The sequence below is a fragment of the Mchenga conophoros genome, linkage group LG11 (genome assembly GCF_057382185.1).
Source record: "Mchenga conophoros isolate Kocher_MC1m ecotype Shallow Benthic linkage group LG11, M_conophoros_male_GT1.1, whole genome shotgun sequence".
NCBI lineage: Eukaryota > Metazoa > Chordata > Actinopteri > Cichliformes > Cichlidae > Mchenga > Mchenga conophoros.
In genome coordinates, this window is record NC_140536.1 from 19,858,051 (window position 1) to 20,091,217 (window position 233,167).

General features: G+C 39.1%; 12 protein-coding genes and 2 pseudogenes across 17 annotated transcripts; 10 read left to right on the forward strand and 4 right to left on the reverse strand.

Moving 5' to 3' along the window:
- Positions 1-849: 849 nt before the first annotated feature.
- drd2l (dopamine receptor D2 like) lies at positions 850-26,536 on the reverse strand. 2 transcript variants are annotated; one of them, XM_085291383.1, is made up of 8 exons: positions 26,153-26,536; positions 8,705-9,100; positions 7,261-7,370; positions 5,830-5,966; positions 4,109-4,323; positions 3,726-3,806; positions 3,289-3,643; positions 850-1,899 (listed from the first exon to the last, which is right to left on the reverse strand). In XM_085291383.1, the coding sequence occupies exons 2-8, from the start codon at positions 9,074-9,076 to the stop codon at positions 1,703-1,705; spliced, it is 1,467 nt and encodes a 488-aa protein (XP_085147509.1). In that variant the 5' UTR covers positions 9,077-9,100; positions 26,153-26,536; the 3' UTR covers positions 850-1,702. The 2 variants fall into 2 exon arrangements, with proteins under 2 accessions (XP_085147509.1, XP_085147508.1); XM_085291382.1 differs by having other exon boundaries at positions 3,723-3,806.
- On the reverse strand, positions 16,271-18,019 carry LOC146563963 (protein FAM200C-like). The gene has a single exon (XM_085290198.1). The coding sequence runs from the start codon at positions 18,017-18,019 to the stop codon at positions 16,271-16,273; it is 1,749 nt and encodes a 582-aa protein (XP_085146324.1).
- Positions 26,537-32,166: 5,630 nt separating the features above from the next.
- On the reverse strand, positions 32,167-51,467 carry xrcc1 (X-ray repair complementing 1). The gene is made up of 17 exons (XM_085291373.1): positions 50,992-51,467; positions 50,801-50,893; positions 49,608-49,715; positions 49,362-49,520; positions 48,935-49,012; positions 47,760-47,883; positions 47,450-47,556; positions 45,369-45,531; positions 45,052-45,292; positions 43,828-43,944; positions 36,960-37,041; positions 36,786-36,885; positions 34,913-34,961; positions 33,956-34,092; positions 33,722-33,812; positions 33,551-33,626; positions 32,167-33,004 (listed from the first exon to the last, which is right to left on the reverse strand). Exons 1-17 carry the CDS (start codon positions 51,040-51,042, stop codon positions 32,897-32,899), a joined length of 1,884 nt encoding a protein of 627 aa, XP_085147499.1. The 5' UTR covers positions 51,043-51,467; the 3' UTR covers positions 32,167-32,896.
- A 144-nt stretch (positions 51,468-51,611) lies between these two features.
- LOC146563965 (myelin-associated glycoprotein) lies at positions 51,612-56,893 on the reverse strand. 2 transcript variants are annotated; one of them, XM_085291375.1, is made up of 8 exons: positions 56,819-56,893; positions 55,688-56,089; positions 54,694-55,005; positions 54,349-54,612; positions 53,278-53,550; positions 52,895-52,997; positions 52,637-52,802; positions 51,612-52,539 (listed from the first exon to the last, which is right to left on the reverse strand). In XM_085291375.1, the coding sequence occupies exons 1-8, from the start codon at positions 56,859-56,861 to the stop codon at positions 52,384-52,386; spliced, it is 1,719 nt and encodes a 572-aa protein (XP_085147501.1). In that variant the 5' UTR covers positions 56,862-56,893; the 3' UTR covers positions 51,612-52,383. The 2 variants fall into 2 exon arrangements, with proteins under 2 accessions (XP_085147501.1, XP_085147502.1); XM_085291376.1 differs by having other exon boundaries at positions 52,434-52,560.
- A 1,045-nt stretch (positions 56,894-57,938) lies between these two features.
- On the forward strand, positions 57,939-65,183 carry LOC146563966 (NACHT, LRR and PYD domains-containing protein 3-like). 2 transcript variants are annotated; one of them, XM_085291355.1, is made up of 8 exons: positions 57,939-58,074; positions 58,251-58,595; positions 59,014-59,091; positions 59,487-59,537; positions 59,649-61,458; positions 61,729-61,815; positions 62,912-63,079; positions 63,240-65,182. In XM_085291355.1, the coding sequence occupies exons 2-8, from the start codon at positions 58,268-58,270 to the stop codon at positions 63,559-63,561; spliced, it is 2,844 nt and encodes a 947-aa protein (XP_085147481.1). In that variant the 5' UTR covers positions 57,939-58,074; positions 58,251-58,267; the 3' UTR covers positions 63,562-65,182. The 2 variants fall into 2 exon arrangements, with proteins under 2 accessions (XP_085147481.1, XP_085147482.1); XM_085291356.1 differs by lacking the exon at positions 57,939-58,074 and having other exon boundaries at positions 58,082-58,595; positions 63,240-65,183.
- A 15,160-nt stretch (positions 65,184-80,343) lies between these two features.
- On the forward strand, positions 80,344-89,815 carry LOC146563967 (sialic acid-binding Ig-like lectin 14). The gene is made up of 6 exons (XM_085290201.1): positions 80,344-80,389; positions 80,635-80,976; positions 81,133-81,444; positions 89,096-89,359; positions 89,516-89,612; positions 89,698-89,815. The coding sequence occupies exons 1-6, from the start codon at positions 80,344-80,346 to the stop codon at positions 89,813-89,815; spliced, it is 1,179 nt and encodes a 392-aa protein (XP_085146327.1).
- Positions 89,816-92,541: 2,726 nt separating this feature from the next.
- LOC146563968 (B-cell receptor CD22-like) lies at positions 92,542-161,026 on the forward strand. Its single transcript, XM_085291374.1, has 11 exons — positions 92,542-92,587; positions 92,834-93,175; positions 93,331-93,642; positions 97,792-98,055; positions 102,402-102,665; positions 112,754-113,017; positions 114,001-114,273; positions 117,575-117,577; positions 131,746-131,762; positions 160,520-160,602; positions 160,694-161,026. The coding sequence occupies exons 1-11, from the start codon at positions 92,542-92,544 to the stop codon at positions 160,803-160,805; spliced, it is 1,980 nt and encodes a 659-aa protein (XP_085147500.1). The 3' UTR covers positions 160,806-161,026.
- LOC146563969 (uncharacterized) lies at positions 128,485-130,672 on the forward strand. Its single transcript, XM_085291388.1, has 5 exons — positions 128,485-128,621; positions 128,812-128,973; positions 129,418-129,915; positions 130,008-130,068; positions 130,321-130,672. The coding sequence occupies exons 2-5, from the start codon at positions 128,823-128,825 to the stop codon at positions 130,385-130,387; spliced, it is 777 nt and encodes a 258-aa protein (XP_085147514.1). The 5' UTR covers positions 128,485-128,621; positions 128,812-128,822; the 3' UTR covers positions 130,388-130,672.
- LOC146563970 (uncharacterized) lies at positions 135,425-137,563 on the forward strand (annotated as a pseudogene). Its single transcript, XR_014894328.1, has 5 exons — positions 135,425-135,500; positions 135,805-135,846; positions 136,266-136,735; positions 136,833-136,893; positions 137,429-137,563. The product of XR_014894328.1 is annotated as an uncharacterized LOC146563970 (transcript).
- LOC146563971 (uncharacterized) lies at positions 146,869-153,238 on the forward strand. Its single transcript, XM_085290606.1, has 7 exons — positions 146,869-147,019; positions 147,568-147,828; positions 147,920-147,980; positions 151,244-151,332; positions 151,756-152,256; positions 152,353-152,413; positions 152,999-153,238. The coding sequence occupies exons 1-7, from the start codon at positions 146,869-146,871 to the stop codon at positions 153,063-153,065; spliced, it is 1,191 nt and encodes a 396-aa protein (XP_085146732.1). The 3' UTR covers positions 153,066-153,238.
- Positions 161,027-164,103: 3,077 nt separating the features above from the next.
- Positions 164,104-168,543, forward strand: LOC146563972 (B-cell receptor CD22-like). Its single transcript, XM_085291381.1, has 8 exons — positions 164,104-164,128; positions 164,621-164,698; positions 164,995-165,336; positions 165,492-165,803; positions 166,397-166,660; positions 167,273-167,536; positions 167,623-167,719; positions 167,811-168,543. The coding sequence occupies exons 1-8, from the start codon at positions 164,119-164,121 to the stop codon at positions 167,920-167,922; spliced, it is 1,479 nt and encodes a 492-aa protein (XP_085147507.1). The 5' UTR covers positions 164,104-164,118; the 3' UTR covers positions 167,923-168,543.
- A 6,677-nt stretch (positions 168,544-175,220) lies between these two features.
- LOC146563973 (B-cell receptor CD22-like) lies at positions 175,221-193,724 on the forward strand (annotated as a pseudogene). Its single transcript, XR_014894386.1, has 10 exons — positions 175,221-175,266; positions 177,996-178,337; positions 179,857-180,168; positions 180,734-180,989; positions 186,869-187,132; positions 187,747-188,010; positions 189,000-189,305; positions 189,661-189,733; positions 190,169-190,262; positions 190,368-193,724. The product of XR_014894386.1 is annotated as a B-cell receptor CD22-like (transcript).
- A 1,699-nt stretch (positions 193,725-195,423) lies between these two features.
- LOC146563974 (uncharacterized) lies at positions 195,424-196,575 on the forward strand. The gene is made up of 2 exons (XM_085290337.1): positions 195,424-195,686; positions 195,814-196,575. Exons 1-2 carry the CDS (start codon positions 195,477-195,479, stop codon positions 196,357-196,359), a joined length of 756 nt encoding a protein of 251 aa, XP_085146463.1. The 5' UTR covers positions 195,424-195,476; the 3' UTR covers positions 196,360-196,575.
- Positions 196,576-221,705: 25,130 nt separating this feature from the next.
- LOC146563975 (free fatty acid receptor 2-like) lies at positions 221,706-222,617 on the forward strand. The gene has a single exon (XM_085290202.1). It carries the CDS (start codon positions 221,706-221,708, stop codon positions 222,615-222,617), a length of 912 nt encoding a protein of 303 aa, XP_085146328.1.
- The last annotated feature ends 10,550 nt before the right edge of the window (positions 222,618-233,167 follow it).

Consider the following 233,167-nt stretch of genomic DNA (forward strand, 5'->3'; position numbering starts at 1 on the left):
TACAGTGGAGGTAATAATAAATTGTTCCCCTGCTTTCAGTGAACAGGGGTCGTGGACTGCACACCAACTATCAGCAGCCTACAATGCAGCCTTAAGAGCTGGTCCCAGGTTAATCTAAATGAGTAGTCCTGTTGCCTTGAACTAAAGCAGTCATGAAAATGAGTCACTATAATTAGCGGGCTATCAGAAGAATTCACAATATCCTATTTCAGGCCAGGTAACCTGCAGAGATTTCAGAAAGTTATGAACCAAAAAATAGTTCATGCATGAACCTCCCTGAAAAAACTTTGTGGTGTTCAGAAGTGCTGGAAAGCAGACTGATTTAATCTTTTTCACATCCTTTGACCCTTAGCACAAAGAACAACATGCATATTTCTTAAAATATCAAATGGTCCATTCATTTTCTTGATCATTTGTCCAGTTTGGGGTTTCACAACATGGCACACCTTAGACAGATTACAAGTGTATCACAGGGCCAACACAGAGAGACTGACCATGTTGACATTTACTCCTCCCAATTTAGAATCACCAGTTAATCTAACATGCATGTCTCTGGACTGTAGTCGGAAGCTTGGGTACCTGGAGGGAGTCCACCCAGGCACAGTGAAAACATACAAATTTCATACCAAATGGCCCCAGATGGCTGATGGAGTCCTGTCTCACTACACAAGACTTTAAACAGTCACCATCCCTGTGACACTGACACAGGATGTAAGTTGTACTTTACAATCAAGTAGGGAAAGGACTGGCCTATACAGTGGAAGTGATTGTATTTTTTTGCACTGTAATTTGACAAAAAAGTATATTTTTCCATTGCATAAGATGGTAGTGATTTTAAAACAACACAAGTAATGGATGAAAATGATTTTTATTTGATTATTTGTACATCCCACAAAACTTTAAAGCAAAGTCTACAACACTCACCTTTACATTTATAAACAACTTATTTAGAGAAAGACCTGTACATATTAAAATGCATGAAAGCTGTCTTGACTGTTACTGCTCAGTCACCAAATCAATAATTGTTACACAATGCAATGGGGATTTTTTTTAAAAGACGTATGAAACATTATTGATCATTGGCTGTCAGAGTTTTAAGCTGTACGCAAGCTGTTTTCCCCCCTTTCCCCTGACTTATTCCAGTCCTCTGGGAAAGACAAGCACATGTAAACTGATAAGGTGCTTTTTGTCAGTGATACAAGAAAATACAAGTACGACTTAAGTCTTCCAGTAAATTGGAAAAACAGTCACGTTTCTTGGAGTCCAAATTACACTAAGTTTTTGAGTCAAGCTGCTGCTCTGAGATTCCCGGTCCTCAGTAATTCTCTTGACAAGCGTATTATCTGTACAACGCAGCACACGTCTTCTTTTCTTTGAATATCTCCCGCTTGTTTGTGTTTTGTGCACCTGTCTTCTACTTGTCACACGCTTTTTTGTGATTGCCTCCTAGTTTCTTTCTTCAGTCTTGTGTAAGCTATTTGTTACATTTCTCTTGTCATTCACTTTCTGAAAAGTTTGTCCCACTTCGACTTATCAGCTGTCCACTCTTTTGTCTCACTTCCCATCTCTGCACATCAAACCTGCCACACACTTCTTTATCTTTGCTTCTTACTCAGCTCTTTCTCACCTCAGAACTCAAATTGATGTCAGGCGTTTTTATTTTTTTTATTTTTGGACAACTGACACCTCTCATCCTTTTGGACTAGCAGTGCAGGATCTTGATGAAGGCTTTGCGAAATTCAATGTTGAAAGTGGTGTATATGACAGGGTTGACGGCACTGTTGAGGTATCCCAGCCAGGTAACGGCGCTGTACAGGGAGGGTGAGATGCAGCAGCTTCTGCAGTGGGCCTTCAGTACATGGGTCAGAAAGAAAGGCAGCCAGCAGATAATGAACACACCTTTGAAAGAAAGACAAGACGGGGGTTATGTCTTTGTGTGTCACAGAAATCATTCAAGGATGTAATTTATTAAATATCTTGTCTACTTGTACATTTGTAGTTTGCACACCCTCATAAAACCACTGAGTCAGTAAATACACAGACAGAGGATATCATCTATCCCAGTTTCAGAGTCAGAACTGCCAAATGTCATAAATCACACAACAAAAATGAGCTTGGTGAGAAAAATACAATCAAGTCAGAAGTCATAAATAATAAAGGCCATAAAAACTGCTGCTGTGAATGCTAACATTCATCACTGTTTCTCCAACTGACATAAGGAAAACTTGCTCCAAATTTACATTTAAAATCTTTCATCTGGAGAAATCAAATTATTTTCAGTTATTCAGAATAAAGCCCTCGGGACACATTTCATCTAGATTTTTCTTCATTCTGCCAAAGGTGATTGCATTTCCTTTTGCGATACAGAACTGGCTCAAGGGAATTATTGTACAGTAAACATCTACAGTCACCTTTTATGTATTAAAAAACATTTCATGATTGCTGGTTTTAACCCATATTTTTGGTTTAATTTTTATTTAGTCTTTTATTGCTCTCTGTATGCAATCTCAGCAAACTTGTGAAAATACCTAAATAAGATGAAGGCATCTGAGCAAATGTGATGATACATGGGACAAGCTACAATCAGCTAGGAGTACCCTCTCCCGTGGAGCCATCTCAGGAGACAGACACCTCTGCTTTTAAAGATAAGACAAGAAACTTTCCCTTTTCATAAAGTTTATAGTTAAAGCTGGATTAAATATCCATGAACGTTCCTTTAGTTATGCTGCTATAGGTTTAGACTGCTGCGGGACTTAATGTGATGCATGAGCACTTCTTCCACTCTCACTTTTCACTCTCCACAAGTTTATATACCAGCACACACACATAGACCAAAAAAGACAACAAACATGCAACAGGACAAAGCATGGAGACAAAGAACAAAGAAATATCATTAATCAATGTCATCATATGTTTGTCTAATCACTCTCATGTTTTGTGTTTTGTCCTGTTTCTCTGTGTTTTACTTTTTCTCTTCTCATTAACCTCCGTCACTTGATTGATGCAGTACTGAATACCTTATAGTACACATTGGCGCTATATAAATAAGCCTTAATTAAATTTAATTAACTTTGTTCTGTTAGCTTAGATGTGTTCTGTGCCTTCACTAGATATAGAAGAATATCTTGAAAAACAATGTCATAGAGACTTAGGAATGGTCTGGCTTTCAGGTAGAAAGAGTTTGTGAATGCACCAGTGCACAGTGTGACAAACTACAAGTGAAGATTGAGCATGCACACGTGGTGCAGAGAACACCTCATTAATAAGTCTGCATTTCCCACTGCTTACCGAGCACAATAGCAAGCATCTGAGTCGCCTTTCTCTCCTTCTGCTGTGACAGCCTCCCTCTCACCCTTTCCTTGGTGATGCCCCATTTCTCTTTGCCTGCACTGCGCTCCCTCCATCCCTCACGGCCCCTCATGCCATCCTCAAGGGTGGGAGGACGAGGTGTCAGAGCCGATCGTGTCACGGTTGAGGGGAGAACAGGAGCAGGTCCAACCGAGATGGACAGGGAGATCCGGGGTCGTCCAGATTTCGAAGAGGCCTGAGGAGGAGGCGGAGGAGCCAGACCTTGCTCATTCTGTGGCAGGAAATGACCTGGCTCCACTTCAAGAGGGTGAACCACCGCCTCTTTAACCAGGCTCTGTGTGAGAATTACATAAAAATGACAATAAAAAGAGAATCTGTTTGGACTGAGTGCTGGCTTAAGTTATGACCCTCACCACTTTCTTGCGCTGTGGGGTTGCAGAGGCAGGTCTCAGGATCAGGGTGCACAGCTTCACATCTTCTGGTTGTGTACACTTATTCTGAAATGGAAGAATGCCATGTATATTGAAAAGAAAAGATAATGCAAAAAAGAACTGGAAACTGATATCTCACAGTAAAATATATTTGCTGGTAGGATAAGAATCTAGTGTCATCTTATGGAAATTACACTGTGCATGAGATGAAGTGTGTGTATCTGAAGTTACAAAAGTGTTTTTCAAATATGATGAAGACTGTTGTTGACTTCATCTAAACTTTCTATCTCGTTACAATTGCAAAATGGCTGGAAGAAAACTCAAACTTGACTCAAGCTTGATAAACATTAGTTTGGTATGAAATCTACCTTCCTGTGTCGGTGACCTTCTGCTTCAGCCGCACCTTGCGCAAGCAAACCGTGTCTGCGTGGCGGGGCAGTGCGTCTGCCACGTTTGCGCAGCACCAGGCAGATCTGCGCGTACACCAGCAATGTTACAATGAAGGGAACGTAGAAGGAGGCCACAGATGAGTACACCACAAATGCCGGGTCTGCAAAGCTGCACATGGTGCCTTCACGATTAGCTAATGTGCAGCAGAAAAAAAGAAAAAGGGCAAAGAATGGATATAGTACAGAAGCCTTTAGGGATAATTGCAAGATTTATCTGTCTATGTGTAAAGTACAAAGGCAAAAGGCAAGAGAGGTTAACCTAGGATTTAAACTGGTGCAGAATTTAACTATTATCAGAGCAATCATAAAGACAAGTGAGATGGCACTCAAGTTATCCTAAATAGGAATCTGTGGCTCTGCTACCCTAAAAACTGATGAACAGTCCATCTTAGAAACATGAATCAGTTCTGTTGCACTGATGCACAGTTGAGGTTGGCGGTGGGCAAATCTACTCTATGATAATCATAGTAAAGATGTATGGAAGAGTACAACATATTCAATTATTCTGTATTAAAGGTGCTGTTAACTTTGGTCATCTGTTTCCATTCGTTGTCAGCTGTAATAACCATCAGTTGAATTTACCATTAAACTCATTCATTTCTTCTTGATCTTGAAACTTTTTGGACACCATGTTAAAAATGTTAACTCATGAAGTAAAACGCTGTTTTCATTGGCGTTTCATCAAACCTACATTTGCAAATGGTAAATGGCCTGTATTTGTATAGCGCTTTTACTAGTCCTGCCTAGGGACCCCAAAGCGCTTTACACACCCAGTCATCCACCCATTCACACACTGGTGGAGGCAAGCTACAGTTGTAGACACAGCTGCCCTGGGGCAGACTGACAGAAACGAGGCTGCCATGTCGCGCCACTTCTGGCCAACACCAGTAGGCGGTAGGCTCGAACCGGCAACCTTCCGATTACAAGGCGAACTCCCAACTCATGAGCCATGGGTCGCTTTGCAAGCCACCAATGATGCAATGTGATCCTTTACATTCAAACGCTGGCGCTGGAACTGAATGAAAAGCAATGCACAGAGCACCTTTCAAATGCCGTGCTGTAATCTACGAGCAACACATTTCTGGGGAGAGAGAATATTTTTCACAGTTTGACTTACATCATTTGGTATCTTGCTGCATTTGGACCCACAACTGAGGCTGCCGGATGCCTCTTGCTCACCCTCGCATTACTCTATGTTTCCCCACTTATTCTCAAGTGGCCGCCTTTGAGTTCAGTGTGAGTGCTTTGAAAGCTGAAGTCCTTCATCACCAACTCGTGCTCACTGCAGAGTCAAATGGACTAGACAGCACCAATTCCCAGTGTTTATAGATAAGGAGGTCGGGGTCTGCATGTAACTAGAGGTGGAGTTGGACTATGCTTCTCTACCTCATAGCTCTCCAATAAGGTTAGCTGCTGGGCACCTTCCCTACTGCTACTACTGTGAGACAATTTTAACCATCGATGATGCCAACATATTGAAATGTCACAGCATTATATTTTTAAAAGACGAATAATCAAATTTAAAGACAGTTTGGAAAGACTGTTTTTGTATTAAAAAAAAGAAACAGTTCTATAATTTTAAAGAAAACAATTTACAGCTGAGCACTGAAAAAGTCAAAAAGTATCAGATGACCCTTTACCAGTGTTGTTCAGCCCAAACAGTAAAGGGCAGGAGATGGCAAAAGAAAGGAACCACACAACCGAAATCATCACCGCCACCCTCCTCCTGGAGCTGTATCTGGTGTTGTAGAGCAATGGCATTGCCACCGCTGTATATCTGCAACAATACATACACACAGACACATTAACGCGCCTCCTACACGTTAACTTATGGTTGTGTCTTGACATGCACGTCAATGCAGAGGAAACAAATGTATTTCTGCACCTAATTGACCTCCTAGGACCTGGCGTCCACATATGTGGACATCACATTTTGGGTTGTGCAGACCAAAATATTAAATGTTGCTCCACAAGGGCCTGATATCCATTTACAAGGACATTATGCTGCCACTGTTCAATTGAAAACAAATGCCCTCATATGTGGATTTCATTTTTGTCAGAAACAAAAATCAGGTAAAATATAAAAATCAGGCAATTCTTTGTTTTTACATTCATCAGGTCCCAAACAGCCCAAATAGCAAAGTTCAATTTTGGAACATGAAGCCTAAAGTAAAATACAAAATAATGACTCCACACTAGCTGCACAATCATTATCTAGATTTGTCCTATTTCTTGTTTTGCAGAATACACTGGATGACTTTGCATACAAAGTGCTCGAGTTAATTAAATCACAGCACTTTACCTCACCCCTGTGTCCTTGTAATGGGTCACTTTGGGGGCTTTAAGCCCTGACAGCTTTGCTACTGAATTATATATAAATTACTCTCTGTGGATTCAACAAAAACAATTTAGAGACTATCCTTAGATGCTATAAAAAAATTACACAAGACCAAAGTGGTGCAGTCTAAATGTGTTACTTTGTCAGAAGAATTAGGACCCAATTGCAGACTGTCTGCCCGCTGGGTGTCTGGCCACCTCTCGCCGGACCATTAAGAGGGCATCAGGTGAGGTGGAACACTTAATCAGGTTTTTTATATGGTTCCACTAAAGCAAATACTAATTAGGGTTGCAACTGTGAAAACCTGTCATTACAAGGTGGACAGATAGATGACTGCAGCAGAAAGAAGTTTTTATTTGGCTACTCAGTGACAGCTGGATGATGGCAATGCAGTTTTTAGTGGGGTTTGTATAGGTAATGTATGTATATGCATGCTCTTTGGTTAGCGTTTATTTGCATAACCCAGCCAAAAAAAAATATAAAGGTCAAGATTAGGTGGAAGAAATACCATACTGATTTACTGTCATGTTATTTGGTTAAAAATGACATATAATTTCAACTAGTTTATAACAGAATAACTTGTTCTCCTGCTGAAAGGGAATTCTCAAGAGGAAGATAAATTGTTAGAATAGAAGTGAGGTGAGCTCAACAATAAGAGGAGACACAAAGAGAAAAGAGAACAAACAAGCAGTAAAGGTGATAATGTGAGAGTAATTTTTAGGCAAGTGTCCACCTGTCGATGCTGATGGCGCAGAGGTTGAGGATACTGGCTGTGCACATCATGACGTCCAGGGTGAGCAGGATGTCACAGTGGATGAGGCTGAATCGCCATTCTCCTACCACCTTCAACAAAGCAAATGAGTTTTACTCACTCATAACTCACTTTCATTTTTTTAACCTGGTATCACATTTTGTACATTTTTATTCATGTGCAGCACATCAATATTAACCAGGCTGGTTCAAACTTTTGCTTCTTATTGGATAATTCAATATTTAATTTGAGTTTTAATAGTTTAATAAAGATCATTACTTCCTTTTGAAATTTAACTACAAAGACTGTCAGAAAGAAAAAGACAAAGGATTTGTGTTTACCTACTAAATAATGCAGAAATAAGTATTTTGCACTCTAACAGTGACTGCTGTGCACCAAAGGATTTAAAAATAATAATTCAAGTAAGTCCCTTGGATCTAAAAAAAAACAATAATTATTCTTGACTAAAACAGAGTAACAGTATTTATAATTATTAAATAATTAATCAGTGATATAATCAATAGCCAATCTGATATGTGACAAAGGTATGTGTTATTTAATAGCCAAAAATGCCAAAACACTTATTGATTCAATCTTTCTTTGAGTAGGTTATAATAAAATAAAGATAAGGAACCATGTAACATTACGTTGACTGATCTTGTAAATGTGAGTGGGTATTTTTGTGTTGTTTGAAGTTCAAAAAGAGGACCCAATATACAGAACACAGAGGCATCACCTACACAAACAAAAAGATAACTTTAATTAAACTCAGGACAAACAAAGGGATATGGTAGGACAGAAAGTGCCCGGAGAACTGATGACAACTAAGACAAATTTCAGAATTCAAAAGAAAAAAAAAATCAAGCAGAATAACTAACAGAAAGAAAGAAAAAATAGAATTAAAACAAAGGAAGCATAATAAGCAAAGATACACAACGGAAGCTTTTCTCCCCTTTTGTTAATAAAACACAAAAGGCAAACCAAAATGTGAGAAGACCTGACAGGTTATTCCAAAAGAATATGCGCATTATTAATAAGTCCTATTATTTTCTTGATTACCATACCAATCTTATCCATAATGTTGTTCTGGTAACTTCATACTAACAAAAATGTATTTGTATTGTTCATTTTCAACCAGCAGTCCACAAACCAAAGCTACTGAAATTACTATAAGAAGCTAGACAAAACAGCATATGTGAAATTCTGGAAGGCTGGTTATCAGTCGGCTCATATTCTTATCTAATATATTACTGGTCTCATTTGCTTTGTGTTTGTTCGAAAAAGGCTGAAAACTACCGAACACTCTTATCCTCTTGATTTCCATTGCATCTAAGGATTTGATTCTCTGTTTTTTTTTTTTGTCTTTCTTCTGAACCACAAAAAATTAAACAAGAAAAGACGGGAAAACAAACACAAGTGCACACACCTCCAGGTATACGCCCCAAGGCATGACCAGCGTGGCCAGCAGCAGGTCAGAAACAGCCAGTGAGACGATGAGGTAGTTGGTGGTGGTCTGCAGGGCACGTTCTCGAGACACCGCCACGCACACCAGCACATTACCAAACACCACGCAGAAGATCAGGAGGACTAACAGCACCGCATAGAAGTTGTATGGTGGAGAGTAGGGTGAAGCAGAGCTGGTGCAGTTGGTGGAAGTCAGCAAAGAGGAAGAGGATGTGGGGAAGGATATGGGGGAGTACGAGGGGTCATTGGTGACATAGACAGAGAAATTATGTTCAAGGGAAGAGAGAGGGAAGGAGGGGGAGGAGGTGTCGTCTGACTTGTTGGGTAAAGTCATCTTGCTCCAGTGAACATGGTCAGGCTGAAAATTAATGACACAAAAAAGCAGGAGAAACATAATTACTGTGGGGCCCTTCATGGCCCACTGTGCATTTGATTCTGTCTTTTAAAATAGATCCAAAGATGAGTGGCTACTTTTTCTGACAGGAAAGGAGAACGAAGGAACGCTTATTATTGGAACTTTGTCTTTGGTCTCACCTCAGACAGACAGCTTTGTAACCACACAAAGGGCACAGAGTAAAGGAAAATCATTGGATACTGCACACTCAGTTTTTTATGTTAGTTTTTAGTTAGTTAGTTTTGACGCTCCCATTATTGCCTGGATTTCTTCCCGCTGCTGTCTGCAGGTGGTTATGCTGCCAGAAAAGGTGCTACGCAATGTTTTCTTGTAAAAAGGAAAACTTATTTAGCTAATCATATTTCTTATATCACAGACAATCAACTTCCATTTAATCCTATAATGCCCTTTGTATCATATATGATATATGAGTTTCTGAGACCTCTATCTCATCAACATGATCAACACTTGCCATACTTTCAAAATGTTATGGACAAAATTCTCCTTTTTTGTATAAAATTAACATTGTTTTTAACAAAAAGTTGCCAAAAATGCCCAATGTATCAAATGTGATACAAAAATATATATAATAAATATGTAATAAAAATATATCATACGCAACATGATACAGCAAAAAGAAATTGTGGATTTTGTTATAAGGGTTAATAAACATCTAAATTCCAAAGAATTTGAATTTTCTGGCTGTTTTCGATAGGTTGGGTCTTACAGGGTTAAAAATTATGCAAAGACAGTGTTAAAAATACTGCAAATCATTCTGGGTTTATGTCTGTATATGAATTAAGAAAGCTGAGGCCCAAAGCAAAGCAGCATCTCTTTGTGTTTCTCTAATGGCTGTCAGTAATAAATATTAACTATGAGACCCAACTTTATTCCTTGATTTTCTATCTCTTGGCAGCAAAAAATTTATTGTTCTGAAAGCATTAATATATGATCCTAAAACACAAACCCCACACTGTAATTGGTGATGTGATCAAATTTTTACCAAGCCTATGTTTCAAATCTGTTTTTATATTCAATCTTTACTCTCAAACTCTTAAACAACAGGAAGTCTGCAGCTGCCAGAGCAAAAACTAAAACAGTCAGGAGCAGGTTATGGTCCGAGGGGGTTAAAAATCAGATGGAAGCCCCACCCCACGTTTTCACTAATTCTTTTATTTACAGCATGTTTTAAGTGTGATATAGATTCTCTGCTGGGGGTGTACCTTTTATATGTGTAGCTTCCTAAAACCACATGAAACACAAACTGTGCATTGCACTGTCAGAGGAATACGTTCAAATTAGTTTGATGCTGTAGAAACCGTATAAAATGTTAGCGTACTTCATTCTAATCTGCTGCTCGAACTCTTTTACACCACTAACCTGCAACCTTTGGAACACAGGATAATGTCTCTGTGTTTTCTGTGGAAAAAGAGTAATATGATCCATGAATTCAGCTTTTAGATTGATTCGTTGCTGCCAACATGACACCTTTCATGTAAACGCATAGGGGAAATTAGACATGCACGAGTTAAAGCAAGCCATCTACTAATTGGAAGATCGATTGTTCAATTCCTGCCTGCTCCAGTGTGCATGCAGTATGCTTGTGCAAGATACTGAACCACAAGTTGCTCTCCAAACCATCCATCAGAGTATTTGCTAGAAAGCACTTAAGTGTAGGAAAAAAGTGCTTGTGTATATGAGGTATTTTGTTTAAAGCCTTTTTAGTAGAGGAGAGTGCTATAGAAGAACCACTTACCACTTACATGTGTAATGTAATACTAACTGAACATCCTAATACTCACTGACCAGCATGCTTCTGAATTAATGACGACACACACACACACACACACACACACACACACACACACACACACACACACTTCATATATAAACTATAATTGCACTGTGACAGCTTATAGCATTTATAAGCCGTATGGATGCTCATCACTGAGTCAGTATTCTGTTTGTTCTGACATGCCTTCCACCCATGAAAGTTTTAACACAGTCAGTCATATTTGATCAATTATGTATGTATTATCAGTGTTCAATACACAAAGGTTTTACCTACATAACCTGTCCATAGCATAAAAAGAATTATTGATGTTAGGTCAGTGAGAGAAACACTAATCCACATGTGCAATGCATGCATCAGTGTGTTGGGTGAGCTGTGTGAAAACATTAGTTTATTAATTGCCTCGTTTTTGTTTGTATTTTTAGGATGCATTATTCACTGACTGCTCTCTATAAGCCATGCTCTCCCTTTGGCGATATTGATGCACAGTGGTACTGTAATCCACAACTAGTTGATGTAATTCAATTTGAAGGGTGAACTAAGGACGGTGCAATTCTTTTGACCAAAGGGCCATCAGGAGTAGGGTGTTTGTGCAAGCTGTTGCTCAAACCCAGTTTGTGGGCTGTACAGAATAATTCATGAGAAATTGCTCAGAAACAAAGTAATGCTCCATATTTTTGGGGGGAAGAAATGTGGATTGTTGTCAGCATACAGATGAAGTGCTGAGAAATTGATTTATGCTGCACAAGTTTTGCATCATAATGTTACAATCTTTATGAGAAAAAAACCCTGTCAATTGGGTTTCATGTGAAGACTTTATTTTAATGTCACACTGAATCTGATGGCAGGTTATGTTCTGTAAATGACGCAAATGACAAGCATGTTCTTTAGGAATCTTTGTTTTTAGGGGAATCATTAGACTCAGCACCCCAGTATCCTGAAATGACATGTAACACTCATTTGTGTGCCATCAAAAGAATTTATTGTTTGCTGAATGTGGTTTACAACCCAGTAGTGTCGACTGATGACGATCTTAATCATGAGCCGCACCCTAATCCTTACCATAAAATGACATCTGAGATCTCAAAACATCAACATCAAAGATGACTTTACTGACACAATGTACAGCTTATCACTATATCCAACAATAACAAAGCCAAGCAGAATAACATCACATAGCGCCACTATTATTGACAACATTTTTACTAATGTCATGGATTTCCAAATTAATAGTGGTCTGCTTGTCTGTGATATAACTGACCACTTACCAGTTTTTACTTTGTGTGACTGTGATTTAAAAAAAATAGATACCAAGATCATGATAGCAAAGCGAACAATAAATGAAGAAGCAATTCATGCCTTCAATTTCGATTTAGCACAACAAGATTGGAGTTCGGTGTATGAAGAGTCAGATGTGGACAAGGCTTATGATAATTTTCTAGATATTTTTACTATGTGGTACAATAAACATTGTCCTGTAAACGAACACATGACAAAGAAAAAAAAGATAAAAAGTCCTTGGCTCACAAAAGGAATTATTAATGCTTGCAAAAAGAAAAACAATCTGTATAAACAGTTTATCAAAGTAAAAACAAAAGAAGTGGAACAAAGATATAAAGCATAATAGAAATAAATTGACTGATATTATAAGAACGAGCAAACAACTTTATTATAGAAGAAGATTATATGAAAATAAAAACTATATAAAAGGAACTTGGGATGTGTTAAACAACTTAATTAAACAAGGATCTTCTGGAACATCATATCCTGAATATTTTACTGATACAAATGGTGAAAATCACAACATGAGTAATATTGTCGATGGGTTCAATAAATTCTTCATAAATGTTGGCCCTGAACTAGCAGCGGACATCCCGTGTCATAAAAATGAAAATATCAGTAATATAAAATCAAATCCCTTTTCACTGTTCCTCTCAGCTACAAATGAGCAAGAAGTAATAAATATCACATTAAAATGTAAAAGTAAGTCTTCAATGGATTATCATGACATAAATATGTCTGTAGTTAAACAGGTTATTCTGAATATTGCTAGTCCCTTAACATATATCTGTAATTTATCATTTCAGTCCGGTTGTTTTCCAAAAAAAATGAAAATTGCGAAAGTAATACCACTATATAAAAGTAATGACAAACACAGTTTTACCAATTATAGGCCTATTTCTCTACTGCCTCAATTCTCAAAAATTCTAGAAAAACTTTTTAATTCAAGATTAGAAAAATTCCTTGAAAAACATCAAATAATAAATGTTGGTCAGTATGGTTTCAGAACGCAAAGAACCACTTCAATGGCGATAATTGAGGCAGTAGAAGAAATTACTGATACACTGGATAAAAATAAATATGCAGTTGGTATTTTTGTTGACCTCAAAAAGGCCTTCGACACAATCAATCACTCAATTTTACTGGATAAATTGGAAAGATATGGTATTCGAGGGAAAGCTGGTAACTGGTTAAAAAGTTACCTAACAGGTCGGGAACAATATGTTAGCATAGGGCATTACCATTCAGAGAAACTTGGTATTACATGTGGTGTTCCCCAAGGGTCAGTGTTGGGACCAAAACTTTTCAATGTATACATAAATGATATTTTTGATGTTTCTCAAGTACTTAAACTCATACTGTTCGCAGATGACACCAACATATTTTTCAGTAGCGATGATTATACTGATCTTGTAATGACTGTAAACAGGGAGCTAAAATTAATTAAAAAAATGGATGGACATAAATAAATTATCATTAAATATAAATAAAACTAAAGCAATGTTTTTTGGTAATTTAAAATATAATATAGAATTACCAATTATCATTGAAGGTGTACCAATTGATAATGTGAGTGAAAACAAATTTTTGGGAGTTATAATTGATAACAAAATTTCATGGAAACCCCACGTCAGACACATAAAAACCAAAATTTCCAGAAGCCTCGCAGTTTTGAACAAAGTGAAACAATTCCTTGATAAAGATGCACTTCGTACTCTGTACTGTACCCTGGTTCTTCCATATCTTACATATTGTGTGGAAGTGTGGGGAAATACATATAAAAATACAACTAATCCATTAGTCACAGTACAGAAACGAGCACTGCGTATTATTCATAAGGCTGGTTATCTAGATCATACTCACAAATTCTTTCTTCAGGCAAAGTTACTTAAATTCCAGGATCTGGTTAATTACAATACATCCATAATTTTGTATAAAGCTTTTACTAAACTTTTACCGGCAAATTTACAAACTAGATTTGAAATTCGAGAAAAGGTTTATAATGTGAGAGGCTTTGGAGAATTCAAATTACCCAGAACTCGAACAACCCGTAAAGGCTTTTGTGTGTCTGTATGTGGTGTGAAAATCTGGAACAGTCTGAGTTTACAATTGAAACAATGCAAAAATATTCATAGATTTAAATTTCTCTACAAACAGTTGGTCTGGTCACAGTATACTCAATGATGCTTTTAGTGTGCTCTGTAATGTCTGTCCTCTTACCATTGCTGGTATGGATTCCAAAATAAAAAATAAAAAATAAAGTGTGCGTATGTATGTACATATATGTACTTGTGTGTGTAGATATATATGTATGTATATGTATGTGTGTTTGTTACTTGTAGTTATTACTGCCTGTTACCTGTGGTAATGCAATTTATAATTTATATATTCTGTATTCAGTTATGAAGGCTCTAATTGTTGGTTGCGAGCTGCCGCTTAGATGCTTGTATCTGCCCGGGGCTGTTGATGGCTCTGTATGCAATGATGGGCGTAGCTGCGGGAAGTTTATTGTTTTTTTTTGTTGATGAGTGAGTATAGGGGTGGGATTTAATAAGTTTTCTTCGTCCCACTCCTTTTTCAGGCAAGTTTTGTTTTTTGTTTTGTGTATTTTATGTTCAATATAGGTATTTGTTGTGCCTGAAAATGAATAAATAAATGAAAAATGAATGAATGAAAGAGCAAGATGCCCCAAGACAGAGTGCAAAACTAGGAAAAAAGCTATTTGCCAGTGACAGACTGCAGAGCTTCTGTAAAGCTGCTGAAGCACTGCAATAATAAGAATGAGAAGATGAAGTCTTCAAACAATGCTGGGGCATATTTTGTCCCAAGCAACTGATTGTTTATTTTATTTTTTTCTTGAACTGAACTACAAACGTTACATTGAACCTCGAATACTTTTAACACAAATTATCAAGAAAAAGATTTAACTTGCGAGGAATATTTCATGACTAATAATCTGATCACAACAAACATTTCCCAGAAGCTTTAGTCACAGAATTATCTCCTGTTTTTAAGCAAAGTAATTCTTGTCTTGCAATCCAAACAAAGTGAGACCTTGGGCTAAAGATGCATCATAGTGTAAAGAATCAGCTATGTTCAGCTATGTCGTTTTAAGAGAGGGAGCACATCACATTGATAGCTGGGATAAATAAAATGACATCTGAGATCTCAAAACATAGCCACGACTCATGAAACAGCAGGCTATTAGACACAGCAAATGAGTAAATGAATTTTAAACCTATTTGAAACAGAAAGAGAACTTTTTCTGTTGTTTTTGTTGCAGTTTTTTGCAGAAAAAAAATCTTAAAACCAATTCCAGAGGGAGTCTGTCGCAGAGAACAACCTTAGCTTTGTCGTTTACTAAAACAGACAAATATTTAGCTTTAGACAAAAGAAGGAACGCAATACGCTTAATTAATGAAAACATTAGTAACAACACATCTCATCTAAACTAGCCTTTTCTTTGAAACATGCGATTAGTAGCCTGGCACTGATGTCTTTTTGCAGAGAGGAGACATGATATAGATATATAAGAACTTCTCTTCCCCTCGCTTACAAGTCTTTGGCTCTCTTCTGTTACACTCAAACACAGAGGCTGTACGACAGCATGCAAAAAGCTGCATGAAATATTTATCGGCAACAGGAAGTTGAAACGGACTACTGACTGGCAGCATCACAGTTTGAATTTTCTTGTTAGTCCATGAATGAATTAAGTGAGACTTTTACCACCTTAGCACCACCCGCTCCGTCATGAGCATCACATTACAATTACTGACTGACTCTGACCTCTACTCTGCATTGTTAATCAACCCATATCCTAGACAAGTTCAACTGAACAAATCAATAGACCAGTGGTTCTTAACCTTGTTGGAGGTACCGAACCCCACCAGTTTCATGTGCGCATTCACCGAACCCCTCTTTAGTGAAATTTTTTTTTTTTTTTCAAATTCAAGACATGTTTTTTTACTGGTGCACAAAATGAGCCGTACATGAACATCACCTTGTTCAAAGAACAAAACCAACACAATGCATGAACTTACAACAAATTACATACCTGCAAATCAGTGTGACTTCTGCTGTTGCCTTTGAGAGACCAGTTCAGATATGCGTGGCTTCACCTTGGCAAGTGCCAGTCTCATGTCATTTTCACAGAAAAGTCTGTTCCTTTTCTTCGTTTTTATGTCCAGCATCGTCGAAAAGGATTGCTCGCAAAGATATGTTGTAACAAATGGTATAAAAAAATCCAGGGCTTTCTTAGCAATAATTGGATACTTGTCCATTTGTCGACACCAAAACGTTGAGAGTGTTGTTGTTCTGAAGAGTTGCTGTTGAACCTGGCTCTGCTGAATTTCAATGATTTCGTCAAGGTATTCATCATTGACATCTGTTGTCTCAACAGCAAACGTGAACGGCTGTCTCACCCATGCTGGATATGACTCTCTTGTAGGGAAATATCTGTCGAGAGACTTTGCAAGCTCATCTAAGTGCGTTGCAATTGTTTGCTTCAGTTCCGTGGATACAGAAACATCTCCGATTCCAGACACATCTTCGACCTTACTTACACAGTTGTCCAGAAGGGGGAAGTTTGCAAAGTTGTTGTTCTCTGTTCGTCGTTTCCATAACGTTAGCTTTTTTTGAAAAGCCTTCAGGTGTTCTTCCGCTTCTATGATATTGACTCCACCACCCTGCATCTGCTGATTGAGATGATTGAGAGCTGCGAATATATCAGCCATGTACGCTAAAATGAGAATGAACTCAGGATTTTTGAAGCAATCTGCATGACAGTGTTGGTGCTCTTGCAAAAACAGGGCTAATTCCACACGCATGGCAAAAACACGATTCAGCACCTGTCCCCGGGATAACCACCGAACATTAGAATGGTACAGAAGTACCTCGAATTCAGAGCCCATTTCTTTACACAGCTCACTGAAGATGCGGTGCCTCAGAGCACTATTTCGCACATAGTTCACACATTCCACCACTGTTTTTAATACTTCTGCCATTTTTGGAGGCAAGGTTTTTGTTGCCAATGCATGCCTGTGCAAAATACAATGAGTCACAATGACGTGTGGTGCATTGGCTTTTACTAGCGCACCAAAACCAGAGTTTATTCCCAGCATGACGGGAGCTCCATCTGTACAAACTGCAGAAACCATGTCCCATGAAAGATTGTTGTCTCCGAAGAAGTCATCCACAAGCTTCTTCACATCGGCTGCCTTAGTTGTTGTTGTAAGAGGCTTACAAAATAAAAAATCTTCTTTTATCATGTCATCTTTCACATAGCGCACAAAAACAGTAAGCTGGCTTAGATTAGCAACGTCTGTGCTCTCATCGAGCTGAAGGCTGAATTTTGCCGGGCTTGAAATCAGATCGGCGACTACTTGAGCCAAGATGTCTTTACTCATGTCTTCTATTCTGTCGCTGACTGTGTCATTTGAAAGAGGAATTTGTGATAATTTACCTTCGGCCGCTGTTCCGAGTATCAGATTTGCCATCTTTAACGCGGCTGGTTTCACGAGTGTTTCACCAATGGTGTGTGGCTTGCCCTGCTTTGCGATCAGGTAAGCAACTTCGTACGATGCTGTGAGGATCGGTTTGTTAACGGGTACAAATCCAAGAGCAGGCAGAGTGGGCCTTTCATCGAATCTGGCTCTCTTCACCTTGAATTCAGCAAGTGTTGTGTTCTTGTATTCCCCGTCTCCATGCAGCTTCAAGAAGTGTTCCTTTAGTTTTGCCGGTGCGAGACTAGAGTTGCTCAACTTGGCGTTGCAAATCATGCAGATAGGACGCTCACTCCCATCACGTTCCATGATACATGTAAATCCATATTGTACATATTCGTCCAACCACTTTCTTTTTTTGCCCGACATAGTTAGTATGGATTAAAATGTTTAAAAAAAATCACGCGAAGTACTACCACGACATTCACATGTTGACTACTGCGCGCGCTACATTCCCCGCAGCCCTGATTGGCCAAGCAGTGTAGCATGATCGTCTGCAGCCAGTGATGGCCAGAAGGGGGCGTGTCATCACAAATTTACACGATAATTCGGGCGTGGCTGGACCTCTGCGACCTCCGCAGTGGAGGCTCTGCCGAACCCCTGAGACCGACTCACCGAACCCCTAGGGTTCGATCGAACCCAGGTTAAGAACCACTGCAATAGACAAACCACTGGCAACAGCATCTAAAGACATCTCAAGTGATTGATTTCACAAGATACAATCAGAGATCTATATGGCAAATTTCCAACCCCCTTGACAATATGAATAGTATAAAAGGTGGGTTTGGTGAGTACATCTAAGCAACATTATCACCTTGAATTAAATTTCTGTCTTTTAGCCTTGATTTAGCCTAACTGGTGCAAGGGAGCCAGCCCAGCGCCAGTCCTACACAGCACATCACTAACCTTTTTAACCTGCACTAAACTTCTTAACACATATTTTATGCAAACACAAAATTACTATGATTCAGTTAGTTTTTCAAAACATTCAAAAAGAAACTTGATTCAGCAACAGAACATGCATAGATCTAAAATCTGGTTTAAAAACTCCAAAATGAATTAGCACATGACATAAGATTTTAAAATCTAGTTTATAAAATTGCAGTCCTTTCCTTTGAAAATAGTTTCATCTCCCTCCCCTGTCCTCTCTTTCTTACAATTTTCTGTATCACTCAGGGTTTCACAATAACATGTTTTTCCCACTCAGAATGTGCCTGCCACTTTAAAAAGGCACCTCTTCTGCCTATATACTGAAGTACCACAACCACAAGTTTATATCTGCATGATGTGCTCTAGGTGTAAGCAGGCCATGGGATGTCATTATTTTCTTATTACTGAGTAACTATCTCCATGCAGTCACTGGAAGCACATGAAAAATTCATTCATTCGACAGTATCAGCCTGCCTATCAGATTTTATTGCTCATTAACTGAAATTGTCGGATTGCTGTTCTGGATTGATCTGACCCACTGTAACCTCTGTATTTGTGTGTGTGTGTGTGTGTGTGTGTGTGTGTGTGTGTGTGTGTGTGTGTGTGTGTGTGTGTGTGTGTGTGTGTAGTAAATGCTGTAAAATATGCAGGAAAAACAATGTTTTTTTTCATTCAAGACAATTTGTAGAATCAGCTGCAACATAAATTGCAATAAGATGATTGACAGATCATGGAAAAACTCTTTAGTTGCTATCTTCACTTGCTCACTAGAGAATCACCTGTTTGCAGTACAGATTCTCAGCCAATTTCCTTGACATCTTTACCTGTTTTTGAGCTCACTCTCTCAACACCAAACACTTAAAGCAAGAATATTTAATTAAAACATTTGTTCTTCAAAATAAACAACTTTCCTGCAGTCATATTTGAGCAACTGTAAACCGAGCTCATCTTACCTCAGTCTCTTTCACAAATTAGTTTAAAAACATCAAAGAGCAAGATGCCCCAAGACAGAGTGCAAAACTAGGAAAAAAGCTATTTGCCAGTGACAGACTGCAGAGCTTCTGTAAAGCTGCTGAAGCACTGCAATAATAAGAATGAGAAGATGAAGTCTTCAAACAATGCTGGGGCATATTTTGTCCCAAGCAACTGATTGTTTATTTTATTAAATTTTTTTCTTGAACTGAACTACAAAAGTTACATTGAACCTCGAATACTTTTAACACAAATTACTAAGAAAAAGATTTAACTTGCGAGGAATATTTCATGACTAACAATCTAATCACAACATAAACATTTCCCAGAAGCTTTAGTCACAGAATTATCTCCTGTTTTTAAGCAAAGTAATTCTTGTTTTGCAATCCAAACACAAAGTGAGACTTTGGGCTAAAGATGCATCATAGTGTAAAGAATCAGCTATGTTCAGCTATGTCGTTTTAAGAGAGGGAGCACATCACATTGATAGCTGGGAAAAATAATACCAAAATTTAAAATGTTGCACCTACTGCAACAGGGTGGTGAAAAAAATGTGCCTCAAAGCCTAAAATCATAATTAATGTGTGATTGATAAAAACATTGATGAAAACATGAAAACTCCATGTGACCATGACAGATTCTTCTATAAACCCAGATAATGGCCTTTCATTAACTCTAACATGCCTATTCACTCAAAAATGTGTTTTCATGAAGATCTCTGGGCAAGACATACATATGTATTCATTCCGTATTTTTCAATTTGTGATGATAAGAAGATGTAATTATAAGAACTGTTTATTTTTAATGAATATCTTTGTGGAAAAATCCCTATGAAGAACATTTATGTCTAAAAACACGCCTATCTAAGAAAAGCAACATAAAATTAACATTCAATAAAAGATTTATTTGCAATTAAACGTTTTTATAAACTTCTGAAAAGATTATTTTTATTCATTATTTTATATTATTTATTTCAGTGTTTGTGAATACCACTGATGTCTCAACCATTTTCTCATAAAACAGTCAACTTCTGCAATGTGAAACATAACAAGATATTAATTAAAATGTAAAAAATACAAGCAGGATACAAAAGGAGAGCCTCAGTGGTTAAAATTATGAATAAGTACACCTATTTGGCTCTGTCTAGTACATGTTGTTAGACCTACTGCCAAACTAAAGTGATAAATTGGGCAGATTTTCAGTGATTGGAATTAAAAGGCCGCCATTAATCAGTGCATTGGTTTTACTTCACATTACCGTGCAATCATGTCTGCTAGCATAAACTCTTTTTCACAGAGAAAAGCAAACCATGCATATATAAATACAGCAGCCTGGTTCCCTAAGGTTCCCACTTAGTACAAGCTCGACAACTTCTGGAAATGGATGTTTGTATAACTTGCATATTTATCATCTTGAATTGAAATGATAAAGTAACTTCTAAGCTTATCACTTTGTCCCAGTGGTGTATATTTTCTCTGATTCATTTTTATTTACGCTCACTGGCCACCTTATTTGTGTAGCAATTCAAGTCCTCGTCAACACAGCTATGTAATCAGCCAATCACATGGCAGCAACTCGATGCATTTAGATATAGAAGCAAAGTTAATACAACCGGCTGAAGTTCAAACTGAGCACCCGAATGAGGAAGAAAGATGACTTTGAATGTACACTCAACAAAAATATAAACGCAACACCTTTGTTACTGCTCCCATTCCCCATGGGATGGACGTAGAGACCTAAAATTCATTCCAGATACACAATACGGCGACGAGCTGGAGTCAGGTCAAGACCCCGATGAGGACGACGGGCATGCAGTTGAGCGTCCCTGAGACGGTTTCTGACAGTTTGTGCAGAAATTGTTTGGTTGTGCAAACCAATTGTTCCAGCAGCTGTCTGGGTGGCTGGTCTCAGACGATCTTGGAGGTGAACCTGCTGGATGTGGAGGTCCTGGGCTGGTGTGGTTACACGAGGTCTGCGGTTGTGAGGCCGGTTGGATGTGCTGCCATATTCTCTGAAACGCCTGTGGAGACGGCTTATGGTTGAGAAATGAAGATTCAATGCACGGGCGACAGATCTGGTTGACATTCCTGCTGTCAGCATGTCAATTGCACACTCCCTCATTGCTTGTGGCATCTGTGGCATTTTGCTGTGAGACAAAACTGCACATTCCAGGGTGGCCTTTTGTTGTGGGCAGTCTGAGGTACACCTGTGCACTACTCATGATGTCAGATCAGCATCCTGATGTGGCACACCTGTGAGGTGGGATGGATTATCTCAATATAGCAGATGTGCCCACTACCACACATTTGGACTGATTTGTGACCACTGTTTGGGAAGGATGGTTATATTGTGTATCTGGAATGAATTTTAGGTCTCTACGTCCATCCCATGGGGAATGGGAGCAGTAACAAAGGTGTTGCGTTTATATTTTTGTTGAGTGTAGAATGGGTTTTGGTCCCAGACTTTCTAGAGAACAATCTGAGAAGAGAAAATATACAATAAGAACAGCTCTCTGGGCAAAAAAATCCTTGTTGATAACAGAGGTGAGATGAGAATAGATTGCTTTGAGCTGAGAGGAAGATAACAGTAACTCAAATAACCAGTTGTTACAACCAAGGCAGCAGAAGAGCATTTAATCTTGAAGCCCCAGCATACTAAGTATTGTTTTTAGCCAGATCCATCTTCTGTTTCAAATAGGACAACATGCCTTGTCACAATGCTCAAATCATCTCAAACTGGTTTCTTGAACGTTACAATGAGTTCACTGTACTCAGATGGAAGATTCACATTATCGACGTGAAGCTGACAAATCTGCAGCAACTGTCTGATGCCATCATCTCAATATGGACCAAAATCTCTGAGGAATGTTTTAAACACCTTTTTGAATCCCTACCACAAAGGATTAAGGCCATTACTAGTTATGTGTGCGTCATAAAGTGTCCTGTGAGTGTATTTACTCACTATAAATGACAATTACAGCCAGAAAAGCATCCATCCTCTTCTCCTAATCAAATTCAGGGTTGCAAGTGGGCTAGAGCATATCCCAGGGTGAGAGGAGCCATACACTGTACATATTACCAGTCTAACACAGAGAGACAGAGAGCCATTCACACCTACGGCCACTTTAGAATCAACAGTTAACCTTATGTGCACATCTTTGGACTGCTGGAGGAAACAAGAGTACCTGAAGAAACTCACACAGACACAGGGAGAACATCCAAACTCAACACAGCCACGAATCCTGGAATCAATCCCAGGATCATCTTGCTGTGAGGCAACAGTGCTAACCATTGCACCACCATGCACCCTATTTTTGACAAACACAGATGAGCAATGCCACAAAGCACTGAAAATGGAAATATAAAACAAGTGAAAAAGTGTAGAAAAAGTGGAAGTTGGTTTGAAATCCTTTCCAGTTAATATTATTGTAGTGAAAGACGTCTTATTTGACTTACCTTAATACAATTAAGAGTATCACAACAAAAATTAAAGTTGTTTCCAGATAAAAAGTTAACAATGTGGTGGTTTTCAGATTTGTACCGCAGAAGTATCTAATCCTGATTTAAGAATTTGAGCGCATTTGTCAAACTGTAATGAGACAGTTATGTTCGTGCAAGAAGCAACAAAGTGAGACACCCCAGATGTTTCTTGCTAAAAACACAGAAGCCAAAAAACACTCAGCTGTGATTCAAGCAGCTGTTATGATGCAGCACCTTTGACAGTGTTGCTCATTAAAACCTTGATTTACTTTGTGCAGATTCACATCCATGATGTGTAAACTGAGTCTGAGCAACATGAAACCTCGCTCTCTCACATTCATAGAAAATTTTGTGAGAAAACATGGTTGCACTAAAAAGCAGAGTTATACATTTCAAATTCAGAAAGAAGCATCAAACAGACACAATGCGCTTGAAGATAAAAACGTGTGAGGCCACTACATGTAACATAAAGCAAGAGCCAATTTAAAAAGGAAAATTAATTCAAAATCTGATTAATCTCTTTTTTATTAGTGAGCTTAATTTAGATTACTGTGGTGGTTTTTCAACTGTTTTATTATGAACTAAGACAAAGTAACCAGCTTCATCTCATCTGCCCCCAACCCAGCCTCAGGCTCCACATTTGGGCCATGAGTGCTTCGATGGACCACATGTTTAAACATTCATGAGTTAAAATGCATAATTAAACATGGATGGAAACCTGTTTTCCCATATGGTGCGCTACAGGATGTAATGAGACTGATGTGAAAAGACATCAGTAAATTGATCCTGCAGGTTACATTTAGTTTAGTTTGACTCTAATTAACAGGGAAAAAGTAAGCACAGGTAACAGATGTTTTTTTTTTTTTTTTTAAATATTATGAACTAATGATACCCAATTGTTGCTGCAACAGTCAAGTTTGTTACTTTTTGTGGGCTATGTAATCAGATTCCAAGTAGCAGTTTTACTACATTATTTAATCAGCTCACTCTTTCAAAACCATGCTGAGTGATGCCCTTGTTGTCCCAACTCAGTAACATTCACAAGCCCTTTTCTCTCTTATCTCCCTCTCCTCCTGCCCAATCTCCTGTTTCTCTTCCTCTGCTGGTTGCTCCTCTCTGGAGATGCTTGACAGGTCTATTACATTCTTGGCCTTGCCTGCCCCCAATTCAACGGCAAAAAAATACGCATAGAAGAGAAAGAAAAAAAAATATGCGTTCAAATTTTCCCTCAGCTTTACTAAGGCTGTGAGTTGGCCTGCTATAAATCTTTTATTTCTTTCACTGAGAGGGAGGAACAAGTCCCAGCCACTGGGAATGGTACAGATGTTCAGCTGCAGTATAATCAGCTCTCTGCTGAGATGAGGCCAGTAAATATTCAGCGTCTTAACCCTACTTCAGCTCCCAATTACTCCCTGAACTCCCTTGCCTCCTTTTTTCATATGTTTTTAAGGAGCAGTTATTGACTTTTGGAAACAAATAAAATCACAGCATGGTTTATTTGTGTATTTTGTTACACAGTGGAGAAAAAAATAATAATTTTTAGTACTTAATTGAGCCACGAAAGAAAAAAAAATATAGATATAGATATAAGTCATTAGTATATTAGTGCTGCAATAGGGATTCACAGCCCCCTGTGGTAATATATGGTCAGTCAATAAGTAATAAGAATCTTGTGTGTGGTAGAAATACCAATAAATTGATTAGCAAGTGGGAGAAGGAATAATTTGCACCAATGTGGCACATGAGAGTGTTGCATGAGAAGATGTGATCCCCGGGTGACGCTCCACACCAAAAATAAACATCTTCTATTCAAGAAGCGATTTGACATCTTCTCCATCTTCTCCATCTTTTATTTAAAATGAGACACTGCAGCGTTTGGAAGCCACTTCTAAGCGACTGCTGAGGATAAACAGTTTCAGTGTGAACAGACTGATAACTGCATCCTCTCCATTTCATTAAGAGTCAAATTTGATTTGTCAAAGTGCCCATATGGCACAAACATTTAAAGTGTAGACATAACCAGGGTTTGCTCCTGTTTACACACTTAACCACCCGTCCCCTGCCAAATCTACAAATTTTCACCATTCTAAAATGCACATTTGAGGGAATACAGCATTACTGAAACACACCCTTCAGCTGTTGAGAGAACTCTAAACAAATCTAATGCCACTTTGCAACCACTAGAGGGTATCCCAAATGAGAACTTCAGATTTACAGTAAGATCTGTTTCTGCAATTCATTTGGAGGCAAGTTGATTTTATTTCTGCAACACCCGAAGACTGAGGTAAAAAAAAAAAAAAACAAAAAAAAAACCAACCTATAATAAATGAAAATATGGTAAAGTTGACAATCATGCTCAGACTCTCCAATAACAAACTAAGGTGAGTAAATAAATTCACAATTTCAAGCAACCTAGAAGAATAGTTACAGGCTAAAATAACATTACAAACATCTTTTACCGAGATATCTGAAAATACATCGGCAGAAAAAAAAAAGAATGTAAACTATATAATACTGTGAATCATACAGCTACTGGAGTCTTTCTATAAGACTTTCTTTGACAGGACTATTATGGAACAGAGCGACTGAATATGTAGTTTTTGCAATCAGCATCATTATTATTATTATTTTAATAACGGAAACAGGAAAACTTCAGTGTATTTATGAAAAAAAAATGAAAGCATTAAATGAGCAATAATACGAGACATACCTTTTGAGGCATGCCTTGACTTTATTTTGAATTCCGGGTAATAAGCACTTATACACTCCAAACACGTATTAACCCAAAATCCAAGCCGTGATTTTATTTCAAAAATAAAATGTCACCATGCCCCTGCTGGCGTTCATCCGCAAAACGAACTTGTCAATCTTCTATATTGGAACCAAGAAAAATCATGAAAAATCACAGAAAAGCGTTGAAAGCATGGCAACAAGTTCCCCTTAAGACGCTGCCAGTCCTATCTGAACTGACAAAGGTTTCTATATTTAAAAGATAAAATAAAAAAAAATAAAAAAGAAAGAATAAATCTGCTTTTCAATTTGGTTTAAAGCGGTTACTTACCCTATGGTGCTTCAGGTGCTCACATTTAGCTTCGCTCTCCTCTCAGGAACAGCACTGGCGAGAAATTGGCTGTCCGTCCGCGGCATCCAATCAACAATTTACGGCAGACCTTCCCCTAGATTGACCTCAGTCGGTGGGCGTAAACACCATCAGGGGTAAAGTCCCCCTCCTCTGTCGGGTCAGTGCTGCGGGGGTCTGACAGGAGATGGAGGACGATGGAAACAGTTTGAGGAGAGAAGAAGAAGACGGAGAGGAGAGGAGGGGTTCGTGTAGGTTTCACAGTTTCAGTTAAGAAATAAATCACAGAGCCAACTTGCGCTCACAGCAGACAGACTGTAATTCCATTGGTTCCGGTTGATATTAAGGGGCGGTGCAAAAACCAAATCGCGCCCAGTATTTATATTTCTGTTCTATCATTTTAACTGTGTGGTTTGCGCAATGTTGTTTTCTGCAATTGCTTATTTTAGTTTACAGCACAGGGTAATTTGATTAATAATGAATGCAGAGTAAGTTAAGTGCATAGTTTATTTATTTTTTAAATTTATTATTATTTTTTCCATTAATTCATATTCACCCAGCCCTAAGAAAGAAAATGGTGAACAGAAATCAGGGCTATAATATTACTATCCAGTGTTGGGTGGCATTACCAGTGTTGGTTACCAGTGTTGAGTGGTGTGTTGTTATATTCCAAGCTCCTATTAAAAAGTAATTAATTCTATTTCAATTTTATTTTATTTATAAAGCGTCAATTCACAATATTTGCCGCATGGTGTGTATTATAGATTATAGGTTAAAGACCCTAAGATATTAGAAAGAGAAGAAAACCTCAACAATAAAAGGCATTTGGAAGCATTTGGCAGCCATGGTGAAGATAAAACTAAGTTTTAACAAGAAGAAACCTTCAGCAGAACCAGGCTCAGTGAGGGGCAGCCATCCGCCATGACTGGTTGGAGGTGAAAGAGAGGTAGAGCAGCAAGAGACATGACAAAAAGCACTCTATGGGAGAGAGAGAGTTCAATCATTACTACAGTTTAAATGCAAATTTTGTGAAGAAACACAAAGAGATTGAAAAGAAATGCTTAGTCATGGGAAGTAAGCAGCAGTGGGATTCTTTACTGGTAAGAATAAGCTTGTTCATTTACCTCATGAGAAACAGCTTCAGCCAAACAAAAAGCTTCTCCTCAGCAGGCCTTGCAACCAGTGTAATGGAAATACTTGTAGGTACTTCTTCAAAATGTAAACCTCCTCAACATCCGAGAGACATTTTTCATAACCTCAGCACAGAATGATGTGAATACACCCGTCCTCTCTGCCGTCACATTAGTTGACCTGACTGACACAATCATACCTTGCAGTAGTACTAAAGTCTATCTTTTCATATTGTATTTATTATTTATGTGTACCAAGGAGGCAGGGAGAGACAGAAATATTGCATTTTGTCTTTTGTCACAAGAAAAGAAATGTGGAAGCATATTTAACAGAACTCATCTGAAAATGTAACTAAAGCACAGATAACAGCATAATACCTGTTATAACAATAAAGTAATCTGAGCATTCAAATGCATTACTTTGGAACAGTGTTGAGTGTGCCACATTATACCAATACTAATACTGTATTCAGATGGAGAATCAGATAAGATCATCATATCATATATATCATTTAAATATAAACTAATAACATCTTCAGCCAACAAAAACAAATAACTACGAACAGTAACTTCCTTGAGGTTGACACCAAAGTGACCAGTCTGTGACCAGTCTGACTGACTGGTCACTTTGTTCCAAAAGGTCACAGTTCCTGGGCCAACTCCCTAAAAAAGAAAAAAAAAATGCCAGTAGAATCCCATAAAAAAGTGCCCAGTTTTAGACAGCTGTGGCAGTCTTTTGTTTTTATGTTTTTATTATTATTATTATTATTTACTCTTTTACATTATTATTTATTCTTTAGAGCAGGACTAATTATGTTCGTTTTGTTTTAGCCTAATTATTATAGCTAATGTCTGCTTTTATTCCAAAAGGTGCGATCATGGCTCAAGAGTTGGGAGTTCGCCTTGTAATCGGAAGGTTGCCGGTTCGAGCCCCGGCTTGGACAGTCTCGGTCGTTGTGTCGTTGTGTCCTTGGGCAAGACACTTCTGGTGGTGGTCAGAGGGCCCGGTGGCGCCAGTGTCCGGCAGCCTCGCCTCCGTCAGTGCGCCCCAGGGTGGCTACAATGTAACTTGCCATCACCAGTGTGTGAATGGGTGGATGACTGGATGTGTAAAGTGCTTTGGGGTCCTTAGGGACTAGTAAAACACTATACAAATACCGGCCATTTACCATTATAAGTCCCAAAAGGCTAATTCTGTTCATCTGGATGTAGCATTTTCAGTGGGAAAACTCTACATCCAAAATCAACTTTTTGGGATTTCCAACCTGGATGATTGAGCATTAAGACATTTTATTGCAAGTGGGGTTTTTTTCTTTTGTTTTTATGTTTTTATTATTATTATTGACTCTTTAACTCTTTAGGCTTAAACTTATGCTTTATCGCTGGATACAGAGTGAGAAGCAGTTTCCAATGCAGGCTGACAGAACTGACTGGAGTCAACTAAACTGGGTCTCTCTTCCGTGTTTGTGTTTTTATGAAGTTATCTGACAAATAGCAAAGCAGGCTTTGTTTTGAGTCACAGAACAGCCTATCCAAGAAATCAGTGCTTTAGTTTTGGTAAGTAAGGTATACTGCATACACAAATACTGCATGCATAAAATAACCCATTACCTCGGATCTAATTTTCTTTTTTCAGGATCCTTTGAGTGCCGTGTCTCTTTCTTATAACATTTCTAATATGGTCAGTTCTCGGTTGCATAAAACCAAGACAGTGACTGATGAAACGCACTCAGCAAACCAATAAGTGACATCTGAATAGCAAACTGTGGGACTTACTGGAGGAAATTACTAACTTGTGCAGAAGAACTCAATACTTTATTCAGTCAGCTGCTTTTCATAAATATGCATAATAGTATTTATAGGATCAAGTAAAAAGGTTTCATTCACTTTTTTGACAAGTAAATGTTAATATGAAGCAATGAGTTGCCCTTTATGAATGCTGATGAAATTCTGCTTTTCATTTATTGTGATGGATCACTTTTAATGATAGGTTTAAAAAAAAAAAATGCTCCAGAGATTTGGAGTCGAACAGAAATATTAGAGTCCATATGGCAAATCTGATTTAAAAGTGCCATGCAGGAGAAACTGCCACAGCTGTCATGATAAAAAGAAATCACAGTGGAACCGTCCTTCAAGCTGGTGAGTCTTACTATCCCTGCGAGCTGGGGGGGAAAGAGGAAAACCTGAGTGGAAAAAAATTGAATCTATGATCAAAATATAAATGAGTTTTTAACAAAAATGCAGAGCAGTTACCTAAAAGGATAAGTATATGGATCCATGAAGCAACACATCAATGAATCTAATCATCAAGTCAAAGTCATAGTAGTACACTTATTCAGGTAATGTCAAGTGCAGTTTTGAAATGCTTGCACTTACATGAGTAACTTCATTTTATACTCACGGCTCTTTAAGGATTAAAATGAACACAGACACACCAGCAGCAACATTAAAGTGACAGATGAATGAATGCGTCACCAATTATAATAAACTAATATGCACTCACCAGCCACTTTGTTAGGTACATCTTTCTGCTTCTGGCTGGAGTCCTGTTTGTCTCCAGGGCTGCCTTAACTCATTGTGACGGAGATTCAATAAGGTGCTTGAAGCATTCGTCACAGACTTTGACCCATATTGACATGATAGCATCATACATTTGCTGCTGATTTGTTGGTGGCACATGCCAAAGGTGATCTACTGGATGGAAATCAGGTGACTGTGGAGGCCATTGCAGTACAATGAACTCATGTTCAAGAAACCAGTGTGGGGTGATTGGGGCATTGGGCCCTGCTGGAAGCAGCCATCAGAAGATCGGTACAGTGTGGTTATAAAGGGGTGGACATGGTCAGCAGCAATACTCAGGTAGGCTTTGGTGTTCAACTAATGTTCTGTTGGTACTAAGAGGCTTAAAGTATGCCAAGACAACATCTCTCACACCATTACACCACTAGCAGCATGAACTGGATCCACAAGGCAAGATGGATCCATGCTTTCACATTTTTTGACAGGAACCATTCCAATGTTGCAGCAGAAATTACAACTCATCAGACCAGGCAATATTTTTTTGTTTTAGTTTCTCAGTGAGGCCTTGCAAATTGTAGCCTCAGCTTCTTGCAGGCTGACGGGAGTTGCTTCCAGTGTGGTGTGGTGAAGGTTAAACAGTCATATTTTCTCTTTTTCTGCCCATTCTCTTTAAACTCTATAATGCCTAGAAATAGTCATGTGGTCGTCTCTGAAATACCCAGATCGGCCTATTTGGCACCAAAATCCACGCCACATGCAAACTGACCTACATGACCTTTATTCTCTATTCAGATTGAACTCTGACAGTTCATCCTGACCTGATTAGATGTTTGTGCTAACGAGAAGTTGAAATACAAAGTAACAGTACGTTTGGACTTTGTACTCTAACTTCCTCCAAATTAACAATCCATCCCAAAATTCTGACTAAAACAACTGGAATTAATATTTTACGAAAGTTTTAACATTTTTAACGACCCATCAATTCAAAACCCCAGCTAACTCATCGACAAGCAAACTTCCTGGAAGAGCTTTTCAACATCTTTTCTTTTTTTCCTTCTATTGAGTGAAATCTAATATATGAGAAATGCATTTTCTGTCACTGTTGTTGATAGTCTGTTGACCACTCGCGAATTTGTTTCGTGTGTATGCGAATTAATCTTATTGTGTACTATAGGTTTAAAGATGATTGTGCCACAGTAAAATTGCTATCTAAGAAAATTAATTCAAAACAAGAGAGAGGGAGATGGAGGATTTATAATATTTAGAGGGAAGACATCCATCACCTTAATCCAGTACTGCATGGCACAGATAAAGAGGACTAGGTCTACAGAGTTAAACAAAATATTTCACGAGCCAGAGAGAAAAGCTTTTGTCAGGAAAAGTCATTGCCAAGATTCACAAGAGATATAAAAATGCTCATGGGAACGAATGAATTTGCCAGGAAGAAATCAAGGTGACAAGAGTAAGGTGGAAACCGCTATTTAACAAAGTCCACCTGTCAAATTTGAAGGTTTAAAAGCAGCCAATTCTTCCTGCTGTCTCACAGACAGCCTTTCAGTGAAATATGACAAATTTTCAGTCGACACCACTTGCTACCGTAAATTTCACCGCTTCGAGACCTGAACGGATTTGACCTTGCAACTCTTTCTTTCACAAGAAACAAATAAGTTCCTGCAACAAAGTTGTTGCAAGCGTCCCTGCGATGCTTCACACTTGGTAGTATGTGTGCGACTGCACCTTAGACAAGAACTGTACGAGAAGACAATCCAATAGTTGGCCACTTTAAAAACAAAAAAACGCATCCTTGCTGAGAATCCAAACCTTTTCATCTTTCCTGCAGTGTCTCTCCCTATAACCACCACTCCTTCACCCGTCTCTCATGCACATAGCATCTTTCTAATCCCCTTGACTGAGAGAGCAGAAGACCCAGTGGCTCCAGGGCACAAAACAGGAAGAGAAGTAAATTAGAGAGGAGAGAGGACTAGAGATCACAGAAGGAATGAAAAGGAAGAGTGCCTCTCGAGCTGCAAACACAAGTGAAGGCAGAGAAAGAAATGAGAGCAGCTCAGTGCAGAGACAGTTTGATTAATAAAAAGAAAAGAGAGCAAAGTTTTTAATTAAAAATCTTTTTTTTTTTTATTTAGACAAAATAATTAGGTATTACAAGGAAAAAGAAGTTTGAGACAGAGAACTGAACAAGCCACTTTGGCCAAGCAGCAAAGGAGATGTTAAGCTGGACACTTGCACTTGAATTAATGAGAATCTTAAAAAGGATGCTAACACTGATGTCTGTTTTATGTCCTCAGCCTGTGCTTCTTCTATAAACACGAATAAAACCAAAACTCATTTATCAAGACAAAGAAATTTATAATGTTATCCCTTTTTAAATAAATCAAATAAAACAAAGAACAAAAATGTTCAGTTTCTTCTTTTTTTCCATGGCTGTAACCTTCCATAACTGACATCTTTCACCTGACTTTGGGTCGTTTTCATAATAGTCTTCCCACTTACACAAATGGTGTATTATCAGTGCTGCTGGCTGTCAGGACAGGGTGGTAACTCATTTCCAGACAGTGCCTGAGGTAGCCGAAGCGAGCAGCAACAAACTGCAGCACAGGAAGTGAGAAATTCAAAAGACCTGAGCCAGAGTGTGTGCTTCATTCGCAAAGCCCAAGAGACTCAGCAGCACATGGATGATGAAGATGATGGTGGAGATGATGAAATTGGTTCCTGGCCAAGCTGGGGCTAACGACCCTCGAGAGCACAATCTAAAAATAAACCTATACTTAATCCTAACAATAACCCCAAGAAAGAAACACTATGTAGTGGACAGTCTGCAGCGCTTGGCCGAAAGTTGAAAACATTTGCAGAGAAAACTGCTTGAGGTGGAGAAATTATATGTATATCAAATATGAAGTCCAATATAAAGGCATCGATAATAACAAACAGTTGACTTATTGCTCTTTGAAAGTGTAGCTGTTTATCTGAAACGGAAAATGTGTTTATGGCTTTCCCTGCTGCTCCTTCATCAGGATGAGGGTGTGAGTGCGGCCGCACGCTGCATACAGTGTATAGTTCAGGGGACGACGGTGTAGGGCTGATAGGGCAGCATCTTTTGTCGTGCACTGATTGCATAAATCCATTCCGGTTTGACAAAATTCAGATTGGTGTTCTCCATCAGCGCCTGCGAGGAAGTCAGAGCAAAAGCAAGAAGCGCAGTCATGTCATGTACTTGCATTACAAATGGTCAGACAGGCTGAGGTGTAAAGCCTTTAAAACCCTTCAAACTATACCTAAGCTGCAAATTCAAATGCTAAAAAAGCACGCAAATGGCTGGAAACCATAGTAACCTAAACTTGAAAGGTACTAGTCCCCACTGCTGCTGAATTTGTCCTGGGAATGCTAAAGTGGTGTATACTGGTGTATACTGTGCAAATGAAAAGGGCTCAGAACTCTGGGCTGATAACGCTTGGAGTGGAAAATTTAAAGGGTATTTCCTCTCCCTTTTTTTATTTTTAGCTGTGCACACTGTATAATAAAGCAACACTTGACACAAAGTTAAGTGAAGCAATTTCCTTTACAAAATTGTCTTGACTGTGGGAGTAAAAGATAAAAAGCTTACACACATGGGTACACCGAATATTAAATCTTTTTAAGCCCCTGTTAGACATGTTTATTTGGTTGTGGCTGCTTATTTTCAAAGAAAAAGAAAAAAGAGGGTACGACTCACGTCTTCAAAGGAGTCGTGCCACCCTTCACTGGTCACCACGAACTGCACCTTCTCTGTCATATAGTCCTCGATCACTCTGTAGCAAAGACAGGCACATAAATTACAATTATAATTGCACAGATTATGTCTTTTTTTTGTCCATTGGGAATAACCACTGAAAGTCTTTCTTACCCATTAAAGGCAACAATGTATCGTAACAGCAGTCGTCTGTCGTTATTGGGGAATTTACCGTAGAGGAAAAAGTGCTTTCCGCTTAGGAAATCTAGAAGAGAAGACAAAGTGGGAAGCAAAAGATCAAGAAGAGTGGAACACAGTCTGTAGGAAAATTATAAGAAAAGAGGAGAAAAAATAAAGAAAGCAAAACACAAGCAGCCAGAAGCTGGATGGGAACTAATTGATGCATACCTGGGAGCTCGGGGATGGGATGATCCTCTTCAGCTTCAGCGTCAGTGTTTTCATCCGTCGACCCCCCGTAAGGATCCTCGTCCTTCACCACTGTTCCTTCTGTTGCTGCTTTCTTCTGTTTTCTCCCCTCTTCCACCCTTTCACAAGGACAAACCTTTTTATCCTACATGTTAACAAGCCTGCTCTCAAAAGATGGTTTTTTTCTTGGTATTGTGTGGCCACATTCTAGCAGGGGCCACAGCTCTGCTGTCTTTTTTACACATTTAATGAATCTTTTCATTACTTTCGCTCAGGGAATCCAGGGAATCTTGCTAAGGGATCAGCTAAAGACCATGGAGAAATTTTAAAAAGGATATAATGTTGTTTTAACTGTGCATTTAGGACTAAATGTAACAAGTAAGATATACATATTATATATAACATCAGCAATATAGTCATAAAGTCAACATAGATTTAGTCATGACAACACTATAGGCTACTTTAGTACAGCAGTATCTCTTTTAAAGGCTAATGTGCCCAAAAGCTGTTTATTAAAGAGCCAAGAATTTTATGTCTTCTCCCATAAACATCTTGAGGGAGCAGATAGACTATTTTATTCAATAGAGTGTCTTTGCAGGAGTTCATTTAATCTGCTGAATGGTGCTGGAAAAGTAGCATAAAGCGCGTTTTTACATTACATCATATGTTTTTACTGCAATGTCTGCAAAAACGATGCTGATTACGGCAGTAATGCTGAAGGAAAATAGTAAAATGCAGCTCATTGTGACCTAAAAGACAATGAAATGCTCTGGAAACAGCAGGAGTCGCTGGGAAAAACTGGCTCGGTGCGAAAGAAAACATGTTCTTCTAAAATTATTAATCAGAATAAGACTAGAGCACCCTAACAATCAAATAAGAATTAGTTATCGAAGAATGAGCATTACAAACAGCAGAATCAAAATGATTTGTCCTGTTTACCTCTGCAGCTCATCCTCTGTGTCCACTGCAGATTCATCATCATCGCCTCCTGGGAGAATGAGACATTTTTTTTTTAAGTGTGATTAAACTCACCAGGTTTGCCTGAAAATGTTGGTAACGAGTTTTGTATTTAACACAATTTTCCCTTCACTGAGTTCACCGACAACACAAAATACTGTGACCGCTCTATGACCCTAATCTTAAACTAATGAAAAGATTTAAATTCTGGTCACCTGGAGATTGAGATTGTTATGCTGCCATTATGTTTTCTACAATTCTCATCGAGCACAGATGGGAGCGAAAAAACACACCAGGCGAATCTGCTTTTTAATGAGTACCCGAGAACCAAATTAAAGGTGAAACCAGCCGAGCCATTTCTGCCAAAAACACCTTGACAGCATCAATTTTTCAGTTCTCTTGCACCCCGCTGGAACGATGAAGTGCCATTCTTCCAAAAGATATTTTCTCATTTGGTGTTTGGTGATGACTGGGTGGAAAGCCGTCTAACACTCACAAAAGCCACAGCATGCGATTTTCATCATTTTTAGCCATTTATCGACTCTCTGTGCCACCGCAGAATAAAGGTCATCTGAGAACAAATCTGTGAGGTTAAGTTGACCAAGTGACGCCCCCCCGCCCGACAGCACAAGCCATCAGATCAGGTTTTTCCTTTAATTTGCACATTAGAGTTTGAGTAGATGTCACCTTGCTTGCATATCTGCCACCACCGTAAAATCCTGTGTTGTTGACGGGAAAAAGAGAAGGTGGTCTAATTAAAAAGCCGTCTGTCGTCATGTATGTGTTTGGTGGGTCAGCCCTTGCTGTCTGTCCTCTCTGATGCACCTCAACACTTTATTTCTGGCTCTCGTATTAACATAGAAATGAGATTCATGCTCAAGTCCCTTTATGGTGATTACATTTTACCCCTGTTCTTTTTTCCCCCCCACCTCAAATTGCATCTACAGTAAGTATGTTGTTCCTGTTCTTTTTATTTGTTTATTTATTTATTTTTTAAAATGGCAGTGCTGCCATCTCATCCATTTCCAAGTGCTTTATAAAGGCTGTCCCTTTTGTCTGATCCCTGGGCTCTCAAATTGTCCCCTGGCCTCCTCTCTATCCATTCTGTCCTCTTCAGCTCACGTGCGACCCTCTTCTCCATCTCTAGTTATTTGAGCTAACAGAGTGAATAATTTTCCTGGAGTCTCAGCCATTTACGCTCAGCTCCCGGATCTTTTCAGTGCAGATATACAAATGAAGGTTTACTTGTTTATTCATTAAAATGAATTTAATTAACAAGTATGCTTTAAATTTAGGGTTCCAGACCTTTAGGTTTGTAGTTTCCTTCACTGTGGTTGATTCTCACAGAGCAGTTTCTTGGCACAAATAAACCTGTCAGAGGTCTCAGTAAGACCTCTGACGGCTGTAAATAATATTACCCAATAAGCAGACTCAAAGATACACTGACACAGGTCTGTGCATGACGGTCTAATGTTGGAAGAGAGAACTTTCTTTTTCCTTTTTTCTTGTTTTTGGTTTGTGTTCCTATTACTGGCACTTGATTCAAACTGTAATTGCCTGTTTAACTTGGCTGTCATTTTTCAATTTCATCCGTTTCACCTGATCATTGAACCGACTGTCAACTTCCCATCCCCTGCCATTTCCTTCAGTCTATTTGTCTCGGGCAAACCTTGGTTCTAAGTCAGCTGAATAACATTAAAAAAATGTTTTACATTGCTTTCATTTTGTAGATGTTTCTGCAACGATGTGCTCGACTTTTATCCCTATAACAGCCTGAAAGAAAGTCAAGCCGAAATACTGATGCTGGCAGAAATGTCTCAAAGTTCAGACACATTAAAAAGCGCTTGATGCCAACCTGGTTCATCCACATCAGTGGAGCCAGCATAGTCATCATCTTCCTCCTCCTTCTCTGGCGTCTTTTTGGCCGTGACTTGTTTCTCCTTCTTCTGCGGCGTCTGCAAAGCAGCAGGGAGCTTTAAACCTGACATTCGATTATATTTATAGGCTCACTTAAAAAAAACAAATTTACCTTTGTGTTCATTTCCTCTTCGCTCTCGTCGTCCACTTCCATTTCACTCTCTGAGCTCGATTCGGGTCCATCCATCAGAAACCTACAGAAAAAACAAAACAGTGTCAGGATGATTAAAGACCAAAGAGTGAAGTACCTTTCCTCAACATATCTTGTTCCCAATCAGCTCTACTTGTGCAATGACTCAAACGGCAACAATCCCTTGTCAGATGAGGGGGAGAAAAAAAACTAAATTTCAACAAGATGGTAATATCTTTTAGCTGACAGATCAACGACCTAATGTTTAAAACACAGACTGTGTATTACATACTTTGAAGTTTGCATAGTGGGAGAAATCTAGTTTTCTGCAGGACGAGGGACAGAAATACAAAAACTTCTGTCCCCAAAAAACAAACAATACATTTTCCTGGGGGGTTGGCTGGTCTTTTTTTTTTCTCACCAATTACTCTCAGTCACAAGTGGATCATCTGAAGCACTCAGTGAAAACAACTTCAGTTTTCAATGAGAATTAAGGCAACCTATGTCACAAAGATAAGAGCGGGCAAAGTCATAAATCACAGAAACTACTCATTTGTTCTTTAAAATCCATTCCTGCTTTATTTGTTTTTCATTTAGTAAAACAATACAATAGTATAGTTTTTAACAATTACAGCTGTTACATTTCTAAACTCTTTTAATCAGTATTAAAAAGGTTTAGTGTAATATGATCTAATTATGCAACAGAAGAGTTGAAACTGGGAAGAAAAGCTCTTTTAGTTTTGTTCTGACCTGCTATATTACTCTACAATATGGACTGTGGAGAAATGTACTATCAAAAAATGCACTTATCATTGTGGAGCAATGAGGGAAAAGGGTTTAAATTAAATAGGGATCAATGGAGCCCTATCCCCAGCGGTCTGATGACTCCAGATTTGTCCTTTTTCGGAGTGATGGGGGGCATCAGGGTGAGGAGAGAGGTGGATGAAGTGCTGCACCCGTCATTTCTGATGCCTGCTGCACATGCCTGCAGGAGCAGTGTTATGATCTTTGGATGGTCAGGATCGGTTCAGCAAGATGTGCTAAAGTAGCTGACTAACTGACTATACTGAATGATCAGGTTTTTCCATCAATTGATTTTATTTCTCCCCTTGAGGCATGGGTATATTCCAAGATAAAAATGTCGGGATTCAATGGGCTTAGACTGTGAAAGAGCGATTCAGGACCCATGAGACGTAATTTTCACACACTGACTGACCACCACTGCATCCAGAGCTCAACCCCACTGAGACTGTTTGGGATGTGCTAGAAAGAATTTAAGCAGCGGTCCAACTCAGCATCAATATGAGATCTTTTATGAAATATTAATGCAAGTTTGGATGAAAATAAATACTGAGAGCTGATCAAAGTGATGCCACAACATGTGCGCAATTATTTTGACCTTTGCTTTGGCTGGGCAGTGTATGATGATTAGTCTAGATCAGTGTTTCCCAACCTTTTGGAGCCACGGCACGTATTTCACATTAGAGAAATTGTCTCACTTGCAGCATGATTATGTAATTTCTTCTTCGTCTTCTTCTGTTTTACTGGCAGTGGGCAACCCATTTAATTGGAGCAAGAAGTTGCACTGTCCTCTGGTGGAAGAGAATGTAATTGTTCTGCCCGTTACTCAAGCAGGTCGCTTAAAGTGCTAATCAGGTGGAACCAGATAATCTGTCACTGCACACCAACAGTGACGGGAAACACTGGTCTACATGTAAGCATATGTTGTTGCAGCGCAATAAAAAGAAATCTACATAAACATCAGCTGTGCAAGCAATAGTTTGCTCTAAAAATTAAAGAACCACGGGAACGGATCAGTGATGAAGTCCACCTTTTTTAAACTTACATGTAATTAAATATGTGGTTTCCTGTACTTTTCATACCTACAAAGAGCAAACGGAGGATTACAGGAGTCGCACCACTCTCTGCTCTTCCATCTGTGCCACATCTACTGTAGCACCAGGCGGACGACACTGCCAACTACAAGGTGAATAAGTCTTCTCACTGAAACTCCAACCTTTCAACTCTGTGGTCAACCGGACCAAACACAAAGATGCAATCATGATTTTCTCCATCTTGTTGTGAATGTTATTGTGATGCGAAATGTCATTTCTATTGGCAGGGCAAAAGCTACCAAGAAAAATCCCCTCTTGGGCAGATACCAAGTACTGCCATAGCTATAATACTGCTAAAATTACTCCCAGTCAGACTCTTAAGAACAGTTGGATTAGTCTAAATTCAAATTTCTGTTTAACAGACTGATAAAACGAACATCTCGGGACATTTCCAAAAATTACTTCATTGTTAAAATGTTTTCTGAAAACTTTAAGAGATTGTACAGAGAATAAATAAGCTAAATGGTCCAATAAACTCCACCAAGAACACCTGTGTGTAGTGATAATGCTACTGAATGTGACATGTAGAAAAACAAGCAAGTAATGAGTAGAAAACCAGTCTTGTAGCTCTTGCACACACACACACACACACACACACACACACACACACACACACACGCACACACGTATAAATAGGAAGCGTCCAGTGATAACGTTTTATTTCTGCCCACCTTTTCTACATTTTCCCTCAAGCCATATAAATTCAGATGGACTTTATTAGCTTGGAAATGTGAAGTGCAGAGAGTTGAAATGCCACAGTTATGGTGTAATCGTTTCCACACATACCACAGGGAGTTTTACTGACATATGTTTACTCGTGTTATAAAACTCAGTGTCCAGAAAATTGGATAAAGAAAAAGGACAACGTGGGCAAAAGAAACAACTGAAAAACGGCTTCTTAAGATAGCGAGAGTTGTTAAGCAGCTCGATCTGCTCAGTAATGAAAAGCTGATACGTAACTTTACGTAACACGAAAAATGCAGAAATAAATGTAAAAGAATAAACATTTTTATATTACTAACAAACATTCAATGATTTTTATGGAACACTTATTTTTAAAAGAAAGAATATGTAGCTCAAGGTTTTTTTTTTAAAAATGAATTTATTTTTTAACCGTCCAACAAAGTACGTAAAATTCCCTCAACTATTAAAGCCATGCATAGCAAAAACATCAACTTTGATATATCACCTTGCAGTCGGGGTTTCGAAAAGCAGCGTCAAAGAATTAAGCATTCATCGCTCACAGTTTTAAAAATAACAGACATACTTTCTTTGCCATTGCTTTTAGCCCGACATTAGACTCTGTCAATATCAGCATCTTTCAATGAGGTTGTGTTATCAAACCTTTAAAGTCACAATGAATGAGGCAGAAATGCTGTTGATTTTTTTTTTTAATCTTAAAGCTTCTCGTCTGCGAGTCCTTAAATTTCTACATTTTTTTTTAAATTTTGTAAATATTTTATTTTTGTTTGTTAATGGAGAAAAGTTTTTTTGATACGAAGAATATTTTTGTTAAACTAATTTTTAATAAATAAATGACCTCACTTGATGCACTTTAACGCTTTTTGCAAAACACCACGGTGCAGTGAAGTGTTTGAAAGAGCTTTGCGTTTTAAATTAATTAAAATGCAATTCTGTTGCTGTGCTGGCAGCAATATAGCAGTATTCTCCAGGTCCTCCTTCAGACGTTGCTGAAAAGCACTGATTAATTGAGAAATATATTTACTCACTGAGTTCTTTTTTGATTGGATGCTATGGATCTAAATATGCACCTTCTCCTCTCCTCCTGCGCCTGGATTCTCACTGATTGGATAATGAATGTGCAGAAAGCATTTCTTGGGTGCTTAGCTGATGTCACAGGCTCATTAACACATACATGACATGATCCGCATGCATGTCAGGAAACGGTGAAGGTGAGCATTCGCCTTCAGACGCTCGGTGTTTGCGTGCACATTGGGAGCAACAGTTTGAGTGCGAGTGTGCGTATTTGTTTGGGTACTTGTCATCATCAAAGTAAGTGGTCCCTTTAATTACCCATAGCAGATGCAGCTTTTAAATAAAAGATACATCAAAGCCGCACACTCCACAGGCTGCACAATAGCGGAGCTGGGCAGGGGAATGGATTATTCTGACAACGGGAGAGGGGGAAGCAGACTGGGGGCGAGAGATCTTCTCTACTATCACAAATTGATACAGAAAGGGGAGCGTTAGGGCGAATGACGACACAGGCTGCAGTCAACTTTTCATTTGAATTTACTTTTTGAGAATCGTTAAATAAAGATCGGATTTTTCCACGTTGTGCCCTTCAGCAGGATTTTATTTTAAAAAGCTTTCCTCAATCTCTCACATTCTTCGCGTCTACATATGCAGACTGTAGCTGTCTAGAGAAATCTCATCACACTGCAACTCTGGCCACTTTCATTTACAGCTTTGAAGTTCGACATGAAAAATATCAGATTTCAGCGCACCTGTTTTATCTACGAGGTATGCCCTGCCGCATCGCCGCAACGATCTCTGAGAACTGACAGTCACACCTACCGATAGTCACGCCTAATTATAAGCAAAGGAGGGCTCATTAATTACATCTGAGACATTCCTGGGATGCAGACAGAGCCGAAATGTGACGCTTCTTTTCCATTATGGAGTCATTTCATTACATCGTTACTTATATATTGTTATAACATAAATGTAATTATGAAAACTCTCACGGTGTTACAAACGAGGTTTGATGCAAACATAATAAGGTCATTAGTGAGGTGACATTTTCAGTTTTAATGATGAAAACGTTAAACGAGGAGCTCACTGTGTAAATGTGCACTGGCATTCGTGCACAGTGTAAAAACAGGCAATGAATGTGAATCTTTGATTTAGAGTATCTGCAAGGTTTGAATGATTAGGAGGTGCTGACGACTATCATCAATCACCATGCAGATCCACAATTATTCAAGTACAAGATACGTTTTTAAATCATTGATTGATGCTGCCTGGGACAGAACCCTGAACACCCTTCACTTGATGTCATTACTTACCAAAGTAATGACATCAAGGATGTTGCATCTGGATGTTGCAGCAGCAGTCATCTAGTCCTGATTTTGTGGAACAAAAAATCAGCCAAAGAAAAAGTACTATCAAATGATGACTTTTCTAAAAAGCCTCCGGTCAACTAAACATGAAATTTAACTTTGACTACATCGAACAGTAGCGAACCACATCACATCTTATTTTATCTTCAGCCATGCAATCCTTCCTGTTTGTGATGTTATTTTCTGAAAAAGTCTGGACAGCTCAGAGAAAATTATTTCGAATACGACATGCTTCACAATTATTGGATTTTCTTAGTTTTTATTATCATGTAAGTAGTTAGCTGAAAACGCGGGTAACCAAGCAGGCTGCTTAAAGCACATTGGTGAATGTTAACACAGCAGGCAGCGGTAGGTGAAACCCTCGTAAAGCCTGATGCAGAAGCAGACAGCATATGAGGAAATAATCTGAGAAGTCTTCAACAGTTTGTTTCGTCCCCACTGCTTGTTATTTGGTGGTGAGTCTCATATTGTGTACGAGGAGTTAGACACAGATAAACGTAGGCCATTAAGAGTAGTCATCTGTCTTTGTCAACCATAAAGTGTGTAGATAAACTCAGGCTGCAGTAAAGCGGCTACAGAAAGGGAAGGGGGTCGGAAGTGTCTCTCTTACTATAACTGTACTGCCACTGGGTTGTTTAGGATATTATCACATGTCTGATATTGATGCGATATCTGGCACTGTGCACCCTAGACAAGTCCCAAGTCTGCTGCAGAGCAAACACACAGAAAACTTCACTCTCACATTCACACATCTGGCCAGTTTGGAACTGCCATTAAACCTAACATGCATGTCTTTGGCCTGAGAAAGGAAGCCAGAGCACCCGAACAGAACATGCAAACGCTGCACACCGAACCCCAAATCCTAATCCTTAGACAGCCGGTGGATTCAAACCCAGTACCTTCTTTTTACAATATCAACTCTCGCGGCCCGGTACCGGTCCTTGGCCTGGGGGTTGGGGACCATTGCTATAGGGTATGAGTAATAGGTGTTTTTACATATATTCTGTCTTCTTGACTACATTCAAGATAAGACCCTTTAAAAAGGCAGAACAGTTCAGTAAATTCACACAAAAAAAGCAGCAATGGAGTACAATATTTAATATTGGGCTCTCAGAAACCACTAGCCCCACCTGCCCATTGTTTTTAGTATAGTAACATTATTACTATACAACACAGGGATGAAGCTGATTCATTAGCAAGATGTACACAAAACTACTTACAAATAACAGTGATTAAAATTAGTACAGCTTATAGAATACCAGGTTTCATATACTCACATATGCCTGAGCTTAATGAACCTTGCATGGCTCGACTTCGAACCAGAGGCAATCACTGCCAACAAAACAAGTATGAAAGGACTCCTTATATTATAGGGCCCAGCTACATAAAGTAAATTGCAGTCCTATCCCAATTAATTTGGGCCATCCACTGCCTGAGATGAGCATCCAGCTCTACATTATTCAGCACACACAGATTTGTGTGGAGCGATGACAGAAGGATCTTGATGCTGCTAAAGTTTCCCCTATAATGAGCCCTATAATTAGATAGCTGCTGGAGTTGGGTGGGTTGAATTTGTGATCACAGCAGGGATCATCTGCTCAAGGTTATAATGTTCTCTGCAGCAAGCGGCAACCACTGCTGTGAGGGGTGTATGTTGCGATGATTTAATCAATGAGAGTGTTTTGCATAGACCGTGTGATGTAGAGATGCCGACGTGGCCTTAATCAGATGCGGATTCAAATGTTGGACACATGTTCCAGGTTATAACCCGGCTGTCACTGAGTGGAAGTGCCCTTTTAAAGTTCCTGTAGTCAAGCTTGAGCCACTGTCTGTTATTAAAGTAAAATCATTTCTTCTGCATTTCCCACTCACCTTTTGTAGGAGATTTTCTGCTTCCTCTTGTGGCAATCCAGCACCCAATCCTTGCGTACGATGATTCCACCCGCTGATTTCACCTGGCTGTACTTGGGGGTGTTAGCGAAGGCACAGCTGCAGATTAATGGGCCGAAAGAGATGCACGGACACACAGAGACACGTATGGTTACATCAGTAAAGAGACGCTAACAAGGGCAGGCTGCTCTGACAGCAGAGATCAAGATGCAATCAAACTGAATTACTGCGAGTGCTGACAGGACTTTTACACAAAACTCTGATCTTTTTCAAAGATGATAATCGAAATCACACACACACACAAAAACCCATCTGAAACAATTACAACACAGATCTCTTGCAAGGCACGTTTGAAATTTTGTTGAAAGATAACGTGATCTCGTTATTTACCGTGATTATTTTCAGAGATCATTATGATATTTCAGTTTGAACGTCTCACACAACATTCAATTTTAAAACTATTTATAAAAAGCATAGCTTGAAAACGTTTTCCTTCTGCTTATCTCCCTTCATTTTTATCATGTGCCAACTTTCTGCAGTTTCACCACATATTGATCTTTTGCCTTATCTGCAGCTCTTTTGCATTTGCTCATTTATCTCCGCGCATTCTCTTGGTGAATCTTATATATGCGAGCTGTCCTTGACACCAAAGGACGGCAGTAAACAATGTCCTTAACAGCTTGAGCTGATGTGGTAAAATAAAAGCCATATTTTAGTAGAACTGATGTTGTGTTGGTGGTGTCAACTAAACCCAACAACACTGTAAATAAAGTGACATTATATTTTTGCACGAGGTTATGAAAAAACACCCCAAATGTCCTTCGGAACAGTAGGTACTATAAATTTTTACTGTTCTAAAATCGTAAAAAATAGCAGAGAAAACTGATATAACTTTAATGTCTGTCCATAAAGCATAAGACTAGAGGATAGAGCCTGCAGCTGTTAGCCCACCACAAAGACAGAAATGCCAATAAGTAATTCAGAAGTTTGGATAAGCAGGTTTTGTTAACCTTGAACAGTACCAGACTCCCCGTTTCCCACTTTTTGCTAATACACTAACCACCCGCAGGCTTTAGCTCCCAATTCACTGAGCAGACACGGACAATGGAATAAATCTTTTCATCTAAAGTCAGTAGTATTAAATTCAGGGATGAATTAAAGTTATGAATGCTAGATTATGCCAATTCATTCCTTTCAGCAACTTACATAAGATGTGTGGCGTCAGGCGTCCAATCGGGTCGATACTTGGCTCCCATTTCCAGCGCTTTTTCCCTCAGCTCCCCTCGGAAGGGGTTCTGAAATCCACTGAGGACAAACACCACCCCCTCCATGAGCCGGGTGAATGGGACCTGCTGCTCTTTCTGGGATTTGGCCTTCTGTTTAGTTTTAGGCTCAGGTTTAGACTCACTCTCCCTCTTCCTGTCAGCAGCCTTCTGAACTGGTGATGCTGTAGAGATTATTAGAAAACTCAAGGAAAGTTCTCCACATGAATAAATAATGCAAAGATTCCGAGACTGTGTTACCTTTGGCCGTGCTTGGGCTGGGTGTACTGACTGAACTCGGCTTGTGTTTGGGGGTTGCGGCTTTACCCTCAGGTGAACCAGATGGACTTTTTTTCTTCGAGGGAGGAGGGCCGGGAGCAGATTGTCGCTCTTTGCTGAATTCAAATTTCCTTTTTGCTGGTGGCTAGAGGTGAAAATTCAGAGTTGAAATTGCTATTTCATGCCTGAAGTCCGCTAACACCTGGTACCAGTTTATATTATTACTGTAGTCTATAGATAAAATCAATGAAGTCATGGGGAAAGCAAAAGAATTATCAAAGGATCTGTGGGAGAACATAGTGGAACTTTATATATAAAGGAATAGAGAATCAGCACTGTTCAAATTCTATTTAAGAAGTGGAAAATGAGGGATTATGTTGAAACCAAGCCACGTTTAGAAGACCATCAAAATAAAATTAAAAAAAATAAATACAAAAAAAAAAAAATCAGCCACAACTGCACAGAAAATTTTTTGGGATACAAACAAATGGGTAAAAAAAAAAAAAAAGGGCAACATGGTCAAATCACCAGAAGAACAACATTGCTGTACCCATGTCACAAAGCAGATGCTTACATTGTGCCTAACAGTAGAGACAGAAACTTTGGTTTCTGAACTGAAGGAAGAGTTGTAGACATCAGCCCAGAAGCTGTGCATAGGACGCACTTGGACATTCCAGCTTGACAATGAAATCAAAACAAAACAGAAAAATGATCCAAAGAAACAATCATAAATTTTGCCAGGATTTGTAAACTTACGTGCACAACTGTATCTAACTGGGGTAGCTTTCAGCTGGCTTTACTATGCACAGGCATGTATTTGTGCAGCTCATCGCAGCAGGTGGCTTTTATTCAATTTTCCTTTCAAAAGCCAAAGTGACATGCGGCTGTCACTTCCACGTGTCTGAGCCCCTCCTACTTTCTTTCTCAAGGTGTCCTCAAGCAAAATAACAATGGTGCATTTTCATGTGTGCCATGTACACATGGAAAAAAAATACACAATGTATTTTAGGCTTTCTTGAAGGTGAAGGTAAAAAGTATAAAAAAAATTACAAGTATCAAATTTATTTCACAACAGTTTCCTATTTTTCAACCATATAGTTTTGTCATGATAATAAACCAGGGAGCACACGTGTATTTCTCTTTCAGTCAAGCTACCTTAGCCTAATGTTACTCCAGTTTAAATACGTGCATTTACAAAAAAGTTCATATCAATGCCCACTATGAGGTAAAGTCAGTTTCAAGTATTCTGCCATTGTTGCTATTGACACCCCACAGGCTGTTCAGAGTTTGAAATTGAAGTTTTTTTAAGGCTCCCTGAAAGTTTAAAATACTGATGTGCTGGTACTGGCTCATTACCTTCTAATATTTAATGTTAAGGGGAAAGAAAGAAGAAAGTCTTTGTTTTGGGGTCTCGGCCTTACACTGAAACATGTGCATATTCAGACCCTTTAATTGTGATTCTGGGAACTTAATCACTTCTGTCACCAGCTGCTTCTCGCACACTAAACAACAAGGGAATTACATCACACACAGGTTCTTAAAGGGGAATGGCTGTGCCGGTAACAAGAGGTACCCTCCATCTCAGATTTAAATTTCCTTATCAATGAACCATGAGGACTGTGCATGTGGGAAAATAACTCAATGAAACCAGGATCTTCAACCGATGCAGTTCTGTGAAAAGAGGTGCTCAGTAACAATGATTCCAACCTTGACCTATTTTTACTTCAGTTATTAGATCAAAAGCTTTGATGGAAGTGAAACTCTTAAGATTAAGAAGCTGCCACAGGCAGCATTAACCTGGTATGTTTTTCATTCTCATCGCAGCTCTCAAAGAAAAACTGTGTGAGCATGGGGACAACATGTAAACCCCATGCAGTGACCTTTCTGGGTTTGAAACCAGAACCCTCTTACTGTAAGGCAACAGTGCTAACCACTGAGCCACCATGCTACAGTATCACATGATACCACAGATCCCAAACTAAAACAAACTATCCACTTTCATGTGGTCTAAATATAGAGAAAATCCTCCTGCCCATTAAGTGGAGGGCGGGGGTGTTTACTACCTGTGGTGAGGCAGAGGTGGAAGACGAGGCCTGGCCTGATGAGTGGGAGCTGCCGCTCGCTTGCAGAGCAGCAGCAGCGTAGCTTATCTTCTCACTCTGAGGAGACGCTACAGAGAGAGAGGTGCAGAGAGCAGGTTAAGAAAGAAAGCAGCCTGATCATAAAGAATGTCTTTGAAATCACTTCTTTTAAAACTAATTAGTGCTCTGTTGAGTTTTTATTATTTAACAAAATTACAATTTTATTATTACAGTGAACATAAAGAATTTAACTGGCCTCCAGCAGAAGGTAGACTCAAATAATTGGATTTACCTTTGAGTGAAGTGCTCGACTTTGTTGCGTTCTCCCGACTGAAGAAGAGACTGCCAGGTTGAAGGCTGGGCCCGGATGCAGGAGACTCATCCTTCACCCTGAACTGTCCCAGTTTTGTCAGTTTCTGACAGGACAGAAGAAGGAAGACTTCAGAGGCAATAAGGAAGATAGAGAGATGGAAGTGCATTTCCCCTAATACAGCAAAAAGGCTGTAACATGACAAATGAGTCCATGAGTAAGAAAGTAGATTAATATCCAGGAAGTGCTAAAACAAACGCGTCAGGCGTTTGTGCTGAATTCCCACTACAGCATAAACGAAAGTAAAAAAACATAAATCAAGTAAAAATTCCTGTTCAAGTAAAAGAGTACCTCAGCAAGCACATTTTGAATTTTACTATAACAAAGTTGCACAGATTATTAACTTGGAGTGTGATTGAAAACATTTAAAAGATGTTTTAAATCACTGAAAAGACAGAATTGGCGAATGAACCTCAACACTTCAACAGTTGTCACCATTCGTCATCATCAGTTGCTAAAAGAAAAACAGATGTGATGAGAAGGGCAGCGTGTCACAGTGGCGTTTCATACCACAGCTACATTTTGAAATATAGTATGACCAGACTAACATTTTAGTTAATATGATCCAAAAACGAGTCAGCGAGCCCATACACTTGGAAAGTGTGAGGTTGAGACAGAGAAAGCTGTTATTGTAGCCGTCTGTAGGCCTGGAAAAATTCCATTTTAAGGCACGTCAGAATTTTTTCCAATCCAAAAACTGCGTTCATATTTTTTACTTTCTATTAGTGTAATAGAATATTAGGCTTTGTAAAGGCTAAAGTACAGTAGCTTGTCTGTGCATTGATGACCCCATCACGTCTTATCCTTCCTTGAACGACTTTTGATAGATACTGACCCCTGCAGAGTGGGAACACCCCAGAGGAGATGCAGGTTTGGAGATGTACCATCACGATCTGGACTATGTCAAACATTTTGCTTGCCCATTTTTCCTCCTTCTAACACATCAACTTTGAGGGTTAAATGTTCACTTGCTCCCTAATACATCCCACCCACTAACAGTTGCCATGATGAAGAGATAATCGGTCTTATTCACGTCACCTATCAGAGGGCATACTGTTTTTCCTGATTGGTGTGCATGGTCTCAGTGGAGTACTTACTGGGGAGGAAGTTGGAGGAGGATCGTCTTTGTCAGGTGGCGAATGAAACTTAACAAAGGCAAGCCCATATGCAATATTCTATAAAGAGCAAAGACAGATTCACATTATATTTCCATCAAAGAGACACAATTCAAACTCCATTACAACTTCAAACGGTGCCTCAACAACAGGATACCTGAGACAAAGGATCTGGAAAGATCATCTCAGCGCTTATATTTCATTGCATAATAAAAAGTTACCGTAACTGGAAAACCACGCTACACTGCAATTATGTTGCTTTCATTTGACACTATAGAACAGGTCCTGTTGCACTGCTGTATTCAGACACTGTCATCATTCCATAAACGGCTTCAGTCTTAATAATAGACATATTTGCTAATTACAAAGGGCTTGTCACTTTACACATCAAACACTCTTAGACACTTACCTTGCTGTATGGCTGGCTACACACAATTTTCACTCTGTCCCACTTCTCCTGAGCTGTGCTCTTTTGCAGCTGGTTGGGCCCAAAGAAACGCACACGGTTCATGTTGGTGCCACTGCGGCTCTCCGTGGGCGACATGAAGGAAGACATAACCAGGAGAACCTAAAAGAGTGAGATTAAAATCAGACTGGATAAAATGAAGTCATTACAGCATTCAGGAAGTGCGATTATTATTATTTGTAAGAATACCTCATAGTCTTGATCTCTGACAGCTGAAGAATTCCCCACCAACACCTCAATGAAAGCTGAACCTTCATTTCCAATATCAATGCTGTGCACCTGCTCTTCCTTTTCAAACTGAGGGAGAAAAGTAAAAGTTGCATGGTAATACTTCCCAAGGAAGCACAGGATACACTTCCAAAAGAGATTCTTAATCTCAAGAGCTGCGGTTAAATAAAGCTTGAAAAAAAAAAACTATTCTAAGGCCGAAAGTAAAGCAAGAGAAGAATCAACACACTATTAATTAATCGAATTATTCTAAAACCACGTGGTGCTGCATTCAGCCGTCTGATCTCTGCACAATAAAGACAAATTCAGCTTTTTCTAGATAAATGCAAATATCACCAAATTTGTCTGTATGGTAAGAAAGACATGATTAATAACAAATGAAATGTTAAAAGTACCTGGATGTATCAGTATACAATTTTATTTGGTGATGTACCAGATAAACACATTATTTAGAGCAACTCAAAGCATAACTTTAAATATATTTGATCATCATTATCTAATAACAGTAGCAATAACTTTATTTAATAGCACCTTTCAAAACAAAATTACAGACTGCTTCAATTCAGTTTGATTTATACAGCACAAAATCACAACAACAGTCACCTCAAGGTGTTTTATATTGTAAGGTAGATCCTTCAATAATACATACAAAGAGAAACCCAACAATCATATGACCCCCTATGAGCAAGCGCTTTAGTGACAGTGGGAAGGAAAAACTCCCTTTTAACAGGAAGAAACCTCCAGCAGCCATCTGCCGCCCCTCACAGGGCAAGATTGGAAAAAAGCTAATATAAATGATTACTTGGAGAAAGTGATTAGTTCTCAGTCGTGATTGTGAGTCGTGATTGTGAGATTGGCAGCAGAGACAGCGGATCTCAGGTTATGACCAGGGACGGTAACACAACGTCTGAAATTCACTTTATAATTATAATTTGCGTGTAAACTTCTTCTAGTGTAAAAAAAGCAAATACAAAAAGTTTGTTTGAATTCAATAGATTGTATGATTCTCCCAAAGTTACATGTGTGTAATTTGGTGTTTATGTAATATATGTAAGTATCTGCCATCTAACTAATCTAATCAACAACACCTCACATGTTATTGAATTAGTTTGGTGTCACTTGAACACACAAAAACAACAACAAAACAAACAAACCTGGAGAATGACTGATATCTGCTTCTCCCCGGGTCTGGCTGCTTTCCACTTTCTGTACGTGTCAGAGCTCAGGAGGTTGTCTGCCCTGTGCGTCTGTTTTTGTAACACAACACATGTGAGTATGAAGCAGCCTCACAGCTCAGCTTTCTTCATACAAATCTCACAAAAGCAATACATCATGTTGCACTTACAGAGTCCTCGGTGCTGCACGACACGACGTGCTTGAGTTTGATTTCTGGCATTTCGTTGTTGTTACTGATGATCGTCAGGCTAAAAGCTGATCGATTCACTGATCAGTCACATAAACCAAACGGGCGCGTGCCTCCCCACGAAGCGATCGCAAACGGCTAACAAGTCATATGACACATCCAGTTTCTCTCCACTGGAAGTGATTTAATCCTGAAAGTTTAATTTCTTATTGGTCAGATAAACCGATGACTAACATGTTAGCATGCTAACAAACAATAGGCAACTCTCACTAATGATTTTGGTGACTTTAGCACACCTAAAGGGCTGTTCCGCGTAATCTGTTCACAGCGTTATAGGCATGGCATATATCCGTTACTCTGCTGTTACAGAAAATTCATACCACAGATTTTGATTATGAGTTAAATGTGCGTGAAGGTGCACACATTTTCCCACCAAAAGCCTGTAAACGCCAGGATATGACGTACCTTCCGACTAACGACTTTTCTATCCAATCAGAGCTTTATTTTCTTCTTCTATGATTGAATTGTTGTGTCACTGAGGTTTATATTGCCACCAGTCGGTCACCATGTGAAGAGGCATTCAAAGAGAGCACTTATTCTTGAAATCTTTTCCGATCCTGCGCAGTTTGTCTCTTTTGTGACAAAACATACACTTTTAAACGTCGTGAGCAGACACTTTAAGATCTCAGAGCAGGGAGAATGTACATTAGCCTTTCAGCTGTCAGTGTTCGATAACACCATATCTGCAAAATTATGCATTACACCAGCAACAAAAAGAGCCCAAAAATAGGTTGTGTTTTTAAATTGAGAGTACATCATAAATCAAACTGGAGATCAGCAATGTACACATAATTACAGAAGTATAAAATTAGATAAGAAAGCTCTAGAAGATATAATATAGGAAACATTTGTACAGACCAGTGTAAATAAAAGTGCACTGATTCAGTATGCATACAAAAAAAGTGAAGTAAAAAAAAGTTCATAGGAAGGATTCTCTGCATTATTCTTTTTTGTTGTTTACTGTTGAACTCCGTGTGTGTGTGTGTGTGTGTGTGTGTGTGTGTGTGTGTACTCAAGCTGATGAAGCTGATGAACACTAAGGGAAATTAGTTAAACAATAGCCATAAAGAAGTCATTAAAGTTCCAACACAAGAAAAACTTCCAGGTATGCTTAACACAACCGAGTCACTGCTGATGTAATGAATGTTATAAATTTCAGTTTAGAAACTAGAAGAAAGATAGACCAACCACAGATCAGAGTGCAATGTTATCAAATGCAAATGACATATATACAAGTATTGATTTACAATGTATGCAATATCCTGAGAACAGTATTAATCCAATGTACAATGTAACTGTAATTTAGCTTTGTGATCAGAGAATTTCCAGGTAGATGCCCGTCTCTGCATCTTCCACAGCTGTACCCTGCACCTCTCTTACGCCTCTGACTTCCTGACCAGCTTCTTGGTTAATTCTTCCACCTGGTCCAGGTCTTCGTCTCTCCCCACCTCTCCTGCCCATTGGACGGATCTAAAAAAAAAGGGAGAGCAGCTGTTTGCACTGGAATAAGTGATTTGCTATTTCCTCTGGAAAAACTGTGCACTGAAAGATCAAGGTTATCAAATACCTGCTTAGTGCGGACAAAAAGAGGCGTGCAGTTCTGGTACACAAGCTGGTAGCTGCCATTGGTGTAAACATGAGTCACTTCTGTGCAGTTTATATATAGAGGCATCCTGTCCTGATAAATTTCCAATCCTCCAGGATACATGGTGGGATGTCTTCTTAGAATGTGCCTGAGAGAAGCAGAACAGGTATTTGATAGACTTGATAATTAGGCGTGACACAATCCAAGCAAACTTTTAACAGGAAATGTTTCTGTACATACTTTCTAGCTCTCTTTTTGCAGCAGTAGACAAGAAGGGCCAGGAGGAATATGACCAGGACAGCAGTGACAGCAGGTAAAACCAACCACAGGAAAAATGCTATCTCTGTATGTGGACCACAAGAGCAGCAGTGGATCAGCATATAGTGTCCCATCACTGGATTATATCAACTTCAAACTTCAGTGCAAACAAGAAAAATCAGATTTTTCAATCATAGCTCAAGAAAATTATTTGGTTTTCTTTGCAGCTTCTTTTCTTCTACTTGTGTTTTTAAGCTGCAGGCATGCTGCACAGAAGTTTCAACACAAGCAAGACATCAGAGTGAATAAACAAGAGGCAGGGCTGTTGTCTTTCTTAGTATGGAAAAACAGTGCTTTGAACACACCTTCTTCTCCCTGCAGCAAGACCAGCGAGTCGTTTCCCAGAGCGTTGAAAGCAAAGCAAATCACCATCTGAGGTTTTTCCATTTGCCCTCTCAGAATAGCCGTTAGCACAGTGGGCTCTGATGTTACAGACACGTTGTAATCTTGAGGTGGAACAGACCCATTAACGCTCCAGGTGATTGCAGGTTTAGGGTTGGAGTCGACCGAACACTGGCACACCACCTCTGATTCCTCTACAGTACAGGTAGAGGAGAGCTGGATGATGGCCGGCTTATCTGGAAGAGATAATACTGTCATTAGGTTCTCAATAATATTTATGAGGATATATCTACACAAAACACAGGATCTAAGGATTAAAAGGCAATTTTATAATTTTTTGAATGGGTTGGATGAGAAATTTGCAGAAAATGAGTTGCCTTCTAGCCTACTTGGCGTATGTAAAAACAACAGTTCATTCACTATTTATTGGCTGTGATTAGTGTCTTTACAGGCCTTGCAGACTGTTTGGTCAGTGAAATCAAATAGATGCATGCAGAAGCTCCACATTTAACTCTGTGTAAGACAAACTCATTGGGATTTAATTGTCCTGCTTATCACCCAGTACACATAACAATGTACTGGGTGATAAACAGGTTTTTTGCCCTTTATTTTCAAATCCATCCTGGTTAATGTATAATCACCTGTTTTTTGTTTCTCTCAATGGCTGCTCTGCAGTTTGCTCTATCTTCACACAACAAAAGCTTATTGTCTTTCCCTTAATTTTTGTGTTTCTGTCATGGACCAACCTACTTACATGACTGAAACTTAACAATTGCTTTTTCTCCTGGGAGAGTTCAAAGTTCAGATTTCAGTTTTTACTTGTCAGTTGGATTTGAATTATGCACCTGTAGTTGTTTTATTTTCCTTTTATTATCCCCCTCATCTGTTTTTATCAAGCTCTACTTGTTGAACCTTGTTAATTTGATGCCAAATAAATGCCTGGTTAAATCAAATCCTATGGTTTGGTTAGTTGGGTGCAACCTAACAACACGTATATATGGGATGCAGAGAAGACCAAGAAGCGGTAGAATTACATTGTATATTAAGAGTTGTGGGTCGCGATTCTCCTCGGCCAATCAGGTTCTGAGCTACGCACCGGACCCTCATATCTCGTGTCACGTTGTACAGCCGGACTGTGTGCGTTCGCTGGTTGAGGTGCACAGTGCGGCCATGTTGACTATAGGACCAGTGGTACTCTGTTGCTGGAGGGTCAGCTTTACATGAGCACATGAGCAGTGCATTGCCCCCCTCCTTCACTGCCAGGGTCTGGACTTGAATCTTCACATCTTTTGGAGGAACTAAGAGCATTAAAAGGGAAAAAGAAAGGTTTTAGCTTACTGAGCCAGGAACACAAATACACGTGTCAAATTTATACTTACACGTCACATGTAGGTCCTTCAAAGTGGATAGTGTTTTAGGGCCTGGGAAGATGACCTGACACCTGAGCTTGGGCTTCACCTGGTGTGTTACAGTAAAGGTCAAAGAGGCCAGTAAAATTTTCCTGTGGGGATCTGGGTAGAGTGTCTGTACTTCCCCAGGTTCAGTTATATTCTTCTGGGCTCCTCGCTCCCACCTCCACTGCAGATCAGGCAGTCTGGAGGGGCAGTGGTAGTTGACAGAGCAGTTCAGGGTGACCAGTTGTCCTTCTGTGGCTGACATGATGCCGCTGATGACAGGAGCTTCAGGGGTGTCTGCCAAGAAGGAAAATCTCCATCATTATGATTTTAACACTTTAGTGTATTAAAAACATAAAAATCATACAAGCAAAAAGACGAATTCTCTTACAACAACCATTAGTGCTAGAACTACTGAACAAGTCTACTCATATGTGATAGAAACAAAACTGTTTAATGAATAATCCCATATTTCTTCTTTTGTGTTTTTCCTGTAGTTGATATTGATTCACCCCCAAACAGCTAGTCGGGCTTCTTCCTGTTAAACCAGAGTTTTTCCTTCCCAGTCTCATGAAGTTCTTGCTAAGATGGCGCTGTGTGATTGTTAGGGTCTTTTACCTAAAATATAAAGTGTGTTGAGTGACTATAGTTGTGAATTGGCGCTCTATAAAGAAAATGTGAATTTTTATTTATAAATGTAAAGATAAAAAGAAATGCTTAATGCTCTTCCTGTACATTTATTTTAGATTTAAGAAAATATGTTTTCACGGGAAACATTTTAAAGTTTATTTAATAGTTAATCTGCTTAAGACACATATGCACTTCATGCAGCTTTTTTTTTTAAATATAACTTTCAATGCGGGGGATTCTCTATTGTCTCATTGTACTAATAATTCTTCTATGTAATATTTATCATGTGAAAAAAATCAAAGTGTTTTAAAAAGTAGAAAAGAGGACATGCATTGTTTTCCTCACTCACAAATACGGTCCAGATTGAAGCTCCTTGGCTTCCCCCAGAGTGAGTCGCCCACTGTCTTCAGAGAAATTTCAAACACCTGGGGGTCATCCTCCCTGATCCTTTCGATTTTCACTGAGCAGTCACCATCTGCGATTTCGCCAAAGAGGGATGCTCTGCCTTGGAAATCCCTGCTCACTTGGCCTTTGTCCTGGCTGTTAAAAGCGGTGCTCTGAAGAGGAAAAAAAGGGCCACCACCTCTGAACCTTAGCCGCACATCTACCCACTGCTTCCTCCCTCTAATAGGATGAGGGGCTGGAGGCGTAAAGGAGCAGGGAATAACCACACAGGTGCCCACCAGAGCCTGGACACGGTCAGGGACTGAGGGTACAGGAGAGACAGCCTGCACCCCCCTCCACAATGTTGCTGTTGTACAGAAAGCACAGAAAATCATTTATCCAGCATTATTCGACAGTAGATTGAACTTTACATAATTGAGACACAGCAGTGATATTTCACAGTTTTATTATGACAACTAAAAAGCATAAGAGAATGTCTCAAGGACACGGCTGATTAAAATATTTCATATATTTAAAAAAGAAGCTGTAAAAGCTGTAACAGCATTGATTTCTTGAGACTGTATAGAAAGGTCATCGTAAAAACTAAACTTTATATGACAAGAGGTTTGTGCTATCTGGAAATCTTACAAATACCACACTGTTTTGCAACAGTTGTATATTTAGAAAGAGGAAGAGAGCAGCTGGAGTTTTAACTCTGTTAATAGTTAAATCTACTATTCAGACTGCAAAACATGTCTATGTTCTTGTAATGAAAAACATTTGTTTTAAGTTATAAAAATGTAGAGCATTTTATTACAAAATTACAATCTGATTTGTTAGTATTTAATTTTCATCAGCACAAAATATTTTGCAGAAAACATTCAAAAGACAAAAACAGTACTTAAAATAAACCTCTTATATTGATAATTTAGGAGAAGCCAGTGGAGCACAGGGATTCATTAAATTACACCACATGGCAAACGTCCTCCAAATGCAGCCAAAAAGCAACTATGTTAATTTTTTGGAATTTCTTTTTTTTTTTTCAAGAAAGTTTAAAGTATATTTAAAATGATCAATAATTTGTTTAATTACTTACCAAAAATCAGAGGACACACAAGGAAGACGATGTCTGCCTGCATGTCTGCAGCCCTGCTCTGATGGCTCAGACAGGGAAGGATGAACAAAGGCGCAAAGAGGGGGAAGCTTGATTGTTTCATTATGCAACTGGTACTATGACTTCCTGTGATGCCCCCCTCAAACGTCCATTATCAAATGACTGTTTATTATATTTGTTTATTTTACCTCCACTTATCTTTGTCGCTCATAGTGTAATTATAAAACAAATAAATCATAGGGTTATAACTTTAGAATATATATAGCTTATAAATGATCCAAAAATCATTAAAGTGCTGAAGTCCTTTTTGCAAAGGAAAGAAAGACCTCAGCAAGCAGCTATGAGACAGCACATGACAGTGAGTGAGTCACTCTCATGCTGTTGCCCAGTTCCTCAAAGGGACTAGCAACTCAAATCTGATACATTTCTCATTCCCTGTGTACGGACCAGCCAAACCACAATAGTGAAAAAAAAAAGAGTGTGGAAAAAAAGAGGGGTTTGAATATTAACTTTTTAGTGACATATTTGCTATGCTGTTGACAGCAAATGTCTGCATGTGTGTAAGTAGGTCATCACGGATGAAGGGGGAAAGTGTAATATTGAAACTTTATGAAGTTGAAGCATTTAAATAAGAATTGTCTGTGAAGGTTCTCAGTCATCCAGGTCATCATAGTCTAAGGAACTTGGAAAGAAAAGCGTCTTAAAGAAGTCCAGACGCTTTTCTTTCCAAGCTCCTTAGATTAAATAAGAATTGTTTTCTCTATTATCGTACATTGAGACATATTTCGTAAACTGAATTTGGCATAAATAATTTTAGGGCACTTAGTCTTTATTTAACACCTTTTAAAATGATCTGACTAAATATATTAATATGAGTAATTTCATTTCCATGCAGTGTGTAGTGACAGAGCAGATATTCAACACAGACTACATGTGGAACAACTTTTATAACTTATTTTAAATTTGTTTCCATTTTGTTGCAGTTATTGTCATTATCACCTTGAGATAAATTTTTCTTCAGGCTCAAACAAAACCAAGTAATCAGAGTCAGGTACAAAGGCTTTAACTGCTTGAACTCTGGACCCTTTCAAAGCTTGTTTGAATTGCTGCTTGCACCTCCCTGCTCCTTAAAACAGATTGCAAACTGCCTTCGTGCCAAAACTCAAGACTGCAATGGCAACACCAGATGTGGATTAAAACCACAGCTTAATGTAAAGATACTACAGTGCACGGATAAGGTATGTGTTGAGAATGGTACCGTTTGTACAGAAATCCTTATTGTTGTTCATGTGCATAAATGCAGTTTGGTATATGTGTGAGAACTGAAACATCAAAGTTTGGGTCTTCTCTTATATTACTGAATGCAGTAACAATTCATTTAAAGCTTTGATTATTTTTTTGCTTTGGGGGTCAGCACTATTGTAAGAAGTTATGAGCTCAGCTCAGCAGCTGCTCCGTTCTCAGAGAGACTTATTGCTGAAGTGGACATGTGACCATCCAGCGCCCTTGCTGCGTTGGCTCCGTGATGCCGAGGTGCTTTCGTCTGCCTGCTACCTGTCTTTGCTGGAGAGGTCGCCTTCCAATGCTGTGGCAAAGGCACTGGAGACAGTGTGTGCCACAGAGGAGAGCAGCCAAAAGTTCCTGCAGGTGTTAAGGGAAGTGCAGGATTACTACTGCAGAGACCTGCAGGTCTGGGTCGAGAGACACTGCAGGAACGATGCAGTCACTAAATCAGCACCTACATCTGTGAAAGTTGAAGGTGAGGCTGCTTTAATGTGCTGATTTTTACATAAACAGGTGTAACTGAAGTTAATCTTCTTTGCAACCTTGAGCTGATTGTGAGGGGCTGTTAATAGAAGACAACTTTTACAACCTATTGAGGAAAGACATGAAAGAAGATTAGATGCAGGGTACAATCAGCTTTGATGCCTCGCCAGGATTTTTTTTTTTTTTTTTTTTTTTACTTTGGTGAGAGTTTTAAGAGATAATGGACATTGAGCTCAACTATCATAAGTTAAAATGTGTCAGTGATTTGGATATTTGGATCAGGTATTCATAGTTCCCTGATGATGAGACTCAGGGATATGAAAATGCTCAGTCAGCAGAGTCACCTGTGAATCTGACATTTTAAACAAATGCATATAAAATAACTATAAATTATTCTATGATTTCAACAGACAAGAAGTCCAAAAACCCCATTGCTAAACTGTTTAAAGCAAAGAGCAAAGGATTCACCCTCACCACTGACGTTAATGGTATGAATTCATTGTTTCATCAAAAAAAATGTTTACATATGAATTATATAGTAGTGTACGTTATTTCTGGTATGTTTTCTTTATAGAGATAAGCAATAAATGTTGTCCTGTTTTTTTTAATTTATAATTCCTGGTTTCATTTTTTGCTGTATATGGAATATGTGTATGAATTTGAATGTATGCCTTGATTTACCGTTATACTGTAAAAAAGGGTTATTCTGAACTGTTAATCACACAAACTTCTCTACTTGAGTCTATAAAAAAATGTATATAGAGCTGGAAATGGACATAATCAGTCAATTTAAAATGTAAACTGACATTAGGCAAATGCAATTTTTCGTGATTTGATTCCTGTGCTTGCAATCAAGTAAGGAGATCTGACTTTCATATTGCAGCTAAGGAAGAGCCAAAATCTTGCAGAAGTCTAAAGTTGGCCAGCAGCCGAGGTAGGATGAAAACAGGTCAACTGAATTCAAGAAGCCACAATCTTTATCTTATAAAACACTGCAGAATAATGTAATTTAGTTTTTTAAAAATATCTTTATCTTCTATTCCAGTTTCAATTTCTGCCCATAAAACAACCTTACTGAAACGCACAGAGCAGTTAAAATGTTACTCAGAGGGAAACAGGGAGGCTTCAAACTCAGCTTCTCACATCGAGATCCGCTACACTGACCTTTTCGTGACAGAAGACAATGACTTAGTTGACAGTAGCCAACATGAGTACTTTGCCTTGGCGGGCAGACGTGCTCGCATCTATGTCCACCAGGCCTGCCAGCGTATCCGGCCCGGTCATCTTTTGAGCCCCCAAGAAGCATTGGGACGAGCCCCTAAAAGGGTGAAAGTGAAGGGTATTGCAGGTATAGGAAAGAGTGTGGCAGTACAGAGATTGGTCTACGAGTGGGCAATTGGGAAGAACATGCGTGAATTCACCTGCATTTTTGACCTACGCTTCAGAGAGCTCAATCTAGTTGATAAACCACTGAGTTTACTGGAGCTTCTTGAACAACGGTTCCGATACCTAAAGGAGGCTCTACCTGACCTGCTCACCACACCAAGATCATTGCTTTTCATCTTAGATGGTTTAGATGAGTTTAAATCCCCTCTGGACTGGAACAGACCAGACAAAAACATTGATGTAAAATCAAACGTTCTGGTGTCAGAGCTGATGGTGGCTTTGATAAAAGGAAGCCTTCTTCCAGAAGCATCAGTCATAATTACAACAAGGCCATCTACAGAAGCTCCCAAGCATTTCTTCCAGAGATGTTGTGTGGTGCTGGGCTTTGAGGAGGACCAGGTGAAGGAGTACACCACCAAGTTTTACAAAGACAGTGAAGTTGCTCAAAAGGTGTATGATTACATTGTGAACAATGACAACCTATTTGTGCTTTCCTTCATCCCTCTTTATTGCTACATCATCTGTACCGCTATGGCTGAGTTCTTCTCTTCACAGCCTAACAATGCAGGTGAATCGAAGTCTCTGGAGTTAAGCCCACCCAGAACAGTCAGCGAGGTTTATTTCTGCTATTTGTTTACAGCAGTCAAACACCATGGACTAAAAGGGAGGACAGAGAGAAGCACACCTAGATCAGAGGTTCTTAGCCTAGCTAAACAACAACTGATGAAACTGGGGAAACTGGCTTATGAAAACCTTCTACAGAAGAAGATATTGTTTGATAAAGCAGATTTGGAGAACTACGGTGTCACACCTGCTGATGTTCAGAGCACCTTTCTCTGTCATATCCTCCAGCCTATTAAAGAGGAGACAGTGGAGATGTTTTCTTTCTTCCACCTTACTGTTCAAGAACATCTAGCTGCCTTGTACTGCGCAATCAACCTCTCCAGCCAGGACGACATAATACAAGCTCTTGACTTTTGGTGCTTCGGGGTACGTCCATCGTCCTCTACTGCTGCACCCCTTCAAAATTTACACCTTAGCGTGGATAAGCTCGAAAGTCTCCAAATGTTCACACGTTTCTTCATGGGAATGCTGCGAGCACGGTTGTCAGGTCATTTAGAAGGTCTTGTGCATTCTCCCATCGAGCAAGAGGACAGCATCCCCAACAGGCTCGGTTTGTGGTTCCGAGATCAGTTCAAAACCAGGGAGCTGGAAAACCAGGTAGCCCTAAATCTTCTCCACTGTCTGATGGAGTTCCACATGAAGGAAACCACTAGCTTTGCAGCACCAGAGATCACAAAACTCAACCTGTTTAAAATGAAGCTCAGTGTTGTGGACTGTGCAGCGATACACTACGTGCTGCAGTTTTCCCCACACAAGCTGCAAGAGCTCAACTTGGGCTACTCTAACATCGGAAACCGAGGACTCAACAGACTGAGACCAATTCTACATCGATGTGAATCTCTCTAGTGAGTAGCTCATTTTATATTCACTTAAAAATATATATTGCAGTTAAAATAAAATAAAAATAAGTTGGGGTTTGAGCTTTCCAGCTGTTTGATGCCATTCTGTGGGGAGCTTGCATATTCCCCCCGTGTCTGCATGCTTCTCTCTATGTGTGTTAGCTCTGTGATGGATGTGAACCCTGCCTTCTGTTTAATGCATGCTGGGATGGACCCAAACCCCCTTACATGTAAGATGGCCAAAAACAATGTTAACCAAAAGTTTCTTTCTTTCAGTTTGAGATACAACTGCCTGGATAAGCAAGCAGCTATTTTAGAATCTGCTATTCTGAAATCAAATGAGTGCCAAGTGAAGAAGCTCTTGTAAGTCATTTAAAATATTCAACACTCAGGTGAAAATTATTTTTTAGAACCTACAGTGTGTGACTGACTTAAATGTTATGTTTTAGCCATTTACATGGAAAGTAGTCCAAAAACATATTTATCATAGAAATATTGCATAGCTGCATTGTGAAATGCAGGATGACTGGACTCAAATTCAGACTGGACAGTAAGTTAACAAAAAACAAGCCCTAATTAGAGGTGATAATATCCTAAACACAAACCTTACAGAAAAGAAGAGCGCTGGAGAAAAAACTGTGACCGCACCATGAACTATCAACACAGTATGATGCGAAGGAAAACATGGGCATGGTTGGACACAGAAACAGGAGGGAAACTAAACATAGCTGAACATCACTGAGATAAACACAAGAGAGAGAATCTAATGAAGTAAAACAGGATTTTAAAAAAGACTCAAAACTCTGGAAGGTATACGAATAAAACCAAAAACAAATCAGGAACTAAAACTTAGCTAGAAATAAATTAAAAACTAGGAACAATAATTAAACCCATCCATCCAGCTAATAAAGACTACTAAATAAAGATGCACAGACAAGAGACATATAAAGGGATATTGGAGGAGGCTTGGGAAATAAATCAAAATACAAAGAATCTGACACAAATAAACTCCAGAGACTTACCGAAATTAGATTTGAAAAGTGGAAAAAACTAAAGGCCAAGCATCCAAAACACTAAAGGTGTAACTCAAAGGCATAACTCAGGGGCCAAGACAAACTAATTAAAGATTAGCTTTATTTCTCAAACTCTTTTGCACATACACCCTACATATACATAAAATTGTAATGCAATTTAATATATTTAGTTATAGTGTGATTAATCAATTAATGTGTCCTGAACTCAGAAAACTAGCAGAGAATTAATGGAAGCAAGCAACCAATTAAAACTTTGCTTAAGCTGATGCTTTCCAATTATAGGATAGTGACACTTCTGGTGAGTAGTGTGAGATTTGTAGAAATTCTGTTTCTGATTGCCACAAAAAATGCTTTTCCCCATGACCCCTTGACATTTTTTGATATAAGCAGCACACACAGAATATGTTTCCTGCTTCTGTGTACAGTATGTGCGGCAACAACCTGGGTCCTGAGGGGGGTTTGGAGCTGTGGAATGCTTTGGAGAACAACAACACTGTGGAGGAACTTTATCTGGACATCACCGGCATCACAGAGAGAGGAACAGAAAACATCGTCAACTGTCTCAGCAAAAACACTTCTCTGAAGACACTGACGTAAGATTAAAAAATAAATCTGCATGTGTCCAATGCACTCCATGTTATACCACTGCCATCTTTAATCTGGGTTCCTTTTTTTTAAATGTTAGATAATAGCTGAGGGTTGTAAAAAGGCATGTCCAAAAATCTGTTAACCAGTGATTTCTTCATTGTACAGCATTGTTGGAAATGACATTGGAGCAACTGGGAGGAGAAGACTGAAGGAACTGGAGAAACGTCGGCCGGAACTCAGGATCATTGCAAACTTTGTGGATGACCTTGGGTTACTTCAGGCATACCTGGATTGGGTGGAGGAGATCCGGACTGACAGAGACCAGATGGACTCCGTCAAGAATGCGGATGCCCTGCAGTCAGTGCTGAGGGGGCTCCAGGTGGCAGGGACAATGGAAAAGGGGGCGAATGCAGAGAAAGCCAAAGAGCTTCAGACAAAGATTGAGGAGCTACTGAACTATTCTACAGAAGTGATTAGAGGAAAATGATCACACAGAAATGAACCATCTCAACCATTAAATCTTACGGAAAGGAGCCATTAACATGAGTAGTTCCACTTTTACTTGCAACCGCTTGCGAGAAACCCAATACAAAATCATACATCGCCTTTATATAGCTCCTAATGTCTTGCATAAGATTGCACCTCATATTTCCCATTTTTGTAGTAAATGTCAAAAAGAAGCTGGCACTTTTTTTCATTACTTTTGGGAATGTAAATTAATCAAAAGATTTTGGAGCTTCATATCTCAAGAACTAAGTAATATTTTTAACAATCTGATTCAAAGGGACCCCGGGTATTTTCTTCTTGGCCTATCCTCAAAAGAAGTAACATTGAATCACTTGCAGCGCAAATTATGTGACAAACTATTGCTGGTAGCTAGGAAATGTATTCTCATTAATTGGGTTAAGGATGAACCTCCCTCTGTGACGTTGTGGTACAGAGAATTATTTAAAGTTATTCCTCACGAAAGAACTGCCGCTATTTTAGGAGGAAATGAGGGTCTCTTTCTCAATGTTTGGTCCCCTTTGCTTTCTTATTTACCAAATGATTTGTCCCAACTGTTGAGGGGGGGTGGTTGCGATTAAGATGTTCTCAGTTAAATAGGAAGTAAGTGTAAAGGACAATTCATTCTTGGAGTTTATCTTTTTCTCTTTCTATATCTGTGGGTAATTGAGTGAAAATATGTTTTGTGTGTGTGTGTGTGTGTGTGTGTGTGTGTGTGTGTGTGTGTGTGTGTGTGTGTGTGTGTGTGTGTGTGTGTGTGTGTGTGTGGATGTGTTGGTGTTTTTTTTTCTTTTTCTTTCTTTTCTGTGAAAAAAAAGAAAGAAAAAGAAATAAACACGTAAAAAAAAAAAAAAAAATCTTACGGTCTGACTTCAAGTTGTGAAAGTAGATCCTAAAAACCCAGACAGGTGTATTAATAACTTAAAACCACCTGTAATACTGCTCTATCATCTGGAGAATTAACAATTTCAACCTGATAACATGCTTTAGATGTTTAAATTGTCATTGAACCTGAGAGAATTTTTAATAGATTAGTATGTTCTTTGTGATGAAACTTTTATGACTGACAACACTGTACCTGCACATTTTTTGAATGGTCAATTGGACTCTAAATACAACTAATACTATTATTAGTTAATATTACAAGATTCACATAATTACAATGATTTTTAAGTGTTTTTAAGTGTCAGTGTGATAATTTAGAAGTCGGTTCTTTTCCAAACTCAGTTGGAATTAATAAATCAACACGCTGCCCTCTAGTGTCCACATGTTTCACACCAAAGAGAGAAGAAATTCTTCAACATCACAGAAACTCTGAGCTGAAAGTAAAATTCAGCTCGAATGACAAATTTATTTAATGTTTCTGTAAATCTTTTTTTTTTTTACGTATTAAAGAAAAATAAATTGTATTCATTTAAAAAAAATAACAAGAGAATGGAAAGAAAGCAGAATGCACAAGAAAATGTTTCTATTATTGTTTACAAGGTAGGCCATCCATTCACTTTCTTTGTTGTTAAAATACAAATAAAAAACGTATTTTTCAAATATGTCTGTGAAGGTTCTCAGTCATCCAGGTCATCGTAGTCAAAGGAGCTTGCAAAGAAAAGCGTCTGGACTTCTTTAAGTTGCTTGAAGACGTTTCACCTCTCATCCGAGAAGCTTCTTCAGTTCTAAGGTCAAATGGTGGAGAGTCCCAGATATAAACCTAGTGGGAGTGACCCCCCACAGAGGGACAAAAGGACCCCCTGATGATCCTCTAATCGCCTGAGCCAAGGTGGGAAACTGGGCGTGGGTCCCAATCAGCCAGAGTTTCGGGTGTGTTCATTGTGAAACCTGGCCCCACCTTATCATGCGAATTCCTGAGGTCAGATGGCCCAGGATGTGAGTGGACGTTAAGGCGTCTGGGAAGGGATCTCAAAACTGGATTATAGATGGCAGAGAGTTGGTGTCGTAAACCCCCAGGTTTCACAATGAACACACCCGAAACTCTGGCTGATTGGGACCCACGCCCAGTTTCCCACCTTGGCTCAGGCGATTAGAGGATCATCAGGGGGTCCTTTTGTCCCTCTGTGGGGGGTCACTCCCACTAGGTTTATATCTGGGACTCTCCACCATTTGACCTTAGAACTGAAGAAGCTTCTCGGATGAGAGGTGAAACGTCTTCAAGCAACTTAAAGAAGTCCAGACGCTTTTCTTTGCAAGCTCCTTTGACTATTTTTCAAATAAAACTTCCAGTTTTTCCATAATTTGTTGTCAAAGACATATTTTTTTATTTATGTCTCTACACCACGACAGTGGAATCAGTATGCATTTTCTGAGTCTCATGAATAAAGCGCTCTGTTGGTTGTTGACATTGACAGCAGTGGATCTGAAAGGCAGAAAGCAGAACTACAATGACATTTAAAGAAAAGACACCAGGGACCGAAAAAATCTGACTATTCATGTCAACACACAATATTCTTATTAGCTAATTGTCATAACAGTCAAAGTTAATTCAGCAATGAATTTTAATCGTGACTAGTTTTTAGCTTATATATATGGAAGTCATAATCATATCCATGACACTGCTGAACAATTAGAAGTCTCCAGCTCAGAGCTAGCATATGAACACACTACCACCTAGTGTTAGGATAAGGGGTTGTTTGTTGTTTCCAGTTCTTAGTTTCTAGTTTCTGAGTTTTCTATTTAGTTTGTGTTTCTAAGTATACAGCAATAAAGCTTCCTCTTTTCATTCATCCTGTCCTTTATTTGGGTCCTCATCCTGCCTGCCACACAGCTACACTTGACATAGTAGTAACATGCACCAAATAATGACAAGATAAGATATGATAAGATAAGATAAGGCTTTATTGATCCCACAGTGCGGAAATTTGTGCGTTATCTCAGCTCAGGTACAGATAGCAGAAGAAAAAAAAATACAAAAATACAAATAAAATACAAACAAATACAAAATAAGTAATAATACACTATATACAATGGTAGCATACACAGTATGTGATTATGGATAGAGGGTTGTGGAAATATGCAAGACATAAATTGAACTATTTTACCACTACTATTACTATGTAAGTAATAGATATTCCTAGGTATCTATAAGTATAGACATGTACATGATGTATTTTATTTGACTTTTTGTTACGGAGTGAGAAACCTTCTGTTTAGTGTAATGCAGAGGAACATTATAGCTACTGTTGACATAGCAAACGCAGAAAGTTTTGGACAGAGAAGGGTTTGATTGTCATGGTTTGGTGCTGATTTGGGGTTCTTCTGTAGCCTTTTATTTATTAATTTTTTTTGCCCTATCTATGGCCGTTGCTCTGGACTCTGCCTATTGGTGTAGCTTCACGCTTTGCATTTGTCACACTTCCCTTCTATCTGATAAGTAGTAACTGGGTTTTCAAGGACCAGCTTGAGCCACCGCTCTCTGCCACATTCCTTGAGAAGAAAACTGTGGAAACTTGCGTGTAATACATACCTGCCTGTCCACCTTCCACCGCCTTGAGGAACTCTTGTCAGTCTAATCCTACATTGTTGCTTTTCTCTGGAAAGTATCAAATAACTACTAAAAAAGATTAAGTTATTTAAACTAACCTCTGCTCCAGCTTACCACTTTCACCTCTTCAGACAGAACAACCACTTGAACTGAATCTTGTAAACCCCAGTGTTTCCTTGGGCTCAAGTCTTTGCTGCTTTGATTTTTTTTATTTTTTTTTATTTAAAAAAAACCCAAACTTTTTAATAAAACTTGTTGAGTAGCACTCTGTTGGTTGCTGGGCTGTGCATTTTGAGTCCAAAAGTTGATTACCAGTAATAACTTTGACAGTAGTGTGTCTGAAAGACAGAAAGCAGAACTGCAATGACATTGAAAGAAACAGCAACAGGGAAACGTAATCTGATACTGTGGTTTTGTTTGGAAAAACTCTGACTATTCGTAACAATACAGACTGTGGTTTCAAACAAAACCACAGTATCAGATTACGTTTCCCTGCTGCTATTTCTTTCAATGTCATTGCAGTTCTGCTTTCTTTCTTTCATAATTGTCATCAAAAGTTAACTATAATTATGACTTTGGATTTTAGTTGTGGCTGACTATATTTGTATTTCAGTGAACATTGACTATATAATAACTATATGGAAGCTGGAAAAAAATCCACAAATATGGCCATTGTCATGGTCCCTGTGCCTCACCAGCTGATTCTGTATTAGGCAACATGTTTTCTCTCTCTCTCTCTCTCTCCTGCCGGGGCGATGCTCATTATGGGCTCCCGCCCCTGGCCCACGCACCTGCTGCCGATCGGGATAATCACAAGGCCGATTTAAGACAGCAGCACTGTGTCACTCGTCGCTGGATCGTTGAGTTATCAGCGTCAGTCGCTCAGTAGATTGTAAATAAGGATCTGTGAGTTCGTTCTGTCTGTTCGCCTCTAACTATAATCTCTGTGTACAGATCTATCCCGGACCTTTCCCTGCCTGCCTGTCATCCCGTGGACGAGTGAGTGGATGGTGTTTCCCCAGTGTGGGGAGTGAAGAGAGAGAGCCTTTGGAGGACGTCAGATTCCCGTCTTTTCCCTCACATACCCCGGAACCCTGGACCCCCCTCCCCTCCCTCCAGCACTTTGTAAATAGCATCACCTGGTGTCGTTGTGTAAATAAAATCTGTAAATCCTGTAAGGAGTCCCGGTCTGCGCCTGAGTCCGTTAACTGAAACCTGACAGCCATGACATTGTAGAACAATGAAAACGATCCTGCTCAGAGACAGGACAAACTAACCCCCGAAAACACTCCCACCTAGTGTCAACTTGTGTAACTGCCAAAGATGAAAAACATTAAATTCAATTTCTGTAGGCTTTGATAGAAATTTTAATTTATCTGTGCACGTGACAGGTGAACACACCTTTATTCATTAATAAGTAATATTGTACATATTATTTATTAATGAAATTTACACAACATCGGTCTTACTGTTACTGTTTTTAACTTTCAATTTCTTGTTTAGAAAATAGAAACATTAATCTACTTTATTCCTTCAGCCAATTAACACAAAGCCAAATAATGAACATTATTACTAAGTGAATAGAAATGTTTACAGCACATTCAGTGGTGCAAGACGTGTTGTGGAGATCATGGTCAGAAAAGAAGGTGTTACTGTTAACAGCCACTTCTTGTAAAAGCATCTATCTAATATTGACACTCATACTTTTGTGTTATTTCCTCTTTTTACATCGCTTCCTGAACAGTTCTTAAAAAACCTCACATATGTGGAAATGACTTCTCTATGAAGCTCGTAAGAATGTACGTTTTTATATCTTAAATATGGAAGAAATATCAAGGTTTTATGCAAAGCTAACATTTCTATCATTCTTTGATTCACTGCGATTTAGATTAAACATCATATTTGTCGAGGAAAAAGTTCCACAGGAAAAAGGTGAAGGATTTTCTTTTTCTCTCGTCTATCATGTTTATGAACATAACTTTTTGAAAAAACAGCTGTATGCTGGTATCTTAGCAGATTTTTTGAAGCAGAATAATTATCCTCGTAGTGACAGTAGTTACATGGGAACGCTGGGCTTTGCACAATTACCATTACTGTCATTGTCACATATTTTAAAGGCGATAATGAGCCCTATTACTGAGTGAAAAATATGTGCTGTATCACACTGTTATCTTGCGCTAACGCACTTAAAAATATTCTCAAACATCATTTGAGAGTTTTAACAGAATAGATAAAAAAAATAATTTACTTCACTTTTCACCATAACAGCTTGTCACTGGTAATGTTTAACAAATAATCATGTAAATTGTTTCCTGTGCAAACTTCAGACTCCTTTAAACTTCACTTTTTTGTAACAAGATGGCTGGAACTCTGACTTTTCTTCTCAGAGGGGCCGATGGCGCGATATGGCAGCCTCGCTTCTGTCAGTCTGCCCCAGGGCAGCTGTGACTACAACCGTAGCTTGCCTCCACCAGTGTGTGAATGTGAGAGTGAATGAATAGTGGCATTGTAAAGCGCTTTGGGTGCCTTGAAAAGCGCTATATAAATCCAATCCATTATTATTATCATTATTATCATTATTATTATTAGTTCTCTGCTGCAGGGTGAGTGAAAGAAAATCAGCATCATGTAAAGATTATTATTTAACATGAAACCAGGCAGGGATGCCCACTCTCCCCTTCACTGTTTGCAATTTTTATTGAACCACTAGCAGCAGCAATTAGACAGAATTCAGTAATTAAGGGCATAAAATGCAAGAACGTGGAACATAAAATCAGCCTTTATGCGGATGATGTGTTACTCTTTCTCCAAAATTCACAAACCAATATCTCTGGGGTGATTGAATTGATAAACTCTTTTGCAAGAATATCAGATTACTCAATTAACTGGTCAAAATCTACAATCCTACCGATTAATTGCTCCCTCCATAATTCCTCTTCTACACCACTGCAATCGGGAAATATAAAATATTTAGGTATTAATGTTTCTCCCAAGCTTGCAGATCTAACTAAATTAAACCATATCCCACTTTTAAAGAAGGTAGAAGATGATCTGGCTAGATGGAAATGTCTACCCATATCACTCATGGGAAGGGTTGCCGCTATAAAAATGATGGTCTTACCAAAAATAAATTATTTATTCTCAATGATCCCAACTAAACCGCCACAAGATTGGTTCAGATCTCTAGATTCATGTATGTCCAAATTCCTTTGGAAAAATAAACCCCCACGTATAAGCTTAAAAACACTACAAAAGACCAAGGATAAAGGAGGACTAGAACTGCCTAACTTTCAGCACTACTTCTTAGCCAACAGGCTTCAGTTTATCTCAGGATGGCTAAAGCATACCCTCTTAGATGAACCTTGGCTAGATGTAGAACAAGCACTTTGCAATAATCTAGAGAGCTCAGACCTACCATTTATCAGCTCAAACATCCAACAACATGAATGCTTTAAAAGCATCAACATCAGCTCTTCTCTGACAGCATGGTGGGAGTTTCTAAAATTGACGGCGTCTTCAGTAATCCCATGCAAACGTACACCTATCTGGAACAACCCTGACATATTACAAAACAATAATATGATAAACTTTTCAGATTGGAGTGGTAAAGGAATCAAATACTTAGAACATATACTAGAAGGAACAGAATTTATTTCATTTGACGGACTAGTTACACAATATGGGATCAACAAGAAAAGATTTTTAGAATATCAACAAATTAAATCCATAGTAAAAAAGAAATTTAAACCAGGTCAAGTTGAACTACAAACACCACTAAGTGTGGTTCAATTTCTTACTCTTAAAACCCCCAAATTACTATCCAAAATATACAGAATGCTTTCTAAAACAGATGAATCAATATCACTTCCTATTGCAAAATGGGAAGCGGATTTATCAGTTAACTTAGACCTAAACTTCTGGTCTCAGATTTGCTTAAAAACCTTTCATCTAATTAGAAATCCCAGTCTTCAATTAATTCAATACAAAATATTACATAGAGTGCACTATACAGGTCATCGGATGTTCAAGATGGGCTTTACGTCTACCAACAACTGCTCACACTGCCAAACCAATTCACCGGACAATTATATCCACGCTCTTTGGTTCTGTCCACCAGTTCAGAAGTTTTGGCGCGAGATATGTGAAGACTTATCGAAGTGTCTGAAATGTAACATTCCAACTTCCCCCTTAGTGTGTTTGTTGGGCAGCTTAGATAATGTCACTTCAGAAAAGAATATCGCCCATATGGTTTTCACTGCCCTATGCATAGCCAAGAAAACAGTCCTCATGAACTGGAAAAATAAAAATAATCTTAATTCTAACCAATATAGAAATTATCTATTAGATTACATTAGTCTTGATACAGCCTCTGCCACCACATCAGATCAATTGCTCTGGGCTCCTATGATCAGCTCCATCACCTAGTGGGGGTGGGGGGTCATAGTTTGGTCCCGCCTTCACTGTTGTGATTGGTGTGGGGGTAGGGACAGGCTTAGGGCGTCGGGGGGTTCCCCGGAGGCATCTTCCTTGGGTGGCTCAACCCGGGGTAGCGGTCATGTCCGGTTAGGGGCTCTGTTGGCTCTCAGGTGACTGTTTCGTCGCGGCTGCGTACAGCGGGGCTAGGGGAGGGTCTGCGCTGACGGACGTGGGTTACTGACCTGGTAGCCTGGCTGCCCCTGGGTGGGTCCGGGATGGGCGTGAGGTTCTGGGGGTGCTCCGTCTCTGGGCTGGGGCCTGGGCCGGGCCTCGGGGGCTTGGGTCCTGGTTGGTGTGTTGCCGGGGTTGTGGGCGGGTGGGTGCATGGGGGCCCAGCCCTGGAACAGGGTGCCGCCGGTGCATCGAGCCACCTGGGGGGCTCTTCAACTGGTGGGGGAGATTGTCACACCTTGCAGGAGCTTTCCTCTCCTCAGGAGCTCTTTCTGCAGGAGGGGGAGATACAGGAGAGGTGGAGGAAGATCTCAGCCTGGGTGTTTATTGTCTTATGTAGTCTGGAAGATGAGTGGATGGTGGGGTGGGTGCAGTTTTCTCTGTGGTGGGGTTGGGTGGACTGTCCCGGGCTCTGTGGGGCCGGGAGGCGCTGCTGCACTGGGCCCCGGTCTGGATGGGCCTGGGCCCCCTTTCCCTGGCGGGTCGCGGAGTATGGGGGTGCCTACTGGGGTCAGCGGGGGAGCTGGCCCCATGGAGGGGTCACTTTCCCCTCCCTTCCTTCCCTCCCCATCTCCAGCTGCCTCCCTCTTCCTGCTCCATCACAACCACCCACACATGCAGGGCCTCGGAGTAGGGGTATGTCACCAGGGTGCAGAGGAGGCTACCCCCCCCCCCCCCCCCCCCCCCCCCCGTCCCCTTCTGGCTGCCTCTGCCTCAATTTTATCCCACAACTTAGACATTCACATTACTCACACTCTCATTACACATACATATAGGATCTTGGGGGTGGGCACGATACACGGAATCCAAAGTACCATCAGGGTAGTGGCGGACTCCCTCAGACATCGGTGCGTTGGTGGTTCTTTGTGTCCGGGGATGGGCGTCCAGGTACACACCGGCTCACTCCTTGGCGGCCGCTTATCGGGGCCTGGAGCCTGGGGCTCGCTCTGGCCACTTCGGAGGTGGGGTGCCCCCGGCCTCTCGGCCTGGGGCTCGGTCACTCAGGCACGGCTGGCTGCCGGCGGAGCTCACGGGCGTATCACTGCAACTCCCCCTGGCTTCTGCTCCGCGGCTACTGAGTGAGCCCTCATCTGGGACTCTCCTCAGCTCTTTCTGGGACAGTGGCGCGGCTGCCCCTCTGTTGGTCTTCCTTGGTCTCTTGTGTTCTGGGGGCCTCTGGATGTCTGGAGTTTTGATCTCCTCCATACCTGCTTCATGCCCTGGAGGACGGGGCTGTGGCCCCCCCCACACCCTCTAGCACAGGGGTGCTCAATCCCAGTCCTCGAGAGCTACTGTCCTGCAGCTTTTAGATGCATCCCTACTCCAACACAGCTGAATCAAATGAATGGCTTGTTATCAGGCCTTTGCCAAACACGATAGCATGCTGAAGAGGTAATCAAACTATTTGATTCAGCTGTGTTGGAGTAGGGATGCATCTAAAAGCTGCAGGACGGTAGCTCTCGAGGACCGGGATTGGGTACCCCTGCTCTAGCAGATCATTACATGAAGGAACCTTTAAAAAGAAAAAAACAAGCGCGTCCATGCTCACAGGTGTACACACGGGTGATCACACCCACAAACTACACCCTTTTTGGCTCCTACCTCAAAGCACACGGTGTTCTGTTGATCTTATGTGCTGCACAATAATGTTTAATATTTAGTATTTACTGTCATATTCCCATATATCATTGTGATGTTGTTTATTCTATTACTCTTGTTCTCTTCTGCTTGTTTTCTTTTTTCTTTCTCAGCAGGTGATCCAGGTGATTGATATATGCATTTTTTTTCTCTGCCCATTCTGTTGGTTTTTGTCTTTTGCCCTTCTCCCCCGTCCCTCTTCTCAGCTGTTTCTCTTTCCCTCTTTCTTTCTCCCCTTCTTTCCCCCAGTCAAGTCTGTCCCGTATTCAGTAAGTGAAAATAAAATAAACAATAAAAGGTGAATCAAATGGACCATTACGGCAAGGCTGGGATGGTCAATTTGGTAAAGTAAATCCGTTGGGCATCTTTCTTTGCCTTTAGACAACAATTCTGATGGCAAAAGAGCCAAACGGGACAGGCAAAAAAAAAAAAAAAACAGTGTGCAAATCTGATCGGGTGTGAAGTTGGTCCTGTCCTCCAAGGAGCTGTCTTCTTTTAGTCGTTTTCTGACAGTCTCCACGGCCTCCGTCGTGGGTATGCAAGTGAAGAGAGACACTACATCAAAGGACACCATAGTTTCATCTGGATCCAGGGTAAGTTTCTGGATCTTGTCGGTGAAGTCGGTGGAGTTCTTGATGTGGTGTGGGGTGTTCCCCACAAGAGGAGCAAGGATGGTAGCAAGGTGTTTAGCAATGTTATAAGTGGCTGAGTTTATGCTACTGACTATGGGTCTGAGTGGGACAGCTTCCTTGTGGATTTTAGGAAGTGGGGTTACTCCCACTAGGTTTATATCTGGGACTCTCCACCATTTGACCTTAGAACTGAAGAAGCTTCTCAGATGAGAGGTGAAATGTCTTCAAGCAACTTAAAGAAGTCCAGACGCTTTTCTTTGCAAGCTCCTTTGACTATCCTTCCATTTTCTTCTGCTTATCAAATTCTGCAGTCTGTCACTGGGCAAACACAGAGAGAAAAATTGATTCACACTCACATCTATGGTCAGTAATGAATCAACAGTTAACCTCACAAATTAAAGAAAAAGGAATCAAGACGGGCTTACCACTCTACAATTTGTAGAGTATTAAATCTCTTAAATCAGCCAGACTATACTGTTTAAGACTTTGTTTAAGACACTAGAATATGCTGTTCATTTGGTCCAGTACCAACAAACACCAATGTGACTCTGACATGCTGTAGTACTAACACATATAACAGATATACTTTATAAATGAAAGCATTAAAGTTGATGCTACCAGTGTGCAAGATTCTGTCAAGGGCTATGATAGTCAACAGGGTCTCAAGTGTACCCATCAATACTATTAATTATGGTAAAAACAAACAAGCAAACAAGTTGTCAATGATCAGATTTGTTCTGTTGGAGCTGATCCATGTCATGATGCCAGAATAATTACTTGTAACTTAAGTATTAGTTGATTAGGAATATAATGTCCATGGCTTTATTTCTCATGGCAGGGTCTGAAATGCACTGTGGACTTTACAGTGGAGTTGTTCCTTGGGTCCTCGCTGGCGTGTTTTTCAGTGTCAGTGTCATCTGTTCGGCATGCCTTTGGTAAGTTAGTATGTTCACAATGGAAAGCCTACTGATGTTTTTATAGCATGCTTTCAAATAATTTATTTGTTTCTTTTTTTGCAGCAAAGTACGAAAGAATGTGAAGCCAAAAGAAGAGGACAGAACTTATATGTCACTGAGCGGTAGAACCGTCAGCTCTTCAGAGTATGATGTCATTAACACAGCTCCAAAGAGTCAGTGATGCTGACCTTGAAAATGATCCAATAGATAAGATTTTTTTCTTAAGATTGTAAGATTTTGCTGTATTTTTTGTTTGGCAGTTAAATGATACTAATGTGAAAAAAAAAATCAGTTATCTGTTATACTAGTCTTTATTGAAATGCATTGAATAACCACTGTGTAGCTAAGCAAACTAGCCTAATAGCATGCTTTGCGTGATGGAATCACTTTAAAGGGGTGTGGTGAAAGCTGAGGGTGAATGAGCATTCAAGGAGTTGATAGTGGAGAGATGCCAAGCACTCTTACTTCACAGTTCTATTATAGCTTTTACGCTCTGACAACTTTTGGCTGATTTAAACAACTCAGTAGTCGACTACTATATACTGGGACAAAATAGCCTCCAGCCATCTGCTCAGTACAGTCTACTGAACAAAAGGGAGGGCAAATTTAGGAGTGTGGAGCAGAGGTTCTGCACAGAGAGCCTTTTTCACTCAATTAAATGCCACCTAGCACTGCTCTGTCCACTGCACCACATCTGATGCAACTTCTCAGGTGAGGTTGGTCAGGGAGCTGGTCAGAAGTAAGAGTTCAGGAAACAGAGATACCACTGATCAACAAATCTGCGCTTTTTCTCTTTTTAAGAGGGAGATCTTGCATAGCTATGATGCATTGTTCCATTGGCAGATGGATGTGCAACCTTTGTAATCTCATGTACTATATGAGAGTGCCCTGTAAATTTACAGTTATCAAATGTAATTGTTTCTATCTATTCTCCACAGCCAAGAAAATGTAATGCATTTTTGGAATAAACTATCTAATCGTCTGAAGGCCTTGTAGTGACAGATGAGCACAACAAATGATTTGAACTGCTCAATAGTTTGTGTTTTATTGTTGTATTTCTTATTTCACAACATGTTAAATGTTTTCCATGGGTGCCAGGTCTGAGTTTCAGTTTCAATATTCAATATTATTTGTCAGTATTATTTGTATTAGTGTGTTTGTGTCAGGTCTGAACTGCAGGCAGCAATAATAAAGGCAGAATGTAATAAAAATGTATATATCATTCAACAAGTTACTCATCCTAATAATGCAACCCCATAGTGTGAGTTTTCATATGAACTACATCATAACATGCATGTTAAACAAAGTCCATGATTACTCAGAACACAGGATAGTTGTACACACACCTGAGTCTGCCTTAAAGAAGCTCAGGCAGCAGCAAAATACCAACATTTCCAATACAGTTTACTTTTCGTACATCAGAGTTTCTTGCTCTAATTTTTGTTTGTCTTAAATTCATTTTAGTGCGTAAGGTTTCCATCCTTACTGTCATGGTCCTGAGTCTGGTGATTCAGTGTTTATGTTTTTGATTATTAATATTCTTTATTTCAGTTAGTTTCTGGTTATACTTTAATGATTTTTAGATCTTATGTTTTGCACCGTGCCTCCTGAGTGTTACATGTGAATTTACAGCCTCTGGTGTGTGACTGTGGGTGGTGATTTAGAAAGACATTTTTTAGTATGCATACTAAATCATTTGTTTTCTGAGCATAGATTACTCATTCTATACTAATCTATTCAGAAAGTCACAGGATCAAGACCAGCACGGTGAAAGATTGGAAGCCAAAGCTTAACACAGGTAGTACACCGCACATACAACATGAAATGAATGAAGAAGGGCTATTGTATGGGGTCACAATGATGCCAGATTAGAATCAATGTTAATATTTTCAGTTTCAATATTAATTGTCAGTGTCATTTTAAGCTGGCATCGTTTTAACACCATAAAAGGGATGTAAAAAAGACCTCCTAATTATTAAGAATAATTTTTGTCTGCATTATTCTGCAGATTCTTTTTTCTCCTCGGTGCTCATGTAAAAGAACTGAAATGTGTGTTCAGTGTAAAGTCTCTATGTGACACTGAGTTTTATGAAAGAACTCCAAGTCACCAATCATGGATGATCTGATATCCTCGTGTTGGTGTTGTTCTCAGACCATCATGAAAATGTTGTTCCAGGTTCAACATTGCAAGTGACCAATCACATTGTTGTGACGTTATTCTTTTGCGCGCCAAGCCATTCGTGCATTTATGAAATTCCAATGTTGCAAGGACAATATCAATTCTGGTTACTGTTTATTAAAGGGTTACGGTTAGGGTCAGGGTCCATTGATCGGCGGACAGAGGCGGTTTCACGCAGCTTTAGTACAGTTTTTTGTTTTACGCCGGTTTTTCCCGAAGTCGCAAAAGTATGACGTCACAACATTCTGATTGGTCACTTGCAATGTTGATCCTGGAACAACATTTAGTATGATGATCTGGGAACAACACCAACACGAGGATATCAGATCAACCACCAATGATCACTGTATTACTGTGAATATCTTTAACCCTCTAAAGCACAGCCCTGCCCCAGGGCAGCAACAAGTGTTTTTTTAAAGCCTAATGCCCAGTACATGTGAAATTATTCCAACCAATCAGAGTGTTAGGAAAAGTATCAAATTTCAGTCCAGTAAGAGGTTTGAGTCAAGCATCAATCGAGATGTTAAGGCTGGGCATCCTTTTCTGACACATGGTCATATGACCGCATGGTGTGAGAAGAAGTTAAGAATGGTTGTCCTAATAATCAAATAGTACATGGACTGGTTCTTATATAGCGCTTTCCTACTCTTCTGAGCGCTTTACACAACTTGTGCATTCACACCAGCACATTTTCTTAGTGCTTTCTACTAACATTCACACTCCAATGGATGTATCTTGTCAAAGGACATTTAGCATGCAGACTAGGGGAAGCCAGGAATTGAACCACTAACCTTCTACTCAGTTAATGACCTGCTCTACCTCCTGAGCTACAGCCACCATTGTCATCATAATCATTATTTAGAATGACATAAACTGCAAATCAAAAAATATATGTGAGTGTAAGAATATGTATAGAGGGTTTTTGTCAGGTTTTATGAAGGTTTTTTTTATTTTACGTCATCAGAAATCCAGTTTTTCCTTTGGTCACTTTTGAGGGAGATTTTGATAACAATGTGTATGTAATTATTTGTTCATGTATTTCTACAAAAAAAATTATACACATTTCACATGCTGCTGCTGTGATGCCTCTTGTACAGCGGGAAGCCATCAAAACCTTTCTCCATTTCACGACGACAGCTGCTGGCCACAAAGGACAGGATGAAGTGGAACAGCTTCCTATCGAAGAAACATTGTACGGATGAGCAAATGGTGCCATTTAGGGGCAAGAGGAAATTCAAGCAGTACCGACCCAGTAAATCAAGAAAACGCAGTTTCAAAATATTATTCCTTGAAATAACACTGCGATTTGTACAAGCAGCTTTCCTTCTTGGAGGCTCTGGGGGGTCCTTGGAGGCCCCAGTGTCAGAGCGCTAAATTCGCTGCTCGCATAAAGGAGAAATCAACAATATTCTACATTTGGACACCACGGCGCCAGCTGCCCAAGGCTGGAGCCCACCAAAACAACTCCCTGATAACGACTGTGTGATGACTATTCTTCCCATCCCATGACCTTCCAAACGCCTTCGATGCTTGTTCCTGCGGGGGAAGGCAGCGGGTCTGCGTGCCGCGCTGAAATGGTAGCATGGTGCAGGACAACTGCTGTGTTCCTTCGAATCACCCCCCACCCCCCTATCCATCCCCTGTGGCTTGTCATGTGCTCTGATGTTGTGATGTGGACATTAATGTGCTCTCAGTGCAGAGGAGTTTTTTTTTTTTGTTTCCTGTTCTCATGCTGTCCTCCCATAGGTTGCCCAGCGTGTGAAGAGGTCTCTTTTTTTTCCTCTTGTACTTTTCCCAATGTTGTGTAATTTTTTCAGTGTTATTCTCCCAACGCTGCCGATCTCCGACTGTATTCCCTTGTGTTGTCTTGTTGTTGTGTGTGTAAGTCGGGGGGGGGGGGGGGGGGGGTCCTATTCCTCTGTGGGGCAACCTGCATATGGCCAAGAAAGCATTCATTCATTCATATGTCAATATGTTTCAAAAATGTTTTCAATTCTTCACATTTTGGGAAGATTTCCAGATGTTTTTATTGCTTTCTAATAGTTGTGTAATGGTGTCTGAGTTAATAATTTTCTTTGTCGTTTTATACTATTGTTGCACAACAAATATCTTGGATTATATCTGAAATATATATATTTTAGGCAATAAAATGGCCCAAAATGAGTTATAATATGATGTTGAGTAATTTTCAACATGTACCATCAAAATGTGCGCAGTAGGGTATTAAATCATTTTACAAAAGTGCTTTGTTAAGACAGTTAACACAGTACATAATTTTACATATTGTTTGACTATTTGACACTGAGATCAAATATGTTGTGTAGTTCACACTGTTACTGTTTTTAACTTTCAATTTCTTGTTTAGAAAATAGAAACATTAATCTACTTTATTCCTTCAGCCAATTAATACAATAAGCCAAATAGTGAACATTATTACTAAGTGAATAGAAATGTTTACAGCACATTCAGTGGTGCAAGACGTGTTGTGGAGATCGTGGTCAAAAAAGAAGGTGGTACTGTTAACAGCCACTTCTTGTAAAAGCATCTATCTAATATTGACACTCATACTTTTGTGTTATTTCCTCTTTTTACATCGCTTCCTGAACAGTTCTTAAAAAACCTCACATATGTGGAAATGACTTCTCTATGAAGCTCGTAAGAATGTAAGTTTTTATATCTTAAATATGGAAGAAATATCAAAGTTTTATGCAAAGCTAACATTTCTATCATTCTTTGATTCACTGCGATTTAGATTAAACATCATATTTGTCGAGGAAAAAGTTCCACAGGAAAAAGGTGAAGGATTTTCTTTTTCTCTCGTCTATCATGTTTATGAACATAACTTTTTGAAATAAGAGCTCTACGCTGGTATCTTAGCAGATTTTTTGAGGCTGAATAATTATCCTCGTAGTGACAGTAGTTACATGCGAGCGCTGGGCTTTGCAAAATTACCATTACTGTCATAGTCACATATTTTAAAGATAATAATGAGCCCTGTTACTGAGTGATAAAATGTGCTGTATCACGCTGTTATCTTGAGCTAACGCACAAAAAATATTCTCAAACATCATTTGAGAGTTTTAACAGAATACATAAAAAAAATAATTTACTTCACTTTTCACCATAACAGCTTGTCACTGGTAATGTTTAACAAATAATCATGTAAATTGTTTCATGTGCAAACTTCAGACTCCTTTAAACTTCACTTTTTTGTAACAAGATGGCTGGAACTCTGACTTTACTTCTCATTAGTTCTCTGCTGCAGGGTGAGTGAAAGAAAATCAGCATCATGTAAAGATTATTATTTAACATGAAACATCTACTAAACTACAAAGGGTGTCCATTTATTAGATATTTAACAGTAAAATATTTAGCATTTGTACCTGAATTAAACACTGAAGTCCTAGCAGCAGTGATAACTCTGGATAAAGGCTGCAATAATTAAAACTGTACTGTTGCTGTAAATTACTGTTAGCATTTCTTTTTTACAATTCATTGTGTTGTGTTTCAGGTGCACTGTGTGAAACGTTCAACATCAATATGCCACAGAATATAAAGGTTTTGAGAGGCTCCTGTGTGACCATCCCCTGCTCCTTTGATGTTGAGAGGAACCATAAAAATAACTTAGATGATACATGTGAAGCATATTGGAGTGATTCAACTTCATTTAACAGTAAAAATGCAAAACTAAAGCCAACTAAAGAAATGACAGGAGACTTAACAAAGAAAGACTGCACCACAACTTTCAATAATGCAAGTCTTCTTCAAAGTACTAAATATTACTTCACACTGGATTGTAATAATTCACTGAAATACATTTTTACACAAGCTGGTGTAGATATTTCATTCATAGGTAAGTTTTTATATCCATATAAAGACAATTCATATGAATAAATGACACGAGTCAAGCTGCTTTGACTTCATTGTGAATTCACTGGATTTTACACAGCATATAAAACCCCTGAAATTAATTACTGCTCATTTCTTTATTGACTGATCTTTTTGCCAGATGCTCCTCCCTCACCGACTCTGACTCCATCCACACTGGAGGTGGAGGAGGGAGCCTCAGTGAGTCTGACGTGCTCTGCTCCAGCTCCATGTTGGTCTCATCCTCCAGCTCTGACATGGAGCCCTAACCTGGGTCAGAGTCAGGAGACACTGCAGGAGAATCAGGACAAAACTAAAGTCAGGACCTCTGTTATGAGTTTCACTGCTTCTCACCTCCATCATGGAAATAAAATCTCCTGCACTGCTGTCTACAAGAAACAAGATGGTAGCCCTGATGTCACTGCTGAAGCAAGTTTAACTCCTGATATTTCATGTAAGTTTATTTGTCCTCTACTGTAAATAATGTCACTGCTATTGACTTACTTTTCTTGGCTTTGTTCAAATTAGACATAAAACAGCTAGTAACGTAATGATTTTAGTTATTCTGCAATCATGACTTCTCTGGGATTTGCAAAACATAATGGAAGACTTAAGCTCCTAAATGTTGATAAATATACAAACTTTTCCTTTTAAATTAAATTGATTTCCTTGATGTATGATTGTCTTAATGATTAAAGTGAACTGCAGGTCTTCCTTTCTGAGAATATATGACCTAAAATATCCAGTAAAACATACAATTTCCAAGCAATATTGTTTACTTCTGTAGGAACTCTCTAATACTGGCTTAGAATAAAACAATTCTACATGTAATGAGTCACATTTGAGAATTTTTTTAAGTTTTAACTACAATTTTTATTTTTTGTCATATTAACATGTTAAAAAAAATTAGTTATTTCACTTTACGCATGTGTTTGTATACGTTTTTAATTTCACTCTGGTGCTCAAACCGGAAAGTAGAATTTCAGAGCAGTTTTACTTTTGTCACTTGGCTTTATGGTCTGTAGTGGCATGTTCCATTAACAATTCAGTCAGAGTGCAAAAGAAGCTGTGATGTCTGTCTTTCATAATATTAAAGTGAACAAATTACCTTTCAATTTCATTAATATTCCTACTTTATTGATTACATGCCCTGACTATTATCCAAATAGAATTCTACTCGTATGATTGAATGGGGACACTGTGTACTGTGTGGAGTTTGCATATTCTTCCTGTCTGATTGGGTTCTGTCAGGGCACTCTGGCTTCCTCCCACAGTTCAGAGATGTGCACAGGGTTTGGTTAACTAGTGATTGTTAGCTGCCCGGACTTGAGTATATGAGTGTCTCTATATGTTAGTTCAGTAACAGATTAGCAACTGGTCCAGGGTGTATCCTGCCTCCTGCCACATGCCAACTGGGACATGCTCCAGATCCCTAGCGACCTTCAACTGGAGAAGCAGAAAAAATGGAATCGACTGTAGTACAATATACCAATTATTGTAACGAAATTAAAAGCATTATCTTTTTCAGGTGGAACGTGGGGGATCACAATGCCACAGAATATAAATGTCGTGAGTGGAACCTGTGTGATCATCCCCTGCTTCTTTGACGTAGAGAAGAGCTATAAAAACATGTTAGATCATACATGTAGAGCATATTGGATCAATGAAGCTGCAAAACTGCTTGCAACTAAAGACATGACAGGAGACTTAACAAAGAAAGACTGCACCACAACTTTCAATAATGCAAGTCTTCTTCAAAGAAGTAAATACCTCTTCAGACTGGAGTGTAATAATGCACTGATATACACTTTTAAACAAGCTGGTGTAGATATTTCATTCATAGGTAAGTTTTTATATCCATATAAAGACAATTCATGTGAATAAATGACACGAGTCAAGCTGCTTTGACTTTGACATTGTGAATTTACTGGATTTTACACAGCAAAAAAAAAAAAACAACCTTAAATTAATTACTGCTCATTTCTTTATTGACTGATGAAAATATGTCTTCCCACCACAAGATCCTCCTTCACCGACTCTGACTCCATCCACACTGGAGGTGGAGGAGGGAGCCTCAGTGAGTCTGACGTGCTCTGCTCCAGCTCCAGCTCCATGTTGGTCTCATCCTCCAGCTCTGACATGGAGCCCTAACCTGGGTCAGAGTCAGGAGACACTGCAGGAGAATCAGGACAAAACTAAAGTCAGGACCTCTGTTATGAATTTCACTGCTTCTCACCTCCATCATGGAAATAAAATCTCCTGCACTGCTGTCTACCAGAAACAAGATGGTAGCCCTGATGTCACTGCTGAAACAAGTTTAACTCCTGATATTTCATGTGAGTTTATTTTTCTCTTCTCAAATGAAATAAATAGTAATAACGTTTAAATAGTAGTAGTAATGTATTTAGTAATAAATACAGTTATCTAGATCTGTTATTTATTCTCTCTAAGACTAAAACTACATTTAGTCAGTCACATTTGACAGTTGCTTTTCACTTTACATTTTTCAATTTCAGAGTTTCACTTACTATATATAGTATCATGTATTTTCCCCAAGTTATGATATTTGTTTTGTGACTACACAACCAGTAAAACAGAATTATTAAAAAAAAAACAAAATTCAGATAACTGTTATGTGATGTGAGAATGAGGCCCCAGTTCCAGACTCAGGCCACAGATAGTAAATAAAAAATCAACCTTTGTTCAGGTGTAGCAAAAAAATCCAGATGGTAGCCAATAATGTCTTTGAATGCAAACCAGGACAAATGTGAGTGAGAAAATGAATATTCAACAGTTCAATGCAACAAAGAAATGTGGGTAGATAGAGGCAATACATACACACTCATTAAATATGGATGATGAACACAACTGGGTAAAGTGGGACTGTAGCTCAGGGGAGGTGAGGTTGGTTGGTTTTAGCTCAGGAGGGGTGGCTGGGGTGGGTGTAGCTCAGGGCTGTGCAGAGATGTTTAAAGGGGCGGTGCTCAAAGTTAAAAAGGGGCACATAGAACCAGGCTGAAGCCACACCCACCAACCATCAGGAATCTAATATGGAACATCATCATACTATATCACTGTCATCAGGTGGGGACAGTGCGAAGCAAACTTATCCCATGTTTTACCTGATGGGTACAATGTTGTTGTTGAGGGGTTGCTGCTGATAGTGCTGGAGGGCAGGGCTGTGCTGATCTGAAACTGTAAAAAGTCCATATGAGAAATGGTTGCTGATTAAACAAGTGTCATGAAATAATAATAAAATGCAAAGATTGGTGACAGCGCTTGGAACCACAAGGCAATAAAACTGTGAGAAATAAACTAGTCTCTGCCTGTGAATCACTCTTTGCCTCTCTTCTATCTCCTCATCTCATCTATCACTCTCCACTTGCTGTCCATCTGACAACAAGGCACACTTTGCTATTGCACTAATCTATTATTTAATTATCCAAACTTAACAACTCTTGTACCTAATCTATAATAAAGTAATGATAGAAAATGTTATAGAACCAAAACATTGTGTTTATTATTATTTTTATACTTGAATACTTTTGCAGTGGAACAGCTGGTAGATGTGTTATTGATACCTGTGCTCTTTTTAATGTAGCTGGTGAGAGATCCACTGCCTCACACAACTCCTTTCAACACTGTTTCCTCCTCATGTCCTTACAGGGCATGTCTGGACAATATCACATCATGAGTTATAATTTAAAAAATCTATACTCATAAAAAACCTTCTCCAGAATACTGTATATACTATGGCCACAAGTTTGTATCATGGTGCTGATCCAGAATAATTCCTTCATTATTTATTCCTAGTGCTATAATAATAAAGTGATGGATATAAACAAATTAAGTAATAAAAATGAATTTATGAGGATTCAATTTGTTTGACTGTACACTCTGTGCAGGCAGAAAGCTTATTAAATGTTTAAACTGTAAAGATACAATAATTTTGTAAAATCAGCATTTTGTCATATTTGAAATATAAATCTAATATATTTTGTTTCTTAATGTATTTTCTTTAATAACATAGGGTGTGTTTTTTAAAAATCATAATTATAATAATCCATAATTATTTGGATATGTGTGTTAGATTCTGTTCAGTGAAATATAAGCCCTCCAGGAAGGCAGGAAAAGCCCTGTAACTTACTTTAAAACTAAATATGTTCCCTGAAACGGTGGGCAGAGCTACAGACCCTTACCCAGTTAGCTGGCAGCTAATGACCAGCACTACTTGTGCAGTTAATAAAAGGACAGGTAATGTTTGTCGCGCTGTTGCACACACAGCACGCTCATCTGTTTCAATTTGTCAGTTGTCACAAGACAACTTACCAACATGTAATAATAAGGTTCATCTCTGTGCTATAGACTATGTGTATGCTGTGAACGCATACTAAGTGTACGATGTACACCTACTAACTGGTTTTTGTTGCATCAGTCTGCGTCTCCCATTTAATTTGCTTCTTCTACAGCTCTCCATATGGTAAGCCATTTCTGCCAAATATTGCGAGTTTTCTAACACATCTGGTTAAGAAATGGCGTAAGAAATGCAGTTTAACGCCATGGGGAAGGCCCTGCATAGTTTCAAGAAAACAGCGTTTTAAACGCCTTCACAGCTGACACTGAACGCCGGAAAAAACAGTTTTTAATCTGTCTTTGAATGCCATTTTTTGCTGAGTGGTGTTCAAAGACAGGTAAAAGTGTGTTTTTTTCTGCCGTTCAGAAAGGGCGTTTAAGACGCCACTTCCTGGTGTAAAATACGGTATTCTGTCAGGTCAACGCAATTAAACAGTGTTTTTTACGGCATTTCTTAATCAGACGTGTTAGAAAACTCGCGTAGAAAACTCGTGGCTGAAATGGCTTGTCATATGGGCACCGCTCAAACAGCAAAAAATGTGCGTCCTGCCTCAAAACACATCCTACCCAATGTTTCTGCGCAGACACGCCGCATGCATAAAACACACATAAAACAATTGCCTCAAGAAAAGGGCATTTGGGACACCCATCAGGAAAGGGGCAGGTGCTCAAGCCGCCCCTCGAGCGTGCCTGGTGTAGCTCAGAAGGTAGAGCAGGTTATCTACTATTTGGAAGGTTGGCATGCAGACTGGAGCCAATTTGCACACCAAATATCCTCGGGTAACGATATTTAGATAAGCTGTTATCTCAAATTCAAATTTTATTTGTCACGTACACAGTCATACACAGTACGATATGTAGTGAAATGCTTGGACAACTGCTCGTGACCTAAAGAAAACAAAAAAGGAAAAGGCTATGAATAAGATAGGAAATAAATATGAAAAATTAAAAAGGGTAAATTTAACTAAGAAGGAATAAAATATAAATTATGGTTAAAAATGAAATAACTGTACAACACAAATTAGAATGAAGGGTAAATTTAACTGGGAAGGAATAAGATAAAATATATAAATTAAAGTTGAAAATAAAATAACTGTACAACAAAATACACAATACACAATATAGAACTATATAAGAATGTATGAAGAAATCTAAATATAAATAAATATATACACAATAACAGCAGCTGTACAAGTATTAACTGGAAATGAAGAATATAGTGACCAGTGTTGTGCAAAAAAACAATGTGTGCAAAAACAATGTCCAGAAAGTCCAGTGTGTGTGTAAGAACCATATGTGTGGGTCAGTACTGTGTGGTGGTGTGATTGAGAGACCGTATCGCCTGCGGGAAGAAGCTCCTCCTCAGTCTCTCTGTGTTGGTCTTCAGGGAGCGGAATCGCTTTCCTGACCTCAGCAGAGAGAACAGTCTGTTGTTGGGATGGCTGAGGTCCTTCACGATCTTCCTGGCCTTGGTCCGGCACCGCCTGCTGTAGATTGAGTGCAGGTCAGGGAGCTCGGAGCGGATGGTGCGCTCAGCTGACCGCACAGTCCTCTGTAGAGCTTGTCTGTCCTGCATGGTGCTGTTCCCGAACCAGGTTAAGATGTTTCCCGCCAGGATGCTCTCTATGGTGCACGAGTAAAAGTTCCTGAGCACCTTGGAGGGCAGTTGGAAGTCTCTCAAGCGTCTGAGGTGGTAGAGACGCTGACGGGCCTTTTTCACCATGGTGTTGATGTGACAGGACCATGACAGGTCCTGCGTGATGTGAACTCCGAGGTATTTGAAGCTGTCCACTCTCTCCACTGGGCACTCGTTGATGACGGGGGTCTGGTAGTTCCTCTCCTGCTTAGTGCTGAAGTCCACTATCAGCTCCTTTGTCTTACTGACGTTTAGAAGGAGGTTGTTCCTCTGGCACCAGTTCTCCAGATTCCTAATCTCCTTCAGGTAGGCCGTCTCGTTGTTATCAGAGATCAGGCCCACCACGACGGTGTCGTCAGCAAACTTGATGATGGTGGTGGAGCTGGTAGTGGCCACACAGTCATATGTGTACAAAGAGTACAGCAGGGGGCTCAGAACACACCCCTGGGGGGCTCCAGTGCTGAGAGTGGTGGAGGCTGAGACATGTCCGCCCATCCTTACTGCCTGTGGTCTGCCAGTTAGGAAGTTGGAGATCCACTGACACATAGATGAGCTGAGTCCCAGATGCTCCAGCTTGGTGGTGAGTGTGGAGGGAATTATGGTGTTAAATGCAGAGCTGTAGTCTATGAAGAGCATTTTAACATAATTCCCCCTTCTAGTGTCCAAGTGAGTGAGTGATGTGTGGAGGAGATGAGAGATGGCATCGTCTGTGGAACGATTTGGACGGTAAGCGAACTGTAGTGGGTCCAGTGTGTCTGGTAGTGAAGAAATGATGAAGTCTCTGACCAGGCGTTCAAAGCACTTCATCACTACTGAGGTGAGGGCTACAGGGCGATAGTCATTGAGAGAAGCAGGGTGGGGTTTCTTCGGGACAGGAACAATGATAGACTCTTTGAAGCATGTGGGGATCACCGACTGAGATAAAGAGATGTTGAATATCTCAGTGAACACAGAAGCTAGCTGGTATGCGCAGTCTCTTAGGATACGACCTGGGATGCCGTCTGGTCCTGCTGCTTTCCTGGTGTTCACTCTCTTGAAGGCTCTCCTTACTTCATGCTCGGAGATGACGAGCACGTTTCCGGTGCTGGCAGTATCTTCCTGTCTGCAGCCGTTAGCGCCGCCAACACTAGCATTGTTGGAGACCTTAGCTGCAGCCTCGAAGCGAGTATAGAAAGTGTTCAGCTCGTCTGCCAGAGTCACGGCCGCGTTCGTCATACCGGTTGTTGGTGCTTTATAGTCCGTTATTGTCCTTAGTCCCCGCCACAGGCTCCTAGAGTCACTCTGTTGGAGTTGTGACTCTAGTTTCCTCCCGTAGCGCTGCTTCGCCTCTTTCACCGCCCTCCGCACGTTATATGATGCGGCTTTGTACGGGTCCATGTCTGATGAACAAAACACTTTCTCTGTTATTTTAATCAGAAAACACTTAAACATAAATTAGGTGAAGGATGAGGCATGTTGTATGAAGCGGTTTAAGTTGAGTACAATAGCGGTATGTAAGAACCAGGGCATTTATCATTTCCATGGGGACCAAACTCAAAATAAGACACAGAGAAAAAGAAGTATCAAAAAAGTCCACCATCTGGCTGGAGCCTTTCTGTGTGGTGTTTCTCTTCCCACCCACAGAAGGAGGGGTGGGTTTACTGGAGATTCTAAAATTGCCCACAGGACAGAATCACTGTCTGTGTCAGTGTACACTGCCTCTCACCCAGTGGCATTTGGACTAGGCTCCAACCCCCCTGGAAGATGATGAATGGGTAGTTTTTGACACTCAGTAAAAAGAAGTATAAAGTTGGTGAAGTGACTGTAAGTTGCATTGTTCAGTCAGTCAATAAAAAGACAAAGAAAAATAATTTTTATTGGATACATCAGTATTTAGAAAGAAAGGGCCAAAGCAACTTCTTACTATCACTCTACAAATTTTCTTGATTAAAGAAAAAATCAGTAAATTGGTGCGGTTTGCTCCCTTCTCTCCTGTTTGGTGTTAGATGTGTATGAGTTATTAATTTAATGGGAAAAAATATATACTGAAGGCATTGTACCCAATTTATAAACACTACTTCTGCAAAGAAAACTGTCTTAACATTTTAGTTTGTATGTTTTATTCCTTAATTTTCAGATTCACCTAAAAACATTACAGTTTCAGTCAGTCCTTCTGGTCCAGTACCAGAGAACAGCAATGTGAGTCTGACCTGCAGCACTAATGCCAACCCAGCAGTGAGGAACTACACCTGGTACAGAGCTGATGGAGACCAGGAGACGTTTATTGGTACAGGAACCAGTTTAAACATTCAAGTCTCCAGAGACAGACGGTCATTTTTCTGCAAGGCTGAAAATGAGATTGGAGTTGGACGTTCCAGCAGCATTCAAATAGATGTTCAGTGTAAATATCACATTTCACATCTGCTTTACATATCTTTACATATCTGCTTTACATATCATGACATGCTTTACATGTCATGATGCCAGAATAATTACTTGTAACTTAAGTATTAGTTGATTAGGAATATAATGTCCATGGCTTTATTTCTCATGGCAGGGTCTGAAATGCACTGTGGACTTTACAGTGGAGTTGTTCCTTGGGTCCTCGCTGGCGTGTTTTTCAGTGTCAGTGTCATCTGTTCGGCATGCCTTTGGTAAGTTAGTATGTTCACAATGGAAAGCCTACTGATGTTTTTTATAGCATGTTTTCAAATAATTCATTTGTTTCTTTTTTTGCAGCAAAGTACGAAAGAATGTGAAGCCAAAAGAAGAGGACAGAACTTATATGTCACTCAGCGGTAGAACCGTCAGCTCTTCAGAGTATGATGTCATTAACACAGCTCCAAAGAGTCAGTGATGCTGACCTTGAAAATGACCCAATAGATAAGATTTTTTTCTTAAGATTGTAAGATTTGTTTGTATTTTTTGTTTGGCAGTTAAATGATACTAATGTGAAAAAAAAGTCATTTATCTGTTATACTAGTCTTTATTGAAATGCATTGAATAACCACTGTGTAGCTAACCAACCTAGCCTAATAGCATGCTTTGCGTGATGGAATCACTTTAAAGGGGTGTGGTGAAAGCTGAGGGTGAATGAGCATTCAAGGAGTTGATAGTGGAGAGATGCCAAGCACTCTTACTTCACAGTTCTATTATAGCTTTTACGCTCTGACAACTTTTGGCTGATTTAAACAACTCAGTAGTCGACTACTATGTACTGGGACAAAATAGCCTCCAGCCATCTGCTCAGTACAGTCTACTGAACAAAAGGGAGGGCAAATTTAGGAGTGTGTAGCAGAGGTTCTGCACAGAGAGCCTTTTTCACTCAATTAAATGCCACCTAGCACTGCTCTGTCCACTGCACCACATCTGATGCAACTTCTCAGGTGAGGTTGGTCAGGGAGCTGGTCAGAAGTAAGAGTTCAGGAAACAGAGATACCACTGATCAACAAATCTGCGCTTTTTCTGTTTTTAAGAGGGAGATCTTGCATAGCTATGATGCATTGTTCCATTGGCAGACGTGCAACCTTTGTAATCTCATGTACTATATGAGAGTGTCCTGTAAATTTTCTAGTTATCAAATGTAATTGTTTCTATCTATTCTCCACAGCCAAGAAGATGTAATGCATTTTTGGAATAAACTATCTAATCGTCTGAAGGCCTTGTAGTGACAGATGAGCACAACAAATGATTTGAACTGCTCAATAGTTTGTGTTTTATTGTTGTATTTCTTATTTCATTACATGTTAAATGTTTTCCATGGGTGCCAGGTCTGAGTTTCAGTTTCAATATTCAATATTATTTGTATTATTGTGTTTGTGTCAGGTCTGAACTGCAGGCAGCAATAATAAAGGCAGAATGTAATAAAAATGTATATATCATTCAACAAGTTACTATATTTAATAATGCAGCCCCATAGTGTGAGTTTTCATATGAACTACATCATAACATGCATGTTAAACAAAGTCCATGATTACTCAGAACACAGGATAGTTGTACACACACCTGAGTCTGCCTTAAAGAAGCTCAGGCAGCAGCAAAATACCAACATTTCCAATACAGTTTAATTTTAGTACATCAGAGTTTCTTGCTCTAATTTTTGTTTGTTTTAAATTCATTTTAGTGCGTAAGGTTTCCATCCTTACTGTCATGGTCCTGAGTCTGGTGATTCAGTGTTTATGTTTTTGATTATTAATATTCTTTATTTCAGTTAGTTTCTGGTTATACTTTAATGATTTTTAGATCTTATGTTTTGCACCGTGCCTCTTGAGTGTTACATGTGAATTTACAGCCTCTGGTGTGTGACTGTGGGTGGTGATTTAGAAAGACATTTTTTAGTATGCATACTAAATCATTTGTTTTCTGAGCATAGATTACTCATTCTATACTAATCTATTCAGAAAGTCACAGGATCAAGACCAGCACGGTGAAAGATTGGAAGCCAAAGCTTAACACAGGTAGTACACCGCACATACAACATGAAATGAAAACGCTACTGCTCAGAGACAGGACAAACTAACCCCCGAAAACACTCCCACCTAGTGTCAACTTGTGTAACTGCCAAAGATGAAAAACATTAAATTCAATTTCTGTAGGCTTTGATAGAAATTTTAATTTATCTGTGCACGTGACAGGTGAACACACCTATATTCATTAATAAGTAATATTGTACATATTATTTATTAATGAAATTTACACAACATCAGTCTTACTGTTACTGTTTTTAACTTTCAGTTTCTTGTTTAGAAAATAGAAACATTAATCTACTTTATTCCTTCAGCCAAATAATGAACATTATTACTAAGTGAATAGAAATGTTTACAGCACATTCAGTGGTGCAAGACGTGTTGTGGAGATCGTGGTCAGAAAAGAAGGTGGTACTGTTAACAGCCACTTCTTGTAAAAGCATCTATCTAATATTGACACTCATACTTTTGTGTTATTTCCTCTTTTTACATCGCTTCCTGAACAGTTCTTAAAAAACCTCACATATGTGGAAATGACTTCTCTATGAAGCTCGTAAGAATGTAAGTTTTTATATCTTAAATATGGAAGAAATATCAAGGTTTTATGCAAAGCTAACATTTCTATCATTCTTTGATTCACTGCGATTTAGATTAAACATCATATTTGTCGAGGAAAAAGTTCCACAGGGAAAAGGTGAAGGATTTTCTTTTTCTCTCGTCTATCATGTTTATGAACATAACTTTTTGAAATAAGAGCTCTACGCTGGTATCTTAGCAGATTTTTTGAGGATGAATAATTATCCTCGTAGTGACAGTAGTTACATGCGAGCGCTGGGCTTTGCAAAATTACCATTACTGTCATTGTCACATATTTTAAAGATAATAATGAGCCCTGTTACTGAGTGAAAAAATGTGCTGTATCACGCTGTTATCTTGAGCTAACGCACTAAAAATATTCTCAAACATCATTTGAGAGTTTTAACAGAATACATAAAAAAATAATTTACTTCACTTTTCACCATAACAGCTTGTCACTGGTAATGTTTAACAAATAATCATATAAATTGTTTCCTGTGCAAACTTCAGACTCCTTTAAACTTCACTTTTTTGTAACAAGATGGCTGGAACTCTGACTTTTCTTCTCATTAGTTCTCTGCTGCAGGGTGAGTGAAAGAAAATCAGCATCATGTAAAGATTATTATTTAACATGAAACATCTACTAAACTACAAAGGGTGTCCATTTATTAGATATTTAACAGTAAAAATATTTAGCATTTGTACCTGAATTAAACACTGAAGTCCTAGCAGCAGTGATAACTCTGGATAAAGGCTGCAATAATTAAAACTGTACTGTTGCTGTAAATTACTGTTTGCATTTATTTTTTACAATTCATTGTGTTGTGTTTCAGGTGCACTGTGTAGAATATGGGAGGTCAATATGCCACAGAATATAAATGTTTTGAGAGGCTCCTGTGTGACCATCCCCTGCTCCTTTGATGTTGAGAGGAACCATAAAAATAACTTAGATGATTCATGTGAAGCATATTGGAGTAATTCAACTTCATTTAACAGTAAAAATGCAAAACTAAAGCCAACTAAAGAAATGACAGGAGACTTAAAAAAGAAAGACTGCACCACAACTTTCAATAATGCAAGTCTTCTTCAAAGTACTAAATATTACTTCAGACTGGATTGTAATAATACACTGATATACACTTTTACACAAGCTGGTGTAGACATTTCATTCATAGGTAAGTTTTTATATCCATATAAAGACAATTCATATGAATAAATGACACGAGTCAAGCTGCTTTGACTTCATTGTGAATTCACTGGATTTTACACAGAATATAAAAACCTGAAATTAATTACTGCTCATTTCTTTATTGACTGATCTTTTTGCCAGATGATCCTCCCTCACCGACTCTGACTCCATCCACAGTGGAGGTGGAGGAGGGAGCCTCTGTGAGTCTGACGTGCTCTGCTCCAGCTCCATGTTGGTCTCATCCTCCAGCTCTGACATGGAGCCCTAACCTGGGTCAGAGTCAGGAGACACTGCAGGAGAATCAGGACAAAACTAAAGTCAGGACCTCTGTTATGAATTTCACTGCTTCTCACCTCCATCATGGAAATAAAATCTCCTGCACTGCTGTCTACCAGAAACAAGATGGTAGCCCTGATGTCACTGCTGAAGCAAGTTTAACTCCTGATATTTCATGTGAGTTTATTTTTCTCTTCTCAAATGAAATAAATAGTAATAACGTTTAAATAGTAGTAGTAATGTATTTAGTAATAAATACAGTTATCTAGATCTGTTATTTATTCTCTCTAAGAGTAAAACTACATTTAGTCAGTCACATTTGACAGTTGCTTTTCACTTTACAGTTTTCAGTTTCAGAGTTTCACTTACTATATATAGTATCATGTATTTTCCCCAAGTTATGATATTTGTTTTGTGACTACACAACCAGTAAAACAGAATTATTAAAAAAACAAAATTCAGATAACTGTTATGTGATGTGAGAATGAGGCCCCAGTTCCAGACTCAGGCCACAGATAGTAAATAAAAAATCAACCTTTGTTCAGGTGTAGCAAAAAAATCCAGATGGTAGCCAATAATGTCTTTGAATGCAAACCAGGACAAATGTGAGTGAGAAAATGAATATTCAACAGTTCAATGCAACAAAGAAATGTGGGTAGATAGAGGCAATAAATACACACTCATTAAATATGGATGATGAACACAACTGGGTAAAGTGGGACTGTAGCTCAGGGGAGGTGAGGTTGGTTGGCTTTAGCTCAGGAGGGGTGGCTGGGGTGGGTGTAGCTCAGGGCTGTGCAGAGATGTTTAAAGGGGCGGTGCTCAAAGTTAAAAAGGGGCACATAGAACCAGGCTGAAGCCACACCCACCAACCATCAGGAATCTAATATGGAACATCATCATACTATATCACTGTCATCAGGTGGGGACAGTGCGAAGCAAACTTAGCCCATGTTTTACCTGATGGGTACAATGTTGTTGTTGAGGGGTTGCTGCTGCTCCTGATAGTACTGGAGGGCAGGGCTGTGTTGATCTGAGACTGTAAAAAGTCCATATGAGAAATGGTTGCTGATTAAACAAGTGTCATGAAATAATAATAAAATGCAAAGATTGGTGACAGCGCTTGGAACCATAAGGCAATAAAACTGTGAGAAATAAACTAGGCTCTGCCTGTGAATCACTCTTTGCCTCTCTTCCATCTCCTCATCTCATCTATCACTCTCCAGTTGCTGTCCATCTGACAACATGGCACACTTTGCTATTGCACTAATCTTTTATTTAATTATCCACACTTAACAACTCTTGTACCTCTATAATAAAGTAATAATAGAAAATGTTATAGAACCAAAACATTGTGCTTATTATTATTTTTATATTTGAATACCTTTGCAGTGGAACAGCTGGTACATGTGTTATTGATACCTGTGCTCTTTTTAATAACTGGTGAGAGATCCACTGCCTCACACAACTCCTTTTAACACTGTTTCCTCCTCATGTCCTTACAGGGCATGTCTGGACAATATCACATCATGAGTTATAATTTAAAAAATCTATACTCATAAAAAACCTTCTCCAGAATACTGTATATACTATGGCCACAAGTTTGTATCATGGTGCTGATCCAGAATAATTCCCTCATTATTTATTCCTAGTGCTATAATAATAAAGTGATGGATATAAACAAATTAAGTAATAAACATGAAATAATGTATTTATGAGGATTCAATTTGTTTGACTGTACACTCTAATAAGCTTTCTGCCTGCACAAATGTTTAAACTGTAAAGATACAATAATTTTGTAAAATCAGCATTTTGTCATATTTGAAATATAAATCTAATATATTTTGTTTCTTAATGTATTTTCTTTAATAACATAGGGTGTGTTTTTTAAAAATCATAATTATAATAATCCATAATTATTTGGATATGTGTGTTAGATTCTGTTCAGTGAAATATAAGCCCTCCAGGAAGGCAGGAAAAGCCCTGTAACTTACTTTAAAACTAAATATGTTCCCTGAAACGGTGGGCAGAGCTACAGACCCTTACCCAGTTAGCTGGCAGCTAATGACCAGCACTACTTGTGCAGTTAATAAAAGGACAGGTAATGTTTGTTGCGCTGTTTCACACACAGCACGCTCATCTGTTTCAATTTGTCAGTTGTCACAAGACAACTTACCAACATGTAATAATAAGGTTCATCTGTGTGCTATAGACTATGTGTATGCTGTGAACGCATACTAAGTGTACGATGTACACCTAACTGGTTTTTGTTGCATCAGTCTGCGTCTCCCATTTAATTTGCTTCTTCTACAGCTCTCCATATGGTAAGCCATTTCTGCCAAATATTGCGAGTTTTCTAACACGTCTGGTTAAGAAATGGCGTAAGAAATACAGTTTAACGCCATGGGGAAGGCCCTGCATAGTTTCAAGTAAACAGCGTTTTAAACGCCTTCACAGCTGACACTGAACGCCGAAAAAAACAGTTTTTAATCTGTCTTTGAATGCCATTTTTTGCTGAGTGGCGTTCAAAGACAGGTAAAAGTGTGTTTTTTTTCTCCCGTTCAGAAACGGCGTTTAAGACGCCACTTCCTGGTGTAAAATACGGTATTCTGTCAGGTCAACGCCATTAAACAGTGTTTTTTACGGCATTTCTTAATCAGACGTGTTAGAAAACTCGCGTAGAAAACTCGTGGCTGAAATGGCTTGTCATATGGGCACCGCTCAAACAGCAAAAAATGTGCGTCCTGCCTCAAAACACATCCTACCCAATGTTTCTGTGCAGACGCGCCGCATGCATAAAACACACATAAAACAATTGCCTCAAGAAAAGGGCATTTGGGACACCCATCAGGAAAGGGGCAGGTGCTCAAGCCGCCCCTCGCACGTGCCTGGTGTAGCTCAGAAGGTAGAGCAGGTTATCTACTATTTGGAAGGTTGGCATGCAGAGTGGAGCCAATTTGCACACCAAATATCCTCGGGTAACGATATTTAGATAAGCTGTTATCCGATGAACAAAACACTTTCGATATTATTTTAATTAGAAAACACTTAAACATAAATTAGGTGAATGGATGAGGCATGTTGTATGAAGCGGTTTAAGTTGAGTAGAATAGCGGTATGTAAGAACCAGGGCATTTATCATTGCCATGGCGACCAAACTCTAAATAAGACACAGAGAAAAAGAAGTATCAAAAAAGTCCACCATCTGGCTGGAGCCTTTCTATGTGGTGTTTCTCTTCCCACCCACAGAAGGAGGGGTGGGTTTACTGGAGATTCTAAAATTGCCCACAGGACAGAATCACTGTCTGTGTCAGTGTACACTGCCTCTCACCCAGTGGCATTTGGGCTAGGCTCCAACCCCCCTGGAAGATGATGAATGGGTAGTTTTTGACACTCAGTAAAAAGAAGTATAAAGTTGGTGAAGTGACTGTAAGTTGCATTGTTCAGTCAGTCAATATAAAGACAAAGAAAAATCATTTTTATTGGATCGACAGACGGATTGGGGCTGCAGCTGCAGTAATGCGGACGCTGCACCGGTCCGTCGTGGTGAAGAGGGAGCTGAGTGTAAAAGCGAAGCTCTCAATTTACCGGTCGATCTACGTCCCTACCCTCACCTATGGCCATGAGCTGTGGGTAGTGACCGAAAGAACGAGATCGCGGATACAAGCGGCGGAAATGAGCTTCCTCCGAAGGGTGGCTGGCCTCTCCCTTAGAGATAGGGTGAGAAGTTGGGCCATCCGGGAGGGGCTCAGAGTAGAGCAGCTGCTGCTCCACATCGAAAGGAGTCAGCTGAGGTGGTTCGGGCATCTGACAAGGATGCCCCCTGGACGCCTCCTGGGTGAGGTGTTCCAGGCATGTCCCACTGGGAGGAGGCCCCGGGGCAGACCCAGGACACGCTGGAGAGATTATATCTCTCGGCTGGCCTGGGAACGCCTTGGTATTCCCCCGGATAAGCTGGAGGAGGTGGCTGGGGAGAGGGAGGTCTGGGCCTCTTTGCTTAGGCTGCTGCCCCCGCGACCCGGCCCCGGATAAAGCGGATGAAGATGGATGGATGGATGGATTTTTATTGGATACATCAGTATTTAGAAAGAAAGGGCCAAAGCAACTTCTTACTATCACTCTACAAATTTTCTTGATAAAAGAAAAAATGAGTAAATTGGTGCGGTTTGCTCCCTTCTCTCCTGTTTGGTGTTAGATGTGTATGAGTTATTAATTTAATGGGAAAAAATAGATACTGAAGGCATTGTACCCAATTTATAAACACTACTTCTGCAAAGAAAACTGTCTTAACATTTTAGTTTGTATGTTGTATTCCTTAACTTTCAGATTCACCTAAAAACATCACAGTTTCAGTCAGTCCTTCTGGTCCAGTACCAGAGAACAGCAATGTGAGTCTGACCTGCAGCACTAATGCCAACCCAGCAGTGTGGAACTACACCTGGTACAGAGCTGATGGAGACCAGGAGACATTTATCGGAACAGGAACCAGTTTAAACATTAAAGTCTTCAGAGACAGACGGTCATTTTTCTGCAAGGCTGAAAATAAGATTGGAGTTGGACGTTCCAGCAGCATTCAAATAGATGTTCAGTGTAAATATCATATTTCACATCTGCTTTACATAGATAGATAGATTAGATAGAACTTTATTAATCCCTCGGGTGGGTTCCTCTGGGAAATTCGATTTCCAAAAAAGTACAGCACCGACAGAAGTTACAGAGTTGCAGAATATTATATACATATATATATATATATATAACACCCAGCACGCCCCTGCGGGCGGTTTATCCTTCAAGCTCGGGTCCTCTACCAGAGGCCTGGGAGCTTGAGGGTCCTGCGCAGTATCTTAGCTGTTCCCAGGACTGCACTCTTCTGGACAGAGATCTCCGATGTTTTTCCCGGGATCTGCTGGAGCCACTCGCCTAGCTTGGGAGTCACCGCACCTAGTGCTCCGATTACCACGGGGACCACCGTTACCTTCACCCTCCACATCCTCTCGAGCTCTTCTCTGAGCCCTTGGTATTTCTCCAGCTTCTCGTGTTCCTTCTTCCTGATATTGCTGTCATTCGGAACCGCTACATCGATCACTACGGCCGTCTTCTTCTGTTTGTCTACCACCACTATGTCCGGTTGGTTAGCCACCACCATTTTGTCCGTCTGTATCTGGAAGTCCCACAGGATCTTAGCTCGGTCATTCTCCACCACCCTTGGGGGCATCTCCCATTTTGACCTCGGGACTTCTAGGTTATACTCGGCACAGATGTTCCTGTACACTATGCCGGCCACTTGGTTATGGCGTTCCATGTATGCCTTGCCTGCTAGCATCTTGCACCCTGCTGTTATGTGCTGGATTGTCTCTGGGGCATCTTTACACAGCCTGCACCTGGGGTCTTGCCTGGTGTGATAGACCCCAGCCTCTATGGATCTTGTACTCAGAGCTTGTTCTTGTGCTGCCATGATTAGTGCCTCTGTGCTGTCTTTCAGTCCAGCTTTGTCCAGCCACTGGTAGGATTTCTGGATATCAGCCACCTCCTCTATCTGCCGGTGGTACATACCGTGCAGGGGCCTGTCCTTCCATGATGGTTCCTCGTCTCCCTCCTCTTTCTTGGGTTTCTGCTGCCTGAGGTATTCACTGAGCACTCGGTCAGTTGGGGCCATCTTCCCAATGTATTCTTGGATGTTCGTTGTCTCATCCTGGACTGTGGTGCTGACACTCACCAGTCCCCGGCCCCCTTCCTTCCGCTTAGCGTACAGCCTCAGGGTGCTGGACTTGGGGTGAAACCCTCCATGCATGGTCAGGAGCTTTCTTGTCTTTATGTCAGTGGCTTCTATCTCCTCCTTTGGCCAGCCTATTACCCCAGCAGGGTACCTGATCACGGGCAGGGCGTATGTGTTGATGGCCCGGATCTTGTTCTTACCATTCAGCTGACTCCTCAGGACTTGCCTGACCCTCTGCAGGTACTTGGTGGTTGCAGCCTTTCTAGCGGCCTCTTCATGGTTCCCATTTGCCTGCGGGATCCCCAGGTACTTGTAACTGTCCTCTATGTCTGCAATGTTGCCTTCTGGTAGTTCAATCCCCTCAGTTCTGACTACCTTCCCTCTCTTTGTTACCATCCGACTACACTTCTCCAGTCCGAACGACATTCCAATGTCATTGCTGTATAGCCTGGTAGTGTGGATCAGTGAATCGATGTCTCGTTCACTCTTGGCATACAGCTTGATGTCATCCATGTACAGGAGGTGGCTGACAACTGCTCCATTCCGTAGTCGGTATCCGTAGCCAGTCTTGTTAATGATCTCACTGAGGGGGTTCAGGCCTATGCAGAACAGCAGTGGGGACAGAGCATCTCCTTGGTAGATCCCGCACTTGATGGTAACTTGTGCTATGGGCTTGGAGTTGGCCTCTAGTGTTGTACGCCACATCCCCATTGAGTTCCTGATGAAGGCTCTTAGGGTCCCATTGATCTTGTACAATTCTAGGCATTCCAGTATCCAGCTGTGGGGCATTGAGTCATAGGCCTTCTTGTAATCAATCCAGGCAGTGCACAGGTTGGTCAGTCTGGTCTTGCAGTCTCGGCTGATTGTTCTGTCTACCAGTAGCTGGTGTTTTGCACCTCTGGTATTCTTGCCAATTCCTTTCTGTGTCCCGCTCATGTATTGACCCATGTGCCTGTTCATCTTAGCCGATATGATGCCTGACAGGAGCTTCCATGTAGTACTGAGGCAGGTTATTGGTCGGTAGTTGGAGGGGACCGGTCCCTTCTTGGGGTCCTTGGGGATCAGGACCGTCCGGCCTTCAGTTAGCCATTCCGGGTGTCTCTCGTTAACTAGCAGCTGGTTCATTTGTGCTGCCAGACGCTCGTGGAGTGCAGTCAGCTTCTTCAGCCAGTAGGCGTGAACCATGTCGGGCCCTGGTGCTGTCCAACTCTTCATACTGGAGACCCTTTCTTGGATATCTGCCACTGTGATGGTTACTGGACCCTGTTCAGGGAGGTCGCTGTGGTCTGCCCTCAGATCCACTAGCCACTGAGCATTGCCGTTATGGGTTGCATCCTTCTCCCATATGCTCTTCCAGTATTGCTCCGTCTCCAGCCTTGGTGGTGCTGTTCTCTTATTGTTCCCTTGCCACTGAGAGTACACCTTTGCTGGTTCTGTGGAGAACAGCTGGTTTATTCTCCTGCCTTCTATCTCTCTGGTGTACCTCCTCAAGCGGCTGGCCAAGGCTGTGAGTCTTTGCTTGGCAGTTTCCAAGGCCTCAGGTATGGACAGCTTGCTGTATTTCTTAGGCACCTTATTTGTCGCACCTTTCTGCAACTCTGTTAGTTGGCTAACCTCCCTCCGTGCTACTTTGATCTTGCCCTCTAGCCTCCTTCTCCATGGAGGGTACTGCCCCTTGTGGCTGTTCAACTTGTAGCCAAGCATCTCACTGATCACTGCTGCCGTATTGTAGATCAGCTTGTTAGTGTCGGTAATCGTGGTTGTAGGTATTGCCCGTAGTGCTGCATTAACATCATCTAGCAGACCTTCTGAGGGTACTTCACGTAATCTTGGTAACCGGCTACGGGGGATCCAGGTTTCAAGCTTTTCAGGTCAGTTCCTCTCGCACTCAACGATCCTTCTCCTATCGCACTTGGGGCTATGTACCCAATCTCGGGTGGGGGTGATGATATCTCCCCCCTGACCTGGCGTCCTGACTCCTCCTTGCCGTAGCATTTGTGTTGTACCTCGTCAATCTCTAGCTGTGAGAGCAGTCCCTTCTTTCGAATGTTTGAACACTGAGCTACTAGTTGTTTCGCCGTCATTGTGGATGTTGGGTATCGAAGAATCCATAGGTCCCTCATCCTATTCATGTAGCCCCTTCCGCCGGGGTTACTTGCGTAGTAGCATTCCAACAACGCCCTGTTTTCGTCCCTTGCCCACCGATGCCTTCTTGTTCCAGTAGCCCACTTTTCGTCAGGGTGCCCTGGTTCCTCAACACCTGACGCGGACCTTGTTGATCCGGGCGACGTCCGAGCCGGCATGCCTTCATATTTATCTGTCTCGCTCATGTCTGCGGTAGGCTTGCTTAGCATAGGGGGTCTAGCCTTAGGACCCTTACTGGATACAGACGCCCCAGGCAGGAATCGAACTTGCGATCCTCTGTTCCAAAGGCGTGTAGTTTAACCACTACGCTATCCAGCTGCATATATATATATATATATATACACACACACACACACATATATATAAATACAGAGACAATATAAATAAAATATACGAAGGGGATAAATAGAATAAATAGGAATAAAAAATAAAAATACAAGTGAATTGCACATTTCAAGTATAATATCATCAGTATAACCCAGCATCAAGGATTCAGACCATTAGAACTGGAATTTACACACTGAGCTTTTTGAATAGTCATCAAATAAAAAAACCAATGCATTTTTGCACAAAAAAGTATCAGCATTCCTAAACTGTTTCAATACACAAAAGTCTTTGCTTGTCTGGTCACACACATATAACTAAAAGTGACATCTGATATGATGTCAGCCAGCTCTTTGTAGCTATAATAGTTTCAACTCTTCTGGGAAGACTTTCTACCAGGTTTAGAAGAAGTGTTTATGACCATGCCAGCTGTCACAGGGCAAGAGGCGGGGCACACGCTGGACAGATCACCAGTCTGTCGCAGTGCCAACACAGAAAGACAGACAACCATGCAGACTAACATTCACACCTATGAGCAATTTGGAATGGCCAATCAATCAAACTCCTCTAACTGTATGTCTTTGGACTGTGAGAGGAAGCCAGAGTACACAGAGAGAACCAACACAGACACAGGGAGAACTTGCAAAGTCACTGTTAAAATACAAATAAACGACTTAATGATAGGTAGTGTAATACCCAACATACAGTGCAGTACACCACTAATCTGTATGTTTTATTCCTTAATTTTCAGATTCACCTAAAAACATTACAGTTTCAGTCAGTCCTTCTGGTCCAGTACCAGAGAACAGCAATGTGAGTCTGACCTGCAGCAGTAATGCCAACCCAGCAGTGAGGAACTACACCTGGTACAGAGCTGATGGAGACCAGGAGACATTTATCGGAACAGGAACCAGTTTAAACATTAAAGTCTCCAGAGACAGACGGTCATTTTTCTGCAAGGCTGAAAATGAGATTGGAGTTGGACGTTCCAGCAGCATTCAAATAGATGTTCAGTGTAAATATCACATTTCACATCTGCTTTACATATCATCAGTATAACCCAGCATCAAGGATTCAGACCATTAGAACTGAAATTTACATGCTGAGCTTTTGGAATAGTCTAGAAATAAAAAACCAATGCATTTTTACAGAAAAAAGTAAAAGCATACACACAGCATTTCCAAAAGTCTTTGCCCCTCTGCCCACCCACTTATAACTAGAATGACATTTGATTCTCAATTTTAAAAAGGTTACCGTAGTTTTTTGGACTATAAGATGCACCGGTATATACGGTGCACTGTCGACGAACGTGTCTGTTTTCATGAATAAGGCACACTGAATTATAAGGCGCATTAAGCAAAACAACACGGTCAGATAAGTCAAACTTTACTCAACTCATTCTTCCTGCTTCCTCCACTTCTGTACCATTGATTCATTAATGTTGAATTCTCTTGCAGCTGCTCTATTCCCATGTTGTTGCAGTATATTAATGAGTAACCTCGTATTGTGGATGGATTATCTCAGTTGTTCTCCTGACTAAAGTTTGGTCTGTTTACAGTATCCTGTCATGCGATTGCATTTCTCCCTAACCTTTGGGAACCCTCACATTAACTTTTATCGAGTGGAACAAAGTTAGCATTCATCCCCCAGCTTCACTGCATTTATGTTATGCTAACATAGCTGTGTTGCTAGCAATCACATAGCACATCATTATATAGTCCAACTTCAGTAACACTACAAAAGTCACTGCGGTTGAGTGTTCTGTCTTCATTTATGTTGGAAGTGATGGCAGAGCTGTACATTTTAATTTTTTCAGAAATCTTTCAGTCAGAACATGGTAATATCATCTTTAGGTGGAAACTAGCAAGCTAACTTCTTGCTAACTTCTAACTGCATTAAATGTAATAAATTCTGTTTTCATGGATGGCTGGATGTTAAACTTAATTGTTACACCTGGTAAAACAGAAACACTGATAATTTTATTAAAGACAAAAGAATTTAGACCGTTTATAACTCTCAATGATGTTGCAGTGTTCTTCAACTTTGGGATCTGAAGCAGACGGAGTTCTGGACCCAGATTACTCCGCTAGGCTCCTAACTACAGTAGCTGTGATGCTCTAACAGTCCATCAAGCGGTGCAGCTTCGTAGCTTAGCAAAGTCATACAAAAACTTTTTTGACAGATTTTTGAGCGCCGTGTACCACATAAAATCTGTTCGAGGTCAGTAAGCACAACCAGAATTCATACATAAGGCGCATTGTCAATTTCTGAGAAAAATAAAGGATTTTAAGTGCGCCTTATATGCGGAAAATATGGAGTATGATATAGGGTTGCCAACCCCCTGAAAAATAAATAAGGGACACCTCGTGGCCAGGGCCGGGCAACCCAGTTCACCCTTCCCAGTGTGGTGAATTTTGTAGCTCTTTTTTTTGTGTGTGAAATTATTTTTTAACCATTTGAGTTGAATTTGATTTAAGCAGATGCATATTCTTTGTTCAAAATGACAACATTAACACAGTAAAACAGGTCTCTTTCTTAAACAGAAGCCTGTCATGCTTAACTTTTGAGAATATAAGTAAATCTTTCTTTAAAAGAACTCTGTCCTGCTTAACTTAAAATTATATAAATTAATAGAAAACAATAGAACGAAAAATATTCTTGTAACAGTGCACATATAGTGCATTTAGTACAATCGGCTTCAGTTGAGGTATTATTTCAGCTTTTCTAATGCTAATCAGCTGCTCCTGTTTGTAAACCCACTTGTTCCCATGATTACGCATCATAACTCATCATCATTATTCATCTATGTATTACTTTTATGTATTAGTGATCTATTTGTTGTAATCATCTATCCTTGCAGTTGTTTATTACACAAAATAAATTATATTATCTTCTGGCCACATAGCGCTGATATTCACTGCACATGCCCATATTAACCTTAACCAGAGGGTTTAAAAAAAAACACAAACCAGTGTTTACATACCATATCTGCTTCTGCCGTGGCCTGGTGGACAAGAAATTGGTTAAGGGTTCCCCGAGCTTTCACGCCCCTCATGTTCTTCATGTGCCCACCATTAGAAGCATGCCTATGGAAAAAGTGCGCCGGCACACAGTGCAGTGCGCTTTAAAGGTGTTATCGTGCACTTTTCCAGCCAGGTGTTTTCCTTTCCCATTCCTCCCTGTACTTTTGCAGCCTTTTCCCCCCCTCTTTCTCTGAGGGGAACAAACATTGCTGCTCTAATGCTGGGCTTATGCTGGGCTCACACTGTGCGATTTTTGGCCCATTTTGAGCCGATTTTTGAGTGATCGGCCCGATTTTGGCCTTCATCGTGCATCGTGTAGTATACGTGGGGTAACCAGAAGCGATTAACACCTAACGACCAGCTCCCGATCATCAATCGCTGGTGAGGGTGTCAACACAGCCGCTCACGCGCAAACACGTAAACGTCGGTGAAAAAGATGGAGCAGCACGGCTGTGCAGCCTGTGATCTGGACACAAGCGATGGAGGCACAACTTGTAGAACTTTGGAAAGCTCATCCGAGCTTTTTCGATGTGGCATCACAAAATTATCACGACCACAACAACCGTGAAAATAGTCGGATTTACATTGCTGCTCAATCACAGCTGCCTGATCAATGTTTTTCATTAGCAATTTAGCAAAGTTGATGGTGGTGGTGTGTCTGTGTGAGTGAAAGACAGAGAGGGGGAGCGACAGATTTTCTGTTATAACCTTAATTTTATGGAGGCACAGTGTGAGCACTCAGGTCGCATCAGAGCATCGGGCGGTATAGTGTGAGACCCTGCATCGTGACCTACCAACTTCTAACCCCTGTGAGTCAATCGTGCAGTTTGAGCAGGAGCTGAATAACGTGACTGAAAAAAATCGCACAGTGTCTGCCCAGCTTTAGATGTACTGTCGTCCGAGACTTGCACCACAGTGTCGACGTTTGTTTCCCTGTTGGCCATTGTCACTACCCGATCCGTACCGGAAACCCGATCGGTACCCCGCATGCGCGAAAGGTGTCTACTTCCAGTCGAAGCATTTTACGATAGTTACAGGTCAGAGTATCTGTTAAGATGTTAAGAATAACAAGTATCTCTTAACATGTTTCCGATAATGAAACATTTAATATAATGTAGACAAAAATAAAAAAATTAAAAGATAGTGACAGATCGGGACTCCCGATCCGTACCGCGCATGTGCAGGGGTTTTCTTCTTCTTCTGTTCGTTTAATGGCAGTGTACTCCCCAGTGTACGAGGATACCGCCACCTGCTGACTGAGCGAATGAACCCTATTGTAAACTGAATTAGCGTCATTACAAACGTGTGTTAAATTTGAGTTAGTGATAATCGAGTGTGTTTATGCTTGTCTGTGTGGAGAGGATTGTTGGAAAAGTGATGATAATGTCCGCTATCACTGTCAATTGCCAGTAAACACTTCATCTGGCTGCTGAATCTTCACGTGACATATTATAAAGTCTGTATTATTAACTCTGTCATTAGGCACCATTCTTCTTATTTTACGGCGCTGTTGTTCAATCGGGGAACGCTTTCTGTTGAGGAGAAAAGCAAAAATTTGTTGCGGATACGGATTATTCATTGTTTAAATGTCCTGGTAGTCGAAAAGGAGGCAGAGCTGCTGAGAAATGCTAGGAGCTAACTGGGCGCTAACCGTATCTTTTTTTTTTTTTTTTCAAAATATTAAACTTTATTAAGAAACAGTATACAGAACATGTATACAATCAGAACAAAATTAACATATGCCAGGGGGTGTAATACAAAGAATTACAAACATTCAAATAATTTGTAATTACTACAAATAGTAATAGTTTTCATAGCCTTTTTGTTAAGTGATCCACTAATCAATTTTATGTAACATAAAACATCATTATAGTAATGTTTAAAATCAGGTTTTTTGTTACTGTATTTGCATTTGTGAAAATAAAATTTAGCTAAGATGACTAATAAGTTTATTATAAAGTAAACATCTTCTTTTTTTTGCCTTCGAAAGAAGCAAAATACAACATTTTCCCATTTCACAGTAAAGTCATTATAGAGATGTCCAGCAATGAATCTACTGAAGTCTTTCCAAAATGTTCTAGCGAATGAACAGATCCAGAAGAGGTGTTGCACAGTCTCAGGATGGCTTCCACAAAATCCACAGTTCACATTTATGTCCCTTTTGAACTTCGTCATGTAATGATTAGCAGGATAAAATTTATGCAATATTTTAAATGAGACTTCCTTCACTTTATTCGTTACCAGATACTTGTTAGGAATTGTCCATACTCTTTTCCAGTTAATGTCACTGACAAAGGAATTCCAATAAGAGACCACATGTGGGATAGTTAGAGATTCTGTCTGGAACAAAGCACGAATATTCTTATTACTTTTACTGTGGTTTGTTAGACAGATTCTTCCTATGTGTGAATCTAAAGGGTTGGGGAGAGAAACAGATGATATGCAAGGTTGAATACCTTTAAAAAGCATTATAATACCCGTAGGTATTGCATCAAATAATATGGCATATTCTTTGGGTGTGGCTGGAAATTTATAGGTGTTTAAAAATTCTGAGTAGGACATGAGCTGCCCATTAGGATTAAACAGCTGATTCACTAAAACAATCCGTTTCTCAACCCACCTAGAAAAAAATAATGATTTATTTTTATACACTATGTTCCTATTATTCCAAATTGAATACGTATGGGGTGTAAAGTTGTGTTTATATATAAGGGACCAAGCTAATAGAACTTGTTTGTGAAACATCGAGAGCTTTTCTGGAAGCTTATCTATATTATAATCACAACCTAAGATAAAACTTAGACCACCAAACTTAGAGAAAATGTAGTGAGGAATAAAATTCCAAATGGATACCGGATTTTTAAGAAAATGTTTAGCCCAATTAATCTTAAATGTATTGTTTAGAGTAGTAAAATCCAAAACATTGAGACCACCGTGTTCATAGTCATTCATCAATACACTTTTTCTGATGTAATGTGTCCGGTTTTTCCAAAGGAAGTTGAAGAGCATTCGATCAATATCCTTACAAGTTTTGCCGTCCACATGCAGAGAAATTGCTGCATAAGTCAGTCGAGACAGACCTTCTGCTTTTGAGAGCAATACCCTTCCTCTTATACTTAAATCTCTCTGCAACCATTGATTTAATTTGGTTTGAGATTTTTTTAATAATTGGGGGGAAATTTAGTAAAATTCTGTCTTTTGGATCTTTGCAGATAATCAGACCTAAATATGTTGCTTCATTTTTAACTGTTATATTACAAATACTCTGAACATTACACTCTTTGACAGGTAATAACTGACATTTATTTAAGTTTAGGACCAATCCAGACCCTTTTGAGAAATCCTCTATTACACGTAAAGCAATTGGCACTTGGCTAGCATTTTTAAGAAAAATTGTGGTATCATCTGCCAATTGACTGATGACAATCTCTCTGTCTGCTATGTTTATACCCTTCACAGGGCTATTCGAAATATGAGAGGCAAGAATTTGGGTGCAAAGTAAAAAAAGATAAGGGCTAATCGGGCAACCTTGGCGTACACCTCGATTAAGACTAAAACGAGAAGTGGTGCCATTTTTCATTCTAATAGAACTATTAGCATTGGAATACAGAGTTTTGATAGCTCTGCAGAAGATATCACCAAAACCAAATTTCTGAAGTGTAAGAAATATAAATTCATGCTCAATTGAGTCAAAGGCTTTATAGAAGTCCAGGAGAAGGATAAATGAGTCATCAGATATTAATGCTGAGTAGTCCAGAATATCCAAGACGAGTCTAATATTATTGGAGATGTGTCTGTTTGTCATAAAACCAGACTGTGTCTCGTCTACAATATCGTCCAAAATATATTTAATTCTTCTAGCTAGCAATAGAGCTAATATTTTATAATCATTATTTAGGAGGCTTATTGGTCTCCAGTTGTCTACAAAAAGTAGGTCCTTCTTAGGTTTGGGAATTAAAGTAATAAGTCCCTGAGTAAGGCTGGGAGGAAGAGTGCCCCTTTCAATACTTATAAACCTGCAACAAAAAGGGTGCAAGCTGACAAGAAAATGATTTATAGAATTCAGCCACCAGCCCATCTGTGCCCGGAGATTTGTTGTTTTTAAGAAATTCAATAGATGTCAATATCTCTTTTTCAGTAATTGGACTGTCACAAAAAAGCCTATCAGCACTTTTAATCATTTTAACATTGTTTACAGAGTCAATAAATTGGGTAGCGACCTTTGCGTTATAATTGGATTCATACAACTTTGAGTAGAAATTACAACAAAATTGAGAGATAATTTTTGCATCATCACTGACCGTACCATTTATATTCAATTTATGAATAGTATTGGTTTTAGATCTATGTTTTTCTAAGCGGAAAAAATAAGCAGAATTCTGCTCTCCCTCCTCTATCCACCTTTTTCTTGAACGAACGAAAGCTCCTTCAGCTTTCTGGCGGTAAATCTCATCCAGTTTAGATTGAAAGGACCTAAGATGTAATCTATCCTCTTCCGAGACCTCGTCTGGTGGGAGTTGATATATTGCGGAAATTTGAACAATTAGATTTTCTTCTTCTGCTGCCCTTGACTTAGCTATTTTTGCCCCATACTGTCTCAACATTTTACTTGTCTCAAATTTAAAAATTTCCCAGTTTGTGCTATAGGAATTCTCAATATTAGCCTTGTGTATAAAGTGTTTTAACAGTCGTGTAATTTCAGAAGCGAGCTATTTAATTTCCAATAGGAGGATCTATTAATTGCAATAGTAGGAAAGAGTTGCAGATTAATATATATTGCTCTATGATCCGTAAGTGGAGTTGTAAGGATATTGACCGTAACACTGTCCTTTGATAGACTACTTGATATTAACCAGAAATCAATATGTGATTTCCTTGAACCAGAACGGTTACTCCAGGTAAAAGATATATCATCAGGAAATTTGTCTCTCCAAATATCAGTTACATTAAATTTATCCATAAATGTTTCCAATCTCAAATTATTCCTAAAATGTTGTGCTGGTGGCCATCTGTCTATAGTGTCATTTAGTGAAACATTAAAATCTCCTCCAATTATTAAGTTTGAACTGGGATATTTAGAGAGCCAAAAACTAATCCTTGTATCTAAAGAGTCAATTAAATTATCATTTTCAGGTTTGGTATTATAGCCATATAAATTGACAATTATGAAAATGGAGTGATTGTACTCTACTATCAGACAAATATAATGACCCAAAGAGTCACAATCTGAATGTAGAACAATACCTTCGAAGCTACCTTTGAGAGTCGTGACCCCAGCTGACCTCTCTGTGCCATGCGAATACCAAACATCGTTACCCCACTGAGACTTCCAGAAGTTCACATCAGCAGATACAGAATGGCTTTCTTGGAAAAAACAAAAATGACTTTTATATTTCTTAGCAAACAAAAATAAGGCTTTACGTTTACAGATCTGTCTCAACCCCCTGGCATTTAGGGAAACAATAGAAAATGACAATTAAGAAAACAAAAAATAAATAGCTAGAAATTTAAAGAACCAATATTGTGTGCTTAACAAAAAATAAACCTCACTAAGGGACCGAGCATTGCAAGGATGAAAATAACTCGGCAGAAATACACGAAATATTTTTTAGGATACAACTCTGGTGCTGAAACTTAAAGTGTCCTCACACTATAAATGAGGCATAGACTTAATGATCCAAAACGCCAGAAGGATCAATGAAAAACAGCCAACCAAGTCCAAGCAACTGTGCAACATTGTAGGGTCTTTTCCATTCCTTAGCTTCCCCCATATTCACCTCTCATTCTGAAGACGGGAAAACTTCTGTCCCATTAACAAAACCCCGGCATCCGACGTAATAGGCCTTTTTATTTTCTCTGCGAGCCTTCTCGATAATGGGCCACAACTTGCTCCGGCGCTCCCTCTCTTCTCTGGAAAGGTCCTCAGCAAACTTCAAGTCCCGGTTTTCCTTTAAGAATGGAGATGTCTTAGCTGCTTTCCACAGGCTATCTCTGGTTCTGCGGGAGATGAACTGGATGATAATAGGTCTGGGACTGGTGTTGTTTGGGCGTTTGGAGCCGACCCGATGTACGGTGTCAATGGTGTCATAAAGTTGGTTTTTACATTCAGGCAATGTAGCCTGACAAATCTCAACAGCAACCTTCCATGTATCCTCCTGTTGTTCTTCTTTGACACCAAACAGCCTGAGGTTCCACCGTCTGGAATATCGCTCGAGATCTGTGATTCTTTGCTGGTTTTTATCCATACGCTCTTCCTCTTTGGAGATTTTCTGCTCCAATGTGCCCACTCTGCATTTGACATCTTTTATCTCTTCGCATGCAAAATCCACAGTTTTTCTGATCCCGTCAATCTGTAGTGCAAGGTTATCCATTCTTTCGTTTATTAGTTTTGATAGAGTTTCAACAATATCCACGCTATCTCCCTTTGAGTGCATCGCTTTCTTTGGCGCCGGAGACTGGCTGGGTGAGACGGGTAGAGGTGGAAACTCATCCATTACGTCCTCAGTTATTGGGAGAGGTAGTGAAAGAGCCGTATAGTCATGGCAGTTGTCAAGCAGTGGGTTCACCGACCCGGTTGTTTGGCTAGCATTAGCCTTTAGCAGTAGCTTCGTCTTGGAGCTAGACGAGGGTCTTTTATTGTCACGCTGTGACATTTTATCTCTTAATTGATCAAAATCAGTCCTTTTCTGGCTTAAATACCGTAAAAGCTTCTAAGGTCTGAGTTGACACAGTGTTGCTACCGTATTATAAGGTTACATTTGCTAAGCTCGGCAGTAAGCGTGTACTTACTCAGCCATCTTGGAACGCCCTCGGGCGCTAACCGTATCATTCAAATGTATTGAATGTCGCAATGTTGGCAAAGAGAGGAAGTGACGTAAGATTTGCGCATGCGGGGTACCGATCGGGTTTCCGGTACAGATCGGGTAGTGACAGCCATGCTTGTTGTTGTGGTCATCTGTTGTCTTCCGGTATTTTCTCCGCAAGCGACCTTTCCTCGACCAATGAGATGAGCGGTAATCTGAATTGTCATACTCGAATTGTCATAAGTGTGCTGTCAGCTCATTGGTCACAAAGCAGGAGAGGGGCCGAGAATTATGTTTTCAAACAAAGCGTTAATTCCATAAACATTTATAGACTACTTTTAATTCTCACTGTATTACGGGACAAAGTGCGTCCCTTATTAGCTCAATACGGGACGTGTACTTTTGTTTCGAAATGCGGGACGATTCCGTTTTTTAAGGGACGGTTGGCAACCCTAAACTGCGTTAAATTTAATAAATTCTGTTTTCATGGATGGCTGGATGTTAAACTTAATTGTTACACCTGGTAAAACAGAAACACTGATAATTTTATTAAAGACAAAAGAATTTAGACCGTTTATAACTCTCAATGATGTTGCAGTGTTCTTCAACTTAGGGACCTGAAGCAGACGGAGTTCTGGACCCAGATTACTCCGCTAGGCTCCTAACTACAGTAGCTGTGATGCTCTAACAGTCCATCAAGCGGTGCAGCTTCGTAGCTTAGCAAAGTCGTACAAAAACATTTTTGACAGATTTTTTCAGCGCCGTGTACCACATAAAATCTGTTCGAGGTCAGTAAGCACAACCAGAATTCATACATAAGGCGCATTGTCAATTTCTGAGAAAAATAAAGGATTTTAAGTGCGCCTTATATGCGGAAAATATGGTGTATGATATGATGTAGGCCGACTATTTGTAGCTATAATAATTTCAACTCTTCTGAGAAGACTTTCCACCAGGTTTAGAAGTGTGTTTATAACTATCACAGCCGTAACAGGGCATGAGCAGCACACCCTGGACAGATTGCCCATCTGTCACAGCGCCACACAGAGAAACAGACAACCATTCAGACTAACATTCACACCTATGAGCAATTTGGAATGGCCAATCAATCTAACCCCTCTAAATGTATGTCTTTGGACTGTGAGAGGAAGCCAGAGTACACAGGGAAAACATGCAAAGTCACTGTTAAAATACACACATACGACTTAATGATAGGTAGTGTAATACCCAACATACATTGCATCACTAATTTTCATGTTTCAATACTTAATTTTCAGATTCACCTAAAAACATTACAGTTTCAGTCAGTCCTTCTGGTCCAGTACCAGAGAACAGCAATGTGAGTCTGACCTGCAGCACTAATGCCAACCCAGCAGTGAGGAACTACACCTGGTACAGAGTTGATGGAGACCAGGAGACGTTTATTGGAACAGGAACCAGTTTAAACATTAAAGTCTCCAGAGACAGACGGTCATTTTTCTGCAAGGCTGAAAATGAGATTGGAGTTGGACGTTCCAGCAGCATTCAAATAGATGTTCAGTGTAAATATCACATTTCACATCTGCTTTACATATCATCAGTATAACCCAGCATCAAAGAGTCAGATCATTAGAACAGAGTTTTATATACCATGTTTTTCCAATACTCAACAAATAGAAACAGTGTATTTTTTTAAATTAAAAAGTACAGCATTCTTAAACTGTTGTTTTAGTACATAAATCAGACTTCGTGAAATACACGTTAATATCCATCCACAAGTGATTGTGTTATTGCTTTTTTTTGGATTCAACTAAAATACCACAGTTTTTGTCTGATCAAAATTATCTTAAATAGTTCTTTAGTGTATGCGCAACACTAAACTAACACTTTATCTTCAGAAGACTTAGGCAGTGGGCTAAAATAAGGTGCAAGCATTCTTAAGATGTCATCTTTTTAAATAAATTTATAAGGCTTTATGACAGGTAGTGTAATACCCAATGTACAATACACAACTAATTTTCATTTTTTAATACTCGTTCTTTAGATTCACCTGAAAACATCACAGTTTCAGTCAGTCCTTCTGGTCCAGTACCAGACAACAGCAATGTGAGTCTAATATGCAGCACTAATGCCAACCCAGCAGTGAGGAACTACACCTGGTACAGAGCTGATGGAGACCAGGAGACTTTAATTGGAACAGGAACTAGTTTAAACATTCAAGTCTTCAGAAACAGACGGACATTTTTCTGCAAGGCTGAAAATAAGCTCGGAGTTGAACGTTCTAATGTGACTCAGCTTGAGATTCATTGTATGTATCTCAAAATTTAATTATACTATTTTTGTTAGAAATTGTAACAACACATGAGTGTTTTCCATTTTTCTGACATTTTTGGTTATCTCCAGATCAGTTTGAGACATGACCATCTTTACACACAGCATTTTACCGGTCACTTTGTCAGTTCATTTTTTTTAGTAATTTTTGCAAATATTTTTCAATCATCAAGGTTGTTTTTTACTGACTCCTCTCACTTTCTTTCAATGACAGTTCTTCCACAGATCCTGTTTTCATCAGATTGTGTTAAAACTGCAAGTCAAGTTAACTGTTCCTGTGACACTGAGGGAAACCCTTCCCCTGCTGTACAGTGGTATTTGAATGGAGAACCTGTCAATCAGTCTGGTGGATTTGAAATATTCAGTGAGACTCTAAACATCACAGGTCACAGGAGCTCCTTCATTCTGAGTCAACCACATGTGAAGCATTTTTCCACCCTGCTCTGCCGTAGCTTCAACTCTCTGGGATCTGCCAGTCAACAATTTTGTATGAGCAAGTTTAAAAGCTCTGCAGAACCTCAAGGTTTGTATTTGGTGCAACTGTAAATACTCTTGTTTAACCCACATACATGATGCAGTGGAGATCAAGGAGATTTGATACCTTAGTCACTGATATCCTGTGCTCTACAAAGCCAGTTAAGAGATATTATCAAGATTTTACCCTAAATGTTAGTATTCATTTACAATAAATTTACTGTCAATAACTTTAGGAATTCCACTAATCCACACAAGCAGTTAGGGATGGGTTAATCCAGCTACAGTCGACTCACTACCAGTTTCATAAAATATGTAATGTTTTGCAGTACATTTATATCATTGGTATTGTGCTAACACACTCCTGAATGTTCAGGACCAGCAAACTGCCACAAAGATCTGCTTTTATAAACATGTTCACGCTTGCTGATGGTCATTAAATGAAGTTTAATAATCCAGTGCTTGATTATCAGCATCTGGCTGCTACCTATTCTTGTGATTCCTATGGAAGCAGTAACACACCGCTTCTGAAATTTGGATTAGTCTTTGTTCAGTAATGACACAGTATACCATGTTATGTTTTGTAGTTCAGCTGAGGCTGTATATATGTAATTTTAAGACCTGGTAAAGAGCAGGTGATTTTCAAAAACAAAGTCCAATATTTAAAACCTTGGAATTTGAAATAAGTTTGTTTTACCACATAATTTTTGAGTAATATGGCTAATTAACCATCTGGGCTCTATGGTGGCCAGTTTTGGCCACGAACAAGCTGAAAGGGTAGTAATCTTGAACAAACCCAGGGGGTTTAAAAAACAAAACACATTATGTATGTCATGCATACAATTAAAAATTAAGTAGGGTGATTTTTTATGTATTTATTAATTTTTTTACATGGTATATTTTTATATTTATTTTTGTTTTGTTTTTTTAGGTTCAGTTCTGTATCCAGTGATCGTCTCCACTCTTGTAGTGTTACTATTAGTACTAATGTGTGTTCTGCTGTTTGTTATCAGGTATGGACACAATTTGGTACTTAAAATTGTTCAAACTACCCACAGCATTTACTATTTACTAAGTTGTATTTGGCCTGATTTTCTGTGATCTTTAACTGAATACTGATACTGTGCAACTACTGTGTATATTTGGGCTTGATCCATCAGAAAACATACTCAACATTGGTAACAACACTGACTAACTTTAACATCAGTCTGAGCTGTTTATTGGACAGTTCATGTCTAAAAACACTGACATTATATGTTTTCATTTTCAAGACCTCTGTATGTTAACATTCAGATTAGTTTTCACATAGCAAGCTGTAATACACCACTATATATCATCATGAGTTTATCCTGTGAACTAAAAAGTGAGCAGTGAAAAACTGCAGTGTATGATTTGTAAAAATATATATTTGATATTTTACTTTATTTTTCAGGACTCAGACGAATCACTGTAAGCCGAAAGTTGGGTTAATAGATGAAAACAACACAGTTGCGATGATTCAGCCTCCGACTGAAGAAGGAAATGAGGTACTTTAACTTTATTTTTAAGGTTTTTTTAAAGGTGTGATACTTTTACATTTACACAAGAATGAATAGATGATCTTCACCGGAATGTTCACTGAAATTTACTATGCAATTTTAGGCACCAAACACAACAGAAGAGAGCATTTATGCAAATGTTGAAAGGTTGAGAGAGGCAGGCGTTGTTGACCCTAAAGTAGTTGCTGAGCCAAGTAGCACCAACTTGCCAAGCGCTGAGCCAGTGGGTGCAAGAGGAAGCAAAAACTCTGAGAACAAAGGCGACAAGTGTGAAGCAATTTACTCTAGTGTGAACTGGAAGACCAAGAGCAAGAAAAAGAAGGAAGAAACCTCTGTGGACTTGAATTCACCTGGTAGCTATTATCTGGAGGAGGAGAAGTGCATTGTGGAGGGAATTAACAGAAATTTTGTGAGCAATGCACTAGAGATGGGAGGCCTGTATGATGAAGTGGGGGGTAAGAATGTGAAAAAGGAAGTGGACTGTGAATATGCCCAGGTAAAATTTAAAGACAAGACTAAAAAGAAAAAGAAGTAAACTTCTGTTTTGTTGAGCTTACTGCTAAAAACATAGCTGTCCAGCATTATCCTATCTTAAATAACATTTAAGATAGGATTAGAAATACAATTACATAACCTTTAATGATTAGCCTTTGAATAGTTACCAAGAAATATTTTTTGTTGTGTAAATATACCATTGCTTAACTGGCTCTCATATGTACCAGTGCACAGCCATCTTCTTTTGTGTGCGTTTATTATTGAATCTGGCACAATATCTCTGTTTGAAGACACTGCTTCAAACAGTAAAATATTAGGTTAAAGCTCAGGAGCCAACTTATAACTCCTTAGTGACTATGCCTGTCACTGCAAATTTCAGACCTTTGTTTAGGAACCTGTGCTAGACCCACTGATTTGTAGTTCCACTGAATATCATTTGTTGGTAAAAGAGCAAAAAGACCAGACTTTTTGTTAATAAGGTGTTTTTTTAATTAAAAATTTTGTATGTCATGCGATGACATTGTGTCATCATTCTGTCTCAAAATAAAAAGTCTGAGACATAATAAACAAAATTATATATCATAAACCATGAGGAGAAGTGCGAGGATCAGCAGACACTTTGACATGAAACTGTAGGAAAGACAGAATTGTCACTCACAGTAGCTGTGGTATTGTGTACAGAAGTAAAAATTGTTTGTATATTTACAAAATATTAGTGCATTTACAGTGTTTTGATGTTATAAGACAGCCAGAAATATAAATATATTATGAGCGATAATTAAACACAACATAATCACAATTGCTTTTATTTTGGCAAACATTTTTAAAAATGAAGTACAGCTGCGAGATTTCTCTTTTATGAATATGTAGTTTCATTTTCTTTTATGGGTAGCTATTCATTTACATACAAAGTAGCTATTGGGTGACCCACTGGTAGCATATGCATAAAAGTGTATCTATCTAGTTGGTTTTGTTCTTTTTGTATGCTCCATATTAAAATCCTTTTGGCAAGCTTAACATAATTCCGCTGGCTAGCTGCATATTATATTGTATTATTGATTTAGGGTTTTGTTTATTGCAATATATATGAAGCTCAATACACATGGATGGCATTATTTTTAAAAGCACTTCAATGATTATTTAGGGCCTAAATCCTTAACATAGTACAGCATGTTAGATGCATCTAACCTTTGAGGCCATGCTTTAAAATTGAATGTACAACAAATATTAAAGAACTTTCATCTTCCTTCCAGGTCCTGTCTTTCTTATATCTTCTTTCAGATAGTGTTGCATATTGACATTAAATACAGCAGCTGTAGCAAATTTGACAAATTGTGCCGACACAATTTGCATGTATACTGAATTTTCAGGTGCTTGAAAAGTTGCATTTGGAATTACCCAACTCGTTAACTTATTAAAGAAAAAGACTGAAACAGACAAATTAAATGATGAATGTTTGTCATGAGTGAAAGGAAAAACAAAAAGGTTCCCATCATGTTTAATACCATAAACAGCACGTTCAGACACAAGATATACTGCAGAGATGAGAGTGAGAAAATTAGGTGGTACTGTTTATGGCCCCTTCTGGTAATGTTTCTTAACATTCACACTTTTTGTGCGAGTTCCTCCTATCACTTTTTTAAACACCTTTTTAAAAATGTAACCTCATTTTTCCCATGCACTCATCGTCGGAATGAACATTATGGTAATTCTGGGCATTTTAATGATTTCTGTGAACTGTTCTTTTTCCAGGGTGGAACAATTGTACAGCATACATATTTAATAACTTTTAAAGAACAAAAATGGGTGCCCAAGATGAAATATATTTTGGATCTTCTGAAATCCACACATGGTCCAAAGCATAGTATACTTTGGACCATGTATACTATACTTTGGACCACTGTGTTAATACTTACACAGTAAGTATTTAGAAAAAAAGTGGGTTTTATTTACACACAAAATGAAAAAAATATACAAAATGAACTAACAATACAGGTCCCTTAAAAAAGGTCAAATAAATATAACTAAACTTAAGCCAAAAACAGCAACTCGCAAACAAAACTAACCTAACCCACAAGAAACAAAGGGGACCTAAATCTTGGCTGATCAGACCAAGTTGACACATAGGATGTATTAACACCAAACAAACCAATGCTTAGTTTTATAATCACTTTAATTAAATGCCCAAAAGAATACTAAGCGAACAGACAATTCATAAATCAAAGAGAAAGCACAGCATTAAAAATTATTTATTTATTGAAACCCATGAAAGAGCTGCACATGGTATGGCCCAATAAACTCTTCCCATACATAACACAGCTGCATCTTTTGCCCAACTTCAGAGTTGTGATGCTGCAGGTGTGGCCATCACACATACATAGAGACTAGAAACATATGTGCTTGCTCACTTAAATATTTTAACAAGTGGTGTTGAAGGCCTATTATCTTCTCGTTAATGATCATGATTGACTAGAACTGGTAGTTTCTCTTTACCGGCATAAAATGATTTATTGGACTGGTTAATAGTCAGAACAATTGGAAAGTCCAATTGAGAAACTCACTGACAATTCAAGAAGAAGAACGGTAGAGTTGCACATGTTGGGAGGGTATCTTGGAGCCATTTTTTAAACAACTGTAGATTCCAAGATCATTGGTTCAAAGAATTGTACATATGGATGTTACTTGGATGTGGCATGACTTTGCCATAGTCTGGTAGAAGACTTAAACCCTCTAATGATAGGAAACTGATTAGGATGTTCAAACCTGCTATGAACTGGAAACAGCATCACTGTCCACAGTAATCTGAACTGTACATCATCATGGATTCAGACGGTGCCAACCAAGAAAGAACCCCCACTCCAAACACCTTCAACTAAAGCTCAACTTAAATTTGCAGCAGGTCGCATGGGCAAGCCAAATACCTTCTGGAAAAATTTTAATGGTCAGAGGAGACAAAGATTCAGCTATTTGGCCACAATGACAAGAGGTATGTTTGGAGGGAAGACATGAGGCTTTCAAACCTAACAATACTGTACCGTCCTGTAATATGAATACACTCTAATATCAGTTTGTCAATGTCCATAACATCCATTAGTGTGAAAGATGCAGCAAAATACTGTGGCTTACAGTGCCAAATATTTTGTTACATTGTCTTGAACTGATTGAGCCTCTGCGAGACAAGTCCTGACAGAACACCGTTGGACACTAAACGGGCTCTCTTCCCGAGTTTCATCTTTAATTACAAAACTCACTAGTAACTCATTAGTTGGAGTAGCGAAACCTTTAACAAACTGAGAAACTAAATATTTAGCATTTAGTTGCACTGAAATGACTGTTGGGCTTAACAGTGGATTCAGGGATGCACCCCTTTAAAAAGGGTCTGATTTTAAGGTGATGGAAAAAATGTGACTTGATTTGAAGCTGAGAAAAGGAACCAAAGCAGTCACTGATAAAACAGTTGGGATAATGGGATGCAATTCCCTCTTTGTCCAGTCTAGAAAAATTCAGTGCTGGCGAAAAAAGATTGTTGTTTGTTAATGTGGAGTGAACAGAAACATTTGTGTTTTGATTTGATTTAGAATTTTCAGAGATTTTCAGAAAATTCATTTGTCACAGAGATGTAGAGGAATAAAGTTACAGAAAACAAACAAAGCCGGGAGAGAAGAGTTTGAGACTAGTGTAGATTCAATGTTTAACTAGAGTGCTGCTCACCAGACATCATCAGGCGAGATTGTGAGAAATAAAGTGAGAGGTGTTGTATTAGAGGTGTTGTATTAGCAGCTAAATAAAAGATTTTTGGGGTTTTTTTTTAGTTTTTTTTTTTTTTTTTCTTCAGTGACACTGGTAGTTCAGGTCAGCTCAGAAAGAGTTACAAGAATAGCAGCAACACCATCATTGTTATAGGATTGATATGGCTAGTTATAGAGAAAATAACTTCCAGATATCTGTTTTTAACTTGTTTAGTTTCAGAAAGTCTGAAATTCCAAGGAATTTAAAAAACTGAACTGGTAGCAAGTTACTTGAATTGTGAAAATGTCTATAAATGCATGAAGCAGCCTGTGTGGAGTGGCTGTTGCAGGTCATTTACCAATTGAAAGGTTTGTAGTTCAATCCCTGGCTGCTGTAGTCTGCATGTCTAAGCACCATGAGCCAAGAATCCAGATTTGCTTTCAAATACATTCATTGCTGTGTGGGACAGGAACCAGATCTAAAAACATGTAAATGTGACAAAAATTAATGAAGGGGGAAAATATTTTTTAGCAGCATTTTGAATGTTTTCAAGTTGTATCAGGTCACTGTACTTTTAGGAGTGTGAGAGAAAGATAGAAAATACTTTGGGAGTTGAGGTCCTGTGGAATGTAGAAAACTGTCACAGCTGCGCTGGGAGAAGGGCCCAAATGCAGGACCCTTCAATGTAAGCAGTGCGTTTATGTACAGTAACGTAAATAATACACAACAATAAATCCCTGTGCCGTGTCTTCCTCCCAGTGTCTGTGCCCTGTGTCCTCGCTTCCAAGTTTCCATGCACCCCGTGCTTGCTGCACTCTCATTTCCAGGCTCTTCCTGGGAAATAACAGAGGCGGACGTTAGACACTTTCCAACTGCAGCAAGCTTACGCTTACTGATATGTTGAAAACACTGACGGGTAGTCACATAATGATCAAGCGTCGAAGAGAGCTCCACCACACTCCTAAGTAGCTCCTCTGGCGAGGCTTGATCAGCTGCAGGTGTGTGATGATCTTCAGGAGGAGGAAAATTATGGAGAGATCTACACTTTTAAGAAAAGTAACAAGGAATGTGTAATAGGTTACTTTCTTTGAGTAACAACCCCAACACTTTATCCAGTCCTGTGCTACATATTCAAAAATTATCTGACTGCAGTAAAATGGACTCTCATATGCTTTAAATTGTTTTCATTGTATGTTTTGTTTCAGTTACCATGTCATTAAGTTCTATTCATGCACTTCTATTTGTAGAATAACCCACCCTAACCCCATCTTTTTGTTACACCATGACTAGGATGTTCTCTAAGTGAACATTATGTCATCTAAAACTGGTTCTTCTGAAACTAAAGATCATTGTTATTGTGTCCCTCATCGTCAGACTTCCTGGAAACTTCTGATGTCATTCAATGCGTTTAAAAAGTGACACAGCAAAGATAACCATGTGAAACTCTCTAGCCGTGCCCCTTCTGCAATTTGAGTAAGTGCTAGACAAATATGAGATACCTTTACCTCAGTCAGAGAAAAACCTACTTGATACACTTGTTGCTCAGGGATTTTTTTTTTTTTTAAATTTGGCTTCAACAGTCTCGTGGTCCGGAGGAAGAGCTGGCTTGACTTTGGAATGTAATGATCATTATCATGATCTCAGATCTGTGTGTGAATTTTCATTTTCAAAAAAGGAGATACACTCAGCAACTCCCCAAAACACAATAATACCCCGATTTATCAGAGTCACAACTCCTTTACAGTCAAATAGCTGCTGTCATATCTTACTTAAGTCAATGAAAGGTTTGAACGTCATGTTCAGGTGAGAAGTATTTTATGTCATGTGGACTTAAGTGTAGTGTTTCGTCAACACTAAAGATTTTCCGGTTTTTCAAGGGAAACTCCCCACACAACAAAGGCAGCAGAAAACACGCTGGTCAGGGGTCAAATATATTATCTATTAACTCAAGGATCTGTCTGCAAACATACACGGGGGGAAATTTCCTACACTTAATAGTTCATCTAGTGGACCAACACTGCAGGAAAGAATCTCATAACTATTTTGATTATGGCTACTGTGTGTTTGTTTTATTATCTGAACAAATCATTGAGTTCCTTTAATTGTCATGTCACTGTTTGTTAATCAGTTACTTTATTGTAGAAGAAAATGAATGGGGGGAAATGAAAACTAAATATGAAAGAATTCCATGTGAATGCAAAAAAGAATCCCACCACTTAAAAAGGCATTAATCCCTATACATTTTAAGCTTTAATGTATCTTGTTTGAAGTACGAAATTTAAGCAAAGAAAATTTAACCCATGAACTGATGTTCATGATGTCCAGTTAGTTTGGACGGTTATTGCCCATCCAAACATTTGCCATACCTCCTGCACAGATGAGGTATGGCAAATGGTATGAATACAAAAAACAAAACAAAAAAACCCACCAAAAAAAACCAAAAAAAAAAAAACACGTGGACACTGCTAACATAATGGACAGGTTTTTGACGGGGCTCCCACATAAACTCAAAGCAGAAGATAAAGCATCGACGAATATGTTTCCAAACCAGCTTCCTTCCAAGCCAAATACTAGAAATAGGATGAAGCATATCTTTCTATTGGCTTCGCCTGCACAAGTGCAAAGGTAGGTCTCCCCGGCAGAATTAGTTTCCCCTGCATCGGGAGCACACACTGGGCTGTCCAAATCCTGACAAACAGTATCCCACATTCTGGATTTTTAGTTCACAAACACTTCTTACTTCTTGACTAACTTAGGCTGACCAGCCATCCTCTTTTCCCCGGACATGTCCTCTTTTCACATTCTGTCCGGGGCGTCTGGGGGGATTTTCGAGATTGATAAAAATGTCTGGGTTTTCCTATAGGCCTACAGAGGACCCATGTGTTTGACGTCATCCCCGAGCTGCTGCTTTGTTGCTTGTTCTGCACTCACAGATGGGACAGACAGCGTGCAGCAATACGCCTAATGATGTTTAAAAGATCCCAAAGCGCAACTGCATCTTTTCAGATGAACTGCAAAATAAATTTCTCTCGTGCTGACACAGTGCTGGTAATTTTTCTTATGCAGATGAGGCATTATTTCTGTACTATTATTAATTCCAGAGGCTTTTATGTTATTTTTTTTTTGCACTTGTTGACTTGTAAAAGCCTATATGACACTTTTTATTTCACAATTCATTAACTTAAACCAAAAGCTTAAATAAATTTTACATGACTGTGTGGTACAATATTTGGCTGTATTCCCAGTATATATACTGTACAACTGCTGACCAACTAATTAACTTTCAACTTTCTCTTACGCTTTGCTCAGGTGGCCTCAGTAATTCACATGATGTCTTAATGAGGTTTCCCACATTGGCCCCCGTAAAGATGTTAAATGGACTAGTTCCTTTATAATGCTTTGTAACTCTGCCTAAGCGCTCAAATCTATGTCCACTTTTTTCTATGTTCATTCATTATCTTGCCCAAGGATACTTGGGCAAGATAATGAATGGTGGTCCCTGGTTGCAGACTACAGCAACCAGGGACCACCAACTTTTCAATTAATAGATGATACTAGTAGACACTTGAACTTGGAAAGTAGACACTCTACCTCTAACCAATGTGCAATCACACTGTAATCTTAGATAAAATGCATTGAAATTTAATTCTGGGGGAAGCTCCATAACATATACATATACTTTTCTGTTTTCCCTTGAAGATGACAGATTAAAAACAATCCCTTCCTGGACATTTAAAAAGCACATTTACAACTTCAGCTGACCTCGATAGTTCAGATGATGGTGCGGTGGGGCAATGTCTACATGAGGCTTTTCTGCCTTGCTTGAGCAAGTCCATTCACACATTTATACAGTGCAGTTGTAGGTTTTTTAAGCACAATCATTGTATCCCGATGCCTTGTAGAGTTTGACCTGACTGCATCATTAAAAGCTCACATGGGCCTATGCCCTGCACTGTTTTCTGGTGTTTATTTTTGTTCATAAGCATATTGACTTGAGCTTGATTGAGAGTAAGATAGGGATTTTTTTTTTAGTTATAAACTAGTTACATTTACTTATGCACTGCTTAAAATGACATAAAAAGTAATAATGAAGTTTTTACTTTTAGTTTTCATATATGAGGCACATGGTTTTGCTTCTGAATCCAGCGTTTGGGTCCTCTTCTCCTACACCGTGACACATACAACCCAGCAATCTTGGAACGACACCACCACATGTAGGACACTTACAATATTTATATTTAAAAATGTATATTTCCTGACCCGTAGTGAAGTGTCAGGTGTGAATGAAGCGACTTTCAGAGATGACTCTTTGAAGTGAATAACGAGAATCAGTTCCTGCCTGGGAGCCTGAGACACTTTTCTTTTTTTTTCTTCCTCTCTCTCTTTTTTTTCCTATTCAGGTCATACATGATTGGTCAACTGCATGATGTGTGATGACGTCTGAGTGTTCGCACCAAACAGTCATTGGCCTGTACTGAGCAGAAGGGAAGGAGGGGAGGTTACAGACACACCACACGCTCATTTCCCTCCCTTGTGCTTCTTTGTACGTGTAAATGAGAGAGAGTGAGAACATCTGATACAAAGAAAACATTCTGGAAACTTGAGAAGATGACTGACGACAGTAAAATTTCAACCCCCTGAGAGAGAATCCTCTCCAAAACAGGGCAGTCAAAGACAGAGAGAATAAACGGGATCAACCGCTTAAAGCTGAGGGACTTGGCTTTTCTTATGTTAGATTTTATTTTGTGATAAGCTGTCCTGTTTCACTCTAGTAAAACAGTTAAAGGTTAATAAATATTAAGTATACATGGATCTTTTTGTCAAATTCAGATGTGTGCTTGTTTTTGTACTTCAAAATTTATTTTTTATGATCATATAAATAGTAAACATCTGATATAATGTCTGTTTTGTATACTATTCACTCATTTTACACATAGTTTTACTTTTAAGTTTTAATTTAATTTTTGGTAATGAATTAATTTAAGAAACAAAAAATCTGAAGAGCCACCTGGGAGCCAAAAGAGCTGAGCTATTAGAAGAAGCTGGTAAGTCACTAGTGAAACCCGTCACAAAAAGGTATAGAGTGCTGCCTTGCAATTTTGTTGGTTGCTACCAGATTCCTGCAGTCATGTGATAGTTTGATTTTATCATGAAGCTGATCATCAAGAGCAGAATAGGTATTAAAAAAGCCCTTTTGAAAGTTTTGATTTAAATAGCTTAATGATGGGGACATTTTAGACTAGAGCTTGTTTTTTGGATCTATGCCACACAAAGTTCGATGGCAAAGGGAAAGTGGACCTTATCAGCTGGAGCATTTCAGCCACCATAGTGCCAGAGGTGTCATACAGATTATAGTTTGTATTTTCTAGTTTTTACTTTTGTTTTTATTTAGTAAGTTTCAGAAAAAAAAATACAGAAACTAATAATCGTATCTGTTTACCACTTTTACAAAATCGTTTCAGTTAGTTTACATATTTTAAAGTCTATTTTGATTTTTTAATTTCAATCAACTAAAATGTAATTTCACTTATTTGCATTTAGTTTGAGTTATTAATTTAGTAAACTATACCATTATATATAGCGTTATAGTTTACTATAACTCTGGACAGCATTGATTTGAAGTTTAAAGACATTTCACAACATCAACTGTTAAAGTCCACGATAGCATATGACCTTAAGGACATTTCATGTAAGATTTAAACTTCCAGTTTATCAAATATCAATTTGCCAAGCACAAGCAGATGGATGTTTGTGTACTTTTTGACATTATTTAGCTGTTTGAAACTTGCATTTACAATTAGCAGCCCCTTCATAAAAAGTACATATGTTTGTCCTTGCTTCTCTTCAGTAGCTCTAGCTAACTGAGCATGTTTTACTGTTTTTTGGTCTCACTGCTTTAAAAGTACAAATTACTCTCTATATCCTTGTTCCAAGAATTTTGAATTTATTTGACTGCAGTAAAATAAAGTCTTATGTGCTATAAATTATTTTCACTGTATTTGGATTTTATATTAGCATTATTTTTGTTGTTGTTGTTGTTTTTTACAGTCCATGCACTCCTGTTTGTAGATGATCTCACTGTAAGACTATATAAATAATTTTACATTTTGTGCGGAGTGTAGGTAAGTTAGCCCCTCTTGTCGTCACACAATGACTAGGCTATTCTTTAAGTGAACACTGAGTAATTTAAACTGGTTCTTCTGAAACTAAAGACCATTGTTATCATCTGCCTTGTGTTCCAGGCTACCTGGAAACATGTAATTTACGAGCCCAAGAATTTCATTACAGGTAAATGTGGCTACACTGTTTATCTGTACATGACAACAAAGCTTGAAACTTGATACTTCAATACACATAACTTTCTCTAATGAAACAGGCAGATCGTGAGGAGTGCCTCAGACTCAAGTCGCCGCAGGAATGGAACTAAACGGCTGAGAGATCAGTCACAAGATCACAACAATTTTTTCATTAAGTCCATCTCCGCTGAACTGTAATCTAAGAACCACACAGTCCATTACCTGCTAAACATCATGAAAAAAAAAAACGTTTTCTATATTTGAGTGGCATGCCGAAACTCAATCTAACTATTACTTCTTTGTTCAAAAACATCACATGAGAAGAGCACCAGTATGGGTATTTTTTTGGCTTTGAGTAATCAGAGTCACTCAAATCTGTTCCACTCTTATGAATATTTCAAGAAGAAGATACATTCTGCAATTCTCAAATACTCAAATACAATGACATTAATCAGGTTAACATCTCATTTATAGTTAAATACTGTAAGCCTATATAAATAATAAAATAACTTTACATTTTGTGTGGAGTGCAGGTAAGTCAGCGAGTAAACATTTTTAAAGACATTTAAGCCCCTCTTGTCATGATACAGTGACTAGGCTATTCTTTAAGTGGACATTGAGTAATTTAAACTGGTTCTTCTGAAACTAAAGATCATTGTTTTGTCTACCTTGTGTTCCAGGGTATCTGGAAATGTGTAATGCCATTCAATGTGCTTAAACAGTGACACAGCAAAAATAATCATGACAAACTATTGAGTTTTACCCTTCTGCCAACTGAGTCAGTGCTGGACAAATATGAGCAAACTTTGCCCCAGACACAGAATAAAATAACTCACATATTTGCTCCTCTCCATATCCATCAGCTGTGATTGGAAATTTCTTGCAACATGTCATTTATAGTTACTGATTGGATTTATTTGATTTTTTTTTTTTTTGCCTGTCCCGTTTGGCTCTTTTGCCATCAGAATTATTGTCTAAAGGCAAAGAAAGATGCCCAACGGATTTACTTTACCAAATTGACCATCCCAGCCTTGCCGTAATGGTCCATTTGATTCACCTTTTATTATTTATTTTATTTTCACTTACTGAATACGGGACAGACTTGACTGGGGGAAAGAAGGGGAGAAAGAAAGAGGGAAAGAGAAACAGCTGAGAAGAGGGACGGGGGAGAAGGGCAAAAGACAAAAACCAACAGAATGAGCAGGGAAAAAAAAGGAAAAAAAATGCATATATCAATCACCTGGATCACCTGCTGATTTATTTGATTTTTGTGTGCCAGTGTCATTGTGACATCACATTCGTTCCAAGGAAGGTACACATAAGTGCTGGCACTGAATCCAATACAATGGATTTAGTATAACAGGAACTAAAATAGTGAAATATAACTTTCTCTAATCAAACAGGCAGATTGTGCGGTACCTCAGAGTCAGGTTGCCACAAGAATGCAACTAAATGACTGCAAGATCAGTTTCTACTTGCAAGATCACAATAATTTCCTCATTTAGTCCATCTCTGCTACACTGTGATCAAAGAACCACAGGGTCCATTACCTGCTAAACATCATGAAACAGTGTTTTCTATATTTAAGTGGCATGCTTGCATATGTTTTCATTGCCATGCCAAAACTCAATTTATCTATTACTTATTTGTTCAAAAGACCACACGAGACGAGAGTGCCAGTATGAGAAGCAGAACCTACAAAGCATTACTCAGAAAAGGAGAGTAATAAAATCTTTTATTGGCTATTCAAACCATTAAAATGATTCTCATATGAAATAAAAATTTGAATAATGTGAGCTGATCGTTTTAGCTTAACTTCTTACCAAATGCTAAGACTTACCCTTACACGACAGCTGTGACTGAAGTCAAATTTCAAACTTCAAATTTGGCTGCAACAGTCACGCAGACAGAGAGATGAATTGGTTTGACTTTGGTGTCCAGTGATCACGATCACTGTGACCTCAGACCTCTTCCACTCTTGTGAATATTCAGCATTTAGAGAAGTCTATTCCTAGTATGGTTACTCCTCGTAGATGCAGTCACATGTTGTTAAAGCCAATGAAAGATCTGAATGTCATGTTCAGGTGATAAGTATTTAATGTCATGAGGGCTTTTGTGTATTGTTTGGACAGCGTTAAAAATTTTCCTTTCCCAAGCGAAACTCCCCAAACAACAAACGCAGCAGTAAAACAGGCTGGCCCACTGGTCCTAGCATCATATATAAACCCACAGGCTCTGTCTGTAAACATACACAGGTGGGGGAAAATTCTCGCAGTGAAAAGGCAAACTGGTCAACCAAAGTGGTAAGTAAATTTTTATTTAATTTTAAAACGTTTTTTAGTCATTATAATTTGTTTTCGTATTATGTAAAAAAAACAAACAAACTTCAGTTTGTTCCCTCACTTGCTATAGTGTTGTTATTTTTTTAACCATTTTTTGTTGTTGTAGACCTACAAATACAAAGCGGAGGTAATTTTCACTTTTTTCCCTCAGAAACTGCTGACATGAAACTCGAGTTGCTTGTTGTGGTGGCTGTGGCAGTTCTGCTGCCCAGTTTTTCTGAGAGCCGGATCGTTTCCAAATGCGAGCTCAGAGAAAAGCTCGGTGAAATGCTTGATCTGCCCAGGAGACTGAAGGAAAGAACGTTGGCAACAGGTGAGCTCAAATGTGCTTTGGGTACTTAGCAAAGAATCTTCATAACCTTCAGAGTCAAAGTACAAATCACTTTGGTGCTCATGAAAATCAGGATCAAAGCTGTACCTTAGCGGTACAAAATTATTTAAGTTGACTGCTGCTTGATTCTTCTTCTATATTTGAGGAAAACATTAATTGCATTTGATATATCTGATGACATTACTTACTGTTTACTTTAAACATGCAAATACAGAATCAGTAATAAAGCTTTATCTTAGCTGCAAATACTTTGTGAAGTAATATTAGCAACATGCAATTTTTCTATTTAAATGTCTTTATCAACTGCATCAATAATGTAATTGTAAAGTGAAATTTTTCTACAACACAGAGGATAATAACTGAAAAAGTAGCCACCAAAGTAAAACTTTCTTGTCCTTGTTTGTGGACATGAATGGTTTGTTGCAGTTATCTGTGAAGTACAAAGGAGGTCTGATCTGAACACCAAGTTAGTCAAGTCATTTGGCAAGTGCATCCCTACCGCACCAAACCCAGCGGTGGTCACAACCCCCTCCACAAGCGGAGGCAACAATACGATCACTGGAGCAGCCACAGTGACAAACACCAATTCAACAACCATAGACCTGACCAGCACCACTACTGCTACTACTAACACTATAACTACTGTCAACTCCACCATCAGCTCAGGGAACACAACCTTTGTGTCAAACAGCACAAGTGGCGTGAAAAGACGAAGGCGTGATGCTGATTCACACAGTGAGAAGGGGAAAAAGTTTAGTGAAGAGGAGCACAAGGATGACAGTGAAATGGAAGACGAGGATGAAACGAGCAGTGAGGACGATGACGAATCCAAAAACCTTTACGGGCTCTTTCAGCTGTCTGACAGAGAGTTCTGTGATTCGGGATTATGTCCATCCAAAAGTATGTGCCATGCCTCCTGCACAGGTGAGTCCTTGCAAACAAGCAAACACAGATTTACTGTTTAAATGTTGCTTTTTTATTGTGTATATTAAAAATGGTTTCTTTTTTCCTTGCAGCTTTTACTGATGATGACATAACTGATGATATTGCTTGTGTTGTCAAGACTGGTTACTGGAAGTAAGTTTCTGGAAAGCACAACACAAATAGGTCAGATAAATAACCAAAGCTTTGAAAAAATGTCATATTATTGTGTGATACATTAATTTGCTGATTTATTCATAATATCCATATACTGAAAAACAGCTAAAAAATTCAGTAAGGTGTTGGGCCATAATCACGTCTCCAAAGCATTTAGTCTTTGACACTGCTGCAAGGATTGAACACCATTATTGTGTTGCCTAATAACTGCCTTTTGTTTTAATCAAACAGGGAGATCATGAAAAGTGCCTCGAAGTCATGTCGTCGCACCAGGGATTTCTTTGAGGAATGTGACTAAATGGCTGTGAGATCTTGGTTGCTACAATTTCCTAATGAGATCCACCTTCCGTGAGCTGTGATTGAGGAACCGCATGCTCCATTACCAACCAAACAGCATTTTTTGTTTGTTTGTTTGTTTGGTTGGTGGATCATTCAGTAACCGTTGCTTTGTACCTGTATGTTTTAATAGTAATGCCAATAGACCTAATCAGCCCTCAAATTCCTACAAAGTAATGATTACTTTTTCAAAAGTCTAAAACTCAACGCTTTACATCTATTTCTTTTCTTTCAATAAATATTGACTTGCAGCATCTTTGTGTTTGTGTTATTATATATTTATAGTACTTTTAATAGTAATGACAAAACTGCTTCAATCTCATGAAGACTACCTGTTGCTTCACGTTTATTTAACACCACGACATGTGCACCACCATACGAAAAATAACCCTGAAAGCATGAGAGATAAAATTTTGCTCCAACCAGGAGACTTAAAGGTATTTCATTAATCAGAAATAAACCAAGCAATTGGCTACTGTGCAAACCATTAAAATTATTCTCATATGAAATAAAAATGGATTAAACTGAGATATTTATACAGTAAAACCTCAGGACCAAATGTTAAGACTTACTGTTAACACATATATTCCTTTTTTCCTGTTTGTCCTTGAAGTTGGCAGATTATAAAGGACCTCTTTCCATGTGTTTCAGCTCCTATTTACACTTTGCCTCAGGTGACCTTTCTGAATGAGATATTCCACTTTGGACCTTATAGTAGTAATTATAATAGTCTAGTTCTTTTAAAATCCTTTTCTACTTTGACTGAGCACTCAAGTATAATTCACTCATTCCCACACACTGTCATATAGTGACTTTTTCCCTAAGTACTTTCTATCTGGCATTCACGTACTTATCAGCATTCAATATAGGGCTTTGGAGCGTGATGTCACGGGAGGTGGGCCACGCCCCCTTCCGCCATGACAGTAGGCCAGACACAGGATACAGCTTCAGCTATGGTTCGTACGTGTTGTGTTGTCAGTTGCAACGTTAGATCACACGATCGTGAAGGCAAGAAGCTGGATAATGGGCTCTCTTTTCATCGTTTTCCATCCTGGAGGCAACGTAAGGGATCCCATGTATCCGATATTACTAAACAAAGACGTCAGGCTTGCATTGCAGCAGTGAGACGAGCGGATATCGAGTTCTGTGCAATCCCCAGCTTTTTGTTGGTTTGAGCTCTAAAAACATACTAAATTGCTATCACTGTACACTAATCCGCACATAACTTCCAGATGAATCACACACCTGTCATTGGAATATTGGTGTACATTTACCTTATGTGTATGCACTAATTTTATCTTACAGGCTTTTGTTATGCAGCTGCAGAGTCTGAAGGTGTGCCCTGTGCAGAAGTGATTGATGAAGATCTGACAGAAGTGGGGAGCGGACAGACAGCATCACGGAAGCTAAAGGGCAGACGAAGTATTGTGTGTGCAATGAACAGGGCAGAGCAGAAATAAACACAACACTGCTCGATAAGATTGTTAAGGTTTGCTGTGTTTTGGTGAATATGTGCCCCAGTGTGGTTGTCAAACCAGGGCCAAATGAAACTTGCTCTTGTTGACTATTCATAAAGCTGTTGTGTTGCATGTGTAGTTCATTGTAAATAATTGTACTTTGTGTGAAGTAGTTTCAATAAAACAGAAAAGAATAGTATATTTGTTTGTTTGTTTTTTATTCTTGATCTGTTCACATGTACTTAGCAAGTACATAAAAATGAAATGCAAACTATTTACATGGCAACACACAGCTGGCATCAATCTTGAACCACAAAATGAAACATTACAGGCTATTTAGAGCAGCACGTTGCACGTGCAAATCAAAAACTGTAACAAGGAAGTTGTTTAGAAAGTTATCAAGTTCAAACCGACTTACCTATGTCTTAACGACAACGTACTCACAGCGTGGAGGCTTAAAGATGGACAAATCTTGCACCCAGCCATTTGTGAATTGGATGTGGGCCTCCAGGGATGTATAATTCTTAAACTGGTTTGCTGTGTATGCGCTGACTCCACAGACAAGGTATGCAAAGATATCGGGATAGGACAAAGGCGGTAGGTCATCTGGGTTTCCACTCCACTTCCTTATTTCATACGGGTCCACATTACCGATGCATGCAATTTTTTCAAAGTACCGTCTCTTGGCGTCTGGGCGCAATCGGTCGCGATACAGCCCTTTGTCTTTTGCGCTGATTTTGAGCATGGTTCTGGCAGTCCCGATTCCAACACTCTAACACTGTGTGCTTGTTTTGCTTTCTGGCCTACTGGCATGGCGCCGCGATCCCACAATGCACTGCGGCGTGACGTCAACTCCAAAGCCCTATCTTGCTTAAGGATACCTTGGCATGAACACTTCAGCAACCAGGGATTGAACAACAAACCTTTCAGGTGTTTCTTCCTCATAATTTTGGGGAATTAAATCATCAGCATCTTTGTTTAAGTTTTAAAATGTTCACTTTCTTTTAGTGCATTCTTACTTTACTTTCCCTTTGTGTTCTTCTTTTTTTGTGATAATAATGAAAAAGAGAAGGAAGAGTCTCTGTTCCTTCATGATTCCTCTGCATATAAATAATAATAATAATAATGTTGTAATTGAAGATCATTTTCCAGTTAAAATTAGTGAACCATTTAAAACATTGGGGGGGGGTATATAATTTCTGACAAGCTGGCAAAACTCATCATAAAGAGGAAAATAGTGTATACAGTGCAGCAACAACCGCCCGTGCAATTCTTTTGGTCATTAGATGTTATCATTAAGCTGATCATCAAGAGCTGAAGATATTTGATTTTTCTCATGTCTAGGAAAAGTAAAATAGTCCTTATCATTTATCTATGCGTTGTCTTCCACTTACCAGGGTCGTGGGTGGAGTGAAGCCTATCCCAGCTACCTTAGAACGCCATTATATGAAAACGCCAAAAGCGTCCCCCGATGTCACGGTACTGGGTCCTGTGACCCAGTGTTTTAGTATTACTGTATTTTTTTTGTAATTCGTGTTCTGGTTTGAGTTTTGTTTATCTTATTAAGTGTTCCGATGCCTGGAGTGCTGTGTTAGTCCTTTGTTTTGCAGATCCTTTTGTGTCTTCTCCTCTGTTCTAAGTCTCCCAGCTTCATGTCTACCTGTCATGTTTTATGTCTCTGTGGTACTTGTTAAATTTATGTCATGTCTGTGTCTCTTACTGTTTCCTGTTTATTTTGGAAGTCTTGTTTCCATGTACTTAGTTTTCACTTCCACTATGGCGTCGTTATTTTCATTCCAGTCAGCTGTTTCCTCATGTGTCTCCACTTCCCCTGATCACCTCATATGTGGGTGTATTTAAGCCCTCCGTCTTCCTGTGTTCAGTGTGGTGTCATCTGTGTTCCCCTCCCCATGTCTAGTTTTAGACTTCATAGTGTCCCTTCACATTTTAAAGTATTTTCAGCATGCATAGCTTTCACAGTCTCTCTAGTCTTGTCATAGTTTATTCCAAGTTTTCTTAGCTTGGTCTCAGCCTGTTTGCTTAATTTTTGTATGCTCTCTTATCAGCTCCAAATAAAGGCTAGTTTTTCGTTAAAGTTAATTCCGTCTCCTTGTCAGTGTCCGCACTTGAGTCCTCCACTCATTCTCCATTCGGTCTGCCTCCCGCAGACCGTGACACCTACTTTATAAAAAGTAGCTATGTTTATCCTCACTCACTTTTAGTAGTTCTACTATAGTTAACTAAGACAATGCAATGCTGTTATTCTTGGTCTCACTGTTTCTCTTCTGTCTTGAGTTTTCTCTATCAATCTTTCACGGGAGATATGATTCAGGCAGCTCCTCTACACATATGCCTCACTCCCACTAGAACCTAGTCACTCTAGTCGCCCCTGTTCAGTCATTTGTCATTATGACCGAGTACCAACTCAGTGTCCTTGGGGTCACTATAGCAATGTGGCCTAAAGTCCCATGATGTCATTTGTATGCAACACAAGCACAACACAACAATGGAGGATGTTCAGGCGATAGTATATCTGCTGCTTAGTCTATAGCTTTTTGTCAGACTGTGGTATAGAATCTTTTGATGTCAAATTTTTGGTCTGACTCGGCTCATTTGGAATCCTGGCCAAGCAGGTACTAAAAACATACTTGCTACCAAGTACTACCACCTAATGGAAAACCCCCAAATCAAGTTGAACCTAGTAACTAGTGGGAAAAAGGTAATAGTGGTAGTGAACCAGATGAAGTTAAGGTCTGACTAACAGATGTTTCTCCTAATGTGAAGATAATTACAGCCAGACATTTCGGAAGCACAAGTCCTAATGGGGAATGTTTGCACTTTGTGAGAAATTTGTGAGAAGATTTAACAGATATCATCTTATATGCTTAGACTGTTTAGAAACAGTAGGGAGGGGATGGGGGGTGCAAATAAAAGTCATCTTAGTAAAAGGTGTGATCACACCTTTCATCATTGTGACTTCAGATCTGTTCCACTCTGTTCCGAGAAACATTTTGCACCTCCTAAATACATCAAACACAAAAGTTTCAGTGAAGTCTACTCCCTCATCTGTGCCTGTATAATCCTTTTGGGTGCGTTGACTTGACCCATATGGAAAAGAAATATTAATAACTTATATGATTTACTCATTACTTTCATATATTGTTTTAGTAAGTGTCCAAAACATACAACTTTCATTTATATAATTTTTTCAAGGGATCTTATGTCTGTATTCACTCTTGTATGCTTTTCATACAAGTTTCACACAAGACAGATACAAACTTTATAAGATTTATATATATCTTTTCCATATGGGGATGTTCAAGTCAATGAAAGCAGTGAAAGTCAGGTGTTGGATGATTTAATGCTAAATGGGCCAGGTAAAATAATGTAATCCATAAGCAATTGCATAACAATAATCAAAACCACATTTGTGTGTTCTTTCATCATCATTAAAAGATTTCCTGTGTATTAAGGGAAACTCCCCATACAACAAAGGCAGCAGTGAAACAGGCTTGTCCACTGCTAAAAGCCATCACATATAAATGCACCGGCTCTATCTGCAAACATACAGAGACAGCAATTTCTTTCAGTTAGCAGTCGATCAAGTGGCCCAACGTGGTAAGTATTTGCTACATTTATAATCGCAATGTTTTCATCATATTATGTAAAAAAACATTTGTTTCCGTACTTTTTCTGTCAATATTGTTTTTTAACCAGTGATTTCACTTTAGACTATAATCAAATGAATGGGTTCTGCATATAAAGAAAGGGCAACCATTTTTCAGCTCCTCTCTTACAAAAATAGACCTTAGAACAAAGTCTTGCAAAATTCTTTTACTTAATGAAAATGTATTTTATTTAAAAAGACATCACAACAATCGTTTCATTTTCACCTTTTCCGACAGAAAGTACTGATATGAAGCTCACGTTGCTTGTCCGGGAGACAGGGGGAAAGAGGCAACAGGTGAGCTTAAATATGGTGCATGCATAGCAGCATGTAATGTGGAAAACAAAAATGAACACAAAAATGCAAGATTAACACAAAATGAAAGTGTGCTTTTAAGAAATAACTACAAAGAGCTTCATATAAAAGAGAGCAGTCTCTCTCAGGCTCCTTCAGTGTTCATTTCGCTCTTGTGAAGGGATGCTGGAGAACCTAGACCAGTTTGTCTGTTCACTTGTCTGTTCATCTGGCATTCAATGAGATAAAGATTTATGGTCCCAGTGACTGAAAAACAATAGTCCCTAAAGTAAAACCAAAGGCACATTTTGAAGGTAGCTCATTTGTCTCTGTCACTGTTGTCTTTTTATGTATTTTGGAGGTTGATGGAAGACGACTCTTATCACCTTTTTAATCTTTTCTTTCTTCCTTGTTTGCTGCAGTTATCTGTGAAGTGGACAAGATGTCTCATCTGAACACAGACTTGGTCAAGTCGTTTGGCAACTGCATCCCTGCAACACCAAAGCCAACAGTCCCCGCCGCAACAGGAGCCAACAAAATGACCAATGGAGCAGTCACACCACCAAACACCAATTCAACATCCACTGACCTGACCAATACCACTGCTACTGACCCTATTAACTCAACTATCATCGCAATGAACTCCACCTTTGGGTCAAACAGCACAGGTGGTGTAAAAAGACAAAGGCGGCCGCTCACTCAGGTAGACATGAGAAGAACAAGTTTAGTGGGGAGGAGCGTGATGACAGCGAAATGGAAGACGAGGATGAAACAAACAGTGAGGAGGAGGATGAATCCAAAGGCCTTTACGGACTCTTCCAGCTGTCTGACAGGAAGTTCTGTGATTCGGGATTATGCCCATCCAAAAATATGTGCCATGCCTCCTGTAAAGGTGAGTCATTGTTGCAGAAGGAAATTGACATTACTTATTTAAGTGTTGCTTTTAAAAATGATTGCATATTAAAAATTGATTATTTTTTTACTTGCAGCCTTCACTGACGATGACATAACTGATGATATTGCTTGTGTTATCCAGACTGGTTACTGGAGGTAAGTTTCTGGAAAGCACAACACACACAGGTCAGATAAATAACTGAAACTTATATGTGGTGCATTCATTGTAAATGTACTGTAAAACAGTACCATCATTAGTCACCAGCACAGCTTCAGTGCTCTGTTTCATTCCATCCTTAACTTTGCTGTACAGACTGAACACCATTGTTCCCACAATATTCCTTGATTTGATCCTTTGATGATGGAAGTAGAGAATTCTCTGTGAGATGCTGGTTAGGCTTTATAAAAGGAATCAGGATCCATTTCTGTGTATGAAATTAATCACACTGAAAACTCATGTGTGCAGATTTAGCTCACTGTTTAGAGCATGTAATTCATGTGCAATATGGCCAGTGCAGAGGCCTGGGTTTGAATCTGTCCCAGGATCAATTATTGCATGTCTTTTTCCCAGCTTCATGTCTTTTGTCCATAAAGTGTATTTAAAACAAACAACTTAATTTAAAGAGACTAAAATAGAGAAATACAACAAAATTGTGTTGTCTAATTACTTCCTTTTGTTCTAATCAAACAGGGACATCATGGACAGAGCCTCAGAGTCATGTCGTCACACAGGGAATTTCTTCAAAGGATGTGACTAAACGGCTGTGAGATCACGGTTTCTACTTACAGGATCACGTCAGTTTCTTCACCAGATCCATCTCCACTGAGCTGTGATTGAGGAACTGCATGCTCCATTTTCTACAGTGCAGCAGTGTTTTGTTTGTTTGGTGCACTGATCTTTCAATAACAGCTTGTATCTGCATGTTTTAATGGTAATGTCAAGTGATGTAATCAGCCCTCAGAATCCTATGAAAAAAATGTTTGTTCTTTCAAAAGCGTAAAACTCAGCACTTTACATCTGGTATTTGTCTTTCAATAAATATTGCTTTGCATCATCTCTATGTGAGTGTGTGCTTAAATCCAAAACGCAACAGCTTCAATCTTATAAAGCTTGCCTATTACTCCCTATTTATTCAAAAGCATCACATGACAAACCATGCTTCGTAAAACGTTGTTACAACCAAATGACTAAAAAAAAAAATCTTTTAACAAATGAACCAAGCAATCACTGACTACAAAAACCATTAAAATGATTCTCATATGAAATAAAACTGGAATAATGTGAGGTGAGGTATTTAGAAAGAAAAGCTCTTTGTGAGTATTTTGGACCAAATGGTAAAAATCACATTTAACACATTCTGTTGACGTTGGCAGATTAAAAACCATCCCTTCCCACCTAACCTACATGTACACCTAACCTCAGGTGACCTCAATGGTAAAATGGTAAATGGCCTGTATTTATATAGCGCTTTACTAGTCCCTAAGGACCCCAAATCACTTTACATATCCAGTCATCCACCCATTCACACACTGGTGATGGCAAGCTACATTGTAGCCACAGCCACCCTGGGGCGCACTGACAGAGGCAAGGCTGCCGGACACTGGCGCCACCGGGCCCTCTGACCACCACCAGTAGGCAACGGGTGAAGTGTCTTGCCCAAGGACACAATGACCAAGACTGTCCAAGCCGGGGCTCGAACCGGCAACCTTCCGATTACAAGGCGAACGCCCAACTCTTGAGCCACGATCGCCCGATTATGGTGGTGTTAGTCTAAATAAGGTTTAATTTGATGATGATGATGATGATGATGATCGAATTTCCCAGAGGAACCCACCCGAGGGATTAATAAAGTTCTATCTTATCTTATCTTATCTCTTATGTGTCTGGAAAACTACTTTTCAAATTATTTGCCACTCTATAAAAAGTAGCTACATTTATCTTTGTTTTCACTCGGTAGCTCTAGCTAAGCGAGGCAAGTTTTCCTGGTACTTTTGGTCTCTCTTTCTGTTCTGTCTTGAGTTGCATGTATCAGTCTCTCACTGCTGATGTGACTGTGAATGCAAGAAGATAATTCTTTTTCAGAAATGTTGGAAGCATAAGCACAAATGGAGAATATTTCAGAAATGCACCTCACAGTTTCTGAGAAGACTGAGCAGATATCAGCTTGTATGCTGACATGGTTTCGAAACAGTGGGGGTGGGAGTGGCACTAAAACTAATATTAACAAAACAGGCTGCTTTAAGGCATGACTCGCCTTTTATAACCTTGTGCCAAATATTTACATTTGATTTGATTGCAATACAATTGACTCCCAGGTGCAGCATAGTGTTGCAGAGGTAAATAGTTGAGTAAACATTTTTAAAAACACTTAAGACCCCGATTTCGTCACACCGTAACAAGGCTATTGTTTAGGTGGAGTGATTGGAGCTGGTTCGTCTGAAACTAAATATCATTGTTATTGTGTCCCTTGTGTTTCAGACTTCCTGGAAGCTTATGCTGTCATTCAGTGTGTTTAGGTAGTGACACAGCAAAAATAACCACGGCAAACTACTTAGACCAACCCCTTCTGCAATCTGTGTTAGACTGGAAAACCTTGGGAAAACTTTGCCCCAGAAAGAGAATAATATACCTGATATGTTTGTTCCTCTGCATAGACAGCAGCTGTAACTGGGAATTTCCCTAAATTCTGAATTAATAGGAGATTCAAGGAGATGTCTCTACAGCTTTCTAATAGACAAATATACTAAAGTGTATCAGGGTTATGTTTCCTGATCTGCCCGTGAATAATCCCTCTGGGTTATGTTATTTGATATTCAAGTCAAGGAAAGGTTTAAACGTCATGCTCCGTCATCATGAGTATTTTGGCATGTGGGCTTTTGTGTATGAAATAAATGCTGATCGGCGTTTCTGCCGCAAGTCCCGTCTCTCTTGCTTATTTATCTCCCACTTTGCGCCAGAAAGAGGAAACTAGCGGAGGTCGCGTTAAACAACAGAAGCACCTTTAAACTTGATCAGCTGTTGTTAGAATGTATTTAATATTAATTTCTAGTGTCAGCTGATGTTTGCTGGAACCACAGCCGTAAAAGCTGCTGGTCATGATATTGGTTTCGATATGTGGTGAGAGGGAAACATGAAGATGAAACCAGGAGATGTCCTTACTGAATCATCAGAGCTGAACAGCTGATGGAGAAACAGGTTTACCTTTTAGGCGACATGAATGAGTTGAAGGGGAGTTATGAACTGTTTCTGAGAGACAAATACAGTGGGGCAAAAAGTATTTAGTCAGCCACCGATTGTGCAAGTTCCCCCACCTAAAATGATGACAGAGGTCAGTAATTTGCACCACAGGTACACTTCAACTGTGAGAGACAGAATGTGAAAGAAAAATCCATGAATCCACATGGTAGGATTTGTAAAGAATTTATTCGTAAATCAGGGTGGAAAATAAGTATTTGGTCAATAACAAAAATACAACTCAATACTTTGTAACATAACCTTTGTTGGCAATAACAGAGGTCAAACGTTTACTATAGGTCTTTACCAGGTTTGCACACACAGTAGCTGGTATTTTGGCCCATTCCTCCATGCAGATCTTCTCAAGAGCAGTGATGTTTTTGGGCTGTCGCCGAGCAACACGGACTTTCAACTCCCGCCACAGATTTTCTATGGGGTTGAGGTCTGGAGACTGTATCGTGCACAGATACACTATTTCATTAATAACATATAAAATGAATCTGCAACATTTATTCCTCTAAATAGACAACATCTATGGCAGTCACTTTGACCCAGTGATGAACTGTATTGATTTTGATGTCCAGTCACCAGTGTCATAGCTGAGGCAGATCACAGATAACTCTTATGAATATTTCAAGAATGAGATATATGCTGCACCTCATAAATACACAAATATACTGACATTAATCAGGGTCACATCTTCTTTACACTCAAACTGCAAAATTCAGAGAAGTGTAGTTGCTGGTCTGCCCCTGAATAGTCCTCCTGGGTGCTGTCATTTGATGCTAAAGTCAAGGAAAACTTTGAATGTCATGTTCTGGTGATGCGTATTTGATGTCAACTGAGGTTTTGTGTATTGTTTCGTCAACATTAAAATGTTTCCTGCGTTACATGGGAAGCTATTCAAACAACAAAGACACCAGTAAAACACGGTGGCCCAGCAGCCAAAGGCATCCTGTATAAACTGACTGGCTCAGTCTGCAAACATACTCAGATAACAATCAGTCAGGTGAACCAGTGTGGCAAGGAACATTCTCTTCTGACGCCATGTAATCAGACTCAGCGCATCCCTGTAGTTACAAGGCATTTCTTTTCTTTTTTTTGTTATAAAGAAGTGCCAAATCACTGTAATGTAAAAAAAGGACTAATACAGCTCCTATCTTATTTATTTATTTGCTCCTAAGAAGGAGGTGCAGATCCCATAAAATGATAAAACTAACAGAAAAAGACTCAGAAGAGCTCCATGTAAAACAACTCACACTGGCGATCACCTTTTTAGATCTTTTTTTAAAAAAAAATTCTGTTCTTGTTAGCTCTTTGTGTGCATAACATGTTTCCTATAGTTTTCTGTGAAATGGACTGGATGTCTCATCTGAACACCACCTAAGTCAAGTTTCATCCTTACCACACCCAAGCCAACAGTAATCCCAGCCCCCTCCACAACAGTACAATGTCCTCTGAAGCAGACAAACCAATAAACACCAATTTAACAACCATCCACTGACCTGAATAATACTACGACTATTGACTTTACTACTACTTCTTCTACTAATAATTCTAGCATCATCCACTGAGCACAAGTCTTTTGTCAAACAGCTCAAGTGGTGTTAAAAAAACAAACAAAAACAAAACAAAACACTAAGATAGGAGGCTGATCCAAGCACTCAAGAAGAGAAGTTTAATGAGGAGGAAATGAATCAAGATCACATCTGTTAGAAAGGAGGGAGCTTAACTCTAGACATGACAGTGAATGAAGAAAGTAAAATAATGCTATAACATAAATGAGGACGCAAGACGCAGTAAGGGGGAAACTACAGTGGCCCCAAGAGGCCAAACGGACTGCAACTTAAGAAAACACCAGCAATAAGAAAAATGCTGCAAAAGCACACATAATACAACGGAAATAGGAAAAACGAAAACAGAAATAGGAAAAAGCCTTTTACTTTACCGTAACCCTTTGATGATGGAGTTAGGCTTCAGGATCCTGTGTATGAAATTAAATCACGCTGAAGCCTCCACCTTAGATATAAGTACCAGTTTAGCTCACTGGTTAAAGCAGGTGATCCATATGACATAAGGTTAATGTAGAGGCCTGGATTTGAATTGCTGCAATGCATGACTTTCTCTCAGCTTGTCCTTACCTCCTGTCATCTAAAGCTGTGTGTCTGGTAGAAATTAGGAACTAAATGGAAAAAATGGAAGATAGAAACAAAATTTAAAATCTCACAGTAAAACATGAACAGGGCAGGTGCAAAACTGGAAACATGAAAAAGAAAACAGCAGAGCATGCAGCTATGAGGGAGGCTGTGACAAAGGAAGACTTCAAAAATAGGTGTGTTCCAATAGTCCATTTTGCTTGGAAGCCATAATAAGAGCTGTTCCAAATCTCTAAATTCATTAAGAAATGTTCGTCGTTGCTTGGAAAGATTGCTTCCTTTAACATATACACTTTACCATCCTTTTGAAAAGACAATAGAAAATGCTGTCCCATAACTCACCGCGACAGAACATACCATTCATGAAAACAATCAACATAATAAACAAAGTGTCACAGATCATGTAAATGTAAATATCAATAAACTGTCTTTTCCATGTCATAACCTGCTGATATATTTTGACTTTTTAAACAAACTGTTAAACGCACCTCTGAACTCTAAATGCCACATTGATGGAATAAAAACTACTTCTTGTTAAGTTGTTGCTGCATGAAGAACATAGATTTATTCAAATTTTATTTGTCACATACACAATCATACATAGTACGACATGCAGTGAAGTGCTTGTTGCTGTGCAATGCCCGACCATAAAAAACTAAACATAGACATAAAAGTAAATATAAACCTAAACTAGCAAGAATTACTGTTTGCGCACTGCTGTGAAAAATTAGTTTAGTTCTGTTAATTTCTGCTGTTTTTCAAGAAAATCTGATTGTTATTAAATAATACATTGGGAACGCCTCTAAATACTCAGTGTGAGGACTCAAACTTTATAAAACAAAATAAGTTATCTATTACTTTTTTATCATAAAACATCACAAGATTAGCGCCAGTATAGGAAACAAGCCACAAACATGGCTCAGAAATTGTTGTTACAACCAGTGTGTCACGGTATATTTAAGTCCTCTGTCTTCCTTTGTTCATTGTCAGGTCATCTGTTTATCCCACATCATAGTTCCTCAACTCTCTGTGAATGGTACTCATAGTCATTCGAGAATCTGTGTCTTTGATTAGCAGTCGTTGATCAATGGTCATAAGAATTTGCATACTAACAATCATGGAACTAACCCCCCAGCCCATTGTTCATTCAGTGGTGCTAGTTTCCTTTACTGTGCAAATGTACTGTTTACAAGATTGGGGAAACCTGCAGTCAGCTGAGACTGAAGAAGTCAGGTCGATGAGTGACGAAATGTTTCTCCCACTGAAAACACTACGTCTAGATGTAGGTAAGATGTATGAATAATTAAATTCAAATTCAAATTTTATTTGTCACACACACACAACCATACACAGTATGACATGGGGGTGAAATGCTTGTAGCTGTACAATGCCCGACCATTAAATGACAGAAAAAAAAGTTTTACAGTATTTACAATTTACAGGTTACTACAAAATTTACAAATGAACTTAAGAATTTACAGTAAAAAATGTGCAAATAGCAGAAAGAGATTATAAAGATTATAAATTATAGGAATTATAGGATTATAGGAAATGTGTGGTGGTTAGTCTGGTGATGTGATGTGTGTGAGAGTCCAGTCCTACACTTGGTTCAGGCCCCGAATAGCCTGGGGGAAGAAGCTCCTCCTCATTCTCTCTGTTTTGGCCTTAAGGGAGCGGAAGCGCTTCCCAGACCTCAACAGTGAGAAGAGTCCATTGTTGGGATGGGAGAGGTCCATCATAATCTTCCTAGCTTTGGACTTGCACTGCTTGGTGTAGATGGACAGTAGGTCAGGGAGCGCTGATTGAATGATGCGCACCACTCTTTGCAGATCTCGTCTGTCCTGCTTGGTGCTGTTCCCAAACCAGGTGCAAATGTTTGCTGTCAGGACGCTCTCGATGGTGCAGGAGTAGAAGTTCTTGAGCACCTTCAGTGGCACGCATCAAGACATTATTTTATTAATATTTTTTAAATGATAGCATCTGTTTATAAGATCGGGGAAACCTGCAGTCAGCTGGTTGACGTCTGATGACCTCTAGAAATTTTCTTGAATATCTTTAAAATGATAGCAGCACAAATGAAATTTATTGCAGCACAAACCAGCACAAACGTAGCACAAACATTTTATGCCACTTTTGTTGGATTTAAAGAAGGTGGGGGGTGGCAACTTTACTCACATCTTATATTGGGAGTAATGGACAATCTGGTTATCAAAGGCAAATACAAGAGACTGTTCCAGCTGTTATCTTTTGCGGCCAGGAAGAATATCCTGCTCCTCTGGGGCAGGCCAGCAATCCCAACTAAGAAATCCTGGCATAACATTGTTATGGACTGTATTCCCAATGAATATACAACTTGTATGCTCAACTCCACTTTGGACTCTTTCCACAGAACCTGGGACCCACATCTGAAATACGCTGGACCTGTACTGTCATCCTCGTTGTTGCGGGGCTTTCCCAAAATGAATTAATTTGTATTAATAACAGACAAGTAAAGGCTCTGAGTCCCATGGTAGTCAGGGGAGCAGGTGGAACAGACAGAAGGGAAGCTGAAAAAAAGTGAAGTGTACAAGGGGATGAGTATGTATGGAGAAGATCAGATAAATATGGAGGAGCGAGATTATGAAGCGCTTTGAAAGTAGGAAGCAGGATCTTGAAATTGACACTGAGGTTTAATGGAAGCCAATGGAGCTGTTTAAGAACAGGTGTTATATGTTCATTAGTAATTCTCATTCATTTTATACACCTATATTGTTTTTACACATACGTCACTACTAAAGATATTTTCCTGTCGTGTTGATGGACTTTTGACTTGAATCTGACTACTCATCAAAACAGTTTGGACTTCTGTCAGTCACAACTTTAGATCGCTCACTTTCCTGACTACTGTTGATTACTGTTTTCAAGTTTTGTTCAAATATGTATACAATAGCAGATCAACCAACACACTGTCTAACAAAAATACATAACTGATGATCCCTAGATGATTTCTGATTTAAGACAACTCTTTGCACAGTAATACCTAGCACAATAGTACAAGGAAATTGGAAAACCATTCTCCGTAACCCCTGGTGATCGTTGTATGGGAAAATCCCAGTAAATCAACAGTCTCTGAAATCAACCCTCCTGAGATCAACAACCACGCCAAATTTAATAATCTTTTTTTCAGGTTCTCAGGTACATGTATAAATTCTCTGAGTTGCTGCTGATGAGAAAGACTGATTAGGTATTTAGATTACTGTGATAAGCAGTGGAACAGGCATACTTAATAAAATAGCTGTTGAATGTATGTATTGTGACTTCCCACTGGATGTCAGCTGGACATGCAGATCATGTATATATTGGGTATAGCAGTCCATGACCAGTTCTGGACATCTAATTAATGTCCAAACTAGGTCCACAATTTGGGCGTCCAACTATGACCCAACTTGGACATCAATATGGCGTTCACAGTTTGAACTTTGGTCTGGGTAATTTTTTAGACGTCTATGACATGTGCAGGAAATGTACAGATTAATAAGATATTATTCACAAATATCAACATGATGAAATGACTGACTGACTAATAATGTTTTGACAAATGTGAAGAAGACTTTGATTATTGTGTCTTTTGTTTTCAAAAACGCTCCGATTTTTTTGAGAACTCCATTAAAAGTGGTGAGAATGACCTTTCTGCTGTGACATTTCCACCAGGTCAGTTGAGAAAAACTGAAATTACATGTTATTACACTATCTGTATTTAGACAAATTAACGATATTTATATTTGATGAATCCAAAAGTAGATTTTAGTATCCTGAACAAAACATTTTGGATGTTGGCAAAAAAGTTTCAAACTATGGGCATGGCTGTGCAGTAAGCTGCAGTACCAGCAGAGGGAGAGATTTTATTTCAATCAATATTATATTTCAAGTCAAGCAGCCTTCCTTTTTTAAGTTTTATCATTATGTTGGTACAACAGCTGTTGCTGGGAATTTCTTCAAATTTGGCTTTAACGGTCAATTTGATGTCCAGTGGGCAGTGTTACTGTGATCTGTTCCATTCTTTCTCAAGAAAGAATTACAGTCTACTTGAAGCAAATGCACAAATATATTGACATTCAGCAACCACAAAATTCAGAGAAGCCTGCTCGCTGGCATGCCCCTGAATGATCCTCTTGGGTGCTGTCATTTGATAGTCAGGTAAATGAAAGCTTTGAATGTCATGTTCTGGTACTGGGTATTTAGTGTCATTTGTGCATTTATGTATTGTTCATCAACATTAAAAATTTTCCTTTCTCAAGCGAAACTTCCCAGACAACAAAGACAGCAGTAAAACAGGCTGGCCCAATGGTAAAAGGCATCATATATAAACTCACAGGTTCTGTCTGCAAACATACACAGGGGGACATTTCTCTCAGTCAACAGTCAATCAGGTTGATCAACGTGGTAAGGAAGAATTCTCTTCATTATTTTAATTGTTATCACTTTGTTTTGTTGTATTATGTAAAAAGGATCAATTTTATTTACTGACAACTGGTTTTCTTTTTTTCTTAAATTGGCATCTTCATTGTAGGGTTGTTGAAAATTATTTGGGCAAAAAGCATAATTGAAAATGAGAAGTTTTTAATGAATTTCAAAAGTTCTGCAGTTCATCTGGGGAATTTTAGCATTAATTATTAGCGATGTTGACTCTTGGTAGTGGAGAGTTTTGAAGAACATATGATAATTAAAACAAACAATGATTCCTCCACAGAAAGTGCTGACATGAAGCTTGGGTTGCTTGTCGTGGTGGCTGTGGCAGTTGTGCTGCCCAGCTTTTCTGAGAGCAGGATTGTCTCCAAATGTGAGCTCAAAGACAAGCTCGGGAAAATGATCAATCTGCCCAGAAACTCAAAGGAAAAAATCTTGGCAATAGGTGAGCTTAAATGCATTTGTTGTGTTCAACTTTTATGACCTCCAAACGCACATCCCTTGGGCACTGATTAAAATCAGTGGTAAAGCTGAAATGTCCAAAAGTATAATTCTGATGTATTGAAGTTCACTGCTATTTTATGATTCTTCTCTACCAGAGGAAAATACTAACCCCCTTTTAGATATCTTTAGATAAAATAAAAATAGATAGACTATGTCAAAGAATGTCTACTTTAAAGAATTGTCTAAAAAACTCCCCCAAAAAACTCAACTTAGGGGTATTTTTTTGTCTCCTTTAGTTTACACTTGGCTTCTGTGAAGTAGCACTGCAACACCTGGACTAATTTCTCTATTCATTTGCTGATAAAACTGATGTACAATGTGCTATTTTTGATTGTATTACAGTAGCCACTAAAATAAAACTAAAAGCACACATATTATGGAAGGTAAAAGAAAACAGCAACAACAACTCTTACTGTGTATCATATTTTGTTCTTTTTTTGTCCTTCTTCCCTGTTTGGTCTCTTTGTGTACATGACTGATTTGCTGCAGTTATCTGTGACGTGAAACGGAGGTCTGATCTGAACACCGCTTTGGTCACATCATTTGGAGAGTGCACTAACACTACTAACTCCACCATCAGCTCAGTGAACACAACCCTTGAGTCAAACAGCACATGTAGCAGTGAGGAAGACAGCAGTGAGGAGGAAAATTTGACCCTCAGCCTTTACGGGCTCTTCCAGCTGTCTGACAGGAAGTTCTGTGATTCAGGGTATTGCCCATCTGAAAATTTGTGTAATACCTCCTGCACAGGTGAGGTCCTACACCAAAAGCAAACACAGATTTATTAGGTAAGTTTTTATTTTTATTTTGCGTATTAAAAATAGTTTCTTTTTTCTTGCAGCCTTTAACGACGAGGACATAACTGATGATATTGCTTGTGTTATCCAGACTGGATACTGGAAGTAAGTTTCTGGAGAGCAAAACAGACATAGGTCAGATAAATAATCAAACCTTTGAATAAATATGAGATGACTGAGCGATACATCAGCTAACTGATCAATTTAGATATGCGAAACAACAGTTGACAAATGACAGGAAAATCTTATCGACCTTTTGCATCACAGCTTCAGTGCTCAGTGGCCTTCTGTCTTTAGCTTTACTCTGATGTTTGAACATCATTGTTTCAAAATATTTGATCTAATTTGGTGCTTTCATGATGGTGGTGGAGACCACTGTTTGACATTCTGGTTAGGATTTCTGAGGGGGATCAGGATACTTTCTGTGTATGAAGGTACATCAAAGTGAAGATTCCTTCTCATATTTAAGTGTTACATTCAAAAGCTACACATGTGTGCCAGTTTAGCTCCCTGCGTAGAACAGGTGATCATTATGTCATAAGGTTCATGCAGTGGCCTGGGTTTAAATCTGCCACAAGGTCAATTATGGCATGTCTCCTAGCTATCCCTTCTTCTTATCAATGTTCAGAAAGTGTACTTAAAAAGAAATATACATATAAATGGGTGTATGGAATAAAACACTAAGTTAATCCAAAGAAAACTACAACAGAGAAATACAAAAAAATTTGTGTTGCCTAATAACTGCCTTTTGCTCTAATCAAACAGGGAGATTGAGATGACAGCCTCAGAGTCATGTCGTCGCAACTGGAATTGCTTCAAATATTGTAAATGAATGGCTGCGAGATCACAGTTTATACGTGCAGGATCACAACTATTTATTCTTCAGAACCATCTCCTGTTAGCTGTGATCAAGAAACTGCATGCTCGATTACCTACTATATGTTACGAAGCACTATTTTCTTTCTTTGGTGGGGGAATCTTTCAATAAATATTACTTTGCAGCATGAATGTATATACCCATAGTAAAACCAAAGCTCACACTCTGCTGCTCTTCTTATCACATAACATGAAGAGCTGTGTGGGAAACAGAACCCACCATAAATGATTCCCATATGAAATAAAAAAAAAAACAGAATAATCTAAGATATTTAAAAACCTACTTGTGAGCCTTATTTTTGATCAAATTGTAATACTTGCCCTCAACACAAAAATTAAGGGCTAGGTAGGTTATGATAGCTATTTTCCTTTAATAAATTAAATTTACATTTAAAATCTGTATGTTGTATTTAATTTGGTTGTTTTTATTTAGTTAGTTTTTCAATATGTAGTGTGACAAATATGCAAAAGGGGAAAAAAGAGAAATCAGCTACTGGAGAACAGTTAACGGGGAAATTTGGATACATAAATAGATTATTTGTAACAAAAACACTTAACTGTAAATGCACTTGAACAGGGGGCAAACAATGTTTTTACAGGGAAGAGGAAATATTTGTACTGTAAACAATTCAGTCATGTGTAACAACATCTATTTAACAGGAAAGAAATATTTATGCTGGAAACAACTGTTTTAAAATCTAAGAGACCATTACATCAATGCTCGATCCCCCCCTTCCAGCAGATCCAAGTACTTGCATAAGGAAATTATGATGTAATTACTGATGCAAATTGAGCCCAGTGTCACAACCATAAACTGGATCAGATTAAAACATACCATTTGTACTGCCTGTCTTGACTCTACATGGACATCTTCAACTTTCTGCACATCTTTCTTGCTAAAGAATTGTATATTTTTATTTTAATAGTAAAATAAATCTGTACTATATTACCAAACAAAATTTACTATTAGCTGAAAATGACAAGTGGTGGAGGAAATTTTAAACCTTTCTAAGAGAGATAAGATAAACCTTTATTAGTCCCACACTAATAAAAAACATTTTTGGTCATGGCAGAAAGTACAAGTTTAAGAGCAGTAAAAGTTGAGAAAAACACAATGGAATAGGATAAGATAAAATAGAATAACATACTGTATAACATAAAAGACATTGAAAATAGCTCAGTATAGACAAAACTGTATTACTGGATAACTGTGCCTAAAATATTAAATATAAAAATAATAATTCTCCATAAAAATGTTCCCCATCTGCAGTAGATGGATTACTTACTGAATGTGGCCAAACTTGAGCTTGTTTTATATAGTTTATATTCTATTTTATGTCCAGCATTATAATTTATAAATCATATGTTTGTGGCTGTCCTGTAAGTACAACATAAGAATGAAAAAAGGCCCTGGGCTAGACCCAGGACTCTCTGGAGCAATTATATCTCTCAGCTGGACTGGGAACGCCATGTGTTCCTCTGGATAAGCTGGAGGAGCTTCACCTCTTTTTAAAAAAAAAACATTGAAAGGAACATTCTCTGGCCTGTCTCTCTGATGACGTACATTTTTTGTAGATAATTTTCAAATTAAGAATAGTGAAGCATTTAAAATTTACAATACAAAATTTTTAGAATGACACCATCACATGAACTTACAGTGCATCGGAAAAGTACTTACATCATTTGATTTGTTCCGCATTTTGTCATGTTACAGCCTTATTCCAAAATGCACTGAATGAATTTTTCACCATTTTATTATTCTACACAGAATCCCTTTTTTGAAAATTCTGACTTAAAGTAACTTAATGTTGTTGTGTTTGTCAGATTGGCTTACATTGATGGTATTTTTTTTTATAGAGAAGCTATAGAATAAAAAGACAATTGAGAATAGTATGATATCCATGACACACACCAATATAATGATGGGTGCAGCATACTTGAAGCCTATCCAAGCTGTCCTGAATACAAGTGGTGTGGTACACAAAGGGCAGTACCAGTCTTGTTTAAAAGACATTTCACAATGCACAATAACTTGAGCAATAGATCATGAATAGATCCACTATTTCACTGACTTTCACTTTCTGGAAATATTAAACAGATTAAAATGAAAAAGTAGTTCCTGAGTCACTCTGTGTGGGATGAAATCATATAAAAATTCATTCCTGGAGCAAACAGACCCATTTGTATTTTTGTACTTTTTACTGAAAGCATATTGATTTCCTCTCCTGATATTTAGACTGTAGTATTGATATTTTAACTTTTGCCTATTTTACTTTTACTGAATCAGTACTGAGTCCTTATTGGGGTCTGACAAATGCACATCAGTCAGGATTAAATACCAGCACATGGTTCTAATCAATCAACACCTGTACCAAAATATTGTAACCCCTAGCGTGTGTTAAAAATCAGCCCATACATATCAAAATAGCTGACCCCAATATCTATAAAATTATAAAAGGAAATACAAAACTATCTGGGAAAAAAGACTAAAGCTTTTCTGAGAGCCGGATCGTCTACAAATGCGAGCTCCAAGACAAGCTTGGGAAAGTGATACGTCTGCCCAGGACACTCTTGGCTATAAGTAAGTCCAATGACTTAAATCCATGACAAAAGTCTGTACCTTAGCTGTAGACTAGAATACCACTGGGGTATTTAAGCCTAATGCTGTTTTTTGATTCTTCTGTATTAGAAGAAAATATTAACTTTTATAAATCTGATAGCTTCAGTTATCAGTTCAAAGGCAGCAGTAAGAGCACAGAGAGAGAGAGAGAGCCTAGACCAGTTTGTCTATTCATTTATAAATAAATCTGACATCCAATGAAATATATTTCATGTGGCCCCCATGACTGAAAAAAGTAACCACTAAAGTAAAACTAAAAGCACATACATTTGAAAGAAAACAGAAAGAAAATAGCAACTCTTACTGGCTATCACCTTTATAATTGCATTTTTTTTCTCCTTTGTTTGCTTTTACTTCTTTGCATGTGTGACTTGTTTGCCACAGTTGTCTGTGAAGTGGACAGGATCTCTCATCTGAACACCAGCTTGGTCAATGTGCTTGGCAAGCGCACAACTACCACACTAAAGCCAACAACCCCCTCCACAACAGCAGTCACCTTAACGACCACTGGAGCGACGACACTGACAAGCACCAACTCAGCAACCACTGACCTGACTGCTACTACTACTACTACTTCTACTGCTATTACTACTACTACTACTGTCATGACTACTAGCCCTGCGATTACTAACTCCACCATCAGCTCAGTGAACACAACCCTTGTGTCAAACAGCACAAGTGGCATGAAAAGAAGAAAGCGACATGCTCACTCGAGCAGTGAGGAGGAGATCGGGCAAATTGGCGGAGGAGTGGAAGACAGCAGTGAGGAGGAAAACTTGAAGCCTTCGTCCCTCGGCCTTTACGGGCTCTTCCAGCTGCCTGACAACATTTTCTGTAATTCGGGGCTTCGTCCATCCAGAAATGTTTGCCGCACCTCCTGCAACTGTGAGTTCTTGCACCCACAGCGGGTTAATTTATTATGTTTTGTTTTTTTGTTTTTTTTATTTTGCATATTAAAAATTGTTTCTTTTTTCCTCGCAGCCTTCACTGACAATAACATAACTGACGATATTGCTTGTTTCATCAACACTGGTTACTGGAGGTAAGTTTCTGGACAGCATAATACATATAGGTCAAATAAATAATCAAACCTTTGAATAAATATCACATGCCTGTGATGAATTATTTGACTAATTTATTTGCAGTATATATACTGTACAACAATTGACAAATTAAAAAAAATCCGATATAAACTGATTTAGCAAGCTGTGACATTAATACAGCTTCAGCACTCCCTTGCATGTCTCTGGAACTTTAATGTAAGGACTGAACACCATTGTTAAGAAATCACTGTCTGAGATGCTGGTTAGGATTTCTGAAGGGGATCCACCTCATATATAGATGCAATAATCAAACATTACAAATGTGTACAGCTTAGCTCACTCAGTAAAGCATGTGATCAATATGCCATAAGGTTAATGCTGAGGCCTGGGTTTGAATCTGTCCCCAAAATCAGTCATTGCATATCTTCCAACAACTGTCAAAAAAGTGCATTCTTTATATTAAAAAGAAGCAGATACACAAAAAGCTTAAGTGAAGACACTGAATATAACACAAATATGTTAATGTAAAGAGAAATACAACATATGGTGTTGCCTAATAATTACCTTTTGTTTTAATCCAACAGGAACATTGTGAGGAGAGCCTCTCACTCATGTCGTCACAACATGAATTTCTTAAGAGAATGTAAATAAGTGGATGTGGAATCACAGTTTTTCCCTGCAGAATCACAAAAAATTCTTCACAGTTTCCATCTCCAGTGATCTGTGATTAAGGAACCGCATGCTCCATTATCTACTTTACCTTATGAAGCACTATTTTCTTTCTTTGGTGGAGGAATCTTTCAATAAACATTACTTTGCAGCATATATACAGTGGTGTGAAACGTGTTTGCTTCCTTCCTATTTTCTGTTTTTTGTATGTTTGTCACACTTAAATGTTTCAGATCATCAAACAAATTTTACTATTAGACAAACTAAACACAAAATTAATGTTTTTTAATGAAGATGTTTATTATTAAGGGAAAAAAATCCAAACCTAAATGGCCTTCTGTGAAAAAGTGATTGCCCCCTAAACCTAATAATTGGTTGGGCCACCCTTAGGAGCAACAATTACAATCAACTAATCAAGCTTAAGAGGTTAATATTGTTTTTCTGAAGTCACGCAGAGGTGGAGTTGCTGGTGTGTTTTGGATCATCGTAGTGCTACAGAACCCAAATGTGCTTCAGCTTGAAGTCACACTGCAAAAACTCAAAATCTTACCAAGTATATTTGTCTTATTTCTAGTCAAAATTATCTCATTACACTTAATACAAGATATTTTAGCTTAAAATAAGTGAAAAAATCTGCCAGTGGAACAAGTGAAAAATCTCTAGTTTTTCTCTAGTTTCAAGATTCACTGTCTTGAAACAAGTTCCTTTAGCTTACTGAAATGTTGCCCTGTAGCTGATTGTGTCTTATTTTAAGTGTAATGAGATAATTTTGACTAGAAATAAGACAAATATACTTGGTAAGATTTTGAGTTAAACAGATAGTCAGACATTCTCCATCAGATTTTTTTTTGGCAGACAGCAGAATTCATGGTTCCATTTGCTACAGCAAGTATTCTAGGTCTCTGACATAGAGGCCAGGGAAGCAGAAGAACATCATATCAAAAAGTGCTAATCCCTGCTGGACATTTTTCAAAGCTGGGAGGGTGCTTATAGAATGCTACAGGTGATCCAGGAAAGAAGGACAACCAATAAGACTGAATAAGCAAAAACTCTGGTGATTCTTTATGTGTCAAGATTATTGGAGCAGCTGAGCTGTGTTACTTTCACTACCTAATATCTATGGGGCTTTGAAACCCCAAAACACATTACTCTAAAAATTGGTCCAACTAAGAATCTGGTCCCTTGGCACAAGCAGAGCAATACAGAGTAAACTGCTTCAAATATTGTGGGGGAAACAAAGAAATGTCACTGTATACAGTCAGTTCTAGTGACAAGTATATCTAATGTTGACACTCACAGCAGGTTTTGTGTTATTTTCTCATTTTGCATCAGTTTTTAGCCTCACATCTGACTGACTTCTCTTTTTTTGGAACTCAGCAACATTTTTCCACATTTAGCTCAAAACCTTACAAAAACATGTTTTTTTAGTCATTTTTCACAACATTTACTAAAATATTTATAACTTTTTATGTTTAAAACACAACTGCTAACATAGCTGTGTTGCTAGGGATCACGTAGCATTATATACCATCTAGTCCAACTTCAGTAACCCTACAAAAGTCACTGCTGTCTAGTTTTCTGTTTTCAGAAATGTTACAGGCATAGCCCTTTAATGGTGAAGCCCTATGGGGAAAGTATTACAGGGTGTGGAAGGATGTGGGGGATGGTCCCTGGGTGTGTGAGTAGGGAAGAGAGGAAAGACAGGGGATCACGAGCAGCTACGGTAGAAACGAAAAGAGAAAAGCATTAAAAGTGTACATAATAACTCCGTGTACCACATAAAATCCGTTCAAAGTCAGTAAGTACAACCAGAATTCATACATAAGGTGCACTGTCAATTTTTGAAAAAATAAAAGGATTTTAAATGTGCCTTATAGTCTGAAAAATACAGTAATCTGCACATTTCAACTTTTTTCTCAAACCAGACTTATGACTTTTTTCTCAAAGTAATTACAACTTTAATTTCAAATTTCAAAGTGATCAACATTTTTTTAATTTGGCTCGAATACTCCTTCATATACAACACATTCAGTGAAACAGGGTGTCAGAAAAAAGGCAGTGATTAATACAGTCACTGCTGGCAACACAGATATCTAAGTTTCACACTCAAAGGAACTTTTCTGTTAGTTCCATTTTTGAAATCATTTTAAAGCACTTTTTAGAAAACCTCACATCTGGGAAATCGACTGCTCATTAGACATAATGAGAATGTAAGCTATCATAGAAACTTTAGAAAAAGTCAAAAAGATTGACTGAAAAAAGGTAAGCAATTCATTTTTGTTTTTAATTTTAAGACTTTCATGATAGTCAGTAGGTCATTAATTCTCTGTCTACAGAAGACTTTTGCTCTGAGTATTTCAGAAACATGAATTATGTTGGTTTCAGAAAGAATGCTTTAATCCGGAAACTTCCTCTTTTTTTCCTCTTGCATCATTTAATGTTTTAGACTTTCTGAAATGAAAGATGTATGTTTTTATATTATTTGCTTTTTTACAAAACTAAAAACATATGGGTCATTTATTTTAAAGATCATAATGAACTAGCCCTGATGTCACTGCTGAAACAAGTTTAATTTCTGTTATCTTATGTGAGTTTATTTGTTTATTTTGTTCTAAAATTAAATGTTACTGCTAATGGCTTACTTGCCTGACATGTATACAGTGGATGTTTTATATATTTGAACTAAATGACACATATACATTTTTATTTTTTAAACTAATGCTGATTGTCCGATTTTTGTTAAAGTATATGATCTAAAATGTTTAATAATTCATATAATTATCAGTGTTGGGAACTTTTAAAATGTATTCCACTACAGATTACAGAATGCATGGACCAAAATGTAGTGTGTAACTTATTCTGTTAAGTTACGCAATGTGAGTAACATATTCTAAATGCTTTGGATTACTTGATATATTGTCATGCTTTTTGCAACTACATGAATGTACTATTGCTGTGTGATTTATTGTTATTAGTGAAGGCTACTCTCCACCGAGTTGACATTGTTAGCTGGCATTTGCTGGGGTTAGTTCAGTCTGTTAGACTTGATTGATAGCATTAACAACCTGCTAACTCCAAATGATCATGTGCAGTTCTGAAAGCAATACCAACTAGATTTTTAAATTTTAATATAAAATGAGTAAGAGTAGGGTGGACATTAAGTAAGGCTGCACTTTTAGCAGTGATCTCATTTGGAACCTATTTCTGTATCAGTAATAGGTTTTCTTTCTGTCTGCTTTTAGAACTGCAGATGATTATTTGCAGCTAGCAGGTTGAAATGCAGCTTTCAGTAATTGTAATAAATCACACAGCAATAGTACATAGAAGATATTGAAGTGGCACATAACCCAGGTAGCTGCCACAACTAAAACAAGGTAGTTATAGTAGGCTAACGTTAGTTTTTTAAAAAGAACTTACTTCCAGATGTTCCTTGAGGTTGGAGGTGGAGTCTTTTGATGCTGAGAGCAGCCCGGTTGCTGGCAAACAGAGCCTGCATTGCATGGTCAGATTTCGCCCACCCCTTTCTTCTTTAAATGTGAAGTGGTGTTGGAATTTCAAAGTAAGAAATGCATTCCTGTATGTGCACTGCCGGCTCTATTGTGCTGGCTCCAGTCCATTAGTGATGTGCGAGTCATGAACGAATCATTCAGTACTCAAGAACCACTTAACTGACTTGTGAATCATAATTCACAATCCAAACTGACTCCTTCACTGACTCATCCCTGTTACTGTTAGCAAACTAATTTCATTAGTTGCATATGTGTAATTTCATATGTGCTTGCGCTACATATGACTTACTCCCCCCTCCCTCCTGGTTCTCAGCTGCTGAAACTCAGAGCATGTTACTGTGGAAGAGTCGCTCCTTCACCTGAGATGAAGTCTGATAGTCTGACTGACGCAATATAACATTCAGTCTACAATTTGTTTGTTTTGCAAAGATAATAAGCAGACTAAAGGAAAAAATATATGAACTCAGTTCCACCACTATAAAAAAAAAATATACAGTGTCTGACTCACATTCTGCTGCTGCAATTATGTAAGTAAAATCAGAATTTCACTAAATTATTTAGATGAGAAAATATATATTTGACATATTTGAGGAAAATAATAATAAAATAAAATACATAAAATAAGTGTTCCCTTTAGAAATCTTTTTTTCTCTTTTTTTGCTCTATAAAATAGGTGTTTTCTTTTTCAATCACTCATCTTAGCAGTAGGATTTACATGAAAAGAGAAACAAATTAAGTGTGAGTGAAAATGTACATTTTTTTCACTCTCTGGACTCAAATGACTCAAAAAAACATAAATTTTGGTGAGTGTCTCATTCAAACTCGAATCAGTAAAAAGAATCAAATTTACCATCACTAGAGTCTATTGTGTAACTGATGCCACCAACATTAATAAGGACTTGTACATTAGAGCCTCTTATTGCGTGTTTTGTTTGGGTTTCCGGCAATGTGTGGAATTACCAAAATTAGAGAGGGGATAGCCTAACATATGAAACATCAAAAGACCACAATCCATTTATTTCAACAAAGTAACTATTCTAATTATTACCTATCGAAGTAGTAACTATATCGGAATGCAATCACTCATATTTTGTATTTTAAATACATAACACAGGTACGTGTATTCCATTATTCCCCAACACTGATAATTATTTAGCCATATTATTTACTTTCCCAGAAACCCTCCAATACTGACTTGAAAAAAAAAAAATAAATTTACTGAGTCACATCTGACGACTGCTTTCAGTTTAAACTGCAGATTTCATGTACGTCATATTTTCATGTTTTTCAGTCGACACATGAGTTTGTGTACTGTGGGCTTTTAGATTCACTCTAATGCTCAAACAAGAAATTAGAATTATAGAAAATGTTTGCTATTGTCACTTGGCTTTGTGGTTTGCAGTGGGGGGTGTGCCATTAACAGTTCAAACCAAAAACAACAAAAAAAATAGCTGTGATGTATCTCTTATATTATATTACATTTAACAAATTCTCTTTCAAGTTTTCAGTTTTTTGTGAAGATGTGACAAACAAAAGATTTTTGCACTTACGAATACTACAAAAACAATTTTTGTCTATTTTTTCCCAGATTCACCCAAAGATGGCAGCAGTTCCATCAGTCCTTCTGGTCCAATAGTAGAACACCAAACAGTGACTCTGACATGCAGCAGTAATGCCCGCCCAGCAGTAGAAAACTACGCCTGTTACAGAGCTGATGGAGACCAGGAGGCTCTCACTGCGACTGGACACACTTTAAATATTACAGTTTCAACAATCGACACTAATTTCTTCTGCAATGCTACAAATACAGTTGGATTTAAAGCATCCATCAACCTCCAAATAGACGTGCGGTGTATATATTAATTTTACAAAATTACCACTTATGTACCCTGACTAGTACCCACCTAGAAATCCATTAATCGAGTTGCATGGTAGAAAAATATATGTATTTTTGTCTTCAGAATATTAGAGGCCAAGAAAAACACCTTGTCATTTTACTTCTCATTTTCTATTTAAAATAAAACTACATTTGTTTTTTTTTCTACCGAACAAGCTTAGAAATAGGATTTTATGTTATTTGTCCCCGACCAAGTAATTACACGTAATGAATTAAATAATAATAATCATAATTTTCATGTGTAAGATGTCCAAATCATTCTATCGCAGGTATTCACACTTTTTCAGTGAGGGAGGAGCAGCTGGTGGGAAGACATATTCTGATGAGCAGTTCCTTTCAGGTCTCTAATGCTTTGTAAAATCGAGTGAAGTCACAATGAAGCTAAAGCAGTTCCACAAGTGTAATTTGTTCATGAATTGTCAGTAAATGGATGAAAAAAAAAATCTTACCTATGAGTGAAATATCTACACCAGCTTGGGTAAAACTGTATTTCAGTGCATTATTACACCACAGTTTGAAATAGTATTTAGCACTTTGAAGGAGACTTGCATTATTGAAAGTTGTGGTGCAGTCTCTCTTTGTTAAGTCTCCTGTCATTTCTTTAGTTGGCTTTAGTTTTGCATTTTCACTGATAAATGAAGATGAATCACTCCAATATGCTTTACATGAATCATCTAAGTTAGTTTCAAATCTCGTCTCTACATCGAAGGAGCAGGGGATGGTCACACAGGATCCTCTCAAAACATTTATATTCTCTGGCATATTGACGTTGAACATTCCACACAGTGCACCTGAAACACAACACAAACTCCATCCACACTGGAGGTGGAGGAGGGAGCCTCAGTGAGTCTGACGTGCTCTGCTCCAGCTCCAGCTCCATGTTGGTCTCATCCTCCAGCTCTGACATGGAGCCCTAACCTGGGTCAGAGTCAGGAGACACTGCAGGAGAATCAGGACAAAACTAAAGTCAGGACCTCTGTTATGAGTTTCACTGCTTCTCACCTCCATCATGGAAATAAAATCTCCTGCACTGCTGTCTACCAGAAACAAGATGGTAGCCCTGATGTCACTGCTGAAACAAGTTTAACTCCTGATATTTCATGTGAGTTTATTTTTTCTCTTCTAAACTGAAATCGTAATGATTTACTTTTCTTGACTTGGATTAAATTACACAAAATGATTAGTCAGTTACAGTTATTTTATCAGTATGCCATAACAATGTCTGAGTTTTATAAAATATAATGAAAGCTTTTAAAGTTTGAATTTAATGATTATTTAATGATTTATGTCTTTTTTGTTAGCTCTGCTTTTTAGCTTTAGGATGTCTTCAAAACTGACAATAAAACAAAACTACATTTAGTGAGTCATGTTGGACAGTTGTTTTTATTTTAAACAGCAGTTTTTCATTTACATCCTATGATAACATTTTCTCACATTATCATATTTCTAAATTAACTCACGAGCTTGTCAGAGCTTTCAGATTCACTCTAAAGGTCGAACAAGAAAGTAGAATTGCAGAAACGTTTTACTTTTGACATTTGGCTTTCTGGTCTGTAATAGGATGATCTATTAATAGTTCCGTTAAAATGCAAAAGGAGCTGTGATGTGTGATTTACATAAAACCTACATATTACATTTAACAAATTATCATTGTACTGATTTTTAGATTCACCCAAAGATGTACAAATTTCAGTCAGTCCCTCTTGTCCAGTACCAGAGAACAGCAATATGACTCTGACCTGCAGCAGTAATGCCAACCCAGCAGTAGAAAACTACACCTGGTACAGAGCTGATGGAGACCAGGAGACTTTTATTAGGACAGGAATCAGCTTAAATATTAAAGTGTCCAGAGACAAAAGAAGATTTTTCTGCAAAGCTGAAAATGAGATCGGGGTTGGACGTTCTAACCTGACTCACCTTGATGTTCTGTGTATGTATCACACAATTAAAATATTTTAAGGTTTAAGCATAACTTGAGCAGCTATAATATATGCATGGTATCATTATTCATTGCAGATTGTGAAACACAGTGTGGATTTTACAGTGGAGTCCTTCCTTGGGTCCTTGCTGGTGTGTTTTTCAGTGTCACCGTGATCTGTGCAGCTTTCCTTTGGTATGTTTTAAAACTGGTTGTTGATTAAAACTAAAAGTCCTGCAGATGTTTCCATAAAATATTTTTCAATAATTGTTTTGTATTCTTCTAGCAAAGTACAAAAGAATGTGAAGCCACAAGAAGAGGACAGAACTTACATGTCACTGAATCGTAGAAATGTCGGCTCTTCAGAGTATGATGTCATTAACACAACTCCAAAGTGACCTTCACTGATCCTTCAGAATATATCTAATTTTGTTTTATTTTGTGTTTCCAGAGAAATAATTCTCAGTCACACTTCTCTTTATTAAATGCATTTAATAGCCACTGAGCGCTTATTCATCAGTTTTTTAAAGGGTGCTGGATAATATGTTCATTTTGCTTTCGATGTGAAAAAGCTGGGGCAGGGACATGATTATCAGTAGGTCACATAAGCTTTTAACAGCACTGTTTAGAAAATAGAGACATTAGTGATCTACACGGCTGCTCTTTTCTACGTTTAAGAGAAAGACCTTGAATAGTTAGGATGCCTTGTCAGACCAGCCACATATTAGTTTCCTGTAAATTTGCCCTGTTATCAGTATTTATGTTTCTCACACATGATTGTTTGATTATTTCCTCCTCAACCAAGTTTATTGCACTAAACCCATATGGAAAAGAAATAGTAAAAACATATATGTGATTGCTCATGAAAGTGGCCACTTTCCCATTACTTTCATATATTGTTTTAGTAAGTATCCAAAACATACAAGTTTCATTATATAATTTTTCAAGGGATCTTATATCTGTTTTCACTTTTATATGCTTTTCATACAAGTTTCACACAAGACAGATACAAACTTTATAAAATTTATATATATCTTTTCCATATGGGAATGTTTAGAGTAAGATGTCCTGTCACCCGAATGCCATTCATGCACAACTGAACCTTGTACCACCAATATTACCAAAACAAATGAATAAATTGAACTACTCAACAGTTTTTATTTTATACCATGTTAAATGTTTTCCATGGGTAACCATGCATAGTAGTATGTTTAGTAGATGTATTATTAATTATATATATCGACAGAATAAAAGAGGAAATAAAACTTTTAGCTGGTGTGTGTTTGTGTGTGAATTCTACTGAAAAAGTTCTTATTTCCCCTTCTAGATATTGTAATGCCTGAAATCGTCAGAGTGCATTAAACAGTTCTTAATATGGACACTAGTTGCTGTCACACTGTCTCTTTTGCAACTAAGGTTTCAACTTCCTGCTCTGATATCGGCCCCTCCTCCACCTCCTCCCCTGACAGCTGTAAGACTGACTCTCCTTCCACAGTGTGGAGTAAAATCCTTTCTGCCAAAACCTACCCTCTGCTTCCTGAAGTACGGACACTGGTTGAAAATATGAGGTCTCATATTTTCAAATATGAAGTCTCAACAGAGTGAGCAACAGAGTGATAATATCTGAAAAAAAAGATCAGTTACGTCTCGTGGCCATAAAATGTTGAAGCCTCAATTTCATAATTTTTAAAGAAAGTCCACATCCTCTGTTAGCCCAGCCCCTGCAAATGTAGTCTCAGCAGAAAGCCCATGATGTCTCTTTGACAGTACAGCAGCAGTCACATAGACTGCATAAACGGTGCTCAGCGTGGAGGCCTCAGGCTCATGTCCCGACAGAGAACAAAAATTAATTGCTGGATCTTACAGATTGAATCTCCACTATGAGACTACATCCACAGATAAAGACAAAACCTTGACTGATGAAGCGTAGCGAGGGAAATATGTACCTAACCAAAGTCTACTTGCACATGAATTGACAACCTGATGAATACTTTCATGAGAAAGTTGCAGTTTCGTTCAGCTTCATCCTTATTCAGATGCTAAAAGCGAAGATCTTGGTTAGGAGGATCAATCTTCATTTGTAAATAAACGTTCTCAGTGTTGATACAGATACAGATCCTCCCTCGGTGACGATCACCTGTCCATCACCCTTTTCATTTCCACCTCAGATACTGAACTTGACTTTAAAGCACTTGTTAAAGCCCAAAAAAGATGACACAAGAAAACAGAGCTGAAAAACTGAAGATGAAGTAATCAATATACAAGCAAACTACTAGGCTGCAAGCATTAAAAGAAAATGGATGAAGAAGTGCTATTGCAGCTGTTTCAGACTGAAACAGTCCTGCCGTGGTCATCCTGCATCACAGCATCATTCTGTAGTTATCACTGCAGGTGATGATCTCCAGAGTGAATCAAAAGTTGTAACTTCTCCATCTGTGGCTGTAGTTCAGGAGGTAGCATAGGTCGTCTAGTAATCGGAAGTTTGTGGTTGCAGACTGGCTGCTCCAGGCTGCATGTAGACTTGGGCAAGATACTAACCCTGAGGTGCTCTCCGATACATTCATCAGGATGTGAATATAAGATAGAAAGCACTTGTGCAAAAAAAGTATATAAAAATCTCTTTGTATGAATGGGTGAATGAGGCCACCTGTATAAAGCTCTTGGAGTGCTCAGAGTGCAAAAGTGCCGGATAAAAATCAGTCATTTTACCATCTTCTTTGTCTAATCCTCTTGAGTAATGTGGTCTGTGTGTGGATCCTTTTGGAGCAGCCACAGTTGCTGCAGGTGTCCTGAATTGATTGGTGGGTTTTCTCTTCTGCTGAGAGCCTTCTGCTGATAACATGTGAGAGAAGAGCAGGTGTGAGAAAACAGAATCCATAAATCATGACAATAGTTTGATTTTTGCTGTGATAATGACATTTAGATGATTACATTGTCTGTCATTAAAATTGGGTGTAGCAGGAAGCCTGGATGTCAGATGTCCTGATGGAGACAGACTGTCAGACCCGACTGGGTCACTGAAAGCTGTAATGCTCAGAGAGTGATCTGCTCAGCTCTTTCATCCATTTATTAATATAATCACTGATGTTGTATTTCATAGACACAAACTCAACAGAAGCAGCTCAGCCTGTCTCAGGCAGTGTTGAAGTTCACCTTTATCACCTTTATCACAGACACAGCATCATCTCCATCATCACCATACAGATGATGTAATGACCTCTTAGCAGCTTAGTGCATGTTATTTGATTCACATTAATAGAGAGGAATAAACGCTTTTATGAGTTGTATCATCCTCTCATCATCTCATACATCGTTTCAATCATTTTCAGGCTCTAAACATATAAACTAACAGTGGGAGAAGTCACCAGAGTCGTTTACACAAATAAAACAGCTGTAAACAGCATTAATGCTACCCGGTTAACACAGCACACTGACCAACATTGTACATGATGAGTTACAAGCAGTAAAGTGAATAACTCAGACGAGAGTTACTCACTTTACTAACCCAAATACAAGTTATTAATGTGGAGTGATTGCAAATGTTTACAGCAGTTTCTATGTTGCAGAGATCGTGGAAAGAAAAAAGGTGACAGTCACTTCTGGTCATGTTCACACTCACTGTGTCTTTTGTGTTAGTTCCTCATTTTACATCTTTTTTGAACACTTCCTTAAAAACCTCACATCCAAAGAACTGACTGCTCGACAAACATCATGAAATATTGTAAGCTATCACATTTTCACTATGATACGAATATCAAGGTTTTAGGAAAATATGACGTGATTTTCTGTAGTTCTTTGATTCACAGATATTTAGATGAATTGTCATATTTTTGACGTTTGTAGAAAAATGAATCCAAAGAAAATTAAAAACTTTATGAGACTATTAAGACATGAATTCACGGTCTTTAGTAGAATTTTTCAGAAATCAGAAACATAAATTATGTTTAATTGTTGAAGAATATTTTTAATAAATTGTATAACTGCTTTAGACTTACACCTTCCTCTTTCTTCTCTTTCATCATTTAATGTTTAAATTTTGTGAAATCAACACTGTATGTATATACTCTAATCTTTGTAAGGCTGAACATTTATGTATCTATATTTTTCAAAGTGACAATAACTAGCAGTAGTAATTTGGACCTTACATGACATCTTAACAGCTTTTCCTTGGTTAACAAATAATCATGTAAACTGTTTCCTGTGTAAACTTCAGATTCCCTTAAACTTCACTCTCTTGCAACAAAGATGGCTGGAACTCTGACTTTTCTTCTCGTTAGTTCTCTGCTGCAGGGTGAGTGAAAGAAACTCAAAATCTTCTTTGCTGAAAACATGATTAAAGTTGATAATAATAATACACTATTGTTAATTTAAATCATTTACTTAAATTATCTGACATCAGTATTCAAGATGAATGTGCAGTAAAGTACCAAGGCTTTTTATTGATGAGATATTTAAAAGTAAAAGTGTTTTGTATTAGCATCTGAATTTAATACTGAGTCGCTGTAACATGATAAATATGAAGGAAGAGATGAAACTGTTTGGGTTTTTGTTGTTATTGTTGTTGTTTTTTATCGTGTTGTGTTTCAGGTGCGCTGTGCGGAACGTTCAACGTCAATATACCACAGAAGATAAATGTTTTGAGAGGATCCTGTGTGACCATCCCCTGCTCCTTCGATGTAGCGACGAGATTTGAAACTAACTTAGATGATTCATGTAAAGCATATTGGAGTGATTCAACTTTATTTGACAGTGAAAATGCAAAACTAAAGCCAACTAAAGAAATGACAGGAGACTTAACAAAGAAAGACTGCACCACAACTTTCAATAATACACGTCTCCTTCAAAGTGCTAAATACTATTTCAGACTGGAGTGTGATAATCCACTGAGATTCACTTTTACCCAAGCTGGTGTAGATATTTCACTCATAGGTAAGATTTATTTTTTTTCATCCATTTACTGACAATTCATGAACAAATTACACTTGTGGAACTGCTTTGAGCTTGCTCTGAATTCACTGGATTTTACTCAGCATATAAAAACTGAAACTGCTGCTCATTGACTGACCAGAATGTCTTCCCAACAGATGATCCTCCCTCACCGACTCTGACTCCATCCACACTGGAGGTGGAGGAGGGAGCCTCAGTGAGTCTGACGTGCTCTGCTCCAGCTCCATGTTGGTCTCATCCTCCAGCTCTGACATGGAGCCCTAACCTGGGTCAGAGTCAGGAGACACTGCAGGAGAATCAGGACAAAACTAAAGTCAAGACCTCTGTTATGAATTGCACTGCTTCTCACCTCCATCATGGAAATAAAATCTCCTGCACTGCTGTCTACCAGAAACAAGATGGTATCCCTGATGTCACTGCTGAAACAAGTTTAACTCCTGATATTTCATGTGAGTTTATTTTTTCTCTTCTAAACTGAAATTACAATAATATACTTTCTTGACTTGGTTTAAATTAGACATAAAATGGTCAGTCAATTACAGTGATGTTATGAGTATGCCATAACAACGTCTTTGGGTTTTATAAAATATAATGAAGACTTTAAAAGTTTGAATTTAATTTCATACTTTAATTTCATACATGCAGACTTTACACTGATGTGTGATCGTCTTAACGATGTACGTTTTTCTTTTGTTAGCTTTGTATTTTACTTTAGGATGTCTTCAAAACTAACAACACAAAACCACATTTAGTGAGTCATGTTCCACAGTGGTTTTTTATTTAAACAGCAGCTTTTCATTTACATCGTATTTTAACGTTTTCTTACATTATCATGTTTCTAATTTAACTCACGAGCTTGTCGGAACTTTCAGATTCACTCTGAAGCTCGAACAAGAAAGTAGTATTGCAGTTTTATTTTAGACATTTGGCTTTGTGGTCTGTAATAAGTTCTATTAATAGTTCAGCTAAAGTGCAAAATGACCTTTGATGTTTGATTTACGTAATATTACATTTAACACATTATCATAATACTCATTTTTAGATTCACCCAAAGATGTACAAATTTCCATCAGTCCTTCTGCTCCAATATTAGAAAACCAAAAAGTGACTCTGACGTGCAGCAGTAATGCCAACCCAGCAGTAGAAAACTACACCTGGTACAGAGCTGATGGAGACCTGGAGACTTTTATTGGGACTGGAAGCTCTTTTAATGTTACCGTTTCAAAAGTCAAAAGTACATTTTTCTGCAAGGCTACAAATGAACTTGGATTTAAACGATCAAGCAACCTACAAATAAATGTTCAATGTATGTATTAATTAAATTAATTTTCCATATTTACTCTTTACATATCACAACTAGAATTCTATTAATAGGATTGAAGGATGTGCAATACATGAATTGTTGTAATGAAACTAAAGCATTAACTGATCTTTGGGGTGGAGTTAAATAATGAGACTGACAATAATCACATTACAAGTATTTAATTTAATTTAAGTATTGGTTATTAAAATTAGGAATTCCTGACAGCCACATTGTTAGGCACATAGTAAGAAGAACTAAAAAAAATTCAAACTTTCTTCAAATAGCTCTAAATCTTTCATCAGTAAATCAGTTAAAGTTAAAGACAGAAGAAAAGGTGATTTCATTTGACATGAACAGAGTCTTCAGAAAGAAAAGCCAAGAAAAACAGCTTGTCATTTTTACTCTTCAGTTTCTGCTTAAGATGAAACCTTTATATTGGTGTGGTTTGCTCTCTGCTTTTAGAGGTACAATATTGTGTTTTGCACTCAAGAGTATTTAATATTATTTTAAAAAATATCTTTTGGGGTGCTAATGTATTACATATATTCACACTTACTCTGTAAATAAAACTGTCCTAACATTTCAGTCTGCATGTTTCTGTGCTCATTTTTTCAGATTCACCTAAAAACGTCACAGTTTCAGTCAGTCCTTCTGGTCCAGTACCAGAGAACAGCAACGTGACTCTAACCTGCAGCAGTAATGCCAACCCAGCAGTAGAAAAATACATGTGGTACAGAGCTGATAGAGACCAGGAAAATTATATTGGGACAGGAACTAGTTTAAGTACTAAAGTGTCCAGAGACAGACGAAGATTTTTCTGCAAAGCTGAAAATGAGATCGGGGTTGGACGTTCTAACCTGACTCACCTTGATGTTCTGTGTATGTATCACACAATTAAAATATTTTAAGGTTTAAGCATAACTTGAGCAGCTATAATATATGCATGGTATCATTATTCATTTCAGATTGTGAAACACAGTGTGGATTTTACAGTGGAGTCCTTCCTTGGGTCCTTGCTGGTGTGTTTTTCAGTGTCAGCGTGATCTGTGCAGCTTTCCTTTGGTATGTTTTAAAACTGGTTGTTGATTAAAACTAAAAGTCCTGCAGATGTTTCCATAAAATATTTTTCAATAATTGTTTTGTATTCTTCTAGCAAAGTACAAAAGAATGTGAAGCCACAAGAAGAGGACAGAACTTACATGTCACTGAATCGTAGAAATGTCGGCTCTTCAGAGTATGATGTCATTAACACAACTCCAAAGTGACCTTCACTGATCCTTCAGAATATATCTAATTTTGTTTTATTTTGTGTTTCCAGAGAAATAATTCTCAGTCACACTTCTCTTTATTAAATGCATTTAATAGCCACTGAGCGCTTATTCATCAGTTTTTTAAAGGGTGCTGGATAATATGTTCATTTTGCTTTCGATGTGAAAAAGCTGGGGCAGGGACATGATTATCAGTAGGTCACATAAGCTTTTAACAGCACTGTTTAGAAAATAGAGACATTAGTGATCTACACGGCTGCTCTTTTCTACGTTTAAGAGAAAGATCTTGAATAGTTAAGATGCCTTGTCAGACCAGCCACATATTAGTTTCCTGTAAATTTGCCCTGTTATCAGTATTTATGTTTCTCACACATGAATGTTTGATTAGTTCCTCCTCAACCAAGTTTATTGCACTAAATGTTTAGAGTAAGATGTCCTGTCACCCGAATGCCATTCATGCACAACTGAACCTTGTATCACCAATATTACCACAGCAAATGAATAAATTGAACAGCTCAACAGTTTTTATTTTATACCATGTTAAATGTTTTCCATGGGTAACCATGCATAGTAGTATGTTTAGTAGATGTATTATTAATTATATATATCGACAGAATAAAAGAGGAAATACAACTTTTAGCTGGTGTGTGTTTGTGTGTGAATTCTACTGAAAAAGTTCTTATTTCCCCTTCTAGATATTGTAATGCCTGAAATCGTCAGAGTGCATTAAACAGTTCTTAATATGGACACTAGTTGCTGTCACACTGTCTCTTTTGCAACTAAGGTTTCAACTTCCTGCTCTGATATCGGCCCCTCCTCCACCTCCTCCCCTGACAGCTGTAAGACTGACTCTCCTTCCACAGTGTGGAGTAAAATCCTTTCTGCCAAAACCTACCCTCTGCTTCCTGAAGTACGGACACTGGTTGAAAATATGAGGTCTCATATTTTCAAATATGAAGTTTCAACAGAGTGAGCAACAGAGTGATAATATCTGAAAAAAAAGATCAGTTACGTCTTGTGGCCATAAAATGTTGAAGCTGCAATTTCATAATTTTTAAAGAAAGTCCACATCCTCTGTTAGCCCAGCCCCTGCAAATGTAGTCTCAGCAGAAAGCCCATGATGTCCCTTTGACAGTACAGCAGCAGTCACATAGACTGCATAAACGGTGCTCAGCGTGGAGGCCTCAGGCTCATGTCCCGACAGAGAACAAAAATTTATTGCTGGATCTTACAGATTGAATCTCCACTATGAGACTACATCCACAGATAAACACAAAACCTTGACTGATGAAGCGTAGCGAGGGAAATATGTACCTAACCAAAGTCTACTTGCACATGAATTGACAACCTGATGAATACTTTCATGAGAAAGTTGCAGTTTTGTTCAGCTTCATCCATATTCAGATGCTAAAAGTGAAGATCTTGGTTAGGATCAATCTTCATTTGTAAATAAACGTTCTCAGTGTTGATACAGATACAGATCCTCCCTCGGTGACAATCACCTGTCCATCACCCTTTTCATTTCCACCTCAGATACTGAACTTGACTTTAAAGCACTTGTTAAAGCCCCAAAACGATGACACAAGAAAACAGAGCTGAAAAACTGAAGATGAAGTAATCAATATACAAGCAAACTACTAGGCTGCAAGCATTAAAAGAAAATGGATGAAGAAGTGCTATTGCAGCTGTTTCGGACTGAAACAGTCCTGCCGTGGTCATCCTGCATCACAGCATCATTCTGTAGTTATCACTGCAGGTGATGATCTCCAGAGTGAATCAAAAGTTGTAACTTCTCCATCTGTGGCTGTAGTTCAGGAGGTAGCATAGGTCGTCTATTAATCGGAAGTTTGTGGTTGCAGACTGGCTGCTCCAGGCTGCATGTAGACTTGGGCAAGATACTAACCCTGAGGTGCTCTCCGATACATTCATCAGGATGTGAATATAAGATAGAAAGCACTTGTGCAAAAAAAGTATATAAAAATCTCTTTGTATGAATGGGTGAATGAGGCCAGCTGTATAAAGCTCTTGGAGTGCTCAGAGTGCAAAAGTGCCGGATAAAAATCAGTCATTTTACCATCTTCTTTGTCTAATCCTCTTGAGTAATGTGGTCTGTGTGTGGATCCTTTTGGAGCAGCCACAGTTGCTACAGGTGTCCTGAATTGATTGGTGGGTTTTCTCTTCTGCTGAGAGCCTTCTGCTGATAACATGTGAGAGAAGAGCAGGGCCCTGTTTCAGGAAGCCGGTTTAGAAAACTCAGAGTGAAAAACGATACGCAGGGTTGAGTAACCCCGAACTGTCCAACTCGGAATATTCGGTTTCAGAAAGGCTGATAACAAGTAGTTCAGTCAACGCGGAGTTGCTTTAACCCCAAGTGAAGCGCGCGGACGAGGATACATAAAGCCCTGATCAGTGGAGCACAGATTAAGCGAGTCACCATGGAGACGGAGGGAAAGAAGGCGCGGTCAATGTATTTCACAGCGCTTGAGGCCGAAATTCTGATGGCAGCATATGCCGATAACATGCAAATTCCGCGGAAAAAAGTAACACAGCGACAGCTGCAAAAGAAAGTGAGCATGCATGGCAAAACATAGCCGACAGAGTCAATGCGTGAGTGTTAATTTAAACATTGATCGAGGGATTTCCACCCATTTAACACGTTATTTTATCATATGTTATTTTATTTGTTATTTTATACATTTTATTTTGTGACGTGATGTGAGCGCAGGTGCAACCCAACAGGCCCCAAACGTTCCTGGCAGCAAGTAAAAATGAAATAGAAAAATATAGTCCAAACAGGTAAGGTGTAATCGTATCATGAGCCATAGTGCTTGGTCTGTTTGTCCGATGTAAATCAATTGCAGTTAGAGGCTACATTAATTTTCTGTCTGTAAGCACTTATTGAAATTATCTGAGCACATTACAAGTACATATTTGCTTACTCTGTATGCTCAAATGTGACCCGTTATAGCCAACAGAAAAAAAGCGGAGGCCCGAAAAACAGGTGGGGGTCCTCCACCACCACCACCACTCACAGAGGCTGAGCAGTTGGCCCTCAGCCAAAACAGTGGGCGCCCTGTGGCCGAAGGCATCTCTGCGGGGACATCCTCTGAGTCAATAACCCCGCAAGACACAAGTGCCTACATAAGGGGTAAATTCAAAATAATACATGATGTGCATACATCCTTTCTTCACAGTCACCTTTGCAGTGCTACTCATTCATTTGATAAACTCTTTACCATAATGGATTATTTTGTAGTGAAGTTATTTTCCTACTGATTTTGCCTTCCCTCAGTCTTGGTTGTCTTTGAGAGCATAATGACAATGAAGTGTAAGCTGAGTGCTATATGTTTGTTAATTGCCATTTGGTCCCTTGTAAGTTATAAGTGACCTGTATAAACCTCATATTCTATCAGTTGATGGTGGTGGTGTACTGCATCTGGTGCAGCCTCCTGTTGAGCCAGACCAACATGCAGTTGTGAGTAATACTCCACAGATTATATGAGGTTACAGTAGAACAGCAATGTTGTTTATTTCTTTACTACAGGAAAATAATGAAGAAACATTGACAGCTGTTACAGAGGAGGAAGCAACAGAGACACTTTATGAGGTTTACATCTTTTAATACTTTGTGTACAGGAAATACAGGCGACCAATAAAGCCAGTTGAACAAAAAATCTGTTTATTCTTCTTTCAACATGTTGAGGTGATGGGTCAAAAGAAATGATTGTGACATATGGTGTCTCTGACTGCTCTTCCATCTTGTATGTCCGTGGGAGGGTCAGGATGTTCATGGTTTGGATCACTGCTGATGTCTGGTTCAGAAGGACAGTGTTCTCCTCTAATTGTGGCAATGTTGTGAAGAATCACACATGCCACAATAATGTCACATGCCCTTTCTGGGGTGACCCTGAGTCTTTGCAGGCACTGGAACCGGGCCTTAAGCATTCCGATAGTCATTTCAACTCTGGCTCTTGTCCTGCAATTAGCCAGATTATATCGCTGCTGTGGGCCCGGTTCAGGGTCAGAGTAAGGGGTAAGCAAATAGGGTAAACATGGATACCCCCTATCACCAAGCAAGTAGCCAGTGTCTCCTAAGACAGAAGGATACACTTCAGTTCAAATGTCCCTGAAGCAATTGGTCTTTATATATTTTAAAGTATTTTCAACTCACCATGTCCAAATTTTGTGCTCAGTGTACATTCACGGAATATTTGTGAGTCATGAACAGAGCCTGGCCACTTGGCTTCCACATTTGTGATAATGTTGGCAGCATCACATATGATCTTCACAGTGCAGAGAACACAAATTAGCATCCATTACTATGATGAAATAATTTGTTAGTTTGAAATGCTACAGGGAACTATGTACCTGTACATTAATGCTGTGGAAAGACTTCCTGTTCACATAGTCTCCTTCATTTACTGAAGGAGCAATGATTGGAATGTGAGTACCATCTATACAGCCAATCACGCCTGGGAACCCTGAAAATAAATGTAAAATTTAAGTAGTAGTTCAAGTATCACCACATCATAAATTAAGTTTTGGTCATCCTGATACCTGCAATTTTGTGGCATCCCTCTTTGATGAATCTTGTGGGTCTATGACCGGGGAACACCACAAACGTGTACAGGAGACGTTTCAGTGCAACTGTAACATTCCTGACTGCCCGACAGACGGTAGCCTTGGAAACGTGCTCAGCGTCACCAATATTATACAGAAAGCTCCCGTTTGCAAAAAACCGAAGTGCAATACAAATAATATGTACAGAACTGAGAGCATGTCCGCGATGTGTCACATGCGTAATATATGGCCTGAGGATGTTATCCAAATAAATTATAGATTGTGCTGAGAAACGGTAACGTTCACACAGGAAATCATCAGGAAATGATAAAATGTCCAAACGCGCTCTGATCACTCTCTCCCGGCGGAGAGCTCTGCGGAGAATTTGGGCTTCACGATCTACTGGCTCTTCAAGGAAGGGACACGCCATGTCTGACACTTCCTACTGTCAGGTTTCCGACAAAGGGGCGGAGACAGTCAGGGTTAGTTGTAGTAAACCTGCTAGGGGGCAGGTTAGCTTCACGGCGTGTGTCGTCATAGTGACTCACTCAGGCTTCAGCTGAACTCGCTTTGTGAAACCGAAAACCCAGAGTTTTCGTTAACTCAGGGTATACTTACTCAGTTTTTCCACTAAACCGGCTTCCTGAAACAGGGCCCAGGTGTGAGAAAACAGAATCCATAAATCATGACAATAGTTTGATTTTTGCTGTGATAATGACATTTAGATGATTACATTGTCTGTCATTAAAATTGGGTGTAGCAGGAAGCCTGGATGTCAGATGTCCTGATGGAGACAGACTGTCACACCCGACTGGGTCACTGAAAGCTGTAATGCTCAGAGAGTGATCTGCTCAGCTCTTTCATCCATTTATTAATATAATCACTGATGTTGTATTTCATAGACACAAACTCAACAGAAGCAGCTCAGCCTGTCTCAGGCAGTGTTGAAGTTCACCTTTATCACCTTTATCACAGACACAGCATCATCTCCATCATCACCATACAGATGATGTAATGACCTCTTAGCAGCTTAGTGCATGTTATTTGATTCACATTAATAGAGAGGAATAAACGCTTTTATGAGTTGTATCATCCTCTCATCATCTCATACATCGTTTCAATCATTTTCAGGCTCTAAACATATAAACTAACAGTGGGAGAAGTCACCAGAGTCGTTTACACAAATAAAACAGCTGTAAACAGCATTAATGCTACCCGGTTAACACAGCACACTGACCAACATTGTACATGATGAGTTACAAGCAGTAAAGTGAATAACTCAGACGAGAGTTACTCACTTTACTAACCCAAATACAAGTTATTAATGTGGAGTGATTGCAAATGTTTACAGCAGTTTCTATGTTGCAGAGATCGTGGAAAGAAAAAAGGTGACAGTCACTTCTGGTCATGTTCACACTCACTGTGTCTTTTGTGTTAGTTCCTCATTTTACATCTTTTTTGAACACTTCTTTAAAAACCTCACATCCAAAGAGCTGACTGCTCGACAAACATCATAAAATTGTCATGATTTGCTGTGTGGCAGGCAGGATGAGGACCCAATCGCAAAACTCACACACACGGGGATGAACTCAAAAAACACAGCTTTATTGCTGGCCACGAGAAACAATACAAAACTAAACTGGGAAAAACTAACATAAAGCTCACCAAGGAACACAGGGGAATCACACACAGCATGAGGGAGAACGCGACGCCGAACAGAGGGAGACTCAGACAGAAATACACAGAGGGTAAACGAGGAAAGTGGGCACACACGGGGAACACAGGTGACACTGATAATCATAACGAGACAGGGCGGGGTGAACTGAACATGACATGTACAGGCACAGAGGTTCAGACAGGAGGAGAGAGAGCACGGGGAAACACAGACATAACGGGCTGGGGAAACATGAAACAACCACAAAGGGAGACGAGGGCTCATAAATACATAGAGGGCACACAGGGGGGAGAGAGAGCACGGGGAGAACTTAGACATAATGGGCAGGGGAAACATGGAATAAAACATAAGGAGAGACGAGGGCTCACAGATACACAGAGGGGCACACAGGGGGTAAAAGCCATGAAGGGAAAACACTTAGGGAACAACACAACAGGGCAACTCAGAAAACATGGCCTAAATAAGGAACAAAATACAAAAATACAAGGAACTAAGAATACTGGGCCCACATGGCCCAGGACCATGACAAAAATAATGTAAGTTATCACATTTTCACTATGATACGAATATCAAGGTTTTAGGAAAATATGATGTGATTTTCTGTAGTTCTTTGATTCACAGATATTTAGGTGAATTGTCATATTTTTGACGTTTGTAGAAATATGAATCCAAAGAAAATTAAAAACTTTATGAGACTATTAAGACATGAATTCACTGTCTTTAGTAGAATTTTTCAGAAATCAGAAACATAAATTATGTTTAATTGTTGAAGAATATTTTTAATAAATTGTATAACTGCTTTAGACTTACACCTTCCTCTTTCTTCTCTTTCATCATTTAATGTTTAAACTTTGTGAAATCAACACTGTATGTATATACTCTAATCTTTGTAAGGCTGAACATTTATGTATCTATATTTTTCAAAGTGACAATAACTACCAGTAGTAATTTGGACCTTACATGACATCTTAACAGCTTTTCCTTGGTTAACAAATAATCATGTAAACTGTTTCCTGTGTAAACTTCAGACTCCCTTAAACTTCACTCTCTTGCAACAAAGATGGCTGGAACTCTGACTTTTCTTCTCGTTTGTTCTCTGCTGCAGGGTGAGTGAAAGAAACTTGACATGTGCATTACATAAAGATGATTAAAGTTGATAATAATACAGTTTTTCTCGATTGCTAAAACACATTTCTTGAAACTACGCCTCATATCCTCACAACTGTAAACACAAATCCATAACATCTCACTCAATTTCCCAAACATCCTATTTCCAGGTCAAAATGAAGCTCTACACCCAAAACTATTCACTCCTGCTGAAAAACCAAACTTTGCCCTCAGACATCAAACACAAGCCCTCAAAAACACACACACTACAACAGAGTTTTGCACACTGGTACAATTAATTCAAAACAATAGTTCCAAAACAAATAGGTTGCTTATGGTTCTCCCCTTCAAAACCCTTGTCACATGATAAACACAAAAGACGCAACCAATGTATGTACAGTGGCACATTGTCATTCATGTACTATACAGTACAACACACACCAGAAACATTATCCCACCTCAGCATCTTGTCTTTGGTCTGGGTCAGGCCAGAGAATCTCATCCACATCACAGGCTATATTGGCCCCAGCCAGGCAGCGGGGGTAAAATCCTCTTGCATGCCTGATCCACCCCTGTCATGCATCTACTGATATGTCTAGGCAGGCCTCTTCCATGGCCTGAAGGAGGTGAACACGGACATAAGGTTCTCGGTCATACACTTTCCACCGCCATGCCGAAAATAACTCCTCTATCGGGTTTAGAAAGGGAGAGTATGCAGGCAGAAAGATATTAGAAAACCTTGGGTTATTGGTAAACCAGTCACGAACCAGAGCAGCGCGATGGAAGCTGACGTTGTCCCACACAACAACGTAGTGAGGCTGCTCTGGCTGTGCTGGTTCCCTGTAGTCCAGCTGGAACATATGTTGTCTTAAACCATCAAGAAAAGCAAGGAGAAGCATAGTGTTATAGGGTCCTAGTACGGCATGGCGGTGGAGTACCCCTCGTTGGCTGATGGCTGCGCAGATAGTGACATTCCCTCCACGCTGACCAGGGACATTTACAATAGCCCGATGGCCAATTATGTTCCTCCCCCTTTTCCTTCTTTTGGTCAGGTTAAAACCTGCCTCATCCACAAAGATTATTTCATGGGGAACAGGCCGTCCTTCAATCTCAAAGATTCTCTGCAAAACACATAACACAGTAGAGTCAATCGGTACCCTGAACCACAGTTCAAGAGTGCTGAAATGGCAGCATAAACTGCCATGCTGTGATGGTACACAATACTTTATACAGTATCAAAACTCATACCTGAACATATTTCACACGTTGGTTTTTCACTCTGTCAGAGTTTCGTTCGAAAGGGACTCGGTATGCCTGTTTCATCCGGAATTGATTCTTTCGGAGGATGCGGTCAATTGTGGAGAGGCTGATGGCATTTATGCCTCGAAAAAGATGATCATCCTCAATCACTCTCCTTTGAATCTCTTGCAGGCGGATTACATTATTTGCAATTACCATGTTTACAAGTTCCCTCTCTTGCTCCTCCAACAAAAGCCTTAACCTGCCTCCACCAGGTGGTCGTCTCTGTGTCCTACAAAAATAGAAGCACTCATTACTGTAACTGTCACACATTCATTTTACAGGCAAATAATGGAAACATACTGAAACTCAAGACACATAAGTTCAGTAACTTAAACGTTACTGTACAAAGCAGTCTTACTGCAAGTACACCTACCTGTTTTCCTCCCTGAAGGTTCTGATGATGGAGGCAACAGTGAAGCGACTCAAATTTGGTTGTACTCGTTGCCCAGCCTCCCTCATAGTCATCCCATGGACAAGGACATGGTCAACTAAAGTGGCTCGAATTTCATCCGAGACTGACTGTCTTCTTGCCCTTGCTCTTCCCCTTCCTTGTCGCCGTCGTTCTCCACCTCCACCTCCTTCACCACGTCCTCCTCCTCCTCCACCTCTCCCTCCTCCTCCACCACCTTCCTGTTGTCCTAGACCACCTCCTCCTCCTCTTCCACCACGTCCTCCTCTTTCACCACACCCTCCTCTTTCACCATGTCCTCTTCCTCCACCACGTCCTCCTCCTTCACCACGTCCTCCTCCTTCACCACGTCCTCTTTCTCCACCACGTCCTCTTCCTTTGCATCTCTTTGGATCCATTGTTTCAAACCTGAATGAGCTGACTTTGGCCCTTTTATCTATCCATCGTAGGTTCTGATTGGTGTGTGCTAAATTTTGACTCCTAGTGTTTCCACCTGGTTAATTGTGTGCTAATTGAGCTCAAGCTATGCTGACTTAAGTTAACATTATTGCATGCTAGTGCTTTCTAAATGACTACATGGTGTAAGCACTGTAAAATGTAGGGATTTGTGTGTAGAGTTTTGCAGTAACAGTTCACCAAATTTGAGTCATGTGTCAAAGCAGGGAATAGTGTTTATAGTTCAGGGAAATGGGTGAGCTTTTTGAACAATAGCGTTACGGTTTTGAAATTTTAGTTTAGAGGCCTGGTTATAGTGTTTAAGCAATCGAGAAAAACTGTAATAATACACTGTTGTTAATTTAAATCATTTACTTAAATTATCTGACATCACTATTCAAGATGAATGTGCAGTAAAGTACCAAGGCTTTTTATTGATGAGATATTTAACAGTAAAAGTGTTTTGTATTAGTATCTGAATTTAATACTGAGTCGTTGTAACATGATAAATATGAAGGAAGAGATGAAACTGTTTGGGTTTTTGTTGTTATTGTTGTTGTTTTTTATCGTGTTGTGTTTCAGGTGCGCTGTGCGGAACGTTCAACGTCAATATACCACAGAAGATAAATGTTTTGAGAGGATCCTGTGTGAACATCCCCTGCTCCTTCGATGTAGACAACACGCATGATAAGAACTTAGATAATTCATGTAAAGCATATTGGAGTGATTCATCTTCATTTTCCACTGAAAATGCAAAACTAAAGCCAACTAAAGAAATGACAGGAGACTTAACAAAGAAAGACTGCACCACAACTTTCAATAATGCAAGTCTCCTTCAAAGTGCTAAATACTATTTCAGACTGGAGTGTAATAATCCACTGAAATTCACTTTTACCCAAGCTGGTGTAGATATTTCACTCATAGGTAAGATTTTTTTTTTCATCCATTTACTGACAATTCATGAACAAATTACACTTGTGGAACTGCTTTGAGCTTGCTCTGAATTCACTGGATTTTACTCAGCATATAAAAACTGAAACTGCTGCTCATTGACTGACCAGAATGTCTTCCCAACAGATGATCCTCCCTCACCGACTCTGACTCCATCCACACTGGAGGTGGAGGAGGGAGCCTCAGTGAGTCTGACGTGCTCTGCTCCAGCTCCATGTTGGTCTCATCCTCCAGCTCTGACATGGAGCCCTAAACTGGGTCAGAGTCAGGAGACACTGCAGGAGAATCAGGACAAAACTAAAGTCAGGACCTCTGTTATGAATTTCAATGCTTCTCACCTCCATCATGGAAATAAAATCTCCTGCACTGCTGTCTACCAGAAACAAGATGGTATCCCTGATGTCACTGCTGAAACAAGTTTAACTCCTGATATTTCATGTGAGTTTATTTTTTCTCTTCTAAACTGAAATTACAATAATATACTTTCTTGACTTGGTTTAAATTAGACATAAAATGGTCAGTCAATTACAGTGATGTTATGAGTATGCCATAACAACGTCTTTGGGTTTTATAAAATATAATGAAGACTTTAAAAGTTTGAATTTAATTTCATACTTTAATTTCATACATGCAGACTTTACACTGATGTGTGATCGTCTGGAACTCTGACTTTTCTTCTTGTTTGTTCTCTGCTGCAGGGTGAGTGAAAGAAACTTGACATGTGCATTACATAAAGATGATTTAAGTTGATGATAATAATAATACACTGTTGTTAATTTGAATTATTTCCATATCAAATTATCTGACATCACTATTCAAGATGAATGTGCAGTAAAGTACCAAGGCTTTTTATTGATGAGATATTTAACAGTAAAAGTGTTTTGTATTAGCATCTGAATTTAATACTGAGTCGCTGTAACATGATAAATATGAAGGAAGAGATAAAACTGTTTGGGTTTTTGTTGTTATTGTTGTTTTTTTATTATTGTGTTGTGTTTCAGGTGCACTGTGTGGAATGTTCAACGTCAATATGCCAGAGAATATAAATGTTTTGAGAGGATCCTGTGTGACCATCCCCTGCTCCTTCGATGTAGAGAGATTTGAAACTAACTTAGATGATTCACGTAAAGCATATTGGAGTGATTCATCTTCATTTATCAGTGAAAATGCAAAACTAAAGCCAACTAAAGAAATGGCAGGAGACTTAACAAAGAAAGACTGCACCACAACTTTCAATAATGCAAGTCTTCTTCAAAGTGCTAAATACTATTTCAGACTGGAGTGTGATAATCCAATGAAATTCACTTTTACCCAAGCTGGTGTAGATATTTCACTCATAGGTAAGATATTTTTTTTATCCATTTACTGACAATTCATGAACAAATTACACTTGTGGAACTGCTTTGAGCTTGCTCTGAATTCACTGGATTTTACTCAGCATATAAAAACTGAAACTGCTGCTCATTGACTGACCAGAATGTCTTCCCACCAGCTGCTCCTCCCTCACCGACTCTGACTCCATCCACACTGGAGGTGGAGGAGGGGGCCTCAGTGAGTCTGACGTGCTCTGCTCCAGCTCCATGTTGGTCTCATCCTCCAGCTCTGACATGGAGCCCTAATCTGGGCCAGAGTCAGGAGACACTGCAGGAGAATCAGGACAAAACTAAAGTCAAGACCTCTGTTATGAGTTTCAATGCTTCTCACCTCCATCATGGAAATAAAATCTCCTGCACTGCTGTCTACCAGAAACAAGATGGTAGCCCTGATGTCACTGCTGAAACAAGTTTAACTCCTGATATTTCATGTGAGTTTATTTTTTCTCTTCTAAACTGAAATCGTAATGATTTACTTTTCTTGACTTGGATTAAATTACACAAAATGATTAGTCAGTTACAGTTATTTTATCAGTATGCCATAACAATGTCTGAGTTTTATAAAATATAATCAAAGCTTTTAAAGTTTGAATTTAATGATTATTTAATGATTTATGTATTTTTTTGTTAGCTCTGCTTTTTAGCTTTAGGATGTCTTCAAAACTGACAGTAAAACAAAACTACATTTAGTGAGTCATGTTGGACAGTTGTTTTTATTTTAAACAGCAGCTTTTCATTTACATCCTATGATAACATTTTCTCACATTATCATATTTCTAAATTAACTCACGAGCTTGTCAGAGCTTTCAGATTCACTCTAAAGGTCGAACAAGAAAGTAGAATTGCAGAAACGTTTTACTTTTGACATTTGGCTTTCTGGTCTGTAATAGGATGATCTATTAATAGTGCCGTTAAAATGCAAAAGGAGCTGTGATGTGTGATTTACATAAAACCTACATATTACATTTAACAAATTATCATTGTACTGATTTTTAGATTCACCCAAAGATGTACAAATTTCAGTCAGTCCCTCTTGTCCAGAACAGCAATATGACTCTGACCTGCAGCAGTAATGCCAACCCAGCAGTAGAAAACTACACCTGGTACAGAGCTGATGGAGACCAGGAGACTTTTATTAGGACAGGAATCAGCTTAAATATTAAAGTGTCCAGAGACAAAAGAAGATTTTTCTGCAAAGCTGAAAATGAGATCGGGGTTGGACGTTCTAACCTGACTCACCTTGATGTTCTGTGTATGTATCACACAATTAAAATATTTTAAGGTTTAAGCATAACTTGAGCAGCTATAATATATGCATGGTATCATTATTTATTGCAGATTGTGAAACACAGTGTGGATTTTACAGTGGAGTCCTTCCTTGGGTCCTTGCTGGTGTGTTTTTCAGTGTCACCGTGATCTGTGCAGCTTTCCTTTGGTATGTTTTAAAACTGGTTGTTGATTAAAACTAAAAGTCCCGCGGATGTTTCCATAAAATATTTTTCAATAAATGTTTTGTATTCTTCTAGCAAAGTACAAAAGAATGTGAAGCCACAAGAAGAGGACAGAACTTACATGTCACTGAATCGTAGAAATGTCGGCTCTTCAGAGTATGATGCCATTAACACAAATCCAAAGTGACCTTCACTGATCCTTCAGAATATATCTAATTTTGTTTTATTTTGTGTTTCCAGAGAAATAATTCTCAGTCACACTTCTCTTTATTAAATGCATTTAATAGCCACTGAGCGCTTATTCATCAGTTTTTTAAAGGGTGCTGGAGTTGCTCAGTTTAGTGGGATTGAGCAAATCCAGCAGAAAATGCTTCCTAAAGCTTTGATACTGACTATAATCCTGTTTGTTGATAATGTAAATTTATATTAAACTTAACAGGTTATAGTGTTTTTCTTTGGGGGTTTTTTTTATTTTTTTTATATATGTTCATTTTGCATTCGATGTGAAAAAGCTGGGGCAGGGACATGATTATCAGTAGGTCACATAAGCTTTTAACAGCACTGTTTAGAAAATAGAGACATTAGTGATCTACACGGCTGCTCTTTTCTACGTTTACGAGAAAGATCTTGAATAGTTAGGATGCCTTGTCAGACCAGCCACATATTAGTTTCCTGTAAATTTGCCCTGTTATCAGTATTTATGTTTCTCACACATGAATGTTTGATTAGTTCCTCCTCAACCAAGTTTATTGCACTAAATGTTTAGAGTAAGATGTCCTGTCACCCGAATGCCATTCATGCACAACTGAACCTTGTACCACCAATATTACCACAGCAAATGAATAAATTGAACAGCTCAACAGTTTTTATTTTATACCATGTTAAATGTTTTCCATGGGTAACCATGCATAGTAGTATGTTTAGTAGATGTATTATTAATTATATATATCGACAGAATAAAAGAGGAAATACAACTTTTAGCTGGTGTGTGTTTGTGTGTGAATTCTACTGAAAAAGTTCTTATTTCCCCTTCTAGATATTGTAATGCCTGAAATCGTCAGAATGCATTAAACAGTTTTTAATATGGACACTAGTTGCTGTCACACTGTCTCTTTTGCAACTAAGGTTTCAACTTCCTGCTCTGATATCGGCCCCTCCTCCACCTCCTCCCCTGACAGCTGTAAGACTGACTCTCCTTCCACAGTGTGGAGTAAAATCCTTTCTGCCAAAACCTACCCTCTGCTTCCTGAAGTACGGACACTGGTTGAAAATATGAGGTCTCATATTTTCAAATATGAAGTTTCAACAGAGTGAGCAACAGAGTGATAATATCTGAAAAAAAAGATCAGTTACGTCTTGTGGCCATAAAATGTGGAAGCTGCAATTTCATAATTTTTAAAGAAAGTCCACATCCTCTGTTAGCCCCTGCAAATGTAGCCTTAGAAGAAATCCCATGATGTCTCTTTGACAGTACAGCAGCAGTCACATAGATTGCATAAACGGTGCTCGGCGTGGAGGCCTCAGGCTCATGTCCCGACAGAGAACAAAAATTAATTGCTGGATCTTACAGATTGAATCTCCACTATGAGACTACATCCACAGATAAAGACAAAACCTTGACTGATGAAGCGTAGCGAGGGAAATATGTACCTAACCAAAGTCTACTTGCACATGAATTGACAACCTGATGAATACTTTCATGAGAAAGTTGCAGTTTTGTTCAGCTTCATCCTTATTCAGATGCTAAAAGTGAAGATCTTGGTTAGGATCAATCTTCATTTGTAAATAAACGTTCTCAGTGTTGATACAGATACAGATCCTCCCTCGGTGACGATCACCTGTCCATCGCCCTTTTCATTTCCACCTCAGATACTGAACTTGACTTTAAAGCACTTGTTAAAGCCCAAAAAAGATGACACAGGAAAACAGAGCTGAATAACTGAAGATGAAGTAATCAAAATACAAGCAAACTACTAGGCTGCAAGCATAAAAAGAAAATAGATGAAGAAGTGCTATTGCAGCTGTTTCAGACTGAAACAGTCCTGCCATGGTCATCCTGCATCACAGCATCAGTCTGTAGTTATCACTGCAGGTGATGATCTCCAGAGTGAATCAAAAGTTGTAATTTCTCCATCTGTGGCTATAGTTCAGGAGGTAGCATAGGTCGTCTATTAATCGGAAGTTTGTGGTTGCAGACTGGCTGCTCCAGGCTGCATGTAGACTTGGGCAAGATCCTAACCCTGAGGAGCTCTCCGATACATTCATCAGGATGTGAATATAAGATAGAAAGCACTTGTGCAAAAAAAGTATATAAAAATCTCTTTGTATGAATGGGTGAATGAGGCCACCTGTATAAAGCTCTTGGAGTGCTCAGAGTGCAAAAGTGCCGGATAAAAATCAGTCATTTTACCATCTTCTTTGTCTAATCCTCTTGAGTAATGTGGTCTGTGTGTGAATCCTTTTGGAGCAGCCACAGTTGCTGCAGGTGTCCTGAATTGATTGGTGGGTTTTCTCTTCTGCTGAGAGCCTTCTGCTGATAACATGTGAGAGAAGAGCAGGTGTGAGAAAACAGAATCCATAAATCATGACAATAGTTTGATTTTTGCTGTGATAATGACATTTAGATGATTACATTGTCTGTCATTAAAATTGGGTGTAGCAGGAAGCCTGGATGTCAGATGTCCTGATGGAGACAGACTGTCAGACCCGACTGGGTCACTGAAAGCTGTAATGCTCAGAGAGTGATCTGCTCAGCTCTTTCATCCATTTATTAATATAATCACTGATGTTGTATTTCATAGACACAAACTCAACAGAAGCAGCTCAGCCTGTCTCAGGCAGTGTTGAAGTTCACCTTTATCACCTTTATCACAGACACAGCATCATCTCCATCATCACCATACAGATGATGTAATGACCTCTTAGCAGCTTAGTGCATGTTATTTGATTCACATTAATAGAGAGGAATAAACGCTTTTATGAGTTGTATCATCCTCTCATCATCTCATACATCGTTTCAATCATTTTCAGGCTCTAAACATATAAACTAACAGTGGGAGAAGTCACCAGAGTCGTTTACACAAATAAAACAGCTGTAAACAGCATTAATGCTACCCGGTTAACACAGCACACTGACCAACATTGTACATGATGAGTTACAAGCAGTAAAGTGAATAACTCAGACGAGAGTTACTCACTTTACTAACCCAAATACAAGTTATTAATGTGGAGTGATTGCAAATGTTTACAGCAGTTTCTATGTTGCAGAGATCGTGGAAAGAAAAAAGGTGACAGTCACTTCTGGTCATGTTCACACTCACTGTGTCTTTTGTGTTAGTTCCTCATTTTACATCTTTTTTGAACACTTCCTTAAAAACCTCACATCCAAAGAACTGACTGCTCGACAAACATCATGAAATATTGTAAGCTATCACATTTTCACTATGATACGAATATCAAGGTTTTATGAAAATATGATGTGATTTTCTGTAGTTCTTTGATTCACAGATATTTAGATGAATTGTCATATTTTTGACGTTTGTAGAAAAATGAATCCAAAGAAAATTCAAAACTTTATGAGACTATTAAGACATGAATTCACGGTCTTTAGTAGAATTTTTCAGAAATCAGAAACATAAATTGTGTTTAATTGTTGAAGAATATTTTTAATAAATTGTATAACTGCTTTAGACTTACACCTTCCTCTTTCTTCTCTTTCATCATTTAATGTTTAAATTTTGTGAAATCAACACTGTATGTATATACTCTAATCTTTGTAAGGCTGAACATTTATGTATCTATATTTTTCAAAGTGACAATAACTAGCAGTAGTAATTTGGACCTTACATGACATCTTAACAGCTTTTCCTTGGTTAACAAATAATCATGTAAACTGTTTCCTGTGTAAACTTCAGATTCCCTTAAACTTCACTCTCTTGCAACAAAGATGGCTGGAACTCTGACTTTTCTTCTCGTTAGTTCTCTGCTGCAGGGTGAGTGAAAGAAACTCAAAATCTTCTTTGCTGAAAACATGATTAAAGTTGATAATAATAATACACTATTGTTAATTTAAATCATTTACTTAAATTATCTGACATCAGTATTCAAGATGAATGTGCAGTAAAGTACCAAGGCTTTTTATTGATGAGATATTTAACAGTAAAAGTGTTTTGTATTAGCATCTGAATTTAATACTGAGTCGCTGTAACATGATAAATATGAAGGAAGAGATAAAACTGTTTGGGTTTTTGTTGTTATTGTTGTTTTTTATTATTGTGTTGTGTTTCAGGTGCACTGTGTGGAATGTTCAACATTAAAATGCCACAGAATTTAAATGTTTTGAGGGGATCCTGTGTGACCATCCCCTGCTCCTTCGATGTAGCGACGAGATTTGAAACTAACTTAGATGATTCATGTAAAGCATATTGGAGTGATTCATCTTCATTTATCAGTGAAAATGCAAAACTAAAGCCAACTAAAGAAATGACAGGAGACTTAACAAAGAAAGACTGCACCACAACTTTCAATAATACACGTCTCCTTCAAAGTGCTAAATACTATTTCAGACTGGAGTGTGATAATCCACTGAAATACAGTTTTACCCAAGCTGGTGTAGATATTTCACTCATAGGTAAGATTTATTTTTTTTCATCCATTTACTGACAATTCATGAACAAATTACACTTGTGGAACTGCTTTGAGCTTGCTCTGAATTCACTGGATTTTACTCAGCATATAAAAACTGAAACTGCTGCTCATTGACTGACCAGAATGTCTTCCCACCAGCTGCTCCTCCCTCACCGACTCTGACTCCATCCACACTGGAGGTGGAGGAGGGAGCCTCAGTGAGTCTGACATGCTCTTCTCCAGCTCCATGTTGGTCTCATCCTCCAGCTCTGACATGGAGCCCTAACCTGGGCCAGAGTCAGGAGACACTGCAGGAGAATCAGGACAAAACTAAAGTCAAGACCTCTGTTATGAATTTCAATGCTTCTCACCTCCATCATGGAAATAAAATCTCCTGCACTGCTGTCTACCAGAAACAAGATGGTATCCCTGATGTCACTGCTGAAACAAGTTTAACTCCTGATATTTCATGTGAGTTTATTTTTTCTCTTCTAAACTGAAATTACAATAATATACTTTCTTGACTTGGTTTAAATTAGACATAAAATGGTCAGTCAATTACAGTGATGTTATGAGTATGCCATAACAACGTCTTTGGGTTTTATAAAATATAATGAAGACTTTAAAAGTTTGAATTTAATTTCATACTTTAATTTCATACATGCAGACTTTACACTGATGTGTGATCGTCTTAACGATGTACGTTTTTCTTTTGTTAGCTTTGTATTTTACTTTAGGATGTCTTCAAAACTAACAACACAAAACCACATTTAGTGAGTCATGTTCCACAGTGGTTTTTTATTTAAACAGCAGCTTTTCATTTACATCCTATTATAACATTATAGTGTTTCTAATTTAACACATGAGCTTGTCGGAACTTTCAGATTCAATCTAAAGCTCGAACAAGAAAGTAGAATTGCAGTTTTATTTTAGACATTTGGCTTTGTGGTCTGTAATAAGTTCTATTAATAGTTCAGCTAAAGTGCAAAATGACCTTTGATGTTTGATTTACGTAATATTACATTTAACACATTATCATAATACTCATTTTTAGATTCACCCAAAGATGTACAAATTTCCATCAGTCCTTCTGCTCCAATATTAGAAAACCAAAAAGTGACTCTGACGTGCAGCAGTAATGCCAACCCAGCAGTAGAAAACTACACCTGGTACAGACCTGATGGAGACCAGGAGACTTTTATTGGGACTGGAAGCTCTTTTAATGTTACCGTTTCAAAAGTCAAAAGTACATTTTTCTGCAAGGCTACAAATGAACTTGGATTTAAACGATCAAGCAACCTACAAATAAATGTTCAATGTATGTATTAATTTAATTAATTTTCCATATTTACTCTTTACATATCCCAACTAGAATTCTATTAATGGGATTGAAGGATGTACAATACATGAATTATTGTAATGAAACTAAAGCATTAACTGATCTTTGGGGTGGAGTTAAATAATGAGACTGACAATAATCACATTACAAGTAGTTAATTTAATTTAAGTATTGGTTATTAAAATTAGGGATTTCTGACAGCCACATTATTAGGCACATAGTAAGAAGAACTAAAAAAAATTCAAACTTTCTTCAGATAGCTCTAAATCTTTCATCAATAAATCAGTTAAAGTTAAAGACAGAAGAAAAGGTGATTTCATTTGACATGAACAGAGTCTTCAGAAAGAAAAGCCAAGAAAAACAACTTGTCATTTTTACTCTTCAGTTTCTGCTTAAGATGAAACCTTTATATTGGTGTGGTTTGCTCTCTGCTAATATTTAAAGATACAATTTTGTGTTATGCATTCAAGAGTATTTAATATTATTTAAAAAAAACATTTGAAGCACTACTGTATTACAAATATTTACACTTATTCTGTAAATAAAACTGTCCTAACATTTCAGTCTGCATGTTTCTGTGCTCATTTTTTCAGATTCACCTAAAAACGTTACTGTTTCAGTCAGTCCTTCTGGTCCAGTACCAGAGAACAGCAACGTGACTCTAACCTGCAGCAGTAATGCCAACCCAGCAGTAGAAAACTACACCTGGTACAGCGCAGATGGAAACCAGGATACTTTTATTGGGACAGGAATGGATTTATCTATTAAAGTCTCCAAAGACAGACGGATATTGTTTTGCAAAGCTGGAAATGAGATTGGAGTTGGACGTTCCAGCAGCATTCAAATTGAAGTTCAATGTAAATATCACATTTTACATCTCTTTAACATTTTCTCTATCCACATCTAATTTGCATGTACATTTGTATAATATTACAATTCAACAACAAAAAAGAAAAGAGAAAGAGGCAGACTAATTCAATGACAAAAATGACCTTTGTTTAGCCAGAGCAGGAGACAATATAAACAGAGTACAATGCCAAGAATCCAGCAAATGAGGAAAAATGGGTATATCTTAAAAACTGGCACAAGCACATCTGGACCAGACAGGACCAGACTGCAGCAAAGGAGAAAGCATTATATACACAAAGGGTAATCAGTTAATGAAACACAGGAGGGTCACAAGAGGCTCCCACAAAAAGTCAAGACAATTAATGAAGAAGAGACAAGTAAACTTAAGAGCACTACACAATTACAAAAAAAAAGTTAGGAACCATATAAAATACAAAAAGGGAAAATCAGACACAAAACTGAAGAAAGGAAATACAGAGAAGGAAAACAGAGAAATACTGAGCGAAATAAAAAACTCTAAAAAAATAGAAACTGCAACTAAGAGAACTAAATACATGAAGATGAAGATGTGATAAAGTAACTACTAGCCAAACAGATGATGTTAACCATATATAAGAATTTAAAGTCCATAAACTCAAACCTGTGTGTGTGAAACCAAAGACCATAGCAGATCTGATACCAACAAGCAGCAATGTCACTCTGACATTCTGCAGTAATGCCAGCTGAGCAGTAAGAAAGTATTTGTGATGCAGCGCTAAAGATAACTGTGAAAACTGATGGGGAACAAACACATTTTATGAATCAAAGATTTAAAGTTAACAGTCTGTTTAGCTCAAGTCTGAAAATTATGTCAAAGTCAGTAAAATTTAAAGCATCCTATGTTCAAAAAGGATTTCGCTTCATATTGATAACTATGATCAGTGCTTGTTTTTGGTAATTTCTGTAAAATGTATTCAACATGATTGTGACCAACTGCTCTCTCTCTCTTCAATGATAGACCCTCCACAGATCCTGTTCTCGTCACACTGCACCTCAACAGAAAGTCAGCTCAACTGTTCCTGTGAGACTCTGGGAAACCCGTCCCCCAATATACAGTGGTATTTGAATGGACTAACTGTCAATCACTCTAAATGCGAAATATTCAATGAGACTCTGAACAGGACAATTCTGAGGAGCTTCTTCACTCTGAATCAGCCTCATAAGAAGAATCATCTCACCTTGATTTGTCGCACCGTCAACTCTCTGGGCTCGGCCAGTCAACAATTTTGTGTCAGCAGCCAACAAGTTTCCACAGAACATCAACGTATGTCTTTTGTACATTTGCAAATATTATTGCTTAAGTTGTATGTGTACTAAAGTGGAGACCAAGGATGTTTAAAACCTTAGCCAGTGATACAGTGTACTCTACAGAGCCCACAAACAGATAATGTTAGGATTACATCTATGCTCCTCTGGGATTCACTTGCAATCAATTTCTTTGCAAGAAGTTTTAGATACCCTCTAATCCATATAAAGAATGAATCGGTTACTTCAGTCCAGTTATAATAGACACACTAGGAGTTTCATAAAATGTATGTTGTGAGTTCAAACAAACCTTATTTTTTAAAGACAACACAATTAATATACAGGTCTTTTTCTTTTTCTTTTTTTAAATTCAGTTCTGTATCCAGCGATAATATCCACTCTTGGAGTGCTACTGTTAGCACTGTTACTATGTGTGTTTTTTATCAGGTAAGTAAACAACATGAGACTTTTTCAGAAAACCTTCACACTTTACTGTAACAGTAAACTCTATTTGTCCTGATTCTATTTGACTAAATGCTGATAAGTACTTTGTTTATTTGGGTCTTTGTTTGTTAAAAAAACACTTTTGCAGCTGATTTAATACTCAACATTGGTAACACTATTGATTAAATGTAATATCAATCAAATCTGTTCATCGACAGTCCATTTGACATGCTACTGGTGGTTAATATTTGCATGTATTCATTTTCAAGACGTCTGTTTACATTGTCTGTTAACATTCAGTAATGCATGTACAACTGCATTATTGCTTGCTAGCAGACAATTAATCTATTCATGCTGTGAACTAAAATGTAAATAGTGGCAAAACTACGATGTATGAATTGTATGCATATATGCTTGATATTCTACTTCATTTTTTAGGGCTCAGAAGAGTCCCTGTAAAAATAAAGGTCACTTAACAGACGAAAACAACACAGTTGCAACAAGTCAGCCTCTAACTGAAGAAGGAAATGAGGTGCTTAAAGTTCCTTTTAACAGTGTTGACCAATGCTGATGCTTTTGTAACTATACAGCAAGAAGTAGATTATCTTTACCACTGATATTTTCTATGTAATTGTAGGAACCAAACACAGCAGAAGAGTGCATTTATGCAAACGCTGATGGGCTGAGAGGGGCAGAAAATTTTCACCCTGCAAACATCGCTGGACCAAGCGGCACTAACTTTCCAAACTCTGGGCCAAACCATGCAGAAGGAGGACGCAAAAAATCAGACAAGAAAGAGGACGAGTGCGAACTGATTTACTCTGATGTGAACTGGAAAATGAAAAGCAAGAAAAAGAAGGGTGAAAAGTCTTTGGACATGAATCCATCTGCCAGATCTTATTTGGAAGAGGAGAAGTGCATGGTGAGGGGAGTTAACAGAAAGTCTGTGAGCAATGCAGTAGAAATGGGAGGCCTGTATGCTCAAGTGGAGCCTAGAAATACGAGGAAGGAAGTGGGGTGTGAATATGCGCAAGTCAAATTTAAAGAACAAAGCGCTATGCAAAAATAGATAAATAGTGCTGTGAAAAAATATTTACCCCATATTTCCTGATGTCTTGCTTTGTGCAAAATTAAACTAATCTTAATATTTGGAAAAAATAACTCAAGTAAATTCAAAATTCACTTTAGAAAAAAAAAGTCCAAATCTATTAAAAAATTTTGATTATCTGAAACATTTTAATGTGACAAATATGGAAGGAAATAAGAAATCAGACAAATACTTTTCATAACATATTGCAACCTTTTGCATTGTTGAGCTTGCTACAAAACAAATAAATAGCTGGTCTGTTCTCTGGGTGTGTCCTTGACACATGTAGTCACTATGTAGCCATTGAGCAATACAATTACAATCCCTTCATTCAGGCTTCTCTGGCACAGTATCTCAGACACTGCCTGATATTTTCTTAAACTTGGTAGCTACCAGGTGGCTACAACTGGTCCAAGGAGACCTGTTAGAGAAGCTAGGAGAAGCTCTGGACATGATTCAGCACACAAATGGCCTGAGGATAAAAACTCCTCTTGAGCCTCTCTGTTTTTGTTCGGAACCTTCTGCCTGATTTCAGAAGCTGGAAGAGTTTGTTGCTGGGATGGGAATGGGTCCTTCAAAATCTGAGTTATTCTAGTCCAGCATCTCCTGATGTAAATGTCCTGTAGGGAAGGGAGAGCAGTCCTGCAGCAGTGTTCTGCCGTACGGATACTCTCTGAAGTGCTTTTTTAGCCTTGACACAGCTGTTTCTATACCAGGATGTGATGTTCTGTGTGAGGATGCTCTTCTCACACAGAACCTGTGTGAGGATTTTCTATACAGTGCCTGTATAGAAAATCCTGAGGATCACTGGAGAGACCCTGAACTTCCTCAGTTGTCGTATGTGGTACAGGTGCTGCCTAGCCTTTTGGTCTGGACCTGAATGTGGGCAGACCATGCCAGGTCTGAGGAGATGTGGACACTAAGGTACTTGAAGAACTGCACCCTCTCCACTAGAGCTCCATTAATGATAATGGGCTTGTGGTCTCTGTGCTGACTCCTTCTGAAGTCCACCACCAGCTCCTTGGTCTTGCCGACGTTCAGCTTGAGGTGGTTGTTCTAGCACCACGATGCCAGATTCTTCATTTCATCCATGTAGGCCGCCTCATCGTTGTTGGAGATGGTGCCCAACACCACTGTGTCGTCAGCAAACTTCACAATGGTATTGGCCACACAGTCTGAAGTGTAGAGGGAGTAGAGCAGTTGCGAGAGGACACATCCCTGTGGCGCTCCTGTGCTGATGGTGAGGCTGTAGGAGATGCACCTACCCACCCTCACCACCTGAGTTCTGCCATTGAGGAAGTCCAACACCCATGCACACAGACGGCTGTTGAGTCCCAGATCCCTCAGCTTTGTGAACAATCTACCGGGCAATATTGTGTTGAACGCTGAGCTGTAATAAAAAAAAAAAGCATTCACACATAGTTAGCCTGTTTCTTGTCCACGGCGCAGTGTCCCTGGCTTTGTAATCCATGATTGTGCGTAGTACGTGCCAAATGCTCCATGTGTCGCCCCGGCTGAAGTGAGACTCCACTCGCTCCCGATATCGGCATTTGGCATCCCTCACCGCGCATCGCACGCCGTATGAGGCCGCTTTCATCACAACATCACAACATACATCTGAATCTTATTGTTTAGCTGTTTTGTTTGTTTGTTTTATTAACATGCAATTGCAGGAAAAGTGTTGTTAACTGTTCTGATAATTAGTTGTTGTATTGTGTACCCAGTCACAAACTATGTCTATATAGAGGTGATATTAATATATTTATAGTATCATGATATGCAGTCACAGTCAGTTGTGCTTAATTTAATTTTCTATCTTGTTGTGGGCTATAAATATAATGAATGATACTTAAACATAAATACAAGTGATTCTGTTTTTTGTTTTGTTTTTTCAATATATTATTTTGTCAAACATTTTTTGGAAGTTAAGCACCAGTGTTGGACAAGTTACTTGAAAAAAGTAATCAGTAAGTAATTACTGATTACTTTCCCCAAAAGGTAATCCCGTTATTTTACTGATTACTTATTTTCAAAAGTAATGAATTACTTAGTTACTTAGTTACTTTTTTTAAACATGATTTACAACCTGAATAGGTAATAAAGTGATAGATCTTTCAGCCCAATTCTACTTTTTCTGCATAATCCATTGGTGCTTTCGAGTTCACTCATGGATTTGCTCTTTCATATTCATAGAACGCATTCACTTGCTATTACACACTAGACATGGGGAGGATTGACTGGTAGATATCGAATAAATTTTGGTTTTTGTACCTTTGTCCTCTAAGCTGTATGACATCATTTCACTGAGTAAATGTTCTGGGTGCATTGCATTGGCTGATAATAATCTTTGTTCATCACCTGATCTAACCTGATTTTAAGTCCCTACATTCCTCCTTATTGCATTAAAAAGTGTAGCAAACTAGAAATTTAGTGAAACAAAGACAGCCATTCTTTCAATCTTTCAGTGTTTCTCATGTTCAGACTGACTGCCTTAGTCAGCCTCAAACAGGAAACAGTTTCCTGTTTGAGGCTGAATAGCAGAGAAAGTGGCAGAGCATCTAAGCTTGTCTTTTCTCAAGTCACTTTAGATTTCTCAAGTCATCTAAAGTGACTTGAGAAAAGAAACAGACTGGGACATCACAAACACAGTGAAGCAGCATCTATCTAGCCAGGTACGGTTCTTGTAAGATTTAAAGATTGAACTTCCTTTCTGAAGATCTAAAGCTGTATTACAAATGTAAAGCTAAGTTTTGTGCTTTGTTCAACCTGGAAGAACTTGAGGATTCTAGTGTAGAAAAATCAACTGTAGTGCTATACACTTCCTCAGTAACTGATTTTGTGTCACAGTGTATCATGACCTGTATTATAAATACAATGTTACAGCTGCTGTGTTTCAAAGATGACTTATCGGATGCTGTAAAGTGACTGCTGTCTTCATGGCGGCCGCTCATCTGCTGAGTTTGATGACTGGTAATAAAGACCCACTTTTGTCTTTAGTTCTGTTGCTGATAATGCTTTTAAACAGTTAATGCAATGTAAAAACACAGACAACAAGTGTCAATTTGGAATGACTAAGAGAGGGAGGGAGAAAACAGGAGAGAGAAAACATGGGGAAAAAAGATAAAAGCTGCATGGGTTTCACAAAAAATACAATAACATATAAAAATTCAGGCAATGTTCATTTCATACTATTGGCATTATTGTATTATTTTCCTGTAGCAATACATTTGGTTACTTTGACAATGTGAAAAAGTCATAATCGTGTAACCTCATCAAATTAATCTTTAGTAATTTTGCAGTAAAGGTAGGATATGTTCCTTAGAATTTGAAGACAGAAAGCAGAATACAGGAAGACAGAACATCCACTCATTTCATTTTTAATGAGTTGACAGCAATATTAGGTTGATTTCTGAGAAGTCACTGGTGGTTTTTTGTTATTTATATATGGTTGATGTCTCTTAGTGGTTAGCCAGCTTTCATAATAGCATCTCTCTGTGCATCAGCGTTTCCATTTGTGGGTCATCACCAAAGATATTACAGTTTTTCTCGATTGCTTAAACACTATAACCAGGCCTCTAAACTAAAATTTCAAAACCGTAACGCTATTGTTCAAAAAGCTCACCCATTTCCCTGAACTATAAACACTATTCCCTGCTTTGACACATGACTCAAATTTGGTGAACTGTTACTGCAAAACTCTACACACAAATCCCTACATTTTACAGTGCTTACACCATGTAGTCATTTAGAAAGCACTAGCATGCAATAATGTTAACTTAAGTCAGCATAGCTTGAGCTCAATTAGCACACAATTAACCAGGTGGAAACACTAGGAGTCAAAATTTAGCACACACCAATCAGAACCTGCGATGGATAGATAAAAGGGCCAAAGTCAGCTCATTCAGGTTTGAAACAATGGATCCAAAGAGATGCAAAGGAAGAGGACGTGGTGGAGAAAGAGGATGTGTTGAAGGAGGAGGACGTGGTGGAGGAAGAGGACATGGTGAAAGAGGAGGACGTGGTGAAAGAGGAGGACGTGGTGGAAGAGGAGGAGGAGGTGGTCTAGGACAACAGGAAGGTGGTGGAGGAGGAGGAGGACGTGGTGAAGGAGGAGGACGTGGTGGAGGAAGAGGACATGGTGAAAGAGGAGGACGTAGTGGAAGAGGAGGAGGAGGTGGTCTAGGACAACAGGAAGGTGGTGGAGGAGGAGGGAGAGGTGGAGGAGGAGGAGGACGTGGTGAAGGAGGTGGAGGTGGAGAACGACGGCGACAAGGAAGGGGAAGAGCAAGGGCAAGAAGACAGTCAGTCTCGGATGAAATTCGAGCCACTTTAGTTGACCATGTCCTTGTCCATGGGATGACTATGAGGGAGGCTGGGCAACGAGTACAACCGAATTTGAGTCGCTTCACTGTTGTCTCCATCATCAGAACCTTCAGGGAGGAAAACAGGTAGGTGTACTTGCAGTAAGACTGCTTTGTACAGTAACGTTTAAGTTACTGAACTTATGTGTCTTGAGTATGTTTCCATTATTTGCCTGTAAAATGAATGTGTGACAGTTACAGTAATGAGTGCTTCTATTTTTGTAGGACACAGAGACGACCACCTGGTGGAGGCAGGTTAAGGCTTTTGTTGGAGGAGCAAGAGAGGGAACTTGTAAACATGGTAATTGCAAATAATGTAATCCGCCTGCAAGAGATTCAAAGGAGAGTGATTGAGGATGATCATCTTTTTCGAGGCATAAATGCCATCAGCCTCTCCACAATTGACCGCATCCTCCGAAAGAATCAATTCCGGATGAAACAGGCATACCGAGTCCCTTTCGAACGAAACTCTGACAGAGTGAAAAACCAACGTGTGGAATATGTTCAGGTATGAGTTTTGATACTGTATAAAGTATTGTGTACCATCACAGCATGGCAGTTTATGCTGCCATTTCAGCACTCTTGAACTGTGGTTCAGGGTACCGATTGACTCTACTGTGTTATGTGTTTTGCAGAGAATCTTTGAGATTGAAGGACGGCCTGTTCCCCATGAAATAATCTTTGTGGATGAGGCAGGTTTTAACCTGACCAAAAGAAGGAAAAGGGGGAGGAACATAATTGGCCATCGGGCTATTGTAAATGTCCCTGGTCAGCGTGGGGGGAATGTCACTATGTGCGCAGCCATCAGCCAACGAGGGGTACTCCACCACCATGCCGTACTAGGACCCTATAACACTATGCTTCTCCTTGCTTTTCTTGATGGTTTAAGACAACATATGTTCCAGCTGGACTACAGGGAACCAGCACAGCCAGAGCAGCCTCACTACGTTGTTGTGTGGGATAACGTCAGCTTCCATCGCGCTGCTCTGGTTCGTGACTGGTTTACCAATAACCCAAGGTTTTCTAATATCTTTCTGCCTGCATACTCTCCCTTTCTAAACCCGATAGAGGAGTTATTTTCGGCATGGCGGTGTAAAGTGTATGACCGAGAACCTTATGTCCGTGTTCACCTCCTTCAGGCCATGGAAGAGGCCTGCCTAGACATATCAGTAGATGCATGACAGGGGTGGATCAGGCATGCAAGAGGATTTTACCCCCGCTGCCTGGCTGGGGCCAATATAGCCTGTGATGTGGATGAGATTCTCTGGCCTGACCCAGACCAAAGACAAGATGCTGAGGTGGGATAATGTTTCTGGTGTGTGTTGTACTGTATAGTACATGAATGACAATGTGCCACTGTACATACATTGGTTGTGTCTTTTGTGTTTATCATGTGACAAGGGTTTTGAAGGGGAGAACCATAAGCAACCTATTTGTTTTGGAACTATTGTTTTGAATTAATTGTACCAGTGTGCAAAACTCTGTTGTGGTGTGTGTGTTTTTGAGGGCTTGTGTTTGATGTCTGAGGGCAAAGTTTGGTTTTTCAGCAGGAGTGAATAGTTTTGGGTGTAGAGCTTCATTTTGACCTGGAAATAGGATGTTTGGGAAATTGAGTGAGATGTTATGGATTTGTGTTTACAGTTGTGAGGATATGAGGCGTAGTTTCAAGAAATGTGTTTTAGCAATCGAGAAAAACTGTATTACAAAATTTTTGTGGTTTAGTGATGTTTCTGACCTTCCCTTCTGCTCTCCTCTTCCTCTCACCCTTTTGAGGTACCTCAAAAGAGTGAAATGGTAAAAATAGTAAAATTTAAATTTTAGTGATCTAATCATGATTTTGTCAGTAATAGAAAGTTAAACATTCCTATCAGGAACTTTGTATGCACACATTCATCAGCATGGTTAAAACTGATTTAGATTTTTAAAAAGTTAACCATCAATTTCACGGGCACTTCTGGACAGAAACAAAGGCTAAAGATACATTTTATTTATTTATTTATAATACTAAGTGCAATAATCCTTTCTGTCATCGTTGTATTTTTACTCAGTTGTATATAGTATTTGTATTCTATTTTTATCTTATTGTATATTTATTTTATTTTATTCTACTGTATATAGTATTTTATTCTATTCTGTACAGTTGTGTACTGTATTTATTCTTATTGTATTCTAATTTTTGCCTCATAACTTTTGCACTGTCCACTTCCTGCTGTGACAAAACAAATTTCCCACGTGTGGGACTAATAAAGGTTATCTTATCTTATCTTATCTTATCTTATCTTTTATTTATTTGCTACTTCTGATTCTGTCACATTTTATTCTTAAAATATACCATGGTTCACAGATGATGCATCTCTTCTCTGTACAGGAAGTTTGCAAGTTCAATGCCACAAACTTGCTCATGTTATAATTCTCAACAGTGTATCTTTAGTTCACAGTGATATTAAATGCTAATCTAAATAGAGGTTAATTCCTGTTAAAAAAAACTTTTTTCTTTTCCACTGTCACCAAGTCCTTGCTCAAATGGAGTAATTTGATTGTTGTGGTTTTCCCTGTATTATCGTAGGGTAATACCTTACAATATGAAGTACCATGTGGCAACTTTTATTGTGATTTGGTGCTATATAAATAATATTCAACTGAACTGAATTAGTTATTAACTTGTAAAAAGCAACATAATAAAAATAGGCTATTCATCCTAGAAAATATATCAATATTTGTCATCTTAATAGGGGTGTGGGAAAGGAATATTATATTTTGAATTGTATCAATACAAGGACACCAAATATCAATATTTTTATTTAATCAATTAAAATAATCTGGGAAGAATTAGAACAAGAAGTTTCAGCTCACACACCACCATCCAGAAATAACTTTAGACAAGCGAGCGTATGTTAAATCAGCTCAACCGAAATAAGTGCCCAACACTGGACACACATAATTTGACAAAGCTACTTCATATTTAAGAGCAAGTCAGTTGCTCAGTCATATGAGTAAAAGTAAAATAGCAACCTCCTAGCATCAGTCAAAAACACCAGTCCCTGTCTGGTAAATTGACCTTTTTCAGCAACTGACTGCAACTTGTGGTGACTAAACCCATTTGTAGGCATTTTGTGGTCATGAGTGTGCACGATACGATAGATTGACAGCATGTAGCCATCAGTCTCAATGAGTCTTTGAGACTTTACTCAACTGGCTGCCTGCTGGTTGTGGTCCGGTTATATCCCTATAGAAGGTGGCTGAACACAAATGTAATAGTTAAACATGAATATCTGTTAAATGGGAATTTCAGTCTAGACAGTAACGTGTGATTTTCAGTGACTTATTACTGTTAACTGTTGTATCATCAGAAGATGATTGCTTTAGATTGCATGTAATTGCCCATTTGACCCCATTCAGTCAGAGTGTCACGGTCGATAGCAGGGACTCAAGCGCAGAGCAGGTTGACGTTTCCAAACACATTTTATTTACAACACCAGTACAGAATATATACAGTGAGGGGGGGAAATCCAGGGTTCCAAAGGTCCAAGGGGAAGGTCTCTCACACTTGTACTCGTCTCCACGTCCAAACTCACACACATTCACACAGCAGGAAGGTCACAGGTCCAGGGAGGAAAGCTATCACACAGGAGAGGGAAATTATTCAAAAGTCACAAAATACTCAAGCATGGATTCACGGGAGCTGAGAGGATCACTAACGTGTCTCGCACAATCATCCAGCGATGAGGAGGTCTGCGTCCTGGCCTTAAGTAGTGGACAGGTAATGACAACTAAACGTGAATGGGTGTGTGGGCCAAGGGGGGTAGCCCACAGTGAGCTCCGCCCAGGCAGAGCGGTGAAGGAGATAGAAACAGAGAGAGACAGAGAACACAAAACACATGCAGCCTTGCGGGGCCGGCTGGGTAGACACGGGGACCATAACACAGAGACTGATAGCAAACTGACTCCAGGTGTTAGTGACAGCATTGGTATGCTTGGCAATCTCATTTTGCATTAAAAAAAATATGGTGAAAAAGCTATCTTATTGGATAGAATAGATAGTGACAAGGTTTAACTATGAGGAAAATTTAAAAGGTGATAAATGTATATGAAAAATAAGTCACAGATATACAAATAAGTTTGTCACCTGTTTCTCTCTTCCTCTCTCTCTCCTCTTCTCTCTTGCCGGGGCGGAACTCACTGTGGGTTCACGCCCTCGGCCCAGGCCCTCGGGAGATGAGACACCTGGGTCTCATTAAGATGATCAGCATCTAAGCCAGGAGGTGACTGCTGTTCGTTGCTGGATCGTTGTCTACCACAAATTAGTGAAGCCAAGCTACAGCAAGTCAAGTTAAGTGTGTTTCCTTTGTGCGTTGTATTTAAACCTGTCTCCCTGTCCACAGAGGTCCCTGGATTTCCCCCCCGTGTGATTCCCGAGTGGCAAGTGTTGCAGTGAGAACCTGTGATCGTGTGTGTGGATGATTTGAAGAATGCGTGCTTTTCCCCTGGACTTCCCTGGAGCCCCTTCTCCCTCACGCAGCTGTACATAGCACTCCCCCGCCCCGCTTCTTGTATATACACCTGGTGAATTGTAAATAAATCTTTCTTCTGTGCATCTGAACCCGGAGTCCTGCGCTTGAGTCCTCCTCCAAACCGTAACAATGTTATTGCAGTAGTCAGCATATTGCAAAATGGTAAAAATCCCGATAATATTGTACAGAGCATACAGCCTCTACTCAGCCTTTTTATTGTCTTTTTTCAAAACTGTTTGCTAAACAAGCCCTATTGACAACAACCTACTCAATACATCAGCCTAGAATGAATTTAAAGGTTATTTAAAGAAAAATATTGTTTATTTGTCCCATAAATAATAATAAGTTTCTAATTTAACACATGACCTTGTGGAAGCTTCAAATTCACTCTAACACTTGAACAAAAAAGAATTGCAGAAAAAGTTTTACTTTTGACATTTGGCGTTGTGGTCTGTAATATGATGATCTATTAATAGTTCAGTTAAAGTGCAAAAGGAGCTGTGATGTGTGATTTACAGAATATTACATTTAGCAAATTATCATAATACTCATTTTTAGAATCACCCAAAGATGTGCAAATTTGAGTCAGTCCCTCTGGTCCAATATCAGAAAACCAAAAAGTGACTCTGACATGCAGCAGTAATGCCCACCGAGCAGTCGAAAACCACCTCTGGTACAGAGGGTACAAACACAGTTGGATTTAAAGCATCCATCAACCTCCAAATAGACATCAGGTGTATGTATTAATTTTACAAAATTACTATTTATGTACCCTGACTAGTAGTACCCAACTAGAATTTCACTAATAGAATTGAATGGTAGAAAAATATGTGTTTTTGTATTCAAAATATTAGAGACCAAGAAAAATACCTTGTGCTTTTTACTTCTCAGTTTTTACTTGCTAGCTTTACTATGCTAGCGGAGGAGATTATCCCCACTGCGAGAGTCACCACATTCCCCAACCAGAAACCGTGGATGGACAGATCGATCCGCACTGCAGTAAACGCCAGGACCGCCTCCTACAACGCGGGTCTCGCCACTGGCGATATGAGCGCCTACCAAGCGGCCTCATACGGCGTACGGCACGCGGTGAGAGATGCCAAACGCCAGTACCGGGAACGTGTGGAGTCCCGCTTCCACCAGGGCGACACACGGAGTATGTGGCACGGACTACGCACCATTACAGACTACAAAGCCAGGGACACTGCGCCGATCAACGCCGACTCTGCATTCACCAACGAGCTGAATCGGTTCTACGCCCATTTCGAGGTTAGCCAGGCGGCTAATGCTATCTACCGCCTGACTACCGAGGACAGTGACGTCATCAGCGAGAGACCGGTGACCAGCATCGCGGAGCATGACGTCCGAGCGGCACTCAGGAGAATGAACACAAGGAAAGCGGCGGGGCCAGACGGCATCACCAGCCGTCTGCTGCGCTGCTGTGCTGACCAGCTAGCAGGTGTGTTCACTTACATCTTCAACGAGTCCCTGGCGAAGTCTGTGGTCCCCACATGCTTCAAAAGATCCACCATCATCCCTGTGCCCAAGAACAGCAAACCCTCATCCCTGAACGATTACCGGCCAGTTGCACTGACCTCGGTAGTAATGAAGGTGTTTGAGAGGCTGCTGAAGAACATCATCTCCTCCTCCATCCCAGACACCACAGATCCGCTGCAGTTCGCCTACAGATCCAACAGATCCACAGAGGATGCCATCGCCCACGTCCTACACACCACTCTCAGCCACGTGGACAAGAAACAGGGTAACTATGTGCGAATGCTGTTTGTTGATTACAGTTCAGCGTTTAACACAATAGTGCCCTGCAGACTGTTCACAAAGCTGAGGGATCTGGGACTTAACAGCCGTCTGTGTGCATGGGTGTTGGACTTCCTCACTGGCAGAACTCAGGTGGTGAGGGTGGGCAGGTGCTTCTCCAACAGCATCACCATCAACACAGGAGCACCTCAGGGATGTGTCCTCTCGCCACTGCTCTATTCCCTCTACACTTCAGACTGTGTGGCCACCCATGGCTCCAACACCATTGTGAAGTTTGCTGACGACACAGTGGTGTTGGGTGCCATCTCCAACAACGATGAGGTGGCCTACATGGATGAAGTGAAGAATCTGGCATCGTGGTGCCAGGACAACCACCTCCAGCTGAACGTCAGCAAGACCAAGGAGCTGGTGGTGGACTTCAGAAGGGGTCAGCACAGAGACTACAAGCCCATTATCATTAATGGAGCTCCAGTGGAGAGGGTGCAGTCCTTCAAGTATCTTGGTGTCCACATCTCCTCAGACCTGACATGGGCTGCCCACATTCAGGTCCAGACCAAAAAGGCTAGGCAGCGCCTGTATCACCTACGACAACTGAGGAAGTTCAGGGTCTCTCCAAAGATCCTCAGGATTTTCTATACAGGCGCTGTGGAGAGCATCCTCACACAGAACATGACATCGTGGTTCGGGAACAGCTGTGTGAAGGACCAAAAAGCTCTCCAGAGAGTGATCCGTACAGCAGAACGCTGCTGCAGGATTGCTCTCCCCCCGCTTCAGGACACCTACACCAGGAGATGCCGGACTAGAGCAGCGCAGATACTGAAGGATCCGTCCCATCCTGGCAACAAACTGTTCCAACTTCTACAATCTGGTAGAAGGTTCCGCATCTTCCGGGCAAGGACAGAGAGACTCAAGAGGAGCTTCTATCCCCAAGCCATCCGTGCCCTAAACACACACACCCGCCCTCTCACATCATCTATAATTGACTGAGACAGGACTCTCTTCCAGACACTAAACCAAGGCACAATGTACATTTCAATTCCTTTAATTTTAAATATGTTTATATTGTCTATCCTGTAAAATAGTCAGATGTCTATTCATATTAATGTACAGAATTCACCTGCTTGCTGCTACTACTGCACATTCACCCAGTGTATATACTATATGTGTGTATATATATACACTGAACAAAAATATAAATGCAACACTTTTGTTTTTGCTCCCATTCCCCATGGGATGGACGTAGAGACCTAAAATTCATTCCAGATACACAATATAACCATCCCTCCCAAACAGTGGTCACAAATCAGTCCAAATGTGTGGTAGTGGGCACATCTGCCATATTGAGATAATCCATCCCACCTCACAGGTGTGCCACATCAGGATGCTGATCTGACATCATGAGTAGTGCACAGGTGTACCTCAGACTGCCCACAACAAAAGGCCACCCTGGAATGTGCAGTTTTGTCTCACAGCAAAATGCCACAGATGCCACAAGCAATGAGGGAGCGTGCAATTGGCATGCTGACAGCAGGAATGTCAACCAGATCTGTCGCCCGTGTATTGAATGTTCATTTCTCAACCATAAGCCGTCTCCTCAGGCGTTTCAGAGAATATGGCAGCACATCCAACCGGCCTCACAACCGCAGACCTCGTGTAACCACACCAGCCCAGGACCTCCACATCCAGCAGGTTCACCTCCAAGATCGTCTGAGACCAGCCACCCAGACAGCTGCTGGAACAATTGGTTTGCACAACCAAACAATTTCTGCACAAACTGTCAGAAACCGTCTCAGGGACGCTCAACTGCATGCCCGTCGTCCTCATCGGGGTCTTGACCTGACTCCAGCTCGTCGCCGTAACAGACTTGTGTGGGCAAATGCTCACATTCGATGGCGTCTGGCATGTTGGAGAGGTGTGCGCTTCACGGATGAATCATGGTTCACATTGTTCAGGGCAGATGGCAGATGAGAATGTCCCAGTTCTTGCATGGCCAGCATACTCACCGGACATGTCACCCATTGAGCATGTTCGGGATGTGCTTGACCGGCGTATACGACAGCGTGTACCAGTTCCCACGAATATCCAACAACCTCGCACAGCCATTGAAGTGGAGTGGACCAACATTCCACAGGCCACAATTGACAATCTGATAGACTCCATGCGACGATGTGTTGCACTGCATGAGGCAAATGGTGGTCACACCAGATACTGACCGGTTCTGGGTCCCCAGACCCCCAATAGCGCAAAAAACTGCACATTCCAGGGTGGCCTTTTGTTGTGGGCAGTCTGAGGTACACCTGTGCACTACTCATGATGTCAGATCAGCATCCTGATGTGGCACACCTGTGAGGTGGGATGGATTATCTCAATATGGCAGATGTGCCCACTACCACACATTTGGACTGATTTGTGACCACTGTTTGGGAGGGATGGTTATATTGTGTATCTGGAATGAATTTTAGGTCTCTACGTCCATCCCATGGGGAATGGGAGCAGTAACAAAGGTGTTGCATTTATATTTTTGTTGAGTGTATATATATATATATATATATATATATATATATATATATATATATATATAAAATGTTCTTCCTCTACACCCCCCCCCCCCCCCCCCCCCCATTTTTGCACATGTCGAGGAGCGTGTCAGGCTACATTTCACTGTGTGTTATACTTGTATAACTATGCATGTGACAAATAAAGAACCTTGAACCTTGAACCTTGAACTTAAGACAAAACTAAACTTGTTGTTTGTCTCGACCCAAGCTTAGTAAGACCCAAGTAGGATTTCATATTATTTGTTCAAGAGGAAGTAATTACACAAAGTAAACTAAATAATAATTATAATACCAGCAATTTTCAGGTGTAAGATGTCCAAATAATACAACCTCAGATATTCATGCTTTTTCAATAATAAAACTGTCTTGCATTTCATTGTGCATGTTTTGGGGCTCATTTTACAGATTCACCTAAAAACGTCACAGTTTCAGTCAGTCCCTGTTAGGATGCCTGGGTCGTCGACCCAGGGTTTTTGAGTTTATGATATTATTTATACTTTCTAGTTTTTGGTTTCTTTGAGTTCTGTCTTATGGCTTATGTCTCTGTCTTCTTTAGTTGCTCTGTCTCCCCTATCACCTGCATCCCCTTGTCTAGTTCGCGTCTATGTGTATCCTAAGTTCCTATATCCCTGTGTTCAGTCAATGTTTGTGTCTGCCCTGTTCCCACGTCTCTGTTCCCTTTGTTATAGTGCCTGCCCGTGAGTCTGTGTTATGTTTCCTGTTTTACTTTGAAAGTCCATGTCTGATGTTAATGTGTCTGGTTTTGCTTCCCCTTGTCTCGTTAGGCCTGATTTGCCCCAGCTGTGTTTTCCTCCTGTTACCCATTCCCTGATTGCGCCCTCTGTGTATTTAAGCCCTGTGTTTCTTAGTGTCTGTGTCGCGATCTACCGTTTTCTTAGCTGTGTGTTCTGTCATTTCTCTAGTTTAAGTTTGTTTTGAGTTTTTTCAGTTATGTTATATTTTGAGTATCATTAAAGCCATTTTGAGTTCACGTCTGTCTCCGGAGTCTGCACACAGCCTCACCTAACAGAAGATCGCGACCAGAACATGGACCCCGCAGACTGTTCCACCTCGGATTTTGAGGCTGAGATGAAGGGGTTGGTTGATTTGCTGGACCGCACCGCTCAGGCTGATAGCTTACAGGCTATGGCTGTGAGACTGAGCGCGGTCGAGGCAATGATTACAACCAACCCCCGGCTTCATCAGTTCTCCGTGGACACATATCTGAGCCACACCATAGCCACGTGGAGGGAGCATGTCAGAGCCAGTGAGCTGGCTATCTCTCTCTCCGCACCAACGCAGCAGCAGCAGACGGAGCTCGCTGTAAAGCAACTGCGTTTGCCACAGCAGGACAGTGTTTCTGCTGGAGGTTCTGGAGAACTGCTCCTGTGTGGTGAGCCGGAGGATCTGCAGCCCGGTCAGCTGGAGGCTTCGCGTCTCGGTTCGCCTGCTCCCCCTTCCCGGAGTAAACAGCGTTCACGCCACTGCCACTCCAGAACGACTGAGCATACTCCAGTTTTGGGAGAAAGTGACTGCTTAGTGTTCCGGCCAGCCCCTGTGGCTGCTGTTATGTCTAGGACTCCTTTTGTTTCTCTGGCAGATTCTCAGCCTATGACTTTTTCCGTGCCTCAGCTGGCAAAAAGAACTGGAAACAGAGTGCCACCTGCCATAACTAAGTTGGCTAAAGACCTGGGACTTGGCGTTGCAGAGCTTATGGATCAAGCTAAGGTTAGTGTTTTTCGGCCTATTATATTTTCACCTGTTTGCTCATCCGTCCAGCCGTCTGTTCCCACTGGAGGGTCCGAGGAACCGCTTCAGCCACCTGTCTCCGCTGGAGGGTCCGAGGAACCGCTTCAGCCACCTGTCTCCGCTGTGTGTTCTGTCATTTCTCTAGTTTAAGTTTGTTTTGAGTTTTTTCAGTTATGTTATATTTTGAGTATCATTAACCCTTGTGTGGTGTTCATGGGTCTGGTGGACCCGCTAGAGTTTTGGCTTTCCAAATTAACACTATCAAACAATTTTATGTTAAATTACTCAACAGATGTTTACTTCATCCCAATTACAAGACATATGAACAGCAAACATGGTTAATTTTTTCCCTTTACCTTTGTTAGATCACATTTATGAATTAATGTGCTTCTCGTTTTTCTTTTATATAAAATGTTATAAATAAATCAGTTATAATCAAGTGGAGTGAGTGGAAAGACACAACACATTTACACGTGAAAAAATAATTAATTGTTTAATTTTTCTTTTGAAAAAAACTGAACACGGGTCTCACAGACCCGAACACCATACAAGGGTTAAAGCCATTTTGAGTTCACGTCTGTCTTCGGAGTCTGCACCTTGGGTCCTATTCCTGTCTGCACACAGCCACACCTAACAGTCCCTCTGGTCCAGTACCAGAGAACAGCAATGTGACTCTGACCTGCAGCAGTAATGCCAACCCAGCAGTAGAAAACTACACCTGGTACAGACCTGATGGAGACCAGGAGACTTTTATTGGGACTGGAAGCTCTTTTAATGTTACTGTTTCAAAAGTCAAAAGTACATTTTTCTGCAAGGCTACAAATGCACTTGGATGTGAACGATTAAGCAACCTACAAATAGATGTTGAATATATGTATTGATTTTCCATATTTACTCTTTACATATCACAACTAGAATTCCATTAATAGGATTGAAGGATGTACAATACATGAATTACTGCAATGAAACTAAAGCAGTAACTGCTCTTTGGGGTAGAGTTAAATAATGAGACTGACAATAATCATATTACAAGTAGTTAATTTAAGTATTGGTTATTAAAATTAGGGATTTCTGACAGGCACAATATTAGGCACATAGTAAGAAGAACTAAAAAAAATTAACTTTCATCAAATTGCTCTAGAACTTGCATCAATAAATTAGTTAAAGATTTAAAGTTAAAGACAGAAGAAAAAATATTTTATTGGACATGAACAAAGTGTTCAGAAAGATACAAGCCAAGAAAAACAACTTGTCACTTTTTACTCTTCAGTTTCTGCTCAAGATTTAACCTTTATATTGGTGTGGTTTGCTCTCTGCTTTTACTTAGAGGTACAATATTGTGTTTTGCATTCGAGTATTTAATATTATTTTTTAAAATATCTTTCAGGGCACTACTGTATTACAGATATTTACACTTATTCTGTAAATAAAAGTGTCCTAACATTTAAGTGTGCATGTTCCTATGCTCATTTTTTCAGATTCACCTAAAAACATCACAGTTTCAATCAGACCCTGGTACAGTGCGGATGGAAACCAGGAGACTTTTATTGGGACAGGAATGAGTTTATCTATTAGAGTCTCCAAAGACAGGCGAATATTGTTTTGCAAAGCTGGAAATGAGATTGGAGTTGGACGTTCCAGCAGCATTCAAATTGAACTTCAGTGTAAATATCACATTTTACATCTCTTTAACATGTTCTCTATCCACATCTAATTTGCATATACATTTGTATAATATTACAATTCAACAACAAAAAAGAAAAGAGAAAGAGGCAGACTAATTCAATGACAAAAATGACCTTTGTTTAGCCAGAGTAGGAGACAATATAAACAGAGTACAATGCCAAGAATCCAGCAAATGAGGAAAAACGGGTAATCTTAAAAACTGGCACAAGCACATCTGGACCAGACAGGACCAGACTGCAGCAAAGGAGAAAGCATTATATGCACAAAGGGTAATCAGTTAATGAAACACAGGAGGGTCACAAGATGCTCCCACAAAGATTCAAGACAGTTAATGAAGAAGAGACAAGTAAACTTAAGAGCACTACACAATTACTAAGATAAAGTTAGGAACCATAAAATACAAAAAGGGAAAATCAGACACAAAACTAAAGGAAGGAAATACAGAGAAGGAAAACAGAAATACTGAGCGAAATAAAAAATTCTAATACAAATAGAAACTGCAACTAAGAGAACTAAATACATGAAGATGAAGATGTGATAAAGTAACTACTAGCCAAACAGATGATGTTAACCATATATAAGAATTTAAAGTCCATAAACTCAAAACTGTGTGTGTGAAACCAAAGACCATAGCAGATCTGATACCAACAAGCAGCAATGTCACTCTGACATTCTGCAGTAATGCTGAGCAGTAAGAAAGTATTTGTGATGCAGCGCTAAAGATAACTGTGAAAACTGATGGGGAACAAACACATTTTATGAATCAAAGATATAAAGTTAATGTTTAGATGTTTGAAACCTTAGCCAGTGATACAGTGTACTCTACAGAGCCCACTAACAGATAATGTTAGGATTACATCTGTGCTCCTCTGGGATTCACTTGCAATCAATTTCTTTGCAAGAAGTTTTAGATACCCTCTAATCCATATGAAGAAGGAATCTGTTACTTCAGTCCAGTTATAATAGACACACTAGGAGTTTCATAAAATGTATGTTGTGAGTTCAAACAAACCTTATTTTTTAAAGGCTACACAATTAATATACAGGTCTTTTTCTTTTTCTTTTTTTAAATTCAGTTCTGTATCCAGCAATAATATCCACTCTTGCACTGTTACTACATGTGTTTTTTATCAGGTAAGTAAACAACATGAGACTTTTTCAGAAAACCTTCAGACTTTACTGTAACAGTAAACTCTATTTGTCCTGATTCTATTTGACTAAATGCTGATAATTACTTACTATTTTATTTTTTAGGGTTCAGAAGAGTCCCTGTAAAAATAAAGGTCACTTAACAGATGAAAACAACGCAGATGCAATGAGTCAGCCTCTAACTGAAGAAGGAAATGAGGCGCCTTAAGTTCCTGTTGACCAATGCTGATACTTTTGTAACTATACAGCAAGAAGTAGATTATCTTTACCACTGATATTTTCTATGTAATTGTAGGGACCAAACACAACAGAAGAGTGCATTTATGCAAACGCTGATGGACTGAGAGGGGCAGAAAATCTTTAACCTGCAAACATCGCTGGACCAAGCAGCACTGACTTTCCAATCTCTGGGCCAAACCATGCAGAAGGAGGATGCAAAAAATCAGACAAGGGGACGAGTGCGAACTGATTTACTCTAATGTGAACTGGAAGATAAAGAGCCAGAAAAAGAAGGGTGAAAAGTCTTTGGACATGAATCCATCTGGCAGATCTTATTTGAAAGAGAAGTGCACGGTGAGGGGAGTTAACAGAAAGTTTGTGAGCAATGCAGTAGAAATGGGAGGCCTGTATGCTCAAGTGGAGCCTAGAAATATGAGGAAGGAAGTGGGGTGTGAATATGCGCAAGTCAAATTTAAAGAACAAAGCGCTATGCAAAAATAGATAAATAGTGCTGTGAAAAAATATTTACCCCATATTTCCTGATGTCTTGCTTTTTGCATATTGGTCACAGTTTGGAGTTTCAGAACATTAAACTAATCTTAATATTAGGAAAAAAATAACTCAAGTAAATTCAAAAGGCAATTTTTATTAAAAAAAAAAAAAGTCCAAATCTATTAAAATGTTTTGATTATCTGAAACATTTTAATGTGACAAATGTGGAAGGAAAAAAGAAATCAGGAAGCAGACAAATACTTTTCATAACATAATGCAACCTTTTGCATTGTTGAGCTTACTACAAAATAAATAAATAGCTGGTCTGTTCTCTGGGTGTGTCCTTGACACGTAGTCACACTGTGGCAAAGACATTGAACAATACAGTTACAATCCCTTTGTTCAGGCTTCTCTGGCACAGTATCTCAGACACTCCCTGAAATAGTCAAAGACTGGCTCACTACCAGGTGGCTACAACTGGTCCAAGGAGACCTGTTAGAGAAGCTGGGAGAAGATCTGGACATGCAGTTTGCATGCTTGAAATTTGGTGGTAATTCATTTTAATCTGATTAGCCTGCAACAAACGCATGGCTCTGAGCATGACCCAGCTATAGTCTAGCTTCATCTGGGATGTGATAATGCCTTCCTATGTTTGAATGCTCCAAATTCCAAGTAATAAAATGCAAAAATGTTTTAGTGGCCAACATGATGAAATCATTTTTGGAAAAATCTTCTGAAATAATTAAATAAAAAAAGATTAAAATATTAAATAATTTAAATAATTTAAAATATAGAATATAACTGCACAAACATCTCAAACTTATCATTGTTTAGCTGTAGGCTATAAATATAATGAATGACACTTAAACAAATAAAAGTGTTTGATTTTTTTTGTTTTTTCAATATATTATTTTGTCAAAGATTTTTTTTTTAATTCAGTGCATCTGGGAGTTTTTTGTCTTTTGTTATGTTGCACTTGTGCTTTCGAGTTCACTCGTGGATTTGCTCTTTCATATTCATAGAATGTATTCACTTGCGAAGACACACTAGATATGGGGGTGATTGACGTCATTTCACTGACTAAATGTTCTTGGTTGCATTGCATTGGCTGATAATAATATTTGTTCATCACCTGATCTAACCTTATTTTGAGTTCCTACGTTCCTCCTTGTTGCATTATGAAAAGTGATGTATAAATATGTATGTAATCATTTTTCTAAGCACTTACATTAACACAGGAATCGGTCCAAATCCATCTAACCTTTGTCACACTGCTTTGGAGTTTAATGAACAACATGTGATGAAGTGTTTAGCAAACTGTAAATTCGGTGAAACAAGCAGAGCCCTTCTTTCCGAGTTTCTCACTTTCAGACTGACTGCCTTAAATGAGCACTGCAAGTTTCCTGTTTGAGGCTGAATAGCAGAGAGTGGCAGAGCAATTTAGGTTGTGGTCAAAAGGTGGACTTGAGAACAGAAACAGACTGGGACATCACAAACACAGTGAAGCAGCATCTCTCTTGCCAGGTACGTTTCTCATAAGATATAAAGATTGAACTTCCTTTCAGAAGATCTAAAGCTGTATTACTGATGTAAAGCCAAGTTTTATGCTTTGTTCAACCTGGAAGAACTTGAGGATTCTAGTGTAGAAAAATCAACTGTAGTACTATACACTTCCTCAGTAACTGATTTTGTGTTAGTGTATTATGACCTGTATTATAAATACAATGTTACAGCTGCTGCGTTTCAGAGGTTGAAAGGCCAAAGGTGACTTATCGGATGCTGTAAAGTGACTGCTGTCTTCATGGCCTCTGTTCATCTGCTTAGACTGCTGAGCTTGATGACTGGTAATAACGACCTGTTTCTGTCTTTAGTTCTGTTGCTGATAATGCTTTTAAACAGTTCATGCAATGTAAAATCAACTGTCAACGTAGAATGACTGCACCATATGAGTGAGAGAAAAACAATGGGAAAAAAACAACATAAAAGCTGCACAGGTTTTACGAAAATCTTATATCCATACTATTGGTATTACTGTATTATTTTCCTGTAGTAATACTTTTGGCTACTTTGATAATGTGAAAAAGTCATAATCGTGTAACCTCATCAAATTAATCTTTAGTAATTTTGCAGTAAAGGTAGGATATGTTCCTTAGAATTTGAAGACAGAAAGCAGAATACAGGAAGACAGAACATCCACTCATTTCATTTTTAATGAGTTGACAGCAATATTAGGTTGATTTCTGAGAAGTCACTGGTGGTTTTTTGTTATTTATATATGGTTGATGTCTCTTAGTGGTTAGCCAGCTTTCATAATAGCATCTCTCTGTGCATCAGCGTTTCTATTTGTGGGTCACCTATTTTATTTTATTATTCGTCAGCAAAGATATTATTACAACATTTTGTGGTTTTGTGATGTTTTTGATCTTCCCTTCTGCTCTCCTCTTCCTCTCACCCTTTTGAGGTACCTCAGTTCTCCAGCAGGTGAAAGGCTTCAGCATTAGAGTACCCAAAACAGTTGTTGCTGATGAAGGAACCTGTGTTGTGGTGCCATGTCAGACAGAACCTTACGATCGAGTTATCTGGTACCAGTATCATAATCTAAAGTATCCTGTTGTTTATGATGGAGTTTATTCTTATAACGTGGAACAGCAGTTCAGAGGACGCACCAAAGTATCTGGCAACGCTGCAGAGGGAAACTGCACCCTGATGATTGACAATGTGAGCACAGCTGACCATAACCTACGTGTTTATGTGTGGATCAATCCAGACTCTCAGACAACTCAGACATTCCATGATCAAACTGTAACTATCAGTGTTGGTAAGTGAATATTGTCAAACTTCCATTTAAGTCAGACTGACCAATGTTACGTGCCAGTTTAGTTCAGTGGATGAGTGGGTGACTGGGCAACCACATGTGTTATAGAGCAGCACCCGGGTATGGGTATGAGGCCCTTTGCTGCGTTTCTTCCCCTCTCACTCTCTCCTCCCTGCCTCCCTGTTCATCTCACTGTAATATCACCATAAAGGCAAAAAGCCAAAAAGTATTATTTAGAAAATGACCATGGTTGCAGGAGCTTAATAACAAATATATATATAAAAAATTCTGTGAAAATGTAAATAAAAACAACTAAAAACTAGTTCTGACAGAATTTGGAAAACTCAAAATCTGTTACACATCCAAGAAACCCAGCACATAACACGGCTACTTGGTTTAAGTGTACAATAGCAATTTGCCATACAGTACATGTCATTTAGAAAATTCTAAATCTCAAGATATACAAGACATTTTTTTCTCTTTATTACGTTTTGTTTTTTGTTTTTTTTAACTTCTAGAAAGAAAAGCTCCCATAATCTACATACAGAAGAAAATGGTGGAAGGGGAGAATTTCCAGGCCAACTGCAGCATAATCTACTCTTGCCCTTTCTTACCTCCATCGCTTCAATGGAATGCAAACACACTTCTGGAAAACTACACTTTTGTGGATTTCCACATGGAAGTGCATGGCCAGTGGTTCTACCAAAAGACACTGCGAGGAGTAGCAACATATCTGATGCATAACAGGAGGATTCGCTGTTCGGCTAAGTTTAAAACCTTTACCATTGGAAGTGAAATGACACTCAACATTTTATGTGAGAAAAGCAATATGTGCTCTAAATACAGTAAATCGTAGACCTACATTTATTTATCTTAACAAACTGTCTTGTTGTTATGATTTCCTATATCCACAGATAAGCCTGTCACTGTTACAGTGAAAAAGGAAAAGAAAGTTGTGGTGGAAGGTGACAGCATCAACATTGAGTGTGTTGCTAATAGTAACCCCCCACCACACAAATACTTATGGTTTATAAGACAATTAGACCAGCACAAGATCAAAAATTCAACTCAGAGTACAAAGCATTTCAACAACATTGCACGAGATACATCTCTGTCCTGCATGGCTCAAAATGCTTTTGGAGTGCAACAGTCCGTCTGGGTGGATCTGGATGTTCAGTGTAAGAAAAAAAGAAACACACACACACACACACAACAACAACAACAAACCACAATAACATAATAAAAAAAGGCTATTCATCCTAGAAAATATATCAATATTTGTCATCTTAGCAGGGGTGTGGGAAAGGAATATTATATTTTGAATTGCATCGCTACAAGGAAACCAAATATCAATATTTTATTTATCCATCCATTCGCTTCCGCTTATCCTTTTCAGGGTCGCGGGGGGCACTGGAGCCTATCCCAGCTGTCATAGGGCGAAAGGCGGGGTACACCCTGGACAGGTCGCCAGTCTGTCGCAGGGCTAACACATAGGGACAGACAACCATTCACACTCGCATTCACTCGCACATTCACACCTAGTGACAATTTGGATTAATCAATTAACCTATCCCCACAAGCTGCATGTCTTTGGACGGTGGGAGGAAGCCGGAGTACCCGGAGAGAACCCACGCAAACACGGGGAGAACATGCAAACTCCACGCAGAAAGACCCCGGCCTGATGGTGGAATTGAACTCAGGACCTTCTTGCTGTGCGGCAACAGTGCTAACCACCGTGCCACCGTGCGGGGAAAACAACATCAGAAGGACCCCAGCCTGAAGCAAAAAAACACCGAAACTTTGCGTCTTTACCAACTGTTACTTTCTACGACACGCTTATCTTAGTGCTAAATATTTTATTTAATCAATTAAAACAATCTGGAAAGAATTAGAACAAGAAGTTTCAGCTCACACACCACCATCCAGAGATAACTTTAGACAAACAAGGGTATGTTAAATCAGCTCAACCGAAATAAGTGCCCAACACTGGACACACAATTTGATGAAGCTACTTCATATTTAAGAGCAAGTCAGTTGCTCAGTCATATGAGTAAAAATAGAATAGCAACCTCCTAGCGTCAGTGAAAAACACCAGTCCCTGTAAATTGAACTCTTTCGCGATGAGAGGAGGTGGAGAAAAGATAAACTCCAGTTATCTTATGAAATCCTACGTGCCAGCCACTCGAAATTCCAAACTGCTGCCAAAATGGTGGCTTTCCTATCAAAAATTATCCTGGCTAATGGTCACAATCCCCAAACGCTATTTAAAATTTTTAATTTAGTGGTCAATCCCTGCCCTGTTATGCCGCTGGTGTGCTCTCCTGCTCTTTGTGAACAATTTTTAAATCACTTCTTAGATAAAGTTTCATCTCTTAAGTCTTCACTTCCTTTAATGTCTAGCCCTGTTTGTAGCCCTGGTTGTTCGTCTACTTTCCATCAGTTTGAGCCCGTGTCACTCCTTACTCTTAAGCATTTAGTTGAACAACTGAACAATACTAATCCTATACATGATACCCTCCCATCTCGCATAGTTAAGGACTGCTTCGATGTAATTGGACCCAGTATTTTATCGCTATTGAATTCTTCCTTACTCTCTGGCTGGAATCACATTAATGATAAATTCCAGTCTGCCTTCAAACCACATCATAGCACTGAAACAGCGTTGCTTAGAGTCCTCAACGATCTTCTTCTAATTGCTGATACTGGACGCTCTGCGGCCCTAGTTTTATTGGATTTATCCTCGGCCTTCGATATGGTAGATCACAACATCTTATTAGCGAGGCTTGAGCATACTGTAGGCATTAAAGGTGTTGCCCTTGATTGGTTTAAATCATACCTCTCCAATAGGTCCTTCTCTGTCAACCTGGGCACTTGCTCTGTGTTGGGCCCTACTCTTATCTCACTGTATATGCTCCCTCTAAGTGCAATCTTTGAGAAATACCGCACCGCCTTTCACTGCTATGCTGATGATATACAGATCTACTTTGAACTAAATGATGATCTTGCTTTATCCTTGCACTGCTTTCAAGAGTGCATGCGTAAGGTCAAAGATTGGCTCTTAGCAAACTCTCTTATCCTAAATGATAAGAAAACTGAAATCGCGGTATTTAGCAGCAATGTTCCTCATGGCCAACTTTGTGATGCCTTTGGTTCCCTTACCAGCTCCCTTTCTGACACTGTTAGCAATTTGGGCGTGTTGCTTGACAGCTCGTTCAAATTCGATAAACAAGTGTCTGCTGTAGTTAGATGTAGTTTCTACCAACTGCGTCTCATCTCTAAGGCTCGGCACTATGTTTCACATAAGGACCTGGAAAAGCTCATCCACGCCTTTGTGACTTCTAAGCTGGATTACTGCAATTCACTGTATTTCGGTCTTCATTCTGCCCTCCTTCATAGACTGCAGACAGTCCAAAATGCTGCAGCACGCATTCTGACCAGAGCTGGGAAGTTTGCCCGTATCACCCCTGTAAAGTAAAGTGTAAAGTGTGTGTGTTAGTCCCCATAGGGAAATAGTTCCTCTGCATTTAACCCATTCACCCCCCAGTGAAGCAGTGGGCAGCCACCAATGTAGCGCCCGGGGAGCAGTGTGTAGGGACGGTACCTTGCTCAGGGGTACCTCAGGGTAGCCGTTCAGTGGAGTCAAACCCCCGACCTTCCGATCATGGGGCCACCACTCTACCTACTGAGCTATCCCCTGTTCTAGCTGGCCCATTAAATACCGCATCCAATTTAAAATACTGCTGCTTACGTTTAAAATTACCAACAACACAGCACCGAGCTACTTTAGCAAACTCCTTAAATCGTATGTTCCTGCCAGAGCATTAAGATCATCTACTCAGTTACTCTTGGTGCAGCCTAGATCTCGGCTGAAGTCTAGAGGTGACCGGGCGTTTGCCCTGGCTGCACCAGAGTTGTGGAATAACCTTCCGATTGCGATCCGGGCGTCCGATTCTATCCAATCTTTTAAATCACGGTTAAAAACCTATTTGTTTAATCTCGCTTTTCCTGCTTGTTAATGCTCGTGCCTGATTCTTAGACTTACTCTATTTTTCTTTATACATATTTTTATGGCTTGTGCTTTTACTATGTTTTTACTTGATATGCATTTTATACTACCCCTGTGTATTAGTGGCAATGACCTGTGAGTATATTTGATACTTTGTTGAGGCCTTATAATACTCATGTTACTTTTCTGTCTTTTATGTTAAGCACTTTGGTATACCGCTGGTTTTTAAATGTGCTCTATAAATAAAGTTTGTTGTTGTTGTTGTTGTTCTGCAACTGACTGCAGCTTGTAGTGACTAAACCCATTTGTAGGCATTTTTTGGTCATGAGTGTGCATATGATTTTAAAGCTTTGTTGGAGATGTTAGCGTATGCCCCGTGAAAGTGTCTGCATGTATGTAGACAAGCATGAACAATTTAAACTATGTTTTACTCACTTACTGTTGTTAAGCAGTTGTAGGATATTTATATTTATCATATCTCTTTGTCATTCCACTTGTCTTCTCTTTGCCATAAATAATTTTAAGCTTCAAAAACCTTAAAACTTACAGTGGCTAAAATGCATGTAAATAATCTTAATTTCTGCCAGAAACTAATTTTTAGCAGAAAGACATCATGGTTTCCTTAGACTTCCACCACTCTTCATTCTAGGGAGTTTTGTCAAAAACGGCCTTATAAATTGTAAGTTTAGGCCAAGATGATAAATAATTTTCATGTTCACTGAAAGTTATAAACCACACATATCTAAGAGGTTTGCATAAATGTGATGTAGTAATATACTATTTGCCTACTAATATACCTAATATACTGTTTGCCTACCGGGCAAACAGGTCGGTAGGGATGATGCAGTGAACATGGGGCTGCATTACATCCTGCAACACCTCGACCGCCCGGGAACTCATGCCAGGGTCCTGTTTGTGGACTTTAGTTCAGCTTTTAACACCATTGTGCCTGAACTTCTCTCCTCCAAACTCTCCCAGCTCAGCGTGTCACCAGCTACCTGTCAGTGGATCACCAGCTTCCTGACAGATAGAAAGCAACAAGTGAGGCTGGGGGAGATCACCTCTGAAACTCGGTCCCTCAGTATTGGTGCCCCTCAAGGATGTGTCCTCTCACCACTACTGTTCTCCCTCTACACTAACGACTGCACTTCCAAGAACTCGGCTGTTAAACTCTAAAGTTTGCAGATGACACCACTGTCATTGGCCTCATTCAGGATAGTGATGAGTCTGCATACCGGCAGGAAGTTGAGCGGCTGGTACTCTGGTGCAGTCAGCACAATCTGGAGCTGAACACTCTTAAAACTGTAGAGATGACAGTGGACTTCAGGAGACATCCCTCAACTCTGCCCCCCCTCACCATATCAGACAGCCCTGTGTCGACTGTGAAGACCTTCAAGTTCCTGGGTACCACCATCTCCCAGGACCTGAAGTGGGAGACCAACATCAACTCCATCCTCAAAAAGACCCGGCAGAGGATGTACTTCCTGAGACAACTGGGGAAGTACAGTCTCCCACAGGAGCTGCTGATCCAGTTCTACACTGCGGTCATTGAGTCTGTCCTGTGCTCTTCCATCACAGTCTGGTATGGAGCAGCCACTAAACAGGACAGGAGCAGACTGCAGCGGACTGTGCAGGCAGCAGAAAGGATCATCGGCGTCCCCCTGCCCTCCATCCAGGATCTGTACCTCTCAAGAACCAGGAAACGGGCAGTGAAAATCATCGCAGACCCCTCACACCCTGGTCACAGACTTTTTGATCTGCTGCCCTCTGGCAGACGGTACAGAAGCCTGCAGACCAGGACCACCTGACATAGGAACAGTTTCTTTCCCCTCGCCATCTCCCTTCTAAACAGTTGACCTGTCACACTGCTCCCACTGCCAGACTGCAGCTGCACCTTATGTACATTCTGTAGTATTCATTCCACCTCATTTCATTTCTGTATTTTATGTATATAAGTTTAGATTAGTTATTTATAGTTGGTTTACACAGCGATGTGTATGTATGTGTAATGTGTATATATAGACACGTGTGTGTGTGTGTGTGTGTGTGTGTGTGTGTGTGTGTGTGTGTGTGTGTGTGATTTACATTGCTGTGCTTGAGAGGCACCATCTACCGGAACCAAATTCCCTGTATGTGTCTGCACATATACTTGGCCAATAAACACGATTATGATTATGATTCTGATTATGATTTATATTTGGTCTTTTTAGATCGCCCTGTAATCCTACCTGAGACCTCGTGCCACCTTACAGGAGACCTTCTGAGGTGTATCTGTTTGGTTGATGCATCCCCTAATGCTTCTATATACTGGATTATAAATGGAAATTACACCCATTTGTCCTCATTCACCTCTGCTTTGACAAATAAGAAACATGTAGTCTTTGGGGAAATAAAGATTAAAGTTAAAACCCAGACCAATGTATCGTGCACAGGCAGAAACCCACATGGAAGTGACACCAAAAAGATACCTGCAGTCAGTTTGTCAGAATCATGTAAGTAGCACTTAAGACTAACAGTGTGTATATGTTTGTGTATTCAGGCATGAATGGTGTTTACCCAATTTCCTTCGGGGTCAACCTTCAGGATCAATAAAGTTTTATTGAAATGAATTGAATTGAATTGAATTGAATGTGTGTCTGTAAAAAATGTTTCTTTGTTTTTCAGCCCTTTTGCTGTGGCTCATGCTTCCAGGAATGATTTTCCTCTTTGGATGTGCTGTTCTCATTTACAGAAAATATCCTGTAAAGAGGTTGGTAAACTGTGTTTCATGTTATTGTTTTTGGTGTTTAAGATGTAAAAGTATTAACACAGATTTCTTTTTAAATACTTGACAAACATATATTTCAAATTTACTAAATTCAAACATCTTTTAGATTATTTTTTGGAGGAGGTCAAGTCCAGCAACAACAGATAAACAACATTTTTCATCGGTGAGGAAAATCATTTCAAATGAAGCTACCTCAGTTTTGATGATGTGTTGTAAAGATATGATAATTCGTATGCAATAAGTAAAGTAGCCTTATTTATCTGAGTAATCTCTTCTGTAAGAGCTCAAATATACATATGAAAGGCAGCAAAAACCTTTACACAATGATTGGGGGTCAGTTGCTGCAGAATATAACATGGTATGTCTCTAAATGAGCAAAAATATTTAAAGTTTCTGGGTGGCTTTGTAATATTTTTCTTCTAACTTTTGCTAGCTCACAAAATGAAGACACACAAATACACCTACACAGACCTGACAGAGCCCTGGAGATGGAAAGACTTTCCTGTGTTTATGACAATGATTTCCTGGAAGAAATGCAAAGATCGGCGAGATCTCAACACTACCAAAACAGTGAAACGCTTCTCCAAAGCAAAAATGAAACAGAGCCACCTGACGAGGTTTTACCACAGAAAATACTCATTTCAAGTTTAAAGCATATGAAATCACACTACATGTATCAGAATGGAAGTTGATGTAGATCTTGACACATATAATCAAATTGCTTAAATCAGACTGTACAGTTATGTTATGCTATTGTTTTTTTAACTATTGTAATTTCTCAAACATCTAAAAGTAGTAAAATTATATATTTTACTTCCCACAAAATTTGTATTGCAACATGAGGGTTTATCTGGAGTAATGACCAGAGGGAATTTGCTGCTGTCTCACACAGTAGGTTCCATTGATTGTTGGAGCAATATAGTCTACTTGCAATGCATATTAGAGTGACATACTTTTGTACTCTCAGTTTTCTCTTAAGCAATTCTGTTAGACTTGTCACTGTTAGACTAGATAGTTTTGCCAAAGCATCAGTTATATTTTTGAACATATACATGTCTACCTTTATTTCCTGTTGCAATCTTAACATGTTAGTGTTCCTAATGCTAACAAACAAGGAAATCAATATTTAAACAACAGAAAACTGAACTGCAAGCAGAAGAATACTTGTTCTTTACTCCACTGCAAAACTGACAAACATCTATAATCATGCCAAGGTGGGAATATATTCAAATAAGGATAATTAAAATATTGTGGAAAAACAATTTCTTACACAATGCCCTCTTCTATGAGAGGTCTAAGTTTGAATATAAAATATACTGAATATATATATATATTATATATTTGAATAAAAGTTTATGATTATAGAATTTCAGACAAAGAAGAGCCAACATCAATTGCAGTTTTGCATTTGAGTTAATATTAACTCAATGGTGGCTGCTATTGCTTTTTGTAGTCCCCTGTGTGTTTGATGGAGCTTGACTCAGTGTTTCCAGTTTCTCACATTTTATATCAGCCCATCTTTGAACCCACGAGTTAAGCTGTAAGTCTTTCATGAAATACAGCCGGAGTCAGACTAGTAGTAGTTTTAGTCACAGCATTTTGGAATCTTCTGCTGCTGCGTAAGTAAATTTATTTACCTAATGAAATGAAACATACCAGAGCCTGCTTGCAGTTAAGAAATTGAGCAATTAAAATCATATCCAAAAGTTATTTTAATCATATTTTTAGTAAACGGAAACAGGATCACAATTACAACTGAGGTTACAACTGCATCTATTGCTCAAACGTCATCATGCTGATCTGAATTCTTTAAAATCAAATGTCTGTGACAGAGAACACAAATTATATGCTGATGATATAGCAGTATTAAGCAAATATGCTATTCATTCTGTGTCAGTGTTATTAGAGGCTGTTGAAACATAGTTATCCAGTTACAAAATCATCTGGTATAAATCAGAAAACATACCAGTATCTTCAGCTTGCTGTCCTATTCAAAAGAATGAACCCACTGTGCAGAGTGATGTCTTTTAAATGTCCCTTTTAGACGTACAGTTTTAGTCCAATTGATGGGGTTGTTTTGTAAACCCAAGCAACATCTTTTTCGACGTCTAACGTCTAGTGTTGACATTGGTAGGACCGCCGTGTACGGGCTATTTATAGTCCACAACGACCACATTTGGATTTGTGGATGTCTTGTTAACATTATTATTACTTGACATTTTAAGATGAATTTCGCCATTTTTAATATTTCAACACATTTTAATAAATGACAAATTCAACCTGGTTACAAACAAATAAGTTCATTAATTGAAATAAGTACACCAATTTGAAAACCAAAAAGAAAACCAAAACCATCATAGCACTAACCCCATACTATGTAAATTATTTAGTTATTTGCATCCCTGTTGTATGAAATGTGCCTCTAACAAAATAGAAACAACAGAAGATCTTAGCTGCCAAAAAGGCTGTGATGTGTGATGTGTTATTATTTTCAAAAATGGAAAATTTGTCTGGGAAGCCAGAGGAAAATTTATCCAGTATAAAATAATTGTTTGGTATTACCACACTTTCTAGACAATGTAAGTTTATTCAAGGATGCTTTGTGAGGGATTTTTAGGACAGAAACAGGTATAAAGAAAAAAGCTAAGCTTCTTCTTTTTTGGACAACAACATGCTTACACACAAAGTTGTTCCAAGTGTAAAAATAGAAAGTAATTTTAAAATGTCATTTGTCTTTCTAACCAAAAACATTTCAGTTGATATGTGTGTTTTTTTTCTAAATGTTGATTTAGGTCAATAATGGTGGAGTCTACAGTGAGGAGTGAGATCATTCTCTCAGTTTACATCATTTCATTCCTGATCGGCTTCCCCTGTAATCTCTTGGCTCTCTATGCGTTTAGTACCAAGATCTGTTCCAAGCTACGTCCAACAGACATCCTGCTGCTTAATTTGACCATCTCCGACCTGCTGTTTTTGGTCATCCTTCCTTTCAAGATGCACGAGGCAGCATCTGGTATGAAGTGGGATCTGCCCAACTTCATGTGCTCCATCACTACCTTCACCTTTTTCTCCACAATCTACACCAGCTCCTTGCTGCTGATGGCAGTCAGTGTGATCCGCTACATAGGAGTAGCATTTCCTATCACCTATCATCTACTGCAGAAACCTGTGTATGCAATTGTTATCAGTGTTGCTGTTTGGCTCATCTCATCAGCACACTGCAGTATCATTTTCATCATCCAGCATCACCCATCTCTGGCCAGTAATAACTCCAATGCGTGTTATGAACAGTTTTCAGAGAAGCAGTTGAAGATCCTCCTCCCAGTACGTCTGGAGATTTTCTTTGTACTCTGCCTCATACCTCTTCTTATTTGTGTTTACTGCTACTTGCGCTGCATCTCGATTCTGTACAGCCTGCCCAGGATATCCCAGATGCAGAAACAGAAGGCCATTGGCATGGCCTCAGGGACTCTTGCTGTGTTCCTCATTTGTGTTCTGCCATACAATTTATCTCATTTAGTGGGTTACATCCAGGGACTAAGCCCAGAGTGGAGGTACTACATGTTGCTTCTGAGCTGTTTCAACACCTGTATCGATCCCATCATCTTCTACTTTTCCTCGTCTACCTTTCGCTTCTCAAGTGAAACATTCATTTTTAGGAAGTGGTTCAATTTTTTAGGACTGAAAAGGAACAACAGCACCACTAACTAAGAGATGGAAAAATACATTTTCAAAACTAAATGTACCATTAACACATTTAAGTTCACTGCTGATGATGATCTAATATTTTTCGAAAGGACTGTATTTTCCTTTTGAAACCGTTTTTCCTGTTTTCTACAAAATTCAAAGACATGTTTGTTGCATATGAAAATTTCAACACTTTATTTTATTTTTTCATTCAAGTACAAATATCAAAATATAAAATGAGCCCTGCAGCCCTGACACAAAACTTCCTCTTTTCTTTATTTTGGACTGGCCACTTTTCTGCATTCATGCAGTCTGCAAGTTATTTAGAAAGAGGTATGTTGTTAATTACAAACCACACACATTAAGTAAGAGGTGATGGCACTTCTAAAAGGCACCTAAATCAGGTTTTACATTTATTTTAGCAAACGATAAGACACATTTTTCGTCAGTGAAATATGTGGGATTTAAATGATTGGAGTTTTTTCGTTTGTTGTGTTTTTTGCTCTATTTTTGAAAGCTTTTTCATATAACAACTGATTTTCTTTATTAGTATCAATATATAGTAATTTATTTAACCTTAACTGCAAAGCTCATATGTAATATATATCACTGGGATATTAGATGCTGTAACTACAGTTCTCTACTGGTCCTGAACTTTGGACTTTAAATCGCATCCAAATATCAGTCAGTGAATTTAAAAGCATTTGAAATGAGTGGAACTGTGTTGTTGTAAGTCTTAATGAAATAGATGCTAACTATGGAACCTTGTTAACATTGTTGAGATTATCCAAGCTGTCATAGTCCTGAGTCATTTTGACCCACCGTTCTTGGTTGTCTTGTGTTTTTGTAATTTATTAGTTCATTATTTATTCTAAGATCCCTAGGTTGTTCCGTTTAGTTTATTGGATGCCCCCTTGTATCTCTGCCCTCTGTATCTCCCTATGTGTCCCTGTTTCACATTGTGATGTGAGTTCTTGTGCTGTGTCTCCCTTCGTGTTTCATTCTGTTATTTTTTCCACATTTCCCCAGCGCGTCATGTCTGTGCTCTCCCTCGTGTTCCCTCGCTCTCTCGTCTGCCTCTCCTCCACTCCCACGTCATGTCTCCTGTTTTATTGTGAAGGTCCCACGTTTTCATGTTCATTCTGTTCAGTCCAGCCTCCCCTGTCTCGTTATGGTTATCCGTGTCAGCTGTGTTCCTCATGTTTTGTCACTTCCTTGTTATCCCTCTGTGTATTTAAGTCAGCATCTCCCTCAGTCCTCTCTCCTCCTTCATGCTGTGTGTTCCCATGTGTGCATCTCTGTAAAGTTTAGCTTATATTTTCCCAGTCTAGTTTAGTTTTGTATCATTTCCTTGAGTCAGCAAATAAAGCTGCATTTTGAGTTCATTCCCGTGTGTTGCGAGTCTTGCATTTTGGGTCCAATCTCCTGCGTGCCACACAGCCATATCATGACACAAGCTCCTTTTAGTCAGGTGCAATCTTTAATTTGAAGTTATGGTGGATCCCATATGATAGAGCATGCCTCAAAACAAGTTATGGTGGTCTACAAGATTCCAAAGTTTTACCACCAATAAAATAAAAATTTTAACATTTTTGTATTTTTTTTCTTCCCTGGAGCTGGATTTTCTCATGTTGAGGAAGAGCTTTCCAGATGTTCAGTGTTATGGTCCCATCTTTGCTCAGGACCTACCATTTTTCTGTGCTCAACCCATTTCATTTCATTTTGTGGTTTCTCCAGTGCGTGCATTTGTGTAATAACTTTGAAGACCTAAAAAAGACTATTTACTAGGGCTGGGTATCGTCACTGAGTTCTAGAATCGATTCAATTCTGATTCACAAGGTCCCGAATCGATTCGATCCACGATTCGATTTAATTCGATTCGATTCGATTTAAATCTGGGAAATTTTGACAGTCAGAAATATAATTCAGATCAGTACATTTACATATTTTTGTATCAATAAAAAGGAAGCTGACACACGCAAGACTTTATCACAGGTGTGAGCTTCACAGCAGATGCCTTTGTGTCAAAGTAGCTGAGGATAAAACACAGAAAAACATGAAGGTGATTTTCCTGGCCTGGGATTTTATAAAAATATTCTGCAGTAGGGATGGGTATCGAAAACCGGTTCTTGTTGAGAACCGGTTCCCACTGTTTCAATTCCTTGGAGTTGTTTGCCATTTTTGCAAACGATTCCCTTATCGATTCCAGTTGCCCCGAATGACGTCACCACGTTGCGGAGTGTCATTTACCTGGCAGGAAACATGGCGGCTCAAACGCTAAAAAGTTTGGTTATACTTTACAAGAACCGATGACAACAGGGCAACTTGCAATACTTGCAAAGTAGATACTTCATTTAAGGGAGGAAACACTACGAATATCCAAAAGCATTTGCTCACAAAACACGCGATGACCTTAAATGAATGTCGTGTTTTTAATTCCGCTCCGGACTCGTGAATCTCAACCCAGCAGCAGCGGTAACGTTTGCACGTCCTCTCCCGTTAATGCGGCAGGTAAATAATCAACTAACAGTGCATATTATGTTAGCGCGATCTGCCTTATCTGCCATTACTGCGCGTTTAGGTGACCATGATGAGAGAGACAGAGTCTGGCTGGCGCTCGCTGGCAGTTCTTGCTGCAGTCTACCGGTAGCGTCTCCTTTCAAGCCAGGATAGACTAATGTCACCGAGCAGTGACTAAGTTTGTGGTAAAAGGCTTGAACCCATTTGCCACAGCAGATGATTTTCGGTAAGTGAATGTGTTTAATTGTAGGCAGGGACATTACTGGATATTCTTGTGTAATTGCTACAGAATAATTTATGTTATACTTTGTTATTGCTACAGAAGAATATTTATTTTATTATTTTACATTTACAATTTTTTCCCCGGGGTCCCCGTGACACCCCATTGAAGAGCCATAGGCTGGATCTCTTAAGATCTCACTGTTGGATTTGTAAGGCCATGTTACTCCTAAATTTCTATCTTGTTCAAAGAGAAGATATAAAACAAAGTTCTAAGCTATTCGACCTTAGTGTTCTCCTTTTTAAAAAAGAATCGATAAGAGAATCGATAAAGAATCGAATCATTAAACAGAATCGAAAATGGAATCGGAATCGTGAAAATCTTATCAATACCCATCCCTATTCTGCAGTACATCAAAAACGAAAGAAAACCATTAATCAACATATGAACACTACCTCTGGCGTTACAGCGGTTTTATTAGAGACACGGCTAAGCATTTTGCATTTTGAATAATTTTAAAAAGTTTAAATTTGTTCAGTATTGAACAGCAGAAATGAGGTTTTCTTTTCGGAAGAATGTAAAAGGGGAAAAAACAGCGGCCGACAGCGCTGTAAACAACAGTAGACTTGTGCGTAACAAGCAAGCGAATAATGAAGAAAGGGAAACTGTTCTTGAAGTACAGAGAGAGAGAGAGAGAGAGCTGTGCATCGCGATGGAAGCAAAACAGTAAAAGTCAGAGTGAATTCATGACGATGTTTATGTGAAGCGTAGTTTGGATCTTCTTTTGCTGCTGGTTCGGTCAATATTGTTTGGAGAGAGATCAAACTAACAGCTTTAGAATCAGCGCATAAAGGGCGTGAACACAAAGCGCCGACCCGCCGACAGATCAGAATCAGCGAGCTGTCGGCTTTCAGCCCCGACTGTGAGAAAGGCGACATCTAACTGATTCTGATCCGCGGGTCGCGCTGTGTGTTTAAGTCTATGTGCAGAATCCCTGTACCTGCTCTCATTTACTGTCTTAACTGTTTGGTGGTTCTTGAAATTTTGTGAGATGTCACCAGAGATTTTGGCATTTCGGGCAAAATAAATTTATATAAAAAAATCGATTCAGGATTTTAATGAATCGATTTTAATCGATGAATCGATTATAAAAACCCACCCCTACTATTTACAGCAGGTAAACAGTATCTGAAAGTCATTTAATTAAGAAACAGGAAAAAACTGACTTAACGTCCTGGTAAATGCTCTTCTGGCTCTTCTGTTGATCCATCTGTTGTTTGCTAAAGACTTATCAGAAATGTAGTCATTGGAAGGGTGTCTAAAAATATTTTTAAGGATGGAAAATAAGAAGAAAAGGATGAGGCAGTGGTGGTCCTAGCCTGTTTGGCGCCTCGGGCAAACACTCCCTCTGGAATTTCTAAAAAACATCGATGCAAATTATAAGTCTGTGTCATAATGTCTGGTGTTTTCATGTTTGTTGTTTTGTTTTTATTTTGTTTTATTTTGCGAGTTGGTTATTAGATGCTGCTCCAGCCAGCCAGAGAATCCCCTGCCGCCACCGTCACTGACACAAGACAGACGCCAATTATCAGCGCCAGAGAAGCGCCCGATAAGACATCGTGAACGCTTCCTGGCCATCCAGTGAAACTGTTGGGAAGACAACGTGAACATTTTCTTTGTACTGTATAATCTGCAGATTCTGACAGAAATCTGCCACTATCCTTTGAAGCACCGCTCCTCTCTAAAACAGCAATAAGGATCATTATTAGGTTATTTACATTATTATGTAAATAACAAAATAACTTAAAGCAAAAATTGGGAAAAAATGTAAAGTCCGAAGTCTTTATATTAAGGGCCATCAGTCAAACAATACTGTTTGCTCTGGGTCTAAACAGAGCACGTTGTGTGTGAAGTCTTCTTTTGCGCATGCGGGCCGCTTTGAGCGTTCACACTAGAGCACGTTTTGCTGTCGCATTTTAGTTGTAGTAAGAACAAGCAGACAACCCTGGGCACATGTGCCACAGCTGGCATGCAAAGGGTTAACTGATGGCCCAACCATAGGACTGGCCATCGGGCATTTTCATTTTTATGGGCCGATAATCTTATTTTTTTGTAACGGTATGAACAATGAAAGGTGTTGGATTGGCCAGATGCTGGCCGATGTGTAAATAACTCAGTTGTTTGGTGGTGGCTATGCCGGAGCTGCCACAGAGGCCTGCAGGTGGATGAGGGAAAGCGGAGGCAGGAGGAGGAGAGACCCAAGGCGGCTGCCGGTCCGAGTATCAGGTGAACTGAACTCCAGGTAAGAAGTTATGACCTGCAATCTATCTGGGTGTCATGAATCGCTGTGTGCAGGCAGGAGGTGAGGACTCAAAATGCAGGACTCGCAACACGGGAATGAACTCAAAAGGGCAGGTTATTGTAGATGCAGGAAAAAGATACAACTAATGAAGAACTAACGTAGACTGGGAGAACGGAACCAAACGTTTCACCGAGAGGCACTCAAAGGATCACACAGCATGAGGGACACACAACACAACACTGACTCAGAGAAACAGGGTTTAAATACACTGGGAAGTAACGAGGGGAATGAGACACAGAAGGAGGGCACAGCTGGGAGAAATTAGAACTGACGAGACAAGGAAGCAAAGCAGAACACATTCACATAAGACACAGACCTTCAAAGTAAGACAGGAAGTCTAACACAGAGACGCGAACTTGACTAGGGGAGACAGCGCAACTAAGAAACAGAGAACAACAACAAATACTGAGAAAACTAAACAGAATACAAGAAAGCCAAACTAACGCACTAGACTATACAATAAACTGGGGCAACACAGAGAACTAAGATAAAAGTACAAAAACTCAGAGACACAAGAAACTCAAAACACTGGGTCACTGACCCAGGACCGTGACACTGGGTCAGATATAAACCAAGTTTAGGTGTAGTTTATTTTCGTTGTCCTGACTTTTTACCCTCAGTTACAATAACTTGTACTGCGTACTAGCTAGCATGATGGAGTTTCTATACAGCTGGGTGGGTGCTATGATGTTACTGATAGTGAACTTTTTTTAATTGATAAGGTTAGTTAGTAGAGTTGCCAACGACCCATAAAAAACAGAATCAAGGCATAAATAGGGAACAAAATACAAAACACACAAAAACTAAGAATACTGGGCCAACATGGCCCACCAGGACCATGACAGTTAGAATGTATTTAATATTAATTTCTAGTATCAGTTGATGTTTGCTGGAGCCACAGCTGTAAAAGCTGCTGGTCATGATATCGGTTTGGTTATCTGGCGAGAGGGAAACATGAAGATGAAACCAGGAGATGTCCTTACTGAATCATCAGAGCTGAACAGGTGATGGAGAAACAGGTTCACTTTTTAGGTGACATGAATGAGTTGAAGGGAAGTTATCAACTGTTTCTGAGAGACAAATAACACCAGGATCCTTTTTTATGTAGCTGACAGCTGGTAACTGTGCAGGGGCGGGTCTAGCAAAGTTTTGCCAGGGGGCCAGGTAGGGTATTAACAGGGAAAGGGGGGCACAAAGAAATACTTTTCTTTCTTATTCTCATTTAAAATGTCTAGCTTTTAATAAATAATTATCTGAATCTTACAACCAAAGTGGTCATCAGTGGTAAAATGTTTAGAAATCATACATAAATACTAACAAGATAGTGTACATTACTGTAACAACAGTGTTCGTTTTCATTCAAAGGCTTTATTGCATTTCCTATAATACCTGGTGGGCCGGTCTCTAGTCAAAATGCCCGGGCCCATTTTTTGTTCCAGTCCAGCCCTGGGCACGACACACAGTGAATTAATCTGAGAAGGCGCATTTAAAAATAAATTGCCGGGCCAGCGGTGCACATCGCAAATTAGCTCGCATAGACACATTAGTTGTGCCGCTTCTTAATGATGGTATTTTAGCTAACAACCCCAACTACCAGATTCAACTTGTAATTGGATAAAAAATAACTTTAGCCTACCAGTGAGAGGGACATTGCCAGCTTGCAGTTTTTTCAAGTGATGTTGAAATTTCCAACACTTCAACTGCTTCAGGAGCTTTCCACTCAGCGCAACATCAGCACCACAGAAATACATCCGTAGACTCGAGACAGAATTCACAATGGGTTTTTGGGACTTTCAGGTGTATGGACCAATGTTTTCTTTTCTGATCAAACCAGAAAGCTTCAATCAGCAGCTGGATTTGTCTTGCATTAACTGGCAGAGTTAATGCCAGAGGAGACCATAAATAGCATTTGCATTTTCTGTTGTACAGTTCAATTACTGTTATGGAGTTCTTGTTATGGATAAAAAGTGTCCTTTTTTTTCGTTTCAAAATAGCTGATAACTAAGCTGCCAACATCTGCGAACAAATATAATTCTGTAAAGTTGTTCTATATAGTGTGTTATTATAGAGTGTTGCTAATGCAATCATATGGCACATTGACTTCTGAGGAAATTTTAGATGGCACTCGTCATCAGAAAGGTTGCCGATCCCTGCTTTAGTCAATATACTTCATTTGGTGTTCCGATTTCCATTTTATACTGGTGTGAATAAAGTTCTTTAGGAAAATGTTCTTTTATGGCTTTGACTGCTGATCAGTCCCAAACAAATGAGGCAGGCAGCTCTCAGAACCAGCTACAGAATTTCAATAGTAAATAGGATCTGCTATATTTAGTTTTGCAAGGTAAATGTGTGTACTTAACAACCAAAAAAAAAAAAAAATTTTGTCTGTATCTTTCATCAAAGACTTTCATATTGTAACTTGTGAGTTCAAAGGTGAACTGATATAAAATGTGTCACACAAGTCACATTTGACAAACCTCTTTACTCATCCTAGTAGCCATCAGTAGGTAAATTATGACTAAAATGCAAATTTTTCATCATGCTGTCTTTGGTATGCTAGTAAAGGACTTCTTCCCACTGTGTCTGCTGGAATAACTTTTGAACTTGATAATCAGGTATGGATTTAATCATGCCATGTGCCTGCTTGTAGTCAAAGTTACACTGTACACTGTGTTAAAGTCCAAGACACCAAACCATCACTGAAACACAGTTGCAATTTACAATGGATTTAATAATTATCTGACAGATTTAATTGGCAGTTAGTGTTGGTTTTCTCCTGTTTTATCTTCAGACTGTCTAACTAATTAAATACATTTGATGGAACAAAAAGAATCCCATAACAGTTTATTTTTAACACACTGAATACTTTACCATATCCTTGCTCTTCTGTTTTGATTTGCAAAATTAAAATGTAAAACAACCCCTGCAGCCTTCTTAAACTTCTTTAACTCTAAACTCATCGATTCTTCTACTTATCTATAAAAAGGGATGCCCCGATTGACCAAAAACCACCCTTTTTTGTACACACATCAAATTTGAGGCAATGGCACTGCAACCTACTCGAGTTATCAGGTTTAGATTTTATTTGAGCAATATGATAAGCTTCGTTTTTAGTGAATGGCATTTGTGGGTTTTAAGAATTAGTAGAGTTCTTTCTTTCTTTGTTTTTTGATGAAAATCTTAAAACTGTCACTGAAGCTTCACCTTCCACTGAATTAAAGTGAACATTTTTTGGGGGGAGGCAGTGAAAAAAAAAAGTTATATCTATTTGATTAATAAATATTTTTGGTGAATAAACGCATGCTGGTTAATGAATGGTTGGCTGATAGCTGGTTGATGAATTTTCGATGAATTCCAGGTGAGTGTTACAGTATGAATCAAAGTGACAGTTTGGTTCCCAGTGCATCTATGTGTCTATTATGTCTAATATCTTTGCTCATATTGTTAAATAGTCTGCAGTCTACAAGATTTATGAAGGGGTTATATATATTAAAGAAATTACCTGTTTTGAGAGTATCTTTATTACTGTGTTATTGTACATACTCTAAAATACAATGTAATACATTATAGACCAACAAGTAGGGATGGGTACCGGTGTCCGGTGCCATCATGGCACCGGTTCTGACATAGACGGTAGTAACCAGACCGAAAAGCAGCGCACATTTCGGTGCTTTATTTCGGTGCTTTTTTTTTCCTGAGCTGTGATTCTAGCCAATCATTTTACGTTTCCGAGGATAGTAGGCGGGTCCAGGTACGTACGTTCTTTTGAGCTAAAGATTAAAAATGCCCAAGACGAAGCTGTCAAAAGTCTGGCTGTACTTCACAGCAAAATATGCAAACTCAGCAGCCTGCAACAAGTGCTTTAAGCTGATACTGTGATACTGTCAAAGGAGGTAACAGCTCAAATCCGATGAAACACCTGGCGACGCATAGCGTTTTTTGTTTTTTTTTTTAAAGCCGAGAAATGCGCCGTATTTGATAGCTTGCTGCGAGACCTCACACCGTGCACATCTACTGTGGGTGGGTTGCCTGTTATCGGACCCGGAGCAACATCCCCCAAAAACCCGAAGAATGGAGTCCTGTAGCCCTGCCAGTATAGCAGAAATGATGACGGATGATGGCAGCAGCAGCCGTTCTTCTCTGCGTGAGTAGCTTAATGTTGTTCGTGTGTAATTTACGTTGAGTAGGCTAACCACGTTATTACATTAATGCATGTAAGGTGAACTAGCAAACATCATCATAGCTACATGCGGCTGTCTTCTTGTTTGATGGCAGATACTCCCTTCACCCTGGCCAAAAAGGCTAAAATGACCAAAGAAAAAGTGGAAAACAGCTAAACATGAGAGGTTTTTGGACAAAGGGGCGACCATGGCTCAGGGGGTTGGGAAGCGTATCTGTAACTGGAAGGTCGCCAGTTCGATCCCTGGGCTCTCTGTCCTGGTCGTTGTGTCCTTGGGCAAGACACTTCACCTACCGCCTACTGGTGTTGGCCAGAGGGGCCAATGGCGCGATATGGCAGCCTCGCTTCTGTCAGTCTGCCCCAGGGCAGCTGTGGCTACAACCGTAGCTTGCCTCCACCAGTGAGTGAATGAATAGTGGCATTGTAAAACACTTTGGGTGCCTTGAAAAGCGCTATATAAATCCAATCCATTATTTTTATTATTTTTTCCATTGTTTAAGCACTGCTTCCAGCCAAGAGTGATACCATATATGCCCCATAGCTGCAGAAAAGGTTAACATTGTTGAGAGGTTTTTGGACCAATTTTGTGTTCTCCATTCTTTAAGCACCGGTTTGAGCACCGTTTAAGCACCGGCACCGTTTCAAAAGTACCGGTTTGGCACCGGTATCGGATAAAACCTAAACGATACCCATCCCTACCAACAAGTCTTTTACATCCTTCTCAATACAAACAATAATATCTTGGCAAATACTGCAAATAATTTTTTTGGCAGAAGAAAACTTTTTTTCAGCAGCTTTTTTTTAACTTCTTGAAAGTAGTAACGTCTCTTTCAAAGGTTCAGCTCAGTGACATCTATGTGTAGGAAATCCCTCACCTTACACTGCTGCCAGGCACAGACAAAGTACATGTATTTTCAACCTAGATGTGTGATTAGAAGAACCAAAAAACTATCACCTGTAAATCTTGTATTTTGTTGTTTGAGTGCAGGGCAGAAAAGTTCCCTTAGTATTAATTTGACACATCAATGTTATGTCATAACAAACAGAGGGAGCTGTTGCAACTGTTAAGAAACTCGAGGGAGACAACTTTGCAAAAAAACCCTCAAAACACTCAACAGTCTTGGCTTCAGATTTTGACTTCTTTTCCACCTTGTCAGCGCTTATGATGCAATATGAGCAGGTTGCAAGGGGATGTGGAGGTGGTACAGTTTGGTGTCTGGGATTATGGTGTTGAATGCTGAGCTGTAGTCCATGAAGAACATCCTCACATAACTCTTCCTGTTCTCCATTTG

Coding starts and splice junctions, on each gene's coding strand:
- LOC146563975 (XM_085290202.1), top strand. CDS start 221,706: ATGGTGGAGTCTACAGTGAGGAGTGAGATCATTCTCTCAGTTTACATC.
- LOC146563968 (XM_085291374.1), top strand. CDS start 92,542: ATGGCTGGAACTCTGACTTTTCTTCTCATTAGTTCTCTGCTGCAGG. Junction 92,588..92,833: donor CATTAGTTCTCTGCTGCAGG/GTGAGTGAAAGA, acceptor GTTGTGTTTCAG/GTGCACTGTGTAGAATATGG. Junction 93,176..93,330: donor TGTAGACATTTCATTCATAG/GTAAGTTTTTAT, acceptor TCTTTTTGCCAG/ATGATCCTCCCTCACCGACT.
- LOC146563967 (XM_085290201.1), top strand. CDS start 80,344: ATGGCTGGAACTCTGACTTTACTTCTCATTAGTTCTCTGCTGCAGG. Junction 81,445..89,095: donor TTTAACTCCTGATATTTCAT/GTAAGTTTATTT, acceptor CTTAATTTTCAG/ATTCACCTAAAAACATTACA. Junction 89,613..89,697: donor ATCTGTTCGGCATGCCTTTG/GTAAGTTAGTAT, acceptor CTTTTTTTGCAG/CAAAGTACGAAAGAATGTGA.
- xrcc1 (XM_085291373.1), bottom strand. CDS start 51,042: ATGCCAGAAATCAAACTCAAGCACGTCGTGTCGTGCAGCACCGAGGAC. Junction 47,884..48,934: donor CTCCTCCAACTTCCTCCCCA/GTAAGTACTCCA, acceptor CTGTCCTGTCAG/AAACTGACAAAACTGGGACA. Junction 36,886..36,959: donor AAGAGGAAATGAACACAAAG/GTAAATTTGTTT, acceptor GCTGCTTTGCAG/ACGCCGCAGAAGAAGGAGAA.
- drd2l (XM_085291382.1), bottom strand. CDS start 9,076: ATGACTTTACCCAACAAGTCAGACGACACCTCCTCCCCCTCCTTCCCT. Junction 7,371..8,704: donor CTTGGGGCGTATACCTGGAG/GTGTGTGCACTT, acceptor GCTTTGTTGAAG/GTGGTAGGAGAATGGCGATT. Junction 1,900..3,288: donor GATGCTTGCTATTGTGCTCG/GTAAGCAGTGGG, acceptor TTTCTTTCAAAG/GTGTGTTCATTATCTGCTGG.
- LOC146563974 (XM_085290337.1), top strand. CDS start 195,477: ATGGTAATTGCAAATAATGTAATCCGCCTGCAAGAGATTCAAAGGAGA. Junction 195,687..195,813: donor AACGTGTGGAATATGTTCAG/GTATGAGTTTTG, acceptor TGTGTTTTGCAG/AGAATCTTTGAGATTGAAGG.
- LOC146563972 (XM_085291381.1), top strand. Junction 165,337..165,491: donor TGTAGATATTTCACTCATAG/GTAAGATTTATT, acceptor TCTTCCCAACAG/ATGATCCTCCCTCACCGACT. Junction 167,537..167,622: donor GACTCACCTTGATGTTCTGT/GTATGTATCACA, acceptor TATTCATTTCAG/ATTGTGAAACACAGTGTGGA.
- LOC146563971 (XM_085290606.1), top strand. CDS start 146,869: ATGAAGCTTGGGTTGCTTGTCGTGGTGGCTGTGGCAGTTGTGCTGCCC. Junction 147,981..151,243: donor ATCCAGACTGGATACTGGAA/GTAAGTTTCTGG, acceptor AAAAGACTAAAG/CTTTTCTGAGAGCCGGATCG. Junction 152,414..152,998: donor ATCAACACTGGTTACTGGAG/GTAAGTTTCTGG, acceptor TTAATCCAACAG/GAACATTGTGAGGAGAGCCT.
- LOC146563966 (XM_085291355.1), top strand. CDS start 58,268: ATGAGCTCAGCTCAGCAGCTGCTCCGTTCTCAGAGAGACTTATTGCTG. Junction 58,596..59,013: donor TACATCTGTGAAAGTTGAAG/GTGAGGCTGCTT, acceptor TGATTTCAACAG/ACAAGAAGTCCAAAAACCCC. Junction 61,816..62,911: donor TGCCAAGTGAAGAAGCTCTT/GTAAGTCATTTA, acceptor TTCTGTGTACAG/TATGTGCGGCAACAACCTGG.
- LOC146563963 (XM_085290198.1), bottom strand. CDS start 18,019: ATGGAACGTGATGGGAGTGAGCGTCCTATCTGCATGATTTGCAACGCC.
- LOC146563969 (XM_085291388.1), top strand. CDS start 128,823: ATGAAACTCGAGTTGCTTGTTGTGGTGGCTGTGGCAGTTCTGCTGCCC. Junction 128,974..129,417: donor GGAAAGAACGTTGGCAACAG/GTGAGCTCAAAT, acceptor GGTTTGTTGCAG/TTATCTGTGAAGTACAAAGG. Junction 129,916..130,007: donor GTGCCATGCCTCCTGCACAG/GTGAGTCCTTGC, acceptor TTTTCCTTGCAG/CTTTTACTGATGATGACATA.
- LOC146563965 (XM_085291375.1), bottom strand. CDS start 56,861: ATGCAGGCAGACATCGTCTTCCTTGTGTGTCCTCTGATTTTTG. Junction 56,090..56,818: donor TGTGTGTCCTCTGATTTTTG/GTAAGTAATTAA, acceptor TCTGTACAACAG/CAACATTGTGGAGGGGGGTG. Junction 52,998..53,277: donor CTTGCTGCAGGGAGAAGAAG/GTGTGTTCAAAG, acceptor GTCCACATACAG/AGATAGCATTTTTCCTGTGG.